General features: G+C 27.9%; 8 protein-coding genes and 1 long non-coding RNA gene across 19 annotated transcripts; 5 read left to right on the top strand and 4 right to left on the bottom strand.

The window, feature by feature from the left end:
• The first annotated feature begins 318 nt into the window (after nucleotides 1-318).
• Nucleotides 319-37,939, top strand: LOC129963661 (transport and Golgi organization protein 1 homolog). The gene is made up of 24 exons (XM_056078158.1): nucleotides 319-501; nucleotides 3,496-3,629; nucleotides 6,026-6,112; nucleotides 8,025-8,193; nucleotides 8,843-10,683; nucleotides 11,624-11,752; nucleotides 13,545-13,572; nucleotides 16,217-16,305; nucleotides 18,593-18,682; nucleotides 19,456-19,575; nucleotides 20,284-20,355; nucleotides 20,454-20,590; nucleotides 20,782-20,872; nucleotides 21,406-21,478; nucleotides 23,186-23,226; nucleotides 24,522-24,612; nucleotides 26,067-26,205; nucleotides 27,496-27,597; nucleotides 28,956-29,016; nucleotides 30,148-30,183; nucleotides 32,407-32,474; nucleotides 34,507-34,583; nucleotides 35,795-36,289; nucleotides 37,612-37,939. The coding sequence occupies exons 1-24, from the start codon at nucleotides 387-389 to the stop codon at nucleotides 37,698-37,700; spliced, it is 4,374 nt and encodes a 1,457-aa protein (XP_055934133.1). The 5' UTR covers nucleotides 319-386; the 3' UTR covers nucleotides 37,701-37,939.
• Nucleotides 37,940-45,555: 7,616 nt separating this feature from the next.
• LOC129975485 (mitochondrial import receptor subunit TOM20 homolog) lies at nucleotides 45,556-58,278 on the bottom strand. The gene is made up of 5 exons (XM_056088549.1): nucleotides 58,021-58,278; nucleotides 57,281-57,333; nucleotides 56,559-56,640; nucleotides 54,240-54,382; nucleotides 45,556-45,727 (listed from the first exon to the last, which is right to left on the bottom strand). The coding sequence occupies exons 1-5, from the start codon at nucleotides 58,139-58,141 to the stop codon at nucleotides 45,674-45,676; spliced, it is 453 nt and encodes a 150-aa protein (XP_055944524.1). The 5' UTR covers nucleotides 58,142-58,278; the 3' UTR covers nucleotides 45,556-45,673.
• Nucleotides 58,279-59,169: 891 nt separating this feature from the next.
• Nucleotides 59,170-71,047, top strand: LOC129981307 (DNA-directed RNA polymerase III subunit RPC3-like). The gene is made up of 11 exons (XM_056092088.1): nucleotides 59,170-59,447; nucleotides 60,198-60,343; nucleotides 62,129-62,250; nucleotides 62,459-62,604; nucleotides 63,589-63,713; nucleotides 65,568-65,745; nucleotides 66,317-66,498; nucleotides 67,290-67,410; nucleotides 68,823-68,891; nucleotides 69,966-70,133; nucleotides 70,886-71,047. Exons 1-11 carry the CDS (start codon nucleotides 59,298-59,300, stop codon nucleotides 71,027-71,029), a joined length of 1,551 nt encoding a protein of 516 aa, XP_055948063.1. The 5' UTR covers nucleotides 59,170-59,297; the 3' UTR covers nucleotides 71,030-71,047.
• Nucleotides 71,048-72,039: 992 nt separating this feature from the next.
• On the bottom strand, nucleotides 72,040-103,516 carry LOC129961595 (serine/threonine-protein kinase Tao-like). Of its 3 annotated transcripts, none has more exons than XM_056075109.1 (20): nucleotides 103,172-103,516; nucleotides 98,631-98,767; nucleotides 96,886-97,000; nucleotides 95,651-95,722; nucleotides 95,031-95,132; nucleotides 94,748-94,793; nucleotides 94,118-94,267; nucleotides 93,221-93,373; nucleotides 92,507-92,600; nucleotides 90,530-90,611; nucleotides 89,935-90,108; nucleotides 89,089-89,283; nucleotides 88,333-88,509; nucleotides 88,073-88,207; nucleotides 86,096-86,224; nucleotides 84,407-84,604; nucleotides 81,086-81,325; nucleotides 78,685-78,897; nucleotides 76,937-77,119; nucleotides 72,040-73,439 (listed from the first exon to the last, which is right to left on the bottom strand). In XM_056075109.1, exons 2-20 carry the CDS (start codon nucleotides 98,645-98,647, stop codon nucleotides 73,197-73,199), a joined length of 2,718 nt encoding a protein of 905 aa, XP_055931084.1. In that variant the 5' UTR covers nucleotides 98,648-98,767; nucleotides 103,172-103,516; the 3' UTR covers nucleotides 72,040-73,196. The 3 variants fall into 3 exon arrangements, with proteins under 3 accessions (XP_055931084.1, XP_055931091.1, XP_055931077.1); XM_056075116.1 differs by lacking the exon at nucleotides 103,172-103,516 and adding an exon at nucleotides 98,415-98,487 and having other exon boundaries at nucleotides 89,968-90,108; nucleotides 98,631-98,757; XM_056075102.1 differs by lacking the exon at nucleotides 103,172-103,516 and adding an exon at nucleotides 98,415-98,487 and having other exon boundaries at nucleotides 98,631-98,757.
• Nucleotides 103,517-104,261: 745 nt separating this feature from the next.
• Nucleotides 104,262-132,981, top strand: LOC129965737 (cytoplasmic dynein 2 light intermediate chain 1-like). Of its 5 annotated transcripts, XM_056079910.1 has the most exons (15): nucleotides 104,274-104,387; nucleotides 104,822-104,887; nucleotides 105,523-105,575; nucleotides 113,194-113,243; nucleotides 114,327-114,379; nucleotides 114,515-114,619; nucleotides 116,629-116,717; nucleotides 121,225-121,405; nucleotides 123,740-123,808; nucleotides 126,034-126,191; nucleotides 127,178-127,248; nucleotides 128,023-128,065; nucleotides 129,056-129,104; nucleotides 129,544-129,633; nucleotides 132,793-132,980. In XM_056079910.1, exons 3-15 carry the CDS (start codon nucleotides 105,568-105,570, stop codon nucleotides 132,844-132,846), a joined length of 1,020 nt encoding a protein of 339 aa, XP_055935885.1. In that variant the 5' UTR covers nucleotides 104,274-104,387; nucleotides 104,822-104,887; nucleotides 105,523-105,567; the 3' UTR covers nucleotides 132,847-132,980. The 5 variants fall into 5 exon arrangements, with proteins under 5 accessions (XP_055935869.1, XP_055935859.1, XP_055935885.1 ...); XM_056079894.1 differs by lacking the exon at nucleotides 104,822-104,887 and having other exon boundaries at nucleotides 104,262-104,387; XM_056079884.1 differs by lacking the exon at nucleotides 104,822-104,887 and having other exon boundaries at nucleotides 104,273-104,399; nucleotides 132,793-132,981.
• A 2,831-nt stretch (nucleotides 132,982-135,812) lies between these two features.
• Nucleotides 135,813-165,088, bottom strand: LOC129964976 (wings apart-like protein homolog). The gene is made up of 17 exons (XM_056079146.1): nucleotides 164,812-165,088; nucleotides 154,644-155,899; nucleotides 154,506-154,559; nucleotides 153,174-153,323; nucleotides 152,039-152,175; nucleotides 150,142-150,253; nucleotides 148,032-148,298; nucleotides 146,412-146,523; nucleotides 146,190-146,305; nucleotides 146,016-146,092; nucleotides 145,418-145,578; nucleotides 143,698-143,813; nucleotides 143,427-143,561; nucleotides 141,048-141,195; nucleotides 140,693-140,781; nucleotides 140,357-140,452; nucleotides 135,813-139,186 (listed from the first exon to the last, which is right to left on the bottom strand). Exons 2-17 carry the CDS (start codon nucleotides 155,889-155,891, stop codon nucleotides 139,121-139,123), a joined length of 3,084 nt encoding a protein of 1,027 aa, XP_055935121.1. The 5' UTR covers nucleotides 155,892-155,899; nucleotides 164,812-165,088; the 3' UTR covers nucleotides 135,813-139,120.
• A 652-nt stretch (nucleotides 165,089-165,740) lies between these two features.
• On the top strand, nucleotides 165,741-174,001 carry LOC129966415 (mitochondrial import inner membrane translocase subunit Tim9-like). Its single transcript, XM_056080839.1, has 4 exons — nucleotides 165,741-165,753; nucleotides 167,150-167,203; nucleotides 169,808-169,903; nucleotides 173,699-174,001. Exons 2-4 carry the CDS (start codon nucleotides 167,153-167,155, stop codon nucleotides 173,834-173,836), a joined length of 285 nt encoding a protein of 94 aa, XP_055936814.1. The 5' UTR covers nucleotides 165,741-165,753; nucleotides 167,150-167,152; the 3' UTR covers nucleotides 173,837-174,001.
• A 6,664-nt stretch (nucleotides 174,002-180,665) lies between these two features.
• Nucleotides 180,666-229,830, bottom strand: LOC129964163 (uncharacterized). Of its 5 annotated transcripts, none has more exons than XM_056078891.1 (2): nucleotides 229,702-229,830; nucleotides 180,666-182,621 (listed from the first exon to the last, which is right to left on the bottom strand). In XM_056078891.1, the coding sequence occupies exon 2, from the start codon at nucleotides 182,612-182,614 to the stop codon at nucleotides 181,928-181,930; it is 687 nt and encodes a 228-aa protein (XP_055934866.1). In that variant the 5' UTR covers nucleotides 182,615-182,621; nucleotides 229,702-229,830; the 3' UTR covers nucleotides 180,666-181,927. The 5 variants fall into 5 exon arrangements, with proteins under 5 accessions (XP_055934866.1, XP_055934850.1, XP_055934859.1 ...); XM_056078875.1 differs by lacking the exon at nucleotides 229,702-229,830 and adding an exon at nucleotides 222,766-223,074; XM_056078884.1 differs by lacking the exon at nucleotides 229,702-229,830 and adding an exon at nucleotides 195,836-195,992.
• A 28,997-nt stretch (nucleotides 229,831-258,827) lies between these two features.
• Nucleotides 258,828-278,209, top strand: LOC129964192 (uncharacterized). The gene is made up of 3 exons (XR_008784079.1): nucleotides 258,828-258,886; nucleotides 263,193-263,264; nucleotides 278,126-278,209. It is a non-coding gene; the product is annotated as an uncharacterized LOC129964192 (long non-coding RNA).
• The last annotated feature ends 3,264 nt before the right edge of the window (nucleotides 278,210-281,473 follow it).

The following is a 281,473-nucleotide window of genomic DNA, read 5'->3' on the forward strand; positions in this document are numbered from 1 at the left end:
CTGAAAATGGCACCTCAGTGCTGGTTCACGTCAGCAGATTCTATGGTTGCCGTTCCCGTGTGAAAGTTTTCTATCTATCGGAGGTGCCGCTGAAAACGCTTGTGCTTTATTATCGGGGAGAAAAAAGTCATAAATTTTCTTAAAATTAATATTTTGGTGTAAAATTTTCATTTTTTTCTTTAAAAAAAAATTTCAATATTTCAATTTATTATTATTATTATTATTATTTCTCTCAATAGTGTTACGTATAAGCCTCATTTGGTTTCGATTTTGTTTTAAATCTTTAAGATTTGGCAACACAATTAAGGTTGTCGATTTCAGAAGTCTTTCTTGTTTATTTTTCTTTAAATGTACGGTTTGTTTGTGTGACGTGTAAAAGAATTGGCATGGATGTTTCATTTAGAACTATTTTAATATTCTTTTTCATTACATCTATATCATTTTTCACTATAGCTAGCGAAACACCTTATTATGGCATGTGTGCTAATCCAACATGTTCAGGTAATAAATTTTATTAATAGTCCATGCTCTGCCAAATTATAACGGCAATGAAGAGATTTTCAATTTTCTAAAATATTGTGGTTTTGCAAACTTTTTTTTTAAAAAATAAAAGCGAAATCTAAACATTATGGCGTACTCTAAGAGGTAGCCTATCTAAAATTATGGATGCAATTTGTGAGTGATGCCTGAAAAGTAATTTTCAAAATTCATCCTTAAAGAAATTTTACAGTATGGTGAATAAAAGTAATTCATTAATAAGGCTATTTATGTATTTTACTTATTTTGAAAGTAATATATTCAATTTATAATATTTTTTGATTAATTCTTTGTCTTTCTGAAAGTATTTGCATTAAATTATTTGTTCCATGATATTGGGAAATTCCATAATCAACCGAATAAAAAAATTATATATCACTAACATATTTCATAAACCTGTAAAATTTGATTACATTAAAAAATTGTTAATGTAAAAATTTTTTGTTGTCTTTAATTTATATATTTATATCCATATTTATGAAAGATGCATGAATATTATGTTTCTAAATTAGAAGTAAAGTATTTGAATTACAGAGTTATGCTTATAAGATTCCATCTTTGAATGTAATAAGATATTCACTAATTATTCAAAATGATTTCATTTTCTTTATACTGATGTTCAAAATATTTCCTTGAATTAATGACTTCCTTCTTCATATTGCATGATTCACTTGTAGAATAACATAAAATATCTCTTGATACCTTAGAGTTTGAAATTAATCAATAATCATTTTTTTTTACATCAGTTCTTTTCAATCATAATATTTCTTAGGTTTCTACTTTTATTACTGCCTTTTTCTTTTCTAGACAAAGATTGTTTTTCTTTTTTAATGCTCGCATAGGCTTCTTACAAATAATTTTAAAGTTAAGTGCAAATTTTAATGAAAATAAAGCAATCTTATAGTGCAGATAGAATATTTTTCATGATTGTAATTTAATATTTATATTTTACTGCATATTTCAATTTTCTTGCTTTTTTTTTTCTATATCAATCCTTTTTTTCAAATTTTTCTGTTATCTTTTTTTAGTTCTTTAATTTGTATAAATAATTTCAAAACATGGTTACTTATAATTCTTATTATAACCTTTTATGGTAAATACCAAATCAAAAAGCTTCTTAACCCGTATTAAATTATATAGTCTTTAGGACTCTGTCAATTATTGGATGTATTGAATGGCATTATGCAAGTGCTGCTGATAAAACAGACTGTTGAAAATGAAATTAAATATGTCATTTTGTATCTAGATGTCTTCGTTTTCTATGGATGCTATCAATTCTTTGATTGTAGCTGGTCTCAAACTATAAATATTGTTTGTTGTATTCTATCAAAATGAAATTTATCTTTTGGGCTTTGGAAAGAGTTCAATTCTATCTTTGTATCGAACTGTTTTTTTACAATAGTTCCATCAATTTGGTCTTCATATTGTGAGGGCATTACAAAGGTTCCACTATCTGCAGAAGTGATAATTTTTTCATTTGTAAATGTTTCAACACATTCCTGTTATGAATTCTTATAATCACCAATCCTAGTATTTTCCAGGAAAGAGGCCCATTCTGATTCTCATGCAGACTACTATTTATAATTAAATATTGATAAGTTTGCATGATGATTTTTTCATGGTATCGCGAATTAATTATTTTTTAAACATATAATCTTTGTATTAAAATTTATATTTGTAAGATATAAATGAAGTAAATTAATCAGAATTGTGGATTCCCAAACTTTAATAAGATTTTGCCTTCTTATTTATTAATTTATAAAATTTAATGTATGTTATTAATTATTTATGAAATAATTATTCAAAGATATGCAGTTTTAAGACATCCTGTATTTATAATATCTGATAACTTTTTCAAAATATAATTTTAACAAATATAATATAAATCTTATATAAATATAATATATACAAATTCTGAAGTTTTTATATTGAACTTTAAAATAATTTATTAAAAAAATATTTTAATTTTTTTTTCCAGTAAGAAATATATTTTCTTAAATGAAGTAAATAAAACCTTGTATCTGTTGTTTAACTTTTTTTTAAATTGAGTTTTTAATCCAAAAGATTTCAATATCTTAACTAAATTTCGTTTCATATAAAGGAAAATGTAGAAATATAGTTCACTATACCTATATATAAAAATGTATTTAAAAAAAACATTTTAATTACAAATGTTTACTCTTTGTATATCCAATTTTTCATTGAAGTCTATGATATCTATTGCACACACACACACAAAAAAAGCTTTAATATCAATTATTTGTATTTAAAATTTGATTTTATTTAAATATACCACTTTTTAAAAGTATATTAAGATCATATTTAAGACTACTTTATTGAAAATAATGGTCTTTTAATTTTCTCTATATTCTAAATTAAAATTATGATAAAGTTTTTTTTCTTCAGTAGAAGCAATTTTTAGAGAAATTCAAAAACGGTTTTTCTGAAACATAATCGGAATTCTTGCAAAATGTATAGTAAAATATTAATTTTTTAAAGAAATATTTGACTGTTTGTATTTTATTGCAAATGTGAATTTATCTATGTTCACATTTGCAATACTGTACTTCATTGACACTAATCTTTTGTCACAAACTCTTTGTATACTTCTTTTTTTTAATGTCAAGAATTCAATATAAATTATCAATATATATGTGTGTTTTTTTTTCATTTAAAAAATATCTTATCTTTTCAAATAATTTAAGAAATAATTCTTAATCAGCATTAATATTCTAGTTTACTTATTTAAATTGTCATTCATTTTCAGGGGCACTTAAGTGTAGAAATTTAAAATTGTAATTTCGATTTAATTAGTCTCAAATATCCAATGATAAACAAAGTTCATGAAATCATTTTTTTTTTCCTTTTTATTATTTGCTAGATGCCTTATCTAAAGTTTATGTTGAAGTAAAATATTTTATAATTAAATTAAATGCTCATTCTCTTTTCTTTTTTAAGAACCCATTGGGCAAGGCATGGCTATATTGCGATATGCACCTGGTGAACATGATAGAATGAAAATTGATGTAAAGCAAGTATTTGACATTTATGTGAAAGATTATGGAGAAAAGAAACATCTGCTAGGTATTATGGTATGTATATGCACAGCAATTTAAATTCTTTATATTAAATAATTCAGATTTTAATATTTAAACTGAAAAATATCTACCATAATATTATATACTTGATTAAATTTGGGTTATATAGTCTTAATTCATTCCGAACTTATTTAATCCAGAGTTAAAAAAAAGTTTTGTGCCTTTTCTTTTTATAAAAAAGTCAATTTTGAAAGTGAAATATAAAAATTTCAAGAAGAATAACTTTTTATCTTGATACCTGACTTTTCATTTCTACAATCATTTGTCAGTAGATTTTGTTTACAATTATTATATTTATAAATTGGTCCAACGTGAATACTGATATTTTTAAATCTTATAAGAGAGTTTATTCCTTTCATAAGTTTAAGCAAAAGCTTTTTGTTATAAATATTTCCAAATATAGAAGTTTCTTTTGTGAATATAATTTATTTATTTACTTTTTATTGAATTCATTAGATCATCTTACAAAGCTTTACATTAAAAAAACAGATGCAAAATTTAAAAGTGACCTTTAATATATCTGCCAATCTTGAAAACCTTGATTGAATTCTCAATTTAGGTATGAAAAAACAATTAATTTCTATCTAGAGCTGTAAGAATTTTGATTCTGACAATTTAAAAAATATTAATGTTGATAAAAATTATTTGCTTTTGAGCCAAATGATTCCTTATGAGACTTTAAGAGGGATGGAACAATTCTAAAAAGAAATATGTAATATTTATTAAGTTAGAGTATCTAATTTTTATTCATAGCTGAAAAAATTATTAAAAGGATCAGACTAACTGGTTAACATTTAAATTCCTAAAGTGTTTGCAAAAAAATACATAATTCTTTCAATTTATAAATGAATAAAAGAATATATTCTATTTTAATTAAACTTGATAAAATATAGAATTAAATTTTGAAGACCTGAAGTTTCAAAAATAGCCACCAAAATTGTGTTATTGTTGTAAAATTTTTTCTTCAAACCATATGAATATCTTTCCTGAAACATTTTACTAATTATAGGTCAGTATTCAAACTCAGTTTATTTATTTATGTCTGTTAAAACTGATTAGGAATGCATTTTGTATTTCTTTTGTTGAAAATTCATGGTTAAATGCCTGATCTCCCATCTCCACTTTCAAATATTATTTTCATAATAAAATGTTACAATTATTTGTATGAAAATATTGATAATTGTATTAAAAATCATAATTATTTTTTAATTTCATCAATGATTTTTAAATAGTTTTTAGATAGTTACATTTTTTTTTATTTTTTATTTTGAAATTCAAAAGGATTGAATATTTTAAGTTAGAAAACTTTTGTAAGAATATGAATTTTTTTTCCCTAGTAACTTGATATTTGTCCTAAAAACTTTAATTTCGATGTTTTTTTCCCCCCATTTCTTTTCATAATGTTCCGCTCATAAAATGTCCCTTTTACTTTCAATATATTTGGTGAGTAAACAATTCTAACAAAAATATTTGTTTTGAAAATGAACTGCACCTGCTCCCATCATATTCATATTTGTCAAAATGCCAAAACTACTTTATTTTGTCTGAAAGAGCAGATGAAACATAAAAAAAGTAATTTATCTATCGATTTGAAGGCATGTAGAATGATAGAATTTCTATGCTAATAAATAATATTTGTTAAAAAGATTGAAAGTTATAATATTTCTACAAATGTGTTATGCTATGCATGTTGTATATTACTTTATTATGCAAATTTACATATGTTATAAAATTAAGTTTATTCCTCCATATGAATTCTATGATAAAAAAAAAGTATGCTATAGAATTTAAGGTGACAATTTTTTTTTTTTTTTAATTCTGTATATTTTATATTTAAATTGTATATCTTTTATTCATTCTACTCCTCATTCTCTTTAGCTTAAAACAGTTTGATATGTATATATATTCAGTAAATGTTCATAGTTCATTCTGTTCCTCATTCTTTCCAACTTAAAACACTTAAGCTATATATATATATATATATATATATATAATATAGCTTATATTATATAATCATTACATATTCATAGTTGCAAACACACATGAATAAATGCATGCCACAAATATATGACAGAAATGCAAATAGACATGATGCACACAAACATAAATTCATGATGCATTCAGACAAGCATAACATATAAATGCACTATATGGAATATATTCGTGCTTAATGCATATGGACAGACACATAAAGTTTTTTTTTTTTCATTTTTATTTTATGACTATATTTTCTTTCTTTATTACTAAATTTTTTAATAAGGATTTTATTAGTTAATTTTAATTTTAACTATTTTGAAATTAAATATTTTGCTCAAAATGTTAATATATTGAATGGAAGTAAAGCATTTGTGAATCAGATATATTTTGCAATACATATTTTTATAATTTAGATCAATGGTCAGAAAGGCTATGTTCCAAAAAATGTTGTACAAGAGCAGCGTAGTTTTGTGAAAGATTTGGTTCCAGCTGTTGTAGAAGTAAGTATTCCCAAAATGAAATAGTTACATTTCTAAAAGAATAGAATTAGAATAAGATTAAAAAAAAAAGAAGTATTAATATTGCATTACTGTTGAAAAGTATCCAAAAATTCATGTATTATTTTGTTAGCATAAATAGTTTTGGAAGAAATTTGTTATAAGCCTTTAATTATGTTAATTGCTTTATTTTCATTTCCCTCCATGTACTTGGTGAACATGACCAATTCTAGTTTTTTTGTGTAAAATTTGTAGTACTAAACTAAATCTACCAATATATATGGTATATATAAATCTATGCCATTGCTTAATTCTATACTAATCAGAAGAAAAGGGACAAGAGAATTTGATACAAAAGGATACAGTTTTTTCTTCATTAATCTTAAAAAATAAAAAAAAATGCAAAAATATTTTCAAATTTTCTTGTCAGAATATCTTTAGATATAATCTATGTTGATTTAAAGTTTCAAATAATAAAATTATTTTCTATTATTGTGAAGTAACTTAAATTTAAACATTTTTGATAAAACATTGGTTGCTTACTAACTTTTAATATAATTTATTTGTACCAGTATGAATTTTGTAATATCAAGGCATTGTGAGTGATAAAGGATAGACTGATTTTAAAATGCTTTTATTTTCCAAGTATTTTTTTTTTTTTGCTGTTTTTTTTGTATGATTTATTTCTCTTATTATATTTATATAAAAGAATATTTGAATACCAATGATATACAATAGATTTTCAGTTTTAATATTGAATAATTTTACAAATTGGTTTTATATTTGATTTTAATTTTTTTTTAAATTTGGTTAATAATTAATATTTGATTTATTGATTTGCATTTGTAAATAAACAAAATTTCTTAAATTCCAAAATATTTTGCAAATATTCGATTATGTAGAAATTATAAATAGTAACAAATTGAAACTAAATAATTCTAAAACAAAATCAATAATTGATTATGGTAAATTAATCCCAAATTAGTGACCATATTTTCTAAGAGCATTTCATTTTTAAACTTATAATTATATCTTTAATTCATATTTTTAACAATATTAATTAGTGAATGTCTTGAAATTGCAGCAACTTAGATAAATGAAATTTAATGTGTGATTTTGTTACTAAACTTGTAACTCTGTGTAATAATAAAATTTTGATATTGGTTGAAGATAAAGCATCAAAATGCAGACTCTGTCTCTCACCTCCCTATTTTACTTATGTAGTTGTTTGAAAATAAACATTTGAACACTCAGTACATTCACAATCTTATCTAAAGTTCAGTATTTTTATAGAAGTATAACACTTTTTTTAAGGTTCATGCAAGGAAGTTTTAGGGATTCTGTTCTTATTGGTTTCAAATGAACTTCTACTAATGCTTTCTATAGAATCTGGCTGTCTTCTGGTCAGATATCTGTTAGATTGTTTCGAATCAACTACATTTCAGCTTCCAAATTCCAGTGACTTGCTTTCATTTGATTTTATATTTTTCTGAAAAATCAAAATATATGTATCATCAATTAAAATCTTCAAACCTTGCTCACAGTTGAATTTTAAACATGATTTGCCACTATTCAATTCAAATTTTAATTCTTTTTTTATTCTAAATTTTTAAAGTGTATAATATTTTACATTTTAAATTTTGTTTCAGTGTAAAATTTTAAATGAATTATTTTTTATTATAAATTGTTAAATTGATTCGGCTTGTGAAGATGGTTATGGACAAAAAATTAATATGTTTTGAAATGTTCGTGAAGTTAAATTTAGTCTGTGTTTTGAAAGAATTTGAAAAAGTTATTACTCATATTGTCTACTTTAAAGTATTACTATTGAGCAAGAATTTTAATACATATTTAGTTATTAAATATTTTTAAACATATTTTTAATAATGTAATAATAATTATTTTTCTATTTCAGTATATGTATACTCATACTGGAAATCAAAATCAAGGGGCTAATCAGCTTCATGTTTCAATGTCTCGTCAGGAAGTTATTCATCATGTCACACCTGATTCATACTCTCATGAACAAAACTATCATTCTAATATTCCTTCAGAGAGTTATCGGTATCATCCTGGCGGTAATTGTAAGTATGCATTTTGAAAAAAATCTGAATTTTAATTCCATATCTTTTTGTCAGTATCATTGATTGTCTTAAAAAGATACTTTTTTTAGTATATGTTTGAAAATGAATGATATGATTTCAAATTGTAAGTGACTTTAAATTATGGTATTGATTTATCAAAATCAAGTGTAATATTTGTAAACTGCATAGCTTTATTTTACATCTATTAACATAATTAGTTACAATGATATACATGTTAATTTTGTGTATATGGAGATTACAGTAACTAAAATTTTGTATCGGTTTCATTACTTGTCCCATTTTTTATAATTATAATTGTATTAAAAAATTGTAAGCATATTTTTTTTCATTTTTAAGTAATCCTTATAGGAATTCTATCTACTTCAATTGTTTTTATAACAAAACTTAGGAAAAATTTGCACAATTCTTCATCAATTATGGGCCTTAGAGCCCCCCAAACACTTCTTATTTAAAAATCTGTCTATCTAGAGAGAGAGAGAGAGAGACTTAGCGCATGTTATCTTTAAAACTATATAATAGTGTATATTACTTATTTATCAAAAACATTCCTAATCTGTTAATTATAATGATTTGCTGTTAGATTGCAATTCATTTATAAAATTTTTTATACATTTCTAATTTTTTTTAGGGGCTGGTGAAAGCTCTTATGCATCTCCCCATGTTCATGTGATAAGTAGTCATGTTGAAGCTACTGTGACTTCACAGACATCAAATGTTGCTCAACAACCCAATTCTTGGGAATCTACTAGTCATATTTATAGTACACCAGAGAATTCAGCTTCATCTTATTCTTCTGGTGTTCAGCAAGGTACATACCAAAATACTGCACCTCATCAACAATATGCTGACTCTACATATACAAGTGGAAATCAACAGCAAGCTACATACCAAAATATTGCACCTGAAAAGTATTCTCAATCTGCATATCCCAATGAATATCAATCATCTCAGTATTCTAATAAACTCCAAACATCATTTTCACCACAAGTGCAAAGTAATATGCAATATGCCCAAAATTCTCATAGTAATCAAATGTATGCCAGTAATACAGCAAATAATGAAGCACAAAATTATGTTCATAGTCCACAGGTGGAAAGCTCTCATTCAAGTTATGCAGATAAAATTCAGTATTCACCTGATGGGTCAGTTTCAGCACAATATTCAAGTCAGTATGTAGATAAAGCATCTTATGAATATATGTCTTCATATGCTTCACAAAATGAAAGACCTCAAATAGATATTTCAGGCACAATTGCTGCTCTTAAGGCGCAAGGTTATGATGAAGGTGAATTGATAGCTTATTTTCATGGAGAAGGTGCAAATCTCTACCCTAGTCATTCACATTCTGGACAAGGAGCACAAGGTACTTATGGGCAATCTAGTCAGTTAGATTATTCCAGTTCTGGACAATCTAGTCAGTTAGGTTATTCCAGTTCTGGGACTGAAGTGAATCAAAATTTTGGACATCACCATTCAACTGTACCATCTCAGATTGCATCTTCAGAAGAAAAAGCTGAATATCCATCATCAAATAATCAATTTTATAGTAGTTCTCAGATTCAACAACCACCAGCTGTTAAAGAATCTTCTCAGCAGACAGCATCTGAAGTTGTTCAGGATAATGAAGAAGGTGATGATAGTGGTGAAGTGTCAGATAACGAAGCTGAAAGTGAAACCTCAGATGAGAATGATTCTAAAGAGTTACCATCTTCATCAGTCGAGGAAGTGCCAAATTCTCAGCATTCTGGAAAACAAGTGAATGCACCTTCACCATTTCCACAGGAGGCACTGCAATCAGTTATTCAAAAAACAGTTGAACAGACTAGTAATACTCAAGATATAAGTTCAGAAACTATAACTGAATCAAAAGTATCTAAAGAATATCATCAAAGTACTGCATACCCTGATTCTTCTCAAAGTAATTTTAATAAAGATACACAGAAAACAATTGTCATGCCAGATGTTGTAGTAAGTGATGAGGTTTCCACTACTGATAAATTTAAAGAATCATCTATACCTGATTTTGTAAGCTCATCAAATTTAGCGCCAAATAACACAGTGGAAGATAAAGAGGAAACTATAGAGGTGATAGATGTGACAATTGATGATTCAACAATTGGTGATACTGAAAGTGATTATGACAAAAGTGGACTCTTTTTTGATAATGAAGAAGAAACATTTCACCCTGAAAATATTAATGAAACAGATACATCATTAGATAAAGAGCAAAACAGCGATTTGGAGAAAATATTGAATATTTCTGAATTGGGTGAATCGGAACAGAATGGATATTTAAATGCATATCAGATTCGTAACTTGAAAGGTGAACAAGAAATTAAAGATAGCCAGAACCCTGAAATATTAGATGAAGATGGAGGAAATGTTTCTAGCTCTGAATTTGATTTCTATGATTATATTGATAATACCATTGAGGTCATTAGATCATTTGTTGATGTTGTATTATCATGGGTGAGTTATTTTTCACTTAAGATTCTTATGGTAGTCCCTTTCTGCTTGAAATATTTTTCCTCTCCATATACAAATAATATTTAAATAATCTACTTGCATTTGCCAACGTTTTTATATAAATAAACTGGATGCACATGCATGCAAATCATTTTTGATGAGAGCAGATATCTAAGTTGTCAATAATAGTTTAAAAAATTATATTGAAAAGAATTGGTGTACATGCAGAAACTGAAGCCACTGAATTAACTCTGATGTGGAATATTATAATCAAATATTTACAGTTAAACATTTAACATATAAACTTTTTAATCTGTTTTATTGCCTTCCCTTTACAGGATAGGATCCTTCTTAAATGCAAGATTGAGATTTCAAAAGATCTTTGGACCTTTCATTTCTTAGGTGCCGTGTTTAGAGAGGAAACTGATTTCCTGTCATTTCCTTCCCTTGATTTTTTTTTCTTTCTTTTTAGTGGGAAAAAAATCTGAATATGATTTTATTTTATTTATTTATTTATTTTTTTTTGCACTATGGCATACTTGATGTTTAGCATCCTGTCTTATAAATTTTCACTGTATAGGAAAATGCTTGATTCAAAAACATTCTTTCTTAAGACCATTAATCAGATGTGCAAAATTTATACATCTTTTGCCTATTGTTAGAAACATATTTAATTTTGAAATGATAAAATTGATATAGTTAATTTTGGCCTTAATATTTAAATTATAATAAAGTCTTTCTTTTCAAGCTGAATATTTTAGATAACAGAAAAAAAATATAAGACATTCCCTTCAAATGTATCCAAATGTGTTTTTTAAAATGAAAATATATTAAGTTGGTCTTGCTTTTTGAGTAAAGTACATTTTTTCAGATACTTTCATTTTAGTTTTTGAAAATTTCCTTGCCTGACTTATTAAAGTTTTGCTAATTTAACATGTTTCAGACTCCAGAACCACTTTATTCAGTTCTTATGGATCTTGAAGGCAAGGGCATCTCTCCTAGAGTTCCTGTTTTTACTGCACTATGTGCTGTACCTTCTTTAATCTTGATTATTGCATTTTTTTGTTTACAGGTAAGCAATCGTAAATTTATTTAAAATATAATAATATTTTGATATAATTAAATCTAAGCTTTATCCTTAAATAATATTTTAAAGAAAATTTCTACAGCAGTTGTTTAATCGTAAATTAATCTGTGCCAGAATCCTGTGACAATTGATGTGTGACTATTGGATGGCTGAAGGAGGGGGGGGCTGAGGTGAATGACAAAACATAGTTAGTGATATGCAGGGTAAGGTAATCAAGGGATCGCTGCATAAAAAGTTTCATTTACATTTAAAATGTGTAATTATATATATTATAGGTGTTGAAATCGTGAAATAATAAAACACAGTGTATATTTTAAAAGTGTTTACTATTTTATTATTAGTCAAACAGTAGCATAATATGTGTTATAAATATAAAAGAATAGTTCTAAAATTTTATTTTACAATTCTGAACATAAATAAGAATTATAGAAAATATTATAAAGTTTCCAGAATCAAAAATTAAATATGTTAAATATTTTTATCATTTTTTGTCATTACTTATCAGTTATATATTACATATATTGATTTGAAATACAAATCATATTTATGAGAGTAAAGATTAATAACGGTGGTATGATTTTAAGGAGTTATAAGTTTTTTAAAATATGTTTCTTATTTTAAGAAAAAGGAGTGCTAGAACAATATTCATCAGTTCCATAGTAAAAGTTGTGAATTAAAACAGATACAAGACATATGAATATGTAGCATATGGATATACGAATTTATTTTTGTATATATGTAAATTTATATTGTAAAGACAAGAGCATAATTGTATACATTTTTAATTGCATACAATTTGCTTTATAAACTATTAAGCAAAATGTATAAAATTATGTTCTTAAATAAATTATCTTTATCAAAACTTCTGCTGAATATCATGAACAAAAGTAGAAAAAGCATTATATTCATTCATCAACCATTTTTACCATATTCTTCAGACCTTGCTCTAATGACTAAAATTTTGAAGAAAAAGTTTATTTTTCAAGAATATTTCAATAGTGACTGTGCATCAGAAACTCAATGCATTTTTTTTAAAGAAAATTTTGTTTCCTGTATTTCATTAGTTCATTATATCAAAAACCAAATCTAAAAGAAAAATTGAAATAGAATTTAAAAGCTACGTACATTCTGTCAAAATCTTTGTTTCTGTTTAACTACCTTTGTTTTTTTAAAAAAAAGAGTTAAGTAAAGTTTGAATAAATTATTTTCATATCCTGATTTTTTTTACTACCTTTTTGTAGCCTAAATTAAACTGGCAGTATTTTTAGGAAATTCATGAAAAAAAAAAAAAAATAATTAAGTCTAAATTATTTTTTAAAAACAAACCAAAATAAGCTATAAACATTTCACTTCACCTGTGTACTTCTAAAAAGTAATCACTCTTTGATTTTTTTGTCATAAATTTTTAATGCATAAAGTTTGTTTTAGGTATCATTTTACTACTACTACTACTACTGTAAAATATTTTTTGAAAATATGACACATTTCTGCTGAAATGCAAAATTTTAGATTTTTTTAGAGTGAAATTATACTATTCTTGAGATAAGTTAATTTTTTATGCAATAACTCTGCAATGTTTTTAACATCTTGAAGACTTTTTGTATGAATTATTTCATTTTATTGTTCAATTACTCATATTTTATTTCTTATTGTTTCTGTTGGGTATATGCATTATTTTATGAATTTCAGCCTTTTTTGTTCCAGGGCTATGTCTTATCTGATTTTTGTGAAGGAAATATTAGATTGTTTTTTACTATTTCAATTTTTCTTCTTGCAGGAAAGATCAAATGAACAAAAACTAATTGGTAAGTTCTAATTAATTCATTTTCAATTATTTGCTTTGAATTTTTTCATTAGTACAATTTCTATTGTTAGTTTATAATCAAAATGCTTGAAGTAGAAGTTTTGTTATATTCTAATGCCTCATTCATGTTCTATTTCTTTTCAGTAATATTGTTATTCATAAATCCTTCGAAAATAACTTCATTTTTTCAGTTTGCTTCCATGAAATATTTTAATAATTCCATATAATGAATGGCATATCTGAAATGAATTCTGTCATTCATTTAAAGAATGAATTGTAAAATATGCCTTTTACTTTTATTAAAAAAAATTATTTGAATGCTTTGGAATTTGAATTGTGTAAAAGAAAAATACTGTATCAGAAATTAACAAAGCATTTGGTATTAAAAGTAATGATTTGAAATTTTATACGAGAATTGTAAAATATTTTGAATACTTCAGGGATGTTTAAAAACAGGCTAAATAAACGTTTTACAATTTATAGAAAAAGTATGAAAATTTTAAATTATAAATTCTAATTTATCTTAATATATAATACATGTCTTGAAATATGATAACCATTAAATGTTATTAAATATTGCTATTTTCATAATCAATTTTATTGTACCCAGTTTTTGCTCTAATCAAATAAAGTCATTACAGTAAATAAATCTCATTCTAAAATGATAAATAAATGTTTGCGTAACCATACGCTTCTTCTGAGGTTTAAAGTTATTTGTCAATCTGAATTAATTATATGCATTGGTGAAATTAACAAATATGATATACTATTATTCACCTCCATTTTCAATTTATTTTCTAACAATAAAGCATTTCCCTATCATTTTATTATCTTTTTTTAGCAGTCATTAAGTTTAAAATTAAAATTCTATGATTGCATATATAGTCTCTGTAGAATGAAATGTTATACTGGCATCTTTGTAAAATAACATTAGGGACAATTCATCAATATATCAAATGTATTGTGAGAAGGCACAATATTATACAAGAAAAAAATGTGTGTTTTATAAATCTATGAAATTTTGCCTCACTTTTATGTGATTATTATGGTTTAAAATCCTTGCTAAAATAAAATTTAAAAAAAGTCCCCCTTCCCTGCCTCTTATTATTGTATTTTGAGGAGCCAGGTGTTAGTTTAAATAATTTATCTGATTATTATATATTGATTACATTCTAAATTTTAAGTATAGCCCTTTTTATTTTTGCAGCGGAAAACACAGGTAATATTTCTATCATGGAAATTTTTATTCCCCAAGTTGTAAATATAAAACTGTATCTCTAGATTGAAAATATAATGCAAAATTAACTTAATTTAGAGTGGTTCATTCATGATACATAGGCAAATGGATGTCCCCTATGTGATAACATTGGTCAATGATTAAAAAGTTGCAGAAAGCAAAATTGCGGAATATTATTAATTTAAGGATGCTGAATCAGAATCTTAACTATTAGGCATAATCTCTTGGTACTTATTTGCTTTGCTTTCTGCTCCAAACATATGTCATTATCAGCCACATATAGTTCAAACAGCAGTCACCAGATTCAAATACTATCAGAACATTATATCATTATATACTATTCTCTATGAAATTTTATATTATTGGTATGTGAAAGATTTATAGATCTTGTTTTCTCCTTTTTATCAGTACATGAATGTATTTTTGACATGTTACCTTGATGGTATGAGAATTATTAAATTTATGGAGAAGTCATATTTGTTTCACAAAAACAAAATATTACTATTCTTGTAATATTCTGTTATTGTTTAGTACCTTTTACAAACTATATTTCAGTTACAAATTTGTCAATCAGGATAAAACATTGGTATCGCATATATGTTATAAAACTTAGGCAACAACACTTTATCAGTAGTTGAAAGAAACAAATGTTTCATGAAATTTAAAAGTTTACATCTTCTCATTGAATTTTTCTCTAATAATTGTTATTCTGTAAGTAATAAATTTGGGTGCTGTTTTTTTATTCACTACTTGTCTGATATCAAGAGATGCTATAAAGGCAAATGGAGGCCATCAGCATTAGTAGAATACAACTGGAATATCTTGCATGTAACATCTCATGATTCATATAGAGAGTGCAGTAATGACATATTGTATATGATACTAATATTCAGCTGTTTTTATTTTTATCAGTTTCATAATGTTTGTAATAATTAGAAGAATATCTTTTAATTCTTATGTTACAAATATCCTATATGACATCATATGAATTTTGATAATTTTATTTTAATAATAAGTAATATATTTTATAAATCTGAGCTAATCCAGGTTTTTTATTTTTATTTTTGAATTAAGTATGTCAAAATCAGTAGGTTCATACTCCCTTTTGGAACAAGCAAAACATTTAAATTTCTTGGCTGCTATAAGGAATGAATTAAAATTTGGGTTATGCATTTATTTTTTGAATAATTGGTTTGAAATCTTGGTTCCAAGAATTTTATCTTATTTACAAATATATTTTATAAATTTCTTTAATTTCTAATTTTAGTGAATTGTGATACTGTAACTTGCTGAATATGTAATTTTTTGTTATTGTATTGGCTTTATTTATTTACAGAAAAAAAAATTAAGATTATTTTAAGTATTTTTTATAAAAAAAATTTCAGTTTTTTGGTGTATTTATTTTTAGCACAACTTGCTTTTGCTGAAAAAAATGTTTATACTCTTTCTGCTGAAAAAAATGTTCTCGAAGAAAAACTGGAAAAAGCAGAAGAAGAGGTAAATATAATTTTATTGATTTATATAATTTTTTAAATACATTTTTTTGAATAATAGCTTGATGTGCTTAACTAAAAAGAAAAACATCACTAAATAACTTTTCTGCCATTAGGTAAAGAGATATATATTCATTATTTCATTTCTCATCAAAATAATATATTTTAACTTTTTATGTACTTTCTAGTAGCATTTATATATACATACTAGGATTTTATAACCAGCTGGTTCTTTGGAAATGTTGAGTTTGTTAAATTTCTGTTGAATCCTTTATCCATAACTTTATGCTCACGATAGCTTTATAACTGAATTCTTTTAATATCCTTATACTTTTTCTGTTTATCATATATAAACCTTTCTAATGGAGTCAAGTCCCATGACATCAGAACGCCATTAAAAATACAGTGTGGTAATCTAACTTTTAATTGCACATTGTTTTTCATAATACTGTTCATATATTATTATTCATGTAAATTGCACATATAATAAACAGTCTTTCTCTTAGGCTTTTAGCAGTGGAAGAAAAATAACAGGATTAAATATTTGATAAAACAATGAAATCAATTTGAATTTTACTGTTACACTGAAACATAGTTTAAAATTATTCAAATTCTCAAAATGTTGGAAAATTTTGCCATTATCATTATTAAAAAGACATTTTTTATTTAATTTTAAAATGGTGCAAAAATTATTTATGTGCAATAATATTTCCTGAAATTATCATGGAGAAATGCTAAAATCTCAGATAATTTTTAATTAAAGTTTCAAAAAAGAATTGTTTTTAGATGCATATTCCTTATCTCCAAACTATATTTGTTCTAAATTTACATTGGGGATTAGGAATGTAGTTCCAGGTCAAATATGCTGACTTATAGAATGTCACCAGACACATATTCTTCTTTATTATTTGTAGGAATAACATCTGCCATTCTTTTCCTACATTTTAAGGGAAGGAAAACTTATATATTTGCCACTTTTCTCTTTGGCATATAACAACCAAAAATGTGCAAAGTATAGTTAGTTGCCTTTCATTGTGAAATGTTTGATTGTGTCATAAGTACCGTAGTACTCTGCATATTTATGCAGTGTTTAATAAATTATGGAAGTGTTATTTCTTATGCAAACATTCATGCATGATAGTAATTGCTGTTAATAATTAAAAAGAAAAAATAATTACTGGCTTTAATGATTAATGAAAAGATTAGAGGCATTTTAATACTTAATTCATTGAGATAACAAGAGATTAATATGTTTTTCATTTCCAAAATTGCTCCGAGATGATGAAAACAGTAGCTGTAAGTGTACAAAAAGTATATATTCGAGAATTCATTGATACTATCTAATGCAAAATGGCACATTAAAATGGATGTATACTATCCATTTAATTGCTCATTTGCTAGTTCTTATTGCAGTCATATAGTAATAGCCAATAGTAATGCTATTTGTTTTAATATAAACATCATAGAATTTTATATTTTCTACATTTTATGTATAATTATTGTAAGCTTGATATATTGATATCTTACAGATACAAATTCTTGAACAAAATCATTCAATGATTTCCTTTAAAGAAATATTTTTAAGAATTTAATAATAGACTAGAAAATCTGAGATTTAATTACGAAACTGGCATCCCTCTATAAGAATAGGAAGGAAAATTTTATAATTTCTATTATTGAGCGATTTGATTTTATTGATTATTGAGCTGTTTGATTTTATTGATTATTGAGCTATTTGATGTTTAGTGATTTTATTTACTTCTATGCTTTAACGATTTCAAATCACTACCTTTTTGTAGAAAATTATTGATTTTTTTTCTTTTTAAGTTTAACAAATATATTAACCAACAAATAATTCTTTTGAGTTATTTATAAAATAGCAAAATAGTTTAGAATTTAGTTAAGCTTTTAAATTGTCTATGAAACAGACCTCATAATTATTTTCTAAAAAAAATATTATTTAATAATTATAGTTGAATTTATGATTCTCAATAGAGTATTGCTGTAAAAAGTTATGATTATATGCAAATGATATTAAATTATATACATGAATTAAGATAATTGTCCCATAAGAAACATATTTTTATGAAGAAAGTTAGTTAAATTTATTATGTTAATATTGGTAATTTGACGAATTCTAATTTTATCAAATAAAATTATGAGGAAACTAGAAAATTTTGATAATTAGATGGTGGATATTATATATATATATATATATATATATATATATATATATATATATATATATATATATATATATATATATAATATAAAATCTTTTTTATATTTAGCTTGAATCATGCAAAAGTACTTTAAAAAGTGAAAGAAAATTTTATGATGATTTAAAGGCAGAAGTTGTGAATTTGAATCAAGAGCTTGAGGTAAAGTATTTTCTTGTTTTTTTTACTTTTATTGACTGAATTATAAAAAATGTTTAAATTAAATAATTTTATATAAAAATAAAGAAATTTGCACTGGAAATTTTGCATTAATTTTATATTTTTTTTATTCTTTATTTCTGTATATTTTTGCAATATCTGTTTATAATTTTTTTTTTCTTTATTTCTGTATATTTTTGAAATATTTGTTTATAACATTTTTCATTATCAACATGTTGAAATTTTACTCTTGTGAAAAAATTGTTTGAGAATATTCCTTTGCTTCTATATATATATATATCCTTACTTTTATGTATATTGTTTAATACTGAATAATTAGCCTGCAGGAAATTTTATGGAGAAGCAGTAATTGCAAATTTAAGTCATAAATTTGTAATTGCTGTTAATATTTTCTTTCATTAAATCTGCTTCATTAAGTTTTTATTTCTTTGTTAAATTGAATGAATTTAAATTTTAGATGCATAAATTTTTAAATAGTTTTGAAGTATTTTTGTATAAAATGAAGTAATTTATTTTTTTACAGAAATTGTACATTTTAGTTCCTGAGTTTAGGGCAATTAATTCTTTTTTCACCCTGTTTCTAATTGAAATATCATTCCTCTTAAAGGATATTTTCCTTTATTTATTAACTGCATCCCAGTTGTCTTGACTTTAGATTCTATTTAATAATTCTGTACATTGTTTATCAAAGTTATTTTTTTAAATTCTATGTTTTTAAAAATATTTTTTTTTCTTTGCATTCTTTAATAACACAGAAAAGTAATCTCGAATTAGAAACTAGAGTGGAGGAGATCGAAACCTTAAAAAAACAGGAAACAGAGTTTGTTAAATTGATAAATGAGCGTGAAAAAGCTCATTTAGAACTTGTTGAAGAAGTAAGTTGCTTTTAATTTTCATTTGATAAAATAAAAAAAAATGTATTCTTTATATTTGTATAATATTCAAAAGAGGGAATTTAACATTTATATAAGGAGAAAAAGGCATTGATATAATTTAAAATATGAGGGATAAAATCAGATTATATCTATCTTTCATTGAATATTCTTAAATAAATTTAAAACAATAGTCATATTTTCCTTTCAAATAAAATTGAGATGAAAAATCATTATTTTTTAATATAACTGACATTTCAAAATGAATAGAAGAACATAAATCTACATTCTAAGATTCAAGACATTTTAATTTATCTAAAACAAATATTCAAATTGCTGTCTATTTAAAGTTTATTTCCTGTCTCTTGACTTTTATTTAAATGTCCAGAGATGTTAATGAAATTTAAAGGATACATTTCAATATATTTATGTATGAAAAACTATTTTCTCTTCTGTGAAAATAAAAAATTTCAGTGAATTTACTACTATGTTTTCAGTGTGCATTCTAATCTATTCATTTATAAAATGCTTGCAATGTTAAGACTTTTCAAATATGCATATATCTGTCTTATAATAGAAAATCCTTTATTTATATTGTATTTGAATAATTGTTTAGTTAGTGTCTGTTAATTTTCTGTTTTCTTCCCTCCTCCTTCCTTTATTGGATATTTTTTTGTCCCTAATGAATCATAAGTATTTTTTTCTTTATAGAAAAATCAATTGAATAATCAGTTAATTCTTCAGGATGAAACAATTTGTCAGCTAAATGATCAATTAGAAGAAGTAAGTATTATTATTATACTTTTTCTTTCAATAAATTATAAATTATGTAAAAATGAAATTTATTTTTAGAATTTTTTTGTTTCTCTATTATTTTGTAGAAAGAGAAGGAAATCAAGGAACTCCAAGATGAGAAACTACGTTATTCTAAAGCTAATGAAGTTTATGAAGAAAAGTTAACTCAATTACAGCAAAACTGTAATCAGTTGCTAAAAGAGGCAGAAATTTGGAATTTGAGGTAAATAATTTTAATATATTTTTTTTTAGTTAAATGCCTCATTCCCATAAAATTAACTAAAGATTAGCATTATATTTTTTCAAATTCTATATTTTTAATTTAATTATTTTGCTTGGAAAAAAATTATAATCAGGAAAACCATTGCTTGTAAAATTTTATTTCTGATTTTGATTTTTTTTATATTTTTATAGGGTTAATGAATTAAATACTAAATTAAATGAAGAAACACAGGCAAAACAACAGTTGGAAGAATCTTTGAAAACCAAAGATAGTGAGATTGAAGTAAGTTTTTGTTGTGTCAATTCAATTAGTTTAACTTCTGTATTAACAAAAAGTTGCAGATCTGAAAAATTTTTTAAACTTTTTCCTAAAAGAATTTTTTTTAAAAGGGGCAACATTTTTCTGTACCAGTGAAGAAAAGAGAGACAGCTACAAAGCTGTCTTTAAAACCATTTTGTTGGTAAAATATTCTTATGTTATAGCAGTTTATCAAGTGTTACTTGACTAAGGATTTAAAATATGTTTGTTTCCTACGGCTTCTAAACAAAATTTTTACCTAACAAATATGAATTAATTCAATATTAACTTGATTATAGATTGTAAATATTCTGTTCATTTCAAACTTTCAGTTCAAATACTGATTAGTACTTCAGTATTTTATACTCCATTTTACTTAAGACTTTATTCTATCATGATTTTCATTTAGGTCAGTAATAATTGTTCTTTAAATGATTATGAAAATAAGCTGGTTGATAATTTCAATATTTTATTTTCCATTTTTTTTAAATAATTTGTGCCTTGTTTATATTCCATAGTCTCTAACATTCTTGATGGAGTCTTTTAAATCTTTTGAAGAGCTCGAAGATAGTGATAGTGACGAATATAAATGTAAGTCTCCAACTTTTTTTGGTTACTTTTGTTTTATTTTTCATTACTTTTTTAACTATATTTGTATAATAATGAATTTCTGTGCAGTTATCATAAATCATTTTATTTATTGAATGTTACTTTTACTAATTTCTTTTTCTTTAGTGATAACTTTATATTTATTTTTTATAAGTTTAATAATAAATTTTAGAATGATTTAAGTTAATGATTGAATTTTTAAATACAAGATCAAATGTTTATTTATTATTATCAGATCTAAGCACCCGTTGACTAAGGACTATTTAGTTTATTGCGAAAAAGTGGAGCCTGTAATAGTTTTGATATTACTCAATTATACTATTGCAGTTGTGATAAATTTAGTACAAATGATTCTATGTGTGCATTACCTGAAATTCTAATTGTATTTAAATTGTCTTAATTTTTTTACAATCAGGATTATTCTGATTGTTAAATTTCAAGGTTATTTAAAACACTTTGAAGTGCACAAACATAAATTTTCTTAATTTTTAAAAATGATATATTTGATTTACATGTGTAGGGTCTAAGGAAAGAGAAAATATCTTTAAAAAAATTTATGGTGGGCTGCCACACGAGAGGGGGTTATGGTTTCACTGGAGTGCTACAACGCACCTACGACATATTCTTATGAATAATTAATACTTTTAAATTCTTTTAGTAAAATAATTATTCATTATTTATTTATGGAAATACTAAAACATACAATATTTTCTATGAAAACTACTTATACAATCTTACAACATGAAAAAAAAATTATAAAAGAAAAATAAACAATTTTAATAACAATTAATCCCCAAATAAAGCTAACAATGGCAAGTTCTTTATGTGGCATTTAGACTTTAAATACAATCAACACTATGTTAACATTATACAGAAACATAATATTTAAATTTACTATTTAAAAATGAAGAAAATTTTACTATATTAGAAAATATATTCAACATCCCCGTAATATGGTTGCTTGCTAATACAAGAAGAACCTAACTGAAAAATGAATATTTCAATCATCTTATTCATATAAACCTTACTCAAATGTAAATAAATTCGTCACCTACAAAAAAAAATAAAACTCCCATAAATTATCAGCCATTTAGCTAAGAGAGTCAGGGGAAGGAAAACAGATCTGTTTCACTAGCATTTCAAGTGGTAGAGAATCTCATGCTGTTGGTGTTCGGTGATATGTATGTCTCTGAAATCACTTAAAAAGATGTCAAGTATGAAGAACTTTTCTTATGCGATTTGATTTGGAAAAAAATGTGTATGTTGTAGACAGCTTTTGTACAACAAATTTATGAATGCATTTTGAGTTTGTTTATTTTTTGCTTGATTAAAAAAGATTAAATTGAAAGTATTGAGAAAAAAGAATTAAAGGTTACACATTTTTTTGTATGTAAGAGGAATATTAACTAGTGTGCTGATATCTACAGGCAATTATTAAAGTTAGAATATTATTTTAGAGCCTTCGGTTTCTAACAGAAACGACTGCACATTTTGAAATAATGTTTAGAAAGTTGTGGTTTCACTGTGATACCACCACGTGTCAAAGGATTAAATTGAAATGTATTATGTTAATTTAAAAAAAATGAGGAAATATTTATTTTTTCTTAACGAATTTTTTTATTGATTAATAGAATTCATGTTTTTAAAATTCTGAATTAATTATTTATTTTTTTACATTTAATTTTATAGCAAAACAAGAAAAACTACAAGGTCTTTTAAAATCAGCTAATGTGAGTATTATGATTTATTTTGTTATTATTCATGTAAAAAATTTCATTTTCATTCTTTAAAACTTTCATTTATTATGTTATGGACATTTTTTTTTCTTATTCATTTTTATACAGCATTTAATCTGTCAAATATACAACATATAAACTGTAAAAAGGTTTAAAATTTTCTATAGTTAGTGTTTTAAATTTCAAAATATGATTTCCATGCAAGTCATATTCAGAAAGTTTTGGCAAAGGTATTATAGTCATCAAACTACAAGGGATAAAAAGTCATTAGCTTTGGATTTGGTCACATGGCACAATAAAAGATCTCAAAATTCCTCAAAGGCTCAAAGATATTTCTGGTTCTCTTAGAAATTTTAGTAAAAGGGGAAATTTTCTCTTTTTCAAATGAAATTTTTCTGAGAAAGTGTCAAAGTGAGAGAGAGCGGGGAAAAAAGTGAGAAATTTTAGTATTGTTGTGCAGGTCATCTTAAACCTAATCTAATCTAAACCAATCATTCATCTAAAGGTCATCTAAGTCAATCATTTGTTAAATGCTTGGATATCGACAAAATCTCTAGTCTTATTTCTTGATCAAGATAAGAAACTTTCATTGCTTTAAAATAGAAAAGGCTATATATATCTTTAAAAGTATTTTGTAACTATCATAAAAAAAATGAAAGTATTTAATGGCATATGAGTTTCAATTCTCCTAATAAAAAAACATTTGAAGATATGTCATGCACTTAGAACTATGAAAAATTTTAGAAAAATAATGGAGGAAGGTTTTTATGAACAAATATCTTTAGCTTTAAGGATTGATATTCTTAGATAGCATTTTGTTATTTTTCTTTTAAAAAATTTTAAGAATTTTAATGTTTTAATTTAAGATTGAAGTAATTTTGCTTCAAATTTTGATTACATAAAGTTTTCAGACAAATTCATTACTTTTAGGTTTAGGAAATGGTTTAATGTCCCTTATCCTTTGAGCTGAAAGAAAATTGAATAGATTATTTTAAAGAAAATTGGAAAATTTCATATTTAAAATACAGAGTATTGAATAAATGAATGGGACATAATTTTCCAACTTCTGATACAGATTTAAGAGAAGCAAATATTACATGCAAACTTATTTGTCATTTCTTGGAAGATTTTGGCCATTAGAAAGTATATCAAAATATATAACTTTTAATGTTGACTTTCTTCATGTCTTGTCTTGTAAAAATGAAAATTTAATAATGAATTTAATAAAATTTTTACCTTAGGTATAGTTGTTGATGTGATGCATTTTTTTCTTCCTCTATTCTTTTTAGATATCAATAAGTCTTCAAAGACAAGAAGAAGAAAACAAACTCATAATGCAGAAATTAGCAGAAGAAAAAAATAAAATATTAGATATGGAAGGTACTTAAGATTCTTTGCTTCAACATATTTTTTTTTCATGGTTGTTTTAATTCTGAAATAACTGCATGTTTACTGTAAATTTTGCTCTCTGTTCTAGTCGACTTTCTTATCTATAAAATTTTTGATTTCGTGCACAGAGTGTGGCTATAAATGAATCTTAACTAAAATGTTAGATTTCCTTTGCATCCTTAATTTCTTTCTTTAGAAGAGTTACTAATAAAGTAATTATTGATTTAACAGACATTTTGTACTTCAGAAAAGAAAAAAAGATGTTCAAAATGCCAACAAAATTGTAATATACTTTCAGCAAGCATCAAATAGTAGTCTCAAAGACTGCTGGATTAGCAAAAGTGCTGAATTAGTGAAAATGCATTTAATGGCAATGTTTATTTCACAAAATATTATTTATTGATTACAAATGCCCAGAAGATCGGCTATGATGCCATTAGATCTCTAGCCTTCCAATATTTCTGAATTTTATAGTGTCAAAGAGACAAGGAAGGGGACAAACTCTAGCAGATTTAGTGTTAACCAGGGTGCACCATGTGGAGGCCTGCTACATTATACCCTGCACAAAATATTATAGAAATTGCACTATATGTAATAAGCATTACAAAATATAATTTAAAATCTAAGCGGCAACTACTGTTTGCACTAAAGTCTGTAGCATCTCAATTATTTTCACTTTTAAAGTTCCCACTCTCTTTGCTCAAAATCTTGAATACATGCAGAGTCAGATTACTAAAAGTCTACTTTATGCTTTTTCTTCTTTCCCTTATAAAAATTTCTTTGTTTATTTTATCATGCTTAATGTTTTTATGAGTGTCTATTGACTAAAGCTTAGCAAACTGTAATGTATTTTTTTTATGTATTAGCATTTAAATTAATTATGTTAATAAAGAATAACACATAATGACAAAACATTTTTCTCTTAATTTTTTTAACCTAAAATGCATCAACCTGGTATTAATAATTTTTAGTATTCTGAATATTTTTTTTATTAAAAAAAAATCCTTTAACATTTAGATTTAACAGTTTTCAGCTCCTTGTTTTGGATTGAAGGATTTTTTTTCTTCTTCTATTTTATGAAAATAGAAGTGTTCTAAATTAAGCTCAATTTTTAGTATTATATTAATATTTTATTGTTTTGGATTTTTTTACCGTTGTGTGTTTGATCTGTTATTAAATAATGATTACAAATGAATTAGAATATTGTCCTTAAATATAATTTTTATCCTTGATAGAGAAAAGTGGAAAAAATCTAATCTGTAAAAGTGGATTTAATTTTTGTGTTTTAGTTGCTGATTTGTATCTCATTTGCATGTGGTCTCTTTTAGTGCTCTAATAAAGAAGCTGATTTTTTTTATATATCTTTTATGTTTGAATTTAGTATTTATGGTAACTTGTTTTTATTTTTAACTGTTCATTTTACCTCTTATTTATTATTATTGTAGTTGAATTACTTGAAGCAAAATCTGAAATTGACAAATTAAAATTGAGTTATAATCAAGCTTTACAAGACAAAACTGAAGCTCAGACAAAATTAACAGTTTTAACAAATTACTTTAAGGACAAGGAAATTCAATTACAAAAGTAAGTACCTTTTTTATATAGATTGCACCACCACCCCTTATTTTTTATATTAAATAAATTGAATAATTTGGGGAAACTGATATTGGAATTATCTTATTACCAGCATTAAAATCAGATTAAATTTATTATGTTTGAATTTTCTATAAATGTTAATATGTGCATACATCTGTAATCGAAATTTTTTTTGAAATATCTTATTTAGTAGTTATTTAACTGATTTAAAAATACTAGTTATATGATAGATTTTATTCAAAATTGCAAACAAGTTCTTTATTTATTTTCTCCATAAAATTCTACACATTATTTGCATCTCCTTGAACCAGTTATTACTTCATAATATTATGTTCAAAGAATTCCAGAACTTTCTAAATATTTTTCCAAATATGAATGAATTATATCTTTTCTTATGGTATAAATGAAGCTTGTCTGTGAAGTTATTTCACTAACTAATTAGAATAGGATTTTTTTTATTATTATTGTATTAGATACAGAATGTGCATTTAGCTAAAGATAACTAATATTCAAAATTTCCTGTTATGAGGAAAGTTATAATTTGTGTCATCAATTATAATAACACTCTGGCTCACAGGTCACAAACTCATTTCAAAATATCAGATTCAACAACCAATTGATTCACATGGCCAGAGACCATGTGATTTTTTTTTTTTTTTTTTGATTAATGAAAAATTAGATTAAAATGCAGCAATTCTTAAATTCCAAAAGAAAAGCATTAGCAAAGATACTAGAAGTGGTGGTAAAAAGAATCTTTTACAGTTTATGAACAGTAGCAAAAGTACTTGTTTGCATTGGATAATTGCTTCAAAGGAAATACGTAAAGAACAGGTTCTATTTATAATAATTTTTCCATAATGAAATAAATTCTGATACTTCTAAGTGGAATTCCATGCTATGTATACATGTATTTATTTGTATCCTTATACTATAATGAGTAAATTTCATATAACCATATTGAACAATGAAAGATGAATAATAATAAAAACTGAACTGATATTTTTAGGTTTGTTGTAAAGTTCTTGATCAATAAATTTATGCTGTCAACTCTGAGTAATCAGAAACGGTTTGGGTAATAAGAAAATATTATTTTTACAGAACTTGAAAATCTTGTGAATAATTATTAATACTATTTACCAATGTACATAGAAATGAAGCATGAAATGATTGAACTTTTAAAATTTAATATATACATATATATTTGTAATGGAAAATCTTTTGTAACTATTTTGTAGGTTGGTTTTTGTTGCCTTTTAAACTTAATCTATATTTCTGTAGGCAACTAGGAGCTCAAGAAGTGTTTAGAGAAAAAAGAGAAAAAGATGCTGATTCTGCTGAAAGAAGAATTGTTTTAATTGAACAGGAGAATTCTAGTTATAAGTATGTTTAAAAATTAAATATTAGTTATGCATTGATATAGCCAAAATTTCTTTAACTTTTTCATTTGCATCTCTGATTCAACGTCATAATTATTTATTGATCCTGGTTATAAAAGAAGTTTTTCTTGTAATTCAAAATTTTTATATAATTCAATAAATGAAAAAAAATAGATAATTCATTTAATGTTTCACATCAAGATGTCTTTTTTAATAACGAGAAGATGTGACTATCTGAATGGCTTGTTATTCTGTTGACAATATCTCAGATATGATTTTTTTCAGATTAATTAGTGAAATTTGTTATAGAAAATCGCATGCACATGGGCAAAATGTTAAGAAATTTTTTAAAAATATTTTTTGTAATACATTTTAAATGATAGGTATATAATAATAATAAAAGTTTTGTTTCCCTGCCATGAGGTCTTCTCTATCTATAATATCAAAAAATATTCCAATCAAAATGAAACTAAAATCAGTTTGAAACAAATAGCAATCCAATAATAGAAAAACAAGTACAATGCCAAATAAGAAAATAAGAAAAATTGCAGACTTCAGCTGATTAATCTTTGTTACAATCCAACATTTGAAAAATGTAAATAAAATGTGAAATTTATGAGGACAATTTATTCATGCTTAAGCTTTATTTGCACATCGTTAATTCAGTAAATTTAAATACTAAAGAATGATCTTGATTGCTAGATGCTAGAATAGAAATTGGGATTTTACATCCTATAATACTACAGACCAAAAGGGCAGAGATGTTTCTCTCAGGCCAGCAAATGGTGTTAGATGATTATATAAACTAATTTTTCTTTGATATTTAATAATTTACAAGAAAGATTTTCTGGGTAGTGTGTTCATGAATTAAATATTTATGCAATCTCACTTAGAACATGGGACCCACTGATGAAAATACAGTGATACATTATTATAAAGCAATCTATACTATCTTTACTTAGCAATCTTTTATAGGTTGAAAAGAAATTTGCAGCACCATTTTTTTCTCAAAATTTTGCTGCAATTTCAGGATTAAAAAAACTAAGTAACTCAAACATTATTTATTGATAATGAGTAAGAAATTCACTTAAAAATAGTTATTGGGTTGATATTTTAAATTTAAATTATTTTCCATAAATATCATTTTTTTGTATTTAATTGGAAGTTAAGATTACTAAGTATTTTCATGTCCTAAATAATGGTTGAACTAATATTACTTTGGGAGGTTGTTTACTATTTAAGAAGCATTGTACAAATATATCAATATCAATTAGCATATATTAGCACCAAACAATGAATGGTTTTTTTAAGTAAATAATATTATTAAAAAAATTAAATTATTTCATTTTAATATGCATATAGATCACAAGTTGCTAGTATGAAACAGGAGATGGAAGAAACAGAGAGGAATTTGAAGAGCCAAGTAAGTATTTGAATATATCAAAAAGTGTTTAACAAATGTATTTAAAATTTTGGAATTTTGTATGTAGTTCCAACAATATTTTTGTACAACACGAAAAAAAATCATGTTCTTCATCTTTGTAAGTTGATAAACTTCCATAAATAGATGCTATTAATTATGGAAAATTTCCCTTCTTGTTTTACATTCAAGAGGTAACTCATGCTCACCATTCAAAATGGCGCATGAATTTGATGTTTTATTTTATTTATTTTTTTCAATTTTGATTGTTAAAAATACCTACAGATTGGTAAAAAGATATAAATTAACTTTTTAGGAAAATTCAACTTGAAACAATTATATATATTTATTTTTCAAAACAATAAACAATCAACCTTGTGTTAGGTGAATAATTTTGCTTCAAATTTCTTTTCTGAGTGCAATTAATTATATTAAAATATTTATATAATAAAATTAGTATAATAGGTTAATATTTATAATTCATGTTTTATTATAAACTACTGGAAAAACTTTTGCCATTTTATTGATATGAATAAGTTTTTGAATTATTATAAACTTTGTTAGAACTGAATATCTTGCATCAGGCAGTATTATCCAGAATAATAATGTATTTGTGCTTGAAACTTGCCCTATATATTTTATCTTCGTTCTTTTATTGTAGTTAATATTTATTTGTTTTTTAATCCTAAAGGATCTCTTTTGCATTTGTTATTAACAGATGCAGTTATATCAAAGTGAAGCAGTGCCACCTTTTCTTAGTATTTCAATTTGATTCCTATTGCAATTGATAATTTAATTTGTTTTTACATCTGATAATCAAATCTTATTTGATGCATTTTAATTTCTAATACAGCTATTTGATATCATTACAATTGCCTAAGAAATTTTACTTAAAAAATTTTTTTTAATGAAAAGAAACGCAGAGTGAAATATTAACTAAGATCACTGTATCCCATAAACAGGGCAATGATTCTACTTAAAATTGTCATAATGAAAGTTTACAATAGAGTTGTAATGAAAATGAGGATTTTTCAGAATTACATTTGAATTGCTTTTTAATTTTATTGATGAAAATAAACATATTTAACTACTGTATGTTTTTGTATTTATGTGTATAATTTTTATATATTGTAGATTGCAGCACAGGAAAAGAAAGCTCATGAAAATTGGGTAAGAACATTTAATGCAAAATATTATATTTTTCTTGTGCCCTTGTTAGCTACATACATGCTTTACTATTTGATACAAAGGAAATGTTCAGTCATTTCAGAATTTTTTTAAAAAAAATTATTTTTGAAAGAATTAAAATTATTCTTATTTAATTCTAATAGAAATATTTCTTTTTTTAAAACAAGAAGTTTCTTTACAGTACTTAAAAATTATATCTAATGACTCATGGTAACTGTGATTGGTAGCCTTAATGTATAAATATACATTTCTTGCTTTATAAATAAACTAGCCGCCTTTGGCGACCAGCCGGTTCGCCAATCTTAATGCTCGTTAAAATTTTAATAATTAAATATTTTATGTAATACTTTAATAGCTTCTTCATCAAATATTTTAAAGCTTCAAATTTTGATAGTCATGTAATTCACTCATAATAATATAAAGTCCTTCAGCCATAACATAATATGTATCTCTCTCATTTTCTGTTAGTTCCGGTAGAATTTATGCTTAAAATTAAAATGGAAATGACTAAACTGCAATTAATATAACAATATTTTTTACTGAAACAAAGCATTTTTTTAATAATATGATTACTGATAATAGAGTCACTGAGCATATATTTTTATATATAACTATTATAATATTTTTATATATCTATAGCATATATATTTATATATAGAGTCTGAGCATATAAACTTTATGGGCACTAAAGAACATCTTTCTTAAGTTATGTAATATCTCAAGAATTTGTCAACAAAATTTTCTCAGATTCATCATGAACAGATCGATTCATTAACAATGTTTCATTTTAAATGCATCAAACACTAAGAAAATAAAATGAATCGTTTAAAATAATCGGTCGAATACAGGTTTAAAAAAACTACTTAAAAAACAATGTACTTAAAACTATAAGCATATACAAAAAATATATATAACTAACATAAATACAATTTAATTACAAAAGCATGCAACTAACCTAAAAATAATTTAAATAATTGAAAACAGGTTAAAAAAATCTACTTAAAAAACGATGTACTTAAAACTATAAGCATATACAAAATATATATAACTAACATAAATACAATTTACTTACAAAAGCATGCTACTAACCTAAAAATAATTTAAATCGTCCTTTGATAACGGTTGTCATGGCAACAATCAGAATGCGCATGCGTGAATTTTCTTCGCCAGCTCCGGTAACGCAAATGCGTGAATTTTTCTACGCCAGTTGGGGTAACGCTATGCAGATTATACATTTTTAATTTCCTTTATTCTGTGTTATTTTAATTCAAAACTACTTCAGAATGAATCTGAAACATATATTAATTAACAATGTTTAATTTTAAATGCATAAAACATTAAGAAAATAAACAGAATCGTTTGAAATAATCCGCCGAAAAATATTAACCCTAGCCTCATTACTGTTGGGAGAAAAAAAACTGAAGCCTTATTCATTTGGCGGAGCCTTACTCATTTGGCGGAAAAGTTGGCGGTGGGGAAAATGGAAGATTTTTTTGGCGGGAAAGTTAGTTTTTAATTAATAATTAAAATTCTAATTAAAAATTCGAAAAAAGGAACCCCAGGTGCACATTCCGAACCTCCAAGGTATACATGTACCAAATTTGGTAGCTGTAGGTCAAACGGTCTGGCCTGTAGAGCGCCAACACACACACACACACACATTGAGCTTTATTATAAGTATAGATATAGATAAATTTCTGTTTCTGCTATTAGAAATATCTTATTAATATTTATTTAGTTTCCAAACTACAAAAAAAAAAATCGGATTAGTGTGAAATTAGTTATTTTTATGATTGCCATGTTTCAGTTAATTGTGTACTATTTCATGCATTATCAGTATATCACTTTGATTCCATGAATGAACTATTTTTAGTTTCTATAAATAAATTGGCTTTTAATAAATGTCTTCAAGTTTCCGTAATATAATTCTCTTTTCTATGCAAATAAAAATTTATTAAAAAGAAAATGCTTTTTTTTTTTTCTCCAAATTTTTGTTGTGGTTCATTTCAGAATTTCACTAACAACTCTATCCATAATTACCTGCACATATTTTGCAGTAAACTCTTGAAATTTAAGTGTGCAATAAAATAATTGCAACATTAATATCTCAGATTGCATGCAGATATTTTCGAAAAAGAAATGCTTTTTTTTTAATTTATGAAAAATATCTTATTTTGTTTATTGATGAATCTTTCTTTTGTTTAGATTGCTGCAAGAGCTGCTGAAAGAAAATTAGAGGATATGAAACAAGAAGTTACGCAATTACGTCAAAAGTATGAAAAATAAAATTTCTAATAAGAATAAAAAAACTTATTTTGAATAGAATGGTAGATATTACTTTATAGATTAAGTGTTAATATTTATATTGAGTTTGATTAGTTTATTTCCATTTGGATTTTATATTATTAAATTATGTGCAATTTCAACTGAATTGAAACTTCTAACAGAGTTGCCACTCAAATCTGGAAAAAAAAAAAAAAAAAAACTGTGTCCCACCTGTGTATAAGCAATAATAGAGGAACTGCACAAATAACATTCATGTGTTAGTTAAAATAGAACAATATCCTACTAGTTTTTATAAGTGGAAAAAGGCAAAGAGATGTAAATAACAATTCATCATTACCTGAAATATGGCATATTAAATAAATTTTTATACTTACAAACAGAAAAAAATTTTTTTTTTTTTTCTTGCCTAAAATTTTTTTAGGTAAATATTTCTGCGACTTCTGCAAATTTTTCAGTCATCATTTTTTTTTTCGACAGTTTTATTTCCAAAGTTATTTTGGGCCTGTTGTATTCTTTTTTTTTTTTCCCCACCCCTGAACTTTTTTTCTGATTATCTCATGCTTTGCTATACCTCGTATGTACTAATTTTGTTTACTGTAGTAAATCCTTTGATAAGCTCTTAGACCAATTGAAACATTTTTTTTCAGAGTTTCAACAAACATATCCTTGTTGATGCTAAATCCACTTTCCACAGTTGCATTGTCACATGACAATGCAAGAATTATTTTTACAACTTTCCAGAAATCAGAAAATTTTTTGGACCTCAAAATATAAGAATAGAAATTATCTAAACAAATTTTTCATTAAATGAATCAAGCTGTTCTTTGTATTCACTTTTTTTAGTTTTTTTAAGGAAAATATTAGTTGTATCTTTGCACTTTTGAAACGTTCAGTGAAAATTTGTGCCTTGAAATAAAGAAGCAAATCAATAACATAATGCTGCATTTTTTTTCCAGTTAACTGGATTTAAACAAGATACCATTTCTAAATGGCAAAATGTTGAAGTATGCATTACAACACTTTCGATTTTTGTACTTCACAACCATTCTGCTAAAAAGTGTCTTTGCTCAGTTTGAGAAGCTCAACTAATATTCAAGTAGCTATAGTTACTATTCCAATATCATTATTTTTTCTCAGTCTTGAAAATTAGTCTGAGTGAATAGAAAAGGGATGAGATTCTGAGAATGATGTTGTTTAGTTTAGAACTATGGTGATGATCTTTTATTCTTGCAGTATTTTAAAAAATCACCATTTTTTAGATAATTATGAAATCTAAAATTCCTTGCATTTTCCATGTTTTATACATAATTTTTAAATTCCCTGCATTCTCTTAGTTCTGTGGCAACCCTGTCTAAATGAAGATCCAATATACATTAAATAAAGTCATCATTGCATAGAATGCAAATTGATCTAATATTTAATCATTGCGTGAGGTTGATTAAATGCATAAAATATTTTCCTTGCATTTTCCATTCCTCTTGCACACAGAGAGAAAGAAAAGGAAAGAAAGAAACACATTTGCAATTAAAATTTTTTGCAATTCTTGAAAATTTACTCTGGGGTAGATTTGACACTCTAGATTTTATTTGGAACTTGTGTGACCTGCTCAGCATTAAAAGATAAATTGTTGACACATAATTTAACATTACAATTGTTGATACATAAATAAGTTTTTGCTAAAATATTAATACATAATTTTAACAATCATGATTCACCTAAAAATGTTAATTGGTATTTATTATCTTTTATTTTATCGAATTAACTGTACACTTGAAAGCATTTGTTTGTATTCCTGTGTTCCATTAATATCAAAAAGCAGTATAAATTATTGAGGCATTTATTTAAAAACATAAGGGTTTGACTGCAATATTTAAATTTTTTTTATATAATAATTAAAAATTAGTTATCTATAAGTTGTTTGCTCTCATGTTAAGCTTGTATGTGTATTGAATTACTACATTCTGAATTATTTTTTTCGTTTGTGGACAAAGAAATTTATACAGTTTTAAATATTTTTAGATTAACTTTATTAGAAAGAGAGCAAGGAAATATTATAAATGCCTCTAGAGATGATATAATAAGGCCAATTCCTCAAAGTAAGTTTCAGTGCTCTTTATTCATTAGTCACAGAATATATTTAGTCTTGAGAAATCATGATATTATAACATATACTGCTTATATGTCCTGTGCAATTGAAAAATATTAATATTTGCAAGAAAGTGAAACACTTCTAACTTTAAAATGAGGAAATAAATTTTAAAATCAATAAATTATTTTTGGTATTTTTATTTCTTCTAATTCATTTCAGGCTATTAATAAAAGCTTCAATAAATACTCTTCCTTTATATACTAACATTTTTCATTTGTAAATGTAAGAGTTTGAGGGTATAAAATTTTAAATTGAATTGTTGTATATTTGTCGACTGACATTAAAGGAATTTTTGGTGGTTTGATTTCTTCTACAAGGACTTATGAATAACAAACATACTTTCATTTTACACCATTTTGTTTTTAATCTTCATTTATTCATTTGAATAATTTAACTTCGCTTTATATACCAGTTAAGAAATTAGATATAAAAAACATTTATTTTACTCAACAATTCAATTTTCTATAATGTATATTATTTTTTAATTATGAATATTTTACTCCATCAAAAGGATTCAAATTTTAGTTAATTTTTCTTTGTATCTAATTGAGCAAAATAATATTTCAAGTATTCCATTATATTTTCATTTTGTATAATTTTGTTACTCTTGACATTTTATTATTCTTGATTATTTTAGGAAATATTAGTTTATTTTATTTTCAAATAAAATTTCTTTATGTATTAAATTTCCTACATTAACAACTTCACACTAAAATTTTTGATTAATTCTAGTTTAAATATTATTTTGAATTTGTATGTTTTAAAACTTCATTTAACTGGATGATTTTTTTTTCTTGTCTGTTATATATGCTTTTTTTTTTTTTTTTTTAATACTTCTCAGCTTGGTCAATACATAATCCTTGTGCTATAAAAAAAATCAATCAATTTAAGTGTGTAATACATCTGAATAAAATATAAATTAATATGAAATTTACACAGCTACATTAATTTAAATTAATCATAGTCATTTCATATTAACAGTATACCAAAAGTTAATCAGGACCATTGACTAGTATGATGCTTAAGGGTAAGAACTTAATGAAATCAAATAAACATAGTGTTTTATAATTCAATTTAATTGTATTAAGAGTTATATTTCTGAGTAATAAAGTTTTTTAATCAGATTAAAATTTGATATACTGACATTTAATTTTATAGGAATCGCTGGGGTAAATGATGAAACAATCAATTCTCAAGATATAAACAACTCCATGGATGAACCACCTGGCATGTATCGAATGCCATTACCTCATATGATGCTACCAGACATGCCTCGTGATCGACCACTGCCTCCCTTACCATTGCCACCTCCACCATTCGAGCCACCTCCCATGTTTGCACCACCTCCATTTGGTCCCTTTCCTCGAGACCCCATGTTCAACTCAGAATTCCGAGTTACTCCCCCAGAATTCGCCAGAGGCCGAGCCTCGACTCCACCAAGGGGCCGCCAATCAGCTATCAATGATAATGATATGGGACCTCGGCAGTCTTCGCCCTTGGGTGGTGAATTGCGAGAATCTCGCAATTCTACACCCCCTCACTCCTTGCCAGATTTTCATGACATTCCACCACATAGACCTTTTTATCCTCCTCCTAGATTCCCATTCCGACCACCCTTTAGAAGAGAATTTGGCCAAGGGCCTCCTAGACCAGGTAATTATGATACATAATAATATTTTTATAGGTTTTGTCTAATTTTCACAAAAATATTCCTTAATATTCTTAACCTCAATTTACCTGATGTTCAAAATTCACAAATTGAAATTTGAAACCTTGCTTAAGATAATTGTATGAAGATTTTCATTCAAGTATTGCAAATTCAGTTACAACATGAAAGTTTATGAATTTCCAATATCTCATTACCGCTATTTATGTCATTATAAAGCACAGTTTTATTTGACTGTTTTTTTTTAACTATTGAATTAAATTTATAGAATACAGGTTGCTATTTTAAAGATGAAGTTGTGATTATTTGGATAACATTATCAAAACCATAAAAGTGATGTCATTTTTAAAAATTTAAGATCAGGGGCAATTTTATTCATTAGTAACCATAAAACTTTATTAAACAGAAATGTTGTGTTTACAACTTAGATTCAATCATTTTAAACTTATCTTTAATTTGTAAGACTTTTTTTTTTTTTTTTTTTTTTTGTTAACACCTTTAGCCATAGTATTATTATAGAGTGGAAATGAAATATTTAGACTTTTTTAAAATGCACATAAATTTTAAGGTCCAAAAATTAGTTTGATTCTTAAATAAAATAACTGTTTTAAAAGAAAAAAAATGCTTCACAAAAGAAACAGACTTTTTGTTAGTGCATGAAATGCATTTTATTTCTAAGAAAAAGCTAATCATTTATCTAAATGCTTTTATCTCACCAAATATTTTAAGTTTGTTTCTTTATTTTGATAAGATACCATTTTATCACTAAAGAAAAAAAAAAAAACATTTTGTTCTTTTAAATCAAAGGTGCATTTTTTATGTATTAAATTCCCTTATTTAAACTAATTAATAGATTTTTAATTTCAATAATCCAAATCTTGCATTATTTCATAATAACATAGATGTTTCTTTCAAAAAAATTTTGATAACTATTTCTTGAAATTTTTAATACATTCTGTACTAATTTGTTTTAATACTCTAAATGATTGAAAAAAAATTCAATTTGTAGTTTTTTTTTTTTTTTTTTTTTTTTTTCAAATATGGTGGACGCCTTACTAGAGAACTAACTTTTGGTCAAAATTTTAACAATGAATTAAAAAAATAAATATATTGGATTTTAAAAAAAATTCTAATCAACTGATATTTAAATTTATTTTTAAATTTCAGTCCTCTATTCCTATTTTACTTAATGTTAAAAAAAAAAAAATAGTTGTTTGTTTGATCATATATTTGCTAAATTTAAGCAGGTTAAATATCTTTCATGTTTGTAATTGTCATGTTGAAAATCTTATCTAAATTATAATTTCAGATTATCCAGGTGAAAATTCTCAAGCTCGTGGAACTCAACATTCATCTATGCCACCAGACAGTTGGGCTCCATCTAATTCAAGAGTTTGAATCTTTAGAATCTGTGATTTTTTTTTCAATTGGATTGGAAAAGACGAGACATCTGTGTGAAAAAGCATGAAGCTTTTATTTAATTTTCTGAAAACCAAAACCACTCATTATGAGAGCAGTTCTAAAAGAATATAAGTAAGCTTTGTCTTGTGAAGAAAAGAGATGAAGTACTTAATTTATTTTATGTAAATAATGAAGATATTGGATGTGTATATTTCAAATAAATTTCATACAATGTTTTTGGTATTTATCCTTGACTTTACCATGCTAAAAAATAAATGTTTAATTTTAAACATTTTGATTCAGGATAAGTTTTCAACTTCACTTAAACTTTAAAAAATATATTTATTCTTTTCTTATATTGTTCTATAGAATTCACCATTTTTACTTTCTTCTATGCGTAGTGCATACCGACAAAATGTTTTTATCATCAGAGAATTTGGCATTGAGATTAGGATGAATCAGATCCATCGTTTAGATCTTGCCCATCTTTGACTTTACATCTATGAACCCATTAATTTGAAAATGAAACGAGCTAAAGGTAGGGAATTTGGCATGTAGTCCTTTAAAAAAAAATTGTAGTTTTCTACCAAACTTTGCAGGCAATCAATCAATGAAAGATGACATCTGTCTGTTTGCATGTGTGTGAAGAACAAAAAAAAAAAAAAAAAAAAAAATGCAAACTGAAATTAATGAAATTTAGCGTATAATTTTATCACAAAAAAAATGAAACTGTCAGATAATTGATTTCTATTCGTGTGTGTGTTCGTCAAAAGAAAAAATTAAATATTGTAATAACCACGTATTGAGTTGTAAGATAATTACTGTTATAGAAAAATTCTGTACACAAAATTCCGTGAAATCAACCGGTTCATTGTGGTGGGTGTATGGCGACACATTCAACAGGGCCTCAATAACAAATAATGATGTGTATTAACACAAAAACAAAAACGACAAATCACAGCTGAGATGTATACAAACAATTCACAGCAGCAGTTAAAACAAACAGGAGCTTACAAGTAATAATCAGTAATAAACAACCACAACAACACAAAGTGATGATAGTATTCACGTAGTTATTCACTATGGTTTCTCCAAACGCCTGCTATTCTCCACTGTCTCCTCACTTTAGCTGTACTCAACTGTCAACTTATTACTATATGGCTGGGTATTCAGAACACGACTCGATGCTTCTTCAATCCTCTAGTCGCTTGGGCCCACTTGCCACTTCTGCTTCCCTGGACTGATCCTCATTAAGAAAGCGCCTTTTCTAAACTTAAGTTCATTAACAGTATGACTGGCTTCAGCTTGGTCTGCATCTAAGAAAAGGCGCAGAAAGTTCACGAAGGATCGTTATAACTCGCCTTCTATTGGCCTTACTGCCAAAATTCTTGTAGATTATAGTATCATCCATTTTGATGCCAAGCTCAATCATTGATTAGACATCCATTCAACCTCTTATAGAATTGTACGTAAAATTGTCTTTTTTGGGATGGAACTAACTGTGCTGGGAAGCAATATTGCAAATTCAAAACATTTCTGCCCTTTTCAAATACTAACGTCCCAGCAGTATAACTACAATCAGTAGCTTGTGCAGACCACTGGTCAATGTGAACAACTTATAATCCGGCGTTGGCGGCTTCCGAACTCCGCTGACGACATTATTCACTTTCTTGGCGATAACAAAGGATCCTTCCGAATCCTACTGCCTCTTTGAGCTTAGAGATCTTCGTCGTTTCGGTTTGTACTCCAAGACTTGATTCCACTCCTTAAAATATAGGAAATCTCAAGCAGTCAAACATTTGATCGTGACAGGACTCTGAAAAGAATTATCTCCAAAATGATAGATTAGACCATAGCTTCCTCTATAGAACTAATCTAATATCATGATTCTCAAACATTGCTTTCCGGATGTTGCTTAAAATCGAAGGATCCATCGCCGTCGTCTCTAAAGCTTTCTCGGAAATATTATCGTCCATTCCCGACTTTTTTCAGCTCCCGAGAACTGTCCACCGTTCTCAATACCTGGTGCTTTAGAAATCATATCTAACTATGCATTGAAGATTCGTCTGCGACAAATCGCTTTGTCCAGAAATGCAGAAGATTATTTGTCTACAAGACACATCCCATTCTTCTTCAGATACACAGCAAAGCCGATTTCTTGAAGGAAATTCAGACCGAGACTACGGGAATCGTAGGAATTCTCAAGGAAATACCAGGAAGCTTACAAATAAGCTGTCCTTTCAACCCCTGGGACAAATCCTTCCCCAAATGGGTCACGTTAGCTCCGGTGTCTACCGCCAGCGAATATGGATTACCACAAATAGACTCATCCAAGTAGAGTTTATAATTTACGTAGAATTCAAAGAAGAATTTTAATCAGAATTATACGTGGCTACAGAACTGGAAGTTACGAAGCCTGTTTTGTTATTGCGGGGTTTCCCCCCAATTGAAATTTTCGTCCTGCAAAATAAAGATTTCTTAAGATAATGTTGCTAATATTACCCAAGATTCCAAAATGGTTTTTTCCTAATCTTCCACATCCTGCTGAGCGTGTTCCTATCGAAATTATCGATTGTGATGACAATGTTCTTTGCAATTTTCTGTAGTGTGTTTTACTGATGGCAGTAAACTCAACCAGCGTATTGGACTTGCTTTTGTTGTGTTTCAAGATGCCACCGAAATGGAACACTTTATGTTTAAAATTCCTGATGAATGTAGTGTGTTCCTAGCAGAATTGCTGTGCCTCAGTAACTCGCTTAAATGGATCTTGAAACACTGTTGTATTGATTCTCTTTCATCCATTTTTTTGCTTAGTAATATTTCTTCCTGCAACAAAATTGTAGTGAATTTTCAAATCACTCTTTACGAGCTTAAAGCTAAAGGAATTAGTGTCTGTTTTTCACATGTCCGAGGTTATTCTGGCATTTTAGGGAATGAGAGCCAATTGGCTTGCAAAGCTAAACATCATTGATCCTGTGAGCATCCCCAAATCTCACATTTGCAATGAGAATCATAAAAAGACCATTCTCTTATGGAATGAGCTGTACCAGAATTTATCAACTGCCTCTTTAACTAAATTATCCCCCCCCCACACACACAATTCCTCAAAGGTTAAATAACAAGCATTTCTTCAGTAATTTTCACTTAACGAAATTTTTCACTCGCTACGGTAATTTCAATCACTATCAAGAAATTGGGATTATCGGGCAGTGTGAGTGGAGTTCAAAATGTCGAACACTTGCTTTTTGACTACTCCAAATTTACTGAAGGGAGAGGGGATTTTATTGTGGATCTCGATGCCTGTAAAGTTTCCACCTCCGCTTCATGTTTTGGTCGACCACAAAATGGCTTTTTTCTCATTCTGTAAATTTATTGCCTATGCGGCTTCAGTTTTTAATTAGTCTTTTTTCTTCTTCTTTTTTTAAAAAAATCTTTTTTTATCCATGTATGTAGTTGTTTCTACTTACTTCTGTAAACCTTGTGCTGTACTTTGTGGTTCACAAGGATTACCTTATTACTAATAAAAAAAAAGTAGAGTTCATTTTCTCTATCCCTAAGTACCTGAACTTTTAACCCTTTGCACTCCTATTACTCCTCTCAGGCACAATTTAATACGGTGCATCATTTTGAGGTTTTATGTATTTATTTAAAATTTTGATTGTCAGTAATATCTACAGGGTGGTAAAAAGATGTAAATTAATTTTTTTGGAAGAATTCCACTTAAAACAATTATTATATTTATTTTTCGAAACGATAAACAAGCCTTTATATTAGGTGAATTATTATGCATTGAATTACTTTTCGGAGTGCAAAGGGTTAATCCTCCTTCATGGACTGCATTGAGAGAAGACTGCTTTCATTCTGCAAGACGGCCGCAAACTGTTTTCTTGCAGTCATTTGGTACTCTCCTTACTGCATTTTGGTTCGTCCTCCAGATTCCAATTTTCTTTTCCATGACACTGATCTCCATTAGATCTTCCTCTCTTACTTTTGCGACTTTGTTTTCGCCATTTACTCCCATCTTCCCTTTCGCAGATTGGGCATCTTCTTTCCTTCCGTTTACACTTCAGTCAGTACGGTCTTTAAGTTCTTCGCATTGTCTTTCCAAAAATGCATTGAACTCTTCTCGTATTTTCTCTTTCCCAGCTTGAATATCATATGCTTTTTCTTGCACAACTCGACTATCTTCCTCCACTTTTTTTTTAAATCGGTTAACAAAAGGTTCAGAACGATGTTTTCCGACATTTTCGCTTGGAATCTCGTCAACACCACACACTCTTAACTACTATTTCACTTCTGACACAAAGTGTTAAGGAAAAAAATTCTGCACACGAAACTCCGTAAAATTGACGGGTTCCCGTGGTGGGATTACGGTGACACATTCAACAAGTATCGATATCAAATAACGACAGGTATTAACAAGAAGACATAGACGTCAAATCACAGCTGAGACGTATACAAACAATACACAGCAGTACTTAGAACAAGCAGGAACCCACAAGTAATAATCGATAGTAAACAACCACAAAGCACACAAAGTGGTAAGACAAAACTCAGCAAGAGAGAATTCACGTAGTTCTTTACTATGGTTTCTCCAAACGCCGCTATTCTCCACTATCTTCTCACTTTAGCTGCACACAACTGCTGACTTATTACTATACGACTGACTATTCAGAACACGACTCAATGCTGCTTCAATCCTAGACACCAAGACTCGGCGCGTTGTATAATCCTCTAGTCGCTTGGGTCCACTCACTACTTCTGCTTCACTGGATTGATTCAACTGACTTAAGCTCCTTGACAGTGACAGTGTTAGCTGTTCTGCCGGCCTTTTATAGCATCCAAGACAGGGCACAGAAAGTTCTCACTGACTCACCTTCTGTAGGCTTTATCATCAAAACTTCTGAAAATTATAGTATAATCCATTTTGTCGCCAAACCCAGGGGCCATTGATGAGACATCCATTCAGCATCTAACAGAGCTGTACATAAAACTGTCTTTGGATGTCTTGAATTTCAAATTTTAAATGTTTAAATAAGTACTTTAAAATTTCTACTAAGTTGTTATTCAATCTTATATAAAATAAATATACTGAATCTGTATCATAAAAATGTAATAGGATCCATTAAAATTAAGTTATCTAAATGAACTAAGTTAATTATTAGAATTCTTGAAATGTCATAAAAAGATTTATAATACAAAAGCGACTGTATACCCGAAATAATTTTTGGTAAAGGATTACAAGGTACGTAGTGAGAAATTGCAAAAAAATTGAGCATTTTTTAACGCGAGCCAAAATATAAATAAAATAAGCACCCTTTTACATTCATGCATATACAAACCTGCAAATTTTCCAAGCATAGGATGTTTCCTGTTTTAAAATAATGCATTGTTTTTATTGAAAAACTTTTAAATAATTATATTTTAATTTTTAAAAAGTTTTAATATTGACATCTACAAGACCATTCTAATACTTAATTCTGTAATACTGCAGAATTACAAATGTTTTTTATTGTAAAGCAAATTTTTGATTTTGACAAGAACATAAAAATGAAATATATTTATATATCATTACTAAAAAAATTAAAACATGTGCTATAAGATTAACAATAAAAAAAAAAGTCGTTTTTCAACATTTCTTAAAATTAATAAATTTCCAGATATATTTATATGGATAAATCATTTCTGAAAATGTTAGCACTGATGTAGAATCATCACATGATCAAATATTTTATTTTTATATATGCAATAAATAAGTTTAAACATGGTTGGGATGGTAAGAATAACTTTCCTTTTGTGCTAACTCGGCACCATTATTTTTTAATTATACTCCAATTAAAATTTTGAAAAATCTGTTCTTCGGGGGTCTCTGATACCCAAGAAGCAACTCTGAAGTTATGAAAATGAGATTTGACAATGATTTGTGCTGCAAGTTGCTCTGTCAATCAGAGCATACTTCTATATGTATAAAGAAATTTTAATTGAAAAAAAAATGTATCTGTTACAAAAAGAGGAAAAGCAAAACTCGTCAAGAAATGATAGAATAGGAACCGTAAAGAATAATTTTTAATTTTTTATAAAATTTAACAATTTTTAATACCAGATCTAGTAGGATTTATTTTGTATATAACCTAAAGTTTGGCGACAATTAATAATCCTCAAATAGATGGGGGAAAAAAGAAAAGTGAAAGAAATCACAATTATTGAACATCTATTGCTTCAAGTTAAAATTTCATCATACTGGATTTCATGCAATCGATTAACATAATCAATTACCGCAATGAATTACAAATCAATATAGTACAGAAAAGTTCCTTTAATGGTTATTAGAGAAATTGCTTCAAAACAATGTATTAACCAGAACAATGATATAATGTGCAATGGGACTAAAGAGGCGTCACTCTAAGTGTTTTTAAAGCAGCTTCTCCTATATTCAATATATCTCTTTGGTGCACCTAATTCATCCTGCTGTATTGTTTTTTTAAGTTCATTGGACCAATTTATATCCTTTACTTTGACAACACATAAAAAGATTAAGCACACATTAATCAGCTGCAATTAAAACAAATTCTTGACTATCTTCGAATTCCATTGTTCAAACATTTTTCAAGTCACAAACAACAAAATATGCAATTAGAACTGCCCCTTGGCGATACTTTTCCAACATAAACAGCAATGTATATTATTGAAAAAAAAAAAGAGGGAATGGGGGGGAAAAAACATTTAGTGTTAATTCAATACAGATTGGCATCCCTGGATCTATTTCAATCTGGATTACTCTGAAATCTTCCTATTTGTTGATTTTCTTTCTTGATAAACTCGGCAAACAAGCCTTTATGACCTTGCTTTCAATTTATCATATACAATGTATGGGAAATAAAAAAGTTTTCTTTCCCTTCTCAAGAAAATTATATACTTTCAAAGGATCTTTCCAAAATTGAGCACTTTTTAAGATGATATAAAAGCCTGAATTATTTATTCATTCAGAAAAAAAAAAAAAAAACTAAGAAGCACATACTAATACGAAGAAAATTCTTCAACAAGAGCAGAAATAAACTTGTAGCCCAATCAATACAAGAGTAACAAATTAAATCAATATTGAAAAAATTTTAAAGCCTCCAAACTACATTTCCAAAGGTGCTATAGATTTTGAATCTTGAAAGCTAAGTTATTCTCTGCTTTTATTGATAGATATTACATTGATATCTATGATACATGCAATGAGAAGCAACTGATCCTATTGTTGGATTGCCTAAATTTTACAGCAGATTTAGAAATATTCAAAAGTTCATGTAGAAGTTTCTTTTTGCGTAACTGCTCACTTCATTTGTAGATAAAACATGACAATTAAAATCCAATGTCAGTATCATTTATTTGTCTTGGAGCACTTTTAATTTGGGACAGATAATTGTGAATTATTTCCCTCAATTTATAAAAGTCTTGAGTAAAAAAAAGTTAAACTTTTAAATCAAAAATACCAATACTGACACCATACTTGTTCTTTGCATACTATACAAAGATACTGATATTGTTTTCTACAAAACAGTATTACCAGTAGTTTAATATATTCTCACATTATTTCAGGACTTAGGACTAAATAATCTTTATTTTTTTTGCAAAAAATTTAACATGAAAAAATTAATTACAAGTGTTTGAAACAAAATTCTATATGATCAGATTATATTCAAAATATTTGTATCCAACATGACAACATAATTTTTTTAGTATTGTCACTTTGAATTGTTTTCTATTAGAAAAGAATGGGAAGCAAACATAATTGGAGTGTTAAGATGCCTCCACTCATTGTTTTTAATGGTTTTGCCAATGGCAATAAAAAATTTCAAGCTGAAAATTGTATTTCTACATATTTATTTTAAATATATACAATGTACTCAGATGCAATGGTATTATTTGTAGCGTTGTTGCGATGACAAAAAATAGAAGGCATGTTCTAATTTACACAGTTTTTTTTATTCCACATCTTCATCATGCATTCGTCGAGAAGCCATGGTAGCAGCCAATCTCTAAAATAAAATTAACATCAAATATTATTAGAAACACACAGCGAAAAGGAAATTTATATGCTCTCCTGCAATGACCAGCATGCATACATCACCAAGTGGGAGAATCTAATAAATCAGTACAAGTCAAGACAAACAATACATCCAAACTCATTAGGAATAAATACTTTATAAATGATTAATCTAAGAACTCACTTCAAATATTCTGAGTTCTACGTGAACGATCAATGTTAATGTAACCAAATTTATTTTAGAAGAGCTGACAGATGTAATAATACTAGAAGTTGCAACTTAATTATTATCCTTAATTTAAACATTACGAAGATAAATGCTAATAAGGAATGTTTCTTAATCTGTTATGGAAATATAATTAAAGTCATTATTAATAAAAAATAAAATTTCAAATAAAAATTTCTTAAAAATATACTTTTAAACAGTGCCCTATATTATTGTATCTTAAAGCTTGAAGTAAATTTTATTTCAATGCTTTAGTCATCTTCAAAGATATAAAATCAACAATATAGAGAAAGAAAGGAGCGATTTATTGAAAAAGAAAATCACTATTTTCTACAATTTTAAATACAACATAGGAAGGAGTAGGTAAATACATCTATTACATACACATTTTAAGTATTGTAAGAATGTAAATTATATGCAAATGATATAAATTTAATAATGTTACCCAGTATATAAACTAATTAAAATCTACGGAATGCATTTCTCATACTTGTTTCTTTATAAAGTTTAAACAATTGATTATACTAAGTTGAAACCAAGTAAAAAAACCCTATTATTCCGACTAATGGAATCTTTAATCTCACTCTATCATTTTCTTCAAAAATAATTAACATTTCAGAAAAATCTGATCAAAATAAATCAAGAAATTATCAACTCTATAAAATAATATTTCTCCCCCATTAAAAAAAGCTAGCACATTACACAATACTTGTTAACCTTTAGTTTAGTCGAGGAAAATCATTAATATATCTACTGAATCTTTAAAAGAAAAATAAGAATGCAGTCATATTTCTCAACTCGTTGAAAGATCCGAGATTAATTTAAAGTAAGTAGGATAATCTTGTCTTGCTGTCCCCCTCAGGGGGGGGGTCACCTTCAAGTGGGTACAGGTGTCCCAATCCCGAAGTTCCCAGACATCTTTACTCTTTAGTTTTCTCTTCCTTGCCTTTTTTTCTCTTCCTAGTCTCCCTAGTTCATTCTCTCTGCTTCGTCCTTCCATTCCTCGATGGTAAGCAAGGGAGCTCTCCACAAGAAGCTGATGTCGCTCTGTTTGCTTCTTGCTTCTCGTGGACAACCAAAAATCCCACATGTTTGCCGTACATGACAACCCATCAGACAGGTGGTACATTTCAATCCCTGATGTATCAATCGGCTTGTATCCCAGCCATTTGACTGGACTGCCCAAGGGGATCTAGCGAAGGCTTCACTTCTTGGGCTTGGCATTAACGATGGTCACTGTCCCTGGGGCGACTCTCAGCATATAGGTTCTGGCTAGCATCATGGTAAGCGCCAAGGTTGGAAATGTCTAGAGCCAGTGGAAGCCATCCCTTGTTGGGATCTATGATGGACTGTGCTGTCGGGCCTGAACTATTGTCCTTTTTTTGCATGGGTCTTTTTTTTTTTTTTTTTTTTAAACAGATCCCGATAAGTCAATTAACATTGCACAAACTGAGCTTGCGAAATTTCTCCCAAAATTCTTAATTATACTTGGTAAAAACGATAAACTTAAAAACATGTAACCTTTTTTTGATACAAAAGTATTCAAAGTACTGCTGGGAACGTCTTATCTGTAAAGAGGTTAGATTTCTTAATAGAGTCTGATGATTAAACAGCGAGAGCAACTTCTAGCAATAAAGAATTTTGGTGATGCCCTAAAAGAAGTATCTGGCCATACAACTCTGAATTATACCAGAGGTATCATATTTAGAATGGATCTTGTTACAGTGAATGAAGAATTTGTTTCCGAACTGTAGTCATGCCGTATAACATTAAAAAAAGATTGCAAAATAATTCTAACCAAGTATATTATTTTAACATTTGCTACTCGTGTGCTTCCCAGAATGATAACGGCTGGATTTAGAAGTTGCAATGTATGCCCTTTTGTGCTAAACACGGTGCGTTATTTTAAACGCCACAGGTTTGGGCATATGAAAACTACACTCATGTCTAAAATTAAGGTCACAAACATAAAATCTGCGAAAAATGAAAAACTATTCACTGTGTTGCCACGAAATTTGGCACAGAGATACACTACAATAGAAGAAGAAAGAACATAGACACATAACATGGAAAATATTTTAATTGGGAATTAAGAAACAGGTTATATCAGAAAGTGTTACATTATGAATCAGAGATAAAGCATTTATCTTGGCGGAAGCTTGTCTAATATGGAGTATGATCACCGTGCACTGCTACACAGGCTTCAAAATGAGCTTTCATACCGTTTATGAGGGTGCCAATAAATGCTTGGGGCAACGAATCCTATTCTTCCAAAAGTGCAGCTTTTAACTCTTGGAAGGTATGGGGGGGGGGGGGTACGCTGTGCAAGGGCTCTTCCAAGACAATCCCAAACATATTCAGTAGGATTGGGATCCAGAGACCTCAACTGCCAGTTCATACGTCGAATATTCTCTTCAAGAAAATCATGAACGATCTGGGCTCTGTGTGGATGCGCGTTATCGTCCATAAACATGAAGTCTGGGCCAAAGCACCCTGGAACAACCTCAAATAGACTTCAAGGATCTCCTTCCTATAGCGATGTGCATTGAAAGTAACCGCATCGAAGACGTGCAATGGTGTACAACTGCGCAACATTATGCCACTCCAGACAAGGATTCCCCCTGCCACCAAATCTGTCGATTTCTTTTATGTAGGAGGGATGATTGCGAGTTCCTCGTTCTTCCCAGATGAAGATTCAACAAGTGTCATTCGGCGTGGTAAATCTCGACTCATCACTGAAAAGAGCATGGCCCCTATTCTTGCTGTGCCCAAGACTGATGTGTTTGGCACCAGAACAACTGGGCTTTTCTGTAGGGTGCAATCAAAGGGATGCACTCAACTGGCCGCCAGACATAAAGGGCCCGCTCTGCTACCGTCTGTACACTGTTTGTCTCGAAATTCTTATTCCAGACGCAGCAGCAAGGTCACGAGCAAGTTGAGGAGCCATTGTCAGCCTATGCCATCGTGCGCTTAATGCCAAATAACGATCCTGTGCAGGCGTCATTGCTCAGCGACAGTCTTGGCTGGCCTTCCTGGTTACAGTACCACTTGTTTGGAATCGATTCCACAACCTGAATACTACTTTCGGTGCCACTTTGTAACCATCAAGCCACCTGCGTCCAAGACTGCCCTGCTTCAAGTCTGCCAACGGCTGTTCATCTCAAGGAATCGTCAACGATTTTGAGAACTCATTCTCGCTGGAAACAGGTTAAATTTTTTTGTTTTAATGTAATATTCACAAAATTGCAGGCAAAAATCCCAGATGCCTAAACGGTCTAATTTCAGTAGTTCCTCAAAAACTATTGCTAAACATCTTTTTTCCCCCACAACATAGGTTAACATCGTGTTACCAGTCCTTCACAATATACAAAATATAATTTGTTTAAATTTTACAGGTAGCCATTTAGAATTACTTTGAAAAACATTTTTGTGACCTTAATTTTGGATACGAGTGGAGTTGCTGCACTTCTTCTCGATGTCCACAATGTTCTGAAACTGGCCACGATGACACTCCTTGCAAAGCCCGAAAAATGTGTTAATTGTAATGGTAGTCATCCTGTTTATTATAAATCCTGTCTCAAGTGGAAAATTGAAAAGGAAATTCAGACTTAAAATATCTAAAAACATCTCTTTTGCAGAAGCTAGGCAAATAGTTGAAAATTGAACTACAAAGGAAAATCTCCCATACAGCACAGCATTAAAAGGAATGACTTGTTCGAGCATGTAAACTGAACTGATACAAACTCAAGAAAACAGTAGTCCATTGCAAACAATCTCAAAGCTCTTCCTTCTCCAAATTGAAAGACTGCCTTGAAATAGTAAAATCTAACAAGTCTTCCATAACTAAAGAAAATAACACACTAAAAAAACCAAAAACCTTTAAGAACAGTTCCACAAAAGAAAAGAGGAAACCTATTCAAAACCGAAATGAACAGAAGGAAACGCGTAAATAGCAAAGATGTTGAGTTAGAAATCCATCCATCATATCGCAGTGAAATGGATCCAAGCGATGAAGCAGAGTCGACACAGCCAACTCAAAAGTTTTCAAATCTAAATTTTTCAGAAAACCAAAATAACAAATATTAATATAGTCTCTTGGAATTGCCACGATTTTCAAGCCCATAAAGAGGATATCAAATATATTATTAACAAGTATAAACCTGTTTACTTGGGGATACAAGTAACATTTAACTCCATGTGCCTATCCCAATTTTAAAAAGCATGTTCTTTAAAGAAAAGATAATGAACGAAATTATAGAGCATCTGGTGGAGTTGAATCTAACTACACATCATTTGCCAAGTAATGAAGTTGTTTTAAACACAAATTTACAGGCAATTGCTGTCCAAATGCAGTTGAAAGTACGAACAACAATTTGCTCTTAATATCTGCCCCCAAATGAATATATTGAACAATGAAATTTAAATCAATTAATAGAACAGTTGCCAGAACTTTTTTTTTTCATTTAGGCGATTTCAACGGGCATAATCCTATTTGGTGTAATGATGATATTAACACTAGAGGAAGGCAAATAGAAAAGTTGATTGATGATCATTGTCTCTGTATACTTAATGACAATACTCCCACTCACTTTCACCAAGCTAGCAAAACATTCTACATGATTGATCTTGCACTTTGTTCTTCCTTTGCCTCTTACTAGAAGTTCTCCATGGATTCAAATTTATACAACAGTGATCCCTTCCCTATCGTATTGACGTACATTCACAATTTTTTTTTATTTCCTAAAAGACCTGTGAAATATATTAATGCAAACTGACCATTGTGCAACTTAATATGTCAACTAACACCCAATACAATTGATGATATTTCTACTGATTTGGCAGTCACACATGTAGCCGAGCATATAATTGCAGTAGCAGATCTCAGTATTCCCAAAACATCAGGAAACATACTAAAGTTATGCAAACATGGTGGAATGACAAATGCGAAAATTGTAAAAGAGCACTAGACAAGGCATGGAACACCTTCAGGAGATATCCTACCACCCCAAAACTCGTTAACTTTTAAAAATAAAAACAAGATCTGAACTTCATAGAATCCGATGCATTAGTCAGGAGCAATCCTTTCATTCAGATGTCAATTCCATTCAAGGACAAATATCTTCTAAAATCATGTGGGACAAAAAGATTTTTGGCTGTTACTCAGATTCAGATAAAATATCCTTTTTAAAACTGAATGGACGAGTAATTTCTAATGCAAAAGAAATTTCTAATCTAATTGGACAAACTCGAATATATCAAGTGAATTTTATCCAGAATATTTTATTGCTTTTAAAAAACAAACATTGGAGTTTTTGCCTTCATATGGGGAGGTATATAATACTACTTTTAAATTTCATGAATTGAAAAATGTATTAAAAAATCTCATACTAGAATCTCAAATCTAGAATATATTACGATATGCTGCAAAATCTAAGCGATTTATCATTTCGGGTACTCTTAACTTTAACAGAATTTGGATATAAAGATTCTTCAACTTGCTGGCAAAAATCAATAATAATTCCTATTCTGAAACCTGGGGAAGATCGGCAAGATTCCACTAACTATAGACCAATAGCCCTTACTAATTGTCTTGGTAAACTAATGGAACGTATGGTTAGTTGCAGACTGATGTATGTCTTACAAGAGATAAACTGGATTTCCCCTTTCCAAAGCAGCTTTCGCAAAGATAAATACATTGGATAATTTACTGAAAAGAAATGAAAATGACTTGAAAAGAAATTGCATGCAAACACTAAATATTATAAAAGTCCTGTCAAACACCTCTTGGGGAGCAGATAGAGCCTCTTTGATTAAGATATGCAAATAATACACTCAAAGCTTGACTATGGGGTACCAATATATGGCTCAGCTACCAAATCTACCTTGAAATTATTGGATGCAGTACATAATCAAGGAATTCGTATAGTTACAGGAGCTTTTAGAACATCGCCAATTCAAAGTTTACTAGTTATAAGTAGTGAGCCCTCCTTGGAACTCAGGCGGAAATGACTTTGTTTATCCTACTGTTATAAAATTACAAGTATTGAATACCATCCACTGTGCAACAAGTTTCTCAATCCTATATATGGATTGTTATTCTCTCTAAAATCGTCTTTCATGCCAACTTTTGGATTCCGTATAAGAGATATTTTATGATCATTCAAAACTGAAGATTTCCCGATTGTTTTAAATATTAGTGGTCCACCTCCATGGCAAGAGTCCCCCTTTCATTTTATAAATGATTTTAAACACTTCCTGAAACCATCAACATCAGATATGATGTTTCAGAAATATTTTTATGAACACAGATAACAGTATCATTCTTTTTGACCCATTTATACAGATGGTTCAAAATGTGGTAATCATGCCGGCTCAGCAGCAGTTTTCCTAAAATGTAACAATATTCAAAAGACTTCACCCTTTCTGTTCCGTCTTTACATCCAAACTTTATGCAATATATCTAAGCCTTCTAAAAATTACAATGTCACCCACCCCCTCTAAATTTATTACATATACCGATTCTAAAAGTTGTATTGCAGCTCATAAGAATACGTCATCAGAAAGTCATCCTTTAATTCTAAATAGCTTGCACATATACATCTCTCAAAGATAATTTTGCAATTAAATTCTGTTGGATTCCTGGGCATGTCAGAATTTGGGGAAATGAAAAATCTGACAAAGCAGCAAAAAGCTCAACCATGTTGAAAGAAAATTTTGTTCTATCACCCAATGCATTAGAAGCAATAAAAATTATTCTATAAATTTTGACAACCTGCATGGGAAAAGCTATCTACGAATGAACTATTTTAAATACAGCCATCTGTCAAAGGTTTCAAAATTAAAATTCTGCCCAGAAAGAAAGATGCCATTTTCACAAGACTTCAAATGGGTCACACCTATTTGGCCCAAAAACATCTTTTGCACTCATCACACACCACTTCGTAATAAATGCAATTGCCAACAGTTCTATATGAATGCCAATATTTTAATACGCAACGACAAGTTCATTTTGGAGAGACAGTTTTTAACTTAAATAACTATTTAAGTGATAACCTTCTTTCAAATATTTTTACCTTTTTAAAAGATAACTAAATCCAATGTAAAATTTGAATATCTTTCTTAGAATGACTTAAATTTCAATACGGAAAACATGCTATACAAATGACGCAGAATGATCAAATCTGGTCCTTGCACCATAAAATCAAACCAACCAACTACTCTTGCCTTTCCTTATGTATCATATGTCTAAATACTATTTCAATACAGCTGATGTCTAAATACTATAATAAGATAATAGGCTAACAAGGGCCTTTAAAAGAAAAGATTAAAAGGTTTCATAATGTAAGGAAAAATCCCTATTGGTAATATGCGTCAGCTTGTAACAGTAAAACTGCAACCATATTTATATTGCTAGTTGAGAAGAAGTTGCATATTAAAAATTTCTAAAAATTCTCATAATATTGTACACAAAAATGTTTGGTGTTACATTTTTAAAAATCTGCTTCAAATATTAAGAACAATTAAAAAGCAAAAAAACCAACTTAAAACTTAGGATTATGAATAAAATTAAAACATCAGGCTCACTCAAACAATTAAAATAAAATCAAGACCTTTTTGAAAGGTAGAGCCATGCTTAAATTTTGCCAGGAGTTGCATCATGATTAATAGCATTCATCTTTTTTAAAAGAAAGGATTTAATTCACATTCAATCTTCTAAAAGATCGTCATCTTAGTTTAATAATAAAAAGTTCCAAACAAAACAAAAATCAAATTTTTGGCATGTAACTGAAAGTTTATCGAGAATTTTCATCAAGAATGTTTCGGATATTTATGTATAATCAGCTACTTGCTTTAATATAAAAATAATAAGAAATGGATTTTTCCCCCCCAATTGATTATTTGAAATATCAAAAAAAAAAAAAAGAAAAAATTTATTCTAACAAATTTTTAAAAAAGAAAGTGTGGAAGGAGATGAATTTACTTTTCTTTGTTACAGAGGCAATTTTTCTTTATTAATTTAAAATATTTCAATAGAAAAAAAAATAATAAGGATTAGTATTTTAGTAATTTATGAAATATAATTCATTATGAATATATTCTCCCAATATTATTTTATTTATCCACCACGTTCGAAGTTAGGAAAGTTAAACTTGCATTTCATTTGTTAGTTACAATAGTATTTGAAAGAAGCAATGATAAACAAATGAAATACAGAAAACGCATAAATTATACACATAAAATAAAAGTGAATGCGAAACCGTAAAACATTTAGACATACCTGGCTAACTATAGGCAGTCGTTGCATCAGCATGTGAAAGATTGGTGGAGGAAGTTGAACTTGTAAAACTTCAATTAGGTGTTGTGGCTCTCCACATACAGCCAAAGCAGTACTCAGATGTTCAATTCCATTTTCAATATCACCTAGAAGGGAAAGAAGTTCAAGAACTTGTAGTTTGAGCATCAAAACATAAATAATAAAATCTTGAATTAATTAGCTGAAAATTTAAATATTTTCAAGCAAACTAGGATTTACATTAGAAGATTTACCACCCAAATTTAAAATAAAAATCCTTAAATTTTCCCTGTATGTATTTGAAGTGCAAGAAGAAACATGGGAACACTCGTCTACTAGCTAGAATGAAATCGCGATATCTAGTTATAACAACTCTTGTGATATAACTTATTTAAAGATTATTTAACAAAAAACAATACAAAGCAAATTTCAAAAACTTTCCAAACGTAAATTTCTGTGGCTTCAGCATATTTCTTAATCCTCAGTTTCATTCATTTTTTCTTTGCATTTGTTTGTTCTCAGAAATTTATTCTCAGAAATTTTTAGATTCATAAAAAAGATCAGCTTCATTAAAAATAAGTATAAACACAAAATAAAGAAAACTATGAATATTCCAATACTTATTTATTTAATGCAACAGTAGTAGCAGATTTTTCTTCTTTTTTTTTTTAATCTTTATCATATTTTTGAGAATAGCAAACATTTGAAATCTGAGATTTAGCAATTAAAATTGACTGTAATGTCGAAATGTTCATCGAACTTCTAAAATCTGTTTTGTTTCTACGAACAAGACTGAATATATGTTCGCAGGAAGCATTGCTATGTCAATATCCCTAGCACACATTGTCCTAATCTGCTGTATAATAACTGATTTAGTGGTCCCGTTTCTTTGGCTAATGCTGCCCACTGCTCATCAATTCTTTCTAAATTTAACACTTTTTCAGGTACATCAGTAGCTTGGTAAAATAAAAATTCAGCTTCAAGCTTGTCTAAAGCAGGTATAATCTGGTCGAATCCAGTTTGGTTAGGATTTCATTTGCGGGGAAAGCGTGGAGGATCTTCAGATCTGCATCTTGGCAGAGAAGTGATACGTCTCCGCATTGAGAGCGCGCCCTTGTTCTAAGCGCAAGTCTACCGACTGACGAAAAGCAAACTACATTCAGTATCTGAAACTATAATTTTTCAAAACCAAAAATAGTATTTTTTTTTAAAATTACATTTGGCAAGCAGATTATTCAAATTACATAGGGAGAGTGGGAAATACAAAAATAAAACTGTCAAACTTTAAAAAAATCTGAGTTTTCTGATAATTTTCGGACTACCGGAGTAAACCGATAAAAACTGGAGAAACTCCGATTAAATCCGAGTACTTGGCAGGTCTGCAATACCCAGGACATTCGACACATCTCATCACCATATTGCTTGTATGCTGCATTTCAAAATATAAAGTGCCCGACTTATTTCAGTGTTCATTGGAAGATTTTCTTTAGTATACTTGCATTAAACCAATCATCATTTTCACTGCTTGGCCTGGTTTACAAAATTCTCATGACTTTCTGAAATTTTATAAGAAAATGTAAAATTTTCGAATGTGCTACATTGCATTGATATTGTAGGTAAACTTGCATACTTGTTAAAAATTTAAATTTCCTATTAAATACTCACTTTTTCATCCATTTTGTTTTCGTGATTCAATTACAATGAAAGATGTTAAGCTACATTTGATAGCGCAGCCATATTCATATTAATCTAGATAGTTTTAATCCAGACCAAAAAAAAAAAAAGTGCAAAATACATCCAATATGAAAAATAACTTAAGTGTTTTCTTACAAATGGGGCAAGAAATTCTATGAACATCAACTCCATTTGAAAATATGGAACAATTTTGTATTTTCCAAAGAAGAGTTAATTTTCTATTTCAGATCTGACAATATTAAATGCTGTAACGATTTATACTTAATGATTATTTTAGCATAAATTTGAATATCTTGTTTCAGGACTAAAGAAGTTTTTATAATATAAAATGAAAATTCTAACCGATCACATCGAGTAGCATTTATTGTACTTTAAATATATAAAATATTATTTAAATTTTGTTAGATTATAATTAATGGTATGTAATACATTACAATAACATTTAAACTACATTAAAAAAAAAGACAACTATAAAACAAATAACTCCCCTCCTATTATTAAGTTCAGTATTTTTTTTTATAAAAGCAAATTTTTAAAATTCAAAAGTAATCAATTGCAAGAAAAATAATCACTCAAAAATAAAAATTTAACAAAATATTTTAAATATACCTTGAGCCAAAAGTTCTTCCCCAAGTTGTACTTCTTGAATGAAAAACTTTTGCACAGATTCATAATCCTTCAGTTCAGGAATCTGAAATTCAAATTAAGGTTAAAAAGAATATGAAATGAAATACGAAAGAGTGGGAAAAATATTTAGAACCCAATTCATTGTTGTTTTTCACTTAAGGAACTTTCTAAAAACCTGTCCATGAGAACAGTTAATGCAATTCTGATACAAATAATATATTCAAGAAAAAACATATTTCAAGTTCACTGGAACAGCTGTATTTACTATGTTAAAATTATCTATTTAATATTTATTTTTCTTAAATTTACTACAGGACTAATTATTATTAGGAAATATTACAAGAATGTACTATTTCCTAATTATTAAGAAAGTTATTTTATTTTTAGTTACAGGAATATATTTCTAAAAAAACTTATAGCCTTGAGCAACTCTTACTCTAATTAACAAAATTTAAGATATTAATTAAAAGAGCATACAAGGATCTTGATTAAAATTGTTTGATTTTCTTTTGTAATTTGTAAAATTATATCCAAGGGTGAAAAAAAACCAAGATTTTTCATAAAGCAGAATCCTTAATAGACATTTTAAAGATATTTCTTTAGCCTTTACCAACACAATAAAAGAAAATATAAAAATCACTTAAATATAAGCAAAAGACTAAAATAATGGTGTTTCAAGAATAAATACCAAGCAGCATAATTACCTTAGAACTGTTTAATTTAGCTTGTTCCTTCATGAGGAGAGCTTTTGCCCGTCCTAAAATGATAATGTTGAATATGAATTGGCTCTTTAATTTATTATCACTTAAAACTTGCACCACACACTTAAAATAAATATTACATAAAAATATCTTTCAATTAAGGATAAGTACCATTATCAAGGGTGATTTTTATTTTAATTTCCAGAAGTATTGAGATTAATTAAAGTAATAAGTAAAGGCGAAAACTAGCTCTTATGATAAAATAAAGAAAAATGAAGCATACTATTAAAAAGCTAGGCAGTGCGGAAAGAAATTCGCAATTTTAAAATATGCGAAAAATTCTATTAATTTTTTTCTTCTAAAGATGGAAGTTTTCGATAAATTAAGCAATTTTATTTCTCTTTCATAATACATTATCACTACGATGCAATGACGACTCCACCTCCGATTATAATATTCAAGATAATTAGATCCTTTATAATTTAATAAAAGTAAACATTCTACAAAAAAAATGCAACATTCAAACACAATGGATTATTAACTATTCATCTAATAACATCAGAAATTAAAGCATGCATTTACTTAGTAAATGCGATTATGTACAGGAAATATCAATTAATATTTAATAACTCAAATATATATTTAAAAAAACACTTCGCTTTCATTCTAGACAAATTAGGAAACAAACCATATTCATATAACAGGAAAAAAGATGCATTTAATAATATGAAAAGAAAACTCACGATCCCTAAGATTTTGTTTGAAGTTTGGGTCACTTCGTCTTTTTCTATCAAAATAAATGCAATAACCAATAAAAAGAGTTCCACAAACACCGGCCGCAACTACTGCAGTTTTAGACAACATTTTTTGAAAATTTGGTTAAAATTTAATCGCAGAACATAAAAATTATTCCACACAGTTAAAAATATATATATAAACTAATACGAATAGCGATAAAAATGTGCAAATATCGAGAGGAGTAGGAAGAGAAAAGGAGAGGGGGTTTATATCATGATGATTTGTTATTCACTTCATTTCAAAGTAGACAATTTCCAAGGAGTTATGAAACATGTGGATTTTTCCTCTTATTTGATGATATAATAGGAATATTTGTAAAACACTTGTAGTATTGACATAATTTCTTTAAAAAAGTTATCAAATACCAGAAAAGAACATTTTAAAAGTATCTTTGAATTATTTCATTGGACTGGTACTGATAGTTTCATATCTTCAGGAATTTTTCAGTTCAGTGTTATGTGTAAAATAAATAGATAAATAACTTTTTGAGATGGACATAAAAATGCTCTCCAGAAAATATGATTTGCAATCCCACGTGAAGTATATTAATTTATTTGTGCATCTATTTACAACTTGCTTTTTACGATTTTTCCATTTTTTTTAATGGAAAATACAGTTTTTCTCGAAAGTTTTGATTCTGAACCTTTCCAAAGAAGATGAAAAATCAAAGAATTAAGATTAGAAAGAAAGGGGGTTATTAGGGTCTACATCCAGCCAGCTAAAATCCATCCAGTAAACCACACATGCGCAAAAACTCTGCACAGTTGCAGCCTCTGACATTGTGTCGACTGTATGTCCCGTCAGGGCATTGGACGCTGTTTCAGCACAGAGGCAGTATTCCTTCTCCGCAGGCGTGGCTTTCTATTGCGCGCTATTGAACTTGCTTACCTCCAGAAGATCACGTGACTGCAAAGTGACAATGGGAAATAATTGCGCCGATGGGACAATTACTTGCTATTGTCCGATTGAGGTCACGTGATATTTCTCAGGTAGGCGTGACCTCGTGTGAATGCTACTTCATTGATGATAACTTTTATTGACGTCATATCATTAAGCCAATGAAAACCGTTGGAAGTATTCTGTGAATAGTGTTATTCGGTGTATACCAACATGTGTTCTCCTGTTTTGATTGTTATGTGAAATGCATTGATTATCTTTTTATTCAAATTATTTAGTATTCCGCTTATGTTTGTTTTATATATTTTTTATTTCATAAATTAAAATGTCGGAGACATTAACATCTTTATGTTCTGTGCTTCTGAGAGAATATTTTGGTGAAATAGTTCAGCAAGTAGGAACATTTTTGATGAAACAAGTTTCATCATGTCCTCTCATTTGGATTAGAATAAGTATTGGTTTACCTCTGGACAAAGTAAGACTAAATTAATATGCATTTACTTTACCTCGTTTTTTCTTAAATTTGTTATTAGTTGTGATCTTTTCTCTTTATAATTAGTAACCTTCATTCTTCTACCAATTTTTCAGATGTTCAAAAATTTGGTAAATTCATTGACTTCTCTGCCTTTTTAATTTGTTTCCATAATCGATATACAGTTATAATTCTCTATGCATTTATATTAAATTATTGTAAAAGATAATATTGTTAAATGCAATTGTTTTTTAACTAATTTTAGAAATCATTGATAAATTATATCATTTAACTATAAAAAGTTAATGCATTTCTGTGTCATAATGAAGTTAATAGGCGCCTGGGGTATGATATGTTTTTTGCTCTTAATCGTCACCAATGATTTCATAAATATAGGAGATGTCTGTGGTGTGGCAATATTTCCTCGCTCCTTAATAATATTTTTTTTTTCTTTTTTCCAAAAGATGCTATAAATGTTCTAATGTTTTGCCTTGATATTGTCGTATAAGACAGCCACATGGGCTGTCAATACCTCGCTTGTCCTCTAATTGCTACATCATTGATATGTACTTCTGTAATGATTGCCTCAAAAGTTTTCAAAAATAATAATTTTTTTAAAAAGTTTGTCATGAACCTTTTTTTTTTTTTTTTTTTTAATTATTTCAAAACATTGTTGCATAATTATTCCTTATTTTTGTATTCCTTCATAATATTTATGTAAAATAATAAATTATTGGTTAAATATTTTTATAGGTAAAATCATCACTCTGTGTACTTATTCAGCATAACTTTTGTGAATTTGTGGAAACTGAAAAAGGCCATGTTGAATATGCAATGAAACAAGAAAGTGTGCTACGATTGTTGCATTATGAACGATATGCTTATTGTTCACAACTGCTGTAAGTTTTATGTTTTTATTTGAATTTCAATAACATTTTCTCCTTTTGACTTTGTTAGTGATGTTTCCTATTTTTTTATATTTTTTATCATTCACATTACATATGCGTTTGAATTCATCAAAATTATATAAATATCTGTCTTTTTTCTTCCAAGAAAACTCTTGCAACAGGCTGTAAAAATATCAACACAGTTATCTTTGAAAAAAGTGATATAATATGATATAAAAGTGATATTTATATGTTTAAAATTTGTATTAAAAAAACTGGATTGGTAATTAACCAACTGGTGCTTTCTTTGTCTTTTTTTTTTTTTTTGACTACTACCTATCTTCTGCTTTGCTTTTCACATTATTAATTTTAACCTTCCAGCAGGTATGTTATATTTACCAACCGGAATGCATGTATTTCTCTGATGTATTATTATAAAATATAACTTTTTAAGAGGCTATTTATTAAAATTAGATTGTAATTGGGTAAAATTTTATAATATCAATTATTTTAAGCAATTTTTATTTGAAAAATAGTGGAAAGAATGTAATTATAAAACACAAAAACAATATAAAATGAATTGGGAATAAACTGACTGACTTGAAAATAAATGAAATTGCCAGTAATCCAAATGAAATATTTATATTTGTAATACAAAACTGTAGACATATTATATATGAAAGCCAAAAGTCAATTTCATATTCACTTCATTGCAATCTGAATAGATATGCTTAACTGCTCCAAACATAAAATTTCTGCAAAATCTGACATCTAAATCTTGCAGTTCTAGTATGCTTGTCGTTTTTGCAGATTTCCTTTTTATTATTATTATTCTTTGTTGAACATATTTTTTATAAGAATGTTCACCAATAATTGTAGGTATTTCTTTCTTAGCAGATTTTCTTTATTATTTTTTAAAGCAACATATAAGAAAGAAAATACAATGAAAACTTCTGTCAGTGGTTATACATATCTCTGAAATGTTAATACCAAATTTACAGAATTCAATTAATTTCTTGAATTTCTAATGTTGACTAATAGTTCAACAGATGGAGCCGCAAGAATAGTCAATGTCATGCTTTCATGGCATCCTGTGGTAAAGTGATACAAAACAAAATTCTCCTTTTGTCTAACTCTCACATATGAGCAACATCTGAAAGATTAGAGCTTTTTGCTTTTTACTGAATTACCAATTTAATATGATCTACTTTATCTTTTTTTTTTTTTCCCTTCAAATTTTTCATTCAAATGAAAGTTGATTCATTATTATTTAGAAATTAATTCGGATAAGAATCATTGTAATTAAAAAAAATAGGTTCTTATCTATTAGTGTTAAATATTTTTTTGTGCTATTTCATCCCCTAGCTTTTAATTTTGCAGTTTCTGTGCTATTTTAAGCTAGTGTTATTGGATTGATTGGTAAAAAGAAGAAAATTGGGGCTTAGAAACCTGTCATCAATATAAGCAAAACAATTAATCTAAGAATTTTTTAAAAATAGATTTTAAATGGTAGTTATTAATTATATTTAAAATAGAAAAAGGTTATATGCATAAGCATTCAAGAATATTTTTTTAACTAATAAAAAATAAAAATTATTTACTTGTAAATAGAGCATTTAGATGTTTTTTTTTTGTTTGTTTGTTTTCCCCCTTTTTTCAATTTCATCATTTTAATCTGAGTAATCCATTATTTATCATTATTTTTACCATTTGTAATTTTTATATTTTCTAAATGAGGTTTTCTTTCTTAATAATATATTTAATTGGTTTTTTCTTTTTTAAATATTTACTCAACAGATTTGGTGACCCAGCTGATCTGTTAGTTGAAGAAATACTTATTCATGGGAAACTAACTATGAGCGAAGCAATTCTGAAAGTTGTTGAACGATTACAAGATGCAAAGGATACAACTGGAGTTGGTAATATGCATTATTAATTTCATTTTTGATGAAAGCCTGATTTTCATTTATGCTTTCATTAACTTTATAAAAATAAAAGAAGCTTGCTTTAATGAATTTTGCTGTTTTGAAATTTTAATGTTCATGTTTTATTATTTTTTAATAATTCTTCATTTTATTTTCTTATTATTATTTTGTCCATCTAATATTTTTACAATGGGCATTACAGATTATTCTACTGAAGAAGTATGTCAAAAATTTAGATTGCTCATTGAAAATCATTATCTAATTCGTTGCCCATATTCTCAAAGTACCGAAGATAAAAAGATACCAAATCTTTCCATTACAGAAAATGAAATGTTTGTTATTCCAAAGGTATGTTACTTTTATCTTACCTATCAACTCTGAGTTGTAGCATTTTAAGAATAATTTAGCTAGAAGGACTTTTCATTTTGAAATTATATAAGGGCTATTTTGATATGAAATGATTAAAAATTGTCAGATGATTAATGCTTATTTGGTCACTTAGTTTATGATCCACAATACTTTAATATATATAAAGTCTATGTACACAGTTAAATTAAATCTAAAAACAGATTGTCACTATCTATATAGTAGTTTCAAACAATCTCCTATCATTTATATTTATAACATTAAATGGTGTCTTTCAAATATTTCTTAAATATAACATTAAAAGTTATTTAGAAATAAAATGGATTGATATTTTTGAACAGATGTTTATTGACACCTTAAATATATTTGGCAACTGAGACTCAAGTATTTAAGGCTTTAGTTTAGAATTTTTCATACGTTGTTTCTTCTTTCTTTTCTAAGTCATGTCAATGGTAATTAAATTTCTGATTTTTTTATGAAAAATCTGAATGAACTCTTATTAAAATCAAATACTCTTTCCTCTTATGTAATTTTTTTTCCAGTAAACTGATAGTCAAGTGATTTTTTTTGTTTTTTTTGTCTAAGTATATGTTTTTAACTCCATGATATATATATACACACACAATATTTTAAAAATTTGGAAAATTCCTTGAATGTATTTATAGTATAAGGTATATCTTTTAGAAATGTGTGGCTATATCTCTTTGAAGCAAGAGAATTAATCAGTTTTGCTTGCTTACTTGTTTAATTATCATTATATTCTAAAGATAATGCCTTTTGTTAATAAATGACCCTGTGTTTTATTTCCATATTTTGTCTTTATTTGAAACCTATAAATGCACTTTTTAAATGTAAGAATATTAATATTTTGACTGTTTTTAAATGTAAATGACACAGTACATTTAGAAAAATCATTGTTATATATTTTTTGCATTTCCAAATTTTTCTAATTATTTAATCTTATAGATCAATATGGCTTTATTAGAAGTGAATCCAAGTGAAGAACAAGCAGCAAAACGTCCGAAAATTGAATTTCCTGATAGTGAAATTTATTGGAGGATAAATTTTGATAGGTTTCAACATTATTTTAGGTAATTTTTTGTTCCTTTAATAAACAGATACTAATTTTTTTACTAGTGGTTTTTATTATAAATCTTTTAAAATTCTCAGATATTTTAAATATTTTAGAATGAATTTTATTTTATGCAATATTGTACATATTTTTAAACTCTATTTTATGTTAAGGATTTTTCTTGTTCACTCTGTCCTATGTCCATCCAAATGTTCAAATATGTTGCATTTCCATAATGGCAGTGATTTTTTTTCTATCAAGTAATTTTATGAATTGTTGCTTTAAATTTGCAATCTGATTAACATGGTTTGCTTGTTAATGCATATTTTATAAAATTACTTTTTTCTTTAGATTTTTTAAAAAAGAAAAATTGATTTATTGTGCATTTATAAATCCATGGCTTAGTAATTGTATGCGAGGTAAGATAGATATTGATGCTAAAGGCACTAATCTTATGAGTTGTCATCAGAACAAAACATTAGTGCGTGTATACTTGCATCATTTTTTATATGAAATATATTAAAGGGAAGAAAAATTAATTTCATGTCCTGGATGCCATCTATATGTACTAAACCACTGATAAGAACTGGGGTGAAAAATTTATATTATGCCTCAAGCTCCTGTTACCTTCATTTAATCATTGGCTTTAGTTTCGTGATATTAATCATATGCATTAATATTATTTATTGTTAGCTCTTTGCAATTCAAAATATTTTATATTGACTAACGAATCTGTGGTCAGATACAAAATTTAAAGTCACTATAATAAAATATGAAGTTAGTTTTCCCTATGGAAGTTATATGTACACAGTAATTAAATTATGAGAATAATTAATGTTTTTATTTTATTTGGAATAATGATATGAAATTCAGAAAAATTATTCAATAGCTTTGTTTTGGCCCTTGATAGCTCGGCTTTTAGAAAACTCAATCATATAAAAATGAAACACAAACTCTTGAACTGTATCTCTGTTCCTTTATTCTCAACACTCCCAACACACCCTCTCTCTGGAATTCACACATACACTCAAAAGGTTATATGATTTCACCACTTGGTGGCGCTACAAAATTAGTAGGCGGAGCGTTTTGCTGACTTATTGGCCCCAACAAGCTTGCTTTAAAAATTGAAAATTATTTAAATTTATTTATGATTCTAAAAATTTTAAATAATTAATAAAAATAACTAATTTTATTTTAAGCAAATCAACTGTTAAAGTTACATTGAATTTGGATAAAAATTATGAATTAAGAAATCTAATGCATTATGTAAGTTTAAAATGATACTTCATCTAAGAGAAATATCCTTCAAAAATGTATGATTTTAAATAAATTATTTTCTTGTCAATCTTCTAATAATAAATTTTATGTGTGAAATTTCTTTTGAACTATTGTTTAACAAAAGGGCAATTATTTTGAACTATAGTTCTAGGCCTGAAATTTCCATGAATGATTATAAATTACAACAGTTACTTCTTTTGTATATGATTTTTTTTATTACAACAAAGTGATTTTAAATAATAGAATATAATAGCTTTAAACTGTAGTTTTTTTTTAATTGTTCCGAATGCATTTTGGAACTTTTATTAAATATTAAAATAACTTTTAGACTTACTTATTTCTAAAAATATTTTATTTTTTTATTAAAAAAAGTTTTTTTATCATTTTGGTTTTAAAATTCAATTATATTAAAAAAAAATTTAGTACTTTTTTGTATAGATTTCTCAAATTACCATTCCATTATATGTCTTTTGTTTTCGAATGACAGTTTACCTTAAGGGGCCTGCATTCCATATGATGAAAATTGCTAATTTAAATAATAAGTAAATAATTTTATTTGTAAATTGTACAGATTCTACTGCAATTTTTTTTACAGAGATGAAGCTATTATTTCAGCTTGTGCTAGTCATTTTGACGACAAATCGGCAGATGTAATAAAAGCGATATTATATGAAGCTGATCTGAAGTTGAGAACATTATCTCCTACAACAAATCCTATTCAGTATTATGATATTGTGAAGAGATTATCTGCAATTAGTACTGTTAAATCCTCAGTATGTATTGTACAAATCTTTCATTGTTACTTTATTTTATTATTGCCATATTTTGTGAATTTAATGTATAAAAAAGTAATATTGAATATTTGTTTTTAAAAGCCATGAATTGATAATAGCATGATGAAATTTTAAGTCACTAACAGTTCTCTGGAAATTCAGAGTCATGAACAGTTTTTGCTTATTTCCTATTATTAATTTTTGTGCATATCAATGAACTGATGTGTTAATTTTTATATTTAATATTAAAATTTAAGTTTGCATCAGATCCAAAATCTTATATTTAAATTTAAAATTTGTTTATTATGTACTGTGTTTCTTTAATAATATTTACATAATATAAAATATTACAATACTAAAACATTCTTTTTTTGAAAAATTATTTACACCACTGTAACTAATTCATTTTGAAGTTAAACTTTCAGCATCAAAATTGATTAATTTTAAACCCAAAATGTTTGGAAAAGTTTTAAAAAACATTTTTTTTTTTTTTTAGGTCAATCAAATATTATGTTCTATGCTCACTCATAGTCAAGTGAGTAATTAAATAATTTTTGTATCTGTATTGCAGGAATTAAATGGCCTGCTTGTTAATTTATGTGAAGGTACAAGAAGTTTTATTTCCAAAGCTGATGATCGAGGAAATGGTATGTATGTTGTAAACATTTTTAGAATTCTGCAGAAGATAGTTGAAGAAATTGCAGCATCTGTGATACGAGATGGCTTTGGATCAAAGTGTGCAAGAATATTCAGGTATAATAAAAATTTTAACCAATTTTGAGAATATTGCAAAGATTTAATAAAGGTTTGATTTAAGTTAATGTGTACTTTGTAATGCATGATTGAATTTCTAATAAGTTCTTATTCTTATGATATTTTTTTTTACAAATTTTGAATGATAAAATATGTTATTAAAAGTTAAAAGAATGTTTGATTGATTACCTATTAGGCTGCAATTCAGTGAGACAGTCAGCAAATTGATTTTAATATTTTTTATAAGGAAAAATTGTAACATTTTTCTAAGAATGATAAGAATGCAGCAGGTTTATTTAATTTTATGTCTAGCTGGTACAAATTTTGTGCCAATAAAAAGTTAGAATTTCATTTCTTTTGCAAAAATAATATATTCAGTCACACTATAGATAGTTTTATTTGCTAATCCTAATGCAAATTCCTAATCCTAATTCTGTTTACAACTGACAAGTTTATTGTCAATATAAAAATTCCAAAATATATATGCAGTGACAGCGGACAAGAAATTGGCAAAATCACAAGATCTTTTCTTTTAACATCTTGAAAAAAAGATGCAAAAAGGGAATCATTTTCCTGTTTTATCAGATAAAATCTCCATCTTTAAATAATTCATGTCTCGTGCACCCATGAACTAGAGTGTGTGTGTGTGTGTGTGTGTGTGTATGTTTTCTTTTAAGAGGTTAAAAATTTTCTTTCAAGCTTATAAACATTGATTGATTGATTGATTAAACATTGAGATTTGATTTTTAATCCGAAAAATAAATGCAAACACTTCTTTCAATTTTATATAGAATTCTTTTGGATAAAAAAGTATTAGAACCAAAACAGATAGAAGAACTTGCTATGCTTCATCCAAAAGATACTAAAGAATTTATTTTCAAATTGATTGAAGAAAATTATGTGTTATCTCATGTAAGTGATATTTATTTTTTTTATGTTATTTGAAACTAGTTTCATATATGTTGAACGATTTATTTATGTAGTTGATTTTTCATGATAAATAATTATCTATAAAAAACTTTTTCCTTGGTTATTTTTAAATCAATATTCAGGTTATAAAATATGACATTTCTTATTTACAAAAGTGTAAAAAGTTGTTTTTATTTAAAAATTAGTTCCCCCCCCATAAAATCAATTAATATATTTTTATTTTTACTGCATCATGGTTGTGTTTGTAGTAATTAAAATTATTTCACAACTTTACCATGCTAATTAGCGATATAGGACCTATATTCTCTGTAATTCAGTATTTGTAACACCATTTTTGAATATTAATTTTAATTATATGTATAAAAATTCTAAATAATTAATTTCAGGTATTAAGGTCTTTAAATAAACAATTATTTGAAGGATACCGTGAGACATGTTTAATTAGACAATAATACTATAAATTCAGAATTCGATCCTTTATACCCAAATAAACATGTGTCAGTTTCTTATGTGTTTTGAGATTTCTTTATGCTATAATAAATTGTTACCATGCATTAAAAAAAGTGTGTGAATGATGTTTTATCGTTCATTAGTGCTTCAGTGCATATTATTACCAATGCACCAGATGAAGAGTAAATGCAATATAAAATTGTTTCAGCATTTTTCCATAATCAAAGACCCCAAACAACTTTTGATTTATAGGTAACATTACCAAAGTATGGAAGAATTAATTGTAACTTCTCATAGAAATGGGACATCTGATGATAGAAGTAATTAGAACATTGGTCTAGGATCTTGTTCACACTATTTACTACCTTTTGAACAATTAACGATAATTTGTCTTCAGAGTGTAGAGACATGGAATGAGGAGTGTTACAAGAAACATTCATTTTATCTTGATGGAGAATCAAATTAATTTGACTTGGAAAACTTTAGCATTTCTTTCCTCTATAGTAATGCTTACTTATACCTAGTTCACTTTCAAATGAAATTTATTTCATTGCCCTTTACAATCCAAATCCTCCAGCTTTTAATTTTGCAGTATTTGCTGAACTGAAAAAAGCTTTGGGGTGTCTGTGATTCCAATCAAACTTTGATATGATATATGCAGTTCATTGTTTCCAGAAAACTCCCAGAATTTTTTGCATTTACTCACTTGGTATTTATAGATCAATATTTACAAATGCATTAAAAATTGTTGTTACATTAAAGTTTTTCATTTTATTAACTCATTATTTATTGCATGATCCTGTTATTTTTATTGCTGTATATTTATTTTCTAGGCTGACATTTTACTTTCTTGTCAGCTAATGTATTCTTGTATTAACTTCTAAACAATGTGCTAAAAAAATGCATATTGAAAAGTTACTGTAAAATTTTCTTTTTTTTTATAGGAATTACCAAAAGGTTCAGATTTTTCCCATGGGCAAATATTTTATCTTTTACGCATTGACATGAATCAGGTAACAATTTTTTTCTTTTATAAATGCGGTAATCTATATCTCAATTTCTAAGAAATACCTTAATTTTGTATAATTTCTTAAAAAGTATATATAGTAAGGATATCTAATTACATCAGATATCTTAAAATTTTAAATTATCTTCCCATGCTTTCAACTCACATTTTTAAGTAACTTCTGTTTTATTTTATGTACCATGAATAACAATAACTAGGAGTAATATACTCCATTATGTGCAATTTCCTGTTTTGTTTCATCTGTTAAAATATTTCAATTTATTAAAATTCATTTGCTAATATATATATGTATATAATGATACCTTTTAATCTAATTTAAATCATAATTAATTTCCCAATTTTTATCTTAATTTACTCCATATTAACTTCATTGTAAAGTGTTCTCTTATTTTCTGATCCAATTCCTACTTTTTTTATTTAATACATTCAAGATGCACTTCGTAAAACTGCTAATTCAACAGGTCTCACGCTCTGAGAGAAGGGATAAAAATGCTCAATGTTTACAACGTTCTTATAAAATTAAACCACCTAAATTTCCCTATCCTAAATCTACTCATGTCAAAGAAATCCCTATCAAAATCTCATTGTAAAAACCACTGAAGGGAAAATTTTGGTCTCTTTTGCTCTTGCATCATGATGTAGAGTGACATATTTCTTACTACTTATTCTTGTACATTAATTATGCCCTTTGGGATGGAATAAATTGAAGTTAAAAATTCAAGTGTCTTCTTTTTGGCCATGCAACTGCTAAAATATGTTTATATTCATGTTCTAAAATATGTTACTTTTATTCTGATTCAATACATTATTATCTTTCTATAACAGGTTTCTTAAACTGCAGGTCCCAACTTCTTAATGTTAACTGCATGTTTTTGTCTGATTTTTCAATTAAATTTATAAAACCTTTATGAAATTTGTATTTTTTCATATATAAATAATTAATTCATGATTGCTTTAAAACTAAATAGAAATTGGAAGACATTTTTTAGAAATTTTGTTCAGTAACAAATTGTTTTAAACTTACACGTTTTCAATTGTGTTATCACCATTTCTCTTAAAGGTTTGCCGTATGTTGCTGGAAAGATGCTATCAAGCTCTTTTCAATCTCGTCACCTGTAGTGAAGCTCAATACCAAGAGAATAAAAGACTGTTGGAAAAAAAACAAAGAATCGATGCTATTGTTGCTTCTTTGAGAATTAATGGAGCTGAAGAGGAACAAATAGAAGAAGTATTTTATTTTCAGATTATCTATTTTTAAAAGTTTTATCTAAGTTTTTTTATCACTTGGCATGGAATACTTACCTTTCGTAAAATTCTAACTATATAACTTTGTGTTCTTTATTCAAATAAGAATTCAGTTCCTTGCCACAATTAAATGTAATTTTGATTTTTTTTTTTTTTTTTAAACTCATTACTTTTTAGTAGAATGTGAATGAATATATTATCTATTATTTTAATTTGTTTTTAAAAATTTTAAATACAAATTTGACAAACTATGAACAGAAAAAGTTATCTTAATGTGACTATGCTTTGTATAAAATTAATTTATATTTATCAGAAATATTTTCTTTATACATTTATTTAAGCATCACAATTAAATTCTTACATATAAAAGAGTCAATTTTTTTTATATGGAAAAATTTAATAACAATAAGTGGTTAACAGAAAATATCTCTTCATGTTAGTGTTTAAAAAGTTCTAAAAGAAATTCAATTTAAATTGAAATTTTAACTTCCTTCATAATTTTTTCCCTACATTTGTATTTAAAAAAAAAAAATGTACTTTGGAAAATTCTTGAGATTTTCCTTCACCTAATTGCTGCTTACATTCCATAAAAATGCATCATTTTCAACAGCAAAGAATTACAAGTCCTGTAAATCTTGGTTACTAATTATAGAAAATTTTATTTTGGACATTTGTATCCATTACCATAATATAGTATATTGATTTTCTTTGAACTGATGTTTTGATTTTTTGCAGGTGCAACAAATTATTTCACAACCAGAAGAAGCTGTGATAACTAAAGTATCCCATGTAACACAGAAAATAGATTCTAGTCAAATTCAGTTGGCTGAGATGATTTCCATTTTGAGTATATGGCTGGATTATACGAAAATAAAATAAAATATTTTATTAATTTTGTGACTCTTTAATAAGCAAATGAATACTTTACAAAAAAGTTTATTTTCCAGAAAAACTGAATAAATTTCTAATTTGCAATGACTATTTTGCATAATAATCTCCTACTGTCAGCAGCATTTGAAATATTGGGAAATCTATTATTAATTCAGTAATTTCATATATTATAACTAGGAACATTTCCCACTTATAAGCTAACTACTGGATACAGCAAAAAATCCCAATCTCTTTAAAATTAGACAAGGAAAGAATTATCATTTGGCATTCTTAATAGGCATCTGGCTTTAAGAATTTAGCTAGTTTCAATAAAATCATAAGCAGTAAACACTTTCAAATGTACTTATATTTTTTCTCTTTTTGGCCATCAGTAAATTTATCAAGTACATATTAAAATTTTTAAAATAATAAACCTCTGAAACAGGATGATTAGCTAAATAGGTTATTTCAAAATGATCACACATATCACAGCAGTGTAATATTGCCCATAAATAAATATTCTTTTATTTATTCTAACTTCATAAAAAAAAATTTGAGATTAACCTTACCTAAATTTATTACAAAAGTCTTTTAAATCTAATAATACCAATTAAAGTAATCTTCTAAAGAAATATTTTCTATTCCACAATATTTAATAGGCTTTAATTGACTAAGAGGAATGTTGCAATAATTTAGCACCATTAATCAGAATAGACTGTTCAAATAAAAATTGCATACATCAAATGCTTTTGTTTATAATTATATAACATAAAAATATCTCTTTGCATGTTAAAACAGTTAAATTCATGCTTAATTAGCATAATTTTTTTTCTATGAAAATGATGAATTATAGACCACTGAATCTTTTTTTTCAGGGGTGAAATAATTCGATTCACATGGCTCTAACCATCTTGACATGTAATTTACTTATGTAACATTCAAATAAATTTATTATAGAAGAAAGATGAACAAAATTGTATTGTTTTCTGTATATTTTTTTATTAATGAAAAAAGAAGCATATAATCTACAGTTTTATTAAACAATTCACAGTGACATTTTTATACAGTGCTATATACAGATGGAAGTTAATTATTTGTTTAAAGGTGAGCACATCAAATAAATTTACAACAGCTCTTACGATGATTTCTATCCTTCAGACTGCACACAAAAGTGAAGCATGGGAAATGCTATAGAAAAAGTGATCTCTAATGAGCGAGTGAATGAAACCCGAAGTTTAATATCCGTTTGGGCCTCTTTTTTTTAATTTCCCCGTTATTTCGCTAAGAGATTTGAATAATTTATAATAAAAATACTGTCAAAGAGAACTTTTCATTCACAGTATTGCAAAATGGTGTTATTTATAATCCCCTTTAATTTATTTCGATTTCATGGGACAAACTATTTGGTCTATTCAGGATTGTAACAGAAGACCTTCCAATTTTTAAAATAAATTTCAATAGCACTTCTGTTGTGTGCATACAAGTCTAAAAATTCAAGGCTCTGAGCCTTATCTCAATACCAGGATCACACAAAGTTCACAACACATGGTAGAAACAGTATAAAGAACTAATTGATTTTCCTCAACACAGAACACTGACAACTTTCTATGGTTTCTAGCAGAAGGCCATAAAGACTAGATGGAGTATATTTTCCTTATCTTTTATTTTTTTCATTTATTTAAATAAATGGGACTTGAAAAATGCAATGAATACAAAAACTTCAAAATTAGAGATTTGAAAAAATATTACAAATGAAGTATTTAAAAACTTCATTTGGCTCTCTACATGAGATTCTTATGTTAACTACACAATGCAAATATTTTTTCGCAAGGCAAACGAGAGTTGACATTCAAAGACATGGCATACAAATCACATATATACAATCAACATTCCTTCCGCAGATATGAATTTCGCGTGGGTCAAAATCCATTTGAATGAAATAAACTGCACTTCTGCCATCGAAACTCGCTCAACAAAACATTTTTGATGGAAGCGAACACTGCGCTGGCATACTAGACAACCCACTGAAGACTGCCAGGTCCGGTTTTCTCACCATGTGTTGCACTGCTCCTTTAATAAAGCTTCACTTTCAGAGCTCGAAGTGTCAGAGAATGCCTTCTTACCAGAGCAGTGATAGATACTTTGTGATACAATTTCATAGAAGCATTAGCAAATACTAGAGTGCAGTATGAGTAAACGAACTAGCACTGTTGCTGTGTGCCAGACTCAACATGCTACCGCTGATGCTGAGGTCATCGGCTGGCAGAGGTTCCTGAGAAGCCTCAGCAATGGCCAGAGCATCAAAACCCAGTCGAGCACTCTCCTCATCGAAAGCTTCTATTTCTCGTACTTGTCTTTCCAAAAGCAACCTCTGTCTCTCAGCCCGCTCTTCTTGAAATTGTTGCTTTTCTAGTTCCATCTGAAAAAAAAAATCATTTAAATACTTTAAAGAGATATCAGCAGGGGTGTTGATGGAATTACATTTTTGTAGAGCAAGTAATAAGTCAAGGACAAAAATTAATACAAAATCTCAAAGTTTTATAGTTTATATAACAAAAAGAAAAAAGCATAGTCTAAAGACTAAGTCACGACAATCCCACAAACTCAAGAACTCTAAATGTCTTTCACACCTACTTTTCTTGTGGAGAAAATTTTGCAACCACCTCTTGAGATATATAAATAAAAATATGTTACAATCCTTAAATAAATATCAAATTCAGCTACAGTTATTCATAACACTAAGACTAACTGAAAGAAACATTAAAAATCACAATATGCATTACCATTTAAAAATATTGCAAGTGCTAAGAAAAAGTTTTTAATTCCAACTTTGTGCACAGAACTTCCCAATTTTCGAAGTCCTGTATTAGCATATTAGTGGATTCTACTGCTTCTAGTATTATCTGAATGTAGATTTAGATTATTGTGGTAAAATTTAAAAACAAAACACTTCATGTTTAAAATAAAGGAAAAGAAAGATGATCATTTTGAAGAATTTAAGCATGCATGTAGGTACACAAGAAGTCACCCCTTCCCAAAGCTTATTTCCAATTCTTGAATAGAAATATACTTCTAGTTATTAAGTTTCGGCATCTGAAATAGGCCACTGCATGAAAACATTTTGTTTTCTTTGGCAGTTGAAAGTAAAAAAGTTTATTTATGAAATTTGCAGATACGTTCATTTCTAAATTTTGAAGGGGGAAATGGAGTTCTAGTACAAATTTAAAAGAGATGTTTTAGAAATATACATTTATTTAATGCAAAAATTTGTGTAATAGTACATTAATGACAAATACCATTCCTTTTAAGAGCTCAAGACTATTAGTTTAGGGCACTTTTACTGTACCAAACAAGACATTCTTTCAGCCCCCCCCCCTAGCAATTTAAAAACGTGTTACTTCAATTAAAAATGCATACATAGCCTTATGAAATGTTTTATTCATATGGCTACTTCAATTTTGTAGCTTATCTATGATTTCTATTCAACTTATTTTTGTTAATAATCTGGGGGTTTTACATTGCCGAATAAATTTTTAAAAATTCCATCTTACCCCTATTTTGATATTAGCTCTTCCACTGTGTATGTGCAAAAACACAAAGATAGTATATCCGAGAACAGAACTGTCAAAGTTGTAACTGATTAACAGTTACAAATTTGAATTTATAAAAAGTGGAAGTGAAATTTGAGAAACTGAATATTTAAACTCAAAAAAAGAAGTGGAATAACAAATAAAAATAAAATTCTATAATTGCAATTATGTGCATGATATTAAGCGTTCCTAAAGAATGATATATTTCTCTAACAAGGAATGTTTTTAAATGCCGTTGATCTATATTAGATGTGATCGTGATGTAGACTTAATTGCCAAAGAATGCAAATAACATTTCCCAAATTATTGACATTCTTCAAGTAAGTGTATTTGCAGAACCGTTCATCAACTGTTAACTACAAGGTCCTTACTTCCCAAAGGAGGATGAAGCATTATGAAAGTGACACGAGAATTGGCAGTTTGGCTTATTTTTCAAGTTTCTCAAGATAATGTATTTACAATAAATTCAGAACACAACATTTCAAAAACAATAATACACAGAATACAGAGAGATGGTAATTGGCATCCATACAATATTTATGAATAGCTACTATCAGATCATAACAGACATCTCAACTTTTGCAGTTGGGTCTAATATCAGGTAGAATGAAATCTTTCTTCCCTAAGAAATATAATTGAGACAGATAAATGTTAATTTATATTCTAATATACTCTAATTTTTCTAATATACTCAAGATAGTGCCAATCGTCAAAACGATCCCTTTTGGAACCCATTCTTCCCATAGGAAGAGGTTCAACATCAATGACAACTTTTTATAAATGTGGAGTTGCATTTTCAGAAATCCTCTGGTTGATACCATTCTATATAATAGTATGTTGAAATGACTGATATTTTCAGTTAGTTTTGAATTTCATTGTTACTGTTCTACTTTTGACAATACTTTCACATGTGGTAACAAATGGATAGTGTTCTGCCTTATCAGATGGCACAGTTAACTGCAGAATTGACTTCCTTCCAAAACCCTATATCTTAATGCCTCTTTTATTTATAATCACATTATTCCAAGTATAAAGTATCTCTTGTATATGTAGAAGGACTTTTCTAATACACTCAAGCTCATCTTGGTGTCACAAATAATGAACTGTATCACATGTACACAAATATTGTTAGAAAAATGCATCATTGTATAATTATTGAAAGAACTTATTTTGAGAAAGTTTTGAAACATTTCATTATTTATTTAAAAATTATAAAAGATAATAAATACACTGTTAATATCTTTTTCTTGCCCTTTTAATAACTTATTACAATATGTTCATATTTCATAAAACAAAAACTGACCAATCTGAAGTTTTAAAAAAAAAGAGGTCAAGTCAATATATTTGCCTTTTAAAATCTTAGTAAATTTTGCAGAGATAAGCATGACATTTTATAAGCTTATAGAAGAATGCAAAAGAAATATTTTACACGCTGATATTTTTTTACTATGAGAACAATATAAAAATTGAATTTTTATCATTTTTTATAACTAAGCTCTCTATATATAAAAGCCAGCATTTTGTATTTCATATTTATTGGAGCTCTGCATTGGTAATATATGTCTAATTGAAATATTTATGGAAATAATTACTTATTCCACTTATCTGGGGTTCCTCTTGTATGTGAATTGTTTAGACATATCACTATTAGTACTATTTCTGCATGTACATTATCTGAAATGGTGAAAATTTGATTGGATTAAAATTTAATAAAGGGTTTGAAGATATGAAGTTTATTGTCTGGAAATTATATAAGCAACATTTGCCTTTCACTGGGGAAAAGTGGCAGCATAACGTCGATAAAAACTTGTCAGATAGTGTATGCATATTCTTGCTTCTCATGGCAATAAGGACATGAGCTGGATAATGGTTCTACTGCCAGAGAAAAGACACACACACACACACACACACACATATATATATATATATATATATATATATATATATATATATATATATATATATATATATATATATATATATATATATATATATGGGTGGGAATGGTATATATAGAAATACTTATGGTTCACTCACTACATATTTCTCAAAACCACAATATATTCAATTTTATTAATTATAGGCCAATTTACTAATAATTAGAGCACACATCAATAAATGCAGTTGATTAAGAATACGATACCAGATTGTAGAGTTTCAGAGTAACAGTAAAATTCATGCATTCAGACACCTCTATAGTACCAAGTAGAGCTCAATAATTTAAGTTCAGATATTATTTCATGAGGAATTCCACAGAAGTAAAGGGTATTTCAATTACAGCACACTGTTTACTACAATGAACTAAAGATTAGTTAAGGACAATTACCTTTTGTTCCAAAAGTACACGTCGTGTTGATACTCTATCTTCTAGTTCACGACGCTCTCTATTGCGCTGAGCTTCTCCTTGCATTTTTATCTTACTCTGGAAGGCAGTGAGTAATTCTAATTCTTGCTGTAACTGGTCCTTTAATTGACGGTATTCGAGCTCTTGGGATTCATCCAATCGAATCTGGAACAACAAACATTTGAGTGAATAACAAAATATGCAGAGATAAAAAAAAAGTTAATTTATCAAATGCATTACTTTATTTAATTAATAAAAAAATATACTTTTCAGCTAACAAATACAGTTTAAAATTAAATTCGCAAAAAAATTAAATAAATATGCTCTAAAAATATCATGACATACAAATAAATCGAACTAAACTTGTAAGGTTTGTCAAATTCATTTATGTGTGAATTGATATAGCCCCTATCATGATGAACATTAGATAATGCTTCACAAAATTTAAATTAAATAATTAAATTAAAGACTAACATTCTGATTAGATAAAACTTTTGATTCTTAAAAAAGAAAAGACAACAGGAAATTTGATCCGATTTCACAGAATAAATTAAATAGTTAAATTTCAGCTGTTACGAAACTGTTACCTGAAATGAGAAAGAACATTTTTATTTCTTCTTTCTTTCTTTTTGCTCAAATATGGAAAATTTTTAAAGTTCTAAGTTCATAATGTATGTATTCTTTTTTTATACATTGATGAAGTTTTTAGTCATATATAAAATGTTTTTAAAGAAGTTGTCACTAAATGTAATACTTAGTTACTGATTCTGTAAAGATAATATAATACATAAAATTTCAAAAATGTCTCAAATTAGACTAGTTAAAAACAAATTGATTGAAAAATGATAAAATTTTAAAACTCCATTTAAAATGTTTTTATTACAGATATTTTCCCAAAATTTATTTAATAATTTCTTATTTCAAAATTATATAAGGTTTAAATAATATGCAATATAGCCAATTTTTTAATTATTTTCACAACAAAAAAAGTAATATAGAGTAAGATGTTGTTTTAATTTTAAAAAGAAATTACACTATTAGTTATACTATAGTACAAATATTTTATAGACAAAAACTCAACACCCCCCCCCAAAAAAAAATTGATGAGTATAGCAATCACATATATACACACAAACAAAAATGTAATACTCAAGATAAACTAAAGTATAATTCTTATAATGAAATTTGAAGGAATGCATTATTTTCAAAATGTATTTCAATGGTGCAATTTTTCAGATTTTAATTTCATCAACATACTTATTTTTCTTTCATTTCTGTATTAAATGCAGATTTAATCTCTTGTCTTATTGAATTGCTTTACCCCCCCCCCCACACACACACACTTTTTAAATTAAAAAAGTCTTATGTGATATTAACCTCAATTCACAAGAGAATTCTTATAAATATTTTTTTTAAGTTTAATAAAATTAACATGATAAAAATGTTTTAAAAAAACAATAATCTGTAAATACTTTAAAATGTACTACAAAACTTTTGCTTTAAAAAAAAAAACATCCATACTTAACTCATTGCTAAAGGTGATTTCACTCAAAAAATTAAAATTTGAAATTTCCGTTCTGTAATTTAAACTAATTAATATTTTAAAGAGTTATTTTCCAGATAAGAGAATGAATTCTCATTCCATAATTTAAAATAATTTATATTTTAAAGAGTTATTTTGCAGATAAGAGAATGAAATTTCAATCAGACAGACCTAAACATTAGCTTACCGATTGTTTTTGAAGCATGTCAGCAATGCTCTGTTCATATTGTTCTCCTAAAATTGCTAGTTTTCGCATCTGTTCTTCCTTCAATTTTTTAATTACTAATTTTTGTTCTTCTTTGGGCGTGGAAGCTAAAATTTGATTTTTCCATGCTTTGTACTGTCTTGTTTGAATCTTACAGGTTTCTCGGAACTGCTTTCGGATCATCAATTCCTTTTGCTGAAAATATTTTTTTCATTATTTATTAATTGATTAAAAAAATGAATTATAACAGTACATTCAATTAAGAACTATGCAAAATACATGCATCAATAAGGTATATATAATTGATAACTCTAATATGTATTTTAAAAATAAAAATATGTCCACAATTTTTTGTAAAATTTGAATTTCTAGTAGATTATAATGTGGGAATTTCAAATAACAATATGATAGATTGTATATATCTAAAAAATAAAAAAATAAAACAAAAATTATTATATTCTATTCACAATATTCAATACCAAAATAATTCAAAGATTTTTTTTTTATTGAATAATATTTGCAATGATGAAAATGAACCACTGCTATTATCTATTGAAGATTTTCAATCATAAAGCTTAATCATTTCATAGATACCTATTACTCTTCTAGAATAATTTAAAAAAAAAAAACAATTGAACAATAAACATTCATATTTATTAGATAAAATGTGCGAGCCTAAAAGCAGAAAAAATCCCAAATGAAAAATGAAATTAATGAGCTTATGTTAAATTAATGAAATATAGGTTCTTATATGAATTATCAAGGTTGTCCCTCAAATTGGGGGGGGGGATCCCTCTATGCATATTCAAGATACGATGGGAAAAGCAAGGAAAAGAAGCAACATTTAAAGATCATTCAGAATAATAGCATATTAAAAGAAGGGTTATATTTACATAAAGAAATTCTTTTTTTTTTATCTTTATTTATTATCTAAAATATAACAAAATTTATATAGTAAAAGGGGGGATATATCCCCTCTTATGCTCTTTAAATTTAGGAATCAGGTGAAATAAAACACAAAAACATTTTTTATAAAGATACAAATCATTTAATGATTACTTAACAACAACAATAACAAAACAAAAAAAAATCATTACAAAACAAGATTTTTTTATTTATTCATTTTTGCCAATTCATGTATTTGGGCATCAATTTCTGCAGAATTTTCCACCATCAGTTTTATGGAGCTATTACTTAATAAATAAAGTATAACATTTTTGTATGGCCTAACATAATTTTTTTTAGCTATTTAACTTTTAGTGAGCATATACAAAAATATTTCTGATGTATCATTGAATGCATTAAAAAAAACACGTGGTGTTTCAATGCACCTATAAAATTTAACAACATTTAATTAACCAACAGCTTTAAATTTTGTTCTTTAACCAAAAAGTTCGGAATAGGTTTATTTTTGAACATTAATTTTCACCCTTTCGGATTTGGCATGTTATCTTTTCATGTATTCTTTTCAGATACTAAGTTCAACATCAATGATGACCATTCTGAACTAGCAAGCTTATATTGTATGATTTCCTCTTTTGGCATGACTAGTAAATACTTGTTTTTCCATATTACCTGGGCTTATTATCTTTTTACAAAGCGATCAGTACACAACAAATTGATTTTGCAGAACTCCTCGAATCCATTCAATAAATTTTTTTTATCAGTCCATTTTCAGCAGCTCATTGCTTTTAAAAAAATTTCTAATCTATTTTGAATAAACTGGCAACTTCTCAAATAATAAACAAACCATTCAATAAACTCAAATCCGATAAACTAAACACCAACATGCTGCTTCTGCAGATAGAATGTTTCCTCCAGAAAAATGTATTCTACACTTTCACGCAGTTCCAGAAGTCTCATGCATGCGCATTAGCTGCAATTCCGGAAACTTACTGGGAAAAAAGAACCATCAAGGAAATCGAAATTGGACTGATCTATAAAGGAAAAAAAGGGGAGGGGAAGAAAGTAGAAAATGAGCACGTTTCCGCATCACACAATCACAAATGGTGTTGCTTTTGAAGCTATGATAATAAATTCCCAGCATTTCCCAGTTTTTATTAAAATTTTCAAATTTCCCTTTATTTTCTAGTTTTTTTTGTTGTTGTTTTTAAATCTGTCTTTTTCCTGTGGCATGGCAACCCTGATTATATAAACATTTAGCTTATTGAGTAGATTTCTCTCAAAAGAAAAAAGTGAACTCCTGTAATTAAAGTGATATGTTGCATTTCAGTTCAATTTAATAATGCTCAAAAAATCATTTACTTTGTAAAACAAAACACCATCAAATCTAATATTCTGAGACAATTTCATAATGTCCCCCCTTTTGTGGTTCAATAACAGAAATTCAATAAAAAATATAAAAGTTACAGATTTTATTTACCTTCAAACTTTTAGGTTGTTGTTTTACTTCTAAGGCATGCTTTTTTCGAAGCTCTCTTTCTCTTCTAGCATTATATTCTTGCTGATTTGCTAATTCAGTCTGGTGTTGCTTTCTAATATGCTCTTCCCTTAGCTGATGAACAGCTCTCTGCTGGCGATACTCCAGTTCTTGAGTCATATCATGATGATGAAGTAACATCGAATGGGCTTGTTCCAACTGGGACTGTCTTTTATTTAATTCCTGGAGAAAAAAAATAAATGGTTAGACACTATTTAAAAATAATTATTTTTACTATCCATGCAAATCTGTTAGTCACATAATCTTATCTTTCCTTACATTTTAACAACATCCTTTGTCAACTCTTATCAAGCTTTTGAAAAAATACATAAACTTTAATTGCATAGCTGTAAAGTAATTAAATTTAATAATTTCTCCATTCTCTTAATGCATTATGAATTAAGAAAACCTATACATTATTCAAATATTCCTTCAAATAAAAATTCATTAAATACAAAGGTAGTATACCTTTACAAATCATTAGTCAAAATATTAAAACATAACAGCAAAACAATCATGAAATCATGATAAAATAGCTTTTAAATTTTTGGCATAGATTATATATTAATAACCTATCTTTACTTCCACCGGCCCAATAGTTTAGTCGTCAATTAGGAGGATTTCCGAGTTTAAACAACAACAGATTTTAGTTTCCTTTTTTGATTTTTCCAAAATTATTCTTATTATAAAACTTACAATTTAGAAATAGTCTTAATACCTTTTTCAATTTTTATACAAAAATTAATATTTAATCTCCTAATACTTTTTCAAAGAAAAATAATTACAAATGTTACCTAAAGGTTATAATAAATAATTCAAATTAATACTCTTTTAAAACAATTAAACTCAAGTATTTGGATTTAATATTGATAAATTTGTTCTAACGCGCAAAACTGTATTTATGTTTGAAATTAAATCAATATTAAAATTAAAAAGTATAGGCATCTGTTCAAAATTTTAATGATTTATTAGAATGAATACTGGGGAAATAAAGTTTTTCTCATAAATATAAACATTTATTTCAACAAATGATTTCAAACAAAAACAGAATGATTTCAACATCATCCAAGCTGATAAAAATTACCAATTTAAACTAGTTAAATGCAGAATTTATTTTCCCATATCTCAAATCTCCCCTTTTAAAGCAATGATACATATACACGTTAAATGCAATATAAAGGGTTGCATATTAAATTTTGCTAAAAATCATAAGAAAGTGAATATATATCAAAATGAAAGTTTAGATTGACATGTATACACATCCAATGGATTTAACTGGTTAAAATTATACCTTCAAACTGTATTATCCTTTTTCAACCAAGCAAAGTTTCTTTTTTTATAGACAAATTAAAAAAATCTTATAAAGCATACACAGAATTCTGCTTATTTAATCAAACTTGATTGAGAAATATATTTTTGCAAAGATCCCATTAAAATATAATCTTTAATACAACACTAACTGCCATCACCAATTTTTAACATAATAATACAATATGCTTGGTATGCTGTCCAATTTTCTGTTGAATGTAAATGTTGTTTTTCCATAAATCTCTTTTAAAAAAAGCAACATTTTTCTTATGAACAATTATTATTTATCAATTGTTCCAGATTTCAAAACATATTTTGTTTCTCAGTTTTTAAAATAATTATCATCCTGATTCTCGTATGCAAATGAAAATTAATGAATGAAGGATAAATATCTAGAAGTATTAAATTTTTATATGTAAATGATAACATTTATATCCGTAACTATTTTTCTGTTTAAAAATTACATTTCAAGTATTAGGTGAATTAATCTTTATTATCATACAAAAAAAATCCCTCACAATCATACCATTGGCTGATTAATGCAAAGACATGTTATAAGCATAAGGTATACCAAAAATTTGAAGGCTATTTTCTTAAAACTGTCTGGCTATTGCATTTTCATGTTTTAAAGAAGAATATTCTAGAGGTATGCTATCATTATATTAATTCCAACCTGGATCATCCCCTTAGAAAAAAACCTTCACATCCATTTACCTCCAATCCTTCATTTTTAAATTACCAACACAATAAAAATGATGAATGAAATTTTAGCATTTAATACTTAAAATACATGTCAAAACCTTCTAAATTCTTAAATTCATGAAGAAGCTGAACTTATTTGTTATCTATACATAAAGGTATCCAAAAAAATTTTTATACAAAACAACAAAGGCAAAATGCATAAATGAAAAAGACTTGCAGCTTTCGAAAGTAAAATTTGTTTCAGAAAAAGAAATTTTAAATTATCCAATCAATTAACTTAAAGTAAAATAGGCATACACATTAAATACATTAAGAAAAAATATTTTTGACTTAATTTATGCATATATGGAAAGCAGGACTTTCCTTAACAATTTCATTACAATTAAAAATGCATTTCTAACTGTAAACTTCTTAAGTAAAGAAGACAAGAAAAATATATGTAAATACTAGCTTTTGTAACATATGATAAGAAGTTTAAAACAATTAACTTTTATATGGCTATTATTGTGAAAATGCATCAATGAGAAAATGTTCTTCCTACATTCACCTAGGCACATTTTATATTTTTACCAACAAAACTGCACATATGTGTGGGGGGGCACTTAATTTACTTTAGAAGAGCTTATTGCAAATTTACATGAGGCATTTCATAATTAAGAAATGATTCAGTTCAGAAATGCAAATAAGAGTATTCTTGAATAAATTTTATAAAAACTTCAATCAATGTATAATGTAATAAAATTTAATTAACATTAATAAATGTATTATTTTCTGATTTCATCTTAATAACTTAATGTAATTTGAGTATTATCCCTGAAATTTCCAATTTTTGTTCAAATGCTAGAAGTCAGAAAATTGGTCAAAATCTACAATCTTCCTCACCGACTTTTTTTTTAGATAGAAGCAAGATCTTTCTGTGCTTATGTGTAAGAAGAACATTTTACTCAGTGGCACTTTTTCATTTAGGAGAGATCATAAAAAAATTTATTTTTATAACTCTTCATTACGAAACAGTCCCTACAGAAATCAAAGTGTTTTCATACAACTATCTAGGTTATTTAATTAAATTTTGCAACGGAATTATACATTTATTCATAATATTAAGAAAATAAACATTTGTTCCATTTTTCTGGCATACCCTGAACATATGCACAATGCAATGATTGAAATAGAAAATAAGATTTTTTTGTATCTTCTTGGCAACATCAAATATTTCACAGAAACAAACAAACTCACACTGAAACATTTACTTACATCACGCAACAAATTTTGTTCCATCTGGTGATACTGAAGTAACTTCCGCCTGCGGAATTTACGAATTTCTAAACGATGAGAATCACCTTGTTCTCTTTGAAGGCGTTGCAAAGATGCTGTTTGGCGTTGAAGAACTTCTTCCTTGTGGTTACGCATTGCATCATCTCTTTGCCGAGAAGAAGCATCGCTACTGATTTCCTACAATAAATAAAATTAAAAATATACAAATACACACATACCAAACATAGAATAAGAATTTCAAACTTTAATATATATATTTTTTTGCCTTGTAAGGTATCTCACATTTTCAATTTCTATTCACAATAGTGTACTTATAGAAAATCTGCATCCAAACAGATATCAGGATTAACAGCACATCACTGAAGAATAATTTAATGTTTATAGTCAATTCACAAATTAATTAGTGCATACTTTCAAATTTTACAAACGAGTTTTAAAAAAATAAAACTAGAGAATTAAAATTAAGAGATAAAAATATGCATTAATAAACTGATTAACATATATGATCAAAATATCATTGTTTGTAATTCTCTTTTAAGAAACATTTTAAATTGATTTTCAATTTTGATTATAAATATATTTAAAAAATTTAATAAAAGCTACTGCAATGCAAAAATAAATATAATGCCATAACTTTCAAGCATTTGTTTTGTTTAAAAACGAGGTAAAAATTAAATTTATACAAGTGTAACATATTGATTAACATGATAAAAATAGATTCATACAGACAATCCTCCCCAAAATGCAATTTGTTGTAATTTTTCCAAAATCATAAAATATAAAGGCTGCATGTTCATTTTATAACTGAATCGAACCTATATTTTCAAACAGGAAACTTAATATATTTACAAAAAACTAACGAGTAACCGATTTTCAAATAAAATTGTAGCACTAAGATGTTTATTAATTCACAAAATAAAAGACAGCAAAAAGAATGTTAAATAAAGCACTTTCTTACATACTAAAAACAGTAAAAAACAACTATTATAAATTTAAAAAAAGATAATATAATTTAAAAAAACATCAAACAGAATTTGAAGCATTGATTCAAGTAACTTTTTTTTTTTTTAATTTTGATGTGTTTAGCAAAATTTAAGAAATTGTGAAGCAAAAAAAAAAAAAGAAGGGGGGGGGGGGGGTGAGTTCAAAAGAAAGGGAAAATTGGTGTTTTCTAATCATTTTTGTTTTATTTGTTGTTGTTTATTATTATTTTATTTGTTGTATTTTATTTTATTGTCATTTATATTAGTTTTAGAATACAGCAAGACATAAAAAAATGCTTTTTTTTAATTCCCCTTTTCCATCACCTTGAAAGTTAACTCACACAACATTTGGCTAATGGGAGGCAGTACCAGTCAAAAATAATTTAAGAAAACTAAACTCCTTAAGAAAAGAAAAGAAAAGAAAGAAATAAAATAAAATAAATAAATTTAAATAAAAATGGAATGCTTAAATTTTAAAACAAAGATAGACGTAATTGTTCAATAGATAAGATCCTAATATTAATGGTTCTAAGAATTATACTGCATTTAAAGCATTCAAACAAGAAGTATCTATCATTAGGAAATATTAAAATGTAAATAGGCCTACTTAATTTTTTATTTAATATTTGCACAGGCTATTTTTTCACCCATTCCACAAATATCTAAAAAAGAAAACAATACATACCCGCTTCAAGCGATCTTTTAAATACTTGTACTCTGTTTTTTGCTGTGCTTGGAAACGTTTAATTTCATCTTCATGTTGCTGAGATATACTTTTGCTTAAGCGTTTTTCACTAGCCAAATTTTGTTTAAGCTGGAAAACATAACAATTGAACTTTAATTCAATGAAAAATATTCAAAATAATCTTATTAATATTGGATTAAATTAATATTAGAAATAAAATCAAAAATATTACTATAAAAATCCATACATAAAAACATAGTAAAATTGTCAACAAAGAATAATATATATATATATAAATATAGTGTACTCCCAAGCATCTGGCTTGACTATTCGACCTAGTTTTCTTCATAATTAATTGAGGAAAGCAAGGCATTGGAAGCAGGCGACTGCTATGATTGTCCTACATTTCATGTGCAGAACAAAAGTTGTGACAGGAAAAGAGCAACATTCTGCTTATTGTACAGGATTTGTGAATTGTTCTTGAGGAATACATAATGTTTTTTTAAGTGTACTACAGTGAAGTGTACAGAATCCTGTTAAAATGTGAACAGTTCATATTCTTTAAAGTACTTTTTCTCTAGTAAATTTTTGCAGTGCTGTATATAAACTACCAATACAAAGCCTTCTAAATTAACTCGACACGTTACCAGCAAATGCTTCTATGATTTACTAGGGCATCGCTGCATTCACATTATATGTGGTTTAAGATAAATGGAGGGCTTAGTAATAAATAAGTGAGAAAATATGTATTATAGCAGTGAGTTCTGGTATAAAAACTTTGTCTTCTGGTATTGGTGGGCAATGAGAAATGAGTTCATAGAACACCGGCCTTTTTGTTATTCGGCCTATCCTTTCGCCACAATAGGCCAGATACTCGGGAGTACATTGTGTATATATATATATAATGGACAACATGGTTTTAGAAATTTAGGAGAAAACTGAATAAATTATGGGGGGGAGGAATCCAGTGATCAATTTCAGAAGCTTGTGTGGAAAGGGGGAAGTTTATAACCTTCAACATAAATTGATCAGACCTAATTTTATATCCAATTTAAATTTCAGAGAAAAGGAAATAATATTAAATCAATTTTTTTTTAAAGTTTATAGATAGTGTAGTAGCTTTCTAAAATTTTAGAAAATGATAAGCAAATATAATATTTATTATATACAAATGTGTTAGCATTTCCAATTAAAAAATATATCGATTCCATGTAATGATATAATAAACTGCTAAAATGTTTCATCATTGTCTTTGACTCAAACAGACTGCAATTTTGATTGTTGTAAGTAAATTTTATAATTAGATTTTTAAAAAGATAAATTTTATTTTATAAATTATTTGTAAAAAAGAATGAATATCAAAATATAAAGCTTCTTGTATATGCTGAGAGAGAAATTATTAAAAATGGCATTAACTGAAAAACAATATTGTATCATATGTAATAATTTTCAAAATTTATCAAATTCTTTTGATTTGTCATTTTTACAGATATTATGCACCATATATCATGCAGAACCCAATTAAAAGTCCTAAAGATAATTTCACTTTAAAAATTAAAGATTTGAAAGATAGAAATAAAATACTCAACTTTAAAAAAAAATAAACACTTATACAAAAGAAAATTATTCAAGAATATTATTTGTATGCAAATTTAGTTTTAACAAAAATGTCAAGCAAAATCAATCTTTTTTTAAAAAATCAACAACAAATTAGATCAAATACCAAAGGACTAATTTGAAAATCTTTAAATTAATGCAATAAATTACAAGCTACCAAATTCTCATCCTCTGTTATTTCTTTAAATTTTCAATAAAAAAAGGGAGGGGGATAGCTGCTATTAAGCAAAATTTTAACATTGATAAAAATATGAAATCTAAAAGATTAAAATTTTATCAATACTAAAACATACAATTCAAATTTAAGTAAAAGAATACACAATTTAATAAAATATAACTCCAAATACATTAAATTCTTACCTTCCTTTCTAATTCTTGCTGGTGTTTTACTTGTAATTTTTCTAATTCTTTACTAAATTGTTGAAGTAGATTTTCATATTCCTTATCTAATTTTTGTTTATGTTCTTCCATTTCCTGTTTACATTTAGCTTCAAGCTGTAAAAAAATCGTGCAAAACATTTAAAACAAATTAAAAAAAAAAAAAAAAAAAAAAGCAATCAAAGCTAAAACAAAGTTTTAAAAAATGTATGAATTTTTAGTACAAGACATAGAATACTAACTTGTATAAGAGCTTTCTGGTGCTGTCTCCTCATACGTTTATAACCAGACATTTGCTCGTGCATGTGATTTTCTTGTTCATGCTCTTTAATTTGCCTGGTCACAATGGATGTGGTTCGTATTGTAGCAAAGTTATTTGCACCTACATCAGCACTATTTAGACTTGTAGAAGAGGAATTCTGGTTAAGAAAAAGTAAATATTTTAGAAAATCATTTCATACCCCAACTATAATATTGATATAAAAAATCATCAATTAAAACAAAAGCATTGACAAGCACTACTAGATATACAATTCATTATAAAATAATAAGTCCTGAAAAGGCACTGATATGATCATTTTCAATATGTAAAATAAACTGAATATAACTTAATAATTTATAATATATTGCCCATAATTTAACCTTGCTGTCATTGGCTTTCTATATATGCCTTGGCACCCCAACATAACAGAAATTTTGGACAAATTGTTATTTAAATTTATTTTTCTAAACTATAATAAGAAACAACATGGCAGCTTATAATTTATCTTGAGTTGTTTTTGAAAGATAATAATGTAAACATGATTTATACAAAGATACAGATAATTTTTATTATTATGCTTACTTTTTTTATGACACTATTTCTTGAAATGCAACAACATTTCTCTTAATTTTTACTGTTGGTCTATGATAATCTTAAGAGCATTTAATATAATTTATGTATTTGCCAGGATATACACAAGATATTTTAACTATAAAAACAGAATTATGAAGCTTACCGATGGACTAAGACGGATTCCTCCCCGCTCCCTAAATGAAGCTGGGTAATTATAGGTTGAATCTGTCTCAGAGGTAGGTGGAAGACTACTTGTACTGCTGCTTTGACTGCCAGCACTTACATTTTCACTTTGTTGGCTGTGAGTACTGGTAATACTATTGCTTTTACTACTATCACCTCCAATCTGATCATCTTCCTAGAAACAAAACAAAACAAAAAAATAACCAAAAGTGATAAACTATTCATTATAAGATAAAGTTCTACATTTGTTGATTGCCATGAAGCTGTCATGTAAATTACACGAGACATGATCTTTATTCGTTTAATGCAAATGTTTAAGATATGTAGCAAATTAATTAGGATAATAATTACTGATCTGAAATTGTTTAATGTGATTATTCTCAGATTATGGAGAGGATAATTTTGAAATACTCATAAAAATAAAAAATTAAAATGTATACAACTAATTTTAAAAAATGAAAAATTAGGAATTTCTTATTCCAAATACTAAAATATTGAGCATTTCAAGTTTAAAAGATTAAATTGCCATTTTATTTTTTCAAGCCCTATTGTATTCCATTTCTGGTTAAGAAATGATCAGTCAACTTCTACAATTTAACTTATTATAAGCAATAGAATGCCAAGAAAGGCATAATTTTGATACAAATTTAGGATATTTCAATCAATTTGAAAGGCAAAATGTTTTAGCTCAAAGCACTACAGCAAACTGTTAGTTTAGAATACAGCAAGACAATTCTATAAAAGGCAGCATAGCAAAATAAAAATTAGCAGTGCACTAATATTTTAGATAAGTGCTAAATCCTAAGAGCATTATGTTAGTACTTACAGTACTGTCTTCTTCTGGTTCTCCAGTACTCACTTCGTTTTCTTGCGAATCCACCATCAAAATTTTCTTCATTTTGCGATAATTTAAATTGTCCAATTCTCTAACAGCAGCTTTTGTACGATGTATAAGGTCCATTATTACCCTAGATGGTCTAGGATTAACTATGAAAGGATGCTGGAAAAAAAGTATAATGAAGGCTGAATTTCTATCAACTATGGCTCATCTAAACTGGTGAATCAAATATATACCACTCATTTTAAAATAAAATTTTGTGCAATTTACTTCTGAAGTAGATATTAAAATAGATAAAATTTTTTAAATTCAGTAATAATGTTGAATTACTACATACAAAAGCAGGAACAAAGCTAATTCTTCCAAATGATAATTTCAAAATAAAAAAAATGATTTAAAACCATTAAAGTTTTCTAAAGCTTTTTTTTTAGGAATAAGATTGCAATATCTCTAAGGCAATAATTATTCATTGGTGTTGAATAATAATAAGAAATATTCAGTGTTGCATCTCTAGAAATTACAGCATTAATTCTAAGTGTTCTGTAGAGAAAAAAAAAAAAAATGATAAATAAAAGCTTAATACCTGTAACAACTTGGCAGCAGTTGGTCTATCAGTAGGATGTTTTTGTAAACATGTTTCTACAAAATGATGAAAAGAATCTGACCTAAAAGACGAAATAAACATTGAATCACTAATAAGGCAAATGTTTCTAAAATTACTTCTTTAAAACAAATTGTTTTGGTAATCCAATTGTATAAAATTAAATATATTCTAATCTTCATTTAAGAATAGAAATGCAATAAATAATTCTATTGGGATATTAATTAATGGTATTTAATTTTTGTAGCAAAGAATAATTTCACTGCAATATATTAAAAAGGGGAAATCATAGTTTTATAATTTAAGATAAATAATTAATTCTGAAAAATTGTTTTTCCAATAAACAGTTTTACAGTATAGGAAGAAAAAAATACACTTATAAAAAATATATTCCTCAACTACAGAGAAATATAATTGTTACCAAGAATACAAATGCAGCACAGTTAACAAACCAATATTGAATATTTATTCAAAATTTCTACTTTTAATAACTTGCATTAAATATTTTTTAAACCACATTAAAATTGCTGTAAATGTATATTATAAGTTTTACATATTAATGTAAAAAAAGATTCAAAAGCTTGTAATGATAATTATTAGATTTAAATGAAATGGATATTTATAAAATTTACTCAAAAAAATACAAATATTCTTCACAAATAATAAAGATGAATGTTGTGCAAGTTACAGGCCATATTGTTTGATTTATAGCTACCAAATATAATTTTTATATAATATTATCACTTAATTTAAATCCTAATCAATGTTATAATTTGTATTTTAAAGTAGGCCATGTAAATATTATAAAATGCCCTCTAATTTCCTGATCCAAATCCCATTTTTTTTAATTAAATTTTTGCCAACATGTGCTCTAAAAATTCCCTTTGTTTTTTACACCCCAAGCGAAGGGATAAAAATATCTAGTACCTATGCAGTTGTTTTAAAGATACTGAATATTCCCTTTTCTAACTTGACAAGTGTTAAGAAATCCTATCAGAATCTCGTAATAAAACCACTAAAAGGAAAAATTTTCACTTTTGCTCTTTATTGGAGCAAGCAAATGTACCATGCTTTTGCCCATACATACAAATTATGCATCTGCCTCCCATGGCAAAATAAACTGAAATTCATTCAAGAAGTCTCTTTGTGTCGGCCAACAATCAGATAAAATTATGCCCCACCCCTTCCCATGATTAGATTATTTAATTTTCAACAATAGACTACATTATAGCTCAGAAATTTAGATCATTTTGCATGATTTTTTTTTTCTATTGTTAAAAATTAAAAAAGTTTTCCATTTAATATTTGTGTAGTTTACCAAACAAACAAAAAAAAAATTACAATAATGCAAAACATAACGCCAAGAGACTGATCTCTATAAGAAAGAAAATCTCATATAAAAAATGGACGGAGCACATATAAAATATTAAATTAACAAGCTTTTAATGCTTAATGAAATGATTAAATGATTTAAATTAAATAAATCAATATCCTTAGAACTAAGTAGTCATTGAAAGTGAACAGTTCAACATACAAGTAATATCTTTTACAATTATATTTTTGTTATTAAGGCATTCTCTTCCTTAAAATATTTAGTATGATACTTTATAAATAAAATTTATTTGAAAAATAACAAACAGATGTTTAAATAAAAATTGGTATTAAATTTTCTTAGAAATTAGAAACTTATTTCATGCAACATTTTACAAAAGCAAAGGAATTGATGGTATTCATTTATGTTCTTTAGATCAGTACAGCATCAAATATTTCAGAAGTTGATATTTAATATCTTTGATGTATATATGTTTTTACCAATTTTAGCTTGATCTTAATCTTGCTACTTTTTAAAAAGACATATTATGTTTGAAATTTTTTGCTAATATATTGACATTGTATGGATAATACTGACAAGACATTTCACAAAGATATATATTTAAAGGGTGAAAAAAAAAATCTTACCAATCACCAGGACCTAAAGATGGTGAATCATTCTGGGCTATATGATACAAGGCACTCATTGCATTCATATTAAAATAAGGAGGCTTTCGCTCAGCTAAAAAAAAAAAAAAAAAAAATTAAAAATTAATATCAACGTGGCAACTGACAACGTAAACTGTCTAGTAATTTTTTCAATACTAAAAAAACTTTATATGATCATACAAATAATTCTTAAGAAGTGAACTTTCAACTAATTCATTAACAAATTAATGATGAATATACCAAAATACAGTATTTATACTTTTGCATTATGGTTTTTTTACTTTAATCATATTAGGCCAAATTGTTATTTCACATGCATCATACTCAAAGAACGTGGAATATATATGCATCTTTCAAGGGATGTGAGGAAACATGGAAAACAAGAAAAATAGCAAAAAAAGAGAAAGGGGATTTGTAAAAAACAACAATAAAAGTTTACATTTTATTAATTACAAAATTAAAACTACATCCTCAACCATTGGCAAGTACAAAAAACGCATGATTATTTTGAAATTATTATTTTCAATCCCCACATTTAAAAGAATAAGATAAAAATGCTAGAAACAAGAAATAATTATAAATGATGAAAATGTTTTAAAACTTTTGAGGAATGCTACCTTCATAAATTTAAAATCTTTGACTCATGTCGAGATCTTTCAAATATTTCTATGCTAAGTTTTCCTTTTTACTTACCCAATTCAATACAGGTGATACCAAGTGACCAAATGTCCACTTTGCCATCATACTGCCCCTCATCCATAGCCAAAATAACCTCTGGTGCCATCCAGTATGGAGTTCCAACAAAAGAATTGGCAGGGGAAGCCATTGATGCCGAGCCAAAATCAGCTATTTTTTTTTTTTTTTTTAGAAAAAGAAGAAAATATAAGGAAATAAAATACACAAACTTCATTAGTGCTGTTTTTTCAATTGCGAACATCAATGATTCATTTTAGAACTGTTTAAATTGTTACATTAATGTAAAAGCATTATGAAGATCATAATTTCACATTACTTTTTATACTAATGTCATAGAACACATATTAACATGAGCTATAATCAATGTTAATATTTTTAACTGATCAATTCTTCTACTTACAGGAATGTTTGCAGAAATAGTATTGCATTAAAATCGGGACAGATTTTTAAAACAATTATATAATTAGTAGCATAATAAAAAAATTAATGGTCTTTTTAAAAATGGGAAGAAAAGAAAATTTGCAAAGCATATTCAGAAATCAAGTTCAATCACTGCTGGGCAAGTTATGGCTTAATCGAAAATATTTTCAAAAAATAATATCTTTCTCCTTTTTATAAACGGTTTATGAAGATTAGTAGAATTAGAATACACAAAAAATTAATTTTCCATTCTTTGTCATGATATCTAAAATGTCCGTACACAACATTCATTTCATTTTAGCCTTTTTAGAATGTTCATGTAGTTCAAAATGTGAAGAGGACAAAGTCGAAGTAATTTTTATGAAAAAAAATAATAACAATTCCAATTTCTATTTGGTAGCAGCATTCTTTACGTTTTAAAAAATATCCCTAACAGTAAGAAAAAAAATAAAAACTTCAAAACTCAATGATTACCTAATTTGACTGTCCCATTTTCTGTGAGCAAAATATTACCAGCTTTCACATCTCTGTGAATTCTACCTAGAGAATGTAAATATTCCAATCCTTGAAGAGCATCTTGACAAATGGCCGCTATTTCTTCTTCCTTCAGAGGCTTTTTGTGTACTATAATAATAATAAAATCATTCAATCTGAAATAACCAGGCAATAATTTAGATAATATATAAATGATTTATTAAATATTCAGAACAGGTAATAAATTTTATTTAAAATAAATTTAAAGAGAATAACAATATAAGTAACATTCATAGATACAATATTCCTATTCTTGTAAGTGAATTTCTAAAAATTTTAATAATTCTGAGTAGTTTTTAATTTTTAAAAATTTTTTCTTGATCTGCCTATTTTAAAACAAATACATCCGATTTTGTTACTAAAATAAAGAGAGACATAATCAAAAATTATAATAGACCAAATTCCAAAATCAGAACATTAATTTATTTTGTTATTACTTTTATTAACATATTATTATCTATTAAAAGACTTAATTCATAAAAAGTAATTTAATATAATCACAATTCTTATAATGCATCCCTAAATTTTTTAAGTAGTAACAGAAACCATTATGGGGAAAAAATAACTTACCTTCTATAATGTCTGAAGCAGACCCTAAACAATATTCCATTATCAGCTAAGTAGAATAAATGAAAAATTAATATATAAAATTTTATGGTTAATTTTAAATGAATTACGGCAATATAAAAATATATATAAGTAAACAGGTAGAAATCAATATAGCTATCAATGAAAAAAAAAAACATACTCTCAATCAAAATTTATAAATCAGTGCATATATAGAGAGAGAAACTAAGAGAAGAGACTTTCAAAAAAAAATAATTATGAAATGATCAATTTTTTTGTAACTAACCCATGCTGTGTGTTCTTTCAAATAACAACCTTTATAATCAATAGTATTTCTATGCTTCAGCTGACGTAGAAACTTCACTTCCTTTATTATGTCTTGCCATTTCTAAAATAAAATAATGATCAATAATTAATATTGCATAATTTTGTTTCATAAAAAGTTAGGGAAAAAATAAAAATTACTTTTCTTTTCAATTTTAAAAATGTATAGCACAAATAATAAGTTAGAGAAGCAAAAAAAAAAAAAAAAAAAAAAAACAGACATTTGAAAAGTAGAAAGTTTCATCATCATTTTCCAAGTTTATATGTCATCATTATTTAAACATTCTAATGAATTTTGAAATGGAATGAGTGCACTCTTGAAATAAATTATGAAATTTAGTTAAAATAGGAGAAAAATCTGACAACTTCGAAATGTTATGTTATTTGTATGCCTGATATAAAAAACATTTTTGAATACATCTAGAATAAATATTATAAATGTATATATATAAAAAAATTCCAATAATTTTTAGATATTTTATTTTTTTAAAAAAAGAATGCACTTAAGTAAAAATTATTTTAAACCATATTTTAAAAAAAGTCATTCAATTCAAAATATGATTATCAAAAGGAAATTCTTACTTCTGCTGACTGTTTGCCAGTAAAAGACATCTTTTTAATAGCAACCACTTCTTTTGTGACTGCATTTCTAGCCTGTAAGACAGTTATAAGTTTGTAAAAGTACAGAATGTTACACTGAAGCAGATTCTTAATTAATTATATCCCTGAATTTTATATTTGACTTAATTTTAAAGTTAAATGATGAAATTCTTTTATATTTTAAACAATTGTGATTCAAAATAATGAAATTAACTCAAGCTACTTATTATAATAAAATAAAATACAATGATGATTATACTTTCCTTGCTTCCTCAAGTGAAGAATAGCCAAATTGGCTAGCTTGTCCAAAATATTGCTTTTTAAGTTGTTAAATTAAACTATTTAAAATTATACCTATAATATTTGATAAATCTGGAAAATACAAAGTTAATAGAAATTTGCTTCTTTCCATGTTTGCTTTCAAAATAAAGCAACAGAATACTATACATTAGATTTCATCAAGAGTAAAATCTTTTCCTAAGATTGTTAAGTTATTGCTCAAAAATGTAAATTTGGCAGTTGTACCATATTTTTAAATTTAATATCATTAAAAAAACACTGTCAGAATTCATTATAAAACATTTGATAAAGAGTAAAACTTATAAATTTTTCTAGTCAAAATATTTATAAGGAAAGGGGAACACCAAATAACTGTAATCATTAAATTATAGAGGTATAAAAATCTGTATTTAGAAAACAAAATTGAAAGAAAGTAAATAATTATTTTAGCAAATTATAGCTATGAGTTTAAACAGAAAAAGAAATTTTAAAAAGTGAATAGCATCAAATAGTGATAAGTAAAAAAAATTTTGGACAATAAGTTAATTAAGGTATAATAGAAAAAAAGCATTTTTTGTTTCAAATTATAACTATATAATGACATAACTTAAAACAAGAAAACATAATATATACCATTTCATGCAAAAGTATTTATTTTTAAAAATAAAATAACATCAACAAATTGATGAATAACATTTTGAAGATACATTGCTACAAAACTAGTCAAATATTGCTGTAAATTCCTACTTCAAAAGGGGTGGGGAAAGCATTTCTGTAAATTTGTTAAAATTAAGGGAATATTGTCTGCTAGTTAATTGATATTATTTAAAAATAAATTTCATGAGACATTTTCAGAAGATATACCATAGATAAAATTGTTAATAGTTTTTAAATGTAATAAGAGATTAATTTTGAATTTACAAAAACATATTACTCACATAGTAAACTGCACCAAAACTTCCATGGCCAATCTCCCGTAGATCAATAAATATTTTTTCAGGATCTTCTTTATCAAATAACTCTGCTATTTCAGGATCTTTGAGGCTACCAGGCCTTATATAAATGAAAAAGAAAATCATTATTACAGAAGATATATTTAAGCTATATTACTATTTTTTATAAATAATCTTCCTAAATATAAAAATAATTCATTGAATCTATGCAGAGGCATACTAATATTAGATTTTTTAAATAGATTTATTTGAAATGATCAACAAAATATTTTAATCCAAGATAATTGTAATGAACCTGCATAAAACAATTAACACACACACACACACATATATTTGTAATTGTAAAATGAAGAAGTTAACATAATGGCATATGTAACATACTTTATTTTTATAACAAATTGAAGGCAACATGCATAATTAAATATCAGTTAACAAAATAGACACAAAAAGTATTACAAACAGAGAATTTCTGTATAGATATATTATATGCTGATGCTTGTATGAAATTTTTATAAATATATCTATAAATAAAGTTATTTGTTGTTTTGAATCCTTTTTCTCATTTAAAAAAAAAAAAGAAAAAAAACTTTTTGACAATACTTTTGATTAAAAATAAAATTTAAAACAGTAAAACATGGAACTTTAATATTTACTTAAATTATAACTTATATTAAATGAATTATCAAAGGTACTCCTCACTTAATGACTACATAAAAGTTAAGCCTAATAACAAGATTACTTTAATGTTCTGCTATTAAGTTATATGATTGCTTTTTTGAGATGGTGCTACTTAGCACAATTAATGCATTATTACCTTCAATTCTTAAATTTATTTAATATAATCCTCATGTATTTTAAAGTAACTAATATTAGGAATTGAATTTCATTTTAAATATCATTACCCAATTTTTCTGTATGAAAAAACTTATTTAGAATAAATATTGAAAAAAAAAATTTTTTTAAATCCTAAAGACATGTATTTCATTTTATACAACAGAGATTTAATTGTTTGCAATTTTCTACATATCTCCAATTCAGTTGTCTTTGACTATACTAATTTTGAACTATGATCAGAAGGAAAGAGTAATATGGTAGTAACCACTTTCTAAACTTCAGGACATCATAGTAGATTTTAATCCAAGATGACACTTTTAACATGCAACAAGCATTCACTTAATAAAGGATCATATTAAGAGGATATATTTCCATAACAAAGCACCACAAACTCCCAGTTTAGAAAAGAATTTTATCTCCCATCATCCGTTACATATAACTTAAACAGTACATTATCCTTACACTTGCAACCTTTGCAACCAGATATTGCAACCAGAAGTACCTTTAATGAAAACTCTTAATTAATCAACTTATAATCCTTATGTAGATTAGAATGTTTTAACATTTTCTGCCACTTAATTAATAACAAAAATAGTTTACACTGAAAAATAAAAATAAATTTTGAAATTTAAATTAATTTTAACATTTTCTAAATACAAACAATCAAGTTACTCACTTACCGACCAACATGTTCAACGATCAAGTTGTGGAAATGGAATTCGGCCATTAAGTGAGAAGTACTTGTATTATATTCTGAAGGAGCCCATTTTAAATGAATGATTTTTAAAAGTATATAAAAGGTAAAAAGTTTGTATATTTTATTAAAAATTCAAACACCTAAAGAAAACTTTTAATATTTATTAATCAAATTATTCTTCAAAACAGCATAGTCTTACCTAGGTAACGATGGCATGATAGCCACTATTAAACTCAAGTCTTATGCTACTGACTAAAATGTTTCTGATGTTACTAAACTTGCTATTCTTACTAAAGACTTCAGTCATGAATAACTTGTAAACTTTTAGCTACATGTCTGGAAAAGAAAAAAATATACATTAATATGGCAAATAAACTATGAAAATACAGGATATATAATACAAAAGACACACAAATTATATATACATATACACATTGAAAGTCAACAGTAAAAGGTAGAAATAAAATGCGAAACAAAGCAATCAATGCATTAATTGCTCATCAGGGGGAAAAAATAATGTGAACGACAAAAGGAATGATGATCTTCGAAAACAATATTGAACAATTAAATTGAAATATACTATCTTCATCCCTAAATACTAAATTTGTTAATTTCACCCCCTGAGAAGCAATTAATACATCAACTGCCTTGTATTATATTTTATTTCCATTTTTACTATTAATTAACAAATTATTTTTAAATTATTCTTTGAACAGCAGATCTTTGCACATTCATTTTGCATGTCCTTTATATCATTTTTCTAAATAGGTTTTAGATACTTTTGTCCTTTATTCCAGTTTAATTTTGGTTTTCACTTTGCTTTTAATTTTTTTATATTTTAACTATATATATATATATATATATATATATATATATATATTCATCACTTATTTCAATACTCATTTTCTGAAAATCACTTATAATGTACCTTGAAGCAAGATTTCTTATGCCTAAATATTTGAATAAGAAAATACTCATTGATGATAAATGCAAGATATTTTAATTTAAAATAATGATTCAGCACATTTCAAAGAAAAAACTAACTCAAGACGATTTTCTCAGTAACCTACACTGATTAATGTTAAAAAATTTGAAAAAGGTGATAAAGTTTACACATTTTAAATCAAGAAGCCTTGATCTCAAAAGCCACAAAACTTTACTCCATAAACAGAATACAAACGTTAATTATACTCCCCTTTACAGATGCCAAGAGTTTGGAAATACTAAGTTTTATACATATGGAATAAAATACATAAAAAAAAACTTTAATAATTAACTGAAAAACTAAATTCATTTAAAAATAATTGTAAAATTTAAAGCCAATAATAGTGAATATATCATTCAACATTAGGAATAGAGTTTAAGGAACACTGTACATTAGACCTTCCTTACAAAAAAAATAACAGGGGAGTAATAAACTTCCAATAAAAAAAATGTCAACTATAAATTAAAAATATTAAAAATGTAAGGAACTGGAAAGATTATAAAATAAGAATTGAATGATAACATTTTATAATCAGTGAAATTAATTTAAAATAGTTTGCAGACCTCAATATTGTATTAAAGGCACCAAATATGCTACAATGATTTACCACTTCTATTTCTGAAACAAATTTCATATCATTCCATTTTTAGTATATGTGATGCTGAAGTCAGTATGGACCTAGTTTACAAAAAAAATGTTTAACTCAAGATGATGGCATTTTATATTGAATGAATAAAAGAAAAATATTTTAAAAAGTAAATTTTTTTAAAAAAATTAATTTGGTTAAAAATAAAATATGACAAAAAAAGAATGATTTTAAAAATTATATTTGGAGGATTTTGTTCAAGAAGAGCAAGAAAAGGTACTTTGAAAAATTAAATTTAGGATAAATATTAAGAATTTTAAATTTTATATTACCTTAAAATAATAAAACTACATTTACACAAAATATTTTATTCATTAATAATTTTTATTACTTACTAAAATTCCATTTCATACTAATTATACATAATTAATACAATTTATTCTAATTTAATTAAAAACTTCCAAAACATTTGAACTATAAGCAATTTTTAAAATCTATTATAGCCTACCTTTTATTATTTTTGATTGAGTATATAAAATAGCTAATTAAAATTAGTTTTAAATCCAATATTCAAAGACAATTAAATTTAGTGCAGTAAAAGTTATATTTCTCCATTTAAGGAAATTATATACCTGAAATTATAAATGAAATTTTAAAACCATAATTAAGGAATAATTAGAGATTTGAAATTAGATATAAATATAAAAACCAATCAAGAGCTCATAATGAAACATGAAAATTAAATAATTGCAGAACAGCAAGAATTTTTAAATGTCAATGCAAAAAAGATTAAGGTCAATATTTGCTATTCTACTTTTTTTTAATGATATTTGACCAAAAAAAAATGATCTTATAATGGAAAATAAACATGGTTGAGATCAATAAACTAGGATCATCTACAATGACAATGTCATTGATAGTATTTCTGTAAAATTCTGAAGAGATAAAAGAAATAATAGGAATTTAAATTGACTAATGAAAATTCAATACTGGCAAAGCATTACAGTTATTATACACATACACACACACACACACATATACATATATCAATATACATATTGATTAACAATAAAAAAATTCTTTTTCAGAGGTCCTACAAAATGAATGAGTCGAATTCTCCCAGAAATTTGTCATATATATCATGACTTTGCAACAAACTTTGCCTTCGATTGAATTATATTCATTAACCAATCACACACTAAATTTCCACTCCATATATTTTATTATTTAACCTTTATTATATGAAGGGGAGAAACTTTCAATTAATCAAATGGAAAATTTTAATTGTTTAGAAGTTTAAATATTATCAATACTATATTAATGAAAACAGCAATGAAACAGAATATTTATTTTTATCATATATAACTGAACAGATTCATAAAGGATACACTTGCTGTTAAAAAATAAGAAAGTTATATAGAAATATCTTCAGAAACAACAATATCAAAAAGGCTAAAATAGAAAATTTATATTTTTATTTAAGTCTGCAATTTAAAAAAATATCACTATAAGTGACAAAAGACGAAATAAGTTTTACATCTCTTTAGTTTGCAAATTCCATATGTACCTAGAGTTCTTGTCTCCCTCCCTCCCCCCAAAAAAAATATTGGTCTTTGATAAATTATACACTCATGAATCAAAATAATATTATATTTCATAATATATTTTGCAATACATATATTTCTATTATTATTAAATGGCCTAACACTTTAAAAAATTATTACAATAGGAATTATTGAATTGAAATTGAATCTGTCATCATACTTCAGATGATTTTTTTTTTTTTTTAAGAAATAAGCTTAAGAACAAAAAATAATAATAATAATAATACTTATCTCCCCTTCTCTCAAAAGAAACTTATTAAGAAGAATTCTTATGTTACAATAAAGCTAATTTTGAATTGAAATTCACAACTTTTGGGAAGAAGAAAAAGAAAAAAAATTTAAAATCTTAACATATTTTTCTCAGAAGAAATAGTACTATAAAATACAATTAATTCCTTGATGCTTATTAAGAACTTTAAAGGAATGGTTACTTAAAAATTAAATATCCATTTAAAACCCTGTTAAATTCTATAAATGACTACTATGTAAAAAGTTAACAGGGAATTATAATATGCAAACTAAATTTAAACAAACTTGCACAAACTTAAGCAGAAATTTCAATAGCAGTACCTTTTATACAAAAAACAATGATTAATACTTTCTAAAAATAAAAAAATAACAAATTCAATAGAAGTAGCAGACAAACAGAGGCCATTATGTATAGATAAGTAAGTGGAGCAACAAAATCTACCAAAGACCAATAAATTGAAAATAAACGAAAGAAAAGTGATTTGCACACTTCTGTCAATGTTCATAATAAGTTCCTTTAAAATTAATTCCCAATTAATTATTAAATTATTATAATTAATTAATCCAATTAATTAATAAAAATAAATCTCATAAAAACACATTAATAAATAAAATACACAGACATAACAAATAGATGGATAGATAAATATAAACATATAATATAGCAGCCACTTTGCTGACTAAAACAGTATGAATAAATTTTTAAAGCCAGTGACTGAATAATCAAGCACAATGAGATTCGACAAAAATACAGCTTTTGTTTATTTTTCACTCCTCAAAAAAATCAAGAATCGTCTGTTAATAAGCAAACAAAAGCGATCATGAAATTTGTCATATTTTTTTCATTAATTAAGATAAATAAAACAATGTAAAATATTGCAATGAAAAAGGAAGAAAAATTCAATTTCGGCCATGATAATATTATGAAAATACAAAAAGTTTTACATACTATTTTCTTCTGTACATACATAATAAATTTTGCAAATACCTATTTCTAAATATTCAACTATCATTTTGTACTGTACAATCATACTAAATGATTCATCAAATAAGTATAATTAATCTCAATATAAAACTAATGATTCGCTTTTCATTTTACTAACATTAACTTTACAGATTAATTTTAGAAGTTGAGTACAAACAAGAATTAACTTAAACGGAAATCCGATTATTTGAAACAAAATAACATTACGTTGTGAAGGTAAATAATATAATTTTTAGAAACGTACGGTAGGGCGTTTGATAATGACACATAAACATAGGTCATTAAGTAGCAGATCTGTGATTAAAAATAACTGGATAGTAAAATCTCTTACCTTAAATGATTAAACTAGTCAACAAAGTCGTGACTAGTTAAAACAGAAAAGTCTAAGTTGTTTAATTAACAGGTTTAATTCGCAGAATTGTCGTAAGACTCATAACAAAACGTCAATGACTAGGACATGCCAATGAACTAACAAGAATGATAACTGCTATAAATATGTGATGCAACGCAACTATTTTGGTTAGGTACAATTTTGAAGCACCTTAGTGTTCTATAAACTTTCTGAATAGTATACATGAAACAACAATGTTTACATTAACTTCTCCGCTACATTAAATTACTCCTCCCTACCGCAGTGAGCTTCCAAGATGGCGTTGTATTAAGGCATGCGCAATAGACTTCTTCCGAGATTTTCTTCGCAAGAAAAATTATCGATTAATTTCTTTGAACTACGACATGTAACTGAAATGCTCTCATAAAAATAAAAAATACACAATAATTAACTCTTGATAGAATACATTTTAATATTTTATTCACTTGTAACTTTCTCTAACAATATAAACTGAAATATGAATTTTGTAAAGGTTTTGAGAGAAATTTGAAGTGGAAATACAACTGTTTGAATTAGTTTAATCATTTCATCACATTATTAATTTCATATATTTACTCGTCATTTGAAATTTCGATACAACCATTAATTTACATTGACTCGATAGCTTACAAAAATACGTTCGAAAAGCTTTTTATAAGGCCTAGGTTAATCGAATTATGATCATGGCAGTGAAAAGCATTATGTGTTATGTAATTTTATAAGAAATACCGTAGTTGACCTTATTTAAGCATGCTAATACTCTTTAAAAGTATTTTAAATTATGCTGAAATATTTCAAAATTTATATTTCTAATTAAAAGTAGTGGAGAAAATTTATGATATATATTGGGATTTACATTTATTCTCGTTTCATTTAGACAGTAAATAACTAATTTACTTCCCATATAAAGTTCTCGAATTTCAATCACACGAAAATTCATATGGAGTCTTTTGATGAAGCAGTCTTGCTATGAAAGGATTCTAAATTACTTGTTTAAATTTCATAACAAAAAAAAAATATTTTACGAATTGTGTAATAGTGAATCCGTTCACTCTAGATTACAGTTCTGACTTTAACAATGTGTCATTCCGTGTCGGTTCAGGATGTTTATTTTTCGGCATCACGCTTTTCCACCTTGAATATTTTAGCTTCAGAAGAGGGAAAATATTAATGAATGGTAAAATGGGAGGTGTAAATCACATTTTAAATTTCTATTCAAAGCACGAGAACCAATGTTAAAATTTGAACCGATGAACCGAGTAATGAACTTCCACCTAACTCGCTATGATCCCTTTCGTTTATTATAAATTTTAGGATTATTAACCCTTTTTTATTATTAATAAATATGGATAATTTTGAGAAATGTTAAATAATACTTTTAAAATTATTGCCATGAAGAACATTTAGGCATTGAGATAATTTAATACTCGGTATCAATTGGTTTCTCATCCTATAAATATTCGTTTTGTAGAACTAATATCCAAACTTGAACGACTTTGTTACTATGACAACTGATTTGTTGCACTCATGAATAGTTTATCTATTAGTACACTCGTGGAGTTTTCATGTTTATAAAAAGATAAGATACTTAAACATTTTGTTTTTAAATAGGAATAAAATGAGATTGATGCTGAATACTTTGACTATCAAGAAAAATGATGGAAAATTAATTTACCTGTACGTTTAATAAGGCAAAAATGAGTTTAATTATAAAATTACTTAACATATGCGATTGTTGCCCTTTTTCGATTTTTGTGTATTTAATATTATACTTATTTGTTTGATTTAATGTGTAAAGGAATTATTAATTGAATATCTAAACTCATATTTTTAAAATTTTGACTTTAGAATTTTTAAATGCATATTTATAATTATTTTATATTTTAATATTTCTAGTATTATTTTGACTTTAAAATTTTTATAATTATTTTAGATGTTAATATTTCTAGTATAATTTTAAAAAAGAGTATGCCTATTTTTTACTACTAAGAATGGAAGAATTAATGTTAAAATTCATGTTTTGAGTCATTTTACTTTCCATGTATTATTAAAAATGTTGTCACATATATAAAATATCATATAATACACTTCAAGTTCTATGCAAATGAATCAATTAACTAATTTAATTCATAAATAAAAATCAGCTACAAAGGAATTGAATTGTATTTTATTTTGATAGATTTATGGATTTAGATTGAAAATAGGCATGATTAATAATTTATCTATAAATTATTTGATTAAGCATGTTTTTATTATTATATCTATGTTGCTTTATTTTATATGTTACTTAATTTTTTTCCCCCTTTCAATAGATATTCATATATAGTGAATGCAATTTATTATTAAATGAAGATTATATGATGACGTAAGTAACGTTAATTTGTATAATTTTTTTTCTTTAATATCAGGATAATAATTATGTTTTACACCTGCATTAAATCATTATCAATTTTTAAATTTAAATTGTGAGAAAATTTGATTTATTTTATAAAAATATTTACCTAGATTTCTAAGTTTTAAAGAATGTTTTTTATATTATTGATCATACAATAAAAATAACCCAACTTCAGATTAATGTCCATTCAACAAAATTAATTTTTGTCTGTGCATGTTATGCTATCCTGCTAATTTTTTATTCCTTCTTAAAAACCATTAGTTTCCATATCTTGTAGCCATTTTGGCAAATCTTGTATTTCGTAACCGATGGCAGATTTTTGTTGAATATTTGGAATTCACAATTTTGTCACTTTTTACAAGAAGCCTAATTTTAAATCTTTCAAACAAAAACATAATTACTTGCTTATGTTGTACTTTTAATAGCCAGTGTAATAAAACATAAATAAGTATATCTTTTTAAAATATTAATTAATTTATTTTTATAAGCTCCTTATATGGAGTTATCACTTAGCAGTCTCATAATAACTATAAAATTAAGTATGTTTAAGTGATTGTATAATTTTTACCCAGTTTTCATTAAAATTTTAAATTAATGATAAATTTGCTCTTCCTTGATTTGAATTTTATAAATGTTTTTTTCAAAATAAAGAATGATATTTTGCTATGTAATATTAAAAAAGATATTAATATTAAATATTTAAAAGATATTAAAATTAATTATTTTTAAAAAAATTTCATTTATTTTTTATTATTTTTTCTTTTTAGAATTTTATGATTAATTTAGTAAATTTTAAATTTCTAAAATGCAAATCAGTTTCTGTGAACTTTTTTTTTACTGGACTAAGGGAGAAGCATATTACAAAGAGTAATGTGAAGATGTACATGGTAATATTTTCAGTGGGAGATTTCCTACTAGGTAGATTAAGCAACTACCTAGGATTCATGACTGAGAAGATCTTCAAGCAGCTCAATTAAAAAACTTTATTTTCCTACTTGCTAAATAAAAAAGTTTATAAAAAATACAAATTCTGTGAATTATAAAGTATTAGGATAATATTAGCTTCTTATCAAGTAAAATGGTCACATTCATATATGCATCATTATTTTGCATTTTGTTGTTAGAAACTTTTAAACACCAAATATTTGCTTCAATAATATTAAATGCAAACACATATGGTGGGTAATTTAAAACTGTAATAGATAAATAGAAACAAATACCTTTTTACACACTTAATGAAATAAAAGTGATTAACGTAAAATAAATCATTAAAATGTTAAAAGATATGTGGAAATGAGAAATTAAATTGAACAGTTTATCAAAGGAGGGGGCTTATAATGGGCATTGTGTCTAGGGCCACAAAGTATCTATAATTGTCACTGGATGTGTTATACTCTGATCACTATTTTGACATACCTGGCAGTGTTTTAAATTACATCAGATCTAAATGACTTTTACAAACAGTTCTAATTATGCATGAATAAATTTTTAAGTATAAAAATTAAATAAGACTTGCATAATATTATTCGTAGCATTTCCTGCTCATAGGAAAGCTATATTTTGTATATATACTTTTTTTATATTTTTTTATTAAAGGCATTATTTTTCTGACCTTGTTTTTGTCACATAAAAGATGTTTCTATTAAAATTTTGTTCTTTTCTTTAAAAAATTTTCAACTTCTTCATTTTCATTTCATAATCGTCGTTTTGCTTTTTTCTGTGAATTATATAATATTAGATTATGTAAAGAGAGTAACCTTTTAATATTTCCCTTTTTTTTCCAAAATTCTAAAGGTAATTATTTTGTAAAAAGAAGAAGCATTCAAGAATAAATAGCAATACTGTTCAAAAACATAAACATATTCCCATTGATTGTTTAAATTTTAACTGTGGTATGTATTACTATCATTACATCCAAGACATCAGCTGCTGTTTGGCCAGTTTCTAGAGGATAATTATTTCGAACTTTCTAAAATTACTTTTTTTTTTATACTGTCATTGAAAAATTGCTAAGATGTTTATCAGCTAACAATTACTTATAATCCAAAATCGTATAATTTTTGCGTCACTCTCATGACACTTTCACTTGCTATGCAGTTTGAAAGTCTTTGAACCTGCATAAAATCTCCATTTTATAAGTATAGAAGTTTAGAAGTATTAGAAGTTTTTGAATCCACCAAAACTTAAATATTGACTCATTATCCTCTTATCACTAGCATTTTCAGTTAACAAAACCTGATTTAAGAATGTATAAGTAGATGTTTCATATTCCTTAAGCTAAATTTAAATAAAAATTGATAAAGAAATCTTTCTTGAAAATGCATTCCATCTGTTGAATGTCGCTCTAATGGCAGATAATTTGGAATGACATTATGTGAGAAATTAATATTTTTTGATATATTTTTATATGGCATTGAATATAAAATACATTTCTTGTATTTTCTTATGATTTTAACTTTGTTTCAGCATGCAGTTTTCTAAAAGAATTAGGAAGGTAGTTAAAATTTAGAAATAACTTTTTCATGTAGATTTTTAATAAAATAGGCTTCTTTTTTAGCATGATAGGAAAGTTTTTTTTTACTTTAAAGTGAAACACATATCCTCAGCTAATATTCCGAATGTTAACTCTGTAGTTATAAATTGATAACATAATGAATGCTGCAAGCAAGATTTACCTTATGAGGCATGAGGTCCAGTTGGAAATAATTTTAATCAACTCCAGCACCCAGCTAATTAGCATAAAATTGTATTGAATCATAAAAATCATTAAAACAAGCAGTTTGACATAAATTTTATTCTCTGTGGTAAAATGGGAAATGTCTGCTTAAAATGAGTTGACAATTTAAACTGATTTATTATTATTAATGAGATATATTTCAAAAGTCATGTTTTAAATTTTATTTAATTCTTTTATATTTTTAATTTCTTTATAATTTTAGAAAAGTGAAATTATTTTTTCAAAAAAAAAATTCATAAATATTTTTCAAAACCTTTTCAAAAATATGCTTACAAACCATTAATTTAGTAAAAAAATAAGCTTGCTTCAGCTAGATGGCAATTTCAATTGTTTTACTGATTGAAAATATATATAATAAATTAATAGAAAAAAGTATATTAAAGTGTATATGAGTACTATAAATGGGAAGTATTACAAGAAATAATGATCCTATTTATGTCATTAATTTAGGGTAAATACTTTATTGATATGTCAGTGGTTATTACATGGTATTTGTTAAAATTTAAATTCATTGGTGGCAGTAACAATATTAGCTCAAAATGAAAAGAAAATGCTGGAAAGTATATAGAAACAATTTTCATTCATTATACATTTGCTCCTGTATATATGAGGAGAAATATGCTTTCTTTTATCTTGATTTTAATGTTGACATGGATACAGATAAATTTTACACTCAAGGTTTTGGAGATCTTCCCACTCCCCTGGTATTTTTATTATGTGTTTTAATATAACAATTAGTCATATTTTGTAAAATGAAATCTAAAATAAATCTCTGTAAAATTTGTAGAATATATATTATGCCATTTTACTGCACAAATAAAATTTAGAAACCAGAGAAAATTACCCTCACTTTTTCCCTGAATAGATTTTACCAATAATATAGAAGCATTCTAACAAGTACTATATTTGCTGTTGTTTGAAAACAAATATAACCTTTTTCCCTGAATAGATTTTATCAATAATATAGAAGCATTCTAACAAGTACTATATTTGCTGTTGTTTGAAAACAAATATAACCTTTTTCCCTAGCTTTTTGTCATGACCTTTAGAAGAAGCTATCCTTAGGAATGGAGATTGTTCTTTATGGCATTATATTTTGATGCATCTTTTGGGGCACCTTATAAAATGACATTGGATTTTACTCTTATCTCTCACTTTCTACTAGGATCCAACAATGATCAACTTTATCTCTCTTAAAGAGACATAGAGGTGTCAAATTATCGAATTTCCATTTGCACAATTTGATCAAAAGACAGTTTTTGGAAGGATATTTTTGAAGGAATCCTTCATTGATGACCACATCTTTATTCGTCTTGTGCTAATGGAATTATAATTTTGTAACAAATTATTTCTTATTTTGTACATTTCCTGAAAGTTTGGCCATCAGCCTGTCATGATTAAGCTGTAAAAGTGTATGCATTAAATTCTTGCACATTTAATTAGGATTTTTTGAAAATATAAGAATTTAAAATTAAGTTTAATCTCAGTAATAAACTCTGATAGTACCCTCAATATCATCTGATAATGTTTACCTGGGCAGGAACAAATATTTTCTAGTTACACCACAGAGCTGAAATAAAAAAGGTGCGAGACCTATTGGTTAAAACCAATCCTACTAGAGATAAGGCAAAGTTACACATTGTCTTTTTAAAAATATCTTTAATATTGACCTGTTTGCTCTCTACCACTGCATAGTTTCAAAACTCATTAAAAAAATAAGACTTCAGTGGCTTCGTGACTAAGTCTTGGCTTTTGAATAAAAATGTAGTATCTTCAAGGACTATTTCTATCACGGATGTGAGGAGTATGTAGGCCGTGTGCATGTAAAATCTGCTAGATGTTGAATATCATATGTATTAAATATGGTGTTGTAGAGTAAGAATTACAAGGGGCAGATTCAGATACTTTCCCTGCCACTTAACTTTGATCAAAAATGTAAGATTTGATCTTAAATAATCTTTGTGTAATTTCAAAATGGAATGTTAGACTTATGTCAAATTTATCAAAAATTAGTTTCTGTATGAATATACTGTAGATATATCACATACGATCCGGCAAAAATCCCAATTTCAATTCGCATTTCATTTCTGTTATTTGTTTTGGTTATTCGTGTGTACTGATTTTCAGATTGTATGATACGCACACATATAGATAATTTTCAAAGCAAATATTACAATTGCAATAGATCTGCTATAATTGCAACGTACTTTTTATTTCACAAATATCATCAATCATAAAGTATGGCTTAGTTGCAAGATTTCGAAATACAAATTGTGTTGGAAAAAAAAATTGGTATAAGAAAATGTATTATTTCTATGAAAAAATAAATTCACTCTATTCTGAAGTATGGTGTACATCTTAAAACAGTTTCAAAATTATATTGTTGCTTCTTATGGCACGATTTTAAGTCGAGAGAGCATGTCTTGTTTCAGTAGTGCCATCTAGGGCCAAGAGTACGACTTACCTACTCATGCGTCACAACCCTTGTTGCGGGGCGGACTTCATTCATGCATTTCATTCACTCATCCACAGATCGTAATTTAGACCTGAATCAGAGAACGATCACGTCTGAACCACTCTCCCCAGTAGTATTGTCCTGACATGGAGGAATTTGTGACTACGACAGATTTATACATTAACCAGCGACCACATACACGGTGAGTCTTCGGTCGGCTGGGTTCGAATTCACAACCCAAGGGATGCGAATCCAATGCCCTACCAACCAGGCTATCCCGGCTCTTTGAAAATTATGGAAGCTGGCAAATATCTTGGTAGCCTAGCAATACAGTCGTAACAGTTTTTGAAAAATGGAGATTTTAGCTGGCAAACATTCTACTTTGACGAGTGGAGAAATTTTATTGCAATAAATATACTATCGTACTATATGTAAAATAAATCGGCTATTATGAGAAAATGAATAATTTTAAAAAGATTAGTGTTGGTTTCCAAAGAAGAAATAACCAAATCAAAGCAACTAATTGACAGTGAGCTCAGTGGTGTTCTGGAAAGGTTATTACCTATGCAGAAATCATATTCAGCAAACAATTTTGATCTAGAATTCTTCAATTCCATACAATGTTTACAATATGAAATGCTATCGTGGAACAACTAAATGTATCCGTTCAAAATGCATGTTGTTGTTTCTAATGGCACTTGACATAGACAAGCCTACTGACTTTAGAATTTTTTTTAAGCCAAGGGTACGTCTCTTTTTTTCAGTAGCGCCATCTAGGGCCAAGAGTGCGACTTAGCTACACGCACGTCACAACCCTTTTTACGGGGTGGACTTCATTCATGCATTTTTTTCACTCATCCACAGACCGTAATTTAGACCTGAATCAGAGAATGATCACCCCTGATCTAGTACCCCAGTGGTATTACTCTCGACATGGAGAATTGTGTGACCACGACAGATTTATACGCGCGCCAGCCACCACACACCCGGGGAGTCTTCGGCCGGCGGGGTTCGAACTCGCAAGCCAAGGGTCAGGAATCCAACGTCCTACCAATCGGGCTATCCCGGCCCTTCAAAATGCATGTAATGAATTAGACAAATTTGCTGCTGATAATGTTTATCAAACTTTACAAATGTGCATGAAAAATAAAATCATAATAAAATTCCGCTTGTTGATACAGTAAAACTCCGCTGGAAAGGACGGTTATCAACAAATATTATAATGTTTCAACAAATATAAAATCACATACCGAATTTCATACATTTTAGTCACATTGTTTTAGAATTAACGTATTTACATGTTTATGAAAGTACATGTGAACTGACGATCCAAGCCTTGTCGCATTTGGTTCTAAATTTAATAAATATCTACACTTTAAATATGTGTGCCAAATTTTATTCGTTTTGTTCTCTTCTTTTTGTAGTTATTTTACTAGCTTATATTCGGACAGCCAGATTTCCACTGCATGGATTTCGCTCAAAATTATGTAGTCATCTGCAAATTTGGTATAAAGATGATATACCAAATTTCATACGCCTAGGTCAAAGCGTTGTTGAGTTATCGTATCCACAAACAGACGGATATAATGCCAAAAATATGTTTTTCGAGTTCAGTGAGTTCTGAAAGGCAGAGATTCGTCACGATCTCGAATTATATATATTTTTCGCAGAGTTACAATGCTCTCTTACATTTCATATATAAGAAAGTAAAAATCAGTTCACATTATAGAAATCACATTCTTTGACTAATGAAGTTATGCAAAATGGGATAAGGTCCAAAGTTTTAGCAAATGATACTACTTTGACATAGCACTCATTTTTTTCCATACTAACAACATCAAGTGCCACTTCAGACATTTTTAACAATAGATTATGTTGATATTCTGAATTTTAGCTGTTTTTATTGTTTTCCAAATATTTAATCGCATGGTTTTTCTCCCATATATGAAAACTTAAGAAAAAAGATATTAGTGAATATCTGTGTAGATTACCAGATAAATAAAAAAGTGGAGTTAAAGTCCCGCGAAAGTTAGAAGACGATGAACCACTTATTGACGTTTCTCATAGCGCTGTGATATAATGGGACTAGTCTCCATTAGGAAGGTTAATATACACCATAAACAAAATATTATGTAAGAAATTTAAAGTAAGAGCGGCTTTCATTTGACGGAATCATGGATATGAAGTTATATCTAATAATTTAACTCAAATTAAATGTAATCAATATTCTCGGTGAACCAGCCGGTCGCCAAATAAAATTTGGGAAAAGGATTAATATAATTTGCTTAAATTTTCGTAGAATACATTCTCAAAATCTGACTGTGCCTTTTTGAAAATTTTGAACACTTAATTTATTTCATTGCATTTACCATAAATGTACTTATAATCTCTTGCAGGAAAAGTTTGTGGGATATTGCTGTAGAACAGCATAGAGAGAATGAAAGAGGTAATATTTTTATTTATCTTCTATTGATATCTATACTAATAATAAAGAGGAAGGTGTGTGTGTTAAAGCTCTTCAGGCCAGACTGTTTAACCGATATCTACTAAATTTGGCACATGTATACCTTGGAAGTCACAAATGTGCACTTCGGTGGGTTTTTTTTTTTTTTTAAATTTTAATTAATTAAAATTAGGTCGAATTTTGACGTTTTCCTGCAATAACTGCCGAAAATGTTACCGCAAAAAGTAAATTTTACATTGTTTCAATACTTTTTTTTTAAATTTCATGATACCAATTTAATAGTCATATGAATTTTTGCTGAATGTTGACAATTTTTTAAAAATATTTTTTGTCCTGAATTCTGACAAGAGATTACATTGTTGCTCTGAAGTTCAAACTGTTTTCATTGTTTCGTCAGCTATCTAATCGCTTAAATTTTTTTTTCAATGTTGAAAGCTAAAGAATAAAGTTTCTGTTTAATATCTATGGCGCAGGAAAAAGTGACATCACAATATCGTGAAGTGTAGAAGATAGATGAATCAGATATTCACGTTTTTAATAGCACCATGATTTCATGGGACTGATCTCCATTAGAAAGGAGGAATAAGTAATAAAACATCCATAACTCGTTTTGTAATTCACACAGGGTAAAAAGTAAGACCGTTTTAGAAAGCTTAGAAAACAAGACATTTAATTACAAAATTAAATTAAATTATAATTTTTTTTAAATTTGCAAAATTAAATTATAAAATTTTTTTATAATTTCATTGAAAACGGCAGTTTTAAATCAGTCGCATATCTTATTATGATATGTATGAAAATTATGATGTCATTATTGTATGAAAATATTATAGGACATTTTGGGGGAGGGATATTAATTTGTTTCTGTTTTATATTACTTTAAAAAAATATTCTTCCTAGTGATAATAAATTTGTATGGCCACCTGCTATACTCTGTAAGCAGAATATTGTTATGGGTATTTATTTGAGCAATAGTAATGGGCAAACAATGGTATAAATTAAATCACACTTTTATTATGCCATTTTATTTGTCTGATTATCAAATATTTTTGCAATTCTCTATAGAAAATAAAGATAAGAAGGACTCTGTTCTGTTGCTTATTGGCAGTAAAAAAGGAGTAAGTTTATTTTGCTTTTTTGCTTTGTCTTTTGTATGGTGCAAAATAAAAAAAATATATATATAGTGAATCATTAATTTTTTTAGATTATTATGTTTTATTTTATAAATTTTATGGAAGAAATTCTGTTTTTAGGGAAAATCATCCATATGTTATAAATTCTTAGAAAGGACAGAGACACCAAAGAGCAGTTTAGCCTTAGAATACTTATTTGGGCGTAGAAACAAAGGAATTGAATCTGTAAGTCTATCCATCTCTCTCTCTCTCTGCGTGTGTGCGTGTGCGTTAGGTTGTTTGAAAAGTATTTTCGTTTTTTTTTTAATGACAATTAAAGACGATTTTTTTACAGTGAATAAATATTTTATTGAATTATATATTTCCCATTCTATTCTAATATCTTTTCCCTTTTGTAGCATTTTTCCACGCTCATAAAATGTGTGCTCTGTTTCAGGGGATTTTTGACCTTATCCTTTAAAGTAAAGATTTTACAGTCTAAAAATTTTTGTAGAGACCGGAACAAATCACAATTAAAAGGTGCCCAGATTTTGAAAATATGGCGGATGTATATTCAATCCAAGCTGTAAAGGCTTTTAGCGAGTTACCAACCTTGGATAAGGTTTCGCCTTATCTTGGTGGAACACTACATCTTTTTTGTTATCAATTCTTACCTTTTCTACTTAAGAGAATCATTCAATTTGTCCAGCTAATAAGAGCACACTTCAAATTTGATCGTCAGGTAGAAGCTCAAAAAACAACGATTGATTAGAAATTCCACCAAACAGATCGAATCACTTTTCTTTTTATGAATATTGGCTCTTTTGAAGTGCTTTGAACCGGTTCATCTTTTTTATTCTCTTGCATTTAACATTTTTGTAGACAACGCATTTTTTGACCCCAGTAATCATGTGCTACAAAAAAGGGATCATTTTCTTGAAGTTTAAAAAGCAAATCACAGACGTCAACGCGACGGCACAAATTTCTTTCCGTGAGAACACGAGGAATCCATATTTGAGCTTTGTGATTAAACTTAGACATTTTAAATGATCATAAATGGTCGAATTCGATAAATTTAATCACTCAGCAATCTCAGGGATTGTTATTCGCCGGGTTGCATCAATTAATGCATTTCTTATGTCTTCATCTGCTTCAACTGATCTTACAGAACGTTGTGTATGTTCAACATCAAAATTCGAATCGAAATTGGGCAAAACAATTTGGGCACTGGTGTTCTGTCAATACGTCTTCTCCATACACATTTAGTAATTTTTATTTTGTTTGAACTGCATTTTTATCTTTTCGGTAGTAAAAAAGTAAAATATTCCAAAAATGCTGTTTTTTACTTTCCATATTTGAAAGGACACCCACCAAAAATTACTAAAAACTGCTAGCATAGACTTTTTCACAAGCAAGCCTTGCTATATCAGTTGTTATAATATATAATAATTATTCTGCTTAAGTGTGAAGTTGGCCGTGAAAAAAAAATATAATTAAGTCCTCTGGTAAGAAAAAATGAAATTACTTTCCGACAACTTAATATTATTTCCTTTTAGCCAGAATTTTATTTTGTAAGTTACTTACTGTATTCAATTTTTATTTTATAATGGCAATTTTATCCTATAATTATTATTTCATAAATTTAGTCCATAGTGTTATTAGATTCGTTTTAATATAACATTTAAGATACATATTTGTAAATTAAATGAATGCTCTGTCAGAAACAAAAATTAGCATTATGCACTCTTTTTAATATTGAATTACTGGCAAATTTTAATTTTAAAATTATAAGTGTTTCGATTTATGAGTCCTTGTTTGAACTAATTCAAAACATTTTGCTTACTGAATGATTTAAAAATTATTTTAAACTTTAACTTTAAAGAAAATCAAAATAAATTATTTAAATTACGAAATACAAGATGTTGTATGTTATGTGTCTCAAAGCAGTAATTTTCAATTAAATAAACTTTGAAATTTTTGTTTATTATTAAAAATAACCTTGCAATACAACTTTTTTTACTGAAACGCATTCAGTTTAGGATTTGAAGTTAAATTAATCGTTTTGCGATAGTTATAATGTATAAAGATAAATTAAAGTATGCATGGAATGAATAATAATAAAAATGCAATATATTATTTTTTAGTTACCTGCAAACATTTGTGTGCATATAATTTTATTGATTACATATGATCATTTATTACAATATTTTATTTAATTCTTAAAAATTTATTTATAATTTTTGACTTGATTTTAGGGAAAAGAAATCTGCCATATTTGGGAGTTAGGTGGAGGTACACTTTTCATGGATCTTCTTGAAATTCCTATTACGCCTGAAAATTTATGGTAAAATTTCATAAAAATTTTTTGTGACTTTTCTGTTTTCTAATAAAGCATACATACAGGGTAACCACAAAAACAGTTCCTAGTTTTGAAAAGAAAAATCTATTAGAAAACTTCCATTCTACTGAGATATTTGTATGTTGCAAAGATTTTTGTGCTGTTGATTGGAATTATCAATTTGCATGCTATCTGTAATATAGAAAAGATCTATAATATTGTTCCAAACACACCTGTTGGATTTCATGGTATGAATCTAATATATAAAAATGAATTTTTATTTGTTCGTATTTTATGCGCTGCCGTACCGTTTATCCGATTGTTATAAATCTTTGTCAACTTATTGCGTGCACTTGCGCGATGGTTATAGGCGTAGTACAGTTATTATATCTAATGTATATAAATGAATTTTTGTTTGATTGTATTTAATGCGCTGCCGTACCGTTCATCCTATTGTTATAAATCTTTGTCAACTTATTGCGTAAAACTTGCGCGATGGTTATAGGCGTAGTACAGTTATTATATCTAATGTATATAAATGAATTTTTGTTTGATTGTATTTAATGCGCTGCCGTACCGTTCATCCGATTGTTATAAATCTTTGTCAACTTATTGCGTAAAACTTGCGCGATGGTTATAGGCGTAGTACAGTTATTATATCTAATGTATATAAATGAATTTTTGTTTGATTGTATTTAATGCGCTGCCGTACCGTTCATCCGATTGTTATAAATCTTTGTCAACTTATTGCGTAAAACTTGCGCGATGGTTATAGGCGTAGTACAGTTATTATATCTAATGTATATAAATGAATTTTTGTTTGATTGTATTTAATGCGCTGCCGTACCGTTCATCCGATTGTTATAAATCTTTGTCAACTTATTGCGTGCACTTGCGCGATGGTTATAGGCGTAGTACAGTTATTATATCTAATGTATATAAATGAATTTTTGTTTGATTGTATTTAATGCGCTGCCGTACCGTTTATCCGATTGTTATAAATCTTTGTCAACTTATTGCGTAAAACTTGCGCGATGGTTATAGGCGTAGTACAGTTATTATATCTAATGTATATAAATGAATTTTTGTTTGATTGTATTTAATGCGCTGCCGTACCGTTCATCCGATTGTTATAAATCTTTGTCAACTTATTGCGTAAAACTTGCGCGATGGTTATAGGCGTAGTACAGTTATTATATCTAATGTATATAAATGAATTTTTGTTTGATTGTATTTAATGCGCTGCCGTACCGTTCATCCTATTGTTATAAATCTTTGTCAACTTATTGCGTAAAACTTGCGCGATGGTTATAGGCGTAGTACAGTTATTATATCTAATGTATATAAATGAATTTTTGTTTGATTGTATTTAATGCGCTGCCGTACCGTTCATCCGATTGTTATAAATCTTTGTCAACTTATTGCGTAAAACTTGCGCGATGGTTATAGGCGTAGTACAGTTATTATATCTAATGTATAAAAATGAATTTTTATTTGTTCGTATTTTATGCGCTGCCGTACCGTTTATCCGATTGTTATAAATCTTTGTCAACTTATTGCGTGCACTTGCGCGATGGTTATAGGCGTAGTACAGTTATTATATCTAATGTATATAAATGAATTTTTGTTTGATTGTATTTAATGCGCTGCCGTACCGTTCATCCTATTGTTATAAATCTTTGTCAACTTATTGCGTAAAACTTGCGCGATGGTTATAGGCGTAGTACAGTTATTATATCTAATGTATATAAATGAATTTTTGTTTGATTGTATTTAATGCGCTGCCGTACCGTTCATCCTATTGTTATAAATCTTTGTCAACTTATTGCTTGCACTTGCGCGAAGGTATAGGTGTAGTATTATATCTAAAGTCAGAAAAATAGAATAAATATTACTTATACTTTTCCTTTATATATTATTCAATTTCAATGAATGTATTCATTATCGACAAGAAAATAAATATTATTCTTTCTATCATTCCTAATTAAACAGGATTGTTATTTCAAATTTCAAACTTCATTTCCAAAATCATTTCTTCTGTGGCTGCAACGCACCGGGTTCTAACTAGTAAGTAAATAAAACTTTTGGTGCAATGTCAGTATGTTTTGTCTGCGAACATAATAACTCAAAGACTAAAAGAGCTAGACAAATGAAATTGGGTATGTTTTTTACCAATACAGTTTCTCTTTCAAATTTTACACAAAATTCATTGATAAAAAGTCAATTTTTCCATTCATCCAAATGCACAGGATTATGATGACTCACAAGAAAGATATGAACTTTTTTTTTAATTAAATAATATTTATATATAAATGTTTTCAAAATATATTAGGAGCAATTGATTTTATGACATCGTGGAATTAGTGACTGTTCTTGGGGTCATTCTGTATGAATGAACAGTTTAATGTGTGCACATTATTTTATATAGTTGTATAATATTTTATATACTTTCTATTTTTAAAATATATAGTCTAATAATTATAAGTATTGTTTAACATCTCCACAATGTTTTTCATTATTCTGAATGTTGTATAATATCATGAAGATGTTGTAAAAACATTGTAGAGCATTTTGTATGATTAAGATATGTAAACTGATGAGTTACAGAGCATCAGCTATTAATCTTCAGACACAAATTATAGAACTATTCCAAAAAGATAATCTGATGTGTTAATATAGTCTGTAAATATATCTGGCTGTAACATTATACCATATTAGCTTTTATTTATTGTGAATTTCAGTTTATTTAAACTTTAGATCTTAATCATTTATTTCAAATTAACTGTCTTTGATTGCCACCTGGTTCGCTCATTTTATTATTTACAAAATTAGAAAGGCAATGACAAATAGTTGTCCCAATGTGATAATCATTTGCCAATGTCCCATTAGGGTTACATATTTTTAAGGTAGACTGACCTGCTATTACGCGCAATAGTTGTCCTCGTGTGAATGCTGCTTTACACCATTCTATTCATTCTGCTATGCATTTCCTTAATCTTTGATCTATATCTCTATACATTCAATTATATCATTGGAAAGAGTACTATTTAAAAATGACCAGGCTTTAAAAATTTTTCACCACTTCTTGATTCAGAAGTTAAACGAAATTTCAAATAATGTATTAATACCATAATTAATACTGAACTCTATTCAAAAGGAATATAAGCAACATCTCCAACGATGGATAAAAATCTAATCCAAGTCGAGACAATACCACTAGGGGTACTGGATCAGAGGTAATCCTTCTCTGATTCAGATCTAAATTTTGATCTGTGAATAAAATGCATGAATGAAGGCTACCCCGTAAAAAGGGCTGTGATGTGTGGGTAGCTAAGACGTACTCTTAACCCTAGATGGTGCTACTGAAAAACAAGAGACGCTCTCTCGGCTTAAAATCACTGACTTCGTCAGCGGGCTTGTCTTTAACAAGTGCCATTAGAAACAACAACAACAAAGCTTCTTCTTCTTCTTTTCTTTTTTTTTGTATTACTAAGAATTTTTTTAATGCACAGAGATTTCTAGAAGAGAAAATTGTGATCAAATCCCTAAGAATTGAGATAAGACATTTTATTTTATGAAATTTTTATCAAATTGTAGGCTTTGCATATCTTAGAAAACATTATAATAGAATGAAATTCTGATAACTATTTCTAAAATATGTTGTCAGTTTTTCCCAGCGGGCAAGATTGCCTTGTGAACTCAAGTGAACTCATCGCTATCAAAGAAGCTTTGACCATGTACCTTGCATAGACAACGCAGATTCCTTCAGATGGGATCGTCATCTTCTCAGAATGCAAATCCGCTTTAGAGACTATTCAGGGTGGAAAGAGAGGGATTTCCCAGAATATTAATGCTCTTCTGTTATCTATCGTGGAAACGAAGAAGCCGTGCTCCTTGCAATGGATCCCATTGGGCAGACTCTATGAAGAGGAAGACGCTGTTCAGATGTACAGCTTGACCCGGAGCATATTTTTAGTTGCTGTTCTATTATTTCAGCCCTCTTCGAAATAGATATTGACTGCACCAGGGATATTCTTTTTTCCGATAAAGCTGAGTTCTGCATGCTTTCGGCCAAAATCTAATTCACTCCCTCTCTCCCCCCTTTTTTTTTTTTTTTTTTTTTTTCCTTCTTATCTTTTATTGCACTTTTCACATGACAACAATAACAATGTTGTCAGTTTTAAAATAAGAAATAATTTTTTTAAATAAAGATAATTTCATTTTTTTATTATTGTTGTTGCTGCTGTATTTAGTAAATAATTTATTAACTTACCTAGTATTTGCGCATTTAAAATAACTATAATTAAGCTCATAAATAGGTAATGACATATGAGCGGTATGTGATGAGCTAGGATAGAACCTGGGACCTTTTGGTTAGCAGTCCAGTAACTTAACAATTATACCAAAACAGCTGTTCGGGTAGAAGAGCTGTTACTGGCTTATATACTATTCACCACAGTATTATAATGTAATTTCTTTCCAAATTCATCCTTAATTGATATGTTTTATCTAGGAATTTGTCTGTTGTTCTTGTGCTGGATCTATCTAAAGCTGAGGAATTATGGTACACAATGCAAACTTTGTTAGATGCAGTCAAGAAGCAAATTGATCGAGCGCTTGAGTCATCCAAAGATCCAAAAGCAAAAGATAAATTACTTGAAATTGCTAAAAGTAGAATTCCTAATGGACATGAGGTAGTGACTGAATCAGTGTTTTTAAATCAATCATATCACTATTATTTCTGTTTTAGCTTTGAAACTTTTATATTAAAAGTCATTCTTTATCATGAATTTCCTTTATATACTTGCTTCCTAATTCATAGGATTTAAAATTAAAGTGATTGATTTCCGGAGATCTTTCAGTTAAAGATCAATATATGTAAATATTTAATATAGTAATTTTTTTAGCATTCTTATTGTTATAAGACAGAAAAAAAATTATAAACACTTAAAGCAAAATTATTGATTAAATCTTATTAAAACTATTAATTAAAACTTATTAAAAATATTTATTAATATCGCAGAACACGTAAATAAATAAATCGTATATTAGTTTAATTTCATTTGCAAGTTTAGGAATACTTGGAAGTTGAAATATAAATTCTGATTATTTTCTGATTTATGTTTTTTTTCACCCAAATAAATATTTTAGGAAAATGATAAAATTTTCAGAACTTTTATGAGATTAAAAAAAAAAAATCTTTCATAAGTTAATCTACACTTATGTCCATAAATTAAGGATAATGCAAGTTCAGGAAAAGAAAGAGTCAGAATCAAAACAAATGTGACATATTTGTAAAGCCTATTTATTAAATAAAAGGTAATGAGCAAAAAAGATACTATATGTTTGATATCATTAATAAAAATTGTGATTTTTTTTTTTTTTTTTTTTTTGCTTCCTGGAGCAAATTACAAGAAAAAAAACAATATTACATGGTGGTACGATGGTTAATAGTATGCCTCCCAGACGATGCAATACAGTCCGTACAACGCCTAGGCATGTTGAGTATCAAATTATCGATCTGATCTTGGGGAATATTACACCACTCATCAAGCAGTGCTCTCCGAAGTTCCGGTAGACATGTAGGAGGTGGTTGACGGACTGCAACTCGTTGGGCAAGCATGTCCCACACATGCTCTACTGGATTTAAGTCTGGTGAGAATGCTGGCCAGTACATACGGGTGATATCCTCCGATCGTAGGCATTCGTTTACAATGTTTGCACGGTGAGGACGGGCGTTGTCATCCATAAACACGAATTCTGCGCCCATGGCGCCCCGAAACAAACGTACATGTTGTTCCAGAATGATGTCCCAATAGATTTGCCCTGTTATGGCTCCAATTTGAACCTGTAGGTCAGTTCTGGAACCCAGAATAATTCCTCCCCAAACGAGTAATCCTGCACCACCGTAACGGTGTCGTTCAATGATGTTCTCTTGATGGTAACGAGTACCTGGCGCTCTCCATATGAAAATCCAACGGAAATCAGACTGCAAGCTAAACTTGGACTCGTGGGAAAACATCACACAAGCCCACTGTTGTGGTGGTGTGGTGTCCACAATTCATGCTCTCTACTCCAGGCTAATCGCAGGCAACAGTGAGTTTAAGTAAGTGGAACACATCTGACAGGCCTACGAGCATATAGACCAATCTGCCCTAAGCGTCTGTACACGGTCTGCCTTGAAACTGTCGTACCAGTGGCTGAAGAGAGCTGATGAGACAGATCTGATGCTGTGCTCCGTCTGTTTCTTTTGGCAGTAACTGCCAAATATCGGTCCTCATTCGACGTTTTAACTCAGGGGGCGACCTGAGCTGTAAGTCTACTCACATGACCATCATCTTGGAATCGTTGCCAAAGCCTGGAGATGACACTCTGGGCAATTCCAAGTTCCTCGGAGACGTCCAGGTGCGTACGCCCACATTCTAAACGGCCGATAATTCTACCACGTAAAAAATCATTCAAATGTGCCATTTGTGTCATAACTATGCGGTTATTGCATTGAAAGGATTATAAAGCGCTTGCGAACAATTTTACTTCTTTGCCTGTATTCCGTATACATTACTCTCTTACACTCTCGTCATTGAGACGTACTATCGGTGTCATCTGGTGGCTCTCTGCAATTTGCATATGATTTTTGAAGATGTGTGTAGTTCTTTTACGGATGACTACACACATTTTTAGGGTTGGATTTCCGCGTAACTCTGAATTATCCTTAATTTATGGACATGAGTGTATATGTCTGAATGGGTGCTCTATAATATTTTCAAAGCTGTGATATGAAGTTAATGATAATTAAACTATAGAATGCAATTATTAATTCTTTTTTTTCTGCTTATGTTTGACAATTTTAAAATTAGCTTTTTTTTTTTTTTTTTTTTTTTTTTGAAAAATTTGCCATGTTTTTTTTTCCTGCGAAGGAAAAAATAGGAAAATCTATACTCATTATTTAAGCATATACATGATGATAATAATTTTGTTAATGCTGTTGTATTTTTTCATTTGATTTACTTTCTATATTTTAATAATAGGATTTCTCAGCCATTGAACCATTTCCAGTTCCACTTTTAATTATAGGATCAAAGTATGATCTCTTTCAGGTAAATTTCAACATATTTCTTTAAAATTTTAATGAATTAAATATGCATTGCTTCTAAACTTGCAAATATAGTTATTTTAACTTTAAATTTACATAGAAAATATCTGGTTTTCTTATAAGTTTTGTAGTTACTTACTTGGTTAAAAATTGTAAGTCAACATTGAATTATGATCTTTCTGTCCTTACTTTTATAGCAATCTAACATACACTACTGGTCAAAAATATTGCGGGTTTTTTTTTGTTTTTTTTTTCAAGAAAAAGCTCTCAAAAAGTAATATTTTTTCATTTAAAGTAATATATTGTTTATGTCAATACCTTAAATTAGTCTAATGGCGAGATATAATTAAGTTATTGAACAAAATAAGTTATTTAATTTCAAAAAGAATAAAATACAAACAAAATGTGCAAGTTATCAGTATTGTAATCCCTTTCGGTTCCCCGGAATAATATGAAGTAAAGAAAAAATTTCAACTTCTTTGGATCAGAAAAAAATAAAACAGTTCAAGTTAACTGAAAAGCATTTAATATTTAGTTGGGCCGCCTCTGGCCCTAACACAGGAACCACTGTGTTAGGCATGGAATCTACAAGGTTTAATACTTCTTTCGGTATTTCATGATGTCAAACTTTAATTATTGTTTCTTGAAATTCTGGTTTTCTTCTGAAATGATTCCCAGTTATTTTCTTTCCCATTATACTCCATAAATTCTCGATGAGGTTTAAATCTGGTGTGTTTCCTAGCTATGCGAGAACATTAATATCATGTTTTGCAAATTCAGCCTTAACCTAAAATAATGAATGTTTCGATATAGAGGTTAGAATTTAACTGAAATGAAATTTAAAATTAATAGTAAAGTTTGTCTTATCTTTTTCGATGTATGGATGAGTGCTAGATCTTGCTGAAATATCCATTTCTACCTTAGGAACATGTTACGTGCACTACGATGCAACTGATCCTTCAGCACACCAACATACTTGTCACTATTCATGGTTCCCTGCACAAAATAAAGTCGTCCATTTGACTGATATGACATGCATCCCCACACCATTACGCTTTCTGGGTGTTTTGATGTTCAAGCCAGGCATTCTGGCTTCATTCTCCTTTGCTATACGCCAAAGGTGGCCAGGCTTGTCAGATATTAAAAAGCGACTTCCGTAGTTGAATATAACATGTTTCCATTGCGAAATACTCCAATAGTTTTTTTAGCATTGCTTTCGTCAGTACTGTTTTTTTTTTCTTTTTTTTTTTTTTTCCTCTAGATACTTGCGCCTTGTACCGAGGTTCACGGAATCTCTTGCGAACTGTTCTGGGATTGGCAGTGACAAATGTGGACTCATTCCATTCTCATGCAAGTGTAGCAGAGTTTGCAAATCTATTTTTATTGCATAATCGTATCAATGTAGCATCAGCACCTTCTAGGGTTTTTAGCTTCGGTTTTGAATCTTTTTATGAGACGTGAAACAGTCGACTCACTGTAATCGCATTGATGAGCAATCCTAAAATTTGAAATGTATTCTTGATGCATTAAAATAACAACCTGGTGCTTCTCACATTTTAAAAAGAAATCAACAGTTTAAATTGAAAAGCAATGCAAGCGAACGCACTTCGATAGCGCAACAAACGAAATGAAATTCTTCGGAGTCGGAGCTTTTTTATAATAAACTACCTGGATGACACAATCGGTGCAGAATATTACTTCACAATGGATGACGCAATAGCTTGAAACTTCTCCACCACATTTATACTAGAAAATATCAATTTAAATGAAAAAATATTACTTTTGGGGGCTTATTCTTGAAAAAACGTGAAATTCCTCTAACTTTTGACCAGTAGTATAAATAATCAGATATAAAATCTTAAAAAATTTTACAAATGATTAATTTTAGAATGTTCGGAGAATTTTCTAATGTTTCAAAAAAATTTCTCTTATGATTTCAAATTAGATCAAGAGATTTCTAATATGAATTATTTATGTGAAATTAAAGTGATTAGCTGCAGGGTGCAATATTAAAAACAAAACAAAACAATGAAATATATTCAATTGGTTTATTTTTTAATAAAAATTTCGTTCAGTATACAACTTTTAACTATAAAAAAATTTGAATTAAAAAATTAAATCTTTAAAAAAATCTTTTAATTTTTATATATGGTTATAAAACTGTCTAATATTGTTTTTGAATAAATAATGAATCTGTTATCAATTTACAATAAATTAATTTTTTTCCAGGGTGAAGATTTTCAAAAAAGGAAACTTATATGTAAGAGTCTGAGATATACTGCTCATACATATGCTGCTTCACTTATGTTTACTTCAACTAAGTCTGAAACATTGATAACAAAAGCCAGAGTCTCTATTAGTGCTATGGTTTTTGGTACATCTTCTAGGTAATAAATTAAATACTTTCATTTATATAAATCATCATTTGTATAAATTTAGACAAAATATTTTTCAAAAATATTATAATGTAAGAATATGAAAATGATTAAATTTTATTATTAAATATATAAACATAAAAATAAAATAAAAAGCACAATATGAAAAATGTAATTAAAACAATTTTTTTTTAATATTTTGTTTTATTATTGTATTTTTTAGATATACTCCCTGTATTTTCATGTCTTGAGATATGTTTGAATAATGACTTCAAAAAATTTGAAGAGGATAATGGAGTTAGAATATGGGATGCCGAAATTTTATTTTTGATTTTTAAATTTTTTTAGAAAAGTGGACTTTATAAAGAATTTTCCCAAATTAACTAATTACTTTAGAGTTGAAAATCAGATTTCTTAAAAATTTGCTTTTGTTTTTTTCTCTTTGATAATGTACTGATGTTTTTTTCTCCTAGAATCACGAGAAACGATATTACGGCCAAATATTTTCAAAAAGCATCCATAAAAAGATATTTTAAATTTTTCTATCTTAAAATTCGGCCTATGAGATGCATTGGTTCATTATTATTTTACGGATATACCTGCTATAGACTTGTTTGGATATCGCAAACACACGCATACACTCAAACATTTCCTTTTTATAACTAAATGAAGCAGAAAGAGGAAAGAGTCAATGGTTTCAGTTCAAATTAAAACCTAAAAATACAAAACTTGTAACTTAAGCATATCCACTTCCATAATATTTTTGAAATTAATTTCACCTGCAACATCTTACATTAAAAACAAGACAAGACGAAGAAATCTGAAATCAAATTTCACACATGCATAATGTTAAAAAAATCTGCACCCAATATGCATATTTTTTTAGTAAAAGCTTTAATTTTTTTACTTTATTATCATATTGCACTTTATCTATTCTATGTTGTTCCAAGATAGAATGATTACTTTCTTTGTTTTTATTTTCCTTCTTTCTTTTTTAGCAAAACAACTGTATCAGATCACAATAAACCCCTCTATATTTGTGCTGGTGCTGATTCATATGAGTCTATTGGTAATTTTTTATTATTATTATTTTTTTATTTATTATTATTATTATTATTATTATTATTTTGTTAATACAAATAAAGAACTGAAATTTGAAAAAATTTTAGCAACGTTTTCATTTGTTACAGTTTCGAATATTTATTCAGAGAAATTCTAATTGATTTCATCATAATAATTTAAATATTATTCTTGTCAACATTATATATTGATACATTTTCTTCTTCTTCTTTATTTTAAAAAGCTATTATTCTTCTAATATGATGAATAAGCTATTATTTGTTGAGTTTTCTATATAGTGTTTCAGATAATTATAAAAAAAATTACTAGGGATTTCTGTTAATTCACAAGAATTTTTTGTAATCTTGAAAAAAAGAAATTAACATATGAATAACTAATCGGCTGATGTTTATAATAATAATATAATAGTTTGATTGATGTGCTCCTTTTTTTTTTTCAGAAATATTCAATTAAATTTTAGATTTTTTTTTAAAAATTATTTATGTGATTTATTTTGGTTTCTATAAAGTTGCAAATTACTTAAGAAAGATTTACAATAAATACACATATATATTCGTACATTTTATATAAAATCATTCTTTGCCCAATTTAAGGGCTCTGTAAAAATATTTTCTTTATTTTTTTAATAATAATCCTAGTCCTTAATAATAGTTAAGTTTTGTTTTGACAAATTTGGTGCAATTTAATTTTCTCTGGGTTTTGTTGTAGATTATGAATTGTTATTTATTATTAAAAAAAAATCCCCTTTATTTTAATTTTGCAGGTTCTTTCACTACACTAAATGTTGAAAATAAAACTTTGCCTAGGTAAGATATTTCACTTGTTTTATATTTTAATAATTTTGTGAATTCATTATTTTGTATATAACTATGCAAAATTTGCTCGTCAATATGTTATTTCATTTTTTTTACTCATTCAATAATATTCATTTCATTCCAATTCATTCAGAGAATATTCATTTATCAATAAAATGCACTCCTGCGCAAAAAATAATCAACGATTGCAAATCTCGGAATAAAACAAAGACTATTTTATGGATTTGCGTGAAAATTATACAGGAGGTAGGTGTGGCATTACTAGACCACATATCAAACAATAAAGCAAAGAGAAACAAAAATACATATATTACTGTCCTCGCGGCGCCACTAGCTCAAATTGATGGGCAGAGTGTGCAATGGGAACCCCACGCTAATAACGGGTATTATACTATCTAACTGAAATGCAGGCTTGCCAATGGTGAGGCATGCTGTCAATAATGTTATTGATCGCTTTTGTGACAGTTATGCCAATTCTTGTAATAATGCTTGCTGGAGTTCGTAGGGGTGACTGGCGGCACATTACCTCCTACAATCCATCTTCCCAACATGTCCCACACATGCTCTAAGAGATTCAGGTTCGGTGATCTAACAGGCTATACCACCTGTGTAAAGCCGTGTTCCAACGACCGGAGAATCTTCAGGCGGGGTACACAATCCCCCGTTTTCCCTCTCTTGCGGTTTCCTGAGGTCCTTTGATGCCTGTCTAGTTTACCGACAATTTGTCCTAAACATTTCTACATTCTGACACTGGTCAGGATGTTTTGATGTGTGTGTGTGTGTGTGTGTGCGTGCGTGCGTGCGCGTGCGTGTGTGCTTGCATGTGTGTTCTAACAGAGTATCTTTAAATTTATTTCCTTTCACTCAAAAATACAAATTTATTTCATGAGAAATAACATATAAAAGGAAAGTATTAATGCATTTCATTAAATCTAATACTCATGTTTATACTTAATGTGTCACTTTATAAATATGTTTCAGGTCTCTTGAAGCTGTCAAGAATATTTTTTCATCCCATTTTCCACAAGTGGTAAGTATTTTATAACTCTTATTCTCATTACCAATAATATCTTAATTAAATTCGAAGCATTAATAGAATTTGTTGACAAATTATGAAAGCTAGATATTCATAATTCTCTTTGGTTTCTATAAAACTACCAATTACTTTTTTAAAAGTAGTAGATAGACTTCATTAAATTTAATTAATGTTGCCCAACATTTTTCATATAAACTGTATTTCTTACTTTTATTTGTAATCATTTAATTGTGAGCTTTAAAAAACAGAACGCATCTTAATTTTCAAAAACGAGTGCAATTTTATCAAAGGATGTGGATATAGCCTTGAAATAGATAAACTTTCCCATGCAAATTTGAAAATATTGAAAGTTAATACCTAACATTTTTTACTTGTAATTTTTGGTGATAGGGATTATAATTCTAATATGTTTTTTTGTGTTATGTTTCTTCAGGAAAGTCGAAATATAATTCCCGATGATCCTGCCAGTGATCCTCATTTCAAAGAACCTGATATAGACAACATGAGAGCTCAAAAGAAAAAAGTAGGTTTTACATATATATATATATATATATATATATATATATATATATATATATATATATATATATATATATATATATATATATATATATATATATATATATATATATATATTTTCAAAATAGAAAACAAAATATTCTAACATAAATATCTGCAATCAATCATTTCTCAAGAATTCTTTTGTGTACAGCCCATCGTATTACAATTGCCATATTAATGCCTACGACACTAAAAGCAAAAATATTTACAATTTGATGTATATATATGTATATTCTTTTTTCCCTTGGAAAAACAATAAATGCCTAATTTATAAAAAGTAAAACATAAGAAATAAAAAATTTATAAAATATAAATTGTAACGGAAATTCCATCACAAAGTCCGTTAATCTCACCGCTGCCACTAAATATTACTAACAAGTAAAATTCCTTTAAAATCGACGATGAGTTCGCCTATGTAGCACAGTCAACAGGCCTCAATAACAAATAATGCCGTCTATTAAACCCTAAAAAACACGAATACACAGACGACAAAACAAAACAAAAACGTACACAAGCAACACGCAGATGCGCGCTTAGAAAAAGCAGCAGTCCGCAAATAATAATCAGTAGTAAATAGCAACCACAACACACAAAGTGGCCAGACAGAACTCAGCAAGAGGAGGAAATCTACGTAGCTATTCACTAAGGTCTCTCCAAACGTCTGCTATCCTCTACTGTCTCTTCACTTTAACTCTCTCCTATTGCCGACTCATTTCTATACGACTGACTACTCCACACGAGACTCGATGCTGCTTCAACACTTGTCTCCAAGACTCGGCGCACGGCTCAATTCTCAATCCACTAATCGCTCGAGCTCCTCTCAACGCTTCCGCTTCGTTGGACTAATCCAATTAATTCATCATTGACTCGCTATACAACTATACAGGACTGACTTCGGCTTGGACTGCTGACCTTTTTTAGCTTCCGGAGCAGGGCAGAGAAGGTTCTCGACCAATCAAGCATATATCAATTTCTATTGGTCCTATCGCCAAAATTTTTGAAGATTCTAGTATCATGCATTTTTGTTGCTAAATTCGTTGTGAAATTGCCAAATTGTAGCCAAGCCCTAGGGTCATCGATCCGGCATCCGATTAGCATCCAATAGAGCTGATCGTAAAACTTTCTTCCCTTTGATGAAACAAACTGTGTTGGAAAGCAACATTACAGGTTCGTAACATTATTTTAAATAAGTTGATACAAAGTAGAACCGCATTTGAATGAATCGCCATTTAACAAAGTTTTCTATTTGAGGAAATTTTTCGCGAGACCTTGACTTTAAACAACATTTATCTTTTAGTCAATTTCCATATTACCAAAAATATAATTTCTATTCAACGTAGTTTTATAGATTTTTTAAAAAAAATCGTTCGGATGATTTCTTATTTGGCGAAGTACCAACATAATCTATCAAATCGATTGCTATGACCTCGTGCGCCCTTGCTGTTTTACATTGGTAGAAAGTTATCGAATTTTTTCCACATTCATGAAGATATATTGATTCTAAAATATGTTACAAAACATGATATATTGCAAAATGTAACAAAAATAACACAGTGAGTGATGAAGATGCTAATTAAAGAGGTAGTTAAAAAACTTTTATTTGAAGAAATGCTTCCAGAATTTAAAACAATTCGAAAGACTAAAGTTTTCAGAAAATGTTACAGACAATGTTTTTCGATGTGTTACAAAAGTGTGAACATTTTTATGAAAAATGTATTCTTTATAATAAATATATATAAATAAGAATTGCAGATATTTTCACATTTAAGAACACGTGCTAAAAAGTAAGGTATATAGGCGAGTTTCATTTTTTTTCTTCTAATGAAACTTTTAAGTGGAGTGATATGCCTTCATTAAATAGAGAATCGAGTGCGTATTATTAAACTTTATTTATCAAGATGATGTAGCATATCATGTAGAAGATATGAAAGAGAGTTCGTAGTGTTATTAAAAGCTTTGAAAAACTACCAATTTTTAATAGCCCTTATATAAGGGCCTTAAAAGTGCTTATATTTCTTTTTGTAGAAAAAGATAAAATTTCACGACATTTTAGTATCATTATAATCAAAAATTCTGTCTTAATGTTGATCTTATTTTTCTCTAAACATGCTTAAACAGTATTTTTTTTATTAAGATGAAATTTGACTGTGCACTATGTGAAATATTAAATCCAGAATTAAAATCTTGTAATCTGAATTCTGTTTTCTTAATTTGTTTCTTTTGTATTATAGGCAAAAATATTTGTTCTATAATTAAAATGTATCACCCATAAGTAGCTTGGTTGCACCTAAAATTCCTATGGATATTCCAAAAGAAGTTTTAAGGGAAATACTAAATTGAGCATTTGCAAGTTTATGTCGCATATGAAATACTTCAAAATTTTCTTCTGTTTTACAAAACGAGAGTTTTATATTGAAGACTAGTGCTCTACAAACTTTCGTCAAACATCCCATGGGAGTTTGTTGAAGAGAATTTAAGAATGCGCAACTTCTTTTTCAAATCGGATGTTTTAGTTCGAAAAATCGGTAAAAAAAAAAAAGGTTCTTTGTTGAAGTGCAAAACGCGATCAGCTCTGATGGGATAAAAAAGTCTCTACATATGAAATTCATGATCAAGTCTTTGAAGTTCATGAGCAGACGTGATGCATGCAATGGGTAGATGTGTTGAACATTAATATCATCCTCCTGAAGACAAGGACAGATCCTATACTGCACACCAAACTCAAGATTTGATACAAAACTTCAAGAGAGAGATATGGGACCATCCTGTATTTAGTCCTTACTAATTACTTTTTTATCCCACAAAAGAATGATTATTTCTCAGCAACAATGTTCTCTTCAGATGATGAAATCATAAAATACCAAGAAGGGTTAATGGGGAAAAAGCGTGATTTCTATTAAATAGGAATAAACAGCTGATCCTCTGTTTACAAGGGTCTGATAAATAATCCGATTTGATCTGACGATTACGTGGGAAAGTGATGTATATTCCTCTTGTATATCATCAATTCATTCATTTCTAAAATTTTTTAATTAAATATTTTTTGTATAAAAAATTATACTATTATTTCTTTTTATATTTTACTATCAATTACTTCTATATAATTTTATTCTATTTTTAGGAGCTGGTAGAATACAAGAAGAAACAAAAAAGTATTTACAGATTAAATATATGATTTGTAATGTGAGAATTTTTGCTCTTCTAGTCATTTCCTATTTATTTAAACTAATAAATTTAAAAAAATTATGAAAATTCTAATTTGCTGTTTGTTAATAAATAAACCAACAACTATAAGTTATTACTCATTGATGTAGATTTATTTTTATGAATAAAGATTTTACATTGACATTTTTTATTCACTTAATTCAAAAATAATTCTTACAAATTAGATTGTTTAAACAATAAAAGAAAACTCGAGCAGATTACAATTTATTTTCAATTTAATTATATATAACTGAATATTTTCTTCATTTAAACATTTCTAGAATTTTATAACGAAACTAGTTCTAACTTGGCGCGGTCTGAATAAGCTCAGTGATAGAATGCTATGGAACTGAAAGCGACAGTTCGCAAGTTCATATCTGACTGCGTTTCTAAATCTGGAAGATTCGAGCCATTTCGTCGTGTGGATAAAAACAGATGTAAGGTTTAGTTCCTTGAATAACGTCTCGAATTGAGATTAGCAAGTGTTATCTTTGACTTTAGGTTTATCCACAGAAAATTCATCTATGTGACAATATAATAGAGAAGTAATATTTCAATCAGTTATGATTATCAGGTCAAAGAATTTTCTTTAACTGATAATTGATGTAAAAAATTGTCATTAAAAAACTAATAATAGAAAAAATTATTTTATTTTAATGGCTACCTCATCTTATCAAGAAACTCAACGAGAGAAAATGAGCTACTGGATTATAAAAGTAGAATCTTTAATTTGATATTTCACAGCTTGACACTTGCTATTGCTATCATCAAAAGTATCAGCAGAGGTGTTTAACATAATTTAAAACTAGAAAAAATAAATTTATGAATGTGTGTATGCTGCAAAACTATTCGATTGTTGTTTGGTTATAATTATTACACCATTTCAAATCATACCATCTATTTTTATTGTTTATAATTTCTATAATAGGTTTTTATTTTTGATGAAAATTTCCAATTTTTCGCATTTAAAATCATTAATCCAAATTCCGAAAGACTTATTGTTCAGATTATGGTTGATTTTTTTCCCCTGATTAATAGAGATTTGGATGAATGAAAATAAATGTGATCTTTCCGGCTTATTTTACAACTAATCTGGCATCAAGGTTTTTACCTCGACTTCTTTCCGCATTCTGAATTTTTAAAAAAAGAAGAAAAAAGGGTAATTTAGTTTTATTTATTAGTATTTATATTCATTATTTTTCCTTGAGGTATGTGCCTCTGTTATATTATTCATAAATATCATTTTTAATATTCATGATCTGATGTTCAGGAACGTTGTTTCCATCATTTATTTTACTCCTGAAATATTTGAAAAACATCTTATTTCTCAAATGCAAATGATACTGTTATTAAAAGATTTAGAAATTTGCTCTATCTCTAGCTATGCTGTTGCCGAGTGTTAGCTGCTTTTGCGAGAATTGAAAAACAAAGTGATTTTTCACATAAATCTAAAAAATTTAAGATGTTTACTCTTTGCTTTTCATGCAAAAAAAGCTATTTCATATAATTAATAAGATTATTTTTATTATTACATTATATCATGTAATTTATTCTGTTTAACACATAAAATAACCATAAGTTCTAAACAATAAGCTAATAAAACAGACTTCTAATAAGCCAAATTTCCAATTAGGGAAACCTACTGCCATTTGAAATCCTTTAACTTTCTCTTATATTGCTGAAAACGTTTTAATTTGTAAAAATCTTGGGGATGAGAGTTTATTAGAAAATTATCTTTTAAATAAAACAAAATTGATTCCTAACTTTTGTGCCCTGCATGTCCATCCTAGTTATGCAATTGCATATATATATTTGGATGGGAAAAATGTGCATTTTGATGCAATATTTAAAAATTTTAATTCATTAAAATTTAACCTGAATTTTGACATTTTTAATACGATAATTTTCGAAAATAATGCACAAAAATAAATTTTATAATTTTTCAATTTTTTTCTGAATTTTGACTATTCAAAAAAAAAAATAATAATAATGCCTAATTTCCGATAATTACATTGATGCAATAAAATTCAAACTGCCTTTTATCAGATATTTAATCGAGTGATTTTTTTTCCATTGTTGAAAATCAGAGAAGGATTTTATTTAATATCTGTGTAATTCACAAAGCAAACAAAAACATTAAGTTGCAGTACTATGAAGGTCAGAAGACAGATGAACCGAATATTTCTATTTTTAATAGCTTTGTAACGTTATGGGACTGTCTCCATTATAAAGGTTGATGTACATAATAAACAGAATTTAGGTAAGATAATTAAAATAACATGTCTTTAATGTCAGAATCATGGATATGAAGTTATGTCTAAATGATTTTCTGAAATCAAATATAATCAATATTCCGGGTGAACCAGTTGGTCACCTCACACGACTAGTATAAAACAATATTTAAACACTGAAAATAAATTATTTAAAAAGTATTTATGGATTCTTAGATGTTTTGTCAAAAGCTAATATTAAATAGATTTTTAATTTCTCACATACAAAAGAAGGAAAAATATCATAATTTTAAAGTGTTTGTTACAACTGATTAATTTATTAATCCTCTATTAGTAAAAAAAAAAAAAAAAAAAAAAAAAAAACTTGAAAATTTCATACCAAACAATGCTCAGTATATCAGTTAATTAGTTATAAAAATAAATAATGAGTATATTTCATTAAAATTCATCAACTTGTATTTAATAGCTTTCACTTGTAAATGATTACTGTTTTACATTAATTTCTTTCTTATACATATGTAGTTTGAACTATTAAAAATAGTGATATTTAGGCATACAAAAAAATTTTTAGAAGGCACACACACACAAAAAAATCTGCATTATTAAAATATTAGATTGAATAAGTTTCAGAAGGTCCAATTAAAAGTAATTGAACAAAGCAGGAAATATAAATTTCACTTTTATTTCATAACTTGATACACTGGTAATTTTAAATAAAACGAACAAGTTAATTACAGCACAAAAATAATCTAGAATATATCTGGTTAAATTAGAGGACTTCCATACCATTTTATTATAAAAAAAGAAAGAAATCATAATATGCTGCTGAATTAATATTTCAAATATTTATATAATCACTTTTCCAAAATGTTTCGATGGGGTTTATATAACATGCTGACAACATTTATGTATATATCATATATATTTAAACTCAACCAATGAATAAATATACAATGCATCTTATGAAGTATCAAAAAAGTGCATTATTATCAACAGATTTCAATGCTAAATTTTTCACATACACAACATACATTTAATGAAGGAACAGGAAAAGAGCTAAAATGTAGTGCTTTTTTTGTTTAAAAAAAATTGCTCGGATTAAATAAACAAATATAAGTGTAATTTAATAGTGCTTATAATAAACAAAAAAAAATTTCAAGATTATAAATGTAAATCAACAATATAATATTAATGAATATTCATTAATTTTTTTTTAACACAGCAAAATGAAATTTCAAATCTCCAAACGAATATACACATACACAAAACAACATAATATTTATTATATATTCTTTTATGTCTTTTCTGCATTTTGTTGTTGTTTCTTTAAAAAAAAAAAAATGGTAACATTTAAAGAAGTGGATCTTCAGTTTGATAAGAATAGAGTGATATTAACAGGAAATAAGTTTTTACATTCAATTGTTTATAACTTGAATTACACAAAAGTTATACAACTACCCATTATATTTAAGTTAATAAGTATATAAAAAAGTAAATATATTTGTCAATTTAAAATAAAATATTTCATCTTGTTTCTTGAACAAATACAAGCTACATAAATTTTTGTGGAAGTTTAATCTTGATCAAGTCTTTCATACACAAACAAGCACAATGCATATTATTGCTCAAGATTCGACACTTCTTGGCTTACATACTGCAAAATGATTTTTTTTCAATGAAAGTTTTAATTGTTTTTAAGCTTTAAAGACAATTTGAAATTCTACAAACTTTCAATTCCAAAGATGTAGAAATTTATCAAATTAATTATAACTAAAAAAGATGTAAAAAAAAAAAAAACTATGAAATCTTCCACATAAGTTTTATCTGATGAAGGAAATTAAAATCCAATGAAAACCTGAAATTCATAACAGAATAGATAGAATTTTTAATTCAAAATATAAAAAACTATTTTTAAAGAAAAAAAATTAATGTTTATTTTGGATCTTCAATTAATAAATAATATTTATCTTTTAGATAATATTCATTTATTTGAAACATATTAGAACCACTCACAGACAAAATATCTCAGAAATATCACATAACTTGCTAGAGTATAATTATATTTTGCATAGTCGAAAGAAGTTTTCATCAAACACAATATTATTCCTTGGAGGCAAATTTCACTGTACAATATACATCCCACTACACAATATAAACTCACTAATTTAAAAAAAAAAAAAAAAAAAAAAAAAAAAAAAAAAATTGTCACAGTCATTCATACTTTCCTTCACTATTATTTTACAGACAAATCCATTTAAAAGCACATAATGTAAAAAAATTGGATTTCACTGAAGATATGAAGTATTTAAGAAACTTTCAGATACTTTAAGGCATGAAAATATATATCACAATACATTTGCATATGACATTCCAAAATTGCTTATTAGGCAAATTTGGTTTAGAAAGAACTTATGAATACTGCTTGCTATGACAAAGTTTAAATGCAAATGAATTTCAAATTATTATAAGAATGTTACATTCATTTAGACATATATCTGTATAGGGGAAATTTTTTCACTTGTCAACAAATTTATTTAAAATACTGATTATTGCTCCTTGCTGTATAACAATGTTTGCAAGATATGCATGCAACTGAGATATTAATTTATCGCCGAATACTTTCTAATGATTAAATCATAAAATGTGTAATGAAAAATAAAATTACAAAGTTTTACAATGAAAGAAAAACTCCTGCCTTTTTTTGTGTGGATACAATAAAAGTGCACAATGAAATATTCCTCTGAAATTTTATTTAGGATGAAGAGTAAGTAGTTTAACTAATTTATAATTCTAACATTATTATTTTTATTAACAATCAAATTGGTCATTAATGGATAATTCTATCAAGTCATTACTACTTGTTTTAAAGTAGTTTCCAGGGAAGCCTGAGCCAATTTATTTATTCAACAAATGAATATCACAAATCAACAGTTTTGTCTTAACACAATATAAAATTCAACATGAGCACACAAAATGAACAAATTCCTTTGTACAAAATGAAAGCAAATCTTTGGACTACAGCAAATCCCCGTGCTTTTTATTATTTATATATGTTATAAAATATCACACATACAAACACACACACACATACACTCATGATAAGTATGATAAACATTTTAATGTTATTGTACTTTTAAATAAAATAAAACAGAATGAAAATAACTAATGGTGCACAAAAGCTGAAAAATATATGCATTAAAAATGGAATAAAAAGTGCAATGATTATTATTCTTTAGAATCTGATGATAACTCATTCTATGTAGTTAATTAATGAATTTTCAGACGATAATATTTACAATCTTAACAAAACTAAATCTTCCAGATAATGAAGTTTTGCTTAGGCACAGTCTTCACATTAATGCTAGGATTTTCAAACATCCAGCATACTTGACAATAATTTGGTCTCTATACAAGTATGTTCATATACAGTGAATGGACTAAAACCAACTACATACACCCTTTTAATCTCATGATGTAATTTTTTTTTCACAAAGGCAGCTTTTCAGTTTATGCTCTTCGATGAAAAAAAGTGCATCTGTCTTAAAATTGGACAGCAGGCTTAAGAAAAAGTAAAGATATTTTATACAGTATCTAAAATTGTTTAGTTCAAAAAGCTGATCAACAATGTACATGCAGTCAAGTTGAACAATGAAACCTATTAATGAGTATTAAAAAGTAAAAGCCAATTTCAGCCAAGTCATTAAATAATTTAAAATGCATTGTACAATATGGATGCAATGGTTTTTATTAGATACAGAGAAATGGTCAAGCAACCCTTCTTGCTGTATGATGAATATCAACACATTGTGTAGTGAGTGCTACTAGGTTAATACAGTTTCCACTAATTAAATTAAAATTCAGGATACCATATATCCTTTATCCAAACCTCTGGTCATTCAATAAGTAGTGAATGTTCCAATGAATGAATTAAATATATGGCAAAATCAACAAGCCATTTATCTCTCTCAGATGTGGATAACAATCTTTATAAAGAAAATGAAGAGTTCGTCCCTGTTAGCTGGATTCCAAGACTTGGATCACTCTCTGGATAGAAGCTAATTCTCGATTGCCAACTGAACCCTGAAAAATCATGACCAAGTTACAGGATTAAAGAAGTATAGGGTAATATATTAAAATAATAAAAAATACATAAAATTTAATACATTTTAAAAAAGATAATTGTAAAGTTAAAATATTAACTTCATCTTTAAAAATCCAATACAGCGACAAAGAAAAAGAAATCTTCCTTCTTAAATAACAATATATTATTTTCAATAATTCACAACAAAGTGTCTACTGAGGCTCATGAAAGGAGGAGTGGCGGTTAGGGAAAGGATAAATACATTTTTCGGTTTCAAATTATTGTCATAGTCTTACTTTTCAAATATTTTTTATAATCTTAATTAAATATTATATCATTAAGTAAAATACATATTAGGAATATAACTAAATTATTTCTAAATATATTTGAAGTTTGCAACAACATAACAAGTGAATACCTATCTTTTCTCCCATTCCTCTCTGTTTTCATTAAACAAGACTCGCAGCTATTTATTAGTAAATAATAACAAAAAGAAACATTTTCATAAATGGCTGATATGGATTTCAAATTATTTATCTATCCAAGAGATTTCAAGTACATTTTTTATGAAATTTCAAATAGCTTAAAAGTTTATTGCTCTCAACAAAAATTATGACCTAACATGTATTGCTGTAACATTAGCATGTAACAGCAATATGTATAATTATTAATTTAACAGGAAACTTCACATTAAGATACATTTTAGAGTTAAAAATAAATATTCTGATGAAAATTCAAATTTAGTTTTAAAAAATTAAATTTTACTTTTTGGCAAAGATAAATATATAAACCAAAGTACATAATATATTTCCACAGTTTACTATTTTTCAGAGGAAATTAAAAATAAATTTTGTTTCATGTCTGGCAGGCATTCTGATATTAAAACATAAAATTGTGGCAAACCAAATTAGGTACAAAAATAAGATATTTTTAACTCTTATATCAGAAATCCAAGTAGAAGTAAAATAAAAAGTGACTTAAAAAAGTTATAGAAATTGCTTTGATGATTTGAATATTTAGGATGCTTTAAACTGTTAATTATAAAATTATTTCTAAACTTGGAAAATTAATAATTTTACCATTATTCAAAATAAAAAAATATGTTCATAGAAAATATGAGGAGTTTGAACAGATAGAATATTACATATATTTTTAAAAGGTGCACTTACAGTTAAAGTTACAAAGCTCTTAAATTTTTTCAGAACATCAACCATGACATCAAATTTTCCATCAGGAAGATAATCTTTCATAACATCAGCAAAATCCTATAAGATAAATTTATTTAATGTAAAGAATGGAATAAAACTGTTCAGAAAAAAAGAAAAAAATTCTGAAATAATAAAAAAAGCATTAATTTAAAAATTATTAATTGCAATGTATTCTTCATTTTACAAAAACAAATTAATTAATATCATAGGTTCTAAAAAATTTAACTTTAATTACAGACAAATTTTAAAAGTGGTTTCTTTCATAACAATGATGTAGAAATTCAAATTAGAACTCACTGGATTTTTTTGAGCAACACAACCTAATAAAATAACTATATATGCTGCAATAATACTGTGTTCCATGTGCTTGCCAGCTTTTTGGAGTGCTAATGTGGAGAAAAAGAAAACAAATGAATAGTTAAGAATTTTGAAAAATGAACAGTAACATGATGAGAATACAATATATATATTTTTTAATAAAAATAAAATTATTTTAAATATTAATTAAATAACTAAGGATAACAATCAACAGACACAGTGAATATCAGACTTTAAATAAAAACAGAGAATTTGAAGAAACATAATAAGCTAAGTTCATACTGTTTTTGTATTTAAATATTAAATTCTAAATGTGAAAATAAGTGTGACTTACTTTTCATTAAAGTTTCCTCTAAATCATCAGCTGCAGTTTCTACATCCTTCTTTTCTATGAATGCAGCATGTTTTTCTTCTTGTGTACTAAGAAGCTCATCAGCTTGTTCTTCGGATAATCTGGCTGCATCCAATCTTGACAGCATAAGCTATATTAAAGTAATGTATAAAATCTATTTCGGAAATTCATGAACAATTATCAATAACATAGAAAAATATCGATTAGTTTTTCTCGGTCAATAATATATGTGACTGACATTAATGTTTTATCCAATTTAGCATGTGGCATTTGGATTACATGAATTACATAAAGATAATATAATCTAAAAAGATCTATTTTTACAAAATCTTAAGAAACAAAATGGTTGATCTAGTAGTTAAAATAATAATGTATAAATTTATGTTAATAAAAACTATGAAATCTTTACAAAATAAAACAATTTCTTTAAAAAATTACTCCCATTTTACATTTATTAATTTAAAAAATCTTCCTAATTTCTTATAACCGTTGAAAAAATTTACTCTTCTACTCTTATCATCAATAATAATGAGTTATTTCCTTTGAAACAATTAATTGAAAAATTTCAAAATTTATGAATACAGAAATTAAACTGTCTACTTAATTTCATTTTTATATTCATTAACTGCAAAGCCTTAAATAATAATATAGAGGAAAATAAACAGGGAAAAATAATGAGATTTTAAATTTCATCATATATACACACAAAAAATTAAAATATAAATAGAATTAAAAAATAACCAAATAAAAACTGAAGAAAATATGTCATGAATTCCTTATTCTATAAAAATTTTAATTTAACCATATTAGTATTCCATTTTAAAGCAACACTAAAGCTATTTTAAGATGTACATCATAAATTTGAACCACTGAGGATGAAATCTGAGTTGGCACCTACTACCCCTTTTCCAAGCTTCTGCACCACAGGCAGAATATTATATAATTCCTATGTCCTATTATATAATTTCTTAACAATGTATAAGATGGCATATAATTTTTTTATACAGAATTTTAAGTTATGACCAGAAATAAAATATACATTTTATTATTTTTCTTCTCTTTTTCCTAACTGATTTGATGAGAGAATCCAATATACATGTAGCTAGAGATTGCAATATCGGACCAAAAGTTCAATACCAGTATTCGGTATTTTTTAGATCTAAATACTGGAATACCGGTTTTAATACCGGTAGTAGAAATTTTAGGAAAAGAAAGAAAACACAGGTGTTTCTTTGTTTTACCTGCCAGTTTTATTAGAGAGTATAAATATCACAAAAAATAATTTGTATCTTATGAATTGTTACAGTATATAAAGAATTTTAAAAAGTAAAGGAACATCTTGTTTATTTAAATCACAAAAAACTGTAAATATCACTATTCAATCTGTGGTACTATTACAAATTTTTGAAATGTTATCTTAAAAAAAAAAATAACACATCAATTGTATCGTCATTAAGCCTGGAACATAATTTTGTGCAAAAATTACCAGCTGTCAAAAACGCTCTTTCAGCATCTATGCTAGTTGGTGGTACTGTTAGCAATGTGCGATATACTTTTTACAAGTATTTACCTCTAAATCTCTCATTTTCAAATAAATCGATTTCTTGTCGGATGGTTTCAGATATAGCTGATTTCTGTATTGTATTTTGATTTTTTGAATTTTTTTTTATTTATTGCTAATTCTAATTTTTGTTCAAGAGACAATTCCTTTTCACTATCGACATTAATGTCATCATAATCTTCGATAACTGTACCGAATTCTTCTGAATGTGGATAGGTTTGTAAGTAAAAAAGTTTAAGCAAATTTACTATAAACTTGATCAGATTTGAATTGAATAGTCTCTTTTCTTCTTTTTCATTTTAAAAATCATTATGATTATGTAAATACCATAAGACATTCTGTATTGCTAATTATCTGTAATGTTTACGTCTCATAAAACTGCGAGTCTTCATTGTTAAATGTATATATCCCCTCCTTTCATCTTTCCTCTCACCCCTATTTTGTCAACTTAAACCCATCCTAACACATGCGCAAAAATGCGGAGGGTTTTACAATCCGTTGTCAAACAGTATATCACTTTTCTTGATTGTACGATGCAACTTTGTATCGACAGTCTAATTAATCTCGCATGTTAGGGAGACATAAAAACAAAAACATATACTATTTTGCTATGTTAGCAATCCCTGAACATATAGCGGAGACAATTTTAAAAAATTCTAGTTAATACCGAAAAAATGGTATTTAAACTTGTGAATACCGGTATTTGGTATTGCAATCCCTACATGTAGCATATAATTTTTGAATTTATTACTTACAATATTAAACTGTTTTCAAAAAATACAAACACAACAAGAACTTACTTCAATAAGAGCTTCAGTGGCAGGCATCTCAAAACCATCATTAACTGTATCAAAAGAACCTATACCACACATATTTATAAACTTGGCACTATTTTCAGGGCAGTATTCAACAAGGTTGATCATAAGTCCCAGAGACTAAAATAAAAGAAGAAAAATTTTAAATCTTTCTCTCTCTCTCTCTCAAATAAAAAAATCATTTTCAATGTACAATTAACAAAGACATAAAAAGGAACAAAGAAAAACATATTCGAAATATCTAGATAACACCTACTAAAACAAGAAGATCAAATCTTTTTTCCACAGGCACAGCTCTAGGTACTTGTAGTATTAGTATAAGTATTTGATCCATTAAGCCATCTTCTGATGAGAAGTGAGCATCATTCAGAGCTAAAGTAAGAAAATTTTATGATAAAATTGCTAATACATTCAGAAAATTATTGAAATAATTATAATTGACTTTATGCTTATAGAAAAATATTACTAAAAAAACCAAATATGCATTTTCTACATCTTTTATTTTTTGTTATTGTTGTTAACCTATTGAGACCAAAATTTGATACAGAATTAAAACTTTAGTAAATTAGTAGTAAGTTCACTAACCAAATTTAATTAATCTACATAATAGTATTTTTGTGTAGTCACATTCACATACACATAAATGTATAGAACGAACAGATGCTCAACGCTTTCATAGATTTGGCTAAAATTTAGTTGATGAACCTATACAAAACATGCTGAAACTGTGCATAACATTTTATTTACCTGGCTTCTTACATTTTAAATGTACTTGTTCCCAGAAAAAGACTCAATTTCTATGAATGGACTTCATTCAAAATTTATAGAAATGGATAAATTTAGCATGAAGGATACATACCAAATTTAATTGGTCAAATACAAACAATTCTCAACTATCGTATTCATACAATGACAGAAATAATTCCAAAAATATGTTTTGCAAATTTAAAAATCTCTGAAAAATGGAGATTCTTTAAAATCTTGAATTTGAAAGTTTATATCACTTTTTAATTACATACTTTGTATACGAGAAAATAAACAAAAAATAAATTGGATACGAACACAATGAATAAAACTTTTATTTCTCCTACTTTCATTTCATTAATAATTTTGATAAATAACTTTAAAAATGAAATTAATTCTATAATTAAATAAAAAACTAAGTCAGAACAAAACACATTTAAAATTATTAACATCTTGAATTTTGATCACTTTAAAAAGAATAAAATAAAAATTAGAATATTATTTATAGGAATGTATAGATGTGCCTTTTATTAAAGCAATTCTCAGAACAAAAATAAATTGTGATAGATTGTAATAATCATATTAAAAGGAAATATTTATAATATTATCAGTCCCAATTACCACACAGAAAATAATTTTTAGTAGACACTTTATTTAAATATAGAGATTATTTTATGTTATTATTAACATAGAGCAATCATAAATTCCATTAATTTAAAACTCTATCAGTATATAAATATAAAAGTAAAAATATTCAAACATTTACCTCTCCAAGTAAATAATAATTCTTTTTGTATGAATGTATATAAATATTTAGCTCCGTCAAAAGAAATTTTAAAGAGGCTAAACATGTCTTTTAATATGCAAACTGCAGTTTTTTCATATTTTAATGAAATGAATTAAATATTATATATTATATATATATTTGCTGCTTCAAAGCAAAATATGTCTTGCTGCTTAGAGGAATCCAAACAATTGTTTTCAAGAATGCATTTTCCTCTCTTTTCAAATCTCTCTATCAAGAATGCATTTTTCTCTCTTTTAAAACCTTTCTATCAAAAATACATTTTTCTCTCTTTTAAAATCTAATTAATAATAATATTCTAAATAAATAATGATTTTCTTTTCTTTTAGATCATATCTGAAAATAAAACATTTTTTATCCAACATCTCATCCATGTTAATAATGCTTAAAAATTAATTAATTTGAAAGAAAAATAAAAACTGCTTACGAATTCGGTAAGTTATGTTGCTAAGTATTTTTAGAAGATTCAACAAACATGAAAGAAGAGGAGATTCTTCTTTCCCATTTTTCTGCGAAGGTTCATCTGTAGTAATGTCTATTTCAATGGGTTTTTGCTCAAGTAAATGAAATTTGCAGAGTTTCATTAAGCTAAAAGTAAAAGAATTATAAGTTTCCAATGAAAAAAAAAATCAAAATGTAAAAACATGCAGATTTAAAGCTTTATTTATTTTACCTTTTTTAAATTTTAAAACTGATACTGTAGTTTAGGATTAATTATAAAAATTTTGTAATTTAAATGTTTTTTCATATAACATTAATTTTCAATGTAAGTAAAACTTAAGTATTGCAGATCACTGACTAATTTTAAGCTTATAAATGTAAGAAACTAATTAATATTCATTAAAAAATGATAAATGCTATGAAAGATGTAATAAATGTTCCAAAAGAATTTGTCAGCATTAAAGCATTAGGATGTAATACAAATATTTAGCCTAATATTTAGTTCCATTTTCCCTCCTGTTAGATAAATTTCAAAATATTAACTTTAAGTACTTTTCATTAAGTATTTTTTAAAAATTACATACTTCAAGCAAGACAAAATTAAAGAAGAATTCTTGTAATTAAACAGGTACTCTTGATTTTCTGCATTCATATGTGTCACCTAAACAGAAAATAAAAATAATTATCGTATATGCAATAAAACGCACAGCAGAAGAGTATACAAGGCTATGAAACTTTCAGATAAATCGAATACATACATTTTCTAAGACTCTTAAACAGCGATCAATTTTTCTGATTTTATCCAGCTGTACATCTGTGGGTAAACTGATAACTTGTTTTTCATCAGGAATTAATAATTCCGTAGATGAAGTCACTGAAATTTTGAAAGAAAGATTATATTATATAGTTATTTCAGAAAAATAGCAAATGCAAAAATTATAATACAACTTTGAAAAAATACAAAGATAAATTTATTTTACCAGTATCAACAATTCTATCTAAACCACGAAGTGTTCTCATTTCTTCTTTAAACCATTCACCAGCTTTTCTTGAAGTCAAACTTAGTAATGTTTCCATAGCTAAAATACCCGTCTGCAGAAAAAAAAAAAAGAAAAACAAGAAAAAAAAGTGAAATTACCACTCAAATTTTCACTGATATTTTTAAATTGTTAGCATGTTAATTGAATAATAACATTTTGTATTTCTTATAAATTGCAACATAGGAATGAGGAAATTATACTACTGTGGTCAATTACACACAAAAAACTAATTTAATAGTTTAATAGATTTTAATTGTCTATTTATTTAAAGAGAGATGGGCCAGGGTTAATATTTCCAACCATTTCAGGATCTGAAATTAACTAAACAAATTACCTTTGATAATAATTAAGTATTTTGAATTGATCCTTAAGTTTACAGAAGATTTCATTTCTTTTCATTTCAATACTTTTATACAACTGTCATGATTTTTATGGTTTACAGCATGTGCAGACATTATGTTTGCACACAAAGAGAGACAGATAGATATTCATACTATTTACATGTTTAATGCGTGTGATCCTTAGCTAATCAGTTAGATGAGAAATATTAATATGCAGAGGTAGAGAAATTCCATCAATCATGGTTACGTATGGTAGGCCATCCCTCAAAGCGTAATGGCTATTTAGTATAAGTAATTCATTTTGTTTAGTTGTAAAAACTATCTAAGGATAGGAACGGAAAGAAAAGAAAAAAAAATCTACAACATTGTTTATTATTTTTTCCCAGTTGAAAAATGTAAAATTTTATAATTATAATATTATCATATTGAAACTGAAATAATTTTTAAAAAAAATATTGCCAAACAAATAATTTAAAGCACATCCAGATTCATAATTTCACAAAAGGATGATTGGTTTCAGCCTCTCTCACAAGAATTAAAATTTATTTAATTCTGGTAAATAACAGCATTTACAAATTCTTACATTGTTCTTAAACAATTAATGTTAGGATAGTTCCTAACAATATTTGTTGAATAAGCAAAGAAATGGAGTTTCAGTATGTTTACTGTAAAATATAGTAACCTACTAATTAATATTGTGAACAAAATGCTATTTAATTTAAGTGATATAAATTCCTTAGAAATAATTTTTCAAAGAATCTTTTATTAACAAAAAAAAAAAAAAAAAAAATTCAAACATATTTTTAATGCAGAAAAAACTATATATTAACATGAATACTATTGAATTTTTATATAAATAAGTTAATAAAAATTTCAACATATCGGAGATACTACAGAATCACAGATGCTTTTAATAGATAAATGTGCCTCCCCACTTTTTTTTTTTTTTTTTTTTTTTTAAGTAATAGGAGAAATGGTTTTTGTTTTGTTCAAAGACAAATAATTAAAAGGAAATTGAGTCTTTTTTAAAATCTGAATTTCAGCAAAAAATAAATAACTAAATAAAAAAAAATCTATCTCTGTGGACTCGACTATTTCTATTAATAGAATTGCAGAGAAAAAAATATAAAAGACGTAAATATATTTTTTAATCCATAATAATTTCTTAAGTTTTGTTCCATAGAAATTTTACATGTTTCATGCAATATCAGGAACTTACATTTATATTATCTAGTTTCAGATGCTTAGCATGACCCTTTTGTTGCATTTCTTCACACAGTGAATACACTTTTTCTCTATGTTTATCTTGCATAGCGCATAATGCAGGATCTTTCAGAATCAAATCAATCTCCTTCTCTGGATTTCTCATCTCAGGATCTGTCTCCAACAACTGTAGCATAAGAGATAACGTGCTAGCTTCTATGTCCATTGTAAGCCGATCCTGACTTAAAACAAACATTAGCGTTGCTGTGCACAATGCCAGATTCTAAAAATAAAATGAATATTGGAAAAAATAATTATTTTCTTCAGTTACAAATAATCTTCAATATATAGAAGATAGCAATAAAATGTTTCATAATCAATAATAATGTAATTATTGCTATAATGAAATTTGTTACTGCTTTACAAATGAGAGTTACTTTTATTTCTTCATATTCCTTTCCCCTATTCCATGATAAAAATCCTGCACAATATTTTTTTAGAAGCTAATATTTCTATTATATTTTAATTAATAAATAAGTATAAAAGCATTTTGCTTTGATGGTAAAAAAAAAAAAGGCCAAAATTCCACCCAAATTTTATTTTAAGTATTTTCCAACAAATTTTATGGGGGGGGGTCAAATTTTAAAAACTTGAAATGGATTATAATTTTAAAAATCTATTCTAAAATCAAAACAATCTTACAACTAATCTTGATGAAATAATAATTCTTTCAAATTTGATTAATAAATAAGTATACAAATTCCAGTATTAATTAATCTATGCTCCAGTAAAAAAAGAATTTTACTGGAGATTGGATTAATCTTCAAAAGACAAGAAGATCAATAAAGAGAATGAATTCTTCAAATTTAAAACATTTCCTTAATTTGCAAAGAAATGTTTTAATTAGAGAAATTATTTACAGAGGAACATTTAGTACGACAAATAATTTGACTGCTACTAAAAAAGTAATAATATAGTGCATCATCCAAAATTGCAATATTTTTCTTATTATGAATAAATAATTATTATTGAATACGATGTAAAATCTTACAATATTAAATTTTTATATAAAACCTCTGACTCCTGAAGATAACCAAAACCTGAGCACAGTTTGTTAAGAAATTTTTGAATCAAATTGGTTCCTCAGCTGGAAATTATAAAATTATTTGAGAATCCATCAAGTGAAATTTAACCCATATATATATTTTATTACCATCTAAAGCTAGTCAGCATACAAAAGCAATTTATCACAGTCAAAATGATTAGTAGACATCCTCCCCCCTCTTCAAACCATTCCTGATGATTTCTTGATTTAAACCTGCAACCCTCCCCCCCCATTTGCTCTAAAAATCGAAATTCAACTTGCTTGGTTAAAACATTCATTTAGCTTTAACTTCAATCAAAAAGTATTATATCACATTGGTGCATTTTACAGTTTCAGTATATAAATAATTCTATTGTTAATATGAAACTGAGCACAATAAAAACTAAGTTAACAAAAAAGTTTGCTTATGAGTACCAAAAATCTTGACAAATTTAAGCACAAGTTCAGAATATGCGGAATAAAAAACACACTTCACTTTAATTGCAGGCAATTTTTAATCAGTTATAAATTATATATATATATATATATATATATACTATTGCTGGAAAGTATTATTTATGTATATAGCATATATACACTTTAAACAACATTTGTAATTAACAATTCACATTTTAATTACCTTAAAACGAATTAAAATGGTAAATAATACTTGTATCGAATAACAAGCAAGTCAATTGAAGGGGGAAAAAAAAACTTATTATGATTTTTATTTTACTTAAAAAGTATGAAGATATTAATAAAATATTTCTATGATAGGACTGTATATTATGAAATCAGTAATTAAAATTCTCTAACATGCTATGAGTACTCTATTTTAAACATTATCGCTGTTCTATTCATCATGCCATCTTCTAAAATAATATGCAGCAATAACACCAAAAAAGGGAAAAAAAAGGGGGGGTTTTAAAATATAAAACACTTTAAGCAAAAAATATTAGTAACAAAACTTTTACAGAAAAAATTTTCAATTTCAAACAAAAATCTTCATAATAATAATTAAATTTTTAAAAAATTAATATACCGGATCATTTGGAGCATCTTTTAAGGCACTAAATATTTTCGGCATTGTTCCATGAGCACGGAGATGAATACGAAAGGCAGGGCCCATGCACTTTGTAGCCAGATTCAGAACACTTTATAAAATAAATATAAATAAAAATTGATACAAATTCTTTCTAATTCCAATAAAAATAAATTAACCAATTTAATACATCAAACAAACATACTCAATAAGCAATAAGGCTTTATAAAAAATTATGCATTTCAAATAGCTTACTAAGAAAATCAAAATAACAAAGGTTAAATATTTTTAATTATGAATTATTAATCAAGTTACTGAACAACTTGAATAAGTTAGTTATTAATGGCATTTTTCTTTAACACAGTATCCCCAATACAGAATTCATTCATCACATTGAAATTTGTTTTACCTGCATATGTATTGAAAGAAAATAAAGGAAATTTTAAATTTTTAGAGTAGTTTCTTTAATGTTAAATAATTCTTCAATAATATATAACCTATTTTCCAACAATTATTTCACAAACCTTTTTAAATTTAAAAAAAAAAAAAAAAACATCTCTGACAATCAATAAAGAAGAGAAAATGATAATCAGAGGATTTGATTTGAATTGTCAATTAATTATAAACAGATAAAAATAAATCTTAATACTAAAAAAATTATTTCTTTTTCAGTCAGATTTTTCACATGACATGCACCTTTAGTAATGATACATGAAAATTTTTCCAAAAACTAAAAAGTAAAATTCTTCAAACTGACCAAAAAACAAGATTATTAAATTCCCGAAGTTGAATATAAGCAATCAGAAGTTGTAAATATTAGCAATAACAAACATTACTTTGAATTTTAAATTTTTTTTTTTTAAAAATAGTAAGTTAAGAGTTTTAAAGGACACTTTTCACACTGATTTTTTATTAATCAAATTATAGAGCGAAGTCACATACGTTGAGAGCTTTTGAAATGCAATGAATGATAAAATTTTAACAAACTAATCAACACAAAAACAGAAAACAGTAAGGGAAATACATGAATTATAAACTTATTTTTTCTTAAACCGAGCTAATTAGTAGGAGCAATACATTCAATTTGGCTGCAAATAAGAGAAATTTTGATTAATCCTTTCGCAATGGGTGTGTCATATATGTATCACCTGTAAACGTCCATCACAAACGCACCACTCATGCATTTCTGGAAATCAAACTCATGGGATGGTGATGCAAAAGTGTGTTTAAAACTTCACTAGATGGCTCCCTGTTTTCATTACTTTTGAAATAAATACAATTTTAGCATACTAACCTTCAGTTTGCTCATATTCAGCCTTTGGCATCTTACTCATCAGCTGTTATGGGGGAGAGGAGTAAGAGTAATATAAATAAACACAGCCGAGTTGAGTAACTTTCCACTTGATGGAATCATTCCTATTTCTGATCTCCCCCCGAATTCTTTTCTTCATTTTTTTCTTGTCATTACTGTGCAATAGCAAATAGTATTTTTTTGGATATTACTGTCAGTTCTTTTATATTTTGCTTAGCTTTTGGATACATTTTGCGTAATTCTATTTTTATTACAGAAAGCCTTGTTCTCAGTTTATTATAGCAAAAAACGCAATTTGTCAGAGGAAGAATGTGTTCATATAACGAATGAACTAATAATCTTAAAAGGTAGAAAGAAATAACACTGCTAGGTATTAAACTTTATTTTTTGTGATTATTATTATTTTCAAAGTTAGGCTCAGTGACGCAAAATCCCCGTCTTCCTTTCACATAAGCTCCATCCCGAAAGGGTTATGCTCTTATTTTGATATAACTTTACATATATTTATAATAATCACATGAGACATTTTAAATAATCAACATGCCTAGTAAATGACGTAAAAGCAAAAATAACAGAATTACTTACCTCAAACATCTGGTACCTATAGCATTATTTTCCTGAACACATTCTAATAAATATTCAATATCGTCATTGAATTCTTGAGTTTCACCAGACTCATGACACTGATAAGCTTGCTTTACATTTTTCACAACAGTATAAAACTAAAAAGGAAAAAATATGTGAAACTAAAACCATTAATAAATTACTAATAAAAATATAAAATATTTAAGGTATTAATAGGTATGTTTTGAAAAATTAATTATATGTAAATTTATACACAAGATTCCTCTCCCCCCCCTTAACCCAGAACCCCTCCCCCTTTTTTGCTTTATAATGTCCTTACAATTCATTTATTTGTTATCATTTTGAAATTAAAAAAAAAAAATTAGTATTGTACTTGGAATAATATACAATGAATAAATTGGATTAATCGACAAATCTTATTATCAATGTTAAAACAATAGGCAAATTTTAGAAGCAAGTAATCAAATTTCTAACTTGCAATGAGAAGCAACCACTAGTTGCAAAACTGACAAAAATCTTGAAAGTGAAAAATTTTAAAAACTGTTATAATTGGAAAAGACTGGCTAGACACTTTCAGAGTGACTTGTACATCTTAGAGCAAAACCTTTAAATATTTAATAGCCTAATTGCTTTTTTCCATTCTCAGCATCAATAATATTTATACAGATATTTTCTTAACACAGCCAGAGTATCTTTTATATAAAAAAAATGACGATAATTATTTAATTACATGTCAAAAAGAAATATAATTCATAATATCAAAATTTCTTAGTCCATTTTATGGTGACCATGGTGTAACATAATTAATCAGAATTCCAAAAAGGAGGGAATATTGACTATGAGAAAATATTCAGAGTTTATAAAGTTTAAGAAAATGATTTGTTGACTCAGTGTTTTGATTTCATAGAAAAAAAAAAACTAATACATAATAGTCTATAAAATCAGAAATTAAAGTTATATATAAGTTGAAGTTCACAAGGATATAGGAAATAATTTTTAGAATGTAAATATATAAATATCATAAGAAATTAAAGAGACTGGTTTCATTTTCAGTTAAAAAGCCATTGAAATTTTGTACTTCTTTTAATTTATAATTCTGTTATGAAATATGATAAGCAAGAAAAAATCTGATTACCTCTTTGGATTCTTTGGGACACTTGAAAGACCTAACATCCCCAGAGGATGAGTATGAAACTTCACTAACTAAAGTATCGTTAAAATTTTCTTTGGACATTTCTTCCTCAAATTCATCAGCTAAAGAAATGCCATCTTGTGCTTCAAAACTCTATAAATAAACATAAAAAATATGAATTGCTTTTTAAAATTCATAAAAAAAATCTATTTACATTAATTTGATTAATACAGAGTCTAAAATAAGATGATCATCATTTTGGCTATTTGATTTTCTCTGCCATTTTCAAGTTTATAAAACCCTTCTCTGACATTCTTTGATTGTTTCTTCTTGCGAATAATGTCACTTCATTTTCTAACCTTTATTTAGTGTAAAGTAAACTTTAAATTGCATTTAGAAAACTATAGAATTCTTTTCAATTAAATTCAATGTAAAATAAACAAAATTTTACATTCAGAAAAAAAACAAAAAACATTTCACTTATTAAATTTCACCTAAGCTTCATAAGAAAATAAAAAAATTTCGGGGACAACAAATTGTCTTCCAGCACAAAATACATAAGGAAAAAAGGATATGAAAAAAGTTTAAGAACCTTTGTTTCTGAATTCTAGGGGGAAAAAATGAAATAGTCAACAATTTGTTAAAAAAATAATAGCAAATGTTAATTCACTCATACATAGTAATATCTCCTACCATAAATCAAAGTTTTAAAGTAACCACTACCCTGTACTTAAAGACAATGTTTTCCTTAATTTAATGAAAAACAATTTTGTGCCAGGTAGGCAAATTATATGTTAATATGAACCATGAACCAATAATGCTATGAAAAATATGAATGAAATCTATAATCAACATGAAAATAATATTGAAGATTACTTGCTTATTTGGTTTTTATGAACTGAACTTAACTAAAAGAATTCCAATCTTTGTCAAATTTAAAAAAAAATAAATAAACATTTTTCTTCAGTTTTATTAAAAATAAAAGTAAAGCCTAATAATTAAGAAAATGAGAAATTTGAAATCATTGAATAGTATAAATTTAACACTGCAATCTATGTAAAAAGAATTTTTAAAATTTGACTTGCACGAGGAATACATACTAAATAAAATTTTAAGCAGACATCAAAAATTTCAGACTCTAAAAAATATATTACTTTTAAAAATATCAGCATAATTAATTAAAAATATAAACAAAAAAAACCTTCAATGACGTTTTTACAAAAAAACTGCTCATTTTGAAGACTTTTAGGCATTTTATTGTCCAATACTAATTGGCCAGAAGGACTTATAATGTATAAAATTAAATAATAACTGTTAATTATTTATAAAACTCACCTCTTCTGCTTTCTTAGAAGAATGCCAATGTCGATGATTGTATACTGCTTTGAACTAAGAAATAGAAAAAGAATAAATAATCTAAAACCTCACATGACAAGTAAGAAATTGAAAATATAAAAAATTGTGCCAAAATACCTTTAATGAAGAGCTAAATATTTTCTTAGGACGAGACTTGGAAGAAGTATTAGAACTGTCTACCCTATCAGAAGACTGAGAAGATGAAATGGCTCCATCCGAAATTGTACTTGTTTGGCTTGATGAAAAAATGGATCCAGAATTATTCTGCTCCTCAGAATAAGAATTGATTGATTTTTGAGAATCAGTCTCAGTGACAGTGTTATCATTTTCTCTTTTAGTTGCAACAGTTGAATCTTTTCCTACTTTATTGACATTTAAAGATTCCTGTGAATGCTTTGTAATGCAGTTTTTAAGAGTTAGACTATCTTGAGATGACTCTTGTTTGGAAGTCTGACTTCCAAATCCAATGTTTGTCTGGTGATGATTCAAAATACTATCACTTAAAATATCACTCTGTGAAAAATTATTAATAGCATCTTTGTCAAAGTAACTTGGAGGTTCCATTTGATGAGATACATTATCATTGTTGGACTTACTTGACAAATCCAGTGTCAACAAGGAATCAAATGCAGAACGGGATGATGAAGTATCAGCTGATGCCGCAGGCTGAATATATGAATTGATATAATGTATGCTAGGCTGATTAGAATATTTTGTGGAAGCACAAGTATTGGGAATATTCGCACAGTACCGCAAGTTCACAATATTAGGAGTTGTGCTGGTCAAGCATGTAGATGATTCTTCAGATGCATGTTGCACTTCGTTTTTATAATTTGAATTTACATTCATGAAATTATCACTTGCATCTTTTTTAGCTTTCAATGAATTGAAGTTTGGGGGCACTGACAATCTCAAAGCATCAAAATCACTGTTTTTTGAATTTGTACTTTTCAATAAGCGAGAACCCCCACTCTTGAAAAATTTATTTGGTTTGGATACAGTAGGTTTACTTTCAGCTTTTAAACCACTGGGCGAAAGTGAAGAATTTGGGGAATGGACATTGTTGTTAGGAGATAATTCACCCTCTGCTCCAAAACTGAAGGGATCTTCAGTGTTCACAACTGGAGGAGTGGGTTCTAATTTTATACGTTTCACTGGTTCTACAGGTTCAGAAACTTCTTTCTGTCCATTGATTCGCGATTTTCTCAAAGATGTGAACGAAGTCATTCCCCATCTGTGAATTCCAGCAACCGACACTTTTGCTGTGGAAGGTTTATTTCCTTTATCTGACAAAAGGTGATCAAATTGAACACTGGTTTTGCAGTCAGGTTTTCGGCTGTAGGTCTTGGCCCCCAGTCGTGACATGATTTTGCCTTAAAATAGAAGAAAAGTATATAATTTCAAAATCATAAATTTAGAATCTCATTCAAAGGATAATTTAAAACCATGCTAATATATATCAAAAAAATTCACTTAAAATTTTATAAATTCAGAATGTATATTACATGTCATGGCTTTATTTAAGAGTCTATAATTTCATTCAAAATATTTTGCTACAACTTTCAAGTTAAAATAAATAAGGAGAATAAAAGCCCAATTAACAAAGAATATAAAATATTTTAAATAACACCATAAAAACTAAAAGAAAAATCTTTATTACATCAATATTACTCAAAGCAGTTTAAGGTTAAAAGTCCTTCAAATATAAATCATTATTGAAATACACAAAAAATCTTATAATGCTACACTTTATTTGTTTTTTACTTCGCAAAAGCATCTCTCCTCACATTACTCTTCTTCACTTTGACAGTATCATCAGAATTAAATCTGAAAGGATACAAATGCTGCAGTAGCTTGATGATGAGCCTATTAATAACATATAATTGAATGGCTTTGCTAATGTTTTTCCTACTTGAAAAAACATATGAACATATTTTAACAACCAATTCAATGTAAGTGTCTGTCAGTTTGTGGAGATCATCCATGATGTAGACCAAAGGCTTCCCATTTACAGCACTTTCATATTTATGCAATAATATTTTATTATATAGAACCATACTTTTCCAAATGTCTCTAAAAGGCAATATAACACTAGGAATCCTTTCTTCTATAGCATGATTTTTCAAAGGTTTAAAATTCCATGTTATTTCTAGTAGTGCAAATTCAATTTATATCTATCCCTATCTATTAACCCTAAAAAGAAATTGAAGTCTATGATGTCCCAGTAAAATTTAATCTGTTATCCATATATCAATAATTTTCTAATTTGTATAAACATCTTTGCAGGACATTTATAAACTGCACATGAAAATAAAACAATTCAAGCTTTGATTTTTTTACTGAATTTAAAACAAGACCATATCTACTGTTGTTACTCAAAATGATCATTAAATGAAATTATCATTTTAACTCTCTTCACAAATGGAAGTTTCTAGTACTACAGTGCAGTACTAATTTTAAAACAATGCATAAATACCAGAACAAAATGTTGTAGCATAAATATCATCATAGTATATAATAATATATACCTAATAATATGCATTTTAGGAAAGATTTAAACAAGAGAAACTATCGAAGTATTACTTCAAATTTTTTTTTTCTTTCAACAAATTATAAATTAATAGCTCTACTCAAAAATTTATTCTTTTATAAATGAATATAAAAACATTTACATTCATTTATTTATTATAATAAATAATGCTGGACATAAGATACTAACTTACAGAAAGTAGCTCCAGTAACAAATAACAAATGCTGGCTTATTACACTTAAAATGAAAATTATTAAATTTAAAATTGTAACATAGATTATTTACATTCGAAAAAAAATCACTTGATTTAAAACAATCGGTACTGCTTTAAGTAAACAAAACAGTTTTAAAAACTTCTTTGCAAAATTTAGAAGCCTGCAATTTTTTGCTGAATTCTTAAGATTCTCTTTTTTGAGCCAGTTTAAGATTTTTTTTCCCCCCACTTTTAATTCTTTAAATTGATACACTACATCCCTTTTTCTTTTAACGCTTCCACTTCATTCCTTCCCCCCTTCTTTACATTCTTTATATTTGACTTGTGAATTTTCTCCAATGAATGCTTGTTCTTTCGTATTCCCTTACAGACAATCTTTATTGATCAAACTTCTCTCAGTACAATACTATTGTAATGGGAAAGTATTATCACTTTTAACAATGATATGGCATCATTACAAGGTTTCAAGAGCAGGTCAAACCAAAATTATTAACTCTTTCCATTCTTTGAAAAGCGAAAAACGATCTCTCCGAAAATTTCATTAAAGTTGTTGTAAGCTACATTCATCAATTTAGGCTCTTAATATCATAATGAAATTCCAAAATGTCACCATATCCTTGAAAGATAGCAGTCCAGCGTTATTGTTACTATAATCATTTTGACATTAGGCTTCAGATACACAGAAATAGTCAACAATTTTATTTGAGTTTAAGATATTTGTATGAATTTCTGTGATATTTTCCAGATCAAGAAAATCTGTTGATTCTCCCATGACCATAGTTATAACTCTTTCTTCGGGAAGGAAACTCATTAAGTGTTTACAGGTTTTACTTTAAATTCTATAAAAATTTCTCTAATCTATCAAAATTCATTCTTCCTTTCAGAAGGATTTAAATAACATATAATATTTTATTTTGTTTTAGACAGTAAAAAATATGAAAATATGAGTGTAAATTTTATATAGTCCTTTAGGCCTAAAGAATCATTTTCAACCATATTCAATATAATGTAGATATTTCAAAAGTTAACAGAAATTTTTTTCTCACACTTGTCTAGCTAGAAACAGGATGCGTAGTGAAAAACTGCTGCAAAAATTAAGTACTTTTATGCACCTTTGTATAAGTAGGCACACATAAATTGCATTTTTTCAAAGCATAGTATTCCCCCCCCCCCTATTTTATAATAATACAAAGTTTTTATTGAAAAAAAAAATCTTAAAAATTAGTTTTAAATATTTTTTTTTTATTTTAATATTTATTTGTGTATTTGCACAACATCTTCTATTTTAAAATTATGCCTTTTTAAATTTGACAAAAGCATAGAAATGATCATAAAAATGAGAAGAAAAAAACTATTAATACCAAAAAAATTAAATCAACTTTTAAAAGATTAGCAATAAAGATCTTTTTCAACTTTTCTTAAAATTAAAATAAAATACGAAATCGATACAACATTTCTGAAAATGCCAATAGTGATGTAGGAGCTCAGCATGACCAATTATTTTATATTTGTTTTCAACATAACCCAAGATTTTAATATAAGCAACAACAATTAAGATCCAACATTGCTGGGATGGAAAGAATAAATTTCTTCCTGCATTTACTTATTCTATTAAGCAATTTCAATTGCAATCTTATAAAGCTAAGAACTAAAGCATTCATATGGCTATCATCATATAACTGGCAAAACTATCATGAAATTTTTAAATCATTTTTAATAGTCATGTTCTAAATAAGTTTTTTAAATCATTTTTAATAGAAAATACTAGTAGTGTTTACAAATGATCAGACTATAAAGAAATTGTTTTATCGACTCTTATTTTTAGTAGTAAAAGTGTAGTAAAAGTTTTTTTTTAACGTTTAACGTTCCTAAAATTTAATGAAAACCTGCTTTTTAATCGATAAACAAAAATTCTTACTTAAAAAAAAATTGCAGAAGAAACAATATACATAATTTCCGAAGAAATGAAAATGCTTTGACAATCAGCTCTGTAGTTAGAAGTTAAACGGAAATAAATCAGCCAAAGCGTCTCCACGAAATTTTCTCGAATATTGTAGAAAAATGCCTTGTGTGACATTGGCCTACATTATGGAATATTAACACTAGGCGTGAATTAAATATTTTTGCTGTTTCTATCTATAGAGTTATTGTTGGCAAGTGTTTTGGGATTAATCTCTGTCATGAGATTGAAAGTATTCGAAAAAACAAATTTGAGTTTTAAATGCATTCTTTCCAATAGATTAAAACATAAATTTGACTGAAAACTACACTTATCGTCACAAAACTACATACCAAATTTCCTATATTTTTAAGTCGTCGTGTTTACATATTTCTGAAAGTACAGTTGGACATGTGGCGAACCCCTTGTTAGATTTTTCTCAAAATTTGACAGATGTTTATACAATAGATACTAAATCTGTGTACTAAATTTTAAGTAAGTTCTCTTCATTTTGTAGTTACCATGCTAACTTATATTCGAACAGTCAGACAGACAAACAGATTTTCTCTAAATGGATGTTGCTGAAAATTTGATCAAAATCTACAAGTTTGGTGTGAAGACCGCATATCAAATTTAACCCATCTAGCTCAAAGTGTTTCTTTGTTATCTTTTCACAGACAGATATTTTCTGAAAATGTGTTTTCGAATTCAAGGAGGTATGGAACGTAAAGATACATTAAAATCTTGAGTTCGAATTTTTTGACAATTGCAATATAAAACGCCAATTGAAGCTTTCTTTAAGAATGTCTTTCTTGAAGCCAACCCAAGACAATATATTGCATTGTCCAAAACTAATTTCTAAGAATAAAAAAATAATTAAAAATTACATTCAACCACAGAAATTTAATTATTCAAAAGCTATTCCTTTTTAATCTTTAAAACAGTGTTAAAATAATTTTATGCCATAATATGCTTTGATATGAAAACACATTAAAATTCTATTTTTTAATTAAACTTCGAATTAAAAGTTTGAGAAATCCATTCTTAGTGTGCCTCTAATGCCCAAAAAATAACTTCTCAAACTTCATGTTCTTAACATCAATGGTTTAATGCTGGGCATTGCTCAGGACAAGACTTTATATAAAAAGAGAGATTTTATTTGGAAAAAATTTCTATAAAAGTTATAAAAAGAAAAAAAAATCATTATAAAATGATAAAACCTAAATCCTGAAAAAAAAAAATTCTAAAAAAACCTTTTTTAAAATTTTTTTGTAAATATTTAATTACCAGATACCTTCTTTTTTCTTAGTCAAAAAAAAAAAAAAAAAAAAAAAAAAAGGCAAGATTAGCCCAACAAATAAAAGTGTTCAAATGGATAGGGACATTAAAAAAATACCACAAAAGATATTACAATCATTGAAAATTAAAGGTGTCAAGTTAAAATTTCATATACTAGAATTTGAGCGATTGATTAATGCAATTATGTACCACAATTAAAAACAATTCAATATAATAATGAATACCTACAGTAGGTCATTCAAACGAAATTTGGCATAGTACACATTTTGCACTGCCCCTTCCAGATAACTATTCCAGTATTTTAATAATTGGCAATGCACATTGTTCAAGAAAAAGGGAGAGGGAAAAACAAAACAAAAAAAAAAAAAAAAGAAAAAAAAGAGGGGGTGCAAAAAAAGAAAGAGAGGGGGAAAAAAGAATCATCAAGGTTCAATCATATCTTAATATATGCTGGAACCCTTGGAACAATTCTTAGAATTCTTCCCTTTGTTTTCATTTTTGATACATCTAGTAAACAAGCCTTTATCACCATGATTTTGAATTGCCATATTCAACTTACGGGGAAACAAAACAAAACGCTTTCTTCACTTCATGAGAAAATTAGTACTTTTTAAGAACCTTTTCTGAAAATTAAGCACTTTAAAGGTGCTTAAAAATGGTTTTCAAATTTAAGCACTTTTCATGATGCTACGCACCCTCTCGAAAATATGTAGCATGTTTATTTCATTTCTTACAGACATGTGCTGAAAATTACAATTTTCTAGGTTTTGGCTGTATTAAGAATTAATTTAATATTTTAATCTTAAATTTTGTCAATGTGATGGCATCACGTTGATAACAGCTAATTTCTCCTATCCACACCTAACATGCTTCTCATTTTTTTAAAAATATATTGTTAGAAATTACGCTGAAAATATTTTTAAAAATAAAATAATATATTATACATTAAAAAACTGGTATTATGGAAAAAATAATTTTTTGAATATTAAAATGTAAAAATTATTTTTATACTATAATATTTTCAGATTTTGTCACTGAAAAATACCAACATTTCGCTTAATTTAAATTAAAATTTTAAAAAAAATCACTACAAGGTGCACATTCCTATACCAAGTTTGGTAGCTCTAGATCAAACAGTCCAGCCTGTAGAATACCAACACACACACATATTCAGCCTTTATTATAAGTAAAAAGTTAATTTTTCACTGAGAGGCAGTACAACCTAATTCCCTGCAGATCAGAAATTTATAATTTCCATCTTATAATATCTTAAATATATGAATAAATATTTCATAAAAGGAAAACATTTTATTTCTAATGATATTTCCAGTCATGAATTTCAGAAGTTTATCAAAATTTATGTTCATATTACTTTTTATATGTTATATTATTATTTTAATATCTGCAATGCACTCTGTTGCTTTCATTTTCAAACAAGATGGCAGATTAGCATAATTCAACCAATTTATAAGTTGATTTTTAATAAAATTCAAAAACGTGTTGAAACAATATATGTTTTTAAAAGCGTATAAAAATCAGGTAAGCTATTCCACATAACAATAATAACTTGATCCTTCTTTTTGAGATTTATTTCAGAGAATATATGTTATATTGTAAAAGTCGATTTTTGCTTCTAAATTTTCTAAGATATACAAATTTTGAGTTTCACACTTCTTTAATTTTTAAATGTGCTGGTTTTAGTGTAAATTTGTTTGATCAATATCACTAAAAAGTGAACAATTCAAATCATTAAAATTAATTCCAAGTGATTAAATTAAAAATAATAAGGTTGTCTTATCAACAGAGAAGCAAACAAGAACCTAATGTTGCATTATTTTCATTTGGTTTACACACAACTGAATGCAATATTTTTAATTCACAATTTTGGGAATCCACTGTTGTCACCAAAGAAAAGACTGAAAGTTAAACAGAAACGGTAAAATGTACAAGCTATTTTCATGAAATATTAAGATTTTTTTAAATCTAAATTTATCTTATGAAACATACATTATTTATTAATTTATAAAACAGCAATAAGTTATCAACCCCCTTCTCTAGAACTAATATCATATGCTGCATCATTAAAGCTTGTTATTTCTGGTTTAAATTTGTATTGAAAACCATCTTACTTTCTTCTTAAATTTGTACTGACAACTTTTAAACAAGAATATTTTACAAAATAATAATAATGATTTCTGGCAAACTACAGTAAATTAAAAATTTAAATTTTCTTCTAGTCTACATTCAAAATTAAAACAAATTTAATAATCCAATTTTAGATTAACACTTTTATGCTATGATTCGAGTGAGTCAAAATAAAAGATTACATTCAAACTTCAAAGATTATATCACAAAGCACTATCAATAATATTGCTTCAGGAAAGAGAATCAATATTATATAGCATATAGCATTTAACATTAGTAACTATCAATATTATTGTTGGTTCATTACATTTATTTATAAAGACTACTGTGACTATTTATTTATCACTATTAAAAAGACTTCTTTATTATCTTGTAAATCATTCAATTCTTTAAAAAAAATTATAAAAGCAGCAGAGGAATTACTCAGCATGTCATATATAATTAAAGCACTCAGCATAAATTTAAAAAAAATACAATTTGGAATAAATGAATCGATAATGCATTTTTATCACATCTTTGAATGTTACGATTCCTAAATCATTGTGAAACCATGAAAGAATGCAATAAAATCAAAATACAATACTTTAATTTCAACTATATTATACTTATCTATTTTATTATAACACTAATTTGATGTTAAATGTCGATAAAAAATCCATAAATTAGCACTTTTAATAATTGGCCATTTATTAATATGAAAAAACATCACTGTTAATGTAATTTCAGTTTCATTTTACACGAATATATTATGTAATAAAATATCAAAGAATACTTCAAAAATTCCTCAAGAATCAGATTTCAGAGTAATAATCAGAAGGCAACTGACTGCCAAGGAATGGACATGCATTACTAAAAATTTAATACAGGATGGCCCTGTATTAAATAATGCAAATGTGATGATTGGGATAGATACCACATTAATAATAATTTTTAATGAATCTTAGATTTTATATAGATATAAAGAAATCTAAATTTATTAAATCAGTATTGACAGCAAGCGCATCCGAATATTTCTCAATGGGTTGAATCAACATTTCTTAAAAATAACTGTTATTATCACATGTTTTTCTTTGTATAATCTTTTTTTAACTACTATCTTCAGTTACTAACAATTTCTATTCATTTATATAACAGAACGTAATTATTAATTTTATATTAATTTCAATAAACATGAATTCAAGAATGACATATTTGTCTGATAAATCTCTTGTCATTAAAAAAAAAAACAAATGCTACAGTAAAACTTTAAATTGGGAAAGATATGCCTATCTTTTCATTTACATAATATATCGATTACTCAATATTTTTTATCTTGTCACACAAGAAGTACATCAAAAATTTTAATTAGGCTTAGTATAAAAAAAATCTCAAAATTAATAAAAATATAAAAGATCTCAAAATTCTTACATAAAAATAATATGTTTTCTAGTGAAAGAAATCACTTTTCAAAAGTTTAAACATAAACAGCAACAAACTCATTCAAATAACCAACACACTTTCGGATTTTAAATTATAAAAAAATGATCCTCAGAAAAATGACATCATTTTAATTGTAAACATATCTAAGTATAAAAGCTTCCTAAAAGACGAATTTTGTTAATTTTTGAAAACAACATTCAAGATAAAAAACACTGAATGCAGTTGTACATAAAATGTTGATGTTCTTCAAAACATGTTGAATATTATTACAAAACACATTACGCAAGTTTAAAACAATCACATAGTTAAAAATTACAGATACTATCAAAAATAAATCTATAATTTATTATTTTCATATATATTTATAAAACGGAAAGCGCGCTCGAGAAATTTTCCGTTTGTAGTCAAACAGGATATGGGATCGCCACAATCAGAAAGAGGTAAACAAACAATTATTAACAGTTCGCGGTGTTCTTCACCCAAATTCTTTTTAACACTTTTGAACACATATATACTACACAGAAACATCTATCTAAATTTATACGGATATATATATATATATTAATGCAAGAGTTTAACAGTCTAGCTACCACATTTAACATTCCTTACAGAACTAGGTTTTGAAAAATGAGTGATCTCAATAAATAATACAATAGATAAGTTATACAACACGTTAGTATATTTATAAACTTGTTTAAACATTACTGAAAGTTAAAAGAAAGAATTAAAGGCATTTTACCTTACAGGTCATGAACGTCACAGAGGAGGTTTCGTGTTTCTTTCGTTTAAAAGCGAAGACAAGATTTCAATTTATCCCACACAAATGAGTACATTTGGGAAAATAAAAACAGGCAATCACCAAAACTAAGACACTTATCCAACACTTCTCTCTATATGTAGAGTTGATCGTTATTTACTTCTTCGACACATTACATGAAATTGCATAATGACAACAACAATTTACAAACAATTTGGTCAACGTTGCAACCGCCATTACACTGACCTCACTTTGTGTAAAGAAATTTTTTGATTCCGATTGCGCAGAAATCCAATCGATGTAAATTACAATGAGGTTTTAATATTGCTTCTGTATATTCCAGACAGATGTAAAGTGATTTATTAAATTTATGAAGTTCTTGGAAAGACAATCCAACCAATTTTTGAAACAAAAAAGAATAGATAGTCGAATGAATAATAAAAATGCCAAAATGAATTAATATCGCTCCTGATTTATCCGAAAACGATTTAAGATTATTCAAGCAGAAAATAAAGTTATTGTGAGATGAGCAAACATTTTTAAAATAAAGAATGTCCACATTAAAATAATTCAATATGTATCAAACATCAATGAATTCTTTATAAATTTAGTATTATATATATATTTTAAACTAAAAGAAGTACATTTCTATCATGGAAGGAAGGAAAACAAATAGTTCTAACGTTCCTTTTAAATAAATGAAAACGATTATAGTTGATACGTGAAGTTTTAATATATGATTATTGAAAATCTTTCATTCTTACTTAGCGAATGTTTTAGTTGCAAGGAATCATTGGGCACAGCTCTTTAGATGTATAATGTATTTACTTAACGGTTTATGTGCGACCATAATTAAACATTAAAGAAGTGAAAGGAAATAATCAAATGTTATTGTGAAAGGTAGTGTTGACTTCTGAAGTGAATGTAATAACGTGTGTTTAGATTTTCCAATTTCGTATGTAATTTTTAACGTAGTTTAAATTTCTTCTTATAAGATTGAATTCAATTTTCAAACCTTACTAGTTACCATAATCTATATAATAATAGTTGGCCAATGTCTATTCGAATACATCTTAATTTTTGTCCCGGTACCTAGAAATTGGCAGATAATTCAGATTCACTAAATCACATTTCTTTTAAATTAAGATTTAAACATCAAATAATGTATAGATAGCATGCAGATTTGGTGATTAAACTGATTGGTTGAACTTTATTTTGTAGAGGCGTTTTTATTAAATGCCGACTTTTTCTAAAACCTCAATTAATTTTTATCAAAGCTTTAAGCAGAGTAAAGTGAACGGTACTACATTACTATTAATGTTATATATATAGTTTTGTAATTTTTGGTGTTCAAGTCCGATTCAGAAGTTAGAATAAAGTGCTAGAATCAACCTTTTTACGAGCGAAGGTATCCATCTCCAAAACATAGCCACTGAATGGAAACTAATATCAAAAGTTTATGCAATTAATCTTCAATAGAAGATGCATAATGTAAAAAAAAAAAAAAAAAAAAAAAAGCTTTTGTAATGTTTTTGAACCGGTTTCAAAACATTAATTTTTTATTGAGTGACTAAAGGGAATGGTTTTCAGTTTGCTTAGTGTAGCTAGAATTTTGATTAGCTTCTGTTATGTGTCGGGTTAGAAACTGAATATAACAGTATTTATCAGAATGATGTAATTAATTGATGCTGAATGTAAACATCATTAATCAGTGTCAAGCATTTGATGGTGTCTAAATATAACCAATTTTACACTTGAAAAATAACTGCCTGCATAAAATTCAAGTACATTTTAAAATATACTTTAAAAAGTTTTAACATTACTTATAAATTATTTACAATAAAAAATCTATTAAAAGAAAAATGTTGTAAAATAAGCATCTTTATATTTAACTTTTCTAGTATTATAGTGTATATGAGTTGAGTTTCAAAGCACTTTATTTATATTTTCTATTATTTTTCCAATCATGTTTCTTTAAATTAGTTGGATTATTATGTGGTTTATTTAAAAGTATATCTCATTTTTTATAAACAACAAACTTTAGAGTGAATCTTTCTTTTAAGGGAATGATGACAGGCATTAAAATTTAAAGAAACTGAAATTTTAATGTCTGTCTTCAGGTTTAAAGCTATGTACATAGGAAACTGACTCTGCTCTTAAAATTGAGGTCAATATATATTGTATTAATGTGTAATTAATCCCATTATAATTTAACATTATAAAAAACACAGTAGGATAATTCATTTAAAATTTATTTAACTGATTCTGATATTTGTGTTTTGTTTAAATAATTATTTTAAATTTTTATATAATTTTTTAGAAAATGTCTGCTACTGAAGAGCCTACTATGACAGAAGCTGAGCAAATACAGCAGGTAATTAATTATATTGCCTTTTCAAATTTCTGTTCAATGTTTTTTTTTTTTAAATAATTTTTAACTGGCATTATTTTATAAATACTGTTTGTGTGCTTTTCCGTTAATTCAGCAGCATTTAAAATATATAGTAAATAATCTATGTCGTAAAAGTTAGGTTTTCTATCAGTTGGTCTTTGTGTAAAATTTGGAATTAGTTTGTTCTCAGTTAATTTATTAAGCTTAAAAATATTTTCTGTTTTGTAATTATAAGATTTTTTTCCCCTATTCACTTTATTTCTAAAAAAAAACAATATTTTAAATGATTCATCTTAACACTATGCCACACAGTGAAACCATATTGATATCCTGTAAAAAGTACTGGATAAATCCCAGAGACATGTCACATGGGTATCTTGCAAAAATTATTTGATCTAATGATAATTAAAATTATCTGAATCAGACCTACCAGTACCAAACAAAAGAATCCCAATTAGTGTGCAGGCGATATGGTGTTAAAAATCTATACCTTCAATTCTGTATATGTCTTGCTGCATTTCAAGTTTATCCTTGTTAAATGCACAAGAGAAAGATGGACTTTAAAGTTGTATTTATTGAGTTAGCTAAAGCTTACACCACACAGCTAAAAAAACAAAAGAAGAAAGAAAGAGTAAAAATATTTAGTGTGCATTTGAAGTCTTATCGAAGAGGATTTTGATATTTACAAAAAGGGGTTACAAAGGGATTTAGTTCGCAATGTGAACTAAATTACATGAATGAAGATGATATATAATATTTCAAGATACAAATAATATTAATATCAATACAAAATTTCACTTGTAAAATTTGCTTAAATCAAATTTTAATATAATGCAAGCACAAGCAATATAAACTTATACTAGAATAAGGAATGAAAAAAGCTAACACTATTCATTATCTTCCATTGACTAAAACCCAAATTTCTGAAATTCCTTGCTGGTATAAACCCGATTGTGTTTAAACATTAACAATATGAATTTTCCCCTCTGATCCAGAAATAACATCCTTAACTTTATCCATAACCCTTTTACAAGTAAAAAGGTTATCCTCTTTTTTGTAAAAATGAGATCCAGTTTTTAATTTTTTTTTTTTTTCAATTGCCATTTTAAGTATTGTTGAAAGTGGTTAAATAATCATACTGCTATTTCCAAATTATTGGAATTATATTCATTGTGTCTTTGCCATCTAGAGAACCAATTATCTGGTTTATTTATGACCTATTATGACTATTGATGTCATAAATTGTCCTATGTGAAAGTGTCCTTCATTAATGCACTTAAATCAGTAGGTCCAAAAAATTGGGATGCCATTGGTTTGGAATTTAAAATCTTATCTATTTGAGATATAGTAGTTAGAAATCCCTTAATTAAAAACTTAGTGTTTGTTATTACTCTCCTAAAATGAAATTTGATGGATTTAACTTCAGTTTCATATAATTATCTAAAGTGAGAACTAGGGATGCTAATTTCCATTTTATTTCTTCAGTAGCTAAATATGTTGATGAATGTTCATTGAAATGATTGCTTAAGTATGTTTATTCAAGTATTCAACTCATACTCTGCACCAATAAAATTTGTTGCATTATCTGAATAAATTATGGAATTGCCTACTGTGCCTGAAAATTAAATGCTTCACTAGTAAAATCTATCACTAATTCCAAATGCACAATCTTAGTTAAAAGGCATATGAAAATTGTCTTACATATTTTACAAGTAATTGTTCTTCTTTGGGCTATATACTTTACTAAAAAATGGGTCTATAAAATCCATATTATTGATATTAAATAGAAAGATAGTTGAAATTAATTCTCCCTGCTAGGAGATTTCTTATAATTTCATTAGCTTTTACTGGCTTATTCCTAAAACAAGTAGCAATCATTAATAATTTTTGGGACGAAATTACCAATAGACCAGATCTTTTGTGATTAGTATATAACAAGGTTTGAGGGTCTACATGTAAGTATTTTTGATGGAAATAAACAATCTTTGTTAACCAATGGGATTTAGGCAGCATATTTGGTTGCTTCTGATTATTGGTTAATTTGGGAGTATTCTGAACTCCCTCCTACATGTAGAATTCCATTAAAATCTGTAAAGGGACTTAAATTTAAAAAATTTACTTAAATTTACCTTTCTGAACAGAATGTACCATTTTTAAGGCTTTAAAATTACCCTTTTTAAGGCTCGCACTTTTAAGGTTTTTAAATAAAGAAAAACTCTTATATGAACTTCCTTTATCAAGTATTTTCAGAAGCTGTTCTTCATTCATCACCAGTTAGAAGTTCTGTATTTTAGGGAATAAAGATTCCTGCTATTAAACATGGACTAAGAAATGAAACTCATAATACAAATAACTATTAGTTGCAATAAGATAACTAAATAACATAAATATAAAGTAATAAAAGTAACGTGCAAATAAGATAAATAAAAAGTTCCTTTTCATTTCCATCTAAAGTTAGTAATATAGGTTTATTAATAGGTGTGTGTGTGATTAAAACACTATATCCTTCTGGTTTTAATAATTTTTTTATATGCAAATTAACATGATGTATATTAATAAAGCCATAATTTTTTTTTTTACTTTTAGTTTCGAGACTTTCTTATATCATATAATAAATTATCAGAAAGATGTTTCCGTGATTGTGTTCATGACTTTACTGTACGGCATGTAAGAGATAAAGAAGTAAGTAGTTCTTTCTTTTCTCTTTAGTTTGGAAACTTTTAATCAAATTAATTCTGTTAGTATATTATGCAATTTTCCTCCACAATAATCTATTTTATCATGCATTGGAGTTTGTTACCAGTATGACAATTCAACTAACTGTTATTCGTAATTCTTCAATTTGATTGTGATACAATTACAAGTTTTTCTATTCGATTAAAAAGCATAGTACACAAATTTTGAAGAAATAGCAATTTTTTTTAAGAATAAAATTTTATTTTAAGAAGGTAACTTCTAATAATGAAATATGCATATTTTACTAAATTTTAAAAGAAAATTTTATTTCCTTATGTACAAACACAATCCAAGCCTCATGCACAATTTTTATTACTTTTATACGTACCAAACAAATTCATGGAAGAATTTTTTCCCCTATCCTTATGTTTTATTTTATAGTAGTCACCTTTGGCAACTGGCTAGTTCACCAAGAGTAATGCTTTCTAAAATTATCAATTAAATATTTATGTACTTCGGTTTCTTAGCAGTTTCTTTGGCAAAATATTTCAAAGCTTCCAATTTTAACAGTCACATAACTCTTATTATTATAGAAGTCTTATGATATTTCGTTCATTGTACTGTCAGTTGCTGTTTGAATATGAAATGGATGGGATAAAACTTCAATAATTATAAAAACTTTTTTTGTTGAAACCAAGCATATTTTTTTAGAAAATGACTACAGATGTGTGCCACAGAATTTTTAAAAATAATTTATGAAATATATAAAAAAAAAAAATTATTTTATAAAAATGTTATCATAAAATTCAGCTTTTTCTTCCAAAAAATTAAATGCAGTAAATAATATTTTGTTTTAACCAATAAATGGATTTCTAAAGACAATAATAAAGTCTAAATTTTATACAGTCCTTCAATCCTATAAATCATATTTAATAAAATTGTTTTCACGATCTAATGTTTAAATCTTCTGTGATCAAGTTATAAAACTTTGAATATCATTAATTTAGGACAATCAGCAATTTCTTCATTTTAGAAACTAGCCTCGAGGAAAGTCCAAGTGCTAATTGGCTATTTTCTTCAAGATGGTCAATAAAGAGGTTTGAAATCAACTGTTTTCATAGAAAGAGACATTTAAATTTTCATAACTCAATGAACTTTAATTGTAAAAGGTTTGATTTTTTTTTTAAATTTATTTAAAATATTAGTGTCTCAAGAATATTTTATTAAATTTGACTCGCAGAACAAAGGATCTGTATAAAAATTTTAAAATCCTAATTCATCCGAATATTTATTGATTCAAACTGCATAAAATATGATTCTTTATTTCATTAAGACAATTTTTATTAAAAATATATGCCAATTAATAACGTTTTAGAAATTAGCTGTCAGGGCCTGGTTGGAGCGGATATCCTGTATATATTAATGTATGGATTAAATAAAATTGAATTAATAATATTGCTATTTTAAATGACACAGAAAACTTTTTCTCTCATTCATGTTTTTAGAAAATATATTTCATGTGGACACATGCTGAATATTACCCTTTTCTAAGTTTAATTTGCAATAAAAGGTTATTTATTTTTTAATTTGAGATTTCGTCAATATGATGGCAATGCGTTGATAAAAGATATTTTTTTCCTTTGCATGCATAACTTATTCGCACAATTTACTTTTTTATTTTATCTTGTGTGAAATAAATTTTTCAAAAATAAGATTTAAATATTTTTTCAAAAATTCATTAAATGTAGAAACTTAATTTATTAGTTATAATATTAGAATCATTAAAAAGATAATTTTTTGATCTTTAACTTGATGTACAAACCATTTTCATGCAATAATATTTTTAGAAGCTGTCACAAATAAATGCTCAAATTTCGCTTAATTTTTAATTGAGATTTTATTTTAAAATTTAAAAAAAAATGCTTGCTCCAAGGTGCACATTTTTGACCTCTAAATATATATGTGCCAAATTTGGTAGGTAAGGTATTTTTCACTATATCTTGATATTATCATTTATAAATAGCATCTCTTAACATATTGACAGATCAGAATAAAAAGATAATAAATATAATAAAAAGAATTTTCAATGTATATAATAAAAATATTTATTTTCTTTTGAATAAAAATAGTTAGAAAATAATTGTTTCATATCTCCTTTAATAATATGTGTCAATGCCAAAGCAATGTCTGCATGTTACATATGATGTCTTGAAAAATTTATTTTGTATACGAATTACATAAATTTTTATTCTTATCTTAGTATTATTGGCAGATTTAATTTAAATATGCACTAAAATTTTAACAATAGATTTGTTATATAAATGAAAATTAATCATTCAATTTGCTATTTCAAAATTCGAAAAGAGATGAAAAATAGTAATTCCAAAATGAGTAAAACCTTGATAACAGATATTATCGAGGGTAAATTTATTTACAGACAAATGATGTAATACATTAAAAATTTTAGAAAAAGTCCTGATCATGAGCAAATAAAAAAATATGGCATTAAAAATCATTATTAATATAAAAAAAATTAATAACACTCAAGGTACAACACTGTGTTTCTGAATATTAAAATTCTAGCTAATTATCTTTTATCTCTAAGTATTCTATCAACATTTTTGCATATTATAAAATTTGAAATGAAAAAAAAATTAAATTAAATATGAAAAATTAAAATGAAAGAGGGGATAAAAAAAAGCATACAAAAAAAAAACTCTTAAAAGATTGAAAATTCGCCTCTAAAATATCTTTACATTAAAAACAGAAAAATAATAATTTCACAAAAAATTTCTTAAATCATTTGAATGAAAGAATTTTTAAATCAATTCAAAGTACCTGTGTATTTGAAAATAAAAAAAAAAACGAGCATGAATAAAAAAGGGAAAGAAAAGAAAACTCTTTTAAACTGCATGAAAATTTGAAAAAAGCGCAATATATAATCCAATCACATAAAGTGAAATAAATCGGAGTAGTAAAATGTTTTCATTAAAAATAATCTTCATTTTAAATATAAAAAAAAATATTATGATAAAAAATATATAATGAAACTGGAAAATAGCATTTTATAAAGATATAAAACAAGGAAAAATTATGCACTTTTAGAAAATAAAACCGCATACTGCAGAAAAGCAAGTGTCGAAAATACAACATATATCGAAAATTTTATAAGTATCGGAAGTTCGTTCAAGACCGACCGAGCTCTCAAACTAGTTTTAAAAGAAGTTCAGTAAGCAATGGCGGATTTTTTCTGAATTAATCCTTTTTGCCTTTATTTCTGAAAATGAATATTTAGGAACAAAGGACAGTCAACAGCTTTCTGATAACCGCAATTATTTTTTCATAATGCTATCATTCGCTTAGAGAACAGAAAAAAGTTTATTCCAAAATGACATGCTTAAAACAAGTATTTTTATATATTAGAAAATGGTCATATTTATAAAAATATTAACAAAGTTTTTGCACAAACGGAAAAAAGAATGAAGAGCAAAAAAAAAATTACACTAACCATTAACCAAAACTAAATCGAAAACGCAAATTAATTGTGAGCATCGATTTATTGCATCGTGATTCATCATGAACTATTATTCATGATCATGATTTCGATAGATCGATATTTAATATTAATATATAATTTAAAATTAATAATATATCGATATTTAATATAATATTAGATTTTGAATTCACAAATAATTTTGTCAACTAATTTTCTGTTATGTAATTTTAATTTATTTTCCCGAAAATGCTTGTCATCAAAATTAATGGATGAATGAATATTTACTTACTTTGTTTTCATTTCAGGATAGATGTGCTCTCAACTGTATGGAAAAATATATGAAGATGAATCAAAGGATATCTCAGCGTTTCCAAGAATTCCAAATACTTTCTAATGAAAATGCTATAGCTGCTGCCAAAAAAGCAGGCAGTTTACCATTATAATACTTAATAATTTAGTGAATGTAATTTTGCTGGACTGTGTTTGTTAATAACAAATTGTCCTCAGAAAACTGTTCACTCTATTCATTAGCAGTTTTATAAATGCTGTTATCATTTATTCATATTTTTTAGTGTTATTGTGTAAATAAAAGAAATGTCTGTATAAAAGGTTTGCAGTAAATTACTTAATATTATGGAAAATGTTTATACTTTTAAAAAATAATGTTGATTTAAAATAAAAATGTAATAAAGCGTACATGTAAACGTTTGTCATCACAAAAATTATGTTAGTGAACTATTCACATTTAGTCCTCATCATGCTTGCCTATAATATTTCTTTCCCCAACGATTAAACTGTTAATATCGGATGCATGGGCTTTCAAAATTGTACATTTGTTGTTAAGATTGAAATGTAAGAAAGAAATACTGTAAAAATTACGAATTTCTGTGCCCCCCCCCCCCCCCCTTTTTTTTTTTTTTTTTTTGAAATAAAGCATAAACAGGGATGCGTTCTTCCGTGGTTTTCTGCTTTTTTTTTTATTATGTGAGAACGTGATGTTTTGGTTTGAGGTTTTTCAAGCCACAAAATGTGCGGGCAGAAAATTGGCATTTCATCGCTTTTGATTCATTAATTTTTCGCTTTAACGGTTATTAGAAAATGATAAAGAAGGTTGTTATATTTAGCGAACTTATCGCCAACAAAAAGTTACAACTTGATGCGAATGTCTGTTATGTACCCGATTCCCCTGTCTAGCCAATAAAGGGCAGGATCTTAAGAAGTTATCGTCCGAAGTAGCACAGAGAAGAAAACAAAGGAATGTATCGAAAAGAGTGTGTGTGTATATATATATATACATATATATATAAAAACTTTCATTTTCAATTTTTATAGCTGGCAAAAAAAGTTTTGGAGCTCAAAAATATTTTAAGATGGAGTGGAAACATTTTTTAAAAAAAAAGTAACGATTGCGCAGTACAATAGTCACGTGATCATTCCAAACCAATTTAAACGGATTTTCGAAGGGGTGGGGAAACTCTGGCCTTGAGTAAAAGTTTTGGATCTCAACCGATTTTGAGATAGAATTTTTTTTTTTTTTTTTTTTTTTTTTTACAATGCTTAAAGAAATAGGCATTTTTTAGATGGGGAGATGGGAATTTTTTTTTTTTTCACTTTTTCCCCCTTCTAAATATCAACGCATGAGTAATCTGATAGTCACGTGATTGTTTTAAACTGGTTAATAACTTAAGTCAGTTAAGACAAACAGTGATTTAAAAAATAATAATGTTCTCTCTCGCATGATAACTTGAAATTTGCAATAGCAGATTTCGTGGGGTTTTTTTTATTTTTTTTATCCCGCCTCATTTTTTACAAAAAAAAAAAAAAAATTCTGCAATTTATTACACGGTAGGAATTTTCTGTCGAGGACAGAAAGTAGAAATTATTCCTTTCTTGCTGCCCATAACCTCCATGCCCTATTTAGCAAAGCTGTCAAATGACAGAGAAATATTCATCAGAAATAATGAAGTCCCAGGTCTGTTACAGCAGAGTGAATCGGGAAAACATAGGAAATTTGAAAATCATTTATGAAACATAGCAAATGCGAATATTTTTGAAAATTTTCTTAAAAACTGGAAATTTTAAATGTCTGTCATCCCTCCCCCCCCCATATAAAAAATGCCTATTTCTTTAAGCATTGTAAAAATAAAAAATCGGCTGAAAGATAAGAATTAAAAATGAATAATTAGAAAGTGAAGCAAAAAGTGAATAACCATTATCATATTATATATAGTATAAATTTCTGGTTTGGTGCAGAAAAAAAATTTTGATTTAGGAAACTTATTAAATGAAGTCTTTAAATGGCTGGAAAAACCTGTAAAATGGACAATTTCGTCAAAACAATTTACAAAATAAAACATGAAAGATAAAAAAAAAATTATAATTATGAAAGCAATAACCATTATAAAAATAATGTTTGATCTCATGTGACAGAAATTATATGAAATCACTTTATATATTTTAATACTGTTGGAATAAAATCAAAGTGTTTTTCTAAAAAAAAGTTTTTTAAATTGATTTTAAAAAAGTTACATTTCAAGAACATTGCAAAATGGATTTTTATAGCAACATTCAAGTGTTTGAACGTTCGTTTTCTAGATTATTTTATGAAGTAATTCTTGAAAATTTAGGAGGTTTTAGGAATCACTAGGAAATAGATTTCGACAAGTTGAAAAGGACATGGAAAGTCATTACAAGGAAGATAGAATATTATGACAGAAGACATCAGTGAAATTACACAGATACAAAATATATATTAAAGAAAGCATTAAAAAAAACTAAAAAAGGTTCCACAGCCAAAAGCACTGAATACATCATCATCATTAAGTGAAATTATGAGTTGAAAATCAAAAGTGGCTTTCTTTTGCACTTAGACTAAGAATAACACTTTGGGATAAACTTGCACGAATTGTGTCTAAAATTGCGTTAAAAGACCTTTTGCTCCCATGTACAGTCGCTCCAAGCCAAACTCTGACATCAAAGAAAAGATACTAATGAAGTCAAAATTTGTAAAATAAAAATGATAAGAAATTTAGTTAAAGGAATTTTCAATGGCATATTTATTGCAATTATAAAATTAAATAACAAAAATTATAAATTAATTCATTTTAACCAGAAATTATGGCAAAAAGCAAAAGAAAAGAAAAAATATGCACAAGCCAAACTCGGACGGATAAGAAAATTTTAAAAACTAGTAATTATTTCAAATGGATAATTGTTTTATATGTAAGTCCTTGTTTTTCTAACCATTTTAAGACACTTAGGCATAAATTATTTTTTTCGCAAAAATTAATTTCAATATTTTCTTATTCCTGTAAAAATACTCCTTTCCATTCATCTTTACAGGAAATAGGGTGTTCCCAGACTTTTTTCTTCAGATATTCCAATAAATTTCCGATGGAATTTATATCGGGGCTTTGGGGTGGAGTGTTCATGACATGAGGACAATTATATAGAAGCCAGGAACACACTCGATAAGCTTTATGTTTCAGATCATTATCCTGATAAAATCGCCAGTTGTTGGCAAGAGAAAGTTTCAGCACACATTGTCGCAAATTTTTCTTTAAAATGTCTAGGTATACATTCTGATCCATTCTCCCTTCAATAAAATGCAGGGTTCCTCGGCCAGTAGGTGAGGACGAGCCCCTGACCAATACTGATCCACCAACATGCTTCACAGTTGCTTACAAAAAATTTTTTGTTGCAAATTTCTTCGGTTTTCTCCAGACGTAAGGTTGCCATCGGGTCCAAAAATGTCGAATTTTGCTCTCACCAGTAAATAAGACATTTTTTCAATAAGAAGAATGCTTGTTTTCATGTTCCTTGTGAATTTAAGTTCTTATTTTGCGAATTTAAATCTTATTCTGATTTCGCTTACTTATGAAAAGTTTTTATCTGATTTTCCCCCCATTGAGATCTGCCTTATGGTGCACATTTTTATATTGTTCATGGGCTAAATTTTTTTCCTAATTCCTTTTTAGCAATAATAGATGGGTTTGGTGCACTAAGAAATGGATTTGCTTTTACTTTTCTGATTAAATATCGATCATCTGCTTCTTTGAAAATCTTATTGCGAGTTGTATTAAGCTTATCTTCCACCAACTTATTGGTTTTAAAGCATTTTATGCTGTCATTAAACGTTGAATGACTTCTGCGGGCAATATCTGATATTTCTAGCACATACTTTCCATTTTCAGCAAGCTTAATAGCCAATTTTCTTAACTCAGTGCTCGTTTGGTCACTTTGCCCTGATATTTTAATTAAATTATCATTTAATTCCACAATAAATAAAAATAACACAATTGAGGAATTTCCTTGAACAATTTTAACATTAACTATAAAGATGGAAGTAATTTTTACCCACTGTTGCAATTATTTGGCCCTTAATTGTGAGATGTCCGGGTTTGACTTACGGACTCACAAATTATAATTCACAATTTTTCACAAATTATAATTTTATGGCTAAGTTTTTAATTATAATTTATGAATTAGCGCTATTTGACTTTGCTTTCAGTTGTACAATAAATTCACTGTCAAAAAAACCTTTTAGTGTTTTTTCTAATTCATTTTAGCTAAAATATTTTGGCAGAGCAAGTTTTTTCCCTGTGGTGTCCGAGTTTGGCTTGTAGCGACTGTGTATCAAGAGAAATTATTGTAATCGTCAACGAATTCGACTTCAATATTATTATGAATCTCCATGTTTTATGACATATTTAGATCATGAAAAGTACTTTTGGGAATATGTTCGCCATTCTGTCTTGCAACATGATAACTCAAAAAGGTATTGAGCGAGAAATTTAAGATATCGATCTTAGTCCCAAATCAGTGGATTTCTATTAAATTTTTGCGCGAAATGCCGCTAAGGGATGTCTGTCCGGGTATATGCCAGCATCATAACTCGAAAATGTAAGAGGTGGATAAATAAAATTTTGTACTTATCAGAAATGTTGATGTTGGAGTAAATCCGTCAACGGAACGACTATATAATTGTCTGTCTGTATTTTCACTCTATAAATACGATAACTTAACAAAGCAACGACTAGATAAATGCAATTTGATATGCCATTGTGAATAAAAGTACAAAATTGTAGATTTGTATTGAGCTTTTGAATGCAATCGGTTGAAAAGAAAACGCCCAAAATCATACTCGATTTTCTTTATTACATTGCAATGCAAAAAATATACCATACTGCTTCTCTAAAAGTGAAAATTGGGAGAGAAGTCTGCCGTGGCATTTAAGTTTCCGTACCCCTCTTCAGACTATCTTAACCCCATTATATGTGGAGAAAATTTTTGAAAAAAGGATAGAAAAGAGTGGTGATTACCTAAGTATACGCGAAAGGTAAAAAGAAAAGACTCCCGCTTCTTTCTTTACGTGTTTTAAAATTCCCTGTCCAAAAATTTTGAATTAACACTTGATTTAATGTCTTCTAAAAATGAAAATTCTTTATAACAATCAACACCTCTGAACGACAGATATCTTTTTTCATTTTGAGAGGCAGTAAGGTTTCATTGTAATATATCAGAGCCTGAAAATTAAAAATAAAATTTTGTTTTCAAAGTATTTTAAATAAAATATTAGACAATTTCTTTTTCCCACTCGCATACTTTACTCTTGAGTAAATTCTTCTGGAAAATCTTTTTGCGACAAAAATAGATAGCTATGAAACATTGTATCCCCCCCCCCCTCCTTCTAATATTAAAAGTGAAAGATTTTAGTTGTTTATTCACTTTTTTTATTTGCTGGGATCCCCACTTCATATTTCGATCTTAAAACTCAAAGATTTTGAAAAACAAGGTTGGCTCGCCATTTAGAACAAATAGCGAAGAACCTCAATTGTTGTGTTGATAACTTTTTCAACTCGATCTTTTCTATCAACATATATGTCATGTCTAGATTTCTCGCATACACGAAAAAAGAAAACATATTAGCTAGACAAACTACTAACACATGCTTATTTATGTTTAAATAATGAATAATTTATGACATACAAATTTCTGCATAACGTTCATTTATTTATTTCATATACGTAATAAAATTATCTATGAGAATAGGATTATTATCTAAATAATAATTCTAGCTCTAATAATAATAGGATTATTATCTAATAATAATAGGATTATTATCTAATAATAATAGGATTATTATCTAATAATAATAGCCTAATAATAATAGGATTATTATCTAATAATAATAGGATTATTATCTAATAATAATTCTAGCAAGATTTTAGTTGTTTATTCACTTTTTTTATTTGCTGGGATCACCACTTCATATTTCGATCTTAAAACTCAAAGATTTTGAAAAACAAGGTTGGCTCGCCATTTAGAACAAATAGCGAAGAACCTCAATTGTTGTGTTGATAACTTTTTCAACTCGATCTTTTCTATCAACATATATGTCATGTCTAGATTTCTCGCATACACGAAAAAAGAAAACATATTAGCTAGACAAACTACTAACACATGCTTATTTATGTTTAAATAATGAATAATTTATGACATACAAAATTCTGCATAACGTTCATTTATTTATTTCATATACGTAATAAAATTATCTATGAGAATAGGATTATTATCTAAATAATAATTCTAGTTCAAGTGAAAAAAAAATCTATATTTTATTATGGCTTAGATGGGCATTTACAGCAAGACAAAAATGAAAAAAGAAGAGCAATTCACAATCAAATTGTTTAAATGCCGTTTGCAATACAAAACGGATAAAATGTTGTTTGTTAGGCATCGTCATATAAAAAAAAAAAGGAAAAGAAATTTATTTATTTGTTTGTTCATTTTTTAAAACTCAAATTGATATACTCAATAACTTTAAATTTAAAGGTTTATTCGGAAGCTTAAGTACATTTTCTTTGTAATTTTACAGATATAAATATATAATACTTCTCATTAATTCCAAAAGCGGGAAAAAATGTTTATTGTACTTTAAGAACTTTAAATGGCAAAATAAATTTTAAAAGTTCAGTGAATAATTAATTTACTATAGTTGTGTTTAAAAAGTTTATTGAATTTCTAAATAAATATCTGCAATGCAATTAGATTTTCATTTTTAAAATTTCAGGAAAGAGCTTATTTAAAAATATGTTTTATTAAATAACAGGTTTTAATGTTTCTTTCTTTTGTAGAATATAATAGTTCACGTATAAATAAAACATGATCAACTGCTTAATTTATCATTATATAAAACAAACAAGAATAACACAAAACACATTTTACTTCTAATACTTTTTACTTCATTTACAAATGCATAATGTACAATAAGATTAATAATATACAATGCATATTTCCAATACCATGGAAACGTACACAAAATATACAGTATATAAGTGATTTGTGATGCAGATTTTTTGTTAATGCGCTTTAATTTGCGCCTGTTGGTAACATTATTTGTAAAATCCGAAGTACCAATGAGTTTTTGTCACATTTTTTAAGTCTTTGTGGTTTTCAAAATAATGCGTCATTGACAAACGTATCTTTAATATGTGCACAAAGAAACATGAAAAAAAAATAATGTATATAGTACTAGACTCAAGTAGTATTTATTAACTAAGAGTTGAAATAGAAGAAAAGATAATTGATGAAAGAAAGTAAAAAGAAAGATAATTGATGATGATGATAGAAGGACTTGTTCTAGGGGCAGATTCTGATGAAAATTGAAGTTGGAACTTCTATCGCAGCAGAGATTAATGAATTAATGTGTAATAGAGAAAAAAAATTTGGATGAAAAGAAAATCATCGTTACAGTTTCAATAAAATTGAATGAGTAATTAAAATATTAAATATTCAAATCAAACAGAATAAACAAATAAATATCTAATCTATTATTATTTGTATATTTAATGACTTGATGTTTAAATGCATTTGCAACGAACTACTTATTCCTTTACAAAATAAATGCTTGTACTTTAAAAGAATTTTTATTATTATTTTAATTCTTTTTTTTTCTCTCATTCATTAATGACACTTTGTTGTCCATTGTGAAAAATTATTTATCAACCCTGAATAGATCTTTGTATACTATTTTTAAATTTGTATTAAAAAAAAAAGGGTTGTTAAGTAAAAAAAAAAAAAAAATGCGTCTTTCTTACGAACATTTTATTTACTAGCTTAGTAAAAATTCTTCATTTGTACAAATAATTGAAATAATTTGTCCATTCTGTCCCTCTTACTCGAAAAATCTCATCCCATCAAGTAACTGCAAAATTTAATCTGAAAGACATTCCATTTGGACATTATTGCACTTTTTGTACATCGTCTCCTAATAAATACTAATGGAGATGTTTCATCGATGAAGACTGGAATAGATGCAATATAATCCCGTTTGGCTGATATGCTAGGTGACAAAAAAGGTCATAGAGACCCTATGCTATGACCTATGAGCAGCCAACTTAAGCAGAAAAAAAAAGGGAAGGGGGTGGATGGAGATGGATTCGCCAAATGAAAAGGGGGATTATATCACATCTGTACTGAAGAGACTGAAAATGCGATCCATTTTTTTTAGTTTGTTTCACAGTGTACAAAAATTAGCATTTCAGTTCACCATTTTCAGCCGCAATGGGTGACTGCGAAGTCCTTTTCAACTTTCTCCTCCACCAACAGACGCCAAATAAAAGCGCCAAAGTCGCCACCACAGCCACTGTAGCCGATGCATAGATCAGAGAGTCTTTAGAAATTGCAGAACTTGTAGCAGCTTTTTGAATCTTCTGGCCATCTGTGTGTTGTTCAATGTCAAAAACAGGCTCATCAAATGTGGTTACGTACGAATCTGTTGTTGTGGGAGGCGTCTCAGAAACGTATTTGATAGTCGTTGTGGGAAAATCTTTGACTATGTTATCTTCGAAAGGTGGCCACCTATGAACAAACGAATCTTCTGAAGATTCCTTGGGGGTGTCGAAGTTCAGGCGACGATCCGGTGCGTCTCCTTCCACTAAATCGAAACCAAGAAAGGGGCGGTCTTCTAATATTTCATCTTTCATCACATTTCTTCCTGCCGAAGTTGGACCTTCCTCTATATCCAAAAAAGGATTCAATCCCGTATTGGGATCGGTGAATTCGCTGATGTGTGTCGGAGGTTTCCTAGGCTTGGGAACTGGACTGTCTTCGTAAGGTATATCCGACTTTTCGGTCGGTGTGTATTTGTGAAAAGAATTGAAAGATTCAGCAGTTACAGCTATCAGAAACAGCCATAGTAGAACAACAGAAGAAAGCATGGTTGATCTGTAAAAGAAAAGAAAATAAATTATAACGAGCAGTTTATAGCATTTCTTAAGATGCCAGATACATAATATATCCAATAATTGTGAAAATATACTAGGAAAGATCCAGCTTTTTTTTTTTTTTCGCTTATTATATAGAAAGGGTATTCTTCATATAAATGTATTCTAAAAAAAATATTTCTAACTTTTGAAAAAAATTTTCCTCGCTCATAAAGAAGTCGCAAAAAGCATAAGAGAGTTGGAATTCAGAAAACAGCGGTATCTTAATCGGTAAATTCCAGGAAGGGAGTGTGCATCTCAACACAGGAAAACAATGTTTTTTCTGTTCTTCCCTCTCAAGTTTTTCCCACTTAAGTGCGATTTTTATCAGTGGCGTCGGATTGAAAGCGGGAGAAAAATAAACTTGTATTGAATTGTCGATGCAGAATTTAAATATAACGTACCAAGCTAAATAAACCGAGTTATATTTAGATATTGAAAAAAATAAAAGTGAAATTGTTCTAATTCTTTAATAAAGATTTACCTTTGGTTGTTTTGATTTTAATACTGCCACAATGACTTACCGAGAGAGTATTGGCTCCACTTTTGACTACATTATGAAGTGATGAATTCCTAAATAACTTTCCTTTAAGCTTTTATTAATTAATTTTGAATAATCTAGTAATTATTACAAAATATTTAGATTTTTTTTATTTAATGGAGATATATTTTTTTTTAAATGTCATTACCTTTTATTAAAAATTTAATTTTACAATAAATTTTTTGTAGTAGTTTTACCTTCATCTTAAGTCTTGTTTAGAAAAATTTACGCATCTGTGGCTAAATAATAAAAAATCATAAAGATTAACTTTTTTGCACTCGAGAGTCAACTAATAGTCATCACTTAATTTGTTGCGACAAACGAAAAAGTCCTGGAGGACAGAAGATCATTAAATAAGGAAAGTCACAGGAAATAAATAAGCAAAATTTTATTTTAATTTTTGAGACAAATTTTATAGTAGAATGTTTAAGCACTTATTTTTATCTATCATTAATTATTCCTCGATTATCTTATTTATTTTCCTTTTATTTTTTAAGAAGTTGTTCAAAATTCTGTTCATCGACGTTCATCCTGATCGACACGATGCAGAGATTGGCAAACACTTTTGAAAAATATTGAACGTTTCGCGGATCGTAGCCATAGCGACTCTTTTAACAAGATTTATTTTAGAATCTGCTAATGTTTCATAGATAATGGCCTTCGTGGATCTCATAAATAAAAATCAAGAGATCTTGGGGGTCATGGGATGAGATCATGCACAATCCATTTACCACAAAAAGTCCTCGCTTTGATGGAATTCCATAATGAGATGAAATCCCCATCGTTCTGAAATAACATTCGGCGTCGAACTTGTGCAGGAGCATGGTCAGCAATTCTGGGAGGACTTCCTCAAGAAGGATGAAATGCGTTGAACGTTCATTCGAAGTAGAAAGACATATGGGCCGACCAAACAGTCAGCCACGATTCCCGTCCACATTAACATTAAAGCTGTGTTATGCGGCACCTGGCCCGATTCCGTGTGGGTTGTCTACATCGTACAATAAGTGTATGATGAACATCAACCTTCACAGAACGTTGATGCGGATGCAACTATTGCAGCAGCAAGTGCACGTACGCTGGTGCCGAGATTTCGGATTACAGCATTGAACAGACGCTGTTAAGAATTCAGTTAACCACGTGATCTTCCTGGGCGGAGCTAGCTGCCAATCATGTATCACGTGGTCTCCCTGTTGTTGTTTAGTATATATATATTTCCAGAAGCGAATTTGATTCCTGTACTAGGGGGAGTGGGATCTCGGCTTTCTCTCTCCCGAGAAAGTTTTATGTGTAGTTATCTAGGCCTGCTACATCATGGCATACTCATGTGCCTTTTGTTGTTGATGTTACCAATAAAACCCATAAAGGACAATTTGTGTCTTCAAGTCATTTCTCCCAGACAACAATCTTCACTATCAAATTATTGTGTAATCAAGAAAAGCAACAATAATTTGTGGACGCTCTTCCAAATCGGTTATTCGTGTTAGTCGCATCCACCCATATCCTGCATCGGAACTCTTGATGGACATTCACACGAGTTCTGATGCACACAAGAGAATAGTTGGTGGTTGGTATTAGCTTCGCTGGAAATCTTTCCCGATATAGTCGTATACCAGCAATGTCATAAACGAAGCGAATATCGACGTTAGTGAAATGTTTCGTAAATCAGCTTACTCAGTCGCCGACTACAATGAGAAACTCCCGAGTGCTGACCTCGAAAGCTCACTTACAGCGCCACCTATCAATTTGGGAACCTGCTTTCTTATGTGATATTCATTCCTATTGATATTTTCTCCTCCCTCCCCTTTTGAGGTTGTACATAGAATTAAGAAACACACTGTATGTTAATATTCTGAAGTCTAAGCATTTATCGCAAATATACTATGTATCGGACTTCAATTACTGCAACAAAGCATTGGCCTACTGATATGGGCTATGGCAAATAAGCAAACTTGAATACACAGATTTACGTACTCTTTAAATAATATTAATAAGCTTAAGTAGTTACATCAGTTGCATACTGAGCACGAAAGTTTTCTGAGAAAAATAGATCACTATGGAACAGTTTGAGGCAATGGATTGACGTTTTATTTAGAAGTTAGAACAGTTCTGTTTTGGGACGTACTTCGCCATTCTGAACCTTAATCAGAAAACAAGGACGACATTTGAGCTAGCATTCCTTCTTCACATCTTTGCGCCACACTAACAGAAGGGCGTTTAAGTGCTTGAAAATAAATTTCACATTTACTAAACGGGCATGAACAACAAATTTCCGGTAGAATCGAGTTTTGAACACGAAACCCTCCAGCCCCAAACCGCCACCTTAGAATCAGAGCACAGTGAGTCCCAAAGTAATTTCGAATACAAATGGCTAAAATATTTTATTCCGGAATAAAAACTTTTACAAGCAAACCTTGCTTTATCGTTATTTCGAAAATCTATGATAAATACTATTCAGGGGGAAAAAATCCTATCATAAAGTATATATATAGTGATATCTCTTAATATAATTTAAATACTAATTAATTTTCAAGTTATTTTAAATTAGCTCATTTTAACTTCCTTCTAAAATATTCACTTATTTCCTGATCTAAATCCCACTTTATTTAATTATTTCTAACATATTCTTGTTTAAAAATTGCTGATTTTGTTGTTTTCCAAGCCGTAAGCGAAGGGATTAAAAATCCTTGACACCTACGCATCTTTTTGAAAGATATCTAAGATTACCTTGCCTAAGTCGAAACGTGTCAAAGAAATCCTTATCAACATCTCGTAATAAATCCACTAAAGGAAAATCTGTTACTTTCGCTCTTGGCTTCTAGTGCGAGTATGTTAATAAGTACGATTTCGGTGTTATTCATAAATAATTTTTTTTAAATCAATATTAAGACTTTTAATCGGAGGCTACAATATGCAATAATAACAAATCAGTTTAAAAATAAAAACGACAAGACTAAATGAATTCCATTTACAATTTCATTGCTACCATCAATGTTGTTGCTTCTAATGGCACTTCTCATAGACAAGCCCACTGACTTTAGAAGTCAGTGATTTTAAGCCAAGGGGAACGCTCTTGTTTTTCAGTAGCGCCATCTAGTCCAAGAGTACGACTTAACTACACACACGACAACCCTTTTTATGGGGCGGACTTCATTCATGCATTTCATTTACTCATCCAGAGATCGTAATTTAGACCTGAATCAGAGAACGATCACTCCTGATCCTATACCCCCAGTGGTATTATTCTCGACATGGAGGACTTTGTGACCACGATAGATTTATATGCGCGCCAGCCACCACACATGCGGGGAGTCTTCAGTCGGCGGGGTTCAAACTCGCCACCCAAGGGACACGAATCCAACGCCCTACCAACCAGGCTATCCCAGCCTCGCTACTATCAATGGAAAACATATTTTTATAACTAGTTTTCCTTAAAAAGCAAAGTTATTCCGACAGCAATATATTAAAGTTAGATTTTAAAAAAGTAATAACAAATACTTATACGTAAAAATTAAAATTCAGCCCGTTGTGATGCGTTTTATAAAAAAAAAAAAAAAAAAAAAAAAAAAACTAATGGCTTTTGAAACATTTTTCATATAAAAAAAACAACCATTTATTGGATGAATTTTACTAAATAAATAGTTAGAAAATAAGTAAACAGCCCATCTTGTGGATTTCAGTAATTGATTTATGATAAGTCTACATTTACTATATGATGTTTATTTAAATAATTATTAAATACTCGAATTTAATTCTAACAAGAGTAATAGGCGAAATTTATAAAATAATATACAATAAAGACGGAGCGTAAATGAATAAAGTAGCAAACTTTCTTAAGAATGTACTGGAATTTTACTATTCGATAATACATAATAAAAAAAAGAATTTTAAAAATTTACCATCAATCCATTTGGAAGCTATTAAGTAAACATATAAATATTTACCGTAGTCCCAATATTAATCCCAGTCTTGTTAGCTTAACACACTAAAGTGAAGCCATTTGACTCGCGTCGTTACTGAACGTTGGTTTGACCCACATATACTGCGGTCTGTGGTTAAAAGAATTTTGATTTCTTGGTTTTCAGACTCAAACAGTCGAAACCGTATCAGAGATCAGAGTACTAGTTGCTATTTAAAGGCATTTAGATTTATCTTCTTTCTGACTAGTATATTGGTGGTGATTCTAATCCCACTTTTTGTATACAGCTATGTCCGAGAGTCAAAGCGATAAAAAAGAAATGCGACTTCTTTAAATGGTTGAGTTTGGTTTACATTCCGTTTTGAAACTTTATACGATTATTTGAAACTGAAACCCGTGATTTTGGGCTATTGCCAAACGAAACCTTCTCTTTCGTGCTGCAGCTGCGGGAGGATAATGGAAATCGGATTACACATTTAGAGCTTTATGGTCTCGAAATCGAAAGCTTACCAACCAAGACACTGAGTAGCCCCAACCATCGCTGAACATGGGTTTGATTCACATATATGGCGGTCTGCAATTAATTAATTCAGATTCTCAAAGGCAGATTCAGAAAGGCAGAGTATTAATTGCTGTTGAATAGCATATTCGGGAAGTGAGATATCTTCTGCTCGATTAATTTGATTCACGTCTTGTTTTGAAACTTGATTGCTATTACTTTCTGATATACCTCGTAATTCTGCACCATGAACAAATAGCGTGGACGATACTTGAGAAGGTACCCTTTATCAAAACTTCCACACTATACCAGTGGGAGAGTGTTATGCTCACGATAAATTTCACGTTTACCAGATCCATATGCAGGAGAAACTTCCGTGGGAATGGATCTTGAATCCGCTACCTTTCGATCCAAAAACCGAGAGTTTGCCACGAGGTCACAGCGATTCTAACATATTTTGTTGGAAGAGAGGGAAGGGGGAGGGGGATCGTAATGAAGTAGAAATTTTACTTTAAATATTAAGTAGTATTTTCGGAGGAAATTGAAGGCAGGAAAAGATTTTCTGTCTCTCTTAATAGGAAAACTTCCGGCGAGCAATCAGTAATTCGTTATTAAAGCGCATTTCCACCAATCAGTTTTTGAATTATGTTAGATAAGACCACAAACAGGCAATATCAGATAGATTTAAGTATTTTACAGCCCTAGGTAGTGAATATTATGAGGCGCCTCTTTTAATATACCCCGCAAATTTAGTATATATTTTAGCACACTTTTAATTTAATATATTAGTGATTTTATGATTTTTTAATTTTGGAAAATATAGTTTTATTTATTTGTTTATTAAAACTCATTGTTAATTTCTTAAAAATTTAATTGCCTAGCTCGTCTGTCTTCTAACTTCTGATATAAAGTAACTTCACTTTCTTATTCATCATGTAAAGTCCAGAAATTAAACAGAATCCTTCTTTCTTAGCTTTTGAAAATGGAAGAAAAACACGAAATATTTGATGGAGTAATGAAAACGGTTTGAATTTCAGTCAATACAACAATGTAATCTATTACTGAAAATAAGATATACATCTGACAACGTTTCGGAAAAAATTTGAACAACTATTAAGTTTTTATCGTTTCAAAACTAATTTGAGTTTTAAAATGATATACAGATTATTTTTGTACTGTAATATTTTTGGGAATTACTGCGGAAAATGCCAAAAATTTTTTTCAAATTTTAATTAAAATTCAAAATAAAATTTTTTAAAAAAAACACCGAAGTACATATTTCTATCTTCTAATTTATATGTTTGCTAAATTTGGTAATTCTAGATCTAACTGTTTGTCCTGTAGAGTACCAGCACACTCACGATTATTGGTAGAGATCGAAACAACGCATGATTCTTTTCATCCATGCTATATACAATGTTATAAAAACAAATGCTTGGTGTTTATAAATGCTGTAATAACATACTGAAATAGATAGGAACATGATCAATTATATTTGACAAAGTGTTAATATTACCCTGATATTTTATAGGGTAATATTACATAGGAATTCTACTTTTTTTTAATAACTTTATTTGGCAACTAGGTTAATAATATATTTTTTTTTTCAATTCATCTGCATCTTCTCCTAGCCCATTGGCTCTAGGCATCTTTTTAGGAGGAAATTCCTAATTCGGAGTACTGCTTAATTTTAGTACTCGTGGCACATTTCACAAGATCAATAACGGTATATCATTTCAGCATTGTGCAAGATAATATATAAAGAGACGTTATGGAAACGCCAAGATTAAACAATTTACTCTTATCAGAAGATTGTGATGGCATACGGATTCACTCCACTTTTGAATCTGTTCGGAACGTAAATCCTTAACACTCGGATGGTTCGGACTCGGACCATTCAAGACGCTGTATAATTGACATTTTGTTTATTTATTTTGATTGTTAAAAATACCTACAGAGTGGCAAGAAGACGTAGATTAATTTTTAGGCGATATTCAACATAAATATATATTTATTTTTCGAAACAATAAATAAGTTCTTGTATTAGGTGAATAATTTTGCATCGAATTACTTTTTCCGAATGCAAAGAATTTACATTTACACAAACAAAGCTTCTTTTATACAGCGTAGTTTTAGTTTCTCGTACAAAGAGAAAGTACTGAAATCATCTCAAAAATCGAACTCGAGATTGATATATCTCCACATTTCAGACCTGTCCAAGACCGAAGAACTCACTTTTTGTATTATGTCTGTAAACAAAACGATAACTCAAAAAACACTTAGAGACAAACTCATGGAATTTGGTTTATGCCCTTTATACTGAATTTGAAAAGTTATATCAAAATTTGAATGAAATGCATTTACAGGAAAACTCTGACCGCCTATATGATTACAAGTGAATACAATAACCACAAAATATAAAGAGCTAGATGAATAAAATTTATCACACAATTTTATCATGTAAAGTGTAAATTCTAATCAAATTTTAAATTAAACCAGGCAAAGAAATGACAGTTTGTCGCTTGTATCTTCGCGTTTATGTACACGCGATTAGTCAAAAATGCAATGAATTAGATAAATGAAATTTGGTACACAGTTTAACATCTAAAGTACAGACCCGAATTAAATTTTGAATCCTATCCATCAAATAGTTGACTGCTTGTTTGTATATTCTCATATATGTAAACGCGACAGCTCCAAAATTCAACGATGCAGATAAATGAAATTTGGTATATAATTCTATTATTAAAATTGAAATTATGAGTCAAAATTTAATTTCAATCGGACGAAAAGAAGGCTCAAAATGCACGCTCGGTTTCCTCTCTATTTTTTGAAGCAAGGAAAGCTCAAGGACGGACTATGACGGGAAACGTTCACAACTTTGTCTAGGATCCAAGAGTACGGCGACACGCCATTATTATAGAGTATGCGAGAAAGTTTTGCAGAAACCATTCTTTCAGGCTTTTAAAGTTTATAAGAATTCTTTATGAAATCCTAAATTACTATCGAAAATCAAATAATTTGCTGATATGAGAAATAGAACGTGGAGTACTTGAATTCGAAGTTCTTAACTTCCCGACCTAACAATGTTGAAAGTAAATACAGAACAACTGTATCTACATAAAAGACGTAAATGATGAAAAAATTTCTACAGTGATACCAAAATATTGTTTTGTTGAGGACAAAAATGTATTTTAAAGAACAAGAAATTTCTTAAAATTTACTGCCAATTATCGATATTACTGTACTATCTATTGTATAAATAAACCTCAAAAGCTGTTTTTTGGTTTTTGAGTTTTGTTTTATAAAAACCTATAAAATATTAAAAATTTCATCGGAAACTATACAATAGTCCTACTTGAGGATTTAAACACGATCCAATAGTTCTATTGAGGATTGAGCTGAACATACTGTTCAGCCCAAGTAGTGCACATTATGACGTTCATTTTTTTTTAAAGTATAATTTGAGTCAATTTAGTTTCACATCTCAATTACTCATCTTAGTTTAATCTTTTTCTTTTAATAACTTTTTGAAAGTATGTAAGAATTTTTGAAAATATATATGATGAAAAAAAAGATTAAAATAATATTTTTGAAAAATTAACAATTATTAGTTAAGGATTTTCTTACATATAAAAATATTTAATTATTATGGTAGTCTATGCAAAAATAATAAATTATTATGATAGATTATGTAGAAATAATAAGTTTCAAACATTTATAACATTAAAAATAATTTTACACGACCTATCAAACGGAACAGAATATAATTTATTAATAATTAATATTCCAATATATTATAGGTGGTAATTATACTTTGATTTATTTAATAAGGATTTTATTCAATGAAAATATACATCATCTTAATATGTTATTATTCATGGAATTTATATTTTTTACAAATGTATTTATTTGGAAACTAGGTTAATAACAATTTTTTTAATCGGTCTGCGTGCGGTCCCTTTTAGCTTAGGGACCGTAAAGCAGCAACTTAGTCGAAATCCGTAGCTAATTCACAAAACTGAAAAAAAAAGTGAAATTATAATACTTAAGTCGAAATATCGCAAAATGTTTATATTATAATACATAAAAATATTCCATTCATTTTATTTCATATTTAATCAAAATCAATTTGATTTGTCGACTATCGGTAAAGCAAGCGTGCAAAAACAAACCAATAAGGTCTCGATCAGGTAGATGGAAAAAAAAAAAGCTATTATTCTCATGATTAAAAAAAAAGGAAAATAATTTTTTCTTGAACAAATATTTTATCAAAATTAATTGATCATTTGCCATTATAACTCTTTCGTCTTATAGATAAATACTTATGCACTAAATAAAACTAGAAGTCATTCTAAATCATGTCATGAGATACCTTGAAAATCAGAACTATCTCCTACTTCTGCGAAATATCTCGCATCTCAGTTAATGTTTTAATTAAATATGGAAAGCTAAGCTAGAGGATTAAAATTAAGAAGTGCCTATGGCATTTCTTAATTTTTGAAATATCATTTACTCAGTTAAGATTTTACCGTTTATGTTAGCTCGCAATTGTTTCCATCCGATCTTTCTTAAAAATAATGCTATTCAGATGCACTGTTAAATATATGCAATCGCGCAAATATAGTAGTAAATTACACGAAATAACGTACTGAAGTTGATTCATCCTCCTAAACTATTACATTGTAAATAAGAATTTAATGCGCAAAAGTACATTTAAAACTTCGCATTAGTTATTATTCCGAAACTCATTAGTGTTAGATCAGTCTGTATAAAATACGCATCTTAAAAATTAGATTTAATTGATATCTTCTCAAAACCTTGAAAACTGCATATTAAAATGCGACCTATCTGTTTATTTTATATATTTTAAATTCAAATTTTTACTTACTTCACATAAACCGTATAAGCTTGTAAGCTCAAATTTTCAGCCGATTTACCATTAATTTCAGAAGTAAATAACTAAGTATTGTCCAAAAACAAATTTGTTAGTTGATATGAACTGAGCGAGATCCAGATTTGGCTATTTAACGCCAAACACATAATTAGGAAGCATTGCAATTCAAAGAAAAACTAAGAAAGGAATATCTAAACGTGGTTTAATGATTTTCCTTACCACATGTCTTATGAGAATAATTCAGTTTCTGGAAAAAAGAATTGCAGCTTCAAAACCCAAATCGACTCAATCGCCAGTTGTTGACATTTAACTTTCAGTTCGGACTATCAGCCATCAGTGTCTGATAGTATACTATCAATTCGTACTCCATCAATCTACGATGAGTGACTTTATACTTTCGTTTAGGTCACATCAATCACTGTCGAATGACAATATAATTTTCATTCAGAATGCTCTAGTTATTATTGACTGACGTATTTAAAACCAGCGGGAGTAGTCTACCCAAAACTGTCTCGCATACTCTAATAAACTTGTCATGCTAAAGAATTCCTTGCATGGCTTTGCCGTACATATAAAATATTAACTTTTGGTGTGAATTTAACATTTTTATTGAATCTATCGAGTCATCCTTGGCGAGTTTTTTTGACGATTAATTCCTGGCATGCCATTAACAATCCAAAAATCGAATTTATGCTTTAGACACGTTTTTTCTCAACCGACTGGAACAAAGTTTTGACACAAAATCTCATACCAAATTTGATATATTTAGGTCATTGCGCTTTTGACTTATCGCGATTACATGTTTCGGTAAATAGAGACCGACAGGCAATCAACCCTTTGTTGGATTTGACTCAAAACTTAACAGTTATACACTATAGATGATAAATCCGTGTACCAAATTTTATCTATTTAATTTGTTTTGTAGTAATCTTCGTTTTGTATCTAATCTTCGGTTTGTATTTATTGTATTAACTTATATTCGAACCGTCGGACAGACGAACTTCTTCACAACAGATTTTACTGAAAATTTGTTAAAAATCTAAACATTTGGGATAAAGATCATATAGCAAATTTCATCCGTCTGCCTCAAAGCGTTTTTTGAGTTATCTTTGTCACAAGCATACAGACGGACATTTTCCTAAAATGTGTTTTTCGGATTTAGTGAAGTCTAAAACGTGGAGATCTCAAAATCAAAGATCAAAATCTCAAGTTAAAATTTTTTTGACGATTACTATTTCTCTATACTACGAATACAAGTAAATAAACATTCCATTCTTTTAGTAAATTATATTTTGGAAATCGCAAAATAATGCATCTAAATGCACGCAATCCTATCACAACTTTAAATAGATGTCTGGTTGTCGAAATATCACAGAAATCAGATATCGTCGGCGAGACAGAAAAGACGCTTAAAAGGTTTGGCGCTTAACGTATTAAATCTGTAGTAACCAGTCATTTTCCTTACGTAGAAGGAATGCGAAAACTTAAATTGAGTGTTTTTCACTTTGGGGTTGATGGATAATGAATTTAAATCTTGATTCTATTGATAGTCCTCCTAGTATGCGGTCTTAATGTACGTTGAAGTTGTTGCCATCGATTGAAAATTTTCACTTCAGTATAATGTGGAACTTTGCGAAGTATCGTCAACGATGTGTAAGGAATTAAGCATTGCAATCTTTTCCTTTATTGATCCTAGAGTAGCAACAAAATCTAATGGTAATCTAACAATTTAAAGTTGGAGGATTTTTGTCCATGGTTTTTCAATGTTTAGAATAATTGCGAAATCTCGCATCCTGTATTGAAGTTGCCAATTCTCACTAATATTCTGGATTATGATACATCTTTAAAGTTGAAGACAAAAAAAAAAAAAAAAAAAAAATCTAACCAAATTACTTTTTGTATACAATTGGAATATCCGTTTTCATGATAAATACCACACAATTTTAAATTTCTTATGCTTTTGCGTCGTATTTTTCTTTTTTTAGGGAATAAAAAAAAAATTATCACGCTTCACTGCCAAAACATGAAACTCCCCCACCCCAAAAATCAGTCTTAATTCAAATTTTTTGAAATACACGTAATCTGAGCATTACTTCTGAAAATAAATCAGAAGAAAAATCATCAATAGGTGGGCATATTCACCAAGCCAGATGCAATACATAACGAATACCTGAATCATTAATTAATAATATCAGTTGATAATTAAACAGAAATTATTTCCAAGTACTAATGTTAAGTGATTATTTGTTGTATCTACTTTTAAGAAAAATGCAGAAAAAAAAATATTTAAAAAAAGGACGGCTTGAATTTTAGAATAAAAATTCAGAGGATTCTAATTTAACAGAGTTTTGTTTTAATTAATTGTAGGGAAATACAAATAATACAAAATGGTTGATTTGATTTTTTTTTCACGTTTGAATGCCTTTTAGGTAAAAATTATTTAATATTTTACGCTTAAGATTTTGGAGCAATTAAGCTTGAAATGCCCTCTGTCGCACAAATAAATCAATTCTAAGACTGATATGAAGTTACTTTTACAAAGTATACAGCCTTCTGTTGGAAAAGAATTCCAGAAATGTATTGCCTCAGTATATTCAATGTAGAGACAAATTTGAACTTTAAAAGAGAAAGTTCAAGGACATTACTTGCATCAAGTAAATTGGGAATACATCGTGTTAAGAACTATCAAATTATTCGGTCCTGATATATAATTAAAATTTATTATAACCATGCTAAAAAAATATTAAGTTAACATGGGCCAAATAAACAAAGTCTAAATTTCCTCATAACTCCTGTGATTATTTATGAAATTACCGCTCGCTCTCTTTTGGTAACATTAATTTACCATGTGTACAATGGTACTCAAATAGACAAACCTGGAAATGTTTGAATGTTGTGAAAACTGATGCTATTTGCTTCTGTTTGCAGGTCGAAAACAAGAAGTCGAATTTTTAATCTAACACGCGGGCAATTAACTATACATCTAATCATTTCTTGGAATGTAAAAAGTTAAGATACTAGAGCGTTTCAGAACTGTGATTTCAACTCAAAATTGCACGTCACTTCCATAATTTCATTTGCAAATGGCTTTGCAGCTGTTTTATATTTATAGAGGAAAACAGAGAGATTGATTTCCAAAAATTCTAAATTGACAAACTTAGTTTCAAATCTAGCATTAAGACTTAAAAAAAATACTCTATTAATAATTTGGTATCGATAAAACTCCTGTGTTATATTTAGCTATTCATAAAATTATTAGCTAAATATAATCACAAAATCGTAAAATTTTGCTTTAAATATTTATCATAAATATAGCAACATACCGTTATGTTAGTTGACTCTCAAAGATATCCGCCGTAAATGGGAATTCGACATGTTTGACGTAAATTAACTGACTTACTGCGGCGCGCTAAGAGAAATTCTCACTCATTCATTGCAAAATAATTCATATCACAATGAAACAAAATTATTCCTTCCAAATCCGACATCCGAATGCTAATCGTTTGCGTGTTTACGCAACAAGAAAATTAACAATTTAGCAGTCACTGCTACCTTTTCTGCGGTTATTCGATGTGGTTGTATTCTGAATAAGAATGACCAGTTTAGAATATTTTTCCAGAATAATTTATTCATTCTGTTGAGTAAGAACAGACAGAACTAGTATAACATGAAAAAAAAAAAAATACTCCCCGTTTTAATCTCTCCCCGCCCCCCATCCATCCGCCATAATCTCTAATAAACGACCCAAGGTTCATACTAAATATTTCATATTTAGATATGTGTGGAATGTTTCCAAAAAGATAACCGAGGAAACTGGTTTCTTTCAAAGTCGCATTTACACTTATTTTTTTTTAACAACTTAAATTATTTTATTTGTTTGAACTTTCGAGTTCATTTCAAGCCTAAAAGAACAGGAAAATAATTCATATATCAGCAAGATTTTATCCAAGAGTTAATAAATTTTTTTTCCCGATTTAGTAAGTTATTTCAAGATCAAAGTATTTGCCAGCACTTTTCTGAACTTTAGATTAAAACTTTGCTGCATATAGGTTAAAAATATATCCGTGGATATACTATGGAAGTTTGGAGTAAGACATGTTCTCTCACCCTTTAAAATCGTAGCTCAAAATTAAGAAATCTAATAGTTCAAAATAGAGTCAGAGTAGCTTCATATTGGGACGTTAATGTAACTGATTGATCCATCAACTCAAAATATTTGACACTTTAAAATTTCAATTTAAAATGTTTCTAAAGTTCCATTCAAAACGCATGTTTAAACTTATATTTTTAGGTAATAATAAAACTTTTCCAAATTGTTTTTGAATCTTATTTAATCTTTCATATTCCATTGTTGCAATTAAGGGCACATTGGACTTCATGCCTATTTTAGACTTAAAATAGGCATGTAATAGAATATTTTGTTCGAACAATATAGGTAGACTTTATTGAGATAGCAACCACTAATTTTGGTTGTTAATCAAAGTATTTTCATTGTCTTTTAAGGCATTTAACTGGGTAATATGACCAGCAAGGCATTAATAGCATCTTATTAGCTTTAGAATGTGAAAGAAGCATTAGAGGTTGAAACGTCTGCGCGTAATTAATAAAAACTAAGTTACATATTTATTTTTTTAAGAACATATTAGCCAAAAATAACAAAAATGTGCATAATTAAAAAAAAGTTTTACACTTAAGGCTCGCTTTTGGAATTTTCTTCAATCTGAACCAAAGAAATGGTTTTGTCAAAACTTTGAAAATTTAGAAAAGAGCAATTTAAACTTGATTACAGAAACTGCTAGAAATAGGCTTAAGAGTAAATTATTAAATTTTTTCTTATTTAATTGACAAATTTTGAGATTGCATTAACAACGAAAAAGAGATTTTGGCTCAGATTGTCTTAAATTAGAGTAATTTAACAGGGTGCGTAATCAGAAACTGTTGCAAAAATTAAGCATTTGAAGTAGAGACGACATACCTAATTTTATCTTTTACTCAAAAAGTTTTAAAATTATCGTGTTCACAGATAAAGAGACATTAAGCAATTTTTTTAACCCTCACGCATACGTAAATCTATTTAGCATAGGACGATTATGAGGATTGAACATAGGATATTTTTCTATTTTACAATAATGCTTTATTTTTATTGAATTTTTTATAATTAATTTTTAATGTGTATTTTTTAAATTATAATATTTATTTCTACAACAACACAAATGTTTTAATATTTATTTTCACAACACAGCAGAAACACAGTCTTCTATTGTAAAACAATTTATGTCTGTTTTGTTTTGACAAAAAAAATGATTGTGAACTTGATCAGGAAATAAGAAAACGTTTTAGAATGAAATTAATGCCTCAATGAAGAATGGAACAACAGGATAAATAGAACATCAAAACAATTGTTGGTCGTAACGTTCAATATGACTTATTACGTATAGTCAGTATAAAATAGTATAAAAAAGCACGTGATAATAAAACTGTAAACATTCATGTTTGCAAATTGGGCCTAGTATTATTCAAAGGATACTTAAATGTTGTCATTTAAAACGATTGCATTTTTATATCATTTTGAAATGGAGTAAAAATTGATTACCAATAAATAAATCTTTAAAAAAAATCTTGAAAATAAAATTTCTGTCTATCTAATGAGAACAAAATGCATGCAAATAATCATCAGTATAAGAATTCTAAAAAATATATATTTATTTTTCTGCGAACAAAAGAGACGATATTTTTAAAATGAAATATTTGTTTTAGAAGGAAAAATATATTGCATTCTAAAATGACATTTTGTTTTCTTCTGAAAATGATTTTCTTTTAAAATGATATAATGTTTTTTTCTTCTTCTAAAACATAAATATTCCATTTTAGAAATCAATACAACATTTATTTTTGAAATCATTTTAGAAATTAATGCAACGCTTTTATTTATGAAATATTTAAGCAAACAATGGCAATTCATTTGGACCTTATGGAATACCGCTTGATTTCAACAGCTTTGACCCTTCTTTGATGATCTTGTTGTGAAAGTTTATAAGCCAGTTAACAGCTACACTACACGAGCAATTGCTTTTGTATCGTGGTCATGTTACTGGACTGTGAACCACAAGGCCCCAGGTTCTATCCTCGCTCATATCAATCCCCTGCATTGGTGACCTCGGACGATGAACCTTCAACCTTTGTATAATAATACATCATCACTCGACAGCCATATCGGTCGACTCACTGGAGGGAGTCTGTGGTGAAAGCTTATAAGCCAGTTAATAGCTACACTACGCGAGCGATTGCTTTTATATTGTGGCCATGTTACTAGGCTGCGAACCACAAGGTCCCAGGTTCTATTCTCGCTAATCTCAATTCGTCACAACATCCTTTTGATGATATTAGGTTAGATTAAATGGAATTACTGAAAATCCCTCAATAACGATAAAAAATACTATTTAAATATAATTACTGATAAATTAATACTTAAGCCTTTCATACATTTCATCGTCTAAAAGGTTTAAGTATTGGGGTTAAAAATGGGTTTATGGGTTTAAAAAATATAGAAGAGTGAAATGGTGGGATAGGAGAATCTTCATTTAGTTCAATTTAAGTTGTTCGGGAAAAGATTCGATGCACAATTTTAAAAAGCTGGAAAGTTGAAAAGAGTATTAAAGCAATAGTTTTTGCTTTTAAAAGTGAAACAAATTTAGAAATAAAGTTCATTCTGAAATGAAATTCTTTTGAATATCAGAGATCAAATTAATTTACTGGTTACTAATATTTTATTGGAGAAAGAAGAAAAACAGAAAATTTTTGAAAGTCTTTAAGTATTGAAATAATATCTTATATTTATCTTCATTATAAATTATTAGATGAAATTTATGTAGGTTTTAGCCACATTTGGTGACCAGTTGGTTTGTTGAGAATATTAAGTATTTATGATTTTCTCAATAATGTATTTTTAGGCATCAAAATGTGATACACATCAAAAGACATATTTTAATAGTCTTACACCGGTTCTGTTTATTATGTGTATGAACTTCTCAAATGGAATCAAATTCTATGCATTATAATGTCATTAATCATTTCCCATTATCCGTCTCGGTAATCGATATTCAAATTGCACGTTGTCTTTAGTCATCTTCTAAATTCTCAATAAATTATACAAATAATAATCAATCTCTTAATAAATTATACAAATAATAATCAGAACGTTCATCCTTAGTTTCAAATATGGAAAAAAAATTAGCGATTAACTAATTGAAAGCAGTTTGAATTTTTTTACAACAATAAAATTTATTATCAAAAATTAAACAAAAAAAGTATTGTTAAAAAATTTTCCAAATTAAAAAAAAATAGTTTTTATGACAATTAAACTGGTATCCTTAAAATCCAAATATCCAAGATACATATTCTCACGACCGATATAGTAAAAATGCTAAATTCAATCAAATATCTATTTTCTGTAAATATTTTTTAATAATGGCATGAAGGGTTATGGTTTTGTAATTTTACATAATTTTTGTAATTTTATACAAGGTAAGGCAGATAAAAATGTTTTGCAGAACATGCGAGAAAGTTTCCCATACTCTGGAGACCACCCCCGTCAGTTTTTAATAGAGACAGAAATGGCGTCTTTCTGGATCAATTCATATTCTTTCTTCTTCGAATTTAGAAACTTTTAGTTTGGATCGAGGATTGAATTTCTTCTATCCCTTTGACAAATTAATCTCTATGCTGTATTTATTTATTAATTAAATCTGTTGTACTGCGATATCATTGATCTCATCAACTAACTGAAATTAGTTTGATGAGCTATCCATCAGTGAAAACATATCCCACTACGAATCCTCCTTTTTTCACTTTTAATAATTTTTTTGTTTTAAAATATATTCTTGAACATAACTGAGTAAAATTTAATAAAAACCGATTGCCAGAATTATAAGGAATCTGATGCAAAAGGGAAAAGGAAAGAAGAGGAGAAAAAGGCTTAGAATTCTCTAAAGTATATCCATATATTAACTGACATAAAAAAGTCCTTTTTAAGAATTTGCCAAAAATTTCATTCTATGTTTGTAATCCTGGCCTAGTATTAGCGCGTCTTCCCCGTGATCTGGACGCCTTGGGTTCGAGTCATGATTCGGGCATGGTTATTCTTTCTCCTGTGATCAATCTGTGAAGTGTGTGAAAGTGCCCCCCCCCCTATAAGAAGGGATTGAGCAAGCGAGTGTATAGGTGTCATCTTCATATGAACTAGAAGTCAGACTTCTGCCCTTGGGTGCTCAGAGGTCTCTATCCACAGAAGCTACTGCACCATCCACTTTCCGTTGTAACGCGGACACTGCATCATCATCAATTTATAATCAATGTGGAGTCAGATGCCTAATAGAATCAACAACAACAAAAAAAACAATGATAAAAACATTGAACATTGAAAACATTTCTGAAAATAAAATACTGCATCAAATGCAAGCAGCACATTACTTTTTGTTTACACGAATTGTTTATTTCATAAACCGAATTATATCAACCTTACGTATGAAAATATGTCAACAAAAAAATTCCTATGCACGCATTGAACTACTTTAAATTCTTCCTTTTATTATCTTTTATAAAGTATTGTAATATACAAGGCAATTGCAATTACACTTAGCCTATTAAAAGCACACTGCAGTTGTAACTAAAATGATTCGAACATTTTTAGAGAGAAAATTCAAAGAATGCGCTGAACAATTCCGAAAAAGAAAATCTGTTATGGAGAAGCATTATAGTCAAAATGCTTGAAAAGGCATGCAATAAATAACTAGGACTATTTTAAAATTTTCTAGCATTAGGCATTTAAAACTATTTTTATAATTTGAAGCATCGCGACAATACAAAGAATGATAGTTGTGACAATACAAGTTAAGAAGAAAATAACTATTTGCATAAGTAGATGGATTGAAACAGTTTTGGCATGAGCAATACAAGGTTTAAAATAGGAGGCATGGAATAAGTAGTTTTCTATTATTATTATTAATCGTAAGTTTCATTACAACGACTATTGTTTTACCGTGGTATTGGTTACTGATATTGAGTTAACCTTGAGACTGTTTCACGAAATTCAGAGAATACTGCACTAGCTTTTTGAGAACTTCATTTTCGAAAGAAGTTGCGTCAACGATTACTATTTTCACAAAGTGGAAAAGACGTGATATCTGAATTCGAAAAAAATGGGTCATAATGCGTTCAACCATAGCCGTCTCGATCCGACGTCCATGATTCAACGTGGCAGAGACCGAAAGTTTATTCGTGCAGTAGTGGTTTCAAAGGTATTAACATGCCAAAGCAGATTTTCGATCAGCCAGACTTAGTAACTGCTTAGGGCCGCTGGCTGAAAAGCCGTAAAGTCGATTTAAAAAGTTTATTTTTTTATTGCCATGTATATAAGTTTGTATAAAATAGATTTGTATAAAGATTGTATAAAGATTTTACAAAACAAAAATGCTAGGATAGCAACACTTTATCACCTATAATGGGTCAGATTTCTTAATGTCTTTTTACATTTACCTATATATTAGAATATTTATCAACACCAAACCTCTGTTTTAATAATATTCTATAGAAACATAGATGCTGGAAAGTCTGGAATGAAAGCTTATAAACAATAAACGCATTTTCACAAAGTTAATAAAATAAAAAAGAATAAACCAAAATAAATCATTAATATACTAAAAAGGTGTTGAAATGTGAAAATAAATTAACCATTTTGTTAATTAATTTTCACATTTCAAAAACTTTTTAGTATATTAATGATTTAAAATTTTTATTAATGAGAGTTAAAAGAGGGGCCTCAAAATGTACGCTGCCAAGAGCCGCATAATACCTAAATCCGTTTCTGTCAACGGCCGTTGTCAAGCAGTCAATGACAAATGATCATGGCGTCAGCAGTGCACGTGCAGCGTCAAGGCCTAGCTTATGGAACATATTGAGTATGGAAGATATTGAAAAAAATTGTGCACTTTTTTTCGTATAAAATCAGCCACAATAAGTAACTGCTTGTTATCAGCATTGAACGTCGCGCATCTTTTGGAGTGGATGAATCTCGGTCAAAATTGTCGAATCTGGGCCATCAAAAATCCACGTTCATTCCACATAATTTCCACTATATTCTCCTAAAGTTAACCTCTATTTCGAGTTCACTTCCCAGTTTATCATTGGACATTTCTTCTTTGAAGAAAATGACGACAAAGGCATTGAAACATGTTGTGTAATGACTTTAAATATCATGACATGTTTTAAAGTTTCGTCTTATGTGACTTTCAGCAGCGATAATGAAGCTTCCACTACTTCTTGCGTACAGCCGACCACCCCGCCACCACTGAACGTAGCAGTATCGACAGGATTTGTTGTGGCCGACTGCAAGCTACCACTACTACTGGGCAAGACGGTGCCCTTCCACGTAATGGACTATTTGTTGGTAGTTTTACGGTAACTTACCAATGACAGGATGACTAGGCGTTCATTTCCCATCAACTGATCGGTCCGATCTTATTTGGTGTGATTTTTGGTTATGGGCAGCTATTTTTTTTTCTGTTAAAAAAAATCTTACTTTATCAGAAGAATGTTACATCTTTAGCTGAGTTTAAGAGCTTTAAAGTGTTATATTTTCAATAGATCATCAGCGGTCATTTTGTTGTACACACTGTTCATCGCCTGCCCATTTTTTTACCTCATTAAGAGACCTAGATTGAATAATATGCTTTATATCGCTGAACACTCAGTAACAAATAAACAATATTTATATTGGAATTTATAGCTTGTTTGTATTTCGATGTAATGAGTTCCATAATGGAACATTTTCAAACTTTTTTTTATTGAATTTTTTATATCACTCTTTGAAATATTCCTCTACAAATTTTCGAATAAATTCGCATTTTAATTTTACAGTTACAGAATACTCTGAAAAGATAAAGTTGAATTACGATCACCTTGCATATTATGCATTTCTGTAAAAGCAGTCGTTCTAAATAGTCCAACCTTAAATGCAGTCATTTTTTATTATTATTGTTTTCATGAATATGGACATAAAAGCATTGTAAATGTAAAAAGAATTCGAACTCGAGCCTTTGACGAATCACTACATTTCAGATCTTCCTGAGTTTGAAAACTCGATTTTTGGAATTATGACAGTCTGTCTGTGAATACGATTATCTATTGGTTGACTGTCCATCTGTACTTTTGCATGAATGTAAACGGGATAACTACAAAGACATTTAAACTTATATACATTTAATTTTGATTGCAATTTTAGAATCTTAAATATACATTTTCATCAAATTTTAGACCTCCCCCTTCTTCCGCCTCCAAAACATTTCGTCATAGATGCTTGTTAATACGATCTTCCATCCCATGCTCAGACGTCCAGGTTTAACTATCATTCGCCAATAACATACGGGTAATGCACATATACTGGTATTCCTTAATATACTATGAAGCATACAACTCGCAAGTGTGGGACTATGAAAATAAAAATCTGAGCCTTGAGGTGTTCACGGCCTTCCTCAAGATTTAAAATTTTATGCGAAGGTAAAGAGATTATACCTTTATTAGTTAGTACGCGAAAAGAATTTCGGGAAGGGGAGAGGAAACTATCCCCATTCATAACCTGAGATAAATAAAGTAGTAAGACCGCTTTGTTAGCTCAATTGTTGTGCCATAACCATTTTGTTCTGCCCAATACTGCTTTGTTAGTCGATAAATACTGCTGTTTGTCTTCAATTTCTATAGTTTTCTTTAAATAACTTTGGTACAGTATAGAATCATTAGGTTGATATAGAAATGTCAATCCTAATTGCCTGATTGATTTTTAACTTTATCGAAATTGTATGAATTTTTGTTTTGGCAAAAATAAATTTTCCGTGTAATAGTATTGCGCGATAACGTCATTGTATAAGGATGTAATTATTAAATTTATTTTTTAAATAATATTCATTCAATTCATAATTCCTACAAAATGGATATAATGCATTGAGTAGCTGAATGGAAGGGGAAAAAACTATGCACTGCAATTTTGGATGAAATCAAAATAAAATTCAATTTAAAATAAAAGGGTGCCAGTTGGGAAAAAACTACGTCATCGTAATTTTCAATGATTTACTTCTCCAATTTACTTTTTTCATGAATAATTTTGGAATCAAATCGATATTAGGAAAAGGAAATACTCATAATTAATGTGTTATTTTTCACATGTTGTCCGTGCAACAAACTAATAATAATAAAAAAGAAGGATAATTTTTTTTCATTCATAGCCAGCCTAGTTTCTGTCATTACCGTTATTGAGGATTAATTTATGTAATCTCGTTGGAAGCTATTTTCAGATAATATCATTTTATTTTATTTTATTTTTGGAATTATCCCTTAACGGTGAGCAATATTTTAATATATTTGTTATTAAGAAATTAAAATGGTAATAAACATATTGGAACTACTCGAAACACAAAAAGAAAAAGAAAAAAAAAAAAAGATTATTTTATGTCGAAAATCCTTTCCCCTCCCTTTCGAAATATATATCTATACTTATAATAAAGCTCAATGTGTGTGTGTGTGTGTGTGTGTGTTGGCGCTCTACAGGCCAAACCGTTTGACATACAGCTACCAAATTTGGTACATGTATACCTTGGAGGTTGGGAATGTGCACCTGGGGTTTCTTTTTTCGAATTTTTAATTAGAATTTTAATTATTAATTAAAAACTAACTTTCCCGCCAAAAAAATCTTCCATTTTCCCCACCGCCAACTTTTCCGCCAAAAAAATCTTCCATTATCCCCAACGCCAAACGAGAAAGGCTTCCGTTGTTTTTTTCTCCCAACAGTAATGAGGCTAGGGTTAAAATTTTTCGGCGGATTATTTCAATCGGTTCTGCTTATTTTCTTAATGTTTGATGCATTTAAAATTAAACATTGTTAATGAATCAATCTTTCAGATTCATTTTGAAGTACTTTTGAATTAAAATAAAACAGAATAAAGGAAATTAAAAATTTCTAATCCGCATAGCGTTACCCCAACTGGCGTAGAAAAAATCACGTATTTGCGTTACGTAAGCGGCGAAGAAAATTCACGCATGCGCATTCTGTTCTGATTGTTGCCATGACAACGTTATCAATGGATGATTTAAATTATTTTTGGGTTAGTTGCATGCTTTTGTAAGTAAATTGTATTTATGTTAGTTATATATTTTTTGTATATGCTTATAGTTTTAAGTACATCGTTTTTTAAGTAGTTTTTTTAAAACCTGTTTTCAACCGTTTATTTTAAACGATTCGTTTTATTTTCTTAGTGTTTGATGCATTTAAATTTAAACATTGTTAATTAATCGATCTGCTCATAATGAATCTAAGAAAATTTTGTTGACCAACTCTTGAGATATTACATAAATTAAAAAAGATATTCTTTAGTGCCCATAAAGTTTAAACGCTGAGTGACTCTATTTTCAGTAATCAGATTATAAAAAAATGCTTTGTTTCAGTAAAAAATATTATTATATTAATTGAAGATAAATTCTTTCCACTTTAATTTTAAGCTTAAATTCTACCGTTTTCAACCGTTTATTTTAAACGATTCGTTTTATTTTCTTAGTGTTTGATGCGTTTAAATTTAAACATTGTTAATGAATCGATCTGCTCATAATGAATCTAAGAAAATTTTGTTGACCAACTCTTGAGATATTACATAAATTAAAAAAGATATTCTTTAGTGCCCATAAAGTTTAAACGCTGAGTGACTCTATTTTCAGTAATCAGATTATAAAAAAATGCTTTGTTTCAGTAAAAAATATTATTATATTAATTGAAGATAAATTCTTTCCACTTTAATTTTAAGCTTAAATTCTACCGTTTTCAACCGTTTATTTTAAACGATTCGTTTTATTTTCTTAGTGTTTGATGCGTTTAAATTTAAACATTGTTAATGAATCGATCTGCTCATAATGAATCTAAGAAAATTTTGTTGACCAACTCTTGAGATATTACATAAATTAAAAAAGATATTCTTTAGTGCCCATAAAGTTTAAACGCTGAGTGACTCTATTTTCAGTAATCAGATTATAAAAAAATGCTTTGTTTCAGTAAAAAATATTATTATATTAATTGAAGATAAATTCTTTCCACTTTAATTTTAAGCTTAAATTCTACCGTTTTCAACCGTTTATTTTAAACGATTCGTTTTATTTTCTTAGTGTTTGATGCGTTTAAATTTAAACATTGTTAATGAATCGATCTGCTCATAATGAATCTAAGAAAATTTTGTTGACCAACTCTTGAGATATTACATAAATTAAAAAAGATATTCTTTAGTGCCCATAAAGTTTAAACGCTGAGTGACTCTATTTTCAGTAATCAGATTATAAAAAAATGCTTTGTTTCAGTAAAAAATATTATTATATTAATTGAAGATAAATTCTTTCCACTTTAATTTAAAGCATAAATTCTACGGGTGCTAACAGAAAATGAGAGAGATACATATTACGTTATGACTGAAGGCCTTTATAATATTATGAATGAATTATATGATAATCAAAATTTGACGTTTTAAAATATTTTGATGAAGAAGCTATTAAAGTAGAAATTGCATAAAATATTTAATTATTAAAATTTTAATGAACATTAAGATTGGCGAACCGGCTGGTCGCCAAAGGCGGCTAGTATATATATGTGTGTGTGTGTGTGTGTGTAAAAAGTTAACGAAGGCGCAAAAAAGTTTTTTAATATAGTTAACATCAGCTTGTAATTTGATCTGTTTCTAAGAACGTACAAATTTGATTACTAAAACTTCCGAAGGATGCCAGAATATTTTATATATAATTTGAAATATAAGGTTACTTCATAAAATACTTGTTAAAATAACGCAATACTAGTTATGAAAGTTCCCAAATTATCAATTAATATTCATTCTTGATGTAGTTTATATTCATTATTAATATAACTAAAGTTTATAAAGATATATAAACAAACGATTTTTTTTAATTAAGTAGCAAACAAACAAAATGAAATGCGAAGGAAATGAAAAATCTGAAAAATACCAAAAAAGTTGGAAAATAAATATTATGAGAAAAATATTTTCTGCTGTGAACTAAGAATCACAAAAATTAATGCTCTTCGAACAAGGATGCGAAATATTTTTTGCTCAAATTTCCTGTTTACATCCACATTAAAATGTCATTCGCATAGCATTAATCTCTCGCTTTGGGAATATCAAAGCGACCGTATTGTGCAACTCTGTTGGAAGATGGTAAGCGTTCTCACGGTGCATTTATCGTTTTCGTAATCGCTCATTAATTATATTTTGTAAGGATTTAAACATAAAAATTTATATTGCATTAATAAAAAATAACAAATATTCCTTTTAAAAAATATTCCTATAAAAAATGGTAATAGGAAAAGAAGAAGGACGTGTCAAAAGTTTAAAATGAGCATCATTAACGGTTATTAGTGAAAATGAAGTAAGGGATAGATAAATATCTGTACGGTGTGGCGGATTTTGCTGTTTTGTTGTTCGGAACATTACTTATTAGGAATGTTCTTTTAAAAAATTGACCAATTTTGTTTTAGATTTCAATGGATTTTTAAGTTAATCAATATATTCATGATTTGTTTTAGATTCTTCATTTAGTTTAATGACTTTGTGAAAATTCTGTGCTTTTGTTGTGTCAGTCCGCGTATTTTAAATGGATAAACAGTTTCCATTTAATAAAACTTATATATTTCATATTTACAATCCACCTCTATAATAATATTTGTTGATATTTAGATACAAATATTTTGACGCAGTTAAAAGTTGGTACAACGACATATTCATCATTCGATACAATTCTATGTTAATATTGCCAGTCTTAAAATGTTAATAAAACAAAAACTAAAAATAATCTAAATGTTTAATTCAGTATTTTATGCAGAATGCAATAAAAAAATGCATTTGCTATAAAATATTTATTATTCATGATTGCGTGGCATCAACGCTTGCACATAATGTTATTTAAGCATACGCTTTTTGTTGATAATGCCGGTAATAACAAATTGAACCTAATGAAAATGATTAAGTTTGACCAATTCGTATGATAATTTTAAATTTACTTATAAGATAGTTTTAAACTGAATGCCATTACTTGTCATAACTTTGGACATACACCCGACTGACAAACCTTTGGTACACTGCTGGTTTATTAGCAATAATTAATATCTATGATTAATTAATACAAAAGAAATAATTAACATTTTATCATGAAACAAAAAAAAAATTGTTTTTAACAAAAAATAATATTTATGCGAACTGATTAATTAGATAAAAAAAAAACGAAAATCTGGTTAATAAAGATTAACTTTTAAATCATCACTTCTCTTCTTTAAACAATGTCTTCCAAAATCGTTTTTTGAAATTATAAAAATAAATCTGTAAATTCGTTTGCGTATAGCATTTTAATACATTTTTTATTAGTGATAAATTTCTTACGTTCATTGTTTTAAAAAATTTAATAAGAGAAGATTAGCGAATATTGCACTATTTCCTTTGCATTTTCCCAATGATTATTGAAGGGTATTTTTTAAAGAAAATTTTCCTTTCTTCAACAAGATGAAACTTCCCGACACATTTACAGAAACACTTCCTCGTGGCAATGCATTGGATATACTCTTGTTATTACTGAAGTACTTAAGGAGGAAACTGTGTGTGTATTTTTCTCTAAATAACTTCTGGAATTCTCCCGATAGTGGCCTTTTAGAAGTTCTCGTATTGTAAAAATCGGCTCTAGTGTCATATCTTGTTCTGAAAAATTCGGTGATTTTATTTTTAAAGAAATGAAAACGAATTTTCTGGTAATGATTCGGTTAAAGATTTCGAGTGACAGAATCCTGGATAACTGAGGTACATTCTTCTTCATTCTTCTTATATATTAGCAGTTGCGTGGAAGAATAGAATAGAAGAAGAAACTTTTGAAGTTTTAAAAGTTCGATTTATTTCATCAAGGAATTGATATTATGTACTAAAATAAATGGTCAGAAATACGTCAGTCTACATCGCGACACAAGAGCAGAAGAAACCAAAATTTTTTTCCCTCAGTGATTTTACGATAGGATTTTGATAGAGCTCTCTTTGACACGTGTAGTCTTAGGAAAGAGAAATTTAGATATATTTAAAAGAATGTTGTAAGCATTAGGGACTTTTATCTCTTCACTTGGAACTTGAGAAAATGCTGAAATGAACAGTTTTATAGAGAGAGTTTAGAATTAATTAAATAAAAAATGGAAATTGGATTAGGAAATAAGAGACAATTTTAGAATAAAGTTAATAATATACATATATATATTCCTTTGGAACATAAGTTGGCTAAACTGACCTAGTGACCTGTTCATAGGCTAGTTTTAAAAAATTCAGCAATTCTTTTTGAATAAGTTAGGAATAAAAAACTAGTTAAACTTTTATATTTGATTTATTTGATGTATTTCGATTACCAAACCTTCAGTTACAAATTTAGGAATGTAGAGACATTCATATTGGGCACAGCTATTTTATGTTTGGGTGTATGGGGGCAGCTATTTTAACAAATGATTGGCTGATGCAACATTGCGGCAAAAACAACAACAGTGAAAAAAAAGAGAGAGATTATGTGTAGTGTTGCCGATGATTCTCAAAATGAAACGATGTCTTTCTATATATTTCGGAGAAATAAAGCTATATTTATATAGAAAATAAATAATTGATGTCGGTCTCCTTGAACTTAGGCATTATTTAATTGCCTCGTTTTGCCCTTTGAATTCGACGTGCTTATGGTAGAAAAAAAAGATTGATGTTTTTTACGTAGCTCATAAATAGTCAATAGTCAGAAGAAGTGACATTCCAGAAGGCTACAAATTGAAGCTTCCGCTTCCACAATAAGTACCCGATCTCTTTTCTGTATTAAAGTGGACCACGGGCTAAGTAGAAGCGTAAATGATGTCAGCATCGATGATGTTTGTTTCTCGAAAAAACTAATATGAAGAGGAAGGAAAACCACATTTTAGTAGTGATTCTGAGTGACGGCCAGCAGTAAAAAATGCCATCTGATAAGGAATTAAGTGTCACTAGAAATTTAGATTACTTATTCGAGATTTATGTCGCAAAGGAGTTGCGCGCGAAACCTGTGCAAACGGAAGATTAGAGGACGTTGGACTTCTTATTTTGCTTTTTGGAGCTTTTTTTCATATACATGCTTTTTATTTTTGTTTTGCTTGATTATAATGATAGTCGCTTAAGAAATCTCATCCTTGTAAAATGAAAGTACAATGATTCTCAATGGGGAAAAACTATAAGGTGAGATCTATTACAAAGAACTGTTGAATTATTTGTAAGGTATTATTCAGCACGAATGCTTTAATTATATATCTGATAATCGCTTCGTATCTGACTTCATTTAATAACATAAAAATATAAAAACTAATTTTTTATATTTTTAAAATTTATCATTGGTATATTTAAAGTTATTTTTCTTAAATATATTCTCGTCATGGTATTTAATCTTGATTTATCTTTCTTTAGCTATTATAAATATTTCTCATAATAATTATTTTTATTCGTGCTTCAGTGCACATTAATTCATCACAAGACTATTGTATGGTCACAAAAAACTTAAAATTTCCTAGAAATGTAGATGATGCTATGAAGAGGTCAATGACCTGCAAAATTACCTTTAAATCCAGAAATTCTCTTTGAATAATTTGTTTCTACATGGATGATTCATTCTTTGTGCTGACCATAGAGCCAGAAATAATAAATGAACTTTAATCTATGAACTTTAGAAAGATCACTCTTTCCTTTGCAGATCGAAAACACGTCGTGTGGGAATACATTCTAAAACTACACACAAGATTATTAACAGTGTAATGTGATTTAAAAATTGTAATCAGATATGAAAAATTTCTATACGATTATTTAAATTTTGAAAACAGTACAATTTTCGATATAATTTGTTCAACGAGAAATTATTTAATAGTAATTTTTTCAATTTTATTAACTAAAGTTAATAAAATTGAATCTGTATATATTTTATTTATTTATTATACCTCTAAGTTCAGCTTCTAAGTTTATAAGCAATATTATTGAAGCAGATATTTGGTTTTAAAATATTTTTATAACTAAATGCTATACGAAAACACATAGGAACATGAACAATTAATTATACTTGATAAAATGTTAATATTTTCCCGATATTTTATCATTTATAAAATTTGTATTTTTTACAACCTCATTTCTTTGAAACTAAGAAAATAAAGTTTTTTGATCGACCTGCTTGTATTCATATCTCAACTAGATGTCACAGACAACTGCCGAACTACCTAGTAGCATTCAGTGGAATTCCGCCGCTGAATGCTCATAAATTTCCGCCAAAGCCAGAAAAAAAAATTCATTGATAAAAGACGTATTTGAAAATAAAAGTTGTTATTATAATAAATTGTTTGCAATGACAGCGGTACAAAATAAAGATTACTGTATTAAATTACTGTAAAGATTACTGTATAAATTATTACAGTATTAAAATCTCCGTTCAGATTATAATAATTTGATGAAAATAGTTAAATATAAAGGATGTGTAAGAAAAAAAATTCAATATAGTTAGAATTTTTTAATATGCTTCATAATTCATGATTATAATTATCTTAGAATTTTGGAATTAATTTCTTCTCAAATTCGCAGCCAGATGGTGGTTTCACATTTGGAATCAAAATTTAACTAACACTAATAGATTAGTTCATAATTCTGAGATGATTAATGTACTATATTATTATCGGGAACTCCCATTTATATAAGATATTCTCTTTCTAGTAGTACTTTAAGAAAGTGAATAGAGAATTACATCAAGAAATAAAATTGTACTACCCCAACTTTAAAAATACTAAAGAATATATTTATAATTTAAGATAATTTATTTTGGTCGAATCAAATGATTTATTAATTTAAAATAATATATGTTTGAATAAAATGATTCATTCTTTCAAAATAATTAATAGTATATAAAAAAGAGATATTAAACAGCCCTCCCCTCTCGGTTTGAACTGTAAAATTACTCTGAATAGATCAAGTGGCATTTAACCATTTTGTATTTCTTCTTTTTAAACGATAAAAACTGTTATACCCTCTTCCCCTCCGAAGTTTAAGATAGAATAAGTAGCTTTTCGATCATTAGTTTTGGAATAAAAGAACAATTTTATGATTGGCGGATCAACAAGATAAGAACTCATTGAATGCAATTCACTGTTCGCCCACTTAACTGTTATTCTTCCCAAAATGGGTTGGAGAAATAAATGTTATGAGTTTAAAAAAAATTGTGTTATTTTATCTGCTACTTTGTTCTTTTCTTTACATATAGGATCTTTCTTCACATTTCACTCGTCATTTTCGATATGAATGCATGTAAATGGCTCTATTATTTATTTGACATCAAGCAAATTAATGATGATATTCCAAACGATATAATTATTCATTCATCAGTTAAATCCGCAATTACAAACGATTTTATTTTTTATTTATGTTGTGAAAATTAAATACGCCATTGAAAAAAAAAAAAAGACTTTCAAATTGAATGTGCGATTGCAAAAGAATTTATTTATTAAATTATGATGCGTATGAAAATAAAATGAATAAATAAATCGTTATAAACGAAAGAATTATTGCAATTATTTTATTTACTTGTTTTACTTCACTAAATTATGAATGGCAACATTATTTAGTAGTTGAAATTGCTAAAAACGATTCATGAAATATAATATATTCTGCAAATGTTAAGAACAAGTTAATTATCTCTAGAACAATTCGAAAATGGAGCTCTATTTTGATAATGTTCGTCTACACGGGTAAAAATGAATTTTTATTCAAATTTTAGTGTTCTTGTGTTTATATTGAAATAGATGTATCTATTCTACAGTTAATACTTCATTCTTTTTTCATTAATAAATGGGGAAAACTTCCTTTTAGGGAAATTATTCTTCTATCAATATTTTGGCGTTACACTTAAAGAAATTCCTGTACACCGATTTATTTAAGCTTTTCTGTTTCTTTCAAAAATTAAAACCAACAATAGTTTAATTGATTATTTTTCATTTTGTCAGAATCAACTTAATTACAAGTTCCATCTATTCAATAAAATAAAATGCAGCAATTTCTCATTTAAAAAATATTTTTAAATGATTTTTTTATAATTAATTATGTTTGCAATGGCATATGGATTCATTATGAGAGTGTTCATTCCTATTTTAAAAAGAATATAACGGCGATTCTTTGTTTTTTTTGAAGAAAAAGGCACAAATCATAATATTTTTCAAATAAGTACAAAACTTAAAAAGGATTAGAAGCTACTACAAGGTGAGGGAGCGGGTTGAAATTAAACGGAAAACAATATTGCTTTCTGTTTATAAGGCGAATAATTTTGAATTCAAAATTTAAATGTTTATAAATAAAATTGCCCCAGAAAGAAAATACAGATGAGAATATAAATAACACTGAAATTAGAACCTCAAAAAGTACAATTTCGATGAAAATTTTACTGAAAGAAGAATGATATGTAATATTCATTCATCTATATTTGAAAAATTCAAAATCCGCAAAATGTCACTTGTTTTTTTTATATATTTAGAAAATTGCATGATTTAAAAATAGAAGTTAAAAAAATGTTAATAGTGATATCACAAGTATTAGGAGTTCGTAAACTGTAATCCACATTCAATGAATATCTTCAAAAAAATTTACTTCTTTATTTGTATCTTGAAAATCAAATGAAAACTACTTGAAATTAAATTACAAAGGAATTAGTATTTTTTATTTAAATATATGTTGCTAGATCAACAGTCTTGATTTACCATGTTAGTTCTGAAACCTGTGATGTTTCTCAAAAAGAAGTGTATTAAAGAATCTTTTTTTCCTTACTTAATTAAAAAAATATTTTATAAATATAATTACTTACTTAATTAACCCTTATGTTCATTTTGTATAGTATACCATACATACAACTTTATAAAAATATACTACCACTATAAAATAAAAATATATATAAAATATAAAAATATAAAATATAAAAAATATATATAAAATATAAAAAATATATATAAAATATAAAAAATATATATAAAATATAAAAAAATATATAAAATATTAAAAAAAATATATAAAATATAAAAAAAATATATATATAATATAAAATAAGCTAGCTATATACATTTTTTTTTTTTTTTTTTTTTTTTGCTTTTCTTCAAAAAAGCAATCTTGCCACTATAAGGGATAAAAATTTAATTTTTGTAAAAATAATTACAAAAACAGTGTGTAAATCGTAGAATCTATATATAACTACAAGTTAACAAAAATAGTCTTAAGATTCCAGAGCTGATAATCATTGAAAAATTTTAACGTAGTAATATCTTATAATTTTTAAAATATTATTTTATAGCATTCTTTGTTATTTATAAATTCTTATTTTAATAAAAATCAATTAGTTTATAAGTAGATTTATAAAGTAAATCAGATAGCGATATCATATTTATAATTAATTCATAAATCTCGATTCTATAATCAGCTTCTGACTCTATATATGATAGGATTTTTCAGTTCCAGTTTATGAAATAAAGAGGAGGGTTATACAAAAGGGGACAGAGATTTCAGAGTCGCTGTTTTACATGACTATTTAAATTAGAGCTAAAAGGGTAATAAAATGTAATCAGTATTTTTTATAAATGTTTTCTACTTTATTTATTAAAATTTGGTTTAATTTCAGTTTAAATCATATCAATGTAGAAGACATTTTTTAAAGCTTTATGATTATCTTAATAAGCTAATAAGATGACGAATTTACAAATTTGAACGGACTTTTCATGAGTTATTTACTGAATACATATATGCGGCGCATGAAACTAAGATTGAGCTTGTATTACTATATTCGTGTATTAAGTCTCTCATACCATTATCGCGTCCGTAATTCTAGGTTAGTCAATAATTCTAGACTTGGTTTAAATTTTACTGAATAGTTAATGTAGACGACCTATGTAACAAAACATTGCAGTATATCCTAGACAAATGCGCAAAAAATGGGCTTAGTGCATATATACAAATCTGAGTATCCAACTTTTATGCTATACGGTACACCTAGATGGCAAGCTACAGCAAATGATTCATCTAAACTTATCCATGAAGCACAATTTTAAGCAGTATCTTCTCAATATGGGTCCCTCAATAGTGGAATTAGAAGTTTTGGGACCCTTGATTATTAGAATTATCTGGCCTTTCTTTTTGGTGCGGTTTGGAGAGTGGGATGCCAGCTCAGGTGTCGTCCTCGTCATCTGACAGCGGTTCAAAATTACGAAGTCCGTCCCAAAATAGCCCTTGTGTTGCTTTACAACGGGACGTTAATATAACTAAACTGACATTTCTTTTAATAAATTCATCTACTTAGTTTCACATTTTAACATATTTTCAACCTAAGCAACATTTTAAATATTTATTTTAGATTAACTTTTAATTTTAGTATTTTTTTTTAAAAATATTTCCTTATCAAGACCCATGATTGCGTGGCATCATGGATCATGTTTTCACGCAATATAATTTAAGCAGATACTCATTGTTTACAAATACTGTGACAGTATAGCGAGCATAGAGAAATAAATAGTAATCTGACTAATTAGACTTATAAAAAAATTTCATGATATTTTATAATATCTGAACATTTATATATATATATATTTTTACAAATTTATTCATTTGGAAACCATGTCAATAATAATTTTTTAATCGACCTCTTGCGGTCGCTTTCAATCGAGCTGCCAGAAGGTAGCTGTTTAATTGGAAATCCAACAATGTCCCTATTCCATATGAATTTCGGGATGTTTCAGATATCTAGTGCAAATAGCAAGTGCTTTAATCTGAATAGATCCTTAATCCAATAATAGTTATTTAGAGAGGTAATATCTAATCAAATTGACAGAAATAAATGCATGTACTTAATTTCTTCTTGAGAATTATTATTTCATTTAAATTGCCTTTTGTTATTTCATTTATCTATGCATTTGAAATCGCAGTAAAATTTTTAGTTTATAAATTGGAATACGGAATCACAGCTTTCAGTCTAAATGGAGTGGCGCGTGTAAAGTCTTTAATGAATTCGGACTCAAAATATCTATATTCGTTTTCATAAAATTTGTTTGTGTTAAAAGAAAATCCTCATTTTTAATTTCAAGTTTCTATTTTTACAAATCATTTTTTAAAATATTATTACACTAATAAATGACGCCAAATTTATTATTAAAAAAACTGACACAAAAAGGTAATAACAATGGATCTTCTCTAGCTCATTATTAATTCGATTTTTTCCCTGATTCTTTGTATTTGTAGTTAGCATAATATAAGGGTATTTATGATTCGATTCATCTATGAGTCAAATTTTTTGGGGATAACTCTTAGTAAAATATAAAATTTGTAATTTTTTTAATATTTATTTTTGTATTATTCCTTTGCTAGTAAAATAAATTTTTGCATCTGTACAGAAATCTTATTGCCCTATTAGTTAATAAACTCGACGCTATTCATCATGTTTTCTACTAATGAAAAATTAAGTATTCAAAAATTACGAAAAAACTTCATTAAAACATTTTTTTCAGCATTTGTGAGAAAAATTTGAAGTACACTTAACATGAAAAATATTTGTTGCAAAGATTAAATTTATAACATATCAAATCAAATTGTTGAAAGCCATGTCGACGCAAAAGTCTTAGGTGAGACAGTAAATATATTTTTAATTCTGGCTGCCTTTCCGGTCAGTGGATTCACTGGGATTCACGCTCGCTAAAATTTTCAATTAAATATTTTATGTAACTAAAACTTTTAATAGTTTCTTCAACAAAATATTTTAAAGTTTCAAATTTTGATAATCATATATTCACACTATTTTTTAGAAGCCTTAAGGCAGTCTGATCATAATATTATGCCTCTCTAATTTTTTGTCAGTTACTGTAAAATTTGAACTGTAAATTGAAGCGAAAGTGATTAAACTGCAATTGATACAAAAAATTTTTTTGCTGAAACCAAAAATGTTTTTTTTTTAAATATTAGTACAAAAAATTTAATCATTCAGCATTGAAATTTTATGTACTTCACGGAATATATTTTATAATTTATGCGGTATCGCAAATAATTATTAATATAAATTTTTCTAATCATCATAAGTTTTAGTTTTAGTTTTACTTTCAAAAGGATTTAAATGACGTAATCAATAGTATTTTATTTTATTGAAGTCAATAAATGTATTGAAAAAATTATGAAGTCTAAATTTTACATGGTCTTTCAGTACGGAATAAAGGAACATAGTACATTCAATACAATAGAAAGAAATTTCGAAAATAATTTTCAAAAAACATTTTTGTGTAAATTTTGAGCATAAGTGAAATACATTTTATCTAAATATTTCTCTGAACCATATTTTGGATTTTTTAAATTTCGTTTCCCAAGCAAATCCTGTATGCCAACAGGATATTTATTGTTTCTTGGCGCAATAATATATTACATAATAAAAATTATATGCTTAATTAATTGCTGATACTAATCTACAGAGTAATAGGATATCTATTGAAAACAAGTAAATTAAATAGACAGTTTTATTTAAATGCATTGTTGTATTTGAAATACTTCAACTGTTTATTTATACATATTATTTTTAAAACTAAAATTGTTAAAATGATTATCATTATCTCTATTTATTTATGCTTATTTTTTAATTATGCATTACTTAAGAATACTGTTATATATCAAAAACTTATTTTTCCTCCCCCCCCCCCTTTTTTTTAGCTTAATAATAGTTGCTTTCTTTTCTCATACACCTGTTTATAAAGATTTTAACATTTAACTGAAATTGCCAATACGAATTTTGGGATAATTCGAGTTTTTATTGACATTTCAGAAGCTTCGAATCAGACATTGTCTTTGTAATAAGGAAATTATTTTTTAAGAATATGAAGAAAAAAAAAGTGAATGGAGATTTTTACTAATTGGTTCATATCAATGCATAAAAAAATATCTTTTAATATCTAAGCATTGTGTATTCAATAATGAAACTGATAATGTTTTCTCATTGTCGATGTCGTCCACAATCGGCCTTCCCATTAGAATAATAGTTTTTAATCTTTTTTTTTTTTTGACTTTTTTGATATTTCATAGATATTGAATGCTTGAGGATTATACAATAAATCAAGTAAATTACGTAAAAGGTTTTTTTTTCCCTGAGCTTTAAAAAACATAAACTGTCTAATTAAAAGGAATTTTAGTTAAGATTCCGTAAACAGATTATAAAATATGGATTTTAAATAATACCTAACATGATTCTTAATTTTTAAAATCTTAAACACCGATTTGTCATATTTTTGAGAATATTTGATCAGATATTTGAAACTTGTCATCAGAATTCCGCTTCCTTCTTTTTAAAGTGACACGTGCTCTTTAAGATGAAGAAAAGCGGAAAAGTTTTTGACACTAATAAGCAGTTTGGAAAGCGGTTGAAAATTCCGCGGCAATCGTTCGTAATGTTGAAAAATGTTCTCGTAAATGAAACCAACAATCTGAAAGGAAGAAGCAAATTAGGAATGCAGTTAATAAAAAAGCATCTGTAAATTCGTGACACCTATGAGGATAAAAATACTTTTAATTGCTGTCTCAAGGGCCTGTAAAAGGGCATTATTTATTTATTTATTTTCTCAGTGTGACCTGTAGAGCAAGTTCTTTATTCTGAGATCATGGATGAAATTTTTGGGTGTACTTCATGCATTTGAGACATCATTTTAGTATTTAGCAAATTTTGAATGCTCAGGAAAGTGAGTGCTAAGTGAAGAAAGATATAAATAATTTGATCTTTTGATGCGCGAATTTCATTTGGTTCAAGAGCTTGAAATCACACTAGCCCTTAAATGTGTCTAATTAAACTTTTTGGTCTTAAATTGTACAATAAATAAGAAAATGAAATAATTGTTCATGAAAATAAAAATGGAAATCAATTTAAGATGGCTAGTTCATGAATTCTTACGGGAGATCAGGATAAGAGTTTATTGCTTAGCAAATAGATGTTGAAAAATCTGGGAAAAGATTCAGATCCCAAGTTTGTCTAACTCCTTTCGAGACTGCGACCTGCGATTTAAAGATTTTTTTTATTATTATTTTATTGACAAGTTTTTAATAAAGGAAGCCAAATCAAATTAAATGTAGTAGCAATAGGATATCTTTGGGAAACTATAATTGAAATAGCATCTTAGAAAATTAATTAAAAAAATTGTTCGTTTTCTTAATTTAAGACATTATGACAATGTAAGTTAGTTTTTTTATGTCTTTTTTCTTTAATATTATTATTATTAAAAGTTATGCGTTAAATTTTTAAAATAAAAACTGAGATCCCAAATAATTTTTTTAAATTAATCGTCTATCTTTTTGGAATATTTTATATCGGTTCAATAACTAAAAACTTCATGAGTATGGTGCATTTTGAAATCGGACGTAGTTAGAAATCGGACAGATTAGAAACTACGTCGTAATGTTCATGATAGTTTAAAAAAGATATTTGATGAATAATGAATGATAGAAACATTAAGTTCATTAATTCAACAAATGACTGTCAATTCAGAATTGTCAATAACAGAAAAAAAATCAACTATTGACTTCTAGTCTATTATTTTTTTACATGTTTCTAAGGTCAAGGTAAACAGTAGTAATCTTAATGACTGTAGAAGCATCAATCAAGAAAAACATAAGTGGCTTTCACTTAAACTCAATTACTTAAACATTCCACTTACTGCGTTAACCTCGAAAATTTAAATACTTTATTACATGTCTTTAATTTCTTCTAGTAGCGATTTTTTTTTTCTATAAAAAAGTTCTACGATCCTTTTTATGCATGAAAACTGATTTCACAACAGCAGTACGCGCGTGTAAGGGACTGAAATAGGCTAATGAAACATTACTTAAATATAAATGTGAACAAAATTCAGCAATTATTCATAATGGAAGATGTTAATAAAATATTTCAAACTGCAAAGTTTTTTGTTTCTTTTTTTGTAATTTACTTTTTTTAAAACTGATATTGGAAAAACAAACAAATAAATAAATTCGCAGTGTTTTTTCACTCCACTTTTAATCAGTATGCTTTAGGATAATATAGAGGATGAAACAACTCATTTTTCAGTCTATTATATTCCCTTTTACAAACCAAATAAACATTTCAGTTTACTGCCGAATAGGTTCGCTTTTAATTTAATTTTATAATTTTTTATGTTGAATTTTGTATATTTTATTTATTTATTATATAGATCATAAATCAGTACTAATTTTGCATACCAGATTACACAGAAACTGTAACTTTTGTCTCAGTTATTGAATTACTTGAATTTCTTTTCCAAATTTTATTATTTTTGGAATTGGCAAATACCAGACGAGGTGCTCAGTAAAAGAATAAAAAAAATTATTTGCAAAATATTAATTCAAAATCCAACCAAATTACAAATATGCAATAAATGAGAAAGTATTTCAGGTTTGCAAAAAAAAAAAAAAAAAATGAATGTCTATAGTGCATTTTAGAATACAGTGGATCATTACAGCTTCGTTTACTGCCTTAAATTATGCAAATGAGTTTAGCTTTCAAAATATAAGTTTAAGAAATTTAAATTTTGATTAAAAAATAACAGTAAAAATTTCAAATAAATTAATTTTGCAAGGGTTTGTTCAAGTTACATTAATCTCTTCGTCGTTGTGCACGTTCATCAAATTTGTTTATTTCTTAAATGAAACTATATATAATGTTCTAATGAATTCTTAGTTGAATTAGTGTATTAATATATTCTCAAAACAGATGCTTTCTATTTAGATAGAAAATAAAATAAAACTAAGGATATTAAAAAAAATTATTTTATTTTTATTTATTTATTTATTCATTCTTAAACAAGATAAACAGATAGTTGTCATAAGGATTAAGAATTATTAGTATTGGTAGAGTTACATTACTTGTTGAAGCATTCTTTTGCCACTTGCAAGCTTTATATTTTCAAATACTCAATGATATAAACAATATACTGCAAAAGATAACTTTCACATTTACTCGATTATTTTACATGTTAAGCTACTAATAAATTAAAGTCAGCAAAAGGATTTTTTTATTGCCCATTAGAAGTGCTTAGTATATACTTAATAACATTCTGAATATTCGGAGGACATTAAAACACAAAATATATCTTCCTTTTTTTATTTTAATTGATATTTTAGTTTCGCATCTAAGCTTGTTCGATAATATGGAAATAATTACTTACATTGAAAAGTTTTAAAAAGTCGCTGTAAATAGCATGAACAATTTTTAAAACATGAACAATTTTTGAAACATGAACAATTTTTGCTAGTAAGCAGCATCTATAACGTGATGGGAAAATTTATTCCGGACTCATCCCACCGGTTATTTGAGGGAAAGAGTTGATGACTACAGTTTCGTAGTCATCAACTGGGAGGACGGAAAAGTAAATAAGTGAGTACGGTTTCATAATATAAATCTTTTTTTTAAAAAAATGTTTATTTTTGACAAATAGTTAAATAATGGATATCAAATAATTAAATAAAAACTTTTTTGCTACATTTGTATGAACAGAAAACTAAAAGCAAGAATTACGAATCTTTTTCTTATTTTTAATATAAATTTTATCCTTATACAAAAATAGTCCACATTTATCATAATGACTGCCGGCAAAATTGGCTCGAATAAAAAATGGCCTTTCATATTATTTCAATGATTCTCAAATAATGGAGGATGTTCCAACTGGAACTATAAAGACCTGCTAATATTAAAAAAAAAAAAAAAGTATCTCCTAAAACCAATTCTTTTTCCAATATTAAATTTCTATCTTCTAAATTATATTTTCGATATTCTTTTAAAATAAAATAAATTATATCCTAAAAATTAATATTAAACATAAAAGAATATGGATATCAATTATTTGAAATTCAGTTTTTTCTGACTAAGAACACAGAAACAGTCTAAAATCATTTGAAGAGAACTTGACTTTGGATCCTAGAAAAAAAGAAAGACTGAGATCCAATGCTTTTGCCGTTTGCCATACTCTATTGCCCACTTATTTTTGCATAATGGCATACGCAAAAAGGTGGAAAATACTACACCTACTTAACCACTTAATTTTCTGAATATCTAATAAATGTCAACACCCTAACGATTTCGTAGCGCGTGCAAACGGAAAAAAATTCGAACCTACCTGCTTGCGTTCGAAGCGAACGAAGGGAAGGAAGGATTCGACTTCTTGCGGCGGGCCGATTACTTCTCGAACTGACTTCTACCCCGACATGTGTGTGTGCGACAGGGTCGTCCGAATGGTTGGGTGGGGTCGGCCGAACCGCACCCACCCCTATTGTGCGTCCCACCGCACAATCCGACCACTGTCTAGCGCCCGCGAGAAAGAAATAAATAATAAAAAAAAGCAGAAAAGGAAACTCGGGAAAATCTTCCTCTTTTTAATGAAGGCAACCCAAGACGCGCGATAGCGAGCCATCTGCGGGTGCTACACTCCCCCCTCCTCCACCCCCGTATAGGGCCTGTCAGATCGCCGCGACTGGAGTGTTTGAAATTTGTTCCTTCTTTTTTTGTTCTGCTGTCGTTTTATTTTCTTTCTGTTTTCTTTTTTAGTCGTACGGAAGAAGACACGCGATGCCAAAAGGTTTCGCACTCTTTCGTTGAAAAGTCGAGGCGGAGGAGTTACAGGACCTCGCCTTATGATGCTCATTACTTTTTGTGCGTATTGATTTATTTTTGTGCTTTAAATGTTTTAAGTAACTGTTGGACTCACATAAAAAAGCTGTAAATTGACAATACAATTTCCTCTTTCCCAAATCGATTGAGTAGAATGCATATTTAGTCATTAATAACTGATTTTGAGTTTCCAGTTCAGCTCCGCACATCCTAAAGTTGGTCCTAAATAGTTGGACTTCCACACATTTTGATGGAGAAAAATGATTATTCAAATGCATTGCGAAAATCTAAATCATTTATTGCTGCTGGGACTAATGGAATGAGCGAGATAAGAACTCATATGGCCTCCGATGTCAATAAGAAATGTGCTTTTTTTGTGTGAGAGAATAGTGGAGTAGCGAGAATTAATGGCGCCAGAAAATTAGTATAATTTTTTTGCATCATCAGAGGCTTTGCAGTTATATATGATGCGCAGCATCAATGCCTTAACAAGTACTAGAGTATGGTATTATTTTTCGCTGTCTTTTTTCGTTTGTAATTTAAAAAATGAATAAGTGTGCTTATATTTTGTTTCCATGAGGCCTCCTTTGATTAAATTTAAGAAGTCCTTACTCCTGTATGCCTCTGCCTCGATGTGTATAATACGTTGCAGAAAGAGTTTTTAATAAGTTACTGTCAAATATAATTCATTTATTCAATCATATATTTACGAAAATTGAGAAAAGACTGATTTTTCAGCATAGTTATGTTGACAGATTGACACATTTCTCGTCGAAGAGATATACTCTATGTTGAAATCGAAGATCTGGGTTTTTTTAACAATAAGTGGAGGCTCTGTTAGTTAAATATAACGGAAGTCTCAGAACTACAATTTAACAAATGTTTATTTCAAATTTGTTCCTAGAGCTGGTGCTTGAAATTTTTCAACCGATCAAATGTTCACATAAATGAATATATTTCAAATTGAATTTGAAACAGTGTTTGTCAATATTAAATTATTGGAAGATGAGTTGTATCTCTTTCCTTTGAATATTTCGATAAATAAAATATCGTTACCTAATTATATGTGTTAAGAGGAAATCAATATGTAAACTTGGAAGAAAATTTAATTAAAAATTAAGATGTTTACTTTCAGCAAATATTTGCTAATCAAGTTTGAGGAAACTAGAAAATTGTTATTTAAAAATTCTTTTCATGATTTGAAGTTTTTATCCATGCAAGCAGTAAATTTTGCTTAAAAAATAAAATGAGGCTTGCTTAAAACTCTGTTCTTTGTTCAATTTTAGTGTAATCGCAGATTGAAAATTTTCTTAAAAGAAAAAGGAAAAAGCTAATTTTGATGTTTTATTTGTTCATTTTTACATTGAGAAGCCTAAAATAAGCATACATTTCTTTAAAAAAATCGCTTGGCGCTAGTGTGCGTATTTAGCCAATGTAATGTTTTGAGCTTGGCATATACAACATCCAGATCAGTACCACAGGGACTAGGCCAAAGCCTTGGTGTCATTTCAGAAGCTAATCTTAAAGAGTGGCGACTCGAAAATAAAATGCTCAATACTTCTGTAAAATATGACGAAGAAAGTAAATTTAATTTCTTCTTGATGATCATTTTCCCTGGCATAATCACTGCTTCAGATTCGCATGTAATGCATTCGATATACAATAATTTTATCACCAGAAATTTTTCAGAAACATAGTTTATCAAGAAACTTGATCGTTGATTCAAGCAAGGAACAGATGGATCTTAAACTAATAATTAAATTAATTTAATTTATTCAACCTCAAAGGAAGTTTTCCAAAAAGCTGGCCCAATTATTGTTTATTTTGGGATTATTTTGCATAATTGTATGTCGCAATTATTGATGTATATCAATTATTTAGATAACTGCTGATTTTCTAAGTTAATTTCCTAAGATTTTGTTAACATGAAGCGCCTTAAATCGATCTAATTGGCCTATTTTATTAGATTGCTTTCCCATGCTTAAACGGGAAATTCTTAAATAAATAAAAAAAAAAGTAAATATGATCGGGAAATTCTGCCGGGATTAAAGGATGTGTTTCAAGGTCATTGGGGTCGGACAGATGTCATTTAGTGAGAAACTTCGCCTCTCCGAACTACTATGTGCTTCAGAGAAAAAGAGGCGGCAAAAGAGCCGTAGATTCAAAGAGTTCTGCAGATGTCCATACTTCCTGCTTTCCATGACTGCACTGTAGTGACGACAATTTTTGTTGTTAATTAATAGATAAGAATCTAGAAATGTTTTCTATTCAAATTTTTAAATTTTCGAAATGTATCACAATGAGATATTTATTTAAGCTCTTCTGTTTGCAAGCGAAAAAACTAAAGTTAAATTATTTATATAATAAGGCTTTCGTTGTATAGGGAAAGTGCTACGAAAACCACCAAGTCCTCAGAGACAAGAGTTAAAGGAGATGATTTAAATAATTAATTTTTGAGAAGTTAATGGAATTTTCTTTTTGTAATATGTGATAATAATTTTATATGACAACTATTATACATAAGCTTTTTTTTATTTCTAAAATCAATTTGTATTCGAGAAAATAAAAAACATTAGAATAAACAATTAAAGCTTGGACATGAAATATTCTTGCTATTTTCAGTCTTTAATTAAGTCTTCGAGAGTTCTTTTTTTATCACTAAGTAATTATCAATAGCAAAACTAGTACCAATGACTCTTTCTTCTTTTCCTTACAGCCAATTGTTTCAGAAATAAAAATTAAATAATTGTTTTTTATTACTGCATAATAAAATGTTATGTTTATGATCTTACTCTGAAGCTTCATATCTGATCGTTGGAAGTTGGCATGGGAATATCAAATGTACAGAATCATATCATCAATACAAATTCCATCGCACTTTTGTATCAATATTACGCACTTTTGTATCAATATTTATAAAAGAGCTTAAACAATAGAATAATAATTAGTTTACGAAGAAAAACCACCTTAGACATGTAACATGTTTCAAAACCAAAGCTGAAAATCAGAAGCAAATTATTACTCCCATATTTTACCAGAAGATTAATCACTTTCATATTCTTTCTTCTGAAGATCTTTTGAGTGGGTCTTAAACTTTTCAACTTTTCTCTGCTTTCCGATCAAAGAAATTTTCACCATGATATTTTTAAACAAAAATATTTCAGAAAAAAAAATGATTGCATTTATCTATTTGCAGGGCCAGTTTTTAACCTTCTTGTTATTGCTTGGAACAAGTCGAACAAAAATTGATATGGGTTCTGTCAAAAACTGATGGGCTCTTTTTGATCTGAGAATAGTGCTCTCGATACATAAATATGACTTTTTTTTTTAAATTTACTGTATTTAATGGATAACAAAATCCACGACATTATATTTCGGATCCCTTCATGAGTGCTTTTTAAAACTATCGCCCGACATATATATATCCCATACCATACTGTTTCCTCATATCTTGCTACCAAAACATGATTATTTCATGATCATGAAAAATTATAATAATCACAAACATTTATGATAATTTTATTTAATTTGTTGAAGTTTAAAGGTGTTGTTCTCAAATAGCATCGATTCCCTCCCTTCTCTCTCCCTCCTCATCCACTCATTTCTGCCCTATTGTATGAGCATATTTATCTATCGGAGTATTCGGAGATTTCTGTGTTGAGCATACGTTATTTCTAAACGAGAAATGAATATCCTAATAATCGAGAGACGCATGGAAAATACTTTGTCACTATATCTTAAAAGTGTGAACTGGGGAAAAGTTGAGGCTTAGTAACTACAGGGGTGAATTTTTACAATATAAATCCACAGACGTAAAATTGTAGTTCTTCCCTATACTCAATGTTATAGACTCCCCGTTGATGTAACACTAGGATGTACGTCCGATAGATTTTGAGTCTTCTTGAGTCTCAATTTATCAAGCATCTGCACGAAAAATTGCCACTATAACTAATTAAATAGTTAGTTAATATTTATTATAGAGATTGCTTTCCTCAAAATGGCAGACTCATCTGCTTTTAGACTTGAGAGAGAAATAAGTTATCTTTAATACAGAGCGAGCAGAGATCCGAGAGCGAGCACTTAATCAACAAAAATGGTAACTTTTGATGCTATAACTTTGCTATATTTCTGTAGTTGTGTGTTAGTGAATAAGAATGTGTTTGTGTTTCCGCATATTCATTTGGAATCTTTGCACGACTATTTGCGAAATTTTTTTATTACTATTGGCGAAATGGGGTTTCATCTTTGTCTTGCAAGACTGTGCCCTATTAAAATGAAATAAATGCTTTTTTGTTAAACCTTGCACTACATAGCAATCAATTATTACAAGATAAATGTCCTTTCAAATATTGCATAATAAACATCCCTGCACTCAATCCTTTTTGCTCAACTGTCTCGACTAGTATCCTCTCCGATTTCAGTTAAACAGAAAAAATGAAACGTAGTAACGAGTGCCCTTCAATTTCGAGTCAAGCGAAAAACTAGAGGAGTGTCATCATCTGCAAGAAAAGGATCCTCATATTCCACATTTGCATCGCAAAGAGAAATCTCTTCTTTCTGAGTAACAGGAGATGGTTAGAATTTCTTCTCTCAAATTCAAGTTTTTTAATCTTTTGCTGATATTTTACTATTTGAAATCTAGAACCATCGATATTTATTAATATAATCAGTGACTTTCATCAGAACACTCAATGCCGAGGAGCTCTATAAACAAAATATATTTGAATTAATATTATTACTTTTTAAGAAAAAAATAATGTTTGGTAACTTTGTAATTTTGTAAATTTTCTTCATAATTCTAGAGGAAGTGCAGTAAATATGCCCCTGAAGTGATCCATTACTGTATTTCTTACAACTAGCTCGGAACAATTCCTTCCCCAATGTCCTGGTTTTAGAAATGAAAACCAATTTCAATGCACAAATATTTTATTCTATACAAGTTCGATTGTTTTAAATTCATTTGAAATCGTTGTTATCGTTTTGGATAATAGCAATAATTTAAAAATGCTTGCAGCATGACCTAGAAAATAATTATGTTTAAAAAAAATAAAAGTTGGCTCACAGGAGAGCTTATGCAATGATTATTTTTGGTTTATAATGCTCAAATACATACATTTGTCTTAATAAGAAGCAGCAAGTTTCAGTTTTTTCTTCATAACAAATTCATTCATTCAAGCATTCCACATTATCATTTTTCTGGAAAATAATTAACAATTTTGGTTATTTTTTTTAAATTTCGTGTACAAATTCTACTTTTTAGGCAGTTTCTATTCCATTTAATTCCATTATTCCATTCTTTCAGTAGCTTTCAGCAAAAGTTTTTTTTTTTAAATAGGATAGTTAAGGAAATGATTATACTTATACTTGAGAATGATTAGATACTTATAATAATTATACTTAATTTTTTAATTCGATCACAATTGTATAGGCTATAGTAAAAGTTATCTTTATACATAATATAAGTTACCTTTCTCAAAAAATGTTCATCTTTAAGTTTAAAATCGAATTCCCAAATTCATTTTTTTCTGTCACCCCCTTTGTTAAATTTAGGTCCAAGAGACCCTCCGCCCCTAAAATGGTAACTTTACATTTTTGTTCCTTAATAAAACATTATCTTTTCAATGCAATAATTTTTGGAAAGCAAAGAAAACATCATCTACATATTGTAACTTTAACTAATCCATTCATATTTACAAATGTTTCCCAAACTGTCTTTAAGTCAATTCTTAAATTTAATTTTAAATTCGTTCCTAAAATTCATTAAAATCTCCTGCATGCGAGAAATTAATTCTTTTCTTTTATTTTGTCTTTAATTTTGAAAGTTCTGTAAGATAAAGTAAATGATTGAAAATTCTTATATATGTTATTATAATTAATGAAATTTCACTTCTTCATTTTCATTTAATAAAAAAGTTTGATAAGCTTTCCAGTCAATATTTTTCATTTTTTTTAGATAAAAGAATAAATTTCATTAACAATTATTTTATCCACTAGTTTTGACTAATTTTCATCATTTGATTTAAATCATTAACTGAATTAAAATAGAGAAATCCGAAATTCTTTTTGGTATGCTAAAAAGAATACAAACATCTAGAATATAAGTTAATTTTTTTAAATTTAGAGTCCAAATTTGAAATTATCGAAAGCTTTTTGGGAACGGACTTTGTAATTCTAACCGTAGTTAGATAGCATAAATGATACACTTAATCAGCGTTCTTCTATTCAGATTTCTGCACCATATCAACACAACGACAAACGACGCTTTAACATACATCATGTTTTATATACGATTATCTTTAATCGAATCAGACTCGATTCTGTGCTTTTCTGATACCGAAATTTAAACCTTACCACAAAACCACCGCTATCTTCTAAAATATAGATATATAACGTAAACTAATGTAAATAAATATAATATAGATAAATAAAAACATTGTTTACTCACATTATGGAATTTTTTCTAATATTTACTGTCACAATATCATAAATATCTTTGACTAGTCTTATTCGAAACAGTCATTCTCTTCTATCCTTTCAACTGCTGCAGATTTCTCAGAAAACTAAATCGATAAGCCATACAATTAAAATGAAAGATGAATGAATTAGTTCGCATCATTTGTTTTAATTCCTCGTTATTTGATGAGTGTGAGAATAGAGCTCGCCTCTCACAGGGAGCTGCCGAACAACGTTGCCAGTGTTCAGAAAGTCAATTGATTGTTGTTTCTCACGCTGATTGTTCTTTTATTTCCTAGAGGCTTAAACATCAGTGCTTTTGTGCAAAGATCAAGGTTATATTATTGGACGAACCTATTTTAAGTTCTGATTTTCGTCATAAGGTAGATGCCGGATTACGGATCATAAGATCGAGAGCGCATGCTGCCAAAATTCATCGTTAATGATTTATTTACCAATTTAAGATTCCCAATTAAGTAAAAAAATAAAATAATTGCGTAATTACGTACAGTTTGTAAGTTAATAAATGACAAGAAATTTCAATCATTAAACAAAAATAAATTAAATTAAACCTTAAGAAAATAGGAAATAAAATAGCAGTTTTAGAAAGATTGTGTATATAGAAAACAAAATTTGCATTTTTAATTTATTAAACAGAAGAACTTTTTCTTTAATATAGTAATAACTTTATAATAATAATTTAATTCAAATATAATTACGTTAAAAAATTTAATCCTTCAAAAATAACTCTAGAAATGAAATTTCAGTAATTTTTTATTTTATTATTCCCACCTTTAAAATCGTTTGACATTTCATCTCTTTCACTCCGAAAAAAATTCGTTTAACGTGTATAATTCCCTCCAGCCTTAAACATGAAAACAATAACTCCATTTAAGGCCGAAGATATGCTCTTGAAACAAATATCTCAATGAAATAGAAATCAATGAAATCTTTTCAAAATTTTATTCATGTTTTCGTTCTGTATTAGAAATTTCAGCATCTTTTATCAACAGATCAATAATATGAATCAAGAACATACTTTTAAATTTGTATTCAGATAATCCGTTACACATCTCTTTGGCACCTTGTATTAAAAAAACATAAACCTCATCTACCTCTTTTTGAGATTAAAATTTAATAATTTTTTATTAATTATTATTTAATTAAAATTTAATAGTAATTTTCTTCATTAAATTCATTTAAACTAAAATGGTGCATTTGCAATGTATATTCATAAAACAATGCTGATGAAAGCTGGAAAATATAACAAACTTAATGTTTAATGCCACGGGGTTATCGAATAAAGTCAGTTGAAAATTTCCCACTGTTTTTTGTGAATGTAATAGCTTTCAATATTTCTTAAGTTTTATTTTGCCACTTAATTACCGTTTGTAAAACCTTCGACTTGTGGTTGTGTGCGGCAATCTAAGATGTTCATTTATATTAATGTATATTTTTCGAATTGAAACAACAGCAGAATGGTAGAAAAGCGGGGATTGTGAAAGTATTTTCATATAGACAGAGGGATAACTTTTAGTTAAAGATTTCATTTCTATCTTTTACTGATTACCACTTGTTTCATAAATTCACATTATGGTAATTTTTTAATAAAAAAATAACTGTTAAATGTACAGTAAGAAAAACAGTGGCTTTAGCAAAGTATTTTTTTAAATGTAAATTAAAGCTGGAGATGATAACTTTAAAGTGTTCTTTCTCATTTCAATTCCTGTTTTAAACCTCATCTCCATTTATCTCTTTATAGAATTTTTTATTTGAATCCATTTTTGAAAAAAAAAAATATCTTGTCTAGGGGGAGTATTAAAGTTTCTTGAGGTTTTTCAGAGTAAACATAAATTATAAAAGTTAAAGAGTTTTCCATGTGTTATTTAAAACCATATAGTTTAAAACTGTGATCGTTAATCCCAAAAAGTTATAGCACAGGATTATGAGATTCTCGATTCCATCCAAACATTTTCTTTCTTACAGATTCTGAAGGCAGTTTTATCTCTACTGATAAAAGTCTACTTTCATAATATTTTCAATTTTTTCTGGTCATTATCTTCGAGATAATTTAAATTAGAGAAAAAAATTTCCCTGGTGGATCACGGTAAGTATGAAATTTTAGATGACTTCTCAAATTAGTTATTTCATTGAAAGAAAATTTTCTGTTTTGCTTTACTTAAAAAGTGAGTAAATTACTTAAATAGTAAGTTTGGAAACATGTGCTGAGATCATTAATTTGAAATATTAGACTCATATTTCAAAACTTGTGAAAAAAAAGATATTATTATTTTTATTTTCAAGATTCAAATTTAGTAACATAATATCTATTTATTTAAAATTAATATTTTGAGTTTTTAATGTTTTTATTGCTAAATTTATTCCTAATTTTTAAAAATTCTTCATTCTAAAAAATTATGTTTTAGAGTGCCAATTACTTCGATACTTACTTACTGTTTAATCATTGAGGGCGGCTGAAATCAGTAAAATATTAAAGTTGCATAATAGTTCCCAATAATAATATAGCAACTCCTTGTAAATAATTGCTACCATAATTTTTTAAATTTTTTCATGCAGGTTATCGCAAACATGATGGAAGCCAAATCGGATGTCTAAATAAACGATTATTTTAAATTAGCAAACAAATAAATAGTAATAAATTAAGCGTATTTCTTCGTGTATGTAAAATTGCATATGAAAATTTCGAGGTACCCTGAAATCTGCATTCATTATAAACGAAATTTATTCACTGTTCTACCAACGGGGAAAAAAAATTGTTGTAGATACCATTTAACGCGCAGGCCGGCAATTATTGCATATTAATCTTAAAGAATTTTCACTCTTCTTTAAATATATTTTTGTATGAGTACTATTTCCATGATAATTTCAGCAAAGAGTGCAAATTACGTAGATAAACAACTATACGGTTTCTACATTTTTAAAAGTAAACTTATCTTGCTGTAGAGGGCTATAAACTGCTTTGTTTCCAGAACAGTTTCTAAAAATATAAAATCTTTAGATATCTTGGCAAACACTCTTGGTATAGCAAATTCAGAGGGTGAAGAATTATGTATTTGCTATTTCGAATGTCAGTTGTGATACTAAAGAAAACACAGAGAGAAAATAAACATTTGCTCCTTCTAAAGCATTCAGTTTCAACGTAGGTGGCTTGGAAAATTAGTAGAGTTTTGTCAAAGACTTTTTGATTACATTTCATTTAATGGTATAATAAACTTACAAAACATATAAATAATTAATTCAAATGTTGAATATCTTATTATAGTCATAATTTTGTAACTGCTTTCTTTCAAAAATCCGTCTCACTTCTTAATCAATTCTTGATTTATTGGTAAAAAAAAAAAAAAAATTGTAAAATTCATTTAAATGCAATAAAATTGTGAAATACTTTTTGTGTATTGAAGTATAAGTATTTATTAGGCTATTTAAATCTTATATTTTTTAATTTTATTGTTATAATGCTCAAAACTGTACTTTAAAAGCAAAATTCATTGAATTTTTTAAAAAATTATATTATTATAATTAACTTATTATTATAATAACTTCCCCGTATTAATTTCATTCATAAAATACGAAAAAACCTTCCATTTATAATTAAAAATTGATACTCATAAATCTTTTTTAAATATGATTAAGAATATAGCATTTTATGTACTATGATTACAACATTTTATGTATTATTCTAATTTTCATGCAGCTGTAAAATTATAACAATAATTTTAGTTTCGCATCAGAAAAAAATTGCTAGTTGCTTTAAGCCCAAAAGTTTATTGTTCTTCAAAAAATAAATATTAAAAATTTTTTCATTAAAGCATTTTAATTATTGATATCACGAAATGTATAATATTGTTATAGTATTAATCTTACGAAACAATTGTTAGCATTCTACTAACATGATAGTAGGAATGAGACATAACATATTTCAATGATTTTTTTTTACTTTTTAAATATTTTATAAGAGAATTCTTTTTCTAGAGCAAATTTTTCTGACTCAAAGAACAAATACACGCAAACTAATTTCATGTAATTCTCAAAAATTTAAATTAGTTTTTTATATAAATCCATCATATGAATAATTAATAAAACGAAAGCATCAGTTATTAACCATTGATCCGATTTCGCAATTTTTTTGTTTTAAATGAAACTTTATGCACTCTAGATACATTATCAAGGCCGGGATAGCCCGAGTTCGAACCACGCAGGTCAAAAACTCTCCATGTGTGTGTGTGGTGGCTGGCGCACGTATAAAACTGTCGCGGCCATGGACAATAACCTCTGGGGGTACTGGATTAGAGGTGATAGTTCTTTGATTCAGATCTAAATTACGATCTGTGGATGAGTGAATGAAATGCATGAATGAAGTTCTCCCTATAAAAAGGGTTGTGGCGCATGAGTAGCTAAGATACTCTTGGCCCTAGATGGCGCTATTGAAAAATAAGAGACGCGCTCTCGGTTTAAAATCGCTGTCTTTATCAGCAGGCTTGTTTATGAGAAGTACCATTAGAAGAAACAACAACAGATATATTATCATCTATGATCGCTTTTCCTACCACTTTTCGGTTCGAGTGGCATTAAAAAAGTCTTTGTGCATTTTCTATGAAAAATTCCACGACAGAGAATTCCAGCTCCAACCACTGTACCGAATTCATCAATATTTGTTTTATATGAAAGCTTATGATCCAAGATACATGATAATTTGTAGCCTATTTCCTAATCCGCTTCTATTTTTAAGAGATATCTCAAAAATAATACTTCATTGTACTTTCTCTATAAGATTGTGGAAACCCGACCAAAAACCCCAGTCTAATTACTGTAGTTATTTTGCCCATTTTTATTTTATTTAAAAACCACTCATTAATTTTTTTATTCATTTAATTTTTATTTCATGATGTCTATATATACCTCATCAATATTTACCTGTTCCTCATAGTTCTTTATTTTGAGAGATACAGCAAAATAAAAAAATTAACAGGTTACATCAGTTTGCAACCATATCTGTCTAATCAGATTTTACGATTGTTATTTAAAATAATACCTTTTTTGATAGTAATACCAAATAGTTCATCAGAGTTGGTTGATATAACTAAATAAAAACTATTAATGCTGATCGCCAAAAGCGGTTAGTATATCTTTAATTCGAAGAATTTATATGTAAGGAAAAACAAACACTCTAGTAGATTTCATGATGCTTGTCATCTTTTCTTCACTCTAACATCTTCTAAAAGAGAATTTAACTCTTATTGACCGAGATTATTTCTAAAATTGAACTTTGCGAAAGTTCAGTAATTGAAGGAAAAATTTTGGCTTCCATAGGAATATATTACCTGGCTCTTCTTGCGTTAGTATAGCATGATCAGCATAATTGGGTTTGCGCTAAGAAAAACACCAACAAAACCGAAATGAACCGTAATTAGTCCAGATAAGCCCTAGTTAAAATAAAAATATATAATGTTGTGATGCGAGTATTTCGAGAAATAAATGGCAGAAATTTGTGATATTCGAGCACTTCAAATTGTCTGAATTCCCTTTTCAAATGTCAGTTGTGCTGAACGTTAATAATCCCTATCTGTAGAGGTTAGGCATCAATTATTTATTCTTTGGCAAAAAAATTTTTTAAAAAAACTTGTCTTTCAGGAATTTAATATATGAAAATGAGTTTCGAATTCAGATTTAAGATTTTTTTCATATGTACGTGAAGTGATGTAGTTCTTACGCCACTTCATACAAATATAACAGTTGAATGAAGTCTGAATGTAATGGTTTACTTTTGATTGTATTGACGTTCCGCTTTGAAATAATAAAATAATTAATTTGAACGAGACTCAATAATTTTGAACAGTGGCCGGTTGACAAGGATGGCATGTAAATAGGCATTTTGCACTCCAAACCTCTCTATCTCATCGAGAGGATGGAGTTTGACTTCTGACGTCTGATTTAACTTACACCCGGAACCCCCGGGGGGCACCTCGAAATGAGGATGAGATGCTTCCGGCATGGTGATTGGATCTCGCTACCCTGGAGGGTACACATATAGGTAGAGAATCTGACTCCACCCTTCGATGAAGGATGTACTTCCTTCGGGGAGGGTTGTACCGTGGCCTTTGACGGCCATTAGGACTCAACCACAGTTCCCGCCAGTGTTGCTGTTGCGGTGGTCCGGTCATTCAGCCTTATGATTTAAATAAATGTACCTTCGTGGCGGGTCGGAGAGTCAGTTGGTTGACTTAACTTACACCCGGTTTACATTTACGACTACCTTTGATGAGAACAAATCCCGAAGTTGAGAATTTACTAATAGGATACCGCAGTCCTCTAAATTTAATGGGAATGCCTGTATACATTCAAATATTCATGTAATTAACAAAGGAGTTCAGGTAATTTAATTTTGAAATAGCTTGACATTTTGAAGGAAGAAAAAAAGATTTAACATCATAGCACAGTGTAAGGTTAATATTCGAGTGGTAAGCACTCTTAGCTTATCATGTAATTATGAAGTCAAATGAATTGACCTCATTGAATATAACTAAATATTTTTTTTAAAATTAGATTTAAATGTGAACGTATTAATGAACTTACAAAGATAAGTTCTTGACACAACTTGCAATTCATGCAGTTTATTAGCTGAGCTACAAATATAAGCGCGTGGGCTGAGAGTTGAAATCCCTTTGTAGGTTTCATCGTATACAATCATTTACACAGCAACCAACAACTGCTGTTTTGTTGTCCCATGTAATAGAAACAAGATGACTGGCGTGAAGAAAGAAAATAGGGGTTCTTTTAAAAACGCCTCTTGCTTTTCGACATTGCAAGAGAGCATCTTCATCCGGAAGTATCAAGGAGATGGATTCGCGGCTCATTTCTAGTTGAAACTGATAAATGCACGTTTCGACTTCTGTGTTCCTCTCCTTAAAGTGTTATCTCTGAACACGCTACCCATAAAATTATATCATTCAGCGTGATTTTACCGTCTTTATTTATTGCAATCTGTCAACGTAACTTCTTTTCTAAGCCAAACATTTCGTGCAGTATAGAAATAACATTCCCCTAAATAGTGTCCATAATTATAGCAAACTTGTGAAAGTTTTATTTTAAGAGCTTTTCTCACCAGCTGTTCAACACTGAGCTCAGATTAATCATTTGACAACGTAATAGGACTGCTTCTAATAGTTGTGTAGACGAGATGTTTATTTTTCAGTTTAAACTGTTTGCAATAATATCATAAGCTTGTTCATTTAACAGAGAGACAGCTCACAAAAATTTTATTGCAGATTTTCCAAGATTAAATTTTTTTTAGAAAGTTTTAAAATTTTCCAGCCAAAAAATGCTTAAAAATGTTAGTGTGAAGCTTTCGCCTGAAATTATTTCTCAGAAAGATTATAAGAGAAAACTGTAATTTTGAAGACCCATGTTTAAAAAAAATGAAGGAAAAAAATTATAAATTTTATTGTTCAATCACTTTAAAAATAACAACATGAAGTTATAAATTCATAAATATGATCGTTATGAAATATCTGAAAATATCAACTTGACATCCAAATATATCTTGAATTCTTTACAATTTGTTTGATGTTACGGTTTGGATGATTGCAATTATTCTTATTTTTAGTTTTTCAATGAGAGCTGTTAGTGTTGAAAAAAAAATGATAGTGAATGTTCCTTCACAAAGAAAAATTGCTGGGAGGTTAGATTAACAGCTTTTGAAGACATTTATGAAGAGACTTACTAGGATCTGTACTACTGCTAATTTATCATTTTGCTTTTTCTCTTGTAGTATCCATGAATAAGTAATTACCAACTAAGTAGGTTTCCATTCTGTTGGAAAGTGATACCTCTGCTTCCTTTCCTAGATGAGGACTCCAACTGGGAGGCACCAAAAATATGGAAATGAGAAACTTCTGGTATGATAATTAGTTCTCCCCTCTCTAGTGGTTAAAGTAAGATGTGGGGTTGAGTCGCCTCCATTCCGATGACGAAATGTACTTCCTAGGGGAAGGATTGATACAGTGGCTGTTGATGATCATAAGGATCAACCATTGTTCCAGTTCAGTCGCGAACAACTTTCATTAAATTACCTCAAATATTCTGGTAGACGGGAGTTTGCGGTTTTCCTAAAAAAAGTAGCAATTATATTATTTACAGAATCGAATAAGAATTTTTATTTAAAGTAAGTTTTTGAAAACAAGTAATAGGTTCGAGGGTTTTGATTATTGATATAGTGATTGAAACATCACAACTCCCTCGTAACAACATTTACAGATTGGTGCTCTAAGTTGTTTGGCTACAGATAATTCCATATAGATTTCCGAATTTAAATTCTAGAGGAAAGGAAACAAATATGGATTAGAAGTACAAATATAGTATTGATCGATTTATCCTGTGTAAAGGATTTCAGTTCTGAGGAAACAAACAGAAAACTTTCCTTTTGAGCTGTCATTATCTTAATGTTATCTGTGCTATTGTAACTGTATTAACATTTTCATCGCGAAAATTTTGCTGTGTTTTGGAAAATGCAAATCTTTGTAAGTTTTCCTCTTCCTATAATTTTCACATTTAATAATGTTATTTTTTATTTCTATAATTATTATATTTGTGTGGGCTAACAGGGCACATTTGAGATTTATTTTTGTCTAAATCTCCAATCTTTTGTCTAAGTTCCAATTTTTTTTATTCATATTTATAAATTCCGGAAGCAAATGTGCAGTAGGCGATAAATATGGAATACTAACAGAATATAAAATATGAAAAAGTATTCTATAATTGCAGCCATAAAATTATATTCTGAATCTTGAGATTAATCCCTGGAAAAAAAGATTATAAAAAAGAGTTCCTTTAATTTTCAATCGCTATTGTCTGAATCTTCATGAAGAACATTAAGAAATTCAGCAAATATGAAAATATTTATTTTAAAGCAGCATTTTTAAATGAAATTATTACAAAGGAAATATCTTAAAATTTTCTTATTAGAAATAAATTTTATCAAATCAAAAACATATCTCTAATGCTTATTAACTGATTATTAAACAATTGAAAATAAATTTAAATGGATATAATTTCAGTTATATAGAAATCAACTTCAACAATAATCTTCAGTCATATAAAAATAAATGAAAAACTTCATCCTTCCCTGATGTTATTGCATCGGCCACCACTAGGCAGTAGACAAATGTTCATGTCGAAGATGTAAAATTCAACCCGATGATTTGTAAAACTATGTGAGTAAATAAGAATAGAGCTTAAGACTATTACGAACACCAATATACTGAACGATTAGTGAGGCTAACAGAAAGAAATGAAAAATAATGACAGTTAAGGTAAAATTCTTTGTAAATACTTGTAAACAGAATTTATTTCCAATTTATTAAAAGCGACTGAATAATATTAAACTAAATTCTATCATATTGTGAAACCAGTCATTACGGTCAGGTAGTAATAATGTGAAGAAACTAATGATTCCTTGAAACAAGCCTAAAATATGATAGGCAATTTATCAATGAAGAACAAATTTATCAGGACCATTTTCTTCAAAGCATTGACAAGCTTCATTATCCAGGGCATAAAACGGACATTCGTTTTTGCATCATTTCGCTTTACGAAATTTTCGCAATAACTGTTAATGCATTATTTATTTAAAAAATCAAAATCAACAGCAGTTAATCTACTCATCATAGTATTCTGCTGATGTCCAATAAAGAATCTTTGCACGTGCAGTTTTAGAAAAAATATCCTAATTTGCTTAAATGTGTTTTTATATTTAGTTTCAATTCCGTCTGCTGCTATTTGGAGATACCCTTACTTTGCTTTAATCAAATAAAATCCTTTTTCCTTCTAAACCCATCCGTGCAAACCGTAAATTTTATGACTTTTTGTTCTTATTTAATTCTTTTTAAAATTTTAATGAATTCATTACGTAACTTTTCTGCATGTGACATATTCATAAAAAAAATTATATTTGACACGCGTAAGATTCAGGCTGATGCCCATTTTATTATGTTTTCTTTGTCATTGCTTGGTATGCTCAGCAAGAGAATGATATATAGCGATACTAAATATTTTTTCTCTATTAATATCATTTAAATTTAAGATGAATAAATGTTAATGTCATTACTACGAGAAGTTTATGACTTATTGTTTTAATAACTGATATATCGATGCTGTTGGGGATGAAAATATTTTTAAGTCACTTTAAAGTTAGTAAAAAAGTTTTTCTTTTTTTCTACGTTCTTTTTCCATCTGTCCTTTGTTTTTCTATTTGTCCCTTTGGCCAGTAACTGAATCTCACTCTCTCTCTCTTTCTTTGCATTTAAGCATTTATTCACCTGGCATAAATCTAGCAATTCTTGGGATTTCCATTTCCACCATGGTTACAATGGTAACAGAAGTTCCTTCATATCATGTTTTATTTGTTTCCAAAACTCATAATATTTCTCTCTTCTTCTCGGTGTTTGTGTGCTTGACTGGAAGCGTGGTATTTCTTCTTTTTCTCCCTCAGTCTTCTTCTCCTGGTAAGTATGGGAATCAGTGACTTAGAATGACCTTACACATGGGCAATACTAAAAATTATTGAAATTAAAGGAAAGGAATCGTATAGTAATTAAATTAACACCGTCGGATTGCTGTGGCTGCATATTAAAAAGGTGTGACTGCTGCAAAAGTAAAATGAAAATAAAAAATTCTGATTTGGAGTTAATATCCAAAGCAAGCAATAGTTTTATCATAGTGACAAAAATGAATATGTCTGGATTTTGATGAAACAATAAAACATTTTATTTTGATTACAACAGCAGAAAACACTGCCACAAATTGTATTTAAAACAAATTGTGAAAAATTAGAGATAAAACCAACATATGGCCCTTAAATTGGTATATTATCAAAGGTAATAGTTTACTTTGCAAAACAGTATTTAAATTATTTTCGTGCAATGAGTATTTTGGAAGTCATTGTTGAAAAACTGAGCAAAAAACATCGACAATTAATTTGATTTTTGTTATTGGATTAATATAAATGTTTTTAGAAATAATTCATTTTAAAAGTTTAGAATAGCAAAGTTGCACTTTAAAAAGACCTCTGGAGCGGTATGCTCAAATTTCATATGGCTATTGTTCCACTTTTAAGAGAAACTTATAGAGCCTTATATCATATGCATTGCAAATCTGTAAGGAAATATCACATCCACAGATTCGTTTGATTTTAATTTTTAAAAAATAAAATCATTTAAAAATAATTGGAATGTGGGATGACAACATAAAACAAAATGGTGCTCAACGAAGTCTTATGGTGCCAAGATTGCAATATTTAGTTGGCATGATTCATAAAAATGTAGAAGAAGAAATCGCATTTATTCATATTTTAAGCATGAATTAAATGCGATTTGTTTAGAAACAGTGAGAGTCTCCTTGAAATTTTCTTGCATACTCTCTAATAAATAAATTCGTCTATTATTAATTACATGCCATTGCGAACAATAATTATGAAAGAATTTAACAGCATGCAATTGTTTCAAGATTTTTTTTGGAGATTAATTGCTGGGATGTAGTTAATACCCAAATATTAGAGAGTCAACCAAGATAACATTTTTTTTTTTTTTTTTTACTAATTGAAACCAAACTTAACGCAGAAATATAAAAATATAATTGAAGTCGCAAAATGACATACCAAGTTTAAGTCTTTGCATTTTTGTGTTCTCGCATATACATGCGAGCGAAAATACAGACCGACAGACGGTCAACCCTTCGATAAATATGGTTCAAAATTTGGTGAAGATTTATACTTAGATGCTAAATCTACACACCAAATTTCATTCAACTCTTTTCGCTTTGTAGTTATGCTTATTCAATTGTACTCGTACAAAAACTAATTTTAAAAAATTAGTTCTTAAGACAAAAATTAACTTTTGTAAAATTAATCGAAACTTTAATATTTTTCTCAATTACTTAGAAACGTATAATTGCATAAAAACCTTATTTACACCACTTAAAAATTTAAAGTTTAGCTTTTCAGTTATATCTATTCCATTTCTGTGTAATGTTTTTTCAATCTAAAAAAATGTTTTTAATGAATTTTAAACACAATTTATTATTATTACATATTTTTGTAATGGTATATTATTTCTACTTATAGCAAATTAGTCCACTAAAAAGCACATTTATTACGCAAGCCTACTTTCGCGTGCCTCCCACGATAAAAAGAAAAGAAAGAAATGTTTCTTTGAACATTATTTCCAAACCAGAATTTTCACTGTTGCTTTGGATGATGATATAATTTCTGCGATCACGGAAAGTGATTTTCTCAAAGGTTTCTCGCATACTATCTTATAAATGTACTTAACCACATGGCAGTGTCAAACAATAGTTACAAAAGAGCCAATTAGCTTACGATCTTTGACGATTACTTCCGGCGATTATTCGCTAAGATATAGTTAACACATAAGTGTCAAAAACCTGAATATGTATTTTGGATACCTTTTTTTCCCAACCAAATTGACTGAAACCAAAATTTTACAAAGAAAAATTGAGGTCACAAAATATATTGCCGAATTTCATACATTTAAGTAATTGTATTTTTAAATTATCCCACTTATATGTTTGTGAAAGTACAGATCAACATTTTAGATGGCAAAACTGTGAACCGAATTTCATATATCTAAGTTACTTTTTGAATTATTAAATTGGTCACCCTTTGATGGATTTGGCTCGCAATTTGACATCTTTATATTTTAGATGCTAAATCTGTGGGTTAAATTTTATCTCTCTTGCTCCCTTCCTTTGGTAATCATCATATTCACTAGTATTTGGATAGCCGGACAGACAAACGTTCTGAAAGGATTTCGCTGAAAATTTCATAAAAATCAACAATATTTGGCTTTTTTTTTCTTCCGTATACCAAATTTCATCTGGCTAATTCAAAGCATTTTTGATCATTCATAGATAGACATAATTCTAAACGTATGTTATGTTTGCACATGAGGAAGTAAAAAATGAACCATTTGTAAATCTTCGTCTTGATAAGTGGAATTTACGTTTTCAAAACAAGTTTTATTCTCGCTTTTTTTTACTACTTAAAATTCACTTCACTCCTTCCTAATTTTAAGCTTGGAATCAGTAATCTTTAAGTATTATCATGTACAAGACTTAAATAAATGAGTGAAGATAAATTCTAATGTTATTTATGTTGAAAGAGCGGAATTTTGTTGACTGTTACTGATGGCTGCGAATATTACTCAAAACAACTTTTTCTGTGAAGTGTGAAAAAAAATACTGATTTACGTAAACGATAAGAACAAATAAGTGGTTGAATATAATTAAAATAAATATAGGCGATTTAGCAAACTTCTGACCATGGATAAACTAATAATATTTTGAAAGTATCCGAAAAAAAAAAAAAAACTGAGAATAATTTTATAGTGCTAGTTGCAAAATAGCGTGGTACAATAATGATTAATAAATATTTTTTGGCACTTTTTCAAAAACTGTTGTTGTTGTTCTTCCTTATGGCACTTGCCATGGACAAGCCCGCTGTTTCGAAAACAAAGATTTAAGCCGGTGGGGGAGCGTCTCTTGTTTTTATAGTAGCGCCAACTAGGGCCAAGAGTACGACTTTGCTACTCAGGCATCACTCATTAGCTTGCTCAACACCTTTTTACAGGAGGGCACATTCACACATAGAACAACCATGCCCAAACCGGGACTCAAACCCAGGACGCCCAGATCACGGGGAAGACGCGCTACCCCTACACCAGGACGCCGACTTTTTCAAGAACTATTGTTACTGAGTAGTATTTTTAAGAATATTAACAGGTACAAACTTGAATCGTCCTGTAGCAGTAGCAATGATACTGTAAATTTGATTTATGGTTAAAATGTTTTCTGATTTTCAGAATCAAACTCCCCCCCCAAAAAAAAAAATTGCAATTCATTTGTCTATAAACAAATTAAGACATTTTTTTTAAAAAATACGGTATAAATGTGAGAGCCAGTAAGCTCTGTTCCATCTATCTCGAAACCACTAACTCTTTTGGCTTCAATCTTCAAAGAATATCACTTAAACTAAAAAATCTTAGAGCGGAAAGCGAAATAGTGTTCGGAAATTGCTTATTAACACAAAAAAGTACTGGACGATTGACAGGAATTGTATGCAATAACAGAAAAGCTACAATGCATCAAGGACTGCACAATACATCATTTTTTTATTGAAACATTTATAAAATCCCCGTGCACCACAAAGTATCACACAGGGCTTACAGAAGTAAGTATGCAAAACATTGCATAAAGAAACAGAAGAAAATTTAACAGTCATGGAGGATTACAGATGTCAACAATAAATTTACAGGAATTTCTGAAAGCGCTTCTGGTGGAAATAAGTTGGTGAAAATCTGGAGTCCAATTTATATCAATGCTCTTGAGAGCCAGTCTTAGGATCTGTCTTTCTTTGATAAACCTGGAACATAGAAGGAGCACATGTTCAATATTTTCCTCGCCACCAATAAAATACATCCTTGCAAAGCATATCGATGTTCTTAACAAAATGAACTTTATAATGAATTGGTATTAATAACCAACAACAGTTCCTTTGATTTAACTACTGTTCTAACTTTTTGCGTTCCCAGATTTTTTCTATGTCAGTTTTTTCTATCAGTCTACTTAAAGCTGAGAAAGAGTGGTTTCTTGTTCGATAACTGCACTTCTAAATAAAAAACAATGCATCGAGCATTTTTAAATCGCGTCTTCATTCTTTGTTTTATCTTTCGTTACAAATTATCACTCTGATAAATGCAGAATACTCTGGCAGTTTAAATTATAAAGTAAGTAAATCAAAATTTATTTAAATCTGTTCCCTATTTTTGAAATGACCCACATGACAAAAGTTTAAAACTAAAATTTGCTCTCCTAAACTTCAAAAGAAAAATTAAAATTAAATTTTAAAATTTTTAAATATACATTAATGATAATTTAAGTTCATTTGGAATTGCACCATATGAAAATTTAAGGAAACATTTAACCAAATTTCAAGTAAAATTTGCTGATTTTTTATCTCTGAAATATTATTATTATTATTCTACTTTTTACGTTTTTCTCAATTAAAATGACATAATAAACATGGAGGTAAAAGGGAAGATGTGTACATATTAATTGATTTTAAGATTCGATGAAGTTGAAATGCTCAAATTTTACCAGTCAAGTTTAAGAGCACCCAAAATTTGTTCATGCCGTTATTTCCACGTTTGAAAAATATTTTGCTACTCGAAATTTTGAAATTTTTCATTTTCTGTTCATTTCTGGACCAATTGAACATCTGTACTAATAATGGGGAAGAATATACATGTTCGTGTGTTGGTAATACACGGACCAGGACGTTTGACATAGAGTTTTTAAATTTAATACATATATATTTTGGGGGAGAGGAGTGCACTCCTAGAAGAGATTTTTCTCAAATTTGAATTAATTAAAATTTAAGAAAAATATTTTCGTTTTCCCCAAGTAATACCCACAAATATTATTACGAAAAAACAATTTTTACACGATTTCAAAATTTAAAAAATTGTATTTGTATTGATGCCAATTTAATGATTGTGCAAAGTTTTCCAGAGAATAAGCAGTTTTTAATATTGGCGCTCGCCCGACCATTAGACCTAGAGCTACCAAACTTGGTAGATCTAGGTCTAATGGTCTTGGTTCATATATATTTTGGAGGATGGTAATGTGCACCTTGAATTAAAAATGCGATTTTTTTTAAAAAATTAATTAGAATTTTCATTAATTAAAAGCTAAACTGAATTTTGTCACTTTACTTTCCCGCGATTATTGTACAAAATTAAGTTCTGTATTATTTCAAAATTTAGCAAGAATGTCCTTTTAATGCCACTAATTTATTAGTTGTGCAAACTTTTCATTAATTTTGGAAATTTTTCAAAAATATTTTTTTTTAAATTTTCAGCAATTAATTTAGATTGCTGCTCTGAAATTCAAACTGTTTATATCAAATATTTAATCGCATTTTCTTCCATTATTGAAAGCTAAGGAAGACAGATTCCATTTAATGTATATGTAATTCAGAAGACGAATAAAAGAGGGAAGTTACAGTACCGCAAAAGTTAGAAGATGAATAAGCCGGTCAATTTCATTTTTAATAGAGCTATCACATCATGGAATTGTATATAATTTTCAAACATTAGATTACATTGTTGTCTAATTCAAATTATTCTTATTGCTTCATCAAATATGATTTTCTCCTATTGGAAGTTACAGAAGAAATAATCTATTTAATATCTTACCATTGCAGACGAATAAGAAAGTAAACAAAAGTGCGACGGAAGTTAGAAGATAAATGAACAGGACAACTGCATTTTTAATAGCGTTAAAAGTTAAAAGAATTGACATCGATTAGAAAACTTCCATACGCACCAGTGATCCTCAAGTCTGCGGATCATTTAGTCAGGAACTGAGCCATATACGAAACACAGTCCCCCGAACTGTTAGGAGAGAGGGGAGGGGGGCTATGGCATGCTTCAGGCAAGTGGGAGGGGAGTAAGGATACTCCAAAAAGAAAAATTAGCATGCTAAAAAGAGCATCTTAAGACACTTTTGCAGTCCAATTACCTGTCATATGCTTTTTAATATTCTCGTCTACTAGGTATAGAGAAAATATTGTAATTGTTAAAAATCTGAAATCGAGATTTTGACGAATCTTTACATTTCAGACTGAATCTTAAAAATGTATTTTCTGCATTATGTCTGTCTGTAAACACGATAACTCATGAAAATGACAGATAATTTGATATAAGAACTTATTTTGGTGTATGACCTAATTTATAGATTTTTAAAAACTTTTTAACAAAATTCATTCATAGGAAGTCTGTCTGTCTGGCTTTTCAATTACAAGTGAACTTGATAGCTCTAAAATGCAAAAAACTAAATAGGTAAAATTTAGTACACAGGTTTATCATCTAAAAGATAGATTCTTATTAGAGTTTGAACCAAATCTGTCCGAAGATTGACCATCTGTCGGTCTGTATTTTCGCATTTACGCTATAACACCTAAACAGGATGATTTAAATTATGTAATTCTGTATGTTATCTTGTGATTACAACTATAGTTCAAATTTTAGTTTCCAATTATCAATTATGCAAAGTAGAATATCACCGGAACGCAAAGATTTTTCCCATTATTACTTTCAAGTTAATGTATTTCCTCTTTTCATTTGATTCGCAAGAACTGTGTACTCAAACGTTCAAATTAAACTAAAGTATCGGTTTAATTTCAAAATATCACGTTTGGGATATTTTTCATGTTTGTTAGATCATATCATGTAATTTAATATTTTTTTTTATTGTTAACTGATTAACAAATCTATAAGCCTTAATAAAATTTTTATTAAAGTACTTAGAATGTTTAAAAACGCCATTTTGTATAAAATTACTTTTAAATTTAAAATGTCTTTTTTATGCCCCAGATATTGAAACAAGAGGTGACCAACGATTAACTGTTTTCTTATTTCCTTTTGTAGCAATATATTTTACTTAAATAGTTTAATTCTGTTTATACAGAGATTTAATTGAGATAAATAAAATGGTTTTCAAAGCTGGGAAAGGGAAATGAATCCCCTCCGAAACTTGCTTAAAGCCTTTGGAGGAGATGCTAATTAATACTCTTAGGTTATGTAAAGACGCCTTATAGGCCCAAAGCCGCGATGTTCCTTGTAGTAATAGACAAATATTAATCTTCCTTGGCCTTTGTTGCGAATGAACAAAGGATCGGTATGAATTTGATATCTTTAAATAATTTCTATAAGATGGTCACAATCCTGGGAAATGCTGCTGATTTTCTGGTAATCAGCATTTGAAACAGTTATACTTCCAGTTTCTTAGCAATTCTTCTCCTCCAATTCTCTTCGTGGTTACTCATTATTGAATTTCATCAAAAGTTGGAAGAAAAAAGTTCACGGATAAGTTTGAGAACAAAGTGTAGAATTGTAGCTGCTCTTAATGTACATCCAACAAGCACTTGTATTCTTAAATTTTCGAGAATTCGCAAGAATTATTTTGCTTTATATCCACTGCCTTTTCATCCAAAGTTCTTCGAAATATGCATATTCCTTAAATGCAATGGACAAAAAAATTTTCATGCAGTTACAAAGTTTTAACATTCTAACTTTCATCTTGAACCAATTAAAAAAAATTACTAAAAACACCTGGCTTAAAATCGATTATATCTGCATTCATGTAAAATTCGCATGAGGAAAGAGTAATCAATTGGTAAAAAGGAAGCTTTAATATTATGAAGGTGCACGGGTTTCTTATACTATCTTGTTACTCAAAAAAAGAAAACTGTTGATTTAAATATTTATTTTTTACGCTATGTAGACCCAGATAGATATTGTGAGCCAAATAAGTTTACTTATTTGGCTTACGTTAATTTTTGAATTTGACATGCTTACTTCAAAACAATTGTTGTTTACCCATATTCTTAAGATCATCAAAAGACTTGTTGAAAATCATGATACAATAGAGAAGGACGAAGAGACCTTTATCATGATTTATTATACGAAAGAGACAGAACACGTAAACCTGTCACATGGAAGAAGATTAATCGGTAAACAAATCATGGCTTTACTCATCATCATTTCCTATTATGTTCCAGACATTTTTCTTTAACTTTCTGAAATGAATAGCTCTTTAACTGTGTCTGCGAGTACAGAAAACATATCATTTCTTTTTATGTCTTCAAACCACATCAATGGGTTATCCCAAAATAGCAAACCGTGCAATCCAAAAATATTCCCAAGATAACCGTGCTCATATTACATATCTCCCCTTCTAATTAAAGACTATTCGTCTTTCAGCAAAACGATTTGCGTTTGTTTTGACAAATAGGACAAATAGATAAATCCTGCCTTCATCATCCCAATAAAAGACCATTTTTAAAACTAACGGTAAGGATTTCCTCAAAACTTTCTAGCATACTCTTTAAAGGTTTATATCCCCCCCCCCAAAAAAAATAGTGGACCTTGGGTAAGATAGAGAACGCCTTGCATGGCATTGGCGACATTAGTTACAGAATATTGCCCTTTCACGTCAATTTAGCATTTTTTCTGAATTTATCGCATGATTCTTGGCGAATGTTTTGTCGATTTATCCCTAGAATACGGGTCTAGAATGCTATCTGAAAATGGAATTAATATTTTGACACGTTTTTCAAAACTGATTGAAACCAAAATTTGACGCAGAACTACAATTGTAGTCACAAAGTAACATACCAAATTTGATTTATTTAACTCATTGCATTTTTGTGTAATCGAGTTTGTACACTTCTGAAAATGCAAACCGGCAAACAGTCAACTATTCTTGCATTTGGCTCGAAATTTGATAGTGGATATATTATAGATGCCAAGCATGTGCACTAAATTTTACCTATCTAGATTTCTTTGTTTTATAACTATTGTGTTAACTTATATTCGAACAGTCGGAGAGGTAGACTACATCTAAATGGATTTTGCTCAAAATTTGATGGAAATCTACAGATTTGATATTTATACCAAATTATATACAGACTTATACCAAATTTCTGCCATCCATTTTTGAGTTATCTTGGAGTCATAGATGGACAGGCGGAAATAGTGTCAAAAATAACATTATGTTTGTCTGGGAAGTTTAAAATGTGGAGATTCGTTACCATCTCAAGTTCGAATTTTTCAACGCTTACAAGGCTTTTTCTCTATACTTCATATGCGAGAAAGTAAAAATGGTATTTTCTATTGGATAATATGCAGATTTTTTTTTAAAGTGCCCTTGAACACGAATAATTGTAAATACTGACAGCTATCTAGCTATGAAACTCATATTTATATCACATTAAATTTATTTACTGCAAATTAAAAAAAAAATAGAAAACAAGAAAAAAATGATTACAAAAGTTAGTAAATATTAATATAACTAAAATCTTCTTTCCCTTTACAAAAATTTAAGCCAAAGTCTATTACGTTTTGTTAAAGACATACTTTAAAATAATCTTTTCAGAATTTATTTAGCTTTAATGTAATACTTTATGAATTTCCAAATTTCATTGCACTTTAAAATTATAAATTCAAATTTTAACTTATAAAAACGCAGAGCAGTCTGCCTTTCTCACTCATAAGCGGTAGCATGACAAATTGCGATACTTCATTTAGTTTTGATTGTTTTGATAACGAATGATTAATTTGATGGTCGTTTTTTTCCCAAACTGATTAATATTCTAGATGAAAAACTCAATTTGTCATTGTCTTATTTTCAAACTAATTTCAAAATGAGATTGTGTTTAAATGAATAAAAACTAAACAAAATTTTGATTTTGTTTCTATGGCATTGAAGCTATTAATCACATTTCTTTCTCTTTATTATGCATCTTTTTTTAAAAAATAAATTTGCTGATGACTAGCGATATAACAGAGCAATTTCGAAACGATATTTCGTTTCGAAATTGCTCTGTACGATATTTTCGAAACGATATTCTTATTTTAACAGGTGGTACTCTTTTTTTAATTTTTAATATTTCCCAGGGAACTATTTACAACAAAATTTCAATGAATTCGCTTCTAAAGTTTTAATTCGAAATTAATGCGATTCAAAGAATATTTTTCTGAAAATTACTGATTTAAATTATCGAATTACTAAAATTGATATGTAAAAGTACATGTTTTGAGAAGATATTAAAACAAATTTAAAATTTATTGTACGATTTAGTGTATTCTGTACTATTTCGGTATTTATTCATTATGTCCCCTTTTTTCAGCCAAAAATGAATTATCTCCAATCAATTTGAAAATTATTTTTATAAAAAACGTTTATTATAATATTTTTTTATTCGCAAATATATCAAAGCATTCACATATAATTTGCTTTCATATCAGAAATCTTCAGCTTGATCCATCATTAAGTTAGCATAGTTCAGCTCTAAAAATAAAACCGAATGAATCCGCCCTCATCATTCGAACGGGCTCCACTTTTTTTCCCTTCTTTTTTTCTTTTTCTTTTCTTCCCACTGCTTCTTAATAGAACGATCTGTCAATTTGCCATAAAAAAGTAGCCTTGTGAATGCCTTAAAGGGTGGGGCACACACAGTTCACCTTGCGAGATAAAGTTAATGGAATGAGGCAGTTCCGAAGATATGTTGCGGACGTGATTCATTGCATGTTACTGGGATTTCGAGTGCACATGGAGAATGTCTTCGGACGTTCCTTATACAGGCAGTTAATGAGCTTTTTTTCCCCCGACTTTTTTTTTGTTTAAATATGCTTAAATGTTTCATATTTTAATTTATAGAAATGACATTTTTTTCCCTCCAAATCTAAAAATTATTATTATTTTTTTTTTTTGTTACATGAGAATTAATGTATAGAAATAGGTTTGACAATATTTTTTATTACGTTGTAAAATACTGAAATATTTCTATTCAGAAAGACATGGAGGAAAAGTTAACTTTCAGAAAATCGCAAAATCTCGGTGACATGTGTTTCATAACAATGGGAATTAATTACACACAAAAAAAATATACTCTGCTCAGAAAATAGACAGCATAAATGCATTTCAAGCGTCGTTCTATAATGATTGAATCGAAGTTTGGCATATGAATTGCATAAAAGATATAAGTGGAACAAGTATATTGACAATATTATCATATCAAAATATCAGTTTGTGCACAACATCTTTAATACTGATCATTATTGAACAGATTAAAGAGTTAGGAAGAAAAATTTGGTTACTTTTATCGATGTTTCTTTACTTCTTATATTTTTATGTGCCATTCAGTTGAAATTCAGAAGAGTGCCACGAAGTAAAAAAAAAAAAGAAAAAAAAAAGACTTTTTTTTATGATATATATTTTCTTGTTTCTCTAAAAGTCTCTTGAATATGGTCACTTAAAAAATAATCACTTTGCATTTTTCACTATTTCATTTCACCACTATTCCGAAACTACTTTGAAAAGTTCAGCACACTTCAAATTTAGCAGATTTCATAATTCATGTCGTCTCGCAGTGGATATCTATGAAATGCGATGCATGTCTAAATTATAATCTGTTTGATAAGAAAAAATTTTTACAAGTTACGACAATCATAAGCCTTTCTAATGGTTGTATCAAGGAAGTAATAGTAACTGCAAGTGCAGGAAGGCTATGTAGTAAGCAATTCAGGAGAATAATAATTGGAACCTTCCATATAATTATCTTTAATCCAGTTACTTTTTGCAGAAATTAAAGAACACATGTTATAATTCGAAAGTTTTGAGACAGGTGTCTGCCATCGATCCGCCCTAGTCATATGATTATGTTCAAGATAACTAAAGTAACTCAAACTTGAATTCACCTTCACAAGACCTTCACGCTGTAATATCATGGCAATCTCAAGATCGGAACGGAAGATCGTGGTTTCGAGTGAACTGGAAGCCTCTCCGTGTATATTTGTATGGTACACTTTAATTTCGTCGAGAATCTACCTTCTACTCATTGGTGTAATTCGAAAGTTTTGAGAGAGGTGCCTGCTGTCATCCACCCTAGTCATATGATCATGGTTCAAGATTACTAGTCTGTGCTAAAGAAGAGCCCATGCAATTAATTTAATCAAACCAAATTAAATTCAGATTTAAATTAAACAAAACTAAACGCAGGTTGCATCGGTTCAATTTTTTGCTAATGATTTATATTTCTTTAAAGGATTTTTTGTGATTTTTTTAATGGTGAAAAGTATAATATATGTCGCGAAAAGCATAACGTATATACTCGAATAATTTGAATTTTCATGAAACATTTCTGAATATCGATTCATGTTTTGTTTTACTTAGAAAGGCTTTTATAATTATTAGAACATAAAACTAATGATACTGAATTGGAAATAAAGTGAACAAAAAATTGCCCTTTTTTTCCTCCATTCACTTTTTTTTGTTTCGCAGATCCCACTAATTATGGTTTTATACAAAGAACAAATCCAGCTTAACCGAAACGGTTTCACGTTTCATCTGCTTGTGTCATATTAATAAAACGTTATTTCAAACTTGAATTAAATATTCCGGATTGACCTAAATGTATGCTCTTGATTATAAACAGCTAACGTTAAAAATTATGAAGAAAAATATATCATGTTTTTTAAAATTAATTTTAAATGAAAGTTAAGTAAATTCTTCTTTATTTTATGTCATGTTCTTAAAATGAGTATATTTTTTAAATGAGTTGATAAAATACCGATTTATGACTCTAAACTGCATATATATTATTTTTGACTCTAAATTAAGTAAATGTGCTGAATTTGAAAAAAATTGCTCCTAATTATCTCTCTTTTTACTTTAATGGTAATAAATACTTCATATCAGTAAAAGATAAATCAAACAATACTTTTAAAAGTTTAGTCTTCCAGAATTTTTACCTCTAATAGATCTAAATCTACCTCTTTATAGATTTACATCTGATAGATCTACCTCTAATAAATAGATGGATAAAGTAGTCCAAAGGAAAAATAAATAAAATATTATCAAAAAATTTTATATCTTTCTACATTTTTTTGAAAAAAAAAACTTTTTTGTTTTAAAATCTAAAATCTTTTATTTATTCATTTGCATATATTTTAGACTTTGTATCGCTCTTCCTCACTTTAGGTAGTCAATAATCCAAATTAAAATTAAGAAAATCTGGTCCCTTTTACTAATACACCCATGATCATCGCATTTTTGCATCTTGAACAAGCATGAATCTTACAATTTTACCATAAATCTAATTTTTTTAATGATGTTATTTAAGAGTAGTTATTTAAATTTCATACCGTATTTTTTTCTCTCAAAAAGTGTGTTCTCATTTGCAAAAAGTATTTCATTGTTTATTCGATTTTTTTTAACATGATGATGTTCATAATCTGGCATACTATCTGTATTAAAGCAAACACAAGGAAACAATCTATCTTCTCAGTATTAAAAAATAACGGACACTAACAAATATACGTACACATTTCTATTAATCATAGTAATTCTGACTAAAAACTCGTATTATAAGAGAGATTTTAAATTATCATAGCGGATATATTTGGTGGATAATATTTGTAGTAAAATTGAAATTAATAAACTGCAAGCGAATAATTAATGGCACTTTTATAACAGTAAATCATCACTTTTATTTTCTCGTTAAGTTAAATAGAAACACGAATATGAGTACAGTCATGTAAAAATTTTGAACGAACATTAATGTCATCACGATCAAAATTACAAGGAATCCTGAAAGGGCACATAAAATGATCATTAAAAACAAGTACTAATATTGTTGTTTTTTTCACGATCCGAATTGATATCAGTGTTAATACAAAAAATAATGGAGCGTTGAAAATGGCGTAAATAAAGCTTCCATCTTTAGCAATCTGTAAATTGAATCAAGCGACATACATGGTGTGAAAACTGCTAAAATGTTTTATAAGACAAATCGTTGACTTTGAGCTACCAAATTTGTCATGTGATTATTTCTTGGGTTGTTAACGTTTAATAAGAAAGAGTTTTTCAAAATTTTATTTGAAAACTTATCAATATTCGTACATTTTTTTTCTCGATAACTTCAGAGAATACTATTACATAAAAATATCTTTTCACACCACATTAAAATTCTCCCTCATCCCCCTCCCCTGAAGAAAAAAACATCTTCAGTGATAACAATCTTATTTCCATACAAATTTTTTCTGTAACTCCAATAAATTTTTAAAAACAATTTTAAATATATTCTAAAACAATATCTTCTATTGATTCAGCTACTAAATTTATCATATGTATTTCGACGATATTAAATACATCTTTTGCATGCTCATGATTGCTTTTCTATTATTAACACCAAATTTTTAAAAATAACATAGATTAATTAAGCCAAAAATATGCTCATACTGTAATATTTTGAACTAGAGATTAGAAAATCCTTTAGTTTTTCTTATTTCCATATACGAAGTATACTCGGAGTAAATAATGCAAGCGTCAAAAAAAAAAAGAAGAAAAAAAAAGATTATTCTGGAGGGGGGGGGGAAGAACTTTGTATTCTTTTTGACCATGCATGTATTTAAACAGGTAAACTATAAAGAACACAAATTATTGAAATTCATATGGGATCTTTACATAAATTTTTACATAAATCAAATTTTGAATCTAATCGGTCTAAAAGAAAGGAAACAGGTAGACTGAGCTCTTTTCTATCTGTACGTATACAAACACAATCATTCAGGAACCCAAAGAATTCTATAAATGAAATTGGCATAATCATACAGAATATATTTGTATCAGATTTTAAATAAAATTCGTCGATAGAAAGTAATAGTGGCGTAGCGATCAAGAAGCAGAAGAAGGGGGATATTAACATTCCTTCACCAGTTTTATGGGGCATCATCGCTACAAAAACTTTTTTGCGTTGAGATTATTTTTTGAACTGAACTAAGTTGCAGGGGGTGAAGAAATAATGCCATATCTTGAGTGACATCTATATTTACTATTATTGAATTACATCTATATTTAAACCAGTAATGGCGAAAAAAGTTATATTATACCCAGACATTGGGCAAAATATTGGAATGCCCTCCCTCAAAGTAAATTTGACTTGTGATGGAAATTTTACTTGTAGTTGCTTAGTAGCATCATATGTTGTTGTGAATTCAAATCAATCAGAAGATCAAATGATAAATATGCAAACAGAATTTTTTTTCTAGTTGCTTAGTAGTATCATATGTTGTTGCAAAAAATCAGCACCATACTTGGCAATAACAAGAAATATTTTTTGTTTTTAAATTTTATTACAGAAGCCAGGTATTAATTGACAGAGGACAGCCGAAATAATTAAATCTTCAGAAGTAGATATTGTTAATTCCTAACTAAATAATTTAAAGAGAATAGGAGATATAATTACTTCTGAAGTTTTGGAAGAACGAAAGCGAATAACATTTAATTAAAATCCAAATGTTATTGGTAGCTTAATTGTTGTACATTATTTGTACGGTTTCTTAAATTAAGAATTTATAATATGAATAATGAGTAATATAAAAGTAAAAATAATTTACTATCTTGTTCCACTAGGAATTAATTTTATGTAACTCTAAAATGATTTTGCCTTTCAAAAGAAAGTATTGAAGCAAGGAAATCATACAAGAATATTTAAAATTTTATTTTTTGTTAAGAGAAATGAACTGCAAATGAAATAAAGAAGGCTTATATTTATCAATACATTATGTTGGTTTTCAGTTCTTAAGATGAAAAGCATTCTTATTATCAATCCAACAAATAGCTATTGTTTGCATTATTACATCAATTTTTTTAGACTTTTAAACAGTTTTTATTGCCACATATTATATTTCATTAATTTGTCATCCTTACAATTGTTTCGAATAAATCTATGCAATATCTAAGACAATGCAATACATAAACTTTAAAATGTATATAAATTTATGGAATATAATTATAAAGTACATAATATGCATTTTATGAAATTATAGGCTTATTATTCTTCGTTCGCACTGAGAAATTTTGGCTCCAAAGTATGGCTTTTATCTTTTTAAAATAGTTGTTCATTTACTAAAAATTTATTTTATATATCATAATAGCTTTATATTATTACAATATTTTCTTATATTCTTATATCATAGTTCTTTCTTGGAAAATATTCTAAAATATTGATTTTAAATTTAATAGTTATCAAACTATTAAACTGTAATTTTTAAATAAAAGGATCGATATTGAATTATATTCATTAAATTTTGAATATAGGTGAAGTGCAATTATGATCTTATCTCTTCATGATATCTCATTGTTTTTACGTTTAAAAATAAAAGAATAATCATGTAAAAACAATAAAATCAGAAAATATTGTTAATTTCATAACTATCGTGCAAAGGTCAGCTAAAATTTCTTTTTTCCCAGCAAGAGAGCCTAGATATCTGAAAGGGAGCAGAAAACATTGAAGAAGAGTTGCTTGTAATATATGATAATAATTTTATATTGAATTGAAGAATTTCTCCACTTTAGTTTCGATTCTTCTCTTTATTTGTTCACTAGATTACTTAAGTTAGTTCTCTTTATTTGTTTACAATGTTATATCATAAAGTATTTTTAAATTGAAATTTGAATTAAAAATAAGGTTTGACATTTTTACAAAATGCATGTCTGATTCGCATGCCAACTCATATGCTTTCTTTTAACTGTTACCAATCTAAAACACATAGCAATATTTTATTGTAAATGTCGAAATGTAAGCTTTTTTTAAAAGAAATTTGAATAAATAAATATGACGATAAAATATTATACTAAAAGACATATATAAAATTTTTGATTTAGCGTAGTTTTAGATCAAATTCATTTGAAAATTTCTTTTGTCAAAATATGAGTAATAAAATATGAAATAAACAAAAAAAAGCAATATTTCAAAAAAAGCAATGTTTTTCTCTCTCTCAAGGAAGATTTTTTTTGTATTCTTCTGTTTTTCTCAATATTCTAATGAAAATATTCCAGACCCATTTAGATTCCAGCTGAAAAAGAAAATTTAGCAAAAAAATAGAGTGCTCAAATTACAGATATATTTATCAATAAGTTACGTAATTGCGGAAAATTTGCAAACAAAATGATTTCCTTGTTTGGAAATTATTCTTCCTGCAAGCAGGTGTTTACATTTATAGAAAAAAGTAACCTTGTATAAGTTGCAAATTTAGCGACATTCACCTTCAATGCAGTATCAACAAAAATATGTGAAAAAAATGATAGTAGATAACAAATGTCAAGTCTTTAGAAGAAAACAATTATTTTACCGATATGTGCTTTTTTTTAAAAAAAAATACTTTTCTTGTAGAAATAAATCAAAGTATGTAAAAATTTGCGATTGTTTTCCCCCTGCCTACATAAACTTTAATCATGTGGAAAATAAATCGAATAATTTTATCAGTCTCTCAGTTTAACTTATGTATTATAAAGATATTTTCATTTGACAGTTACTGACCCTCAGAAAATTTTTCGGATAATCTCATATAATATCCATGTGTGCATGCAAAAGCTGTAGTATTGAAATGCATTGTAAGAGAAATTACAAGAAACATTATCTTGCCATCATTATAGCAATAAAAATATTATGGAGTAACTTAAAGTTCCTCTAATGAAAACAACATAGAAATAACTTTGAGAAATATTTATTGAAATCCAATAAATCCAATAACTATTTATTGGAATCAAAAATAGAACTCTATAAAACAAGTAATCTTAAAATGCTTCACATTTTTTTTATTTGCTCAATTCACTTTTATTTATAAAATCTTTGTTTTTGGTTCTTCCAAATTTATTTTGTCTAATTAAACATAAAAGCAGTTATAAAAGCTTATAAAAATAGTGTACAATATCATAACATTAATAAGTGCAATGCTATCCAATTATAAATCCATATAATAACATATTTCAAATAATTCTTCGAATCTCTGTTTTCAATGAAGCAATGTTATTTCATCAAAATCTAAAATGTCCTGTTTAGTAATTTGTGTCAGGCTCCCCCTTTTTTGACAAAAAAAAAAAAAAAAAAAAAGCCAGAACCTTTTAACTGTTAGATTATGTGCCTAGCATTAGATGTTTCAAAATTTCTTAAGAATTCTCTATTAAACTTGATAAAATAAACATTGAAGTTTTGAAATAAAAATATTTTAATTGGCATTCGGGGAAAAGTGGAATTGACTCTAAGTATGAAATTGCTTCTGCTGAAAGAGACTAACATTTATATTGAGGTTTTATTTTGATTAGAAAAATTAAATAAATGTAATATGAAATAAGATAATTTATTTATGTTCGCTTTTATGGATTGCAGATAGTTAAAACATATTTTAAAAAGATTCAAATAGATAATATTTTTCAAAGCTAAGCAAAAAAACAAAACTTTAAAATTTAAACAAAAAACAAATTTTAATATCCTAGTCGTTTGTTAAAAATGGATAGTTTAACATGTCAGCTTGCTTATGAAACAGCAATTGTACAGCATTTTTTAATACAATATTAAGTTATATTTACTTAAAATAGTAAATTCAGAAAATTATCTAATTGCTGCATTTTGAATTTAAAAAATATATATAAATTTCGCTATTTTTACATTTTAGGTACCGGATCGATTAAATTATCAAAATTGCCGGTTCGAAGATAATTCCATCCTCACTTCTTATATGGTAAATAAAAACTTTCTTTCTAACTTTGAAGTATAGTTCATTTGTCATTTTAAAGATGTGTTAATTTTAGGTTTTTATTATTTTACCTTTACTTTATTGATTTTATCATTTTGTGCTTCATATCCTTTCTTCTTCTCAATAAAATGCTTTGTATAAAAAAAAGTGTTAACATTTAATATGTTAACACTTTTTAAACATCTACAACATTGATTTTTAAACACCTACAACATTGATTCTGACCGTTTTGACTGAAAAATTCCTAATTTAATAAAAATTTCAATGCTTAAATTTCAAGGATTTTAATAAATTATTTAAAAATCATCAGTAAACCGAGTTGATTATTTAGAAACGTGCACCATTTTTATCACTTTTGTGAACTATTATGATATGTTGCTAGTCAAATTGATTTTTTTAAAATTAAATTTGTTAGCATTCAGTTTAAACTTTACCAAAGAAAGTAAATGAATTAACCTGTCTGACTGTATTCAAATTAGAATATGGTTGTCTCCTCAGATGCCATCTTCATCATCTGACCACTTTTCAAAATGACTAGAATAATTTCAAAATTACTTTCACATGGCTTCAGTGATATTATAACTAAAGCCAAACTAAAAAAATTTCGCAGAAATTATGTATGAATTTTTTTGAATCCAATATCATTGCATTGAAAGGAAATATATTTTAAATGCTAATTTAGCTAACCAGATTTGTGTGTGTATGCTAATTATTAAAAAAAAAAAAATCGTTCTATTTTTACATTGCTTATTCCTGGAAAAAAGAATCAGCTGCTTAACTTGAAAAAAACAAATGTATTCGTGAATGGGATTTTACCTACGCGTTAACATTAAAACAACAGAGCATTGTTAAAGATCACCCATTCCGTAGAAGTCATTAGTGAATTCTTACGCAGATTCCAAACAGAACGTGCTTTCGCGAATAATTTGTTCCTGCTTCGTGACATCTGCCTTTCATAGATCTTTTCTGAATAATCATTCTCTGCCAGAACTCGGAATCTTACTTCACATTAGGACGGAAAGAAAAAAAACATCTGCCAGCGAAAATAAAATAAAATAATAATGAGGCAAGAGGGAGAAAAAAAAAGTAATTCTCGCTGCACCCTATCGTCCTGAAGCAGGACCTCGTCGTAAAGTTACGATTTCTGAAAGAATCCTTTGAGAGCGGGAAACATTTTTATGAGGTGCCACAAATGGATTTGCTTTCATTTGATACAGTTTTGCCTTTCCTTTTTTTTTTCAGGCACCGTTCTCAGTCACAAGAGAATCGTTTCACTTTATTTTTAGAAACTTTCTTAGTTTTATCTGGTGGATTATCCTCATTTGAGGGTGGGTCAGGAATAATTGAAAGGGTGGGTGCAATGAATGAGTGTATTATGTAACGGTGGTTGAATATTCGCTTTGATGGTCGATGTTCTATTGACGTTTGGGACACATCGACAGACGCTAAGTTGATACACTGGTGATATATTTGTGCAAATGATACTTTTCAAAGAAAATTGAATGGCTAAATTAAAGTAGTGACTAAATTTGTTCCGTTTTAAATCTGTCTTTCTTTTATTTAATTTTTTTTCATCACTTGGTAATACTAATTTTCTAAAATTTTGTGAACTTGCATACTCCTGACGACAATAAAGTATTTTAATATTTCTAGAGCTTAATTATTTGTTGGTTGATTAATTTTAGTTAAATATAAATTGCATATGTTTATCGCCATCTGATAATGAATTAGAGAAAAAAAATCTATTTTAAGAATTTATGATACTTATTATAACTAATTATGAAATATATTAAAGATTAAAAAGAAGAAACTAATAAAAATAAAAACTTTCTTAAAACACGCTTTTTTTAGCATACTAAAAATATAAAATATTCTTTTATCAAAGATATGTGGTAAAAAAGTAGATGTAAATGTAAGAGACTTATCAAGGAAAAAAGCCACAATAAATAACATACAAAAAAAAAAAAAAAAAAAAAAAACTGGGTTTTTATTACAAATTAATATATGTGTGATTGAAATTTCAATTCGTTTAGGGTATTTTTACAGCACCATTTTTTTGTTGTGATGCCACCATTTTTGATTTAAAAAATTATTATCCGCATTTTAGAATATTAATAAAAATATATTTTAAGAATATTGTATTTACTTTTATTATTTACTTATCTTCTATCTATCTATACTTATATAAAGCTCAATGTGTGTGTGTTGACGCTGTATAGGCCAGACCGTTTGACCTACAGCTACCAAATTTGGTACATGTATACCTTGGAGGTCGGGAATGTGCACCCTTTTCCCTTGGTCCCTTTTTTTGAATTTTTAATTAGAATTTTAATTATTAATTTAAAACTAACTTTCCTGCCAAAAAAATCTTCATTTTCCCCACCGCCAAATGAGTAAAGCTTCAGTTTTTTTCCCCCACGCCAATGAGGCTAGGCTTAACATCTTTCGGCCGATTATTTCAAACGATTCTGTTTATTTTCTTAATGTTTGATGCATTTAAATTAAACATTGTTAATTATTCGATCTTTCAGATTCATTCTAAAGTACTTTTGAATTAAAATAAAACAGAATAAAGGAAATTAAAATTTTCTAATCCCCTCAGCGTTACCCCAACTGGCGTAGAAAAATTCACGCATTTGCGTTACCGTAACTGGCGTTGAAAATTCAAGCATGCGCATTGTATTCTGATTGTTGACAACTATTTTCAACGTATGCGGACTTGATTTAAATTATTTTTAGGTTAGTTGTATGCTTTTGTAATTAAATTGTATTTATGTTAGTTATATATTTTTTGTATATGCTTATAGTTTTAAGTACGTCATTTTTTGAGTAGTTTTTTTAACCTGTTTTCGACCGATTATTTTAAACGATTCTGTTTACTTTCTTAGTGTTTGATGCATTTAAAATTAAACATTGTTAATTAATCGATCTGCTCATGATGAATCTGAGAAAATTTTTTGAGAAATTCTTGAGATATTACATAAATTAAGAAAGATATTCTTTAGTGCCCATAAGGTTTAAACGCTCAGTGACACTGTTTTCAGTAATCATATAAAAAATGCTTTCTTTCAGTAAAAAAATATTATTATATTAATTGCAGATTCATCCTTTCCACTTTAATTTAAATCATAAATTCTACGGGAGCTAACAGAAAATTAGAGAGATACATATTACGTTATAACTGAAGACCTTTATAATATTATGAGTGAATTATATGACTATCAAAATTTGAAGTTTTAAAATATTTTGATGAAGAAGCTATTAATGTAGGAATTGTATAAAATATTTAATTATTAAAATTTTAACAAACATTAAGATTGGCGAACCGGCTGATTGCCAAAGGCAGCTAGTATATAAATAATTCATATTTCAAAAATTCCAAAAAGTGTTAAAATTTTCATTCCTTTCTAAATAATTAACTATTGAAGAATTCTACTTCCAGCTTGTACTCACAGATAAAGTATGCTCATCTTTCTAGTTTTAAATGGCAGTTAAGTATATAAACTTCTAATATGTGCTGGCAAGTGCATCATCAATATCAATTATGAAGTAATCAAATGTTGTTGTTACAACAGTTCCAATTTTTCATTTTGCTCCTGTTTGGAAAACTCCTTAATATCATTAAAGAAAAGATGGGGGGCGGGGGAATAGCAACTCGAGTCCAAATACAGGAAATTTAAAGCAAAATAAACATATTTAGTCAGATCATTTGTTTATAAAAATCGCTTTAACAGTTAAGCTATTCCACTACGCACATATAAATTCCGCTTTTAAAAATTAGATGACGTACGTTTTCAAGGAGATATTTGAGTATTTTTACTATTACTTTTCTTTTTTACTATCAATTCCGGCGTCAAGCATTCACACAGGATATAAAAATGAAGGATTACGGCGATAATTTAAGTTTTCTCTCTAATTTATATTCTATTTACAAAACCATATAAAATTGCTTTATATGAAAAATGTGCAAAAAAATAAATAAATGAAAAAATATGGAGATTTACAAATGAGATTGAAGCAAAATATGGAGATCTGTTTGGAAAATATATATATATATAAATATAAATGTAGTACTAAGCAGAAGTAAGCAGCATATATGTAATGCGATTTACACTGAAAAACAAATATGAAGTGCTTGTTTGAATATTTCAAACTTTCACAGGCTTCAAATGGTTTCCAAGTTCAGAGAACGATTATTTACGCTTCAAAAGAAAAACAACACAAATAAATTTAAAGAATTATTAGCATTTATAATGTTTCAATTTCAAAATTTAGTATTTCCAATTTTCAGTTTTCATCGCGGAAAATGGTTTGCCTAGAATATTTAAAAGATAGTCAAAAAGGCGGTATCAAATACTAAAAGGTAAGCAATCATTTTACTATTGTTTCCCAATTATATTTTCTCGTACAAAATTTTTCGAAATTAAGCTATTTTAAATTAAAGTTCTTTATTATGTTTACCTGAATTGATGTTTTTTTAATTGCATGTACTGTTATTATAACTAGCCGCCTTTGGCGGCCAGCCGGTGAGCCCGTATTATTGCCGCTTAAAATGTTCAATTAATATTTTGTATAACTTGCTCTCATAATAGGCTTTTTTCAGCAAAATATTTTTAAGCTTCAGATTTTGATAGTCATATAATTCACTTATACTATTATGTAGACATTTAGCTGCCCTGTTCATTGTACTACTCATCGCCCTCTAATTTTTTATCAGCGCCCGTAATATTCAGTTTTTAGATTAGAGTGGAAATGTTGAAATTGCAATTAATATAAAGACGTTTTTTCCTAAATCGAAGTATGTCTTTTTTTTTTTTTTTTTAAATATGGCAACTGAAAGCAGAGTCACTCGACATTGGAGTCTTATATGCACTACAAAATAATTTTCATAATTTATAATATTTCAAAGAATTATTCAACAAAGATTTCACGGATTCATTTTGAAACGCAGTTTTTAGTTTTACTTTCAAAAAGGATTTAAATGATATCAGTAATAACATATTAGTTTATTACGGTCTATAAATATACTTAAAAATTATGAAGTTTAAATGTTAGACAGTCCTTTGGTTCTAAGGAATCATATTCTGCAAAATATTCTTGGCACTCCAACTTTCAAATAAATAAATAAATATACATATCTTCTGCATGTCAAATCTGTCAGATTTATTAAGTTTTGAATATTACAATTTTAGAACAATCAACATTTTTATAATCTAGGCCAATCGCTCTTAGAAATCGTGCGAGATTATTGGCTTCTTTGAGACGGCCGATGAAATAATCTAAAATCGCCCTTTTTTTTATAGAATCGTGATATTCAAATTTTCATTAATCGAACAGCATTAGTGATTGATTTAGTTGATTGAGGTGCAACTATTTTTGCTTAAGACATTAGCATCTCAAGAATATTTATTTTTAATTATGATTCACAGGGCAGAAGATATATGTAAAAATTTAAAATTCGCAATTCAGCAGCATTTATTGACTCTATTTACATAAAATATAGTTATTTATTTCATTTAGACCATCTGTTAGAAGATGTATATTTATTACTAAAGGATTTCAAATTAGCTATTGGCTCCGATTAAAGTAGATATCTTGTACATATTAAACTGTATTTGTCTTAAATAAAACTGTTTTATTGTATTAGTATTGTAAAAGAACATAGAAAACGGTCTTTTGTCTTAAATAAAACTGTTTCATTGTATTAGTACTGTAAAAGATCATAGAAAACGTTTCCTTGCATTTACTTTTTAGAAAATATCATTTTTCATATTTATTTCATTTCATAAAGACACGTGTTGAAAATTTCACTTTTATATGTTTAATTTGCAATGATTGTTAACTTATGTTTTAATTTGAGCTTTTGTCAACATGATGGCAACGCATTGATAAAAGTTAATTTTTCCCCATTCATAATCCGTTGTATTACTCATTTTGATGTTTGAACGATCAGATTCTGATATTAAAAATAATGGATAGTTTCCGAAAACAGTATTATTTTTCTACAAACAAATGCGTGTTCAGAGAAAAACGGGTTTCTTCTTATGTTATTCGAATGCATTGCAACTTTTCATAGTAAAATTTTAATACATGCTGCTATTCATATAATGTGTTACGTTTCGAATGAGTAATTGGATCACGCTGCCATTTCGGATAAATTTTTTTCCTTGAAATACATTTTCGAATTTCTCTAAAGAAATCGGGCACACATTACAACTTGCAATTTATCTATACAGTTTAAACTCAATCTTGGGGTATTGCAGCGAAGGACTCCAATGCATATGTTACACAAACATGATATGTAAAATTATGTAAAACTGTATTATTTCGAAGAAAGTGAAACAAAATAAATGAATATTCGTTCAAATAAGACTGTCACTTATGGCAGTTTGTATTCAAATAATTGAAAAATAAGTATTTTATCGCGATTTGGGATTGGTGGATCCAAATTTGATATTGAATGACAGTGAATATCTACCACCACGTATGTCAATCTCTTACACTTTAAATGTACTATCGAAAATCAAGTGTTGAAATTTGGAGAATAGATTGAGGCTCAAATGCTGTTCTTGAATAGAAATTTGTATGAAACATGGAAGTCAAACATAGGAAAATAAGATCTCATTCCTACGCGTATGAGTACTCAGAAAACTCTTTCAGATACATGAAGAAATTTCCTATTGAGCAATACGATGGCTATTCAAACTTGATGCCTTCATTGTCAAGCCTGTCCCGTTTTCGAATACTGGTTCCAGTTTATTTTAATTTAGTTACATTTACTTTCTATTTTGAAAAGTCATTTTAGGGCTACTTTGAAGAAAGTTGATAAAATTTGGATAAAAGCTGATAAAAAAAAATTTACGGCTATTTTGGACAAAGCTGATAAAATTGAGATAAAGGCTGATAAAAATTTTTAGGACAATTTTGGACTGAGCTGTCACTCTCTCTCCACTGAGAAAGGACACCTGAGAAATGAAATTCGACTCCGACGGATGTAGCATGCACATTTGCATGACAATTCTTCTGTGTCACCGGGTTTTGAATCTGGAAGCAGCCAGTCCCGAAAGCAAGACCTTACTATCAGGCACAGCAGCTTTTCTCGGATGTTAGAAGAAACGATAATGAATTCCAGATTCTCTCTAGATGAAAATTAGCTGAGAATCAGCACAGAGACTTAATTGTAATGTCTACAAAGAGAATTTTCCGACTGAATCTATTCAATCCTGCTAATGTATTTTCTGATGTTTTGAAGTAAGAAAGAGCAAAATATGGATGCTTTGACAAAAGTTACCTCTCATGGAGTCCTATGTATAATTTTTCAGGATCATAAACATTCCTCAGTTCATTTTTTAAGAATAAAAATACTTCTCTATTGAGACTAATCTGGTCGACGAATACATCATTGAAAATGACAATATCCATCACTGATGTGAACATTTATGATGCAATTGCGACTTGCTGTTTTTTTTTCTGATATATCGTACGATAGAGTACTTTGTATATAGTACTTTTAAAACTTCATAACTACATGAGTGAAAAAGACTCTCGCAAGACAATTTCATCTGTCTCTCATCAACTTTTTAATAGGCACTTCAAAAAGATCTCATAAACTGTGAATACTATATAACTATTAAAAGGAAATGTTTCAACTACTAATAGTTATATAGTCATTTTCAAATTTTTAATGTGGAAGGTTAGACATTCCTACAAAGATAAGCCTTTTTGAATATCATGAGTGCATACTACGACTTTTATAAGGTATAATTAGTTTTCATATATAACTGCATATCTCTATTAAATATTGTTAACGATCTATCCATTATTTTTCTTAGAAAATGTAAAGAATAATTGTGAGGCTATGTAAGCAAATGAATAATTAATTTTGTTTAGAATCCCATTTAATTATATTCGAAACAGAATTTATAAAGAAGCCACTATGAAAGATCAGTTGCTTTCCTAAGGCAATCAATAATAATAAATTTAAGAGAAAAATACTCTGACAATCGTAATAATTGCCTTTATTAGACGTTTGCTTTAATTATTGATTATTATGAATATATTCCTTCGGTTTTTAAAACATTATTCTTATAAATTTTGAAATCGCAGCTTTTTTTTTTTTTTTTTTTTTTTTTTTTTTTTACGTCCTTATCTTTCTTTTACTGATTAAAAATTTCTGACAACAGCAGCGATGAAAAATTCGGTATTCAGCTATGATGAAGAATAATTCGAAACTCTTTACATTTCGATCATTTTTAAAATGTGATGAGTTAATTTAATAAAAGTAAAAATTGTTTATTGAGTTAAAAATTTGCAATGATAAAGAACTTATAACTTATAATTTCGAATATTTTTTGAATTTTGTGAATGAATTAAAGGAAAGTAATAATAATTATTAATTGCTTGGTTTCGATTTTTGACACAGATTAAATTATGAACCATTAATTTATAGAATTAATTTTAAGAACGATAATTTTTGCAATAATGTGATTTGGAGGAAGGAATTCATGTAAATCTTCTCTGTTTTCCTAAGAACAGTTAAAATGTTAATATGTTATGTTAAGAATGAAAAAAAAAAAAAAAACCCCATAAAAGATTTCATTTTATTTATTCATTTATATTAAGCAAGTTAAGATTTCCATTGCTGATAATTTATTTTCTTCATTTATATAACATAAGCTCAAAAGATTTATTTATTTAGTCTTATATTATAAACTTATTAACAACATTAAAAGTTCTTTTTATATAAAGAAAAGTCTATAAACTATATGTGTGCAAAAAAAAAAAAATAAAAATGTATCGTTTTTTTCTTTTTTGAAAAAAAAGGATATGAATTTTATTATTGATCTTTCGATAATCAGCAGAATCTGAAGTCTCTAAAAAAATGAGATCGTACAACGTATCAAGAAAACTTAATGCTTTTATTTCAAACATCCGTTTCTGAAGAAGTATCGATTACAAATTAGAGAAAGAAGTTCAACGAAAGACTAAAAATAGCTTTCTGTGTGAGCATTAAAAAATACAAATGTTTTCTTAAAGATGCTTTTTATGTCCTTCCTCCGACTATAATTCTAACAACCTAGATTTGAATCAAACAGTCGACTGACTGACACACACGAACAAAAAAATGCATAAATGCTTACTCTGAATGTTTTCTTTGTAAGGAAATTTGAATGAACAAAACATGAGGAGGCAAAAAAAAAAAGTCGCATGTTTCTGTTAGGCGTGGCGTCAGCGTACTTACAAATAGCGCCAGACGGCAAGTTGAGCATAAATCTTGGGAGCCATGTTCCACAGCCTAATAAGGACGTTACTACGGTTATTAACGGCTTTCGACGACAAATTTCAATTAGATTGAAGTGTACGTACAAATCGTAAACTCGGAACAGTTTTATATAAAAGAACCACAACATTTTAAGGTGGAATTTCATATAATCCCCCCATCAAGCAATTTCTCTAAAACAGCTTTTGTTTACAGGTTATTTCATTCATAAACATATACCCGGCGTTGTTCGAGATGGAATTTATTGAATTTTAACCCTCGACAATATGCCTATGGAACGTAAATAAAGGATTGTTTTAAAAATATCTGAAATATTTTAATGCAGAATTACTTTATATAAAATATAACATTTATCAAAACTCTTATCGCTTGCAATTTTATTCTTAATATAAATAAGAAATAAGATAAATAAGATAATAATTTCCGTCAAATGATTTTTAAATTTCGAGCTACACTGAAAATTACTGATTACATAAAAAGATTTTTAAAATCTACCGAAAGCTAACTGTTCACCGTAACTCTTCTTAATTTTTAAAAGAATAAACAAAATTTAATAAAACATTGCGACTGCCAACTCTGAAAAAAAAACTATTTAAAATATCTCTGTTAATGCTAAAATGATTGTGTGTATATTTGCGCTTGTGTGTGTGTGTCAAGGCTCTACAGGCCAGACTTTTTGACCTAGAGCTGTCAAATTCGTCACAGCTTTATTTTGGAAAATAAAAATGTGCACCTCGGAGGAGCGATTTTTTACAATTTTAATTAATTAAAAATTAAGCTAGATTTTGATGTTTTTTCTGAGATAATTTCGGTAAATATTCATGTTTAAAATGATTTCTACACCATTTTAAAGTTGAATTTTTTTCAATGATGTCAATTTAGTTGCTAAAAATTCTTTAGTTTAGATTTAATTAATTTTAAAAATATTTTTAGGTATACTTCTTTTTCACAACAATATTTTCATTTTTATCAATGGAACTCATGCTGTTTTCACTGTTTCATCAAATACTTGATCACGTGATTGTCTTCTATTGTTGAAAGTCAGTTATCACGTATTAAATCAGTGTATATAATTATGTATATATATTTTAAAATAGCACTAGCCGCTTTCCAACTATTAGCCCATCATCAATATATCGAAAATAATATAATTAAAAATCAAAATCAAAGATTCAGCCCGATCCAATACGCTACCAATTTCAGCAATATATATTTATTTCTCATGAAATTAAAAATTTGCCTGCCTTCTTTTTATTAAAAGAGAGAGAGAGAAAGTGAAAAAAAGAAGGAAAGAGAATGGAAAATTTCCGTTCTTAGCCCAATTAGAATTCAAATTTTAGGCCAACCTATTTCCTAAGTAAATGAATATGAATACCTAGGGTTAGGGTTAGTTCTAGATGCAAAATTAATCTTTAATATTCAGATTAAAGTGGCCCTTACTAAAGCTACATTAACGAGTGTTAAACTCAACAATTAAACTCGATAAAATAAGCTCAAGATTAGAATCGAGCTCCTGTTCTACAAATCAATTACAAGACCTTGAAACATTGTTCCCGAATTTGAGGAGCCACTTTGGTAGGTAACATTAAGAAATTGTAAGTTTTTAAAAACAAATACCTGATATAGATTGTTTATGCCCTCGAGTACGTGAGAAGCATATTACTGCGTAATGATCTCCAAACTGAACCTGTTTCGGAATTTATCAAAGGAACATCAATTAAGTGCTTCAAAAAGTTACCCCAGATTCGCAACGGGTAGTTACACAGGCCAGCTTATGATCCAGCTGTTCCCAGCGCTATAAAAAGACCTAGAGCTGTAATAGACAATGGGTATTCTCATTGTCTTCTCAAAATTCTCATCTTTAAAAAGACCAGGCATCAACCACACCGGATTAAAGTTTTGTCAAAATTATTCCTGTTTTGAATCTAGGTAGCTATAATTTGTTACACTTTTGACATTTCTGAAAATTTTTCGACCTTAAATATTGAAAAATTAAAGAAATATATCTTTAGTAGAAAGGCACTATCGATGTAATTCTATTAAATCCCTCCATTCCCCATAATTCATTTAAATATTATTTTTTAAAATTAAATTTGATCAAAAATTAAACGAAAGCCTTCGTTAGAGCTAGAGCATTATGCGCTTGTCTACTGTAGTTCAATTAAATTTGATCTTTTCCAAAATTTTACAAATTATAATTTGCTATTCTAAATTATGATGTTGAGACGCTTGTAATCCCATTGTACAGCCTCAGAACTCTGAAACATGACGAAATTGCTGTGGCCGTGTGAAACAAAAATTGGCTATCATCATCAATAATCATGCAAAGATCAAATTAATTCCATATTAAATCAATGGTATTCTACTCTAACTGCTGTTCGTTTCCGAAAGATAGTTTAAAGCATTATTTCTCTGTACTTTCTTTGTGACAGAGCTCGTATGTAACAGTCATTAAATAAATTATCTAATGTACTTATTTAAACAATTTTTACATATCTACACACAAACATACATACATATATTGATATTAATAAGCATATGAAACAAATATACAAACACACACACACACACACACACACACACACACACACACACACACACACACACACACACACACACACACACACACACACACACACACAAAAAGAGCAAGTTGTCTTTTGGTGATTTATCTAAGGGCCATGAGCTTTCAAATGAAATCAATCTAGTGGTTTTGGATGGCGAACTGTCTCGCAAGATTTCTGCGAAGAGAATGCACCACGCAGTTTCCCTCGAAAAAGTATGAAGCAGAAAGGCGGACGATCCTTGATGGCATATTTCGGAGTCACGAACTTTAATATGAAACCAAAATTATCGAAACCGGATCAGTAGGTGGAGATGAGCTAATGGTTCATTGGTTTTCCGTACTATTTTAAACATTTTAGATAATATAAAAAATCTTTCAATTATCTGCAAATTTATTTTTAATTATAGCCGGGAAAATTTTTTGTGTTAAAGAATTTGAATATCTTCTATTTCATCAAAATATTGCAGAGGTTACAAACGATTTTTAAAAATTGCAGAAAATTAGTTTTTTTCCTCATTAAATTCGTGTTTATAAAATCACATCATTTTACATCAACGGTGAATAAAAATTTCGGTGAAATGTCTGCAAATCATCATTATTTAAACTTTCCTTATGCTTTATAGTATTGCGAGTTCGCAAATTGTACAGACTAAGTCTGTGACAAAGGATACCGACGTGCTCTGATTGGTTTAAGCCTTGGCATCTTTTTGGCATCTCTTGGCATCTTTTGGCATCCATGGCATCTCTTGGCATGTTTTGCACTCATAATAGTCTAGTTTTCGCTTATTTGGCTCAAACCTTGTACCTTTCATTAGTTTTATGGAAGATACGAGTGAATATCAACACAATCTAATTTTTATTGATATAATTGTTTTCTCTAAATATTACTAGTAATACTCCTAATACTAATTATTATTATTAATAATAAATATTACTAATAATACTAGTAATACAAGTAAATGATGTTGTTTATGCACAGAAGTATAAAAATTAAATAAAAGTAATTAATCAACATATATTACAGCAATTAAATAATTCTTATTTTTCGATGATTTTCGTGCCTTTATTAGATAATTTATGCAGTCATTGAAGCCTGTTGCTGAACGTTTGTTACTTTCCCATCAACTACATATGGGGAGATGATTACTTAATGCCCAAATATGTAAGCTTTAACGTATAAATATGTAAGCTTTAACGTATAAATATGTAAGCTTTAACGTATAAATATGTAAGCTTTAATGGAATATGTGATTTCGTAGCTAATTTTTTTAGTTATATCAAAATAATATTAAGAAGAAACACATACAAAAAATATTTGTAATAAATTGTAATTTTTATATTTCCTGAATTTAGGTTTCAGGATTTCATCTTTTCTGCTGTATATGTGTTCCAGATTAATATTACATGTTAACCGTAAAAAATAGAGGGGGGGGGGAATAAATTCCCAAATTTTATTTATTTTTATAAAAATATATTTCGGTATCTTTTGGCAATGTTTTGCCAAAAAGATGCCAAGGCTTAAACCAATCAGAGCACGTCGGTATCCTTTGTCATAGACTTAGTCTGTACAATTTGCGAACTCGCTATAGTATTTGGAAACAATATGTGAAGAAAATCTTTGAGTTATTTGAATTTCTTTTGGCAATAAGAAAAATTAGCTCAGTTTTATTAGTATAGATTGTTAAACTGCAGTTCCTAGTTTTTTAATTGGTCAAAATCAGTTTCCCATAAGGGTTTTAATTTCACCTTCTTTGCAAAATTTTTTTATTTCATTTTGTTCTCATTCTAATAAATTTTGAAATTGGGAAATAATCGTGCCAAAATATTTTTGTGCTATTTACGCATGCACTAATTTTTAAAGGCAATATTTCATTGTTTTATTTTTCCTTAATAAAATGCATATTTTATTATTTAGTTTTAATAATTATTGCTATTTTTTTTCTTTTCTTCGTTTCATTCTTTTGCTTTCTTTTTATTCTTTTCGCCTGTTATTTCGATGCTTGCTAAAGTTCTCCATATGTCGGGAATGGAATTTTGAAAAACACGTGAATGTTCTTTTTTTACATTTTTGCTTAAATAATTTATATTCTTATCAAAGGAGACAAAACATTTTTGTTTTCTCTTATACGATGTATAGAGGAAATATTGTAATCGTCAAAAAATTTGAACTCGAGACTTTTATGAATCTCCAAGTTACAGATCTTCCTGAATTCGAAAAGCGCATTTTGGCATTATGTCTGTCCGTCTGTGAACACGATATATAACTCAAAAACGTTTGAGCTAAATGATGGAATTTGGTATATAAACTTCCCAAGTTGATAGATTTCTATTCAAATTTTGAACGAAATCCATTCACAAGTTGTCTATCTGGATGTTCGATTACAAGAGAAGGCAATAATTTATAAAAGCAAAGAGTTTAGTCAATAAAATTCGGTACGCAAATTTTGTTTCTAAAATATAGAATCTTATGAGATTTTAAGAAAGGGTTGACCCTCTGTCGATCTGTATTTTGACATATATATAAAAGCGATAATTCATAAACGGAATGATTTAATGAAATTCGATATGTTATCTTATGACTGCAACTGTTGTTCCATCCAATTTTGGTTTCATTCAATCAGCAAAAAAAAAAAGTTTCAAAATACATATTTTTACGATAAATTCTGTAAAAATGTTATATCCACATCAAAGATCTATATTTCATAGCTATGCCAAGCAAAACATTTGCAAGCAATGGCCTTTTCCAAGGTCCGTAATTTTGTGCTTCAGGAGATGATAAGACCTTAATTAGAGAATATGCCAGAAAGTTTTGGTAAGACTACTCCAGCTATTTATTAATATTTAAACTGCATGGCAGACATTGAATTTTTAATGACTATTCTGAACAATTTTGAAATTAAAAAAAAACTTTTATTATTTTATAAAACATTAAGATCATACCTTCCTCACACATTCAATAATTTAAAAGCGTAGAGGATATTGGCAATCTGGTATAAATACAATCGACGATATATTTTTTAAAATTCAAAACTCACACGACGTTGTTTTTGACAGGGTGAATGCGAGCGAAATCATAACAGTAAGTTTTTTTTTTCCATTTGTTTTTCTCTCCTTTCTTGGTAAGGTATTCAATCATATAAAGAACAGCAATAAATACCACACTCAATATGATTTTCCAGTCTTCAGCTAAATATATAATTAATCGAAAATAGCATTCTTCACAGTATGCTCATGTTTGTTTGAATGATTTCAGCAAAAATAGTTTTTTTTTATTCGACAATATTTAGTCTACATTAGTGTTAGGATCTTATCCATACTCTTCTCAAAAGATTAAATTTTTGCAATGACAACAATATAAAATAAAAAAAAATTATGACAACGAAGTCAAAACAATAAGAGCAAAAACCAACGGAAGAGGTCGCCTCCCAACTTTCCTCTCTAACATAAATGCTACCCTCCCTCCTCTCCGTTTAAAATTGTAGATTTTGTACAAGGTCGTGAAGACTTCGAATGTTCCTATTTTTACTTTCTAATTCCCACACATGGAAGTTGTTTGCTTTGCTATGTATATTAAAGATAATGGGTACCTATGTATTAATTCATGCCCCTTGTTAAATATTGATTATATACAAAACATTCATGAGCTATGAAATATTGATCTTTGGCCCGAATCTAGTTTTTGCTGAATTTAATGCATCTGGTGATATTTTTGGTAACTAATCGTTGGCATGCGTTTAATACACAAATACTAGAAAATAAAATACGCATTTAGGAAGACTTTTTTGCTCTACCCATTGAATCCGAAATTTGACATAAAATTGCAACTGCAATCAGTAGATTACACACCAAATTTCACTTATTTATTATCATTTTCTTTGTTATCATTGCATTTTTAAATTATTTTGTTTACATGCTTGCAAAAGAATAGACCAACAGACAGTTAACTTTCCGACAGATTTGTCTCTACAATTCGATAAAAGTAGGAACTTCAGATGCTAAAATTAATTTTATTTACTTAAATTGTTACATTTTTGGATTATCGCCTTTCTTTGCATGTAAAGTATAGACCAATACATGGTTAACCTACTGGTGGTTTTGGTTCCGGATTTGATACGAATCTGAACTTTAGGTCCCAAATCTGCATGTCAAATTCCATCTATCAAGATCTTTACATTTTGTAGCTTTGTGTTCATCTGTATTCGGATAGCCAGACAAATAGACTTCTAATGGATGGAATTTGCTGAACATTTCATAGAAATCTACAAAATTATTCTGAAGGCCATATACCAAATTTCATCCATCCAGCTCAAAGAATTTTTAATTTATCATGTTGACAGACATACACAATTTTAAAAGTATTTTTTGGATTCAGAGAGGTCTGAAAAGAGGACATTCGTCAAAATATCGTCCGAATTTTGTGACGTTTATTTTGTGTACTTCGAATAAGAAAGTAGGAAATAAGGGTCCTGCTCGTTTATTTTCCTACACGGCAATAATATCATGCAGAGATAAAAATCGGAAACAAATAACTGGAAATGAATAAAATCAAAATATTATTACTGAATGTTTTTTTAAGAATGAGAATGGAATTAAAATGTTTAGAGCAACGATGCAATTGTGTAGAAAATAATTTCCAGGATTCCTTGAGTTCATATTATTGTTCAATACATATTATTGTTACTATAATTTTATTATATTTTTGTTGTGATAAAATGTAGTTCATTAAAACAAAATGACATGATTAAATTGTTCTTGTCAATAATAAATGTCTTCGACAACTAAGTACGTCGAAGAATTTTGTTGAAACACATCTTGTCCAAATAAAAGAAAATAGTTTTTTTACATTATGATTTCATAATAATGAAAGAACATTGTAATTGCTCAACTATGCTCACAGAGTAGCGAAATTAATTGGGATGAAAATTGGCGAAATCAATCTAGTTGCTGAGGTTAGGTATTCTGAGTTTTATTTTGCAATCGCTTTCGAAAATAAAGGCGCAGGGGAAGACTTTTTTTTACTGAAAAAATTTATTATTCATTCAACATTTTTAAAATTATACCAGAAGTATTTTTATCCGGAATTATGCTGGAATTCAAATTACTTGTTTTTGCCTTCTTCCACCGAAAAGTTTTTTTTAGCACCTTTTAGGAGGTAGAATCTCTCCTCCCATTCATTAATTTCTAACTGCCTTTGGCGACCAGCCGGTTCGCCAATCTCAATGCTCGCTAAAATTTTAATAATTAAATATTTTATGTAACTCCTATTTGAATCGCTTCTTCATCAAAATATTTTAAAGCTTGAAATTTTGATAATCATATAATTCATTCATATTATAAAGGCATTCAGCCATAACGTAATATGTATCTCTCTAATTTTCTGTTAGCTCCCTTAGAATTTATGCTTTAAATTAAAGTGGAAAAATGGTTAAATTGCAATTAATATAAGAACATTTTTTACTGAAACGAAGCATTTTTTTAAATATGAGTACTGAAAACAGAGTGGCTGAGTATTTAAACCTTATGGGCACTAAAGAATATCTTTCTTAATTTATGTAATATTTCAAGAAGTTTTCCACAGAATTTTCTCAGATTCATCACGAACAGATCAATTAATTAACAATGTTTAGTTTTAAATGCATGAAACTCTAAGAAAATAAACAGAATTGTTTGAAATAATCGGTCGGAAACATGTTAAGCCTTCAAAACCAAGTCCGTATCCGTTGAAAATAGAGTTGTCAACAATCAGAACACAATGCGCATGTGTGAATTTTCAACGCCAATTATGGTAACGCAAATACGTGAATTTTCTACGCCAGTTGGGGTAACGCTACGCAGATTAGAAATTTTTAATTTCCTTTATTCTGTTTTATTTTAATTCAAAAGTACTTCAGAATTAATCAGAAAGATCGATTAATTAACAATATTTAATTTTAAATGCATCAACACTAAGAAAACAAACAGAATCGTTTGAAATAATCAGCCGAAAATATGTTAAGCCTATCCTCGTTAACATGGGAAAAAATAAACTGAAGCCTTACTCATTTGGCGGTGGGGAAATGAAAAGATTTTTTGGTGGGAAGTTAGTTTTTAATTAATAATTAAAATTCTAATTAAAAATTTTTAAAAAAAGGGACCCCAGGTGCACATTCCGGCCCTCCAAGGTATGCATGTTCCAAATTTGGTAGCTGTAGGTCGAACTATCTGGCCTGTAGAGCGCCAATACACACACACATTGAGCTTTACATAAGTGTAGATTATAATAGATTGTTGCAAATTTAGAAATTGTGCGACCAAATGTGAAATGAACTTATATTAAAAAATGTATGGCTTGTAAATTTACAATCAAACTATTATTTTCTGTATGTTTGTACATTTGCATTAGTGCAGAGGGTCCTTGTATAATTTTATAACAATTTTGACTTGAAATAAAAAGCAAATGGAGAAAAGCTCAATATTACACGAATTACCTTAGAAATGAAAAAAAAAAAGTTAATAGAATATTTTTTGTTTTATATCAGAATACAGAAAAAAAAAAAAAAAAAAAACTTCTAGTGGAAGATTTCTTTCTCAGAAAGAATTTTTGCTCATTTCCAAGTGAAAATACTCGTATACGATGATTAAAAATAAGCTTTATCAAAATAGCTTCTATAAACATTGATTAATATTCTAAACAGTGCTTCATATATCCGAAAAGTGATATTTTAAAATACGTTGAAAATTACTGAAATAGTCAAACAACTTGGTAATCTAGCAATGTAATTGCGGTAGTTTTTGAAACATAACAGATTTTAACTGGCATACCTTCTTTTTTTTTTTTTTTTTGACCAAGTGGAAAGATTTTTTATAATAAATATATTATCATATTTTTCATAAAATAAAGTATCACCTGCTATTTTAAAGAAATGAAGGATTTTGATGAGATTAGTAGTGGCTTACAAAGAACAATTATGAAATCAAAATAATTGATCGGCAGAGAGCGCTAAGCGCTATGCTGAAATGCTAAGTTATCACATTGTGTTATTTATAATATTGTAGCTAAATTTGAAGTAAGTCAAGAAAACAAGTAATATAACATGCTTACTAGGATACCCTGGAGAAGACTAGATCTCCCTTCAATTAAAATAATTTTGAATTTTATGAATATTTATTGTCTATAAATTTAAATGAAATTGTAATTTCTTTAAAATCTTTATCTTTACTTATAATTATTCGCCTGTGGCGACTAGTTTGTTTGCCGAGAATATTGATTATACTTGATTTCAGATCAATCGTTTTTTATTACCTCATATTCATGATTCCACTAAATTGTCTGACATTAAATCCGTGTTATTTTAATTGTCTGATTTAATTGTCCTTGTTTTTTTAATTATCTGTTTAGCACAGTCAGATTGCCTACCGTTTTACTATACCTAAAGATTACTTTCTTAACTTTTGCTGCCACCGTTCCGAAAATTGAATGGAGAAGGTAAGTTACTAATTTTACTTTATATATTTTGAAATATAATTTTTTTCGAAAATATTATAGAAAAGTCCTATTTCTGCATTTTTCATAAAACAACTTTTGTATATAGAATGCTATGCAATGGAATGTATATCATCTGATTTCGCACGACAAATTGTACACAGTCACAGAAAAGAAAAGGACACAGTTCTCTGTGCTCACAGTTACACATCGTTTGCAATATATACAGTTACCCGAAAACCATAAAAAGGAAATTAGTATCCGATTGTGTTCTGAGTGAACACGAACATTTTATTCACGGAAAAAATTATCGTTGGAAATGAAATTCATCATTTACAAATCGTTTGCGATCATAAAATATATCTTTTGCACCTGTTAACGAAAAGGAAATTAAAAACTATCTAACTGCCTTTTGCATCTAGCAATAACAATGGAATTGGACAACAGGCAACAAAGTTTTAATGTACACTTGATTTAATGAGAACCCTTTTTTAATTGTAAAGAAATTTTTAATTAAAAAGAAAGCATAAGAACTAGAAGTTTTGGTTGAGAAACAGTTCCTCGTAAAGAGAGATTTGATTGAAAAAGGAGAACATTTTTCTCATGAAATCTTGCATTTCTCACGAAATTATCGTTTCCTTTGAGGTTTCTTTAAAAGTTAAAATAATCAGTATTCATCTGATTGCTCGCAAGAGCACTCTAGCGATGAAGAACACGATTTTTGCGCTACAAATCAATTATAAGATAACTCTTACTCAATGGTTCTACCTTTTAAGGGTCAATGGCCATAATGAAAATAAAGAAAAATCAAACCAATTTTGGATTATATGAAACCTGTTTCGATCAAATAAAAGAAAAGCCATTAATTCGCAGCAAGGCTTTCTAAGATGTACTTGCTTATGAATGCATTACAAGAAAAGATTTAGCGCCATCTTTAGTCACACATTTGATGATTTTCTGTCGCTGAAGAGGCGACGGCATGAACGTGACGACTCTTGAATCTAAACCATTAAATTTCTTGGTAATTTGTTAATTAACAAAATTGTATTACATTACTTATGATAGAATGATCCTCTCAATTAGCATTAATTCCCTGTAAACTCAGCAATTTTAATGTTCCGGAACGTTTAAAAGATTTTAGCAACCCCCTTCCATTTAATTTTAAATATAAACTAAAATAAATTTAAATTTTTATTTTTTGATTTAATCAAAATTAAATTAAAAAATAAAAATTACGCGAATTATTAAATATTAGGACTACATTATGTACTTATATTTAATTATTAAATAATTAACAATTTATTTATAATATATTGAAATATCTATTATACAGTTAACTTGCATTATATTTCATTTGACTTTTGTACACGTAGAATAAAATAACAGTTTTTAATGTTATATTTATTTAAAATTTATTATTTTCATATCATATGTCATAAATAATGAAACATTTTGATTTGTAAACAAGAAAATCATTAACGAATAATTAATTTTAATTTTTTAAAGATTTTATTACTTTTTCCATGCTATCTATATATTTTAAATAAATAGGAAAATGAAAGCACCGTGCCATTTGTTAACAAAAGGGCCTTACAGTGTACATTTTCTAGGTACGCAAAATATATCAGGATTGCCACTGAAAACCTGAGAAAAAAATTACATGTATTTTAACAGTACGAGAAAATAAACTAATAGCACTCATGTGCTAGTTATAATATAATAAGGTTTTTTGGAGTGGAAAAAACAAGGAAAGGAAGCAACAATTTAACATTATTCGAAATAATGGTATATCAAAAGAAGTTTATATTTACATACAGAAAAAAAAACAGTTTTTCTTTATTTATTATCTAGAATTACAACGCAAGATTACTTTTTTTATTTATTCATTTTTGATGATTCATTTATTTTAGACATAAATTTCTGCTACTGCTGAAGTTTTTTCAGCCATCAATGTCATAGAGCTAATTCGTACCAAATATGGTACGGCATTTTTTACTCCCTAAAGTACATTTTTTGCTATTTCATTTTCAGTGAACCTATGCGAAAATATTTCCGATGTATCATTCAATGCATTAAAGGACGAATGAGGCGCAACAAGTCTTAATGCCCATATAAAGCCAGCTTTAAATGATTGTTCTTTATCTAAAAAATGTGCGTTTTCCAATCTTACTGAGGGTTATTATAAACCAAGCAGTACGCAACAAATGAATTTTGCAGAACTTCTCGAATCCATTCAGAAAAATCAGGATAGATTTTTTTTATCATTTCAATATTAAATTTGAGCAGCTCATTGTTTTAAAAAAAATTCTCCAATTTACTTTGAATAAATTCACTTTTTCTCAAATACTAAACAAGCCGTTCAATGAACTCAAGTATGGTAAATTAAAAACTACTTCGCTGCTTCTGCAAATTAAATGTTGCTATTCCAGCCAAAGGAATGCATTCTATTCTTTCACGCAGTTACAAAGTCTCCCGCATGCTCATTAGCTGCAATTTGGGAGTCTCTTGGAAAAAGAACAACTGATCCGCAAATCGAAACTGGAATGATCTATACGGGGGAAAAAAAGGGGAGGGGAGACTAGAAGAGGGGCAAGTTTCCGCCTTACACAATCGCGAACGGTATTGTTTCGTTTCTGAAAGCTGACTCCGATCTTGAAGTGTTGCAATCTTTAGAGATTGGCATTTTTTAAATGGAGGGAAAATAACTAAGAAACTTAAAATTCTCCGTATTTTCCTGATTTTTATAAACATTTTAAAATTATCTTCCATTTTTTCGGTTTCTTAATTCTGTTCGATTTATAAATTTTGTTATCACAACTGTAAATAAATATCATGTTTTAGACAAAATCAGTTAAAAGATTGATATCCCGTTGATCTTTCTGTTCGTGGGTACCATTCAACCATTCAAAAACCCAACAATCTGGATGAATAACATTTGATTCTGTCACCAAATAATAGGCCTATATCGATTTTTGGTTCCAATCAGAAGATGAGAACACATCCAAAATACGTACTCAGTTTCCCTCAGTATTTTGTTTGGGAGAAGGTCGAGAAGAGAACGTTCCCTTTGATTTTTTTTTTTTTTTTTTTTACTCTTCAAATTCTTACATTCTAAAAAAGTGAAGTTGACTAAAATTGTTTCTAATTAGTCCCATCAACTTTTAAGGTGTGTTTAACCAAAGGGTTTTGGGATGACACCAAGGTTCGAACCTTGATTGTAAATTTAATCTTTTTCAGTTTCCATTCCTCTCCTAAGGATTGTTT

The sequence above is a fragment of the Argiope bruennichi genome, chromosome 1, assembly GCF_947563725.1.
Source record: "Argiope bruennichi chromosome 1, qqArgBrue1.1, whole genome shotgun sequence".
Lineage (NCBI taxonomy): Eukaryota > Metazoa > Arthropoda > Arachnida > Araneae > Araneidae > Argiope > Argiope bruennichi.

What these genes read in the sequence shown, in the direction of transcription:
- LOC129966415 (XM_056080839.1), top strand. Translation starts at nt 167,153, where the DNA reads ATGTCTGCTACTGAAGAGCCTACTATGACAGAAGCTGAGCAAATACAG. An exon ending in AAGCTGAGCAAATACAGCAG is followed by an intron (nt 167,204 to 169,807) that starts GTAATTAATTAT and finishes TTTTACTTTTAG; the next exon opens with TTTCGAGACTTTCTTATATC. An exon ending in GGCATGTAAGAGATAAAGAA is followed by an intron (nt 169,904 to 173,698) that starts GTAAGTAGTTCT and finishes TTTTCATTTCAG; the next exon opens with GATAGATGTGCTCTCAACTG.
- LOC129975485 (XM_056088549.1), bottom strand. Translation starts at nt 58,141, where the DNA reads ATGTTGTCTAAAACTGCAGTAGTTGCGGCCGGTGTTTGTGGAACTCTT. An exon ending in CTAAATTAAACAGTTCTAAG is followed by an intron (nt 56,641 to 57,280) that starts GTAATTATGCTG and finishes TTTGAATTTCAG; the next exon opens with ATTCCTGAACTGAAGGATTA. An exon ending in GGAAGAACTTTTGGCTCAAG is followed by an intron (nt 54,383 to 56,558) that starts GTATATTTAAAA and finishes TTTCCCTTCTAG; the next exon opens with GTGATATTGAAAATGGAATT.
- LOC129964163 (XM_056078891.1), bottom strand. Translation starts at nt 182,614, where the DNA reads ATGCTTTCTTCTGTTGTTCTACTATGGCTGTTTCTGATAGCTGTAACT.
- LOC129963661 (XM_056078158.1), top strand. Translation starts at nt 387, where the DNA reads ATGGATGTTTCATTTAGAACTATTTTAATATTCTTTTTCATTACATCT. An exon ending in GTATCATCCTGGCGGTAATT is followed by an intron (nt 8,194 to 8,842) that starts GTAAGTATGCAT and finishes AATTTTTTTTAG; the next exon opens with GGGCTGGTGAAAGCTCTTAT. An exon ending in TAAAATATTAGATATGGAAG is followed by an intron (nt 24,613 to 26,066) that starts GTACTTAAGATT and finishes TTATTATTGTAG; the next exon opens with TTGAATTACTTGAAGCAAAA.
- LOC129981307 (XM_056092088.1), top strand. Translation starts at nt 59,298, where the DNA reads ATGTCGGAGACATTAACATCTTTATGTTCTGTGCTTCTGAGAGAATAT. An exon ending in TTGGTTTACCTCTGGACAAA is followed by an intron (nt 59,448 to 60,197) that starts GTAAGACTAAAT and finishes ATATTTTTATAG; the next exon opens with GTAAAATCATCACTCTGTGT. An exon ending in AAGAGGAACAAATAGAAGAA is followed by an intron (nt 70,134 to 70,885) that starts GTATTTTATTTT and finishes GATTTTTTGCAG; the next exon opens with GTGCAACAAATTATTTCACA.
- LOC129961595 (XM_056075102.1), bottom strand. Translation starts at nt 98,461, where the DNA reads ATGGCCGAATTCCATTTCCACAACTTGATCGTTGAACATGTTGGTCG. An exon ending in TGAAAGAACACACAGCATGG is followed by an intron (nt 94,794 to 95,030) that starts GTTAGTTACAAA and finishes TATTCTACTTAG; the next exon opens with CTGATAATGGAATATTGTTT. An exon ending in ACCAGAAAGCTCTTATACAA is followed by an intron (nt 88,208 to 88,332) that starts GTTAGTATTCTA and finishes ATTTTTTTACAG; the next exon opens with CTTGAAGCTAAATGTAAACA.
- LOC129965737 (XM_056079874.1), top strand. Translation starts at nt 104,443, where the DNA reads ATGTTAAAATTTGAACCGATGAACCGA. An exon ending in TTATTGGCAGTAAAAAAGGA is followed by an intron (nt 114,380 to 114,514) that starts GTAAGTTTATTT and finishes TTCTGTTTTTAG; the next exon opens with GGAAAATCATCCATATGTTA. An exon ending in TGATTCATATGAGTCTATTG is followed by an intron (nt 127,249 to 128,022) that starts GTAATTTTTTAT and finishes TTAATTTTGCAG; the next exon opens with GTTCTTTCACTACACTAAAT.
- LOC129964976 (XM_056079146.1), bottom strand. Translation starts at nt 155,891, where the DNA reads ATGTCACGACTGGGGGCCAAGACCTACAGCCGAAAACCTGACTGCAAA. An exon ending in TATTTAGCTCTTCATTAAAG is followed by an intron (nt 154,560 to 154,643) that starts GTATTTTGGCAC and finishes TCTATTTCTTAG; the next exon opens with TTCAAAGCAGTATACAATCA. An exon ending in CAACATAACTTACCGAATTC is followed by an intron (nt 143,814 to 145,417) that starts GTAAGCAGTTTT and finishes TTCTTACTTTAG; the next exon opens with CTCTGAATGATGCTCACTTC.